The sequence below is a fragment of the Xenopus laevis genome, chromosome 6S (assembly GCF_017654675.1).
Source record: "Xenopus laevis strain J_2021 chromosome 6S, Xenopus_laevis_v10.1, whole genome shotgun sequence".
NCBI lineage: Eukaryota > Metazoa > Chordata > Amphibia > Anura > Pipidae > Xenopus > Xenopus laevis.
Genome location: NC_054382.1, coordinates 89,533,187 through 89,821,544, shown reverse-complemented (window position 1 = coordinate 89,821,544; position 288,358 = coordinate 89,533,187). Strand labels below are relative to the sequence as shown.

The following is a 288,358-nucleotide window of genomic DNA, read 5'->3' as shown; positions in this document are numbered from 1 at the left end:
ACCTAGGGTTTTCTGGATAAGAAGTCTTTCTGTAATTTGGATATCCATACCTTAAATCTGCTCAAAATAATTTCAACATTAAACACAATAGGCTAGGTTTTCTTCCAATCTGATTGATATAATCAAATATAATTAATTATATCTTATTTAGGATCAAGTACAATGTACTGTTTTATTTATTATTGCAGAGAAAAGAGAAGTCATTTTTAAAAATGTTGAATTATTTGTTTAAAATTAAGGGGCCGATTCATCAAGGGTCGAATATCGAGGGTTAATTAACCCTCGATATTCGACTAGGAACTAAAATCCTTCGACTTCGAATATCGAAGTCGAAGGATTTAGCGCAGATAGTACGATCGAATGATTATTCCTTCAATCGAACGATTAAATCCTTCGAATCGAACGATTAAATCCTTCGAATCGAACGATTAAATCCTTCGAATCGAACGATTAAATCCTTCGAATCGAACGATTCGAAGGATTTAAATCCAACGATCGAAGGAATATCCTTCGATCACAAAAAGTTAGCCAAGCCTATGGGGACCTTCCCCATAGGCTAACATTGACTTCGGTAGCTTTTAGATGCCGAACTAGGGGGTCGAAGTTTTTTTTAAAGAGACAGTACTTCGACTATCGAATGGTCGAATGGTCGAACGATTTTTACTTCGAATCCTTCGATTCGAAGTTGTAGTCGAAGGTCGAAGTAGCCCATTCGATGGTCGAAGTAGCCCAAAAAAACGTTCGAAATTCGAAGTTTTTTTACTTCGAATCCTTCACTCGAAGTTAGTGAATCGGCCCCTAAGTCTATGGGAGGTGGTCTTCCAGTAACTTGGAGCTTTCATGATAATGTTTTTTTCTGGCTAATGGAAACACATACCTGTATTGTCAGTATGCTTAATTTGTATGTTTTCAACATTTTCTGTAGTGCTTTTACAGATAGATTATACATCATTCATGTCCGAATACATTCTCTTTCCTGAATACACTTTGGATTCCAGGAAGCCGAGGCTGTAAAACAAGGACTTCAGTGAGTGGGGAACTCACTGAAGTCCTTGTTTTACAGAAATCAGAACACAACAGCACAATATAGAGAAATTACATGATAATGCTAATTGTTGTTCAGGGTTACTTTAACAAATCTATAGGTGTTGCAAGGCTAGTGAATTTACGCCAGCGTTCGTTAGTGAAGTAACGAAAATGACCAACGCTAGCGAATTGACGAAGTTGCGCTAGCGTTGATTCGCTAAGCGAAGCAAAGTTACGCTAGCGATGGTTAATTTGCATACGGCGCCAAATTCAAATTTCAATGGAAGAATACGTACAATCACTACAAATTGCCCTACACATGTGCCCACTGTATAGTTAAGTTGCCATGAGTTAGGAAATGTAGGGGGGGAAGGAGGGGAGCCCCAAAAATTTTTTCGATCTTTTTCAGCCTATCACCCATAATATAGAAAAAACGCCAGCGAACTTTTCTTGAAGCAATCCCTATCTACTCTATTGCGCTTCGCCTGGTCTGAGGTGGTGAAGGAAGTCTAGCGTAAAAGGTAGCGTTCAGTACAATGCGCGCGTTAGTGAATTTGCGTAGTTACATCTGTTGCGCAAATTCGCCAGGCGTAAGGGTGCGAAGTAACACTATTGAATTTACGCCAGCGTTCGTTAGTGAATTTGCGAAGTAACGAAAATGACCAACGCTAGCAAATTGACGCTAGTGTTAGGCGCTTCGGTGCTTAGTGAATTTGCCCCAATGAATAAACATTAACAGGATGTATTGTCAAGAATTAAGGTTGAAAATCTAAGTCAGAATATGCAGTCTAAAGCTGATAGAATTGTCTTACATTTAACTACAGCATCTAGCTATTTCTCAGGACTTCCCAGATTTCTTGCTACTTCCTTCTATGAGTATAAACTGCCCATCTAATGGCCCCATTCAGTTCCTCTCAGTGGCGGAACTACCGGGGGAGAAGGGGGTGTGAGCGGGCCAGGGCCCGCACCCCCCTCAGGGCCCCCCGGCAGCCCGTGCACCACTGAAAATGCGGGCGGTACGCACCAAGGCCCGCCCCCCTCTAGTTACGCTACTGGTTCCTCTTGTCAGATAAGGCCCCCTGTGCCATGAACCAAATACTAAACAGCAGTTACTTCATTGGAATGGGCATTTTATTCATGTTTTCACTTGAGTGCATGGGTCTAAACTGTGCATTTCACTTGTTGAAGACTAAACTCTGGACAGAAAGGTCCACAAACAAACAGCAACTATAAGCCGCTGCAGTAAAGGCCTGGCAGAGCATTAAAAAGGAGGAAACCCAGAATCTGGTGATGTCCATGAGTTTAACACTTCAGGCTGTTAATGTCAGCAAAGGGTTTTCAACCAAGTATTAGAAATGAACATTTTATTTTTAGTTTTTTAATTTGTCCATCTATTTTTGAGCCCCTGAAATGAAGTGATTGTGTTAAAAAAAGGCTTTAGTTGCTCACATTATTATGCAATCTTTTTGTTCAACCCACTGGATTAAAGCTGAAAGTCTGCAGTTCAACTGGGTCTTAGTTGTTTCATTTAAAATTCATTGTGGTAATATACAGAAACAAAATTAGAAAAAAAAGTTGTCTCTGTCCAAATATTTCCAAATATATATGGACCTAACTGTATATGGCAGAGGAACCAGTGATTATTAGTTTAATTTGACTACTTCCTTCCTAAATCTACAGTCACACACCTTCCCCATCCCCACCCGCCCCACTACCTCATCTCAACCAGTTTTAGCATCCCAACTTTATTATGTTTCCCTGACAGTGTCCTAACAAAAGAAGTCCTTTTTGTGATAGAATAAGTAACAAGGTCTCAAACAAATATTATGCCTAGGCCCCCTAAAATAGATAGCCACCCTTTTGTTTCATTTTTATTAACACACAATCTAATGCAGTGCCAAACCTGTGCATCACGCTGTCCTTCTTGTCTTATTAATGCATCATATCCAGAATCCAGTTAAATATGTTTTTTTGCATTTGATGTGCCACACAATTTGTAGATTTGATTCCCAGTGAAGTACAAACCTCTATTTTATTATTTACAGTTCATCTGTTCTGAGTATATTATCATTGTTACACTATTCTTATCAAGAAGATGTCATCTCAGGCTGTGTAGCCCTTAGTAAGGGGATATTAGGCTTTGAAAACAAGCATATTATATAAGCTCTATGTTACTCTAGAATCTTGAAAATAAACAACAGTAATTCAAAGTTGAACAGCATCATTTTGCTGTAGACTTACACAGATCAGAACATCCTATCATGATAATGTGGTGATGTGAAAATGCTGTAAATCATGCATAAACAAAGCTTAATTACAGAATTACACCAACACCTTTTATGTGCTCCATTCTATTTAGGCCAGCACATAAAGGATTAAAGTGCTTGTGAGGAGGGGGGAAATAATCTTTATTTTTCAAAGTGGAAATAATTCAGGCGTAATTTACTCCAGCCATCAGGGGGCATAAAACCTTTGTGGTTGGCCTGTAATGGAATCCCATTCAGGATCGTATTTATGTAAATGCACAAGCCAAGCACATCAATTCCGGCCTAACATCAACAGCAGGCCAGACAGGAACTCTATGTGAGACCAGGTGGGTATCTGTTACTCACTAGGATTAGAAAGAGAGGTAGAATATTGTTATTAGCATGCTCTAGTAGCAAAAAGTAGTTAGAGTAGCTAGCAAGGACAGCCTGAGTCCCCACATGAAGTTAGTATTTTGGGATAGAGCACCTGGGCAATTGTGCACCAGTTAGGGATTGAGAGTGTGTAGGACTAGGTTAGTGGCAGTCTAGTGGAGAAGCTAAGGCCACTGTATGCTGGACACTACAGAGAAGCAATGGGACAGTTTATTGGGAGAAGAGGCCCCCTCAACGGATAATGGCACTCTGCCACTTCATGTCCACATGACAAACATGTCATGGAGGCTTCAGGGAAGTCACACCGTGTGTGTGAGTTTGTGAGGATGAGAGAGCGTCCTCTGTAAAGTGTATTTCGTTTAACTGAATTATCCTGGTCAATAGCCTCTGGTCTGCCCCAGTGAACCTGAGAGAGGTTGCTCATTAAAGTTTGCCTTGGTTGATCACATCAAGTGTGTAATGACAGTGTAATCAGCTGCCCATACATGCTGCAAAAGAGTTGTTCAAGCACTCTGCTCTTATGTGGTTTGTGTGTGTCTTTGTTTTAAAGTTGTGTGTACAATTAATGAAGTTTATTTTCAGGACAGTATAAATGAAAAGATAGATTCGACTTGGGCCATTTTAAACAGTTCTGTACAGGGAAAAGTTAGGACATGACTCCAGTCTACATGGGACACTTGATATATACCCAAAGTGTACATGTGTAATTGATGCAGCAAGTGTTGTGATTAAAGTTTACTACATTGGTTCAGTAAGTACAATTTGTGTGATGAAGTGGTAGGAGGCCATGAAATGCATAAGATTATATTAACAGTACTGACATTATTTTATGGAATGGTATAAAGGTATAAAGGATATTTTAATGTGCACTGCCTGATTGGAATTGTTAGATTGAATAAGTGGGATAAGTCTTCCTGTATCGTCCCACCTGTTTCATGTCAATAGTCTTTTGAACTTGTTACTTTTTGTCAATACTGAGTCATTTTGCCTCTTTGAAAATACAGCAAAAGTAATGTTTGGGAAAAGTTTAACATCCAAATTCCTGTATTGTATAGAGATGGAAAAATGTTATTGATAGGTAAGACCTACAATGTACATCAGTTGACGTCCATCATTTTAAGAATTGTCAGAAATGATTAGTAGGTAAATGTATGTTCTTGCTGTGGTTTAGTATGAAAAAAGAATGTGAGGAGGAGGGAAGACCTTTTTATGTGCTTTATGTTTCTGCTCCTGTGTTGATAGTAGGATATGGCGTCTGTGCCTAATATAAAAAGTCTTTCTAGGCCAAAACATTAGATAGTGGGCCTAATAGTAATAATTGCATTTTGTCTGCAGAAAGAACATGGTTGTGTGGTGCTTAATAATCAATTGCATATAAATGGAATGGACACTGAGATTACAGTGTTGCTTATTTTTCATGTTTCCTAATCTAAAACAGAATTATAATCAAAGGCATACTATTGGAATATTACTATGTATTTTATTCTGATGGGACCGCATTTGTGTGAACGATTTGTTTACATATTTCAAAATGTGCTTTCAATGCATCCGCAACTAGATACACTTCACAAAGTATCATACATAAATCAGTTTCAAATTACAAGCTTGATCAAACAACACTATATCCACTATACACATCAATTTAAATGATATGCTAATGTAATGGCTTGTGGTATAAAATTTTAATAAAAACACATTTTACAATTTTCTGATACACGCAGCGGATTAATATTCCCTGAAGCATAGGTTTAACTGGTAACAGGATCTTGATATACTTATATCTTTATGATTGTAGGAAATCTCAAACGAAAGAATTATTATTGGAATATAGCACTTTATTTTCATAGGAACAAGGTTTACTTTTGATACGTGTTTATTGGAAAATAGAGTCATTAGGGAAACTCAGAGGCCAAAAAATCTTTCATAAATGTCAATGCTTTTTTTTGGGGTAAACCTCAAATAAATGTTTGGTATCTCCAGTGGCTTTTCCCTGAATTGTGTATTGTACATTTGTTTGTTGTGTTTTTTGTACATGTTCAGAATCCAGTGTGTGCAAGCAAATTATTTCCTGGGTATACAGCAAAACAGAAAGAAGATTTGACCATTATAAAACCCTACAAGATGTCTCTTCTAGCTCAGTTTAAGCATTGGCATTCATCAAATAGCACACTTATTAGGAGTTTCAGGAGTGCATGCAGGGGTATAGTGAAGCCTGTGTCAATGACTATGACTATTATATGTTGATATATATATATATATCAACAAATATAACAAACAAGGGAAAGTTGTGCTCACCTTGTTTGTTATAATTTATAGAGGAGCAGTGGCCAGCTCCATGTTGTAGCCCCCACCCTTCCCAGCTATAGTCAGGTGATCCCATGATAAAAGGGCAACCAACCAATGTGGTTTTTCATGTGTGTGTGAGCATATGTGTCAGGAGCGCTCAGCGATACTCCTGTTCCCGGGAGCGGCAAATTCAAGATGGTGGCGCCCATGGTCACTGCGTGGGTTTGGGCGCCGGCACATTGACATCCGTGCACAAACGAGTGATGTCACCACGCCGCATTTTGTCGCCAAATTCAAGATAAAGGAATGCCCAGAATGCAAGTTCAATGCCCAAGTATAGGATTTGTCTGGTGCATTCCTGGGTGTTCCTAAATTCCGTTAATTGCTGATTCCTGGACTTTTGACCCTGCCTGTACCTTGACTTTGCTATTATCTGCCTGCCTATTGAACTATTGCTTGGATTTGACTACACTTATTCCCGAACCCTTGTCTGTACCGCAAACTTGGACTTTTACCCGAAGCTTCCAAATTGGTCCAGACTTCCCCCACTGGGAGCCGGTAGGCCCCCTGACAGTGTGTAAGTGTGCTCTTTCATTGCTATTATACATGATCACCTCCTCCTTCACAAGGCCTGAACAAGTCTATGTTTGTGACGTACAATAGGTGTTATCCCCACCTGTATTAAGCTTCCATCCAATGGCCGAAACAGACAGCATCAATGTGAAAACACACTGCTTTCACATTCATGGAAAAAAATTATTTCTTTTCTAATAAATCTCAGCTTTTGCTTCCAAAGATGACACATCTCAATGGTTCCCTTAGTGAAGAGTTTATCCAGAGCTAACACATATTGCCTCCAACAGAATCTTATTTTTCTTTGCAATATTCATGACTCTATCATGAGAAATTTCATGTTTTCCCAAACGAACAACTATTTGCCCTTTTATTCACTTATCTCAGCTAATATAATTGTGTTCCTTTTGTGATAGACTGTGATGTAATATGAGAAAAAGATGAAAAGGCTGTCAGGTGAAAGCTTAGTTCAGGCATACAAGGGGCTTTAATCTGTTACATTATTCCACTGGTTGTATACACACTGCATTAGTTAAGATGGTGACAGAAATACAAGGCAGGAATAGCTATCTTATCTTGACTATTACTAAATCCAATTTAAAGCACTTATGTTGAGGAAAACCAGCATATTTAATTTGTCACTTTCAATTTTTCAGTACATGAAAATATTTGCATATATATTAGCAAATTTAACTCCTTTCTCCTGTAGCAGTATAAGCTTTTCAAATGCCCCAGGCATATAGTTAGCCAGCTAGGCTGGGTCCTTTTTCCCATGGGAGGGCGTATAGTTTCCCGAGATTATAAAAAGGGATTTGGACCCCTTGCCCGGGTTCAGGAACCAAAATAAAGTAAGAAGGGTTGAGGAAAACCCTAACACATCCACCTGTTACACTCCCTTTAATTCACTTCTCTCAGTTGACAAGGAAAGCCTAATCTGTGGCCAGGAGACAGGGCACATACCATTTTTTAATTACAGTGTATGCTTTTCATTAAAACTTATATTCAAGCTTGCAGTTTTTAAGCACTTGAACGTTTAAAGCCCAGAGTTAGACTTAGCCTTCACACTTCACAGTAAAGGTATGGGATCCGTTATTTGGAAAATCATTATCCAGTAAGCTCCAAATTATGCCAAGACCATGTCTCAAATACTCCATTCTAAGCAAAATAATTTTAATTTTGAAAAAAGATTTCTTTTTTCTCTGTAATAAAATAGTACCTTGCACTTGATTCTAACTAGGATGTAATTAAAGGGCAAGTAAAGGCAAAAATATAAAATACAATTTTTACTTTCTTTAATGAAAAAAAAACCCATCTCCAATATACTTTAATTTAAAAATGTGTATGTTTTTATAATAAAACTGACTGTATGCAGTGAAATTCTCTCTTCATTTGCTGCTGTGTATAGGAATTGTCAGACGGTCCCTAACTGCTCTGCAGGGAAACAATCATACTTATGAACAGCAGGGGGAGCCCCCGCCTTACTTCCTAGCCATGCAAAACTCAAGCAGCTTTGTTTGTTTCCCTGTAGATCAGTGGGCGAGATTTGTATTGGACTTTATTTTTGCCTTTACATCCACTTTACTGTTTCCAACTCCAGCTGCTGGGACAAAGATCATGGAGGCAGATTTAAACAGATAAACTAGGATTCTATTTGGAGGATTATTTTGCTGCAGCCACTGGTTCTGCAGAATTGGAGAAAGTTTGTATTAAACAATACAAAAACTATAACATCCACATTAGATTTCATGATAACACCGGACCAAGTGCAGTCTGCATATTCTGATTATTAATCAGTCTTGCTGTATCAGCTTCTGGCACATATTATTTGACTTGTGCTGTTTTGATAATTTAGGATGATCGCCGAGCAGCCCAGACCACACTGAGCATTTGCACAGTCTTGGTCTTGCAAAGATGTTTAACAAAGTTACAAGATGGTGACCCCATGTTGCCAACTTTGAAAACATAAATCATTTGTTTGATTAGAAATACTAAAGGGTTTATTTAGCAATCAGTGGTGTAACTAAAACATCCCAGGACCCCCTCAAAAAAATGTTTGGAAGTGCTTGATGTGAACAGCAACCTCTAACAGCCCCCCTTCCTTGCTCCTCACCCCCTGCTACCCACCCCACTCCCTCACTTCCCCTGCTACCTACCTGTCTGCTTGTGTCCCCCACTAATGGCACAGTAAGAAGGAGATTGGCTGGAGGGGAGATCTCTAACAACTATAGAAGAAACTGATCCTGTGGTCCTGGACCCCATTTCACACCCCACCCCTCCAAACGTGTGGACTGTTTCTTCTGTAGTTAAACCAATGTTATCAATTATGTATTGGCTGCAAACTGCAAAAAACTAGGATTTGGGACAGGTGCAAAATTCAAAAAAACAGGATTTGGTCTGCGGCCCTGGTTGAACTGAATCCAAACCCTACAAATGTAAAAAATGTGGCCCGCATTACAGGAAAAAATGTCAGATATTAAAATAATGATAGCAGATATGTGCACAGAAGCTCCAGAATCAGAAAGTATTTTCTTTTACAACATGATAGAGAAATGAATCAGTCCAAAGGCAAAAATAATTAAAAAATATCACTTCAAGAGGAATTTCATATTGTAAAAAAGTAGAATTAGCTATTTAGTCAAGACAATATCAGCATATAAGTGCAACTTGCAGAAAGTTAATTTTTCCTATTGTAACCATTTTTGTAAGTGTGCAATTCAAATGAAATCGGTAAAATTATATAATGAATGTCTTTTTGAAATGTTTAATGACGAATAATTGAAGCCTTAATGCAACCTATTAGTCTGCAGAATTAAAGGGAACGATAATGATGTCATTTTAATTCAGACACACATTATGATGCTGAGATTTCAATCACACACACAGCTAGATCAAATAAAATGTGGAAATGAAACAAAATCATTACATGTTACAAAGTAATGCAAAAATACCTACTGCCAAATTGCTAATAACCCTTTTATTCATGAATGCCTACTTCTTTATGATAATAGGATACTTTCCCAAGGCCTTATACAGTAAGGGTCTTAAAATAAGAAAAAGACTAAATATTCCTTTCTGTTTGTCTAAAAGATTTTCCATTTCCTTAAACGCCATTTGCATACGGTTTTCTGTAGTGGAAAGACTTCAGTGGAGCTAAAAGTGTGCGTGCAGTTGGATATGAATAATTACACTCCGGTGCTCACTCTCCCAAACACCTTTGACTGTTTTATTTCTCAGTGCATCTCAAGCAGGGACTCTCGGTGCATCTCAAGCAGAGACACTGCAGCAGTTTCTTAGATTTGCAGAAGTTGTGGGAAAAGCTAAGTGGTAGAGTAAATGGCCTGTATCATCTAGATTAATGTGCTACATTATCTGAGGCAGTTCTTAATGTTGTCCATAAAGTATGTGCAGATCCAAATTACACACAAAGTAATGGGGACACAAATGGGGACACAAATTCGATCATGACGTGGAAAGCACGTGGGAAACAAAAAATATCTATTTAGAAGAAATAATTAGTGAGCATGCGTTCAGTTTTGAACCAAAGATTGTGATTCACTCATTAAGAAACTTTTTGCCTGATAAATGCTGATTCATTTGGTTGAGGCTGAGATACCCTCACTATAAACATGGTAGGAATAATGCATTAGAATCAACACTGCCAGGGTGGAAAGAAACATTGGTTACAGCAAGAAGAATCAGTGTCACATGTTGGCCTTTCCAAACTTCTTATGTGGCCTTCATCTTTATGTACTGCCAGTACTACCTAAAGGATCCTAATGGATCTCTTTTTTACGGCTCTTGATATTTCAACTCCTTGTCCCTTTTTTCAATTGCGGGAATTGTCAGTGAGAAAACTTTTTCTGTTCTTATTAAAGTCACCCTCACATAGTTAGCTAGAGTTAAATCTAAGGAACTTTTCAATTGGCCTTCATGCATAGCTTTTGAATGGTTTGCTTTCTTCTTCTGATTTTTTCAGCTTTCAAATGGGGGGGGGGTACTGATCCTATCTAGAAATATGTCAGGCAATATATTAATTGTTATTGCTACTTTTTATTCTTCATCTTTATATTCAGCCCTTCTACTATTGATATTCTAGTCTCTTATTCAAATCAATGCATGGTTGCTAAGGGGATTTGGAAAAGCCATATAACTCAAAAACACAAATAATAAAAAATTAAAACCAGCTGCATATTGTCTCTCTACGTCATACTAAAGCTTTTTTAAACAACAACCCCTTAAATAATAGTAGTAGTTATAATAAAAAAAATTCAACTTTGTTTTCTTTAGTTGACAGTGGGATACCTGGTTAGATAGTTCCCACTAAATGCAGTGGTTTTTAGCAGAGCCTGGCCACTCAGTGTTTTGCCTGCATAGCAGAAACATAATCTCCACAGCCTTTCCTTCTTGTCTGCTTAGTTTGCTCCCTGCTGCCATTTTGCCACTTCCTTCTGCAGTCATATATCAAAGGATATGTAAGACAAAGTTCAGCTGGTTGATGAAAACAAAAAAAAGTGCAGATTCTGAACACATATTTTTCTTCTGTCTACACAAATGAGGAAACAGTTAATGAAGGCTTCGTTCTTGATAGTCCCAATTCTAGTAATACAACTAATGATGCATGGTTCACACATGAGGAAATTCAAAAGTGACATTAAGATAAACAAAGGTCCGGGGCCAGATGGTATTTATCCCAGGGTACTTAGCAAGCTTAGCTCTGTGATTGCCAAACCTCTTTACTTAATCTTTCAGGATTCTTTGAGGTCTGGCATACTGCCGAGAGACTGGCTAATTGCTAATGTGGTGCTATTCAAAAAGGGATCCCGTTCTCAACCTCAAAACTATAGGCCAGTTAGTCTGACCTCAATGGTCGGAAAGCTTTTTGAAGGGTTAATACAGGATAAGATACTGGACTTCATAGCAAATCATAATACTATGAGTGTGTGCCAGCATGGCTTTATGCGTAATAGATCTTGCCAGACTAACTAAATTTCTTTTTATGAGAAGGTAAGTAGGGATCTCGATTCTGGGATGGCAGTGGATGTGATTTACTTAGACTTTGTTAAGCATTTGATACAGTGCCACACAGAAGGTTACCTCGTTAAATTAAGGAATGTTGAACTAGAACATTGTATTTGTACCTGGATAGAGAACTGGCTAAAAGATAGACTACAAAGAGTGGTGGTAAATTTAATATTTTCTAATTGGACCAGTGTTGTTAGTGGAGTACCGCAGGGCTCTGTACTAGGTCCCTTGCTTTTCAACTTGTTTATTAATGACCTGGAGGTGGGCATTGAACGTACTGTTTCTATTTTTGCAGATGATACTAAATTGTGCAGAACTATAGGTTCCATGCAGGATGCTGCCACTTTGCAGAGTGATTTGTCTAAGTTGGGAAATTTGGCAGCAAACTTGAAAATGTGGTTCAAAGTTGATAAATGCAAGGTTAAGCATTTTGGCAAAAATAATATAAATTCAAGTTATGCACTAAATGGCGGTGTGTTGGGAGTTTCCTTAAATGAGAAGGATCTAGGGGTTTTTGTAGATAACAAGTTGTCTAATTCTGGGCAGTGTCATTCTGTGGCTACTAAAGCAAATAAAGTTCTGTCTTGCATAAAAAAAAGGGCATTAACTCAAGGGATGAAAACATAATTATGCCTCTTTATAGGTCCCTAGTGAGGCCTTATCTGGAGTATGCAGTGCAGTTTTGGACTCCAGTCCTTAAGAGGGATATAAATGAGCTGGAGTGCAGAGATGTGCAACTAAATTAGTTAGAGGGATTGAAGACTTGAATTATGAGGGTAGACTGTCAAGGTTGGGGTTGTTTTTCTATAGAAAAAAGGCGCTTGCGAGGGGACATGATTACACTTTACAAGTACATTAGAGGACAATATAGACAAATAGCAGGGGACCTTTTTACCCATAAAGTGGATCACCGTACCAGAGGCCACCCCTTTAGACTAGAAGAAAAGAACTTTCATTTGAACCAACGTAGGGGGTTCTTCACGATCAGGACAGTGAGGTTGTGGAATGCACTGCCGGGTGATGTTGTGATGGCTGATTCAGTTAATGCCTTTAAGAATGGCTTGGATGATTTCTTGGACAGAAATAATATCAAAGGCTATTGTGATGCTAAACTCTATAGTTAGTATGGAAATAGGTATATATAATTTATGTGAAAGTATGGAGTATGTGTGTATAGATGCTGGGTTTTCATTTGGAGGGGTTGAACTTGATGGACTTTGTCTTTTTTCAACCTGATTTAACTATGTAACTAACTATGTAACTATACAATAAACCATGTTAAATAAATGTATGTTTCTAAGTTTCTCTTGGGTAATGCTTTTAGCCAATAGGAGTGTGCAAGGTTAAATGAAAATTGACTCAGGTGGTATAGAACACCTATTTCCTCAAAACTGTCAGGGGCCCGGGAGCTCCCTCCAGGGAGGAAGTCTGGATCAAGGAGGAAGCCCTCTTGAGGGATCAAGGTCGCGGTGTCCAAAGAGTTAAACAAACGGATAATCAAAGTTCAGGCAAGAGTTCAAGGGCAGGCAGATTAGTAGCAAGATCCAAGGTCCAGGCAAAGGGTCAGGAAAACAGTCAGGACAAGATTAAGTATAATAATAGCTCACAGGAAACCCAGGATACACACCAGGAAGGTATACTATACTTGGGAGCCATTCTGGCATCTTGCTGCGCTTTTATGTTTGAATTTGGCGCCATAGTGACGTCATTGGCGTCTTTACGCCGACGTTGATGCGCAGGTGCTCCTGCCCGCACTGACGTCATTGCGCCGGCGCTGCTACCCACGTGGCGGCCATGGGCGCCGCCATTGTGGGGAGCGAAGCCAGCGGAGAAGGACACGCCGCCCGGAGCTCCTGGGACTGCTCCGGGCGGCGATCGTGACAAAAACAGAATGAAGCACAATGGTGAACAATAAATATATACACTGTGTTTAATAAAACCAATTATATTCAAGTTTTTAAAAAAATCTCTTTGTTCATAATAGTTGTTTATGTAATGTTTTGTTCTTTGCTTTGATCATGTTATTGTGCAGATGTATCTTTTATCTCAAGGATGCTAGATAGTTAGATGGCTTTTGTGATGACTTCAGTCTGTGAGCATGTGCTCTATGAATCACATCTGGCAAGAATGTGTATTTCAGGGAAAAAAACACCTGTTTTTGTGTTGTGTCACCCATATGCAGTGTCCTTATGTTTCATTGAGAGCCATTTCTCTCAACCCCCAGGATCTCAACCTCATTCTCTGGTTACAATAGGCATCATTTTAAGATACACCTGTATTCCATGAGCCTATCCACAAACATGCTCAATTGGTGAGACCTGAGAACAGATGTCAAAACCCATAATCTATAAGGTTTAGTAATATCTACAGGTATAGGACTTGTTATCCAGAATGCTCAGACCTGGTCATTTCCAGATAAGGGATCTTTCCATAATTTGGATCTCCATTACAATTCTGCTAAAAATAATTTACACATTAAATAAACCCAATAGGATTTGGTTTTCCTACCAATGAGGCTCATTTATATCTTATTTGGGATCAAGTACAAGGTACCTGTTTTGTTATTACATAGAAAAATGAAACATTTTAAAAATGTTATTTATTTGATTATATGGAGTTTATGGGAAATCACCTTCCTGTAATTCAGAGCTTTATGGATAACGGGTTTCCGGATAACACATCCAATACCTGTACAAAGATCTTTTGCGCTGATTACATGTACGTCTTTCTGATCTACCAAGATGGCTTGGTGGGCACCAAACTGTATGTAATGGAAAGATGGTCAGTAAACCTAACCATATCAGAAATTGCACAACAAAAGCAAAGTGAATGTAAATGATGTAATAAAGTAAACTACACATCATTCATCTCCTTCCTGTACTGATGTGAACAGGACTGACGGTGACATGAATGTAGTTTGTATACCTTCATTCCAGAGGTATACAAACTATATTTCTTTCACTGCCCCATTCCAACACAATTTCACTCTTGTTCCTGCAATGACTCTTTCAACACCTCAAGAGTAAACTTGAATATTATCTCTTAGCATGCACTTGTTAGAGATTTGCTGCCTCCAGAACCCTGCTATAGCATGAGCTGGTGACCCTAGAAGAACACCACAAACAATCTTAAAAAAACTGTATTTTGTAGGTGCTTGTAAGTGAAAATGTACCTTTCTACAGGATCCTAACTGGCCACCGATGATCTGTTAAACAAACTGGCAACATTAAATACCATCGGGGAAGATACTATACTTTGTAGCATTGATATAGTTAGTCTATACACTTCTATCCCCCAGGATGAAGGCATTTCCTGTGTGGAAGAATTTTTGTTAGACACTGACCTTCCAACTACATTGATTTACTTTCTGATTAATTGTTTAACCTTGGTATTAAAAAGGAAATATTTCAGGTTTGAGAATAAGTATTACTGGCAATTGCAAGGAACGTCGATGGGAGCTGCAGTCGCCCCATCTTTTGCCAACCTGTTTGTCCATAAATTGGAACAAGAATTCTTTTTAAACCATCGGTTTAATGATCATATTTTACTATACCTCCGCTTTGTGGACGACATTTTGGGTGTTTGGAAAGGGGACATAAAATTGTTTCTTGAAATGGTGAACGAGGCTAACTCAAGGCATCCCACCATTAAATTCACCACAGAATCATCAACTAAAACTGTAGATTTTTTGGATGTAAACTTAACTATTCACAAGGGATCTATTGTGACTAATCTTTACAGGAAGCCTACTGACAGAAATAGTCTCTTAAATCATTCTAGTTTCCACAATCGTAAGTGTATAGCAGGCATCCCCAAAGGGCAATTCTTGCAGGCTCGCACAATAGCCTCTGATGACACTAAATATTGGGAAGCGGCTGAAACTTTGATTGACAGATTTTGTGAAAAAGGCTACAATAGAAGATCCCTGTATAAGACAGCTATGGAGGTTAGAGATATTTCTAGAACCTCATTGTTGAATGATACTAAGGTGGGAAAGAAAAATTCAAGAGTGCCTTTTGTAAGCCAATACCATCGCAATAGTGATCAGGTTAAAAAAGTGATAAGAAAATTTTGGCCTATTCTACAGGGAGAGAAACCATTAATGAAAATCTGTTCTGAACCTCCATTATTTTGTTATAAAAAAGGCAGCAGCCTAAGAGATTCTATATGCGCAGCAGAACCTAAACAGTAAACGAGACAAGGCCATTTATTTTATGGGCCGCCTAAGACAGGCACGTTTCCTTGCTTAGGGTGTGTATGTTGCCCCTCTGTAATCAAAGGTGATTTTGTGTGTCACCCTATGAAAGGTAATAGAATCAGCCTCAAAAGTTATGCAACCTGTGAGACTAAAGGAGTAGTTTATCTCCTGAAATGCCCGTGTGGTAAGGTATACATTGGGCAAACGGATCAAGGAGCATAGAGCTGACATTAGAAATTTCAAACCAAATACCCCTATTGATACCTCTGTATCAAGACACTTTTTCACTAATAACCACAACCAATCACAGCTTAAATGGTTAGTCCTTGAAGTGGTACATAAACCACAACGCGGTGGAGATTTAAAAAAACTAGTACTCCAGCGTGAAGCATTGTGGATTAAAAAACTTAATAGCATGCTACCCATGGGGTTAAACGAACAGTGGAGTGTAGCACCTTTTTTATGATTACTAAATTATACATGAAACTATTGCTGCCCTAGTTTACGAATTCGTTATATGAAAACTTCTTATGCGGTAAGATTAACAGTACTATACATATATGATGGGCACTTAGATTAAATATTGTTAATACTGGCTTTGCGCTTTAAGATGGACTTTTACAGCAAGAACTTTTATGGTAGGCCTATTAGCAGTACCTGGGAGACTAATTTAAAGACTTTTGGGATTTATTCTTTTTGTTTGTATGGACCATTTTTTTGCTTTCGCATCATGGCAGTCACTATTTTTTGTATTTTTTGTTTTTTTTGAATTTTTGAATGTTGTTCATATTTACATTTTATTTATGTAACTAAATGAATATATTGCAGGCACCTTCCACAGTTAACCTTTGACACTGGGTTAGGCTGTCTTGAGTGCTCCCTACAGCAGTGGCCCATCCCACTTGATTGCACAGAGGGTGTGGTTTTACGTTTTTATAGTGTGCATTGATACACTGTGGCTTTTTGCAGTTGATCTGCGAGTGCCTGGCTCTACTTCCTTTACATAGACTAACTGGCCAAGACAGATGATAACATTATCAGTTACTTGGGCAACGGGTTGATGACCAGCAGAGACCTAGAACCTGGATAATATTTAATGTTTAATGTGTGAATGACTGATAGGGATATTATGTGAGTTGTTTAAGCCCAATATACAGGAGCTGTCACCAGGAATCATTCCTGGCCCATATAAGCCAGAATCCAGCGATTAGTCATGGAGATCATATCTCATCCTAGGCAGCAGTAGAGTCTTACTTCCACCTCCTTGGTGAAGGGTGCATGCAGCATATGTTAGCTCGTGCATTGGAGTTCCATTCAATGATGTATGGTGCAACTTTTCAATAAGCCACATGAGTCAGGCATCCATTGTATTATGCATCCATTATATGAAAAATTCGAACGTTTTCACGAAAAAATAGAGTAATTCAAACATTTTCACAAAAAAATCGGGCAATTAGAACGACTTTCACCAAAAATCGAGCAATTCAAACCTTTTCACGAAAAAATCGAACATTTTGAACATTTTTACAAAAAAATTGTGAAAATCGGAAATTGACGCGGGCAAATTTTCGTGGGGGATTCGCAAATGTATTGCGGTGAAACGTAGGAATTTGCCGCGAATCCATGCCAGGCGAATTTATTCGCCCATCACTAGTCATCTCTGGTGTTCTAGATTCAAGTATATTTTGTCCAAACAGCACAGACCATGATGCTGATTTGTTAGTGATTTGTTAAGTTGAAAGAGTACCTCATTTAATTTTTTCCATCCTCACGCAGCAGATGGAGTTCTAATAGTCTCCGTTTTCTTTTTACTGGTCATTTAGTTTGTGAGATATCATACTACATGTTTCTAATATTATCACATAAACAGTAAAAGATATTTACTATTGAAAAATCCAAATCATTTCCCCTAGATGACTTGCAAACTATAAAACAAGAGCGCCACCTAGTGCTCATTTTCATTTAAAGTCAAGAGTAGAAAAAAAACTCATGCTGCCAAGAGAATTATCTTAATATGACTTCACTGTTTATATAAATACATTTCAAAAAGATGTTTTATATGCACACTAATGTATGTAAGCACCCGTGTAGCCCACACTCATATATACACTATATTATGCAGTCACCAAAAAGCAAAACCTCAGAAGCCATTCTAATATAAGAAGTGTCTGTATCAAAAACTGGGCAATGTTATACAGTATATAAAGCTTATAGTACTAAGGGTTAAACGATCCACATTCAAGGGCTTAATGCTGATTTTATCTTGGGCTTTCTGGTTCAAAACACCCACCTGGGTTTTGTTGCTTTAAACCCCTGACAAGTTTCTACGCTGCAAATTCCAATCACTTTTGCCAACATGCTGAATCCTTAACCATGTTAACGATAAGCTGGGCCCCAACACCATCAAAACATAATTGTCTCCAGGTTATGACATGTATGTACGCAACATGTAAGAAAACTAAAAATAATAGTATAACAGTGTATACTATAATCATATAGCTAATAGTATATTTACTGTATCTAAAAAATATTAGTAAGGACCAGGGGCTGCAAGTAAAAGTAAAAAGACATGCCATCAATGCTGCAAATGCTTTAACAAGCATCCACTGCATATGTATATGAGTATATTTGAGCACTTTTAAATTGACATTTGTAATAACAAGCGAAAGGGCCGACAGATAAGTGTTGTATGGGGGGACAAGAGGAGGTTCCTTCAAACACAGGCAGGGTCTATTGAATAATACTTAGTTTTCTAGGCTGCAGGGTGGCCCAAAATCTTAAAATCATAACCTCATCAAACTCAATGTAGTAAAAAAAAAACATCCACTGGTTCAACTGAAATATACAGAATTATACAAGTAGGGGTATAATGAATCTGTTGCAGAAAATGTGAAAATGATACATCTACAGTATGCTTGACCAGCTTTGGTATACAGTATACAGTAAACATATAAATTATAAACTGAAGATAGTTACATAGTTACATAGTTAAATTGGGTTGAAAAAAGACAAAGTCCATCAAGTTCAACCCCTCCAAATGAAAACCCAGCATCCACACACACACACCCCTCCCTACTTTTAATTAAATTCTATATACCCATACCTATACTAACTATAGAGTTTAGTATCACAATAGCCTTTTATATTATGTCTGTCCAAAAAATCATCCAAGCCATTCTTAAAGGCATTAACTGAATCAGCCATCACAACATCACCCGGCAGTGCATTCCACAACCTCATTGACCTCATTGTAAAGAACCCCCTACGTTGCTTCAAATGAAAGTTCTTTTCTTCTAGTCTAAAGGGGTGGCCTCTGGTACGGTGATCCACTTTATGGGTAAAAAGGTCCCCTGCCATTTGTCTATAATGTCCTCTAATGTACTTGTAAAGTGTAATCATGTCCCCTCGCAAGCGCCTGTTTTCCAGAGAAAACAACCCCAACCGTGACAGTCTACCCTCATAATTTAAGTCTTCCATCCCTCTAACCAGTTTAGTTGCACGTCTCTGCACTCTCTCCAGCTCATTTATATCCCTCTTAAGGACTGGAGTCCAAAACTGCACTGCATACTCCAGATGAGGCCTTACCAGGGACCTATAAAGAGGCATAATTATGTTTTCATCCCTTGAGTTAATGCCCTTTTTTATGCAAGACAGAACTTTATTTGCTTTAGTAGCCACAGAATGACACTGCCCAGAATTAGACAACGTGTTATCTACAAAGACCCCTAGATCCTTCTTATTTAAGGAAACTCCCAACACACTGCCATTTAGTGTATAACTTGCATTTATATTATTTTTGCCAAAGTGCATAACCTTGCATTTATCAACATTGAACCTCATTTTCCAGTTTGCTGCCCAGTTTTCCAGTTTAGACAAATCACTCTGTAAAGTGGCAGCATCCTGCATGGAACCTATAGTTCTGCACAATTTAGTATCATCTGCAAAAATAGAAACAGTACTTTCAATGCCCACCTCCAGGTCATTAATAAACAAGTTGAAAAGCAAGGGACCTAGTACAGAGCCCTGCGGTACTCCACTAATAACACGGGTCCAATTAGAAAATGTTCCATTTACCACCACTCTTTGTAGTCTATCTTTTAGCCAGTTCTCTATCCAGGTACAAATACTATGTTCCAGGCCAACATTCCTTAATTTAACCAGTAACCTTTTGTGAGGCACTGTATCAAATGCTTTAGCAAAGTCTAAGTAAATTACATCCACTGCCATCCCAGAATCAAGGTCTCTACTTACATTCTCATTAAAAGAAGTTAGTCTGGCAAGATCTATTACGCATAAAACCATGCTGGCACAAACTCAGTATTATGATTTGCTACGAAGTCCAGTATCTTATCCGTTATTAACCCTTCGAAAAGCTTTCCTACCACTGACGTCAGACTAACTGGCCTATAGTTTTGAGGCTGAGAACGGGATCCTTTTTTGAATAGAGGCACCACATTAGCAATTCGCCAGTCTCTCGGCACTATGCCAGATCTCAATGAATCCTGAAAAATTAAGTAAAGAGGTTTGGCAATCACAGAGCTAAGCTCGCTAATTACCCTGGGATGAATACCATCTGGCCCTGGACCTTTGTTCATCTTAACATGTTCTAGTCTCTTTTGAATTTCTTCATGTGTGAACCTTGCATCATTAGTTGTATTACTAGAATTGGTACTGTTATGAAGGAAACCTTCACTTACTGGTTCCTCATTTGTGTAGACAGATGAAAAATATGAGTTCAGAATCTGCGCTTTTATTTTGTTTTCATCAACCAGCTGACCCTGCTCTGATAGTAAGGGTCCCACCCCTTCCTGCTTCATTTTTTTAGTATTAACATATTTAAAAAATAATTTTGGATTTTTTTTACTGCTTGCTGCAATATCCTTTTCTATAACAATTTTAGCTTGCCTTAAAGCTTCTTTGCACGATTTATTGGCCTCCTTGTACCTTATAAATGTTTCGGCTGTACCAGCTAACTTGAAAGCCTTAAAAGCACGTCTTTTCTTACCCACCTCAACACCAACGCTTCTATTGAACCAAAAAGGTTTTGCTTTGCAACGGCGTTCCTTGCTTACAAGTGGAATATACTGACAAGTATATTTATTAAGCAGCATTTTAAAGACTTCCCATTTTTGTTCTGTGTTTAACCCTGTGAAAAGCATTTCCCACTTTATATGTTGCAGAGATGCCCTTATACTGTCAAAGTTTGCACGTCTGAAATTTAGTGTTTTAGTTACTCCCTTATAGAATTGCTTCTGCAACAGAATTTCAAAGGAGACCATGTTATGATCACTATTCCCTAAATGCTCACTCACACAAATTTTAGAGATGAGTTCAGTATTGTTAGTTATTACAAGGTCCAAAAGAGAGTTATTCCTAGTAGGTTCTTGAACAAGCTGGAATAAAAAGTTGTCATTCAGCATATTTACAAACCTACTAGCTTTTTCTCTTTTAGCAACCCCATTACCCCAGTCAATGTTATTCATCTTATTGTAGTTATCCATTCTTCTGAGCTTGGCACGTGGAAATGTGTGTCAAGACATAAGCAGACTCACAAATCAGATCAGACTGCAATGTTTTCAGAAGAAAAGGCCTGCTGGTGTTATTTGAGGCATCTTTTCTGTGTGTGTATGTGTGTGTATGCGTGTGTGTGTACGTACCTCCCAACTGTGCCGTTTTTAGAGGGACAGTCCCTCTTTCCTCTAATGTACTGGAAAGTACTTTTTTTCTCTGCACTGAACAGCTAGAAAAAGAAACAAAGTTTCTAACTTAATAGGCTTTTGGCAGAGAGCCCAGCATAGCCACAACAGAAGATAAGATACATTTGTAACAATTTAAATGTATCTAGATGAGCAATCTAGATAAGCAAATAAGTAATTGTAACAATATAAGATAACAGGTCCCTTTGGAAGAGTAAGACTCACAGCTTAAAGGGCAATCCACCTTCATTAGCAAAACTATAATAACTGGGGAAAAAAACACAGAAATATGTTCAAACTTTTATAACCTGCAACATTTTGTAAAATGAACATGGTAATTAGGGGATGTGACCACAAAAATGGGCATGGTCAAAAAAATTTCGCCACACTACGCGCAGCAACCTTTTTGTTCCTCTTTTTATTTCCAAAATGTTGGGAGGTGTGTATACCAACTGGCTAAAATTCTTAAATTCTCTCCATTGTTAAAGGAATTGTTCAGTGTAAAAATAAAAACTGGGTAAATAGATAGGCTGTGCAAAATAAAAAATGTTTCTAATATAGTTAGTTAGCCAAAAATGTAATGTATAAAGGCTGGAGTGATTTGATGTATAACTTGTCGGTCACAACTCTACTTCCTGCTTTTCAACTCTCTTGGTTTACACTGAGTGGTTACCCTGGCTACCAGGCAGTAACCAATCAAAGACTTGAGGGGGGGCCACATGGGTCACATCTGTTGCTTTTGAATCTGAGCTGAATGCTGAGGGTCAATTACAAACTCACTGAACAGAAATGTACCATGTGGCCCCCCTTCAAGTCACTGACTAACTCAGAGTTATAGAGCTGAAAAGCAGGAAGTTGGATTCTGGCTGTTTTATTAGACATCTGTTCACTCCAGCCTTTATACATTACAAAGGTTGCAATGCTTCCTGTTTGCACATAAATTGCACTTAAAGGGCATGTAAAGGCAAAAAAATAAAATCCCATTTTTACTTTCTTTAATGAAAAAGAAACCTATCTCCAATAATCTTTAATTAAAAAATGTGTACTGTTTTTATAAGAAACCTGACTGTATGCAGTGAAATTCTCCCTTCATTTACTGCTGTGAATAGGAATTGTCAGATGGTCCCTAACTGCTGAGCAGGGAAACAATCATACTTATGAACAGCAGGGGGAGCCCCCGCCTTACTTCCCGGCCAGGCAGAAATCAAGCAGCTTTGTTTATGACGATCCCTAAGCAGCCCAGACCAGCCCTGAGCATGTGCACAGTCTTAGTCTTGCAAAGATGTTTAACAAAGTTACAAGATGGTGACCCCCTGTAGCCAACTTTGAAAGCATAAATTATTTGTTTGATTAGGCTTGTGGTGCAGTAAGTTCATGTTTATATTTAGTAAACAAAATACAGCTTTTCTAGTCTTATTCTATTTTAGACTTTACATGCCCCTTAAGTGTACCTGTGTGCAAATGAGCATGGGAAGAGATGCCAGGTATACTATAATAAATAATATAGATGTTTTATCTAGTACCATTACCTCTGAGCTTTCCCATCTGCCTCTAGACCTACTCCATGATTCCAGCTTGTGAAACTTGCTGTTTGGCTCAATATTAGCTTTGCCTGCATTGTGCATAACAGCATGACTATTTGCACCATTCCCCTGCACTTTGTACCAGATAAGCAAACAAGTCTTATAGGACAGTGCTTGAATAATGTGTAAAGGGAAATGTTTCTCCGTAGGCGTGATGATTAACTGCATCAGTATTACTATATACAGTTTTATTCCCTGCTTTGGGTTTATTGCTATTGCTTTTATTAGAGTAATAATCTGATCCTTTAGCCTGATAATTATCACTTATATCAGAAATCATTCTTCATAACCATGACCTTGGTCTTACTATCTCTATTGCAGATCTAATTAATTTTATTGATTATTCCATCCTCTGATCTCTCCATTCTATTACAAATATTATTATTAAATTTTTAAGCTCTTTATTATATTTGACGCTTTTAGGTTTTCCCATGGTAGTTACATCAATTAATTTATTCTCCTCAAATATAATTAAAGAATCCATTTGGTTAAATGAGCAAGCAACCCAGTGCTAACACTACCTCACCTAGACCTAATGCTGCCTTACCACTTATAAAAGTCCCCTTTCCAGACCAAGTTACTAAATTATTAGCCCATGTATTGCCTCTAGGACTAATTTTCTTGGGAATGATCTGGTTTGACACTCCCCAGCCGCAGGTTAAGGGCCAAACGTTTCTTTCTGCAATTCTGCTTTGTACGAAAGTTCGATTTACAGCAAAACAACCTCAGGCACAAGTACATGGCCATTAACATTATACTATGAGCGGTTTTGCTTAATTGACTAATGGTGCAACTATAGAAGAACAAACACTGTGGCGGGGGGTTCTGCATCCTCTATAGTTGTATGAAATCCCCCCTCTGCCACCACAATCTTACCTACACTATATTTGTGAGCGAATCATCAAGTAGGCAGATTTGTAGGGGGGTTTACTACAGGCACCTCCCAAGTTTTTTTTTTTTCAGGGGGGGGGGCTTAGAGGTGCATTGTTACACCACTGTGAGTGACTATTAATAAATGGACATATGTGAACCTGGATAGATACTGTGTAGCATGTAATAAGTTAAATATTACTGTCTGTAACATTTGTTGCTTGTCCACCATTATCTGCTGCAAATCAGCCAGATATCTATTGGACAGGTAAGACCAGGGGTCCCAAACCTTTAGAACCCATGAGCAACATTCAGAAGTAAAAGGAGTTGGGGAGCAACACTAACATGAAAAAAGTTCTTGGGGTGCCAAATAAGGGCTGTGATTGGGTATTTGGTAGCACCTATGTCAATGTCAATGGATTGCCAACCTACATTGAGGTTCTGTTTGGCAGTGCATCTGGTTTTTATGCAACCAAAACTTGCCTTCAAGCCTGGAATTCAAAAATAAGCACCTGCTTTGAGGCCGCTGGGAGCAACATCCAAGGGGTTGGAGAGCAACATGTTGCTCACAAGCTACTGGTTGGGGATCACTGGGTTAGACCCTAATAAGGACCACATAGACACAAGTATGTTGTCCTCTACTGATGGATCTCCATAGGCCCATGCTATGATCCAATCCATGGGGAATCTGATCATGGGTGGCAACATTTTTAGCAACCTTGGAAGCAAGTGGATGTTCCCATGTATGCCTATGTAGAGGGGTTGTTCACCTTCAAACACTTTTTTTAATTCAGTATCTTTCAGATTGTTTAACAATAAATTCTTTTTCCAATTACTTTCTAATACTGAAGTGTAAAATTAAATGTTTCCCCTTCTAAGCAGCACTGTGGGGAGGAAGGGTCGCTGGCTCTATTCTAAATTGATACATTTAGTTGATACATCTGTTATCTTTGTCTCTGCTCAGCAGAAACAATGCGTTTCATTAAAGGGGTGGTTCACCTTTAAGTTAACTTTTAGTATATCATAGAATGGTCCATTCTAAGCAACCTTTCAAATGGTCTACATTATTTATTTTGTATAGGTTTTTAAATATTTACCTTCTTCTTCTGACTCTTCACGGCTGTCAAATGGGGGTCACTGACTCCATCTAAATTGCAAATGCCCTATAAAGCCTCTTTCTATTCAGGCATATCCTGTTCATATTCCATTCTCATATTCAAATCAATGCATGGTTGTTAGGGTAATTTGGGCACTAGCAACCAGTTAGCTGAAACAGCAAACTGGAGAGCTGCTGAATAAAAAGCTAAATAACTCAAAAACCACACATAATAAAAACTGAATGATGAAAACCAATTGCAAATTGTCTCAGAATATCACTCTACATCACACTAAGGGGCAGATTTATCAAGGGTCGAAGTGAATTAGAGGGAATTTTCAAAGTAAAAAATTATAAATTCAAAGTAATTTTTTGGATACTTCGACCATCGAATAGGATACTACAACTTCCACTTCGACTCCGATTTGAATTAAAATAGTTCGAATATTCGACCATTTGTTAATCAAACTACTGTCCCTTTAAAAAAACTTCGACTTCAATACTTCGCCAAATTAAACCTGCCGAAGTGCTATGTTAGCCTATGGGGACCTTCTAGAGCAGTTTTCTAGGTTTTTTGAAGTCGAAGAAAAATCATTTGATCGATCGTTGAAATCCTTTGAATCATTTTATTTGAAGGATTTAATCGTTCGATCGAAAGATTTTACTTCAACCCCAAATGGCCAAATTCAATGAAAAAAAACTTCGACTTCGATATCCGAAGTCGAAGTAATTCAATTCGATGGTCGAATTTCGAAGTATTTTCAACTTCGAAATTCGAACCTTGATAAATCTGCCCCTAAAAGTTAATTTAAAGGTGAACCACCCCTTTAAAGGCAGCTGTTAGAATTGATACAATAGTTGATAATATTCCACAGATACTGCTGAGAAATTTAATTATTTTTAGCAACTAAATGTAGCAAATTGAAATAGTTCAGGATGTTCCTGGATCACTGAGTTGCCAGACTGAAACAATAGAGACATGAACAGTAAACTTTAAAAAATAAAAGATGGCAAGCAATGGTTTATGGTGAACAATCTGAAAACAACTGAACTGAAAGAAGTGTTTGGAAGGTGAACAACCACTTTAAAAAAGTGATATGTGAGGGTGACAAAAAAATTACAACACTGTCCACACCTAAAAAACAGTGAAACCATTTACTTGAACCATTTACTTATTTATTGAATGAATGCAAAATATCTCTCTGCAATTTCTTATTATACTGGGACTAATGTACCTTTTCCATGGCTGCATTAAATGCAGTTCCCAGCATGCCTTATGTTACTAGCTCCCATAAGAATTTAGACAAGGAAAGTGTCAGTACAGGTATGGGGTGCATTATCCAGAAACACGTTATCCAGAAAGTTCCAACTTATGGAAAGGCTCCATAGACTCCATTTTTACCAAATAATCCACATTTTAAAAATAATTTCCATTTTATTGGTAATAATAAAACATCACCTCATGCTTGACCAAACTAATATCTAATTAATCCTTCTTGGAAACAAAACCAGCCTATTGGGTATATATATGTTTACATGATATTCTTTAAGGTATAGAGATTCTGTTATCTGGAAAACCCCAGGTCACAAGCATTCTGGATAACCGGTCCCATATTGGTATCCCTTTAATGGGTGGTGATGAACAGTAACCAACAATATAGCCCTTTAAAGCATATGTGTATTTGTGTAAATATATCTATATTTAACTTAAACATTGGCATCTTTAAAGAACAGAACCTCCATTAGTGTTTTGCTATTAGCTGTGTTGTGGGATTTGATTTACATCTCTTTTTCATAATTATTGGAACAACAGTTTTATAACCACATCAATTCCTGCAGAGAAAGTGCAAAGAGATGGACTTTACAGAATGATAAGCACATTATATCTGCATCATGTGCAATTAATGTTGAGCATTACACCTAGACCCAGTGATAAATTAGACAAGTTGTAATAATGTTTCCAAGAATGACTAAATATCTCATCTTGTAATTTAAAGTTACCTTTGATGAGGCAGCAGACTGAATGCCTGGAATAAACCATAAATTCTCAGCTCAGCTGGAAAGACATAGATGCCGCTGGCCTCTGCTTGGAGATGCTTGATTCCTGCTCACCTAAAGTCAGTGATTTATATTATAACCTCTTGGCAGCGTTTCTATGGCCTAATCAGACAAACTCTAAATAAGAAAGTGAGCATATTTTTATTTCTCAGGCACACTATCACTATATCTTATTTAAGACCATCTATAATTTACTGCTGTAATTTATATTAGCCTTCTGGTAATGTAATTCATGGTGTTTCACTTGGCTAAATCTTTCTATTTTAAAGGTGATTGATATGGTTTCCTTCATGTGGAAGCTGAGTCGCTCCCCTTTTATTTATTGCCAAAAATGTATATGTGTTTTGTTTTCTTGCAGAATAAGCTTGTTATGGCTGTCACATGAGTTATTTAAAGTCGTCTACAGGAATTTAATAAATATGGAATTGAAAAATATTGTGCGGAAATATCCCAAAATTGATTCAGTGACAAAAAATAATTATCCATTTTCACACATTTATAACTAATTTGTCTTTAGAAAACTTACAATAACAATAATATATATATATATATATATATATATATATATATATATATATATATATATATATATATGAATTTATAATAATAATAACAATAAAACCAATAAAATATGCAAATGAAATAGCCATAGATAGATGCATTGCACTTCATTGGTAATGCTTAGTAAGAGCCTGGAGGAGATGGGGCAAATCGAAGTACAGTATATTGTACTATGTCCGCACCTTTAGCAGCAGCATTGGACTTGCTAGTAATAAGGTGAATCTATACATACCCAAATAGGAGTGCAAATGTTGAAGAAGCTCTAAAATAAAATTCAGTCTTGTGCCTGAACATTACACAAATGTTTGAGTGCTTTCTGCTAGTATAGATGCAAAGTTTGTGAAGAAATGACTTTTGCGAACATGTGCAGTGTACATAATAACATTTTGCAACCACAAAGGGTTTTTTTGTGACAAAATATTTGAGCAGACCAGAAATCCTGCAGGTATGCAACACGATGCAGGACTCTACCTTGTGCCACTTCTACACACAGCACTATTGCTCGTTCTTAATGGTGCTCAAGAAATCTCACCAGTGGCAAAATAAGATATTACTGGGCCCCACAGCAAATTATTTTTCAGGCCACCAAAATGTTTAGAGGTTGACTTGTTTTACTGATATTTATTGGAATTTTTTATGAATTAGGGCTTCATGGGGCCCCTATACTTCCTGGGCCCCCCTGCAGCTCAGGGTCTGCTTCCTCTATAGTTATGCCCCTGAATCTCACACTTTTAATAACTGAAGGGAAATGGCTGTTAGATAAGCAGTGTGGCAAAGACTGGGTTCACTATATACTAGCTATGTACCCAATGCAGGTCCCAATTCAGTGTTCAACTGGCCCAGAGGATAGATAGGAAAACTCCTGGTGGGCCCTGGTGGCAGTGGGCCCTCATTCTGACCCAAGCATTTGCCCCTGTAAGCATAAATCATGCCCATTCCTTATTCTTAAAGAGAAATGAAGGGAATGATAGAATACAGGATATACAGTATAGAGAAGAGGAAAACTCCCCGTGAGTTCTGGTGGCAGTGAGACCTCATTCTGACCCAACCATTTGCCTCTGTCAGCCAAAATCATGCCCATTCCTTATTTCTAAAGAGAAATGGAGGTTAGTTAGTTAGTTAGCCAAAAATGTAATGTATAAAGGCTGGAATGACTGAATGTCTAATATAGTAATCCAACTTTCTGCTTTTCAGCTCTTTAAAGCTGGCCATAGATGCAAAGATCCGATCGTACGAATCATCGTGCGATCGGACTTTCCCATCTCCCGACCCGCCACTAACCATTCAGATCAAAGTCTTACCAGTCAGATTAGTTAAAGAACAGATCAGCAATGTTCTGCCCCTGACAGCAATCGTACGATATCTATGTCCAACCAAAGCTAGTGACAGTCTCCCACTGAAAATCGTACGATCGGCAATACACGCAGAGATATTATCGGCAGCCGACAGAAATTTTCTAACCTGTCTGATCGACCAAACGACCGATCTCCGCCTGACGAAAAATGTCGGGACTCTCCACACACGGTTCGAAAATCGTACGAATCCTCGATTCGTACGATCAGATCTTTGCGTCTATGGCCAGCTTAACTCTGAGTTAGTCAGCGAGGGGCCACATGGGACAATACTGTTCAGTGAGTTTGTAATTGATCCTCAGCATGCAGCTCAGATTCAAAATCAACAGTTATGACCTATGTGGCCCCCTCAAGTCTCTGACTTGTTACTGTCTGGTAACCAATCAATGGAAATCAAGAGAGCTGAAAAGCAGGAAGTTGTGTTTTGGCTATTATGTTAGACATTCAGTCACTCCAGCCTTTATACATTACATTTTTGGCTGACTAACTATATTGAAAGCATGTTTTATTTTGCACAATTTTGCACAGCCTATCTATTTACCCAGTTTTTATTTTTATACTGAACAATTCCTTTAAAATAAAGTGACTTCAAAGCACTGAGCAGCAGAAGGCAGCACATTCTTATTCAGAGGATGCATTTTCTGGGTCTTGCAAATAACTGGAGAAAACAAATATTCGTTTAGATTCACTTTGGTATTTAGCCAAGTTTTTTGGTAATTAGAAAAAAAATGACTCATCTAAATGACAGTTGTTTCTCCCCCAGCTGAAATTCACCAGTGGAGAAACATTACATGAACCATAGGTCTGAAGGATAGGATTAATCTGAATAATTTAATTTATTACATTTTTCAATGTTTTCCCAAGTAACCTGTATATAAAAAGTAATGCTACTGGCAGAATATTTCGATTTTCAGTATGCAGCCAGGATGAAAGGCACAGAGAGCTCACTCATAGGGTTGTATGTTCACTATTGCAAGGCATTTGAGAATAAGCCTTTTTATCTTACAGCTTTCATTCATATGAAATAGTTCCTGCATGCACCATACAGGGTGAGGGTTATGTTTCTTTTTTTCCTACATGAAGTGCTGGTTTGAATGCAGTATAACAGAACACCACAACTGATATGTTTACTGGACACAGTAGCTGACCTTTATTGTGGCTAAAAATGTTGTGACCTGGTGACACTGAGACACTTTGAGTGTGACAGTTTGTTTGTGTGGCAGAAAATATTTGCCAGCCCCATGGGAACTAGTCATTGAACTTTCTCAGAAAGGCGATCATTTGTATCAAGTGCTTAGATCAGCATTTCTTCAACAAATGTGACCATTTCAGCCCGCTGTATGGTGAAGTTTATAGTTATTATATAAAATACAGTGATGTAACTAGATATTTCTGGGCCCCACAGCAAGTTATTTATCTCCAACTGTGAAACTGCAACCGCAAGATCTGCTTCCTCTCTAGTTATGCCCCTGATAAAATAGCTATAATAGAATCATAGGATATTCAGCTATTACACTTTAATTTCATTCATGTTATCATAATTTTATTCCCTCTAAAGGAATACAATGCAAATACAGGTACAGGATATTTTATACAGAAACTCATAATCACATCTCCCATAGAGTAAATTATAAGCAAACCTGTAATAAAACAGTTGATGGTAAGTTCTAAGTTCCATACAGTAAATCCATATTGGTGGAAAAACAATTATATTGGATTTATTTAATGTTTAAAGGGTTTTTCAAAGAAGATTTAAAGTATGGAGATCCAAATTACAGAAAGATCTCTTCTCCAGAAATCTTCCTTAATTAATCACGGTTGTTAACAGAGAATTGAAATCTATAATGTTATTATTGCACAATAAGTAAATGATTGTCATATTCAATATAAAAAACAGGTTTCTTCTGCATTTGTACTGCATTTATGGTCCCAGAACTCCCGAATAGTTTTCAGCTGACTATTGAAATACTTGGAGCTGTAGTAAAAAAAAATAAAAAACAGAGGGACAAATGTATATTCCTGTAAAGAATATAAACTGTTACCCACTTATAACCCAATGATTTTGCCCTGTCCTTAAATCATCAAGCCAAATATCTTGTTTAAGTTAAAAGGTATTAGAGAGGGGCATGAGAATATAGAAACATGAGACAGCAGCTGCTGGAAGTCCCAGGAGTATTGGTTGGGTCATATCATCTTCCTTGTGGTTTGCTAGAAGATGGTGCTCTTAAAATAGTTTGTGGGGGCACAGTAAGTTCTAGTTTCGCCACTGATAGCAATGCTTGTGTTAGTTAGTGCTGAGAAGAGAAAATTAATGTTTCTGAGCACAAATCAGGAAAGCCTTAGATGTCATTTATATTCTTCTCATGGAGATCTGCCAGCTCGAGCCTAATGGTTTTTGTAGTTGGTAGTCTAGGCGACTGAGTTGTTGATAGAGGATTATTAGGACAGAAGTGAAAATAGAAGCACAGAAACATGATAGCAGAAAAATCCTCACCAGGCCCATGTGGTCTGCACAGGTTCTTTACTCTGTTAAAAGCAAAAGTGTTTGTTATTCCAATGGGTATTCAGTACAAACTTTCTTAGGGCAGTGGCAGGCAAGTAGATTTGCCACCCATGAGAATCTGTGCTACCTCTCCAGTGATCCAGATCAGGTGGGGGAAAATGCAGCAGCAGCATTTTCCTGTGATTTAGCCAAAAGTGTTTCACATGCAGCGACCTGAATGTTAGTAACGGTATTTGCAGGGAATTGTTGCCTGCTGTAGCACAGATTTCCCTACAGCAACAAATCTCCTTGTCTGCCATTGTCCTTGACTATCATTGTCACTGTATTTGCTGATTTAATAGCAGTAACAAATCTCTAACCATCTCCCAGGTTGCCCAACACAGCTTGAAACCTGCAAAATACCACCTGTATGATCTCTGCTATAATGTTTTCCATTTTAGTCAATGGGAAGTGGACATGGGTCCACAATAAAACCTTAGGCCATACGTATATTTTTATGGGATTAATTATCCAGAAAAGCTCTGGATTATGGCAGAGCCAGGTTGGACTGGGGGCCCACCGGGGCTGCAAAACAAGGGCCCCCCTGGCAGTCCCCAGGGTCCCCCTACCAACCACAATACTCTCTGTGTGTGCATGCGCTAAAGATGCCCCGCATGCATGCACAAAAGACACGCACAAGCGAAAGCCACTGCCGCAGAGGACTTTATGGGGCAGCCGGGCTGCTCCCCCGGCTGTCCCCTAAAGACCTCCGCCACGGTGTATTTCGCTCGTGTGTCTTTGGAGCATGCGCACTCCGGCACGTGCTGGCTCATGATTATGTGGATTATGGTTGGTAGGGGGACCCTGGGGACTGCCAGGAGGGCCCTTGTTTTGCAGCCCCGGTGGGCCCCCAAGGCTCCAGTCCAACCCTGCGGCAGGGCCATCTCCCACAGACTTTCCATTATGCACACCCTAGATGTCACTGCATAGCACACACCCCCCCTTCTTCCCTACATCTCATTTTTTAATGGGCATGTTCACCAAGCCCCCCAATCTGGAGCAAAAAACTAATTTGGAAAAATGCAAATCTCAATATTCTCAATAACAGTGTTTACAAAATGGCGTTGGCTTGCTAGCTGTGATTGTGAATTCACGGATTAAAGGGAACAATATATAAATAATTTATATTGCGTAAGCAAAGTTTATTTTGCATGACTAAAATGATGAAATAGGATTTGGAATTATTTCTTAGGGTGACATGTCCCTTTAAATGCTTTTTTTTAACAGACCTAAGGTATAGAAATCCAACCCTTATGCGGAAAAACCCAGATCACAAGCATTCTGGAGAACAGGTTTCATACCTGTAACTACTCTTCAAACTATTTTCCCACTTCTCTTAACTCACTTTATTATGTTTATGTGCTCTGTCTTGTGTACCTTGTCCCTCTTTTTACTGTATGTGTCCACTGACACCTGGGCCCACTGTGAGATTTCCTGGTATCCAGGTCAGCAAGTCCAACACTGTTTTAGGCAAATAGCTTATGTGCTCTATGATCATTGATCAAAAGTATTTTCATTCAATAGGGGACCTCACACGGCGCTTCCTTTCCACATGCTTTTTAAATCAGTGGACAGGCCCAAATGGTCCATGTATCATGTGTGTGAGACTGTGGTATAACCTCTCATAGCTTTCGTATTGTTATATAATTCCCTATCAAGAAACCTGGATTGAACTCTTTATACTCTTCATCCTGTTTTCTCAGGATATCACATGTCCCCCATGAAATTTAATCCATTATATTGGATGTTCAGTACTGTTCCTACCTATTACTGCTGTGCTACAGGCCCCACTATGTGCCCAGGGAATCCTCTCTATTTGCATTATCCTCAGCTGTGTGAAAGTTTTTCTACTTGCCTTTGCATATGTTTCTAAGCAACTGCAATGTTATCAGCTAAGCCATTTTCAAAAGATATATAAATAATTTCTATGCAGTGATCACTTTATTCCAGAAGATGTCACAAAAGCACATGTACTGGCTGCTATACAGGCAATAATCTATCCCATCCATGCAATTATTGTACTTTGTGGAAATGAAATATATTTGCAAAGATTCAGCTTCTTGCGCGGCTTTCTTTTTCCCTCCCCCTCACTGATTTGCATATGCCAATTAGGGTTCGGATTCGTTTCGGTATTCGGCCAGATCTTTAACAGAGGATTCGGGGATTCGGCTGAATCGAAAAAGTGGATTCTAAGCATCCATTATATATATATATTTATATATATATATATGTGTGTGTGTGTGTGTATGTATATATATATATATATATATATATATATATATATATATATACTGAGAATATAATATCTGATTTCTTTATTGCAAGGTTTTGGGCACAACTCAAAGTTAGAAGGCTCTGCTACATTTTAGTGGTCAGTCTACAGGTTTGAGGAATAGGGTGGAGCTTAGACCAGCTGGGATAATACAGTAAAGAGATCAGTTGTACTTTTCAAAGTGCCTACTGTTTACTGTGATTGTGCCTTACACAAATGTGGAGACCATTGAGTTTCTTACATTATACCAAGTGTTTAATGATCTTCAACATAATATTAAAGTACCAGAATACCTATTTTCTGTATCACCTTTGTCCAGGTAATTGTTTCCTCTAGCATATATATGAAAGTGCTACTTAATCAGCTTGAAGTATATGCAATGTGGCATATTGGCATGGGAACTTGATCTGGTATGTGGGGCAAATTTGTCAGGCACTCCTGACCCACTTCTATATGGTCATGTCCACATCAGGCCTTTCCATGACCTGGACATTCACGCTATGTTATGGTCTGACCATACCCCTCACTGTACCCAAGCCAGTTCTATAAAAATGGGAGACAATTGAACTAGACACATGACAGTTGCCCACAATGGAATTTTCCATTCAAAGCACCATGAAAGCATATGTGTTCCTCTGTGTCCCACGACCAGGAAAGGGGGGTGTGAGGTTGGCCCGAACCCGCCCCAATATCACTAAAATCCATTGTATATGATGGAAATAGTGTGCATTGTATGCAGGGTTCGCTTTATCGCAGAAGAAGCCCCTCTAAAGTCGGAGACTAGGTAAAATGTCTTTTTCCTGCCCTCTTTTGATGACAATAATCTTTTGCACATGGCATACCCACAGGAAATATATCATTCTCCACAGGCCTTTCCCTCCTTAAACGAAAAATGAGATACAGGTATGGGACGTTATCCTCAGGACCTAGGGTATTCCGGATAATGGATTTTTCCATAATTCATATCTAAAGTCTACTAGAAAATCATGAAAACATTAAATAACCCAATAAGTTGGTTCTGCTCCCAATAATGATTGATTATATCTTAGTCTGGATCATGTACAAGGTACTGTTTTATTATTACAAAGAAAAAGGAAATCATTTTTAAATGGATTATTTGGATAAAATGGAGTCTATGGGAGACGGCCTTTACGTAATTCAGAGCTTTCTGGATAATGGGTTTCCGGATAACAGGTCCCATACCTGTACTTACAACGATGTTGTAAGAGACATTATATGCTAATGATGACAAAATGCATGGCAGGCGATATAATATCAACATCCATTTCATTGCAGGATATCCCTTCATATTTGAGATTTAAAAGATTAAAGTCAGCAATATCGACATTTAAACAAGGGTTAAAACAACCTTGTTCATTTAGTATGTGGTTTAACTTTTTCTAGCAAATTGACCCTTTAATATTTAAAATTGGGTTTAATCTAAACAGATTTTTACATGTTAAAGTGATTATCACAGGAGAAGCATTTAGTCCTGTTGGGTTTTGTCCTCAAGGTATGCAAATAACATATTAAGCCCTCCTTCAACCATAGCTGGCAGTGGCTTGGTTAGGGGGTTATTTAATATATGAAGACCTTTATCCATTGGATTGCATGCAATTCTTGACAGTCTTATTAACTTGTACAGATCATCAGGAAGCTTTTGTATACAATTGTAATCCACGTTCAAAAGTTCTAGGGAAGCCAGCGAGCAAATAGTTTTGGGTAAAACATGTAAGCTGTTATTGTCAACCACCAGGATCTTTAAGTGTTCCAATAATTGAATACTGTCAGCTATGGTCTCTATCTGGTTGGAACCCAAATGTAGAAAATCCAAATTCTTCATTTGGAAAATACAAGAGGGAATGTAAGTAAGCTTGTTGTTGCTCAGATTCAACTTTTTAAGCAAAGTTAAATCACTGTACGATGAGGGAAGTGCTGAAAGGCAGTTATGTGAAAGACTCAGAACTTCCAACTTCTTGCATGAACCCAGCTCCTCTGGAAGCTCATCCAAATAGTTCATGTTAACAAACAAGACCCTAAGGTTCCTCAGTAGACCTATTTCATTGGGCAGGGAAACAATCTGGTTCCCAGACAAGTTCAGCACTGTTATATGTTTCAGCTTACCCAGTGCAGGGGGGAGCCTCTCCAGTCTGTTGTGGGAAAGGTTGAGTTTTGTAACTTCCGTCATATCCAAGATGAAGGTAGGGAGATCATGAATATTCTTCATCACGAAGTTGAAGGCAGATTGACCTGCTTCTTTTTGCCATGTATAAAATGTATGATGATCATGATCAATCTCTCTTTCTGGAGAATTCTGTACCTTTGTCTGCTTGCCTTTTGAACACCAGATTGAACACTTTGCTCCCATTTCATATCCAATGAAAGATCTGTGAGAGAATATGTCAAGGTCCACAGGACATTCACGCAAAGTTAGACTACTGGAGCTTAAAACAAGTTGTCTATAAATAAAGAGATGGCCAGTCTTCTGAGATTGCTTGCCTTTTGGCTCAAAGCTACAGTACTTAGGTCAGCCTGTCCGCTGACTAGACAGCTACAAGTATAACTACAGTAACAGCTGCCCCTGTCATTTCATGGATTACTACAGGCCGAATAAAGGATTTTTATTGTGTTTTAACAGCCACTAAGTCACATGTAAATTGTGTGCATTGCATTTCTATGAATGTGACCTAACAGCCTATAAACTCGGCACTTTGTAAATATTCTAATGAGGCATTAATGAGTACACATCAGACATGAAAAAATAGATATTTTATAATATCTATTTAACTTCTGGTTGCTAGATTCCAAATTACCCTAGCAACCATGCATTGATTTGAATAATAGACTGGAATATGAATATGAAAAAGTGTAAGGGTCGAGGACTTCCTTCCTCTTGTCACTTTAACACTTGTAACAATTATAATTGAATGTAACTGTGTTTGGCATTTATTTGTATTTTTAAAATATATAATTTAACATACACAGATTTTTAAAATAATTAACATAGGCTGGTGCCACCGATTACATAGCTATAAATCTATAAACAACCCCCCCTCAAATAAATACTAAATAAATACTAAAAAAAATAATAAATACTAAATACTGCCATCTCCAGTAATATAGACATAGTTGATTTTAGACATTGAGAAATTGAAATGACTATGGAACTCTGTCAAATCTATTGTTTAAATGTTAGATTGCTATTAGTTATAAAACTGACCCTGTATTAGAAACAGTCCAATACAGCAGATTGATGTTCGATAGTTTAAGTGGTTTAAAAAGAAAAAAAGATTTCTTTAGTAATAATATAATCTATCACTGCAGCATTGAGAATGATTGGTACTACACTACTGGGCAGATTTACTAAGGGTCGAATTTCGGAGTAAAAAAAACGTTGAAATTCGACCCTCGAATTGAAATCCCTCGACTTCGATATTCGAAGTCGAGGGATTTCTACCATATTCGATCGATCGATCGAATGATAGAATAGAAATCGTTCAAATCAAACAATTCGAACGATTTTTAGCGATCGATCGAACGATTTTTATTCAACCAAAAAAACCTTCGAAAAGTGCTCTGGAAGGTCCCCATAGGCTAACATTGCACCTTGGTAGCTTTAATTTGGCGAAGTATGAAGTCAAAGTTTTTTTTAAAGAGACAGTACTTCGATTATCGAATGGTCGAATAGTCGAACGATTTTTACTTTGAATCGTTCGAATATAAGTCGAATGGTTGAATATAGCCTATTCGATGGTCGAAGTACCCAAAAATCTACTTCGAAATTCGAACTTTTTGAAATTCGAACCATCACTCGAGCTTAGTAAATCTGCCCCTACATCTCCTATTTATATTTCATTCTGCTTGTCAGGAAGAAATAGCAGCTGCAACATGGATCTTTTTTCCTCAAGGGTCATCACAGTGTGTATTCTAATTATCATCTACATTCTTACACAAATATTCTGTATAGAACAAGAACATTTATAAATATTTAGCTCATGTAAATCCTAATAAATATACACTCGCTCCAATAACATTTAAGCTGACATTAATTGGTGATTTTTAAACTGTGGAGACAAGTTTTCCATAAGCAAACATATATTTTTCCATGGGAACTGGGGTCCAAAACACTACATTTAAGTGGTCACTTACGGCAAGTATTAAATGCCTGTATCCAGTGACACACAAGGCTGCATTTATCAGTAGTGTTTTCTCACTCAAACAATTCTAAAAGTTCAAAAAATATACTTAGACTTTTACAAATTAATGCTTTTACTGGATTATTTGCAAACTACTTTCTGTCAAACATAATCAACCTCCTTTAACAGGATTATTGACCTTTATCTGAGAGAAACCATATTGATGGTAAGAGTCATATTAAACTCAAGAATTGGTGTAAAGTTAATTACAAAGCATGAGCGCCTACTACTGACATTACCAGTTTATTCTATGTATTAATATGGATTTTAATTTGCTATTTGTTATTTAAGGAGTACAATGTAACTGTATAAAAGGAGATAATTTAAAATAACTGAAGAGTAGGATCCCTGAACATAAGATTTAAGTATAAAGTTCTGTATTAGAGACAGGATGAGTTTGGAAAAATGCTTCTAAGAGCAGGATAATCCAGCATGATAGGGAAAATGTTTTTTATTGCATTTTAATAAATACAGCCCTTAGGGTGCACTCTGTGGCCTATTTATTAAGCTGTGTAATAATATACACTACTACACACACATACATCACCATGTGAATGCTAGGCTTTGCAGTGTAAAAAACTGATTTCCCTAGACGTACTCCATGTCAGTACGTTACGGGATAGCCCCTCCTCCCTGCTCCAATTAGAAGGAACCTCCCCAAGCCTTTAAAAGGCCAACCACACCCACCTACCGGCGTCTTTTTTTTCCTTCTCTTATGCTCTTGGCTTTGTTCTCTGAACAAAGGCCTCAATAATTAGAAGCAAATTTTTGTTTTTCTCTTTTACGCCTAGGAAAGCATTAGGCCTGCCCAGAAGGCGTCCTAGGGACAGGGGTTTTGGTCCATGGGACCTTTTTTCCCCCCAGCACACTACCTCAGACCTGGAGTCTTCTGAACTTCAGCTTTTGAATCAGGTAAGGCACTGAGGTGCAATGTTTGCTACTCCTTGTCTGCCTGTATTTCAGTTGCCTTCCTGTATTGCTATCAAGAGCATTGGGTGGCAGGTGCTTGTCCCCCCATTCGTGTGCCCTCCTGACCTGCCCAGAGGGCCTCAGGCGGCACTGGTGTATGTGGCCCCTACACCCCATTTTTACGAATGGGCGAGGGAGGTGGCAGTTAACTTAGGCTAATTAGTTAGGGGCCTGAACCTTACTGCCCCCTGTTACCTTTGTTTTATTTTTGTTTTAATGGGGGCAGGTCATGGCCAACTGCCTCCCTCAACAGACTTTCCTAAGGTGGAGGTAGTTAAAATAATAATAAAAAATAAAAAATATAAAAAAAGTTTCGCTATAGGCTTCATATTATAGCAAACTTGGGCCTGTGCAGGAAGCACCAACACTAATTATCCAATTCGCCTCAGTATAACCTACGCAGTTGCTTTGGGTTCCTGCCTATACAGACACCAGCTGAGTATAATCAACCCCCCACTGAGTGCAGACACCAGCTGAGTATAATCAGGTCCAGCTAAAGCAAGTGGAGATGGCCCCGCCCACTCTCTAACTCAGCAGGTGAGGAAGCTGCAGCCTCAGGTAAGTCCTGCTGTTGTCAGTAAACTTGTGAGGCCTGTTTTCCCGTTAACAATAGAGTGTCCTGGAATTTGTGACATTAAAGGGTCTGCTTCCAGCCTTGCATAATGAGCAGCAGGTAAGGAGTGTGTCCATATGCTGTTCTGCAGTGTACTAAAGTCTAACTAACTGCTTGCATGCTATATATTCATATGCTTATCTGCACTGTGCCTGGTTATGATTGTTTCCTGCCTGAAAGCACAAGCCATTTACAAATAGGACACCAGTAGCCCTATTGAATATGGATCACTGGGCTGGGGGGGCTGCTAGGCTCTGATATATACTTGCTATAAACATCAGATAATCCATAATATGTATTGCACTATTTTTGTTCTGCATTCTATGTTTTGGCTATTGCTCACATAGAACAGGTAGCCATAATAGAGGTCGAGCAAAGGTCTGGCTGAATGCTAGGGCCTGATATAAGCTTGCTCTATGCAGCAGCTAATCTAAACTATGGACCTCATGTTTCCGTGATTGTACCTGTGCTCCTATTTTGTTCTACAGCTTAAGCTCTGGCTATTGCTCACAGGTAAAACGTGGCCCTACAGGATTAGAGTACAAAGTATCCACGGCACACAGCTTAGTGTAAGCAAGGGTCTCCTTGCACGTTTATTGCGGTAGTGAGCAACGTTTCGGGGTCACGCCCCTTTGTCAAGCCTACAGGATTAGAGCACAGGTCTGCCTGGCAGCTAGGCCCTGAGACATGCTTGCTCGAAGCAGCAGCTAATCTAACTATGTATTTCATATTGCTGTGATTGTACCTGTGCTACTATGTTGTTATACAGCTTATGCTCTGGCTATTGCTCACAAAGAACACGTAGCCCTGTGAGATGTAGAGCACAGATCTGTCTTGCTGCTAGGTCCTGATACATGCTTGCTATAAGCAGCAGCTAACCTAACTATGTACTACAGGTTTTCTGCAGTTTATGAGTTGGCTATTTCTCTCATGGAACAAGTAGCCCTAATGGATGTAGAGCACAGGCCTTTTGAGTTGCTAGGCCCTGAGATATGCTTGCCCTAAGCAGCAGCTAATATAAACTATGTATTTCATGTTACTGTGATTGAATCTGTGCTTATATTTTCTTCTGCAGTATATACCCTGGCTATGGCTCACCTGGAATAGGTAGCCCTAAGGTATGTAAAGCACAGGCCTGGGAACGGCTAGGACCAGATTTACGCTTGCCCTAAGCAGTAGCTAATATTTTATGTATTACATGTTGCTGTGATCATATCGGTATGCTCCTATTCTCTGCAGTATGATATGCTCTAATTATTGCTCACCTTGAACCAGTAGCTCTAATAGATGTAGATCACTGGACTGGGTGGCTATGAAGGTCGGATATAGGTTTGCTCTGACTGCAGCTAACCTAAACTATGCATTACATGGGGTTGTAATTGTTTCTGGGGTACATCCAGGTTTAATCCAGATGACTACTGATAGGAATACCTACATATGAATGTCTTTTCATTCCATGGCATTGCTCCTGGGATAAGATATGGCTTAATAAATTAGAGAAAATTCAAGGAAACAGACGGCACTTCTGAGACTGGGGTTTATTGGAGTACCTGCTGGTAACACCTGACGCGTTTCGGGAAATATCCCTTAATCATAGGTGAGCAATACGTTTGTTACAGCCATTGTTCCTATTTTTCACCATCTCCCAAAGATACATAAGTCCATCCATGAACCAGAGGGCAGGCCGATTGTTGCGAGTATTGGATCAGCAAATGAGGGGCTCTCAGACTGGCTCGATTCTAACCTAAAACCTCTAGTCCCAATTTTGGGTTCGTATATAAGAGACACTGGTCATCTTATCGAAAAATTATCCACCCTTACCTGGTTGGATACTTACCATTGGGTTTCCATGGATGTGAAATCCTTATACTCCATAATCCCCCACGATAGGGGTTTACAAGCCATTTCGGACACTTTGGTGGAATCACACACCTATACACCAGATTTTATTCATTTCAATTTATTGGTTCTCGAGTTTTTATTAACACACAACTTTTTTCACTTCGACGGGGGTTGTTACCTCCAGAGACGTGGCACTGCTATGGGGGCCTCCTTTGCCCCCTCTTACGCTAACCTGTACATGGGTCGGTGGGAGCAGTGCCACGTCTATGGATGTGCTAACCCCTTTCGTGAACACGTGGTGTGGTACGGTAGATATATCGACGATTTGTTATTCATATGGGATGGTCCCTTACACTTAATTGAAAAATTCCACCAATACCTCAACAAGAACCAATATAATTTACACTTATCACTGGAACATCATAAGAACTCCATCACCTTTTTAGATTTAACACTAACAGGGAACACGATCACCAAACTTATAGACACTAATATTTTTAGGAAACCCACGGCGGGTAACACAATTTTAAAATATAACAGTTGTCATCCTAAACACACCTTGAACAGTATTCCTTACAGCCAGTTTGTGAGATACCGCAGAAACTGTAGCCAGGCAGCTACATTTGATCTTCAATCGCAACATTTAGGCAAAAGACTGCAAGAAAGAGGATATCCTAGCCACCTCATAAAAAAAGCTTATGGGAAAGCTAAAACAGCTTCCGTCATGCGTGAGGGCAGAAAAGATACAAAACGACCAACCCAGGGCAATGTTGATCAAACCAGACCAGATAAAAATAAACATAAAATGTTCTTCGTCACCGAATTTAGTGAAGAATATGGCCACATCTGCAAGATCATCAAAAAGTATCTACCTATACTTAATAGTGATACTAAGATGTCAGAAATATTGGCCGAAACCGAAGTAAAGTACGTTTCAAGAAAGGCACCCACTTTAGGCAGTATTTTGGCCCCAAGTCTGGTTTCATCAGCCCCACTAAAAACAACAGACAACTGGTTGAAAGTGAAGGGTACATACAAATGCGGGGCCAATGTATGCAAAACATGTCAAGTGATCTCCACAGGCCCAGATTTTAAATCCAATATATCAGGGCAATCCTTTAGAAATAGTGGGTTCTACAATTGTAATACAAGGAACGTGGTTTACCTACTGGAGTGTGGCCATTGTAATAAACAATATGTGGGTCGCACATCCCGTACGCTGAAGGACAGGGTAAGGGAACACATTAGAAGCATCACCAATAGGGAGGAGAATACTCCAGTGGGCCGGCACTTCAAAACGTGCTCACCCAATGGTCCAAAAGACCTAAAGGTAAAGGTCATCGAGAAAGTGCAGGTTCCGATAAGAGGTGGCGATATCATTCACCGTCTTAACCTCAGAGAGGCATTCTGGATCCTCAAATTAGACACAAGGATCCCGAATGGCCTAAACTATAGACATGATATTAGTTACCTGTACTAGTGAGTGAAACAAAAGGGGTCCCCACTGATTGAAAATAGCCCACTTGACTATGTGGGCCTAAATTGGTCACATTCTAGCACAATTGCTCTCCAGTCCCCCCCACTTGTTAAAAATGCAGGCAAAGAACACTACCTCCGCTTGGTTTGTTTGGTTTTTATCTAACTATTAATGTTTTTTAGTAAACAAAAAAAGTGATGTTTTAATATCTTTATGCTTTATCCGTTTAAATTTTAAATGATCTAAATAAAGATGTAATTTTTATGTAAGCCCACTAGAGGGCACTAATACCCTGTGTATATATAACCCAGCTGTAACAAACGTATTGCTCACCTATGATTAAGGGATATTTCCCGAAACGCGTCAGGTGTTACCAGCAGGTACTCCAATAAACCCCAGTCTCAGAAGTGCCGTCTGTTTCCTTGAATTTTCGCTATGTTCACAGTGGGGACACTGTGTGACTGAGCACCTGGGCCGGCGGATGAACGGTGAGCTTGTGCGGTCCATATTCTGCTTTCTCATTTCATTAATAAATTAGACACTAGGCAATATTTTTTCCCGATGGCAGGTAAACTTAACTTTGTCTTGATAAACACTACAGGAGTTCTGAAGCCTGTCTGTCCTAAGGATTGCTGGGTTAACAATAACCACAGGTATGTACTACTTTTGGGACCATTGAATGTACATTTTTCCAGATTCAGCAGCCTTGTATCACCGATCACTGCCTGAACGAATGGAGGACCAGATAATTGCTTTGCCCAGTCAATTGTGCAGTTTATTACTACCCACGCAGCTCGAGCTCTGGGGTCGGGTACTGTGCTCTACCAGGAGCTTAGGACTCTGACCGAGGTACATATTATTATCACATAATTTAATATATGCTTGCACCATGGCCCACATCCTGCAGGGGGATTCTACTGCCTTCAGAACAAATGCTCAATTAATGGATAAACTCCATAATACAACTGGTCTACCAAGCAACAAATATGTTTGCATCTATAAGAGGGCCATAGGCAGGTGCATATATTTTAATACTAAGGCATGTATACGAGTGTGTATATATGTTTGCACAGATATCTATATATGATTTGTGTCCTTGGGATGGGTTCTTTTTTGGAACCAGAAACGTTGGCTCAATAAACCTATATTTTTATGCAACATATAGTATTTTTGAAGATTCCTGGAACAATCAGTACTTGAACTCTTCATCCATAAATTTCACTATAGCAGCCAGGACATCTGGCTAGTTTCTAGGGGTGCAACCTGTGGAAATTCCATATTCATAGGTTTAAGGAAGAACAAGGTATACAGTTCTCTATGCTTGGCTGAAGGATCCCCAGATGTATTTCTACCATTTTCTAGGGTGACTCCTTAGTGCCTCCTACAAATTAGAGAGGGGAGCCACTACCCAGTGTTATTCCTATACTATTTCTACTGATATTCTTAATGTCAGGATAGATGGGACATTTTATCTGCCAATACAGGGTGTCTATAGAGACAGGGTACACATACATATCAGGCCACTGGGAATTTGCATAAGGTATATATTTCAAACCAAGGGTTTTCAGGCTATAGGAGTCCTCAAAGTATCTTGTTAGTCCATAGAGATGACCTCTGTTCAAGTCTGGCCCAGGATAGGGATATTCTGCTTATACTACCTTATACTATCATCAAAACGGCTTTGTGACTTAAGGCTCTGTGTCCAGAAGGCACTTATTTTGGGCCCATTTATTTATTTTTTTCTTCAATTTCTCAATCCCCTAGTTAGTGGTCTTTTAGAATACAGGGCTGGCTGTTCTTCCACACCAGATAGGTAACTGATTGGACAGCAGATGGAGGCGTCCTAGGAGCGTTAATTATTTTCCCTCTCTATGTCTGTGCCCTCTTGGAACACCAGCAGTTTTGGATCTTTCCTCCTTACAGTTACATACTGCAGTTGCTACTTGTCCTATTGTTTCGGCCGAAAATGTACTTGGCTCTTCTGAGCAGGATCATAGTCTTCCCTTAAGTGGGACGGTTGCAGTCATTACAGTAGAGTGTAATCTCTTACCACTTCTAGTCATTAATTTCATTGAGAATGAATTAAGGATATTTTATGTATCTGTCATACAGGTTTGTCTAGCTTCAAATGGGATGCTTGGAAGTATTTTTTTTTTTTTTGTCTGTTTTGACCATGTCTGTCACATTATTCCCTATGCTAGGGGGATTACATTTACACCTGCTGAAAATTGTGTCTGAAACATTCGCACAGGGCTCAATGTCCAGGTACAGTAACTTCCAGATACAACACTCCTATTATCCTGGTTTGTTCTCGGATTCACATTCCTGCGCCACTCCTGATACATATGACCCAGCATGACTCTAGTAGATCAGAGGCCCTTCTGACACTTACTGGAACATCCATAGCGTCCCTCCAGTTCCAAGGTCAGCCTCAACGATTAAATATGTAGTATAGTTGATTCCACAAATAAGTGGGTCCCTTATGGGTAGAGAGAACACAGGTTTGTGGGTGACTAGAAACATTTATCCAGGGCATATAATCTGCCTCCATAAATCTTGGAATTAGTCCTTTAGTTGCACTGTGGTTATTGGGATCTGTAACCTTAGGGGTATTCAGTTATACCTCTCAGAGTACTAGGTTGGGTCAACCAACAGGGGCTCTTTCTTAGGTACTGGAGTTGCTCAACTCTTTACAGTTAATTGAGTCTGCCTCATCACAGGACCTTACACAGGGTAAGGAATTCTAATCCCAATTATTTTCTCAGGTGCCCTTGTCTCCGATCTTTAGGATCTGCTTTCGGTTAGAACAGTCCTGACTAACATGCATTCTGATATGAAGATATTTATGGTACTGGCCTTGGGTACCTCAGGGTTCATTGGATATCCTACATTTATGGATATATCCTAAGTAGATCATTTCTATATTGTGTCTGTTTTGGGTTCTTACTCCTACCAAGTGTTTCTTACAGGTACCTTGCAATTTGCACTGAATTTAGGCATACATGTGATGAATGCTATTTGGTGAGTAGGAGAGTAAGTATTTCAGCTTGCTGAATTCGCCTTTTACAGGACTGTCTTCCTCTCTCTCTCTTCTGGAGGGTGAAGTGGTGGTTAGTGAGCTAACTTGTTCCTCACTCTCAGTGGGCTAACATCTCTCTCTCGCGCTCTCTCTCTCTTTCTCTATAGTATATGCTATACTATAGCTCTATTCTTAGCCTGGTGAACTTATTCTGGGGTTTTCACCTGGACTCTCTATATTAAGGTAAGGAGTTTGCATGATGGTGGACTATCTAGTCAGAGATACTCCTTTCCTTATTACAGTTTCTTCTTAAAGTATATTCCCTCCCATGGGATAACGTTAACTTGCTATGTCCCGTAACGTACTGACATGGAGTACGTCTAGGGAAAAAGGAAGATTATTTCATACTTACCGAGATCTTCCTTTCCTAGACGTACTCCATGTCAGTACACCCGCCCTTTCTTTTCCGGTAATTTAAGAGCTTGTTACAAAGACGCCGGTAGGTGGGTGTGGTTGGCCTTTTAAAGGCTTGGGGAGGTTCCTTCTAATTGGAGCAGGGAGGAGGGGCTATCCCGTAACGTACTGACATGGAGTACGTCTAGGAAAGGAAGATCTCGGTAAGTATGAAATAATCTTCCTTTTTTTACCATGTTTTGTTCTGATATTAGGTGATTGCAATAGCCTGTTTAAAGAATGTAATTTTGTGTCTCTTATTTGGAACCACACTGGTAAATTGTGTTCTAGTTGTGTGTATTTTAGCACGCAAACTGTAGTAACAACATATGAAGGGAGCTCTAAAAGTTACTCTTTCTTGAGGCGGGTGTTACAGTGTCCCCCTTGGATCCGCTCACCCTGTATTTTAATGCTTATTAATTAAAGCAGATGAAACCAGATATTTGGTGCTAGGCACAAGTATAGAGCAGCAGGTACAAAGTCAAGTGCAATACCTTTGTAAAAAAACATTTTAATCAATGCATTTTTGCATTGAGCCCTTGTATATTTTGCAGCAATTACATATATAGATACTAAAAACTGTAACTGGCAGTGATATTAGAAACTTCAGATTATCTTGCAGTATGAATTTTTAGTTATCTCTTTTAGTTATTCTTACTAAGAAAGTTCTGGAACTTTATTTGGAGCAATAAATCTCATAGGATTAACAAAAATGTGTTATTCAGGTCACATAGTCAGGGAGGCTTAAAGGATCCACACCTAATGCATTACTTTAAGGCCGCACGCTTAGCGCAATTGACACTTATGCACCTACTACCAGGCCATTCTAAATGGGTGGATTTTGAAAAATTGCGAACCCTATAATTAAGTTTCATTTACAGCTATGGAAAACTCTAAAGCAGAAATTTATTCCACTCACCTCTCGAAGCCACATGCAACCATTAATTGGCAACCCAGATTTTCCACCTGGACTAACACACTCAGCCTTCCAAAAATGGTCCGCTTCTAAAATGTATATTTTGCATGATTTACTATTACCACAAGGCCTGAAGACCTTTTCCCAATCGAGAGATATGTATGATATCCCTGACACAGAGCAATTTCATTACAGCCAACTTTCTCACTTCTATAATTCTCAGGCCCCTCATCGAGCTAAACTGGAAGGCTCGCTGTATGAATTTTGCTGCCATAATCCACTTGGAACCAGAAATATAATTCCATTAATCTATTCCCAGCTATTCCCTATCAAAAAACTCTCCCCCAATGTATGGGTTAAAGAAACAGCCTATAAAGTAATGTTCCTCTGGTACCTTACGCCTAAATGCAAACATGCCATTGATCCAAGTTTTTCACCCACTTGTTTGAGAGGTTCGCAACAGGGGGAGATTATCTACATGCCTGGTGGCATTGCCCTCTTGTCTCAACCATATGGACCGAAGTATACCGTATGGCTTCTCAGATAATAGGAATACCTATCGAACCCACCATTGAGTCAGCATTGTTGTCCTTACCTTACCCTTAATTAGCGTTGCACCCACGCCAGCTAGTTTCTCAAATACTGGCAGCTACTCATAGCCTTGGGTCGCCCCCTTAACTTTCTATTTCACTTGTCATTAACAGCCCTCCCGGAGAATAAGCCCGATCTTCATGTAGCCATTTGGGCAATGTGGGACAAATTTCTTGCTGACACTATAGTGATGTATAGTAATGTAAATGTGATTGAATTATGCTTTGACTGTTTTTTTTGTTTTGTTTTTTTCCCTTTTGTTATGAACATATAACTACTATAAAGAGTTATAAATAAAATAATAGGCTGTGACTGTGAGTAACCTGCACAGCAGTCACTTGGTAGTGATATACGCAAATTCCAGGTACCTTGATTATCTCAGGCAGGAATAAATCTAGTACATGGAGTGAAAAAGGTTAAAGTGATAGTGACACTAAAAACTACTTTTTAAAATATGAAGGAACATTAAAAGTTACCTACAGGTCATGTTTTTTTGCTGAGAGGTTTGTTTTTGTAAGTAATTGTTAGTTGAAGTTCCTAAACCTGACTGTTTTGCCAACCTGACTGTCCCATCTCCGCCTGTCAGTTAAAGTTTCTAATGCTAACAGACTCCTGCTGCACAAATATGGCAGCCCCCTCATAGAGGAATATAGGAATATGTAATTTAAATGCATTAAACAAATACTTTATGGCAAAATTATAAGTAGCATGCAAAGACAATATTATGATAGTTGTAAAAAAGGTATAATTTCAGGTGCCAGTATCTCTTTAAGAAGCTAAAAGAACTCCTAAGGGGTTGCTATCAAGAAAAGAGCTGGGAGAATCTTGTACTCCACTAAGCTGTTATGTGTATCTAAACTTGCCCAAAGCTTAATCATTATTGTAGCGCCTTTAAATAAAGAAGACGCTGCTGCAAAAATGGCAGTGAACAAGAGTGAAAGACACAGCTGCTAGAAGCCTGACATATGCTACCTCTTTCAGTTGCAAAGATTTGTGTATTTGTTCAAGCATGCCATGTGAAAGCGACTTCCTTAAGGGAATAACTGTATAAACAATGCAATTGGCTGCCTTGGGCATAGATTGCAACCTTAGCTTACTAAAGGCTAAAATAGTCTCATACATTCCTTCCTGTGGTGTCAGAGATAAATGTTAATAATAGCAGTAAGTTAATGTAACTGTAGCTGTTTAGCTTCCAAACAATTAGGGGGTTATTTATTAAAGACCCAAATTTTTCAGATTTTTTTATATAAAAAAAGTCAGACCAAACTAGAATCCACAATTTGCCTTTATTTATCAATTAAAAAAAAACTCGAAAAAAAAACAGATTGGAAAAAGAGCGTCTTTTTCAGATTGTCGCGCGGTTGATGCCAGAAAACTACAAACAATTAGACAGAGGAAAACTCAGCATAAAACCTGAAAACTCTGAAAATTTCTTGAGGGTTAAAACAGCTTCAAATGGTTAAGAGGGCATCTGTCATTGACTTTTACATGAATTCAGCAGGTTTTAGATGGAGTATATTGGGATTCGGACTTGAAACACTTTTTTTTCTGCAACTTTTTCTGTTTTTTCGTTGTCAAATCAGACACCATAAAAAATTGTGCCTTAATAAATAACTCCCTTAATGTTCTTTATCTGTATCATATACTGTATCTGCCCTTTAACACTGTCTCCATTCATCTGAACCAGCAGCACCTTATTCTACTGTGAGTACCCTTTCATCTTGGCACATAAAACCACATTAAAGCAACAATACAAGACACAGGAAAACATATATATATATATATGTATATATATATATATGTATATATATATATATATATATATATATATATATATATATAGTCAAATACAAGAGTCCTCTGCACTCAACCCATTATCAATATATTTAAGACAGCGACATTTTGTGCATACTGCTACTAAAAAATGCCTTACCCTTTAAACAAAACAGGGATTGTTTGTCCATATATTGCAATATATTTAAGCTGGCCAACTACGTCAAAGTCATCCCATATCTGGCCAGTCCTATGCTCAATTTCATCTGATTCATTAAGAATTCTATTGCTTCATTATACATTTTACAAAGGGACTTGGTTTTACCTGCAACTTAACTTGCTGCTTTCAAAGTAAACCTCCATACTTGGCTGCCCTTTTATTAGACACCAGTGGGATCACCTGACTATAGCTGGGAAGGGTGGGAGCTACAACATGGAGCTGGTCACTGCTCCTGTATAAACTATAACAAACAAGGGAAAGTTGTGCTCACCACTATTTTTTAAAACCATTAGGCGGGGGTGCAATGAGGCTGTGACCACAAAATACATATAGTCAAATACAAGAGTCCTCTGCACTCAACCCATTATCAATATATTTAAGACAGCGACATTTTGTGCATACTGCTACTAAAAAATGCCTTACCCTTTAAACAAAACAGGGATTGTTTGTCCATATATTGCAATATATTTAAGCTGGCCAACTACGTCAAAGTCATCCCATATCTGGCCAGTCCTATGCTCAATTTCATCTGATTCATTAAGAATTCTATTGCTTCATTATACATTTTACAAAGGGACTTGGTTTTACCTGCAACTTAACTTGCTGCTTTCAAAGTAAACCTCCATACTTGGCTGCCCTTTTATTAGACACCAGTGGGATCACCTGACTATAGCTGGGAAGGGTGGGAGCTACAACATGGAGCTGGTCACTGCTCCTGTATAAACTATAACAAACAAGGGAAAGTTGTGCTCACCACTATTTTTAAAACCATTAGGCGGGGGTGCAATGAGGCTGTGACCACAAAATACATATAGTCAAATACAAGAGTCCTCTGCACTCAACCCATTATCAATATATTTAAGACAGCGACATTTTGTGCATACTGCTACTAAAAAATGCCTTACCCTTTAAACAAAACAGGGATTGTTTGTCCATATATTGCAATATATTTAAGCTGGCCAACTACGTCAAAGTCATCCCATATCTGGCCAGTCCTATGCTCAATTTCATCTGATTCATTAAGAATTCTATTGCTTCATTATACATTTTACAAAGGGACTTGGTTTTACCTGCAACTTAACTTGCTGCTTTCAAAGTAAACCTCCATACTTGGCTGCCCTTTTATTAGACACCAGTGGGATCACCTGACTATAGCTGGGAAGGGTGGGAGCTACAACATGGAGCTGGTCACTGCTCCTGTATAAACTATAACAAACAAGGGAAAGTTGTGCTCACCACTATTTTTTAAAACCATTAGGCGGGGGTGCAATGAGGCTGTGACCACAAAATACATATAGTCAAATACAAGAGTCCTCTGCACTCAACCCATTATCAATATATTTAAGACAGCGACATTTTGTGCATACTGCTACTAAAAAATGCCTTACCCTTTAAACAAAACAGGGATTGTTTGTCCATATATTGCAATATATTTAAGCTGGCCAACTACGTCAAAGTCATCCCATATCTGGCCAGTCCTATGCTCAATTTCATCTGATTCATTAAGAATTCTATTGCTTCATTATACATTTTACAAAGGGACTTGGTTTTACCTGCAACTTAACTTGCTGCTTTCAAAGTAAACCTCCATACTTGGCTGCCCTTTTATTAGACACCAGTGGGATCACCTGACTATAGCTGGGAAGGGTGGGAGCTACAACATGGAGCTGGTCACTGCTCCTGTATAAACTATAACAAACAAGGGAAAGTTGTGCTCACCACTATTTTTTAAAACCATTAGGCGGGGGTGCAATGAGGCTGTGACCACAAAATACATATAGTCAAATACAAGAGTCCTCTGCACTCAACCCATTATCAATATATTTAAGACAGCGACATTTTGTGCATACTGCTACTAAAAAATGCCTTACCCTTTAAACAAAACAGGGATTGTTTGTCCATATATTGCAATATATTTAAGCTGGCCAACTACGTCAAAGTCATCCCATATCTGGCCAGTCCTATGCTCAATTTCATCTGATTCATTAAGAATTCTATTGCTTCATTATACATTTTACAAAGGGACTTGGTTTTACCTGCAACTTAACTTGCTGCTTTCAAAGTAAACCTCCATACTTGGCTGCCCTTTTATTAGACACCAGTGGGATCACCTGACTATAGCTGGGAAGGGTGGGAGCTACAACATGGAGCTGGTCACTGCTCCTGTATAAACTATAACAAACAAGGGAAAGTTGTGCTCACCACTATTTTTTAAAACCATTAGGCGGGGGTGCAATGAGGCTGTGACCACAAAATACATATAGTCAAATACAAGAGTCCTCTGCACTCAACCCATTATCAATATATTTAAGACAGCGACATTTTGTGCATACTGCTACTAAAAAATGCCTTACCCTTTAAACAAGTAGTTGGCCAGCTTAAATATATTGCAATATATGGACAAACAATCCCTGTTTTGTTTAAAGGGTAAGGCATTTTTTAGTAGCAGTATGCACAAAATGTCGCTGTCTTAAATATATTGATAATGGGTTGAGTGCAGAGGACTCTTGTATTTGACTATATGTATTTTGTGGTCACAGCCTCATTGCACCCCCGCCTAATGGTTTTAAAAAATAGTGGTGAGCACAACTTTCCCTTGTTTGTTATAGTTTATACAGGAGCAGTGACCAGCTCCATGTTGTAGCTCCCACCCTTCCCAGCTATAGTCAGGTGATCCCACTGGTGTCTAATAAAAGGGCAGCCAAGTATGGAGGTTTACTTTGAAAGCAGCAAGTTAAGTTGCAGGTAAAACCAAGTCCCTTTGTAAAATGTATAATGAAGCAATAGAATTCTTAATGAATCAGATGAAATTGAGCATAGGACTGGCCAGATATGGGATGACTTTGACGTAGTTGGCCAGCTTAAATATATTGCAATATATGGACAAACAATCCCTGTTTTGTTTAAAGGGTAAGGCATTTTTTAGTAGCAGTATGCACAAAATGTCGCTGTCTTAAATATATTGATAATGGGTTGAGTGCAGAGGACTCTTGTATTTGACTATATGTATTTTGTGGTCACAGCCTCATTGCACCCCCGCCTAATGGTTTTAAAAAATAGTGGTGAGCACAACTTTCCCTTGTTTGTTATAGTTTATACAGGAGCAGTGACCAGCTCCATGTTGTAGCTCCCACCCTTCCCAGCTATAGTCAGGTGATCCCACTGGTGTCTAATAAAAGGGCAGCCAAGTATGGAGGTTTACTTTGAAAGCAGCAAGTTAAGTTGCAGGTAAAACCAAGTCCCTTTGTAAAATGTATAATGAAGCAATAGAATTCTTAATGAATCAGATGAAATTGAGCATAGGACTGGCCAGATATGGGATGACTTTGACGTAGTTGGCCAGCTTAAATATATTGCAATATATGGACAAACAATCCCTGTTTTGTTTAAAGGGTAAGGCATTTTTAGTAGCAGTATGCACAAAATGTCGCTGTCTTAAATATATTGATAATGGGTTGAGTGCAGAGGACTCTTGTATTTGACTATATGTATTTTGTGGTCACAGCCTCATTGCACCCCCGCCTAATGGTTTTAAAAAATAGTGGTGAGCACAACTTTCCCTTGTTTGTTATAGTTTATACAGGAGCAGTGACCAGCTCCATGTTGTAGCTCCCACCCTTCCCAGCTATAGTCAGGTGATCCCACTGGTGTCTAATAAAAGGGCAGCCAAGTATGGAGGTTTACTTTGAAAGCAGCAAGTTAAGTTGCAGGTAAAACCAAGTCCCTTTGTAAAATGTATAATGAAGCAATAGAATTCTTAATGAATCAGATGAAATTGAGCATAGGACTGGCCAGATATGGGATGACTTTGACGTAGTTGGCCAGCTTAAATATATTGCAATATATGGACAAACAATCCCTGTTTTGTTTAAAGGGTAAGGCATTTTTTAGTAGCAGTATGCACAAAATGTCGCTGTCTTAAATATATTGATAATGGGTTGAGTGCAGAGGACTCTTGTATTTGACTATATGTATTTTGTGGTCACAGCCTCATTGCACCCCCCGCCTAATGGTTTTAAAAAATAGTGGTGAGCACAACTTTCCCTTGTTTGTTATAGTTTATACAGGAGCAGTGACCAGCTCCATGTTGTAGCTCCCACCCTTCCCAGCTATAGTCAGGTGATCCCACTGGTGTCTAATAAAAGGGCAGCCAAGTATGGAGGTTTACTTTGAAAGCAGCAAGTTAAGTTGCAGGTAAAACCAAGTCCCTTTGTAAAATGTATAATGAAGCAATAGAATTCTTAATGAATCAGATGAAATTGAGCATAGGACTGGCCAGATATGGGATGACTTTGACGTAGTTGGCCAGCTTAAATATATTGCAATATATGGACAAACAATCCCTGTTTTGTTTAAAGGGTAAGGCATTTTTTAGTAGCAGTATGCACAAAATGTCGCTGTCTTAAATATATTGATAATGGGTTGAGTGCAGAGGACTCTTGTATTTGACTATATGTATTTTGTGGTCACAGCCTCATTGCACCCCCGCCTAATGGTTTTAAAAAATAGTGGTGAGCACAACTTTCCCTTGTTTGTTATAGTTTATACAGGAGCAGTGACCAGCTCCATGTTGTAGCTCCCACCCTTCCCAGCTATAGTCAGGTGATCCCACTGGTGTCTAATAAAAGGGCAGCCAAGTATGGAGGTTTACTTTGAAAGCAGCAAGTTAAGTTGCAGGTAAAACCAAGTCCCTTTGTAAAATGTATAATGAAGCAATAGAATTCTTAATGAATCAAATGAAATTGAGCATAGGACTGGCCAGATATGGGATGACTTTGACGTAGTTGGCCAGCTTAAATATATTGCAATATATGGACAAACAATCCCTGTTTTGTTTAAAGGGTAAGGCATTTTTTAGTAGCAGTATGCACAAAATGTCGCTGTCTTAAATATATTGATAATGGGTTGAGTGCAGAGGACTCTTGTATTTGACTATATGTATTTTGTGGTCACAGCCTCATTGCACCCCCGCCTAATGGTTTTAAAAAATAGTGGTGAGCACAACTTTCCCTTGTTTGTTATATATATATATATATATATATATATATATTACAGGACTCCAGGGGTGAGTCCTGGACAATTGGTATATTTCTCTTTTATTCAGGTACCTGGAGGGGGCGCAGCAGGGCTAATTACTGCAAGTGTGCAGGAGTTAAGAGAGCCCTGAGAGTTCAGGAAGGGGACGGGTAAACACGTGAGGTCTGCACAGGCAGAGTGTGTTGGAAGCTGCTCTTCTGTTTCAAAGTGGATTCAACGTTTTACAAGGCTAGGCGAGTCTGATCCATGAATGGGAAAATTAACTGTTTAATTTGTCAGTTTTGCTGAGCATGAAAGCCAATGTTTCTTTATGCTGAAAACTGTGTTCCAACTGCCATTTTTACCTGCTGAAGATACAGCCTGTTTAAGTTGTCATTTGTACCTGCTGAAGATACAGCTTGTTTAAGTTTGATTAAGAAATAAAAGGACATTTATACTAATATTGTGTTGTGGTCTTAGTGTATGGGCGATCTCTCTCCCCCTGAACTTTACAGCTGCTTGGATGCGGGCATTTGCACTACAGAAAAGGCCAAAAAGGAAAATTGCAGTTTAAAAAGTGATATTTAAAGGGCCAGACTCCTGTTTATCATGGAGGAGTTGCTACGGCAAGTGGCCATGGCAACAGTACAGTTGCAGCAGAGCATGGCAGCTCAGCAGAAAGCCACAGAAGTGTAACTTGTAGCACTCAGGGAAGCTACTACAGCTCAAGCCACTGCCCTGCGGCATTATACAGAGGCACAGTACAAAATGCTGGCTGAGGCAGTACAACAGCTAGCTCATGGGCGAGAATCAGCAGTGGTTTACCCTAACAGCCAGACAATAATAAGGGCAAGCCATTTCCTGCAAAAGATGATGCCCACAGATGATGTGGAAGCCTTTCTGATGACCTTTGAAAGGACTGCAGAGCGGGCGAATGGCCCAGAGACAAATGGGCTGGTCTCCTTGCCCCATTCCTGACTGGGGATCCGCAGAAAGCTTACTATGACCTCACACCTGCAGACGCCCTCCATTATGACTGGCTCAAGGCAGAGATCCTTGCCGGTCTGGGAGTGACCACAGCAGTCAGGGCACAGAGGGTGTACAGCTGGAAGTATCGTAAGAATATTCCACCAAGGTCACAAATAAGGAAACTTCCTCCCATCCTGTACTTCCAGACCTAGATGTTTCTAGGGGAGCATTTAGTACTGCCCAGATGCGAGATCCTACTTTGGTACATGCCAGAGAACAAGTATTGGTGGTAAATGGGGTCCCACAAGAGCATAAGCTAGATAAGCAATTTCCTCATTTTGCAGTTAATGGTGACCTCCAGTAGTGTGTCACTTAGGTCCGAAATGAGGTGGGTGAGCAGTTACTAGTTCCCCAGCCATACAGAAGGATGGCACTGGACTTAGCCCATAATGATGTACTAGGGGGGCATTTGGGGGCTGAGAAAAAAGAGGCACATATAGCTGATCTGTTCTTCTGGCCTGGGTTGAAGGCAGAGGTAAAAAGATATTGCGCTTCCTACCCCACATGCCAGTTGACTGCCCCTGGCCCACACTTTTGAAGACCTTTAGTACCACTCCCCATTATTGAAGTGCCATTTGAGCGAATTGCTATGGACCTGGTAGGTCCTTTGGTGAAGTCCGCTCAAGGACACCAATACATTTTGGTTATACTTGATTATGCTACCCGGTACCCTGAGGCTATTCCAATACATAATTCCTCATCCAAAACCATTGCTCGCAAACTATTTCATATGTTTACAAGGACAGGTTTTCCCAAAGAGGTCCTTACTGACCAAGGCACACCCTTTATGTCGAACGTCATGGCCGACTTATGTAAGCTATTTCAAATTAAACAGCTAAAGACCTCTGTCTATCACCCACAAACAGATGGCCTGGTTGAGAGGTTTAATAAAACCCTGAAAACAATGCTAAAGAGCGTGGAAACATGGAAGAGTGAGACCACCCCATATAGAAGTGTTGTAGAGCACATTGCCCAAATGCAGGAGAGAATTGCTAATGTAATGCCAATGGTGAAAGAGCATCTCCAGAAGGCCCAAGAAACCCAAAGTAGGGTGTATAATCGGTCAGCCAAAATAAGAAATTTCCAGGTAGGGGACAGAGTGGCTGTTCTCATCCCTACAGTAGAAAAAGTTAGGGGAGGTGGATTACAGGGTGCACCAACCAGGGAAAAGAAAACCCTACCAGATCTACCATGTTAATTTGCTAAAGCCCTGGAGAGATAGGGAAGCAGTATCTACTGAGGCTACTGCGAGCTTTGAAAGACAAAATAAGGTAAATACTATAAAAGTAGCTTCTTCCCTGTCAAGGTTTCAGACTCAACAAGTTAAGGAGTTTTTGCAGAGGAACAAAGATGTTTTTTCTGAGTTACCTGGGCTTACCAATGTCATAGAGCATGATATAATCACTGAACCCAATGTGAAGGTGTGTGTAAAACCATATCCCATTCCTGAAGCTCGCAGACAGGCAGTTTCAGAGGAAGTAATGAAAATGTTACAATTTGGTGTCATAGAGGAATCACAGAGTGAGTGGTCAAGTCCAATTGTCCTAGTCCCCAAGGCCAATGGGATTATACGGTTATGTAATCATTACAGGAAGTTGATTGAGTTATCCAAATCCGATGCCTACCCTATGCCTCGGGTTGACAAACTCATTGAAAGGTTAGGACCAGCCAGGTATATCACCACCCTTGATCTTACTACAGGGTATTGGCAAATACCGCTAACCTGAGAGGCAAGGGAGAAAACTGCCTTCTCTACCCCAGAGAGGCATTTTCAGTACAAAAGAATGCCTTTTGGTCTACAGACTGCCCCAGCTACTTTTCAAAGGGCAATGGACAAATTATTGCGCCATCATTTTAAGTACACCTCAGTCTACTTAGATGACATTGTAATTGGCACTGATTGGGAATCCCATCTGTCAAAAGTCCAGGCAGTGCTAGACTCTTTAAAAAAAGGTGGATTCACAGTAAATCCAGAGGAAGCCCGATACTTTTTTTTATTATGCAGACTAATATAGTTAATACCAACCTGAGGTACATCTCTAAAGAAGCATTCCCCAATAGCAGAGTAGGTAGAGCACATGCCCCTCAGTCTGGGAGCTCCACAAGGCTGTGGGTTCTATTCCCACCTCTACTGAAAGCCCATTGCCAAAACACTGGTTGATTGTGCTTTAACTAATTTGGAAAGTGATGGAAAGACAAGTGCCGGAAGTCCATCATCTGCCTTCCATTTGGCTGTACCTTTTTTGTAAAGGGGTTGTCCTTCAAAGCTACCCAGGTACCTACTTCAGGCCAGGGGTTCCCCATCTAAAATTTTGCCCATATCTTTGCATCAACTTGGGCATTTTTTTCCCCCATACAGAACCCTGTTTGGGGTTTGCCTAGCATCAGCCTGAAGCTGACCTTGGCAAATTGCTTAATGAGGACAGTGTTTTGTACAAAACTTTAAATAAAAACAAAGGATTTGTGAGGCTGATACGCGTTAATGTAGCCTGAGGAAAATGCAGCTTTGGCGCTTTACTGAATAATATGTATCTGTCACTCTTTAATGTAGCCTGTGGAAGATGTGACCTATGCCTTTGTATTCAACAGGCAGGTAGCAAAAAGGCCTGGAAGTAGGGGCAGGCCATGGGCCACACAGCTTAGTCCTGCTGGGAGCAGTTCCAGATTACCATAATAACTGATTGTCCCCTTGTGCCTCTGCACTAACTGGCAGTGTCGGAAGTCCATCTTCTGCCAAATAGAGTCAATACCAACCTGAGGTACATGTCTAAAAGAGCCTTCCCCAGAGCAGAGTTGGTACGTCACATGCCCCCGATCTGGGAGGCCAAAAAGGTTGTTGATTTTTGAGGTTTGATTCCCACCTCTGCTGAAAACTCAATACAAAAGCAGCACTGGTTGATTGTGTTTTAACTAACTCTGGAGAGTGATGGAACTCCATAATCTGCCTTCCATTTGGCTGTATTGGTTTGATTCCCACCTCTGCTGAAAACTCAGTGCCAAAGCACTATGTATCTGTCACTTGTTAATGTATCCTGAAGAAGATGCGACCTATGCCTTTGTATTCAACAGACAGGTAGCAAACGAAGATGCGACCTATGCCTTTGTATTCAACAGACAGGTAGCAAACAGGCCTTAAACTAGGGGCATGCAATAGACCACACAGCATAGTCCTGCTAGGAGCAGTTCTGGATAACCACAATAACCGATTGTCCCCTTGTGCCTCTGCATTGACTGGCAGTGCCAGAAGTCCATCTTCTGCCTAATAAAGTCAATACCAACCTGAGGTACAGCTTTAACAAAACCTTCCAAAATAGCAGCATCAGTAGAGTGCATGCCTTTGGACTGGGAGGTTCACAAGGACGTGTGTTCAATGCCCACCTTTGCTGAAAACTTAGTGCTAAAGCAGCTCCGGTTGATTGTGCTTTAACTAACCCTGGAGAGTGATGGAAAGACAAGTGCTGGAAGTCCATCATCCGCCTTCCATTTGGCTGCACCTTTTTCTTACAGGGATTGTCCTTCAAAGCTACCCAGGTATCTACTTCAGGCCAGGGGTTCCCCATCTAGCATTTTGCCCTTACCTTAGCATCAACTTGGGTCTGTTTTTCCCCATACAGAACCCTTTTTGGGGTTTGCCTAGAATCAGCCTGAAGTTGACCTTGGCAAGTTGCTTAATGAGGACAGTTTTAAAAAACTGATTACTGAAACTGATTACGCGTTAAAGGGGACCTGTCACCCAGACATAAAAAACTGTATAATAAAAGTCCTTTTCAAATTAAACATGAAATCCAAATTTATATTTATTAAAGCATTCATAACTGTTGTAAACTCATTTAAAAATCTCAGCTGTCAAACAAATATTTTTTCCTGAATCATGTATAACTACTATGATTTTGTAGATTTGGTAGGTCCGGCACACTGAAGGTGGAAGAATTTGCCTCCTCACAGAAATCTTCATCTAAAACCTCAGTGTTTCCAGGAACAGCAGCCATACTTCATGTTTGTTGGAGGGCTTGCAGGCCAAATAAAGGTATGCATGAGATTATTTAATGTCCTTGTTATAATGTGAAATATTTTATTTTCCTTTACACATGTATAGGAGGCCCCATCCAAGTTATCACCTTTAAATAACTCTGGGCCTTCCACATTTGGGTTTGACTGAATATTGTACTGAAGGTTTCCTAAGGGGCAGGGGGTAAAATGATGCTGGTTAAAAAAGTTTCTGTTTTATAGTGGAAATCATATTGCAATTAAACAGTGTGCTGCTACAGGTGAACATTTTAATCGTAGCCTTATCCTTGATTGACCCAGAACCCCCTGCTAAAAGGCTATTGCTGTCAATATTAAAATTATACATAAAACTTGCTGCTGTTGGAAAAACTGCTGCTGGTGCATAGCAACATGTAAACGGAGTGCTTGTCTACATTTAAAGCGACAGTCTGTTAAATTTGAGTATGGTACAGACAAATAACTGTCAGTTGATTTTGCGTTACTGTTATTTTTTTTTTTTAGCTTTTTTTAGCAACTCAGTTTGTTATTTTAGCATAAATGTGGTTGCTACAGTTCAGTGTATGCTAGAAACTGGGCAGCGGTTTAAATAACAGGTTGGAAGAATTGAAGAGACCCTAAACATACAATGAACAATAAGTAACGATAAAACTGTAGCTGCTCAGAGCAATAGGTTGTTTTTGCTGCCAGGGTTATTGACCCCCAACAACCAGAGAGAAAAAGAGGCAGAAGAAGAAGACAATTATTTTAAAATTAAAAATGGTTAAGAATAGAACAATCTGTAACATACTAAAAGTTAACTTAAAGGAGAACTATAACTCTAACGTCACTAATATGTGACTTTTTTTGACCTACTACTCAAATAACAGTCCTTAATTCCTCATTTTAACCTTTAGAAGTCACCAGCAGTCTTGACAGCAGATTTTAAAGGATGTATGGGTGAAGCATTCCTTAATGGCAAATCAATTGGCTTACGGAACTATGTTGAAAGACAAGACAAATGTGGCGGATGCTTTTTAAGGTAAGTATTGTGCTTTTGCTGTAGTTCAAGGTATGTTTTAATTATGGTCAGCAATACACAGGCACACAAATAAATTGCATATAAAATACAAATCATTATGTCTTTCAGAATACACACATAACATATATACATAACATAGATAATGTAAAAACTCCCTATTCATTTAAAGTCAACAATCTACATTTTTGTACTTTGTCTATGGAATTGTCTCATGAAAATATTAAAAGCTAAATACATATTTAGTTTAATTTGATGTATTTTCCCAAACTTTCATGAAGGAATTGCAGATATGGGATAACTTTTCCAGAAACTCATTATCCGGAAAGCTCTGAATTATGGCCATCTCCCATAGACTCCATTTTATCCAAATTATCCAAATTTTTAAAAATGATTTCCTTTATTAATAATAATAACAATAATGATAATAAATCAGTAGTTTGCACTTGATCCAAACTAAGATATAATTAATCCTCATTGGAAGCTAAACGAGCCTATTGAGTTTATTTAATGTTTACATAATTTTCTAGTATGAAGATCCAAAAAACTGAAAGATTTTTATCCAGAAAACCCCAGGTCCCGCACATTCTGGATAACAGGTCTCATTCCTGTACTTGCACTTTTAACCTTGCTTATTTAGCCATTGCTTCTTTGGTATCCTAGCCAAAGACTTAGCACCTCCCAACAGCCCCCTTGTTATAATCAGTGTACAATAATCCATAAAATGCCTTGATTTACCAGTTTATGGGCATAGAATGACAGTAACATCCCCATTTTTTTGTTGGTCCAGTTTTGTGCCAGCCCAGACAATTAAGCAAATAACATTTTCCTAAACCTTTTTTTCAGGCTGAAGGTCTTAAAGTCTGTGCACCTGGATACTTATGCATTCTTGTGAAGTTTTCTATTTTACTATTTTAACTTTATGTTATCACATGGAATGATATTATTATGGTGTGATCAGTCAAACCTGCCTTAATATAAGGTTGTGCTTACTAAACCTGTTCATCACAATAAGTCTAGATGTCTGAGCAGCTAGTTTCATTTATCACTTTTTGTGTGTAAAATGCTCCATCCAACCAGCAGATGGTGCTGTGAAACTGCATTATCTTTTTAGTTGTGTTATATTTTTCGTAGAATGATATGCTTTTAGGTTCTACTAAAAAAACATTTAAACATGAAATAAGCCCAGCAGCATTGTTTTGCCTTCAGTAAGGATTAATTCTATTTTAGCTGGGATCAAGTACAAGGTACTGTTTATTATTACAGAGAAAACGGCAATCTTTAAAAGAATATATAATTACTTTGTTTACATCATCTTTATGGGAGATGACTCCTGTAATTTCTAACTTCCTGTATATTGGGCTTTCAGATAAGAGATCAATTACCCATGCAAGCTATTTCTCTTTTTTTCTATACATTTGTAAATCAAAATTAGGCACATGAAATCATCATTAACAGAAGTCCCTACTCTAGTGGAGCTTAGGTCTTATGCCTAAAGGCAGAGACATACAGGCAGATTCAGGGAGATTATTCGGCCGGCAAAAAATCTCCTCTTTTTCAGGGCAACTTTGGAAAATGAAGTGAGACAACTTCGGGGCGACTTCGGAAAACAAAGTGCTCTGTGAGCCTTTAGTGCCGGCGATTTTCATTCTAGCCGGCGGAAGGCAGGGGAAAGCAGTTCGGGGAGATTAGTCGCCCCGAAGAAGAGGAGATTTGTTGACAGGCGACTAATCTCCCCGAATCCGCCAGTGTGTTTCTGTTCTAAGGCATACCACTTCTGAATTCTCAAAAATAGAGGGAAAACTAGAACATGCCTATGATCTACCTGAACTCGACCATTTTCTGTGAACCCAGTCCTTGTGTGCACAATTTAGGACTTACCAACACAAATCTGGGACCATTGTGATGTATGGTTTAAGATTCCCATAACATAACATGCCAGGGACAATAATCCTCAGGAGCCAATAAATATGCATGTTATTTTAATGAAGTCAGAAATCAAAGTCAAGACCAGAGCTGTGCACGGCAGCAATTACTAACCACTTGCCACCATGCTATCCATCTCAGTTTATACTTGAAAAAGGGACTGGTTCCCGAAACATGTCGTGAGTGAAAATACACCAATAAAGGGTGTTTGCAGACTAAAGTACTGCCTGTTCCTGGTCTGTTTCCTTTACTTTCAAATTGTACTGTTTTCTGGGTCAACTGGAGAGCTGCTGAATAAAAAGCTAAATAATTAAAAATACACAAAAAAATAAAAGATGAAAACCAATTATTATGAAAGTTGTCTTTTAAATAACTTAAACTAAGAATATCATATTTTCCCAATTTACATTTAATGTATAGTGTGAAATCACTGCTGTGTACCTAGGTAATTGTGCTCTTGTCTTTCTTCAGCTGAAGCTTTTGCCATACACCGTAATAAAACAGCACCACCTACTTTTCACCATTAGGGGTGCAGCTGTGTCTGTGTTTATTTTCAGAACCAGAAAGAGTCAGCTAATTCAGTGGCGGAACTACTGGGGGAGCAGGGGGTGCAATTGGGCCATGCACTGCCAATTTCGTTATAATCAGTGTACAATAATCCATAAAATGCCTTGATTTACCAGTTTATGGGCATAGAATGACAGTAACATCCCCATTTTTTTGTTGGTCCAGTTTTGTGCCAGCCCAGACAATTAAGCAAATAACATTTTCCTAAACCTTTTTTTCAGGCTGAAGGTCTTAAAGTCTGTGCACCTGGATACTTATGCATTCTTGTGAAGTTTTCTATTTTACTATTTTAACTTTATGTTATCACATGGAATGATATTATTATGGTGTGATCAGTCAAACCTGCCTTAATATAAGGTTGTGCTTACTAAACCTGTTCATCACAATAAGTCTAGATGTCTGAGCAGCTAGTTTCATTTATCACTTTTTGTGTGTAAAATGCTCCATCCAACCAGCAGATGGTGCTGTGAAACTGCATTATCTTTTTAGTTGTGTTATATTTTTCGTAGAATGATATGCTTTTAGGTTCTACTAAAAAAACATTTAAACATGAAATAAGCCCAGCAGCATTGTTTTGCCTTCAGTAAGGATTAATTCTATTTTAGCTGGGATCAAGTACAAGGTACTGTTTATTATTACAGAGAAAACGGCAATCTTTAAAAGAATATATAATTACTTTGTTTACATCATCTTTATGGGAGATGACTCCTGTAATTTCTAACTTCCTGTATATTGGGCTTTCAGATAAGTGATCAATTACCCATCCAAGCTATTTCTTTTTTTTTCTATACATTTGTAAATCAAAATTAGGCACATGAAACCATCATTAACAGAAGTACCTACTCTAGTGGAGCTTAGGCCTTATGCCTAAGGGCAAAGACACAGGCAGATTCAGGGAGATTATTCGGCCGGCGAAAAATCTCCTCTTTTTCAGGGCAACTTTGGAAAATGAAGTGAGACAACTTCGGGGCGACTTCGGAAAACGAAGTGCTCTGAGTGCCTTTAGTGCTGGCGATTTTTATTCTAGCCGGCGGAAGGCAGTTTGGGGAGATCAGTCACCCCGAAGAAGAGGAGATTTGTCGACAGGCGACTAATCTCCCCGAATCTGCCAGTGTGTCTCTGCCCTAAGGCATACCACTTCTGAATTGTCAAAAATAGAGGGAAAACTAGAACGTGCCTATGATCTACCTGGACTCGACCATTTTCTGTGAACCCAGTCCTTGTTGTGTGCACAATTTAGGGACCATTGTGATGTATGGTTTAAGATTCCCATAACATAACATGCCAGGGACAATAATCATCAGGAGCCAATAAATATGCATGATATTTTAACGAAGTCAGAAATCAAAGTCAAGACCAGAGCTGTGCACGGCAGCAATTACTAACCGCTTGCCACCATGCTATCCATCTCAGTTTATGTACTGTTTTCTGGTATTCAGAACAAGATGAGCGAACGAAATCAGATATGTATAGACCTGCTGTTTCAACACACACCATCCATCATGTGATAATCATTCAATTTGAAAGTAAAGGAAACAGACCAGGAACAGGCAGTACTTTAGTCTGCAAACACCCTTTATTGGTGTATTTTCACTCACGACATGTTTCGGGAACCAGTCCCTTTTTCAAGTCCCACTTGAAAAAGGGACTGGTTCCCGAAACATGTCGTGAGTGAAAATACACCAATAAAGGGTGTTTGCAGACTAAAGTACTGCCTGTTCCTGGTCTGTTTCCTTTACTTTCAAATTGTACTGTTTTCTGGGTCAACTGGAGAGCTGCTGAATAAAAAGCTAAATAATTAAAAATACACAAAAAAATAAAAGATGAAAACCAATTATTATGAAAGTTGTCTTTTAAATAACTTAAACTAAGAATATCATATTTTCACAATTCACATTTAATGTATAGTGTGAAATCACTGCTGTGTACCTAGGTAATTGTGCTCTTGTCTTTCTTCAGCTGAAGCTTTTGCCATACACCGTAATAAAACAGCACCACCTACTTTTCACCATTAGGGGTGCAGCTGCATCTGTGTTTATTTTCCGAACCAGAAAGAGTCAGCTAATTCAGTGGCGGAACTACCGGGGGAGCAGGGGGTGCAATTGGGCCACGCACTGCCAATTTCTGGCCGCATCGGCCGATTTCGGGCAAAAAATGGAGGGGGGAGGGGGCCTGGCTGCAGGACCCTCCAGTTACGTTACGGAGCTAATTTATAAATTACACGAATATCATATTAATACATAATTTATGAATGCTTAAGTGTAAGTGGTTCAAAAAAAGGCGCAGCTTTCAGCTTATGTGCCTGATGTGTAGCCCGCAGGAGGAAGACAACGCTTTCCATTTTGATGGCAGTGGATATTCTATTGTTGAAAAGACTCTTCGTTCTACTGCAACACATCCATTTCCACACCTTCTCTCCAAATGGGCTCCGACTCTATCTTTCCACCAATGGAAGGTTAACAGCTTGTTCAAGAATTATATTCATGTTTGTTTTATTTATTACAGATGCAAAGATGTAATATTGTTTCTGAAGACAGTCAAAGTGCAGCTTCCAACCATTATATAGTATGTCCCTCTGGACTAGGGTTGCCACCTTTGTGCGGCACATGATCCGGGGCAGGGGGTGGGGCAATGACATCAGTCCGTGACATTGTGGGTGGGACATGCTACATGATGCGGGCTATGCCATGGTGATCAGCAATTGGCTGATCACCATGTGAATCAGGGGGGATCCTACCCTGTTTTCTTTTTTTGGAAAAACCAGGCAGGCAGACTGTCTTGACCCAGGTCAAATCGGGACAGGTGGCAACCCTACTCTGGACACATAACCAGCTGTGCTTTGGTTATCTCAAGCACATACTCTCCCTTCTGCCCATTCACAGCATGGCATGTTCTTTGGATACTGGATGCATACCATCTTGTACATATTAACATACTGTATATAATGGGTATAACTGACTGTAGAACAAGGAGTTAGCACAGCTCCTGACAACATTAGTTAGATGCATGCTCTCCAGTGGTCACTTACTATTGGAGTATTGCAGAGCAGTAGTGCTGTTCTAATACTTCCTGCTATGGGTATATATGGGTGCTCACAGCAGGAAATATTAGAGCACTAATATTCTAATATACTAATTAATATTCTAATAATATTCCAATATTTATGAATGCTGCTGGGACATTCCACTTACAGGGATTGTTCACCTTTAAATTAACTTTTAGTATGAAGTAGAGAGTGATATTCTGATACAATTTGCTAGGGTCCAAATTACCCTAGCAAATATGTATTTATTTTAATAGGAGCCTGGAATATAAATAGGAGACGGCCTGAATACAAAGAAGAGTAATAAAAAGAAGCAATAACAATACCGTTGCAGCCTTACCTACTATTAGTTTTTTAGATGGGATCAATGACTCCCATTTGAGAAAATAAATAATGGTCAGTTGAAAAGTTGCTTAGAATTAGCCGTTCTATAACATACTAAAGGTTAACATTAAGGTGAACCACCCCTTTAACCTGGACTTAGCTCACACCTGAAACTAAGAGAACTGATTTTGAATCTCAGCCACTTTTAGATGAATCTTAGCAACTCCTGACTGACTAAACAATGTACTGTTATTTGTTTATTTCTTGAGGCCAGATATTAATTTCTGAACATTTTGTGGTTTATCAGAGAGATTTCCTGTCTGTGGAAATAGTGGATGGGAACTTGAGAGTTTCAGTGGAACTTGGATCGGGGCCTCTAGTTCTGACATCAGACAAGCAGCATTGGATTATGGTACAAAGTTGACTTCCACCGCAACTGAAAGGTATAGTATTCAAATTTGACCTACGGATCAAGTGTGGCGTATTGTGGCTATAGCTGATCTTTTCACATAAACTTCTGCCAAAGTAATTGTACACAATGGCAAAGGTGTTGTATGACAAGAGTTTCACCATGTGGGAATATTTAGCCTAGTACAGTATCTGTATATACTGTACATGACAAGGATGTAATACAGTTCACTCCTCTTATACCCTTGTGTCAGAAAAAGCAAGAACTAAATAGTACATTATTTCAGAGCACTAGTGCAAAGAAGACAAAGAGACATGTCACATACAGTATATCCAGTGTGCTAGAGATACATCTTGTGAATTAGAAACATACAGAAGGAAGTTGGTATACTGAATATATTAGTATTAGTAGAGTAGCAGTAGTAATAAAATAGATTAATTCGTTGATACTAACTCCTGCATATGGAGCTGTGCTTTTCACTTGCATACTCATTTTCATTATTGTTTTTTTTCCCTTAAATATCACATGAAAATACTTGTGAACATGTGATGGTAAAACTAACTAAACCTAAAGTACTGACTGACCTTCACTATTGCTGCAGAGGTCAGCCTGGTCATCCTGGTAATGATGGAGATACAAGTTGACATCCTAAGTAGGCTTTCTTGCAGCAGAATGCAGAATTATTACTCCTGTAACAGCACAACTGTCTGCCTTGTGCTATTTATAAATTCAATCTTTTTTTGGTATTGTAAATAATATCATTGTGTTTTATGGCTGGTAAAATAATTTAAATTGATATTTTTTCTGTAATGTTCTATGAAGCAGGGAGATATTTTTTTTAAACTTGTTTTTATTAATGCCTCATCACAATTTTACATGTTCATTTATGCATTGTTGACAATGTTGTTATAAAATTGCACAACCAATAATCAATAAAACATTTCGGTCCAAATCAGTTTTGTCTGTGCGTTCTTAAATCGTATGAGCATAATATACAGTTGCAACATGTACTGAGAAATAAGATTTGAGAGGTGTTACATGTTGGGTAATGATGTTCACTTTTATAAGTTCACCACTACTTCTGACCAAATATTTGTGTGAGGTCTATTTTCTTTTTTATAGTCTGAACAGATATTGACATAACAGTTAACATAAAATTAACAAAAAATTAATAAACCATATGTTTATGTGAACGAACCTTATATTTACATCATGTAATTGTAAAGATTCTGAAATACTATTTAATGTAATGTTAATGACTCCGATTAAGAATAGTCATCGTTGTGTTATTAGAATCCAAACAATTTCAAGTACCATCTGAGTATTAGTTTAGTTAAACAAACACACATTTGCTCCAAAATACCAAGATAAATAGGAATCAAGTGCAGAGCCAGATTTACATAGTGGGCACCCCTAGGCCCACTGCCATTCGTCGCCCCTGTCCCCTCCCCTTTATTCGGGCAAATTTTTATCATCTGGATAGGAGCAATGGGGATTGCTGCATGGGAAACTATTGTTTCTCCTGTGCATCCCCAGTGCGTCCTCAATTACGCACGTGCGTCCTCGTTTACGCGCGATTACGCATGCGCGTCAGGGTTACTATCAGCAATCATCATGGCAGCCCATACTACCAGAGGATTCCCCTCCTCAGGACACCCCAATTATTTGGCCACTGATCACCAGGGGGCGCTGTCAACAAGTAAAATGGAACCTTGATAAAATAATGGGACACTTAATTATGCCACTGGCAGACTGAGCCTGCTCAAGGGCTCCATACACTTCTTTATCAGCCAACCCTGGCTGGGACACGCAGCATGACAAATAAGTGATCAGTGCATGAAGTACAATCTGTAAGACTTACACCAGGTGCCATGTATGGAACGGAAGGGTAGGAGCTGAGGTCCAGAGGTCGCAACATACACACGCCCCCTCCTCACAAATGTAACGTTTGAAGCCAGCAAAGACGCCGCCGCATGTCTGGGGAATGACTGATGCCGAAAGGCCGTTGAATAAGTAACACAGGCTGCTTCCCAGCCCTTATCTCCTTCGCTCACAGGAACAGCGCTGCAGTGAATACAGCAGTAGAATTCAGACTTGTTCTAACCCATTGCAATCTCCTCCTCTACTACTACCCCCCCCCCATAGTTCCCTGTGTCTCCACCTCTCCCTCCCTCCTGTCCTGCTCCACCTTTCTCTCCCTCTTTCTCTGCTTTCTGTCGGGGCTCACAGGAGATGTCAAGAAGTGCTTTGCGCACGAACGTGCGTCCTCGGTTACGCACGGTTATGCACAATTACGCACGCGCATTCTCTTTTGCGCACGGTTACGCACAATTACGCACGCGCGTCCACAGTTACGCACGGTTGCGCGCCGTTGCGCACAGCTGCGGCGAGGACCGAAGTTGCTAAAGGCCAGCTGGGTTGCCTGGGGAAACTGGCAGATCTGGCCCGGCACTGCTCACAGCTTTCTATTCTGTCACCCTCTTGACTTATTGTTTGTTTGCTACCCCTGCTGTTCCCTCCCTCCCTGCCCCTGTCTACAATCTTGTACCCGTCCGCTCACTGTACATAGCAATATTTCCTTTCATTTGCTCTACATCTGCCGCATTATCCTCTTCATCTATAACCAGTCTTATAATACAACAATGGAGATCTTTTTCTATTTTTATTCTATTGTATAAATGCCATATTCTGTAACTGATATATGTTCTACTATCTTTTTTTGGTTTATATCATGAACAATATGTCTTGGGCGCAGCCTTCTCTAAGCATCTGAAAATTCATAGCTGTTTTTCTTCATACAGTAATGATGTAGACTTGTTTATTCTGAAATATTTAGTTACAAGGCTGGATTCCCATGGGCTGGAAGGACTTATCAGACAATTAAATATTTTTAATATGTTATTGTAATTGGTGATAAGTTGCGTGACATATTCTCCAGAAAATATTCTTATTATTTCAGCTATAATTTTGGGCCAGTGCAGTGATGGATTATTGACTGAAGGTGTGTGTGTGTGTATATATAAGTGAAATATTTTCAGCATAATGTTTGGAAGTGATTTGCTTATTCGTATTGGGCTTTGTGCAAAATATCCTCACAATTTGTGGTGTTTTTTCATACTCAAAGTAGTATTCAAGCACAACTGTACTCAAGAAATAAATTGTGTGTGTTTGTGTCAGATTTGTTAGTACAGACATAATACTTGTCATTTGTTTGGATAATAAACCACACATTGTGCTGGCATTGATGGGGTGGGCTTGACTGTTAGACTGGAAAATAGTTATGGTGGTCAGAATGCAGGAAGCATCAATGTTTTATCTATAGAGGAGCAATATTGTGGGAAATAGTCTAAGGTAGGTCTTTTTGTTACCCAGTGCACTTCCGGGTCACAGACAATTGCCATTTGAAATGGCGATATATACCCTAAATATAGTTTCTAGTTACACATTTTGTAACTGTGAAATTGGTGATGAGCAGAGGTTGCTTTGCCAGTAAAAAAACATACAAAATATACAAAGGTGATAATCACCCAGAATATGCAGGGGGCATGCCCAAGATTTCAATGGGGAATTTGATAATTGCATGTCACGAAAATATTTATTGTTTTGGACTTTTCCTTAAAATGGACAGATTTTACATGTCCTGGAAAATGTACTGCCACTGCCCTAAAAAGAGGAGCTGATATTGGTGCTTCTGTCATGTCACAAATGAATGGTCAGATTGAAGCTTGGAAAGCGGAATGGGGACTAAACAGAACACAGCTAATTTGTATCTATCTATCTATCTGTCTAATTATGTCTAACTTGTTGCCCTGCCGCTTTTGTTCAGTTGAATGAATGATTCATATAGAGCAGTGATACCAAGCAAGATTCTTCTGTAGAAGTCATTTAGAGTCTTTTTTCTGATGCACGGATTGTAGTAAACACAATAAAGTGTTATATTTCCAAATAAGTATAGGATACTGCACACAAGGTTAGTGATAAGTCAAAGTTGCTTAATAGTCTTAAAACATTTCACCACTCACCGAGCAACTTCCAACTAAGGTGTAAATGGCTGAACAATACCCTACCACTCTATTGAACTTGAGAAGCTCCTTAGATGAGAGGTGATACATTTTCAAGATTACTCAGAAAGTCCAGTTGCTATAGACCTTTTCTGCTGTGGAAGAAATGTTTTGCGTGCTTTTTGTATTTAAAGGGGTTGTTCACCTCCAAACAATATATTTAGTGTTTTCAGATTGTTCACCAGTAATAAAGACTCTTTTCAACTGCATGTTTTATTTTTTACCATGTTCACAAAATGTAACGTTAAAGCTTAATGTTCCTGTCTCTGGTGTCTCAGCAGCTCAGTGATGCAGGTGCAGGTTCTCAACTGTTACAATTTGCTACATTTAGTTGATACAATTAGTTGACAGATTTCTCAGCAGCATTTCTGGAGTTTTAGCAACTATTGTTTCAATTCTAAAGCTGCCTTTAATGAAACTCATGGTTTCTGCTCAGCAGGGACAAAGATAAAAAAAAATGTATCGACAAGATGTATCAATTTAGAAGAGTTACAGAGTTGGCGACCCCCCCAGCTAAAGGGCGAAAAATTCAATGCAACACTTCAATATTAGCAAAACGATCACAAACAAAAAACAGAAAGTAATTGCAAAAAGTCTTTATTTGTGGTGAACTTTCTGAAACCAACTAAACTGAAAAAAAAGTTGAACAACTCCTTTAATGGAGATACTGGAATGGGTTATCATTTGAAGGATATGCTTCTTGTAATACAAGGTATCTATTGGGCTATTACCATCTGGGTTACCATCTGCATTTCCTAAATAGATTTGCAATAGAGAGAGAATCCATGGTGATGCAAAAGGTTAGGTAAACTTATTGGCATGTATAATTGTTTCTCAAATCCTAATGTCTCTATTGTACCCTAACCTTTAGTTTGTAAAGTCTCATGTGTAGGGCCCTCTAATCCTATTGTACTCGGTAAAGCCTTATTTGTTATTCACCATTTATTCCCAGTTTGTTATAACTAAGGTAAAGCACTGCGTAATTTGTCAGCGCTATATAAATAAATGATGATGATGATGTATAGGAAAGTGTACCCATATAGGGGTCTATTCACCCCTGCAATAGAAGTCTTGAGATAACGGTGGACTCTTCTCCATCTCTTCCAGAATCAAGAATACATAATCAAGTCTTTTGTTATAGAATAGTGCCAGGGTTACTATCAGCAATCATCATGGCAGCCCATACTACCAGAGGATTCCCCTCCTCAGGACACCCCAATTATTTGGCCACTGATCACCAGGGGGCGCTGTCAACAAGTAAAATGGAACCTTGATAAAATAATGGGACACTTAATTATGCCACTGGCAGACTGAGCCTGCTCAAGGGCTCCATACACTTCTTTAACAGCTAACCCTGGCTGGGACACGCAGCATGACAAATAAGTGATCAGTGCATGAAGTACTATCTGTAAGACTTACACCAGGTGCCATGTATGGAACGGAAGGGTAGGAGCTGAGGTCCAGAGGTCGCAACATACACACGCCCCCTCCTCACAAATGTAACGTTTGAAGCCAGCAAAGACGCCGCCGCATGTCTGGGGAATGACTGATGCCGAAAGGCCGCTGAATAAGTAACACAGGCTGCTTCCCAGCCCTTATCTCCTTCGCTCACAGGAACAGCGCTGCAGTGAATACAGCAGTGGAATGCAGACTTGTTCTAACTTCTAACCCATTGCAATCTCCTCCTCTAATACATAGTTCCCTGTGTCTCCACCTCTCCCTCCCTCCTGTTCTGCTCCACCTTTCTCTCCTTCTTTCTCTCCTTTCTGTCGGGGCTCACACACAGGAAATGTCAAGAAGTGCTTTGCGCACGAACGCGCGTCCTCGGTTGCGCGCGGTTACGCACAATTACGCACGCGCGTCCTCGGTTGCGCACGGTTACGCACAATTACGCACGCGCGTCCACGGTTACGCACGGTTGCGCGCCGTTGCGCACAGCTGCGGCGAGGACCGAAGTTGCTAAAGGCCAGCTGGGTTGCCTGGGGAAACTGACAGATCTGGCCCGGCACTGCTCACAGCTTTCTATTCTGTCACCCTCTTGACTTATTGCTTGTTTGCTAACCCTGCTGTTCCCTCCCTCCCTGCCCCTGTCTACAATCTTGTACCCGTCCGCTCACTGTACATAGCAATATTTCCTTTCATTTGCTCTACATCTGCCGCATTATCCTCTTCATCTATAACCAGTCTTATAATACAACAATTGAGATCTTTTTCTATTTTTATTCTATTGTATAAATGCCATATTCTGTAACTGATATATGTTCTACTATCTTTTTTTGGTTTATATCATGAACAATATTTCTTGGGCGCAGCCTTCTCTAAGCATCTGAAAATTCATAGCTTTTTTTCTTCATACGGTAACGATGTAGACTTGTTTATTCTGAAATATTTAGTTACAAGGCTGGATTCCCATGGGCTGAAACGACTTATCAGACAATTAAATATTTTTAATATGTTATTGTAATTGGTGATAAATTGGGTGGCATATTCTCCAGAAAATATTTATATTATTTCAGCTACTGTATAATTTTGGACCAGTGCAGTGATGGATTATTGACTGAAGGTGTGTGTGTGTGTATATATAAGTGAAATATTTTCAGCATAATGTTTGGAAGTGATTTGCTTATTCGTATTGGGCTTTGTGCAAAATATCCTCACAATTTGTGGTGTTTTTTCATACTCAAAGTAGTATTCAAGCACAACTGTACTCAAGAAATAAATTGTGTGTGTTTGTGTCAGATTTGTTAGTACAGACATAATACTTGTCATTTGTTTGGATAATAAACCACACATTGTGCTGGCATTGATGGGGTGGGCTTGACTGTTAGACTGGAAAATAGTTATGGTGGTCAGAATGCAGGAAGCATCAATGTTTTATCTATAGAGGAGCAATATTGTGGGAAATAGTCTAAGGTAGGTCTTTTTGTTACCCAGTGCACTTCCGGGTCACAGACAATTGCCATTTGAAATGGCGATATATACCCTAAATATAGCTTCTAGTTACACATTTTGTAGCTGTGAAATTGGTGATGAGCAGAGGGTGCTTTGCCAGTAAAAAAACATACAAAATATACAAAGGTGATAATCACCCAGAATATGCAGGGGGCATGCCCAAGATTTCAATGGGGAATTTGATAATTGCATGTCACGAAAATATTTATTGTTTTGGACTTTTCCTTAAAATGGACAGATTTTACATGTCCTGGAAAATGTACTGCCACTGCCCTAAAAAGAGGAGCTGATATTGGTGCTTCTGTCATGTCACAAATGAATGGTCAGATTGAAGCTTGGAAAGCGGAATGGGGACTAAACAGAACACAGCTAATTTGCATCTATATCTATCTATCTATCTATCTATCTATCTATCTATCTATCTATCTATCTATCTATCTATCTGTTTATCTATCTGTCTAATTATGTCTAACTTGTTGCCCTGCCGCTTTTGTTCAGCTGAATAAATGGTTCATATAGAGCAGTGATACCAAGCAAGATTCTTCTGTAGAAGTCATTTAGAGTCTTTTTTCTGATGCACGGATTGTAGTAAACACAATAAAGTGTTATATTTCCAAATAAGTATAGGATACTGCACACAAGGTATTCAGTTAGTGATAAGTCAAAGTTGCTTAATAGTCTTAAAACATTTCACCACTCACCGAGCAACTTCCAACTAAGGTGTAAATGGCTGAACAATACCCTACCACTCTATTGAACTTGAGAAGCTCCTTAGATGAGAGGTGATACATTTTCAAGATTACTCAGAAAGTCCAGTTGCTATAGACCTTTTCTGCTGTGGAAGAAATGTTTTGTGGGCTTTTTGTATTTAAAGGGGTTGTTCACCTCCAAACAATTTATTTCGTGTTTTCAGATTGTTCACCAGAAATAAAGACTTTTTTCAACTGCATGTTTTATTTTTTACCGTGTTCACAAAATGTAATGTTAAAGCTTAATGTTCCTGTCTCTGGTGTCTCAGCAGCTCAGTGATGCAGGTGCAGGTTCTCAACTGTTACAATTTGCTACATTTAGGTGATACAATTAGTTGACAGATTTCTCAGCAGCATTTCTGGAGTTTTAGCAACTATTGTATCAAATTTTAAAGCTGCCTTTAATGAAATTCATGGATTCTGCTCAGCAGGGACAAAGATAAAAAAAAATGTATCGACAAGATGTATCAATTTAGAAGAGTTACAGAGTTGGCGACCCCCCCCCCAGCTAAAGGGCGAAAAATTCAATGTAACACTTCAATATTAGCAAAACGATCACAAACAAAAAACAGAAAGTAATTGCAAAAAGTCTTTATTTGTGGTGAACTTTCTGAAACCAACTAAACTGAAAAAAAAGTTGAACAACTCCTTTAATGGAGATACTGGAATGGGTTATCATTTGAAGGATATGCTTCTTGTAATACAAGGTATCTATTGGGCTATTACCATCTGGGTTACCATCTGCATTTCCTAAATAGATTTGCAATAGAGAGAGAATCCATGGTGATGCAAAACGTTAGGTAAACTCATTGGCATGTATAATTGTTTCTCAAATCCTAATGTCTCCATTGTACCCTAACCTTTAGTTTGTAAAGTCTCATGTGTAGGGCCCTCTAATCCTATTGTACTCGGTAAAGCCTTATTTGTTATTCACCATTTATTCCCAGTTTGTTATAACTAAGGTAAAGCACTGCGTAATTTGTCAGTGCTTGATAAACAAATGATGATGATGATGTATAGGGAAGTGTACCCATATAGGGGTCTATTCACCCCTGCAATAGAAGTCTTGAGATAACGGTGGACTCTTCTCCATCTCTTCCAGAATCAAGAATACATAATCAAGTCTTTTGTTATAGAATAGTGCCTGAAAGAGATTAGGCAACATAATCAGCCATGCGTCACATGAAATGATTCAATGGAATCTGGGTTCAAACAACAGGTTCTGGGTTCACATATGCACTTTAAAGATTGCAGAATGTTTTTAGCTGTGTTGGGGCACAGTAGTTGATTCTCTTGGTAAACTGTACAAAAACAAGATAAGATACACTTTGGGTCAAAATACACAGCATTTTGAGTACTATTTGGAGAAACAAAACATGGATTTGGAGGGGTGGTCTGCTTTATTTGTTCCTTAAGGCCCAAGGGGTTGACTACAAGTTAAACTCCACAATTTACAAACTAAATATGGAATACTTAGCAGAGAAGCTAAAGGCTTATTAAAGTATTTTTATCCACATGAGAGACAATATGAATGACATTACAACTATCGGTGACCAATTTTCTCCTCCTTACAGATAAAAACTTGGTGGAGATGGAGCCTCCAAAGAATACAGATGATGGGAGCCTATCCACAGCTTATTGATCTGAATCAGGTCATGTAAATGGGCTCATTCACACAAGCGTGATTTTTTTTATTGTATGTCCGAGAAAATATATTTGTCAGTGAAACACCCCTAGTCATATAGCAAAGAAGGGTCAAATCATTTTTGGGTAAGGATGAGATGCACGTGTACCTCTTTCCATTCCCCAATTAAAAAGATATGCTGCAATGTTGGTATGTTGAGCAAATAAATAACTGGAATAGTTGCAACATTGTTCGGATAGTCTGTAGTGAATTTCAGACTCAGATCTGATTGTAGTAGAAGTCAGTTTAAATCTATGCTGTGATGTACCTGATTAGACAGATTTTAAACGCTGGTTCTTGGCAGAGAGCTAAAGGTAGAGATTTGTGTTGCAGTAAATGACTATTACTCAGATCTTACCTTTCACTACTGTCAGACAAAATACAAGAACGCAGGATAAATAACATTAAAATGTTCAAAATACAAATGAACTTTACAGTTTTTTTAGGGATACCAGAAACCTATTTATGGATTTGGCAGAACACAGAATCCTCCACCAATGATTTGACCAAATGCTGAAACAACAATGGAGCCTATTCTGAATTTATAAGACTATTTTAGACTAGCTAGTTTCAACTCAAGCAGAAAATACTTTCTCCTAATTCTGCTTCAGTTTTTCATATACAGTAGACTTAAGTAGAGTTGTCCTGTACTAAACCATGAGATCAGTTTTCTCATCAAATGAAATCACATCATTTTTTTTTTTTGCTCAAAGAAGATTTTATTGAAACAGAGTCATTACAGCAATGTTATAGGGTTACATCAATCAGAACAATGTACAAGAAACATTCCAATGCGTACTGTCAGCAACAATGGCAATTAAAACAGATGTAATACACCATCAGAGCTCTCACATACCCATCCCCCGCTCAGGAAGCTAACTCCATGACTCCACACTATCCCGTGCCATTTTCAAGTAACTCAACGTGGCTAGACCAATGTCTCCATATTTGAATGTATTTGAGCATTTGTCCCCTCTTTTCCAACACCACTCGTTCAAGAGCAGCCAAGTCTGCCATAGCTAGGTGCCATTCTCTAAATGTCGGAGGGGTTAGGTCTTTCCAGTGTAGAGTTAATAAGCGTCTTGCCTGAAATAGCGCTTTAACAAGAAAAAGCCTGGTATGTAAGTCCAATGTTTCATTGAGATCAATATTTAACATACAATTTCTAGCATCCCCCACACCCCAATCTGGTACCATCGAGGACAGACAAAGAATAATTTCTTTCCAGTATACCTGGACCCTGTGGCACTCCCTGAGCGTGTGAAGCAAAGTAGCAGGTTCCAGGTCACATCTGGCGCACATGGGAGAAGGCAACAGCTTCATAGCATATAGTCTCTGTACTGTATAGTATGCTCTATGGATCAAGTACAACTGTAATAGGTTGTGCCTATATGAGTGGGCTACTAGTGTAGGAGTGCGCAATACCCATTCCCACTGTTCATCAGTGATTATGCCTACATCTGCCTCCCATGCCCCTCTGGCCTTTAATTCGGTATCCACATATTGTGGTTTGGATAAACATGCGTACAAATGTGAGATCCTTCTCTTGAGGGTACTGGCGGATAGGGCCTCAATAATGGGTGAGTTCGCAATCTCAGTGTTCGGTCGCCGTCTAAATTCCTGCAAGGTAGTAACAATTCTATGGTACATTAACCATTGAGCTTGGGGAAGGTTTCTAGTTTGGTGAAGGTGGAGCAGAGAAAGCACCTGATCAGCCTCCCAAATGTCCCCCACAGAAACAATCCCAAGATCACACCATATCTTTGGGGGAGGAAACCCCGCCAGACCCACTAGCTCAGGATTACCCCAAAGAGGAGTTTGGGGGGCAAGTTGGTTGTAACCAACCATTCTATGGGCACTACGTAAGATATAGCTCTGTAGCCACACCAACGGCATTTGCAGTTTCTTAGGCTGTTTAACCAACAGTGCTGCCCATGGGGTGGTCGGATGTTGCGCCGCTATCGACCAGAGCTGTGACAGCGGAGGAGATATACCTTCCTGCACCGACGGTATGCAATGAGTGAGCTGTGCTGCGATGTAATACAAATATAGATCTGGCAGTGCCAAACCCCCCTCAACCATAGGTCGCATTAAGGTAGTGAGGCGTAATCGTGGCCTAGAGGCACCCCATATGAATTGGCTGATAGTGCTATTTAGTCCTGCAAAGAACTTCTTAGGTATAAGAACCGGCGAATGCCAGAGGGTATATAACCATTTAGGGAGAATAAACATTTTAATTAGCTGCACCCTACCAGCGGGCCCCAAAGGCAAGGAGTCCCAGGTTTTGAATTTGAGTTGAGTCCACAGAGTTAACCGATCCAGGTTCAATTCCTGAAAGTGAAAGAATTTACTACCTGCAGGGGACAGTCATGCAACGTTTCGCCTGGTAGCAACCCATCCACCAAAAACAGTACAGATTTTTGCGTGTTTGTTTGCAATCCAGAAACTCTGCCAAAGTCTTGTGTGAGCTCAACCAAGGCTTGCAGAGATGGACCTCTATCCCCCAGGTACACCAGTGTGTCATCTGCATACAGTTGAATCTTCTCCACTTGTCCCTCCCTTTCAAACCCTCTAATTTGAGGATGCAACCTTACTGCTTGGGCAAAGGGTTCAATGGCCAGAGCGAAGAGCAAAGGGGAAAGAGGGCATCCCTGCCTTGTTCCTCTGGTGAGGGAAAAGCTCGGGGTGTGCAGAGAGTTTAGCCTCAAGGAAGCTGTGGGGAGTTTGTATAGCAATTGAACCATGGTAATGTATTTCGGGCCAAAGCCCATCGACTCCATAACCTGCCAGAGGTAGGGCCATTCCACCGTATCAAAAGCTTTGGCAATGCCAAGCGCCGCAATGGCCCTACCTCCTACGTTCCCACTATCCATCATAATATTAAGATAAAGCCTCCTAGTGTTTAGACTAGTGGTTTTCTGGGGGATGAATCCCACCTGGTCGGGGTTGACAATCTGGGTAATGACCCTGCTTAGTCTGATAGCAAGAATCTTTGCATAGATTTTCACATCGGCCGTGAGAAGGGAGATGGGACGAAAGGATTCACAAAGTTGAGGATCCTTTCCTGGCTTGGGAAGAAGTACAATGGCTGCCTCATATAGGGATTGTGGTAACTGCCCCAACTGAATGGCTTCAGTGTACAAATTCAGAAGCTGCGGTGACAACGTTTTAGAGTGGCGCTTATAGATCTCTATAGGGAGGCCATCAGACCCGGCAGCTTTACCTATAGGAAAGGAATCAATTGCTTCCTGAATTTCAAGGAGGGATAGATCTGCTTCTAAGGTTTCCCTATACTCAGGGGTGAGAGCAGAAAGATCCCCTTTTTGCAAAAAGGTTACAATTTCATTCATAGACACACTCAACTTGCTCGAATACAGATCAGTGTAAAAGTCAGCTAGCATGTCTTTCACCTCACTAGGGTCAGTGTGGAGGATCCCCAGTTTGTCCTTTAAGACAGGAATCGGGGGTGGTGTATAGTGGGCCTTGGCTAGGTGTGCGAGCATTCTCCCTGCCTTCTCCCCCTGCTCGTACACTCCAACTTTAGAAAAGTAGAGACGGTTTTGCGCACTGGCTTTTAGACTCATAGAATATTTGTCCTGGACTACTTCTAGTAGCTTAAAATTCTCAGGAGTAGGGGCTAGAGCAGCACGGGCATCACATACAGCTACCTCCTCTTCCAAGACCTGGGTTGCAAGCCTAGACTGCTTCTTAAAGGCAACAATATCCGCTGCTATGCAATTCCGGATATATATCTTAAGGGAGTCCCAGATAGGTAGAATACTAGGGATACCCGAATTTAGTTCCAGGAATTCTTGTATCACAGCTTCTACATCCTTGTGGTTGTCCAAAATGTTCAACCAAACTGGATGAATAGAAAGGCGAGGTCTATCAGGCTTATGCAGGGCAGTGAGCTTAAGTTGGAGAGGGGCATGGTCAGAGATACCCCTAGGGAGATAGCAGGAAGATGCGACATGAGGGACCGCAGCTGCATTCACAAAGGCCAGGTCTATTCTAGAAAGCGCCTGCTGGGCGACTGTATAGCAGGAGTATAGTTTTTTAGCTGGGTTTGTGACACGCCAGATGTCCAGTAACTCCAACCCTTGAATCATTCTGCTTAGCCTAGTGTGTTGCGGGGGTGGTCTGTCTAAACGCTTTAACAGTCTATCAACCTCTGGACACATGACTTCATTAAAATCCCCTGCTGCTATGACCAAGGCATGAGGGTATAGAAGGAGTTGGTCAGCTAGGCATTGAAGTACCCGAGCATCAAATGGCGGGGGGATATAAATATTCGCCAGCAAAACCTCCCGGGAATGAATGTGACCATGTAGAAAAATATATCTGCCTTTAGGATCAGATTTAATGCTACCAAAAACAAAGGGTACAGATTTACCGATTAGGATGGACACCCCTGAGGAATGAGTCGAGAATTCAGCATGGTATGCCCATCCCACCCAGGGTCTTCTCAGAGCCATCACCTTGGAACCAGTTAGGCGGGTTTCCTGCAGGAATGCAATGGAGGTGGCATGTCGCTTCAGGAAATCCATAACCAATCTACATTTTATTGGGCAGTTCAGACCCCTTACATTCCAGCTAGTGAGGTTAAATCACATCATTTTAAAGGAAAACTGAAGCTTAACAAAGAAATAGGATAGAAATGCTGCACATTGTTTTTCAGGGATCTGTACACGCACAAGGCAACCACAACCCTTTACCACGCAAAACTCACGTTCTGCTTGATAATTTGTGATCCTTAAAGGAACAGTTACTTTCTACCAACGCTTTATGAGTATAGCTTGGAAATTGTGTCTAGTATTCCCATTGTGATAGGTTGTTGTCTTGTATTTATGATGCATTTAATATAATAGTACTGGTGCTTGCTTTCTATGTAACAGTCGGTGCATGGTGACTTTGACAAATACTTTTTCCCTACATATTACGCTACACAATAACTATTGCATGGTGAACTAAACTCTGCACTATTTGTGAAGCTGCAAAAACATTTTGAATAAAAAAATATTTCCTTTATTTCAGAGCAAAACTTTGTTGGCTGTGCTAAAGCATGTATGTGATGCGTGAGTGCTTGTCAAAAATCGATACAACAATTCTCAATGGCAGCACATTTGTTTTAAAAAAAAACCCATTGTGGCAACCATGCACGTGCATCCTCGGTTACGCACAATTACGCATGCGCGTCCTCAGTTACGCACGCGCGTCCTCGGCTGCGCACGGTTACGCACACGCGTAATCAGTTACGCACAATGACGCACGTGCATTCTCGCTTTCGCGCGATTACGCACGCGCGCCAGGGTTACTATCAGCAATCATCATGGCAGCCCATACTACCAGAGGATTCCCCTCCTCAGGACACCCCAATTATTTGGCCACTGATCACCAGGGGGCGCTGTCAACAAGTAAAATGGAACCTTGATAAAATAATGGGACACTTAATTATGCCACTGGCAGACTGAGCCTGCTCAAGGGCTCCATACACTTCTTTATCAGCCAACCCTGGCTGGGACACGCAGCATGACAAATAAGTGATCAGTGCATGAAGTACTATCTGTAAGACTTACACCAGGTGCCATGTATGGAACGGAAGGGTAGGAGCTGAGGTCCAGAGGTCGCAACATACACACGCCCCCTCCTCACAAATGTAACGTTTGAAGCCAGCAAAGACGCCGCCGCATGTCTGGGGAATGACTGATGCCGAAAGGCCGCTGAATAAGTAACACAGGCTGCTTCCCAGCCCTTATCTCCTTCGCTCACAGGAACAGCGCTGCAGTGAAAACAGCAGTGGAATGCAGACTTGTTCTAACTTCTAACCCATTGCAATCTCCTCCTCTACTACTACCCCCCCCCCATAGTTCCCTGTGTCTCCACCTCTCCCTCCCTCCTGTTCTGCTCCACCTTTCTCTCCTTCTTTCTCTCCTTTCTGTCGGGGCTCACAGGAAATGTCAAGAAGTGCTTTGCGCACGAACGCGCGTCCTCGGTTGCGCGCGGTTACACACAATTACGCACGCGCGTTCTCGGTTACGCACAATTACGCACGCGCGTCCTCGATTGCGCACGGTTACGCACAATTACGCACGCGCGTCCACGGTTACGCACGGTTGCGCGCCATTGCGCACAGCTGCGGCGAGGACCAAAGTTGCTAAAGGCCAGCTGGGTTGCCTGGGGAAACTGACAGATCTGGCCCGGCACTGCTCACAGCTTTCTATTCTGTCACCCTCTTGACTTATTGTTTGTTTGCTACCCCTGCTGTTCCCTCCCTCCCTGCCCCTGTCTACAATCTTGTACCCGTCCGCTCACTGTACATAGCAATATTTCCTTTCATTTGCTCTACATCTGCCGCATTATCCTCTTCATCTATAACCAGTCTTATAATACAACAATGGAGATCTTTTTCTATTTTTATTCTATTGTATAAATGCCATATTCTGTAACTGATATATGTTCTACTATCTTTTTTTGGTTTATATCATGAACAATATGTCTTGGGCGCAGCCTTCTCTAAGCATCTGAAAATTCATAGCTGTTTTTCTTCATACGGTAACGATGTAGACTTGTTTATTCTGAAATATTTAGTTACAAGGCTTGATTCCCATGGGCTGAAACGACTTATCAGAAAATTAAATATTTTTTATATGTTATTGTAATTGGTGATAAATTGGGTGGCATATTCTCCAGAAAATATTTATATTATTTCAGCTACTGTATAATTTTGGGCCAGTGCAGTGATGGATTATTGACTGAAGGTGTGTGTGTGTGTATATATAAGTGAAATATTTTTTAGCATAATTTTTGGAAGTGATTTGCTTATTCGTATTGGGCTTTGTGCAAAATATCCTCACAATTTGTGGTGTTTTTTCATACTCAAAGTAGTATTCAAGCACAACTGTACTCAAGAAATAAATTGTGTGTGTTTGTGTCAGATTTGTTAGTACAGACATAATACTTGTCATTTGTTTGGATAATAAACCACACATTGTGCTGGCATTGATGGGGTGGGCTTGACTGTTAGACTGGAAAATAGTTATGGTGGTCAGAATGCAGGAAGCATCAATGTTTTATCTATAGAGGAGCAATATTGTGGGAAATAGTCTAAGGTAGGTCTTTTTGTTACCCAGTGCACTTCCGGGTCCCAGACAATTGCCATTTGAAATGGCGATATATACCCTAAATATAGCTTCTAGTTACACATTTTGTAGCTGTGAAATTGGTGATGAGCAGAGGGTGCTTTGCCAGTAAAAAAACATACAAAATATACAAAGGTGATAATCACCCAGAATATGCAGGGGGCATGCCCAAGATTTCAATGGGGAATTTGATAATTGCATGTCACGAAAATATTTATTGTTTTGGACTTTTCCTTAAAATGGACAGATTTTACATGTCCTGGAAAATGTACTGCCACTGCCCTAAAAAAAGGAGCTGATATTGGTGCTTCTGTCGTGTCACAAATGAATGGTCAGATTGAAGCTTGGAAAGCGGAATGGGGACTAAACAGAACACATCTAATTTGTATCTCTATCTATCTATCTATCTATCTATCTATCTATCTATCTATCTATCTATCTATCTATCTGTATATCTATCTGTCTAATTATGTCTAACTTGTTGCCCTGCCGCTTTTGTACAGCTGAATAAATGGTTCATATAGAGCAGTGATACCAAGCAAGATTCTTCTGTAGAAGTCATTTAGAGTCTTTTTTCTGATGCACGGATTGTAGTAAACACAATAAAGTGTTATATTTCCAAATAAGTATAGGATACTGCACACAAGGTATTCAGTTAGTGATAAGTCAAAGTTGCTTAATAGTCATAACATTTCACCACTCACCGAGCAACTTCCAACTAAGGTGTAAATGGCTGAACAATACCCTACCACTCTATTGAACTTGAGAAGCTCCTTAGATGAGAGGTGATACATTTTCAAGATTACTCAGAAAGTCCAATTGCTATAGACCTTTTCTGCTGTGGAAGAAATGTTTTGTGGGCTTTTTGTATTTAAAGGGGTTGTTCACCTCCAAACAATTTATTTCGTGTTTTCAGATCGTTCACCAGAAATAAAGACGTTTTTCAACTGCATGTTTTATTTTTTACCGTGTTCACAAAATGTAACGTTAAAGCTTAATGTTCCTGTCTCTGGTGTCTCAGCAGCTCAGTGATGCAGGTGCAGGTTCTCAACTGTTACAATTTGCTACATTTAGGTGATACAATTAGTTGACAGAATTCTCAGCAGCATTTCTGGAGTTTTAGCAACTATTGTTTCAATTCTAAAGCTGCCTTTAATGAAACTCATGGATTCTGCTCAGCAGGGACAAAGATAAAAAAAAAATGTATCGACAAGATGTATCAATTTAGAAGAGTTACAGAGTTGGCGACCCCCCCAGCTAAAGGGCGAAAAATTCAATGTAACACTTCAATATTAGCAAAACGATCACAAACAAAAAACAGAAAGTAATTGCAAAAAGTCTTTATTTGTGGTGAACTTTCTGAAACCAACTAAACTGAAAAAAAAGTTGAACAACTCCTTTAATAGAGATACTGGAATGGGTTATCATTTGAAGGATATGCTTCTTGTAATACAAGGGATCTATTGGGCTATTACCATCTGGGTTACCATCTGCATTTCCTAAATAGATTTGCAATAGAAAGAGAATCCATGGTGATGCAAAAGGTTAGGTAAACTCATTGGCATGTATAATTGTTTCTCAAATCCTAATGTCTCCATTGTACCCTAACCTTTAGTTTGTAAAGTCTCATGTGTAGGGCCCTCTAATCCTATTGTACTCGGTAAAGCCTTATTTGTTATTCACCATTTATTCCCAGTTTGTTATAACTAAGGTAAAGCACTGCGTAATTTGTCAGTGCTAGATAAACAAATGATGATGATGATGATGATGTATAGGAAAGTGTACCCATATAGGGGTCTATTCACCCCTGCAATAGAAGTCTTGAGATAACGGTGGACTCTTCTCCATCTCTTCCAGAATCAAGAATACATAATCAAGTCTTTTGTTATAGAATAGTGCCTGAAAGAGATTAGGCAACATAATCAGCCATGCGTCACATGAAATGATTCAATGGAATCTGGGTTCAAACAACAGGTTCTGGGTTCACATATGCACTTTAAAGATTGCAGAATGTTTTTAGCTGTGTTGGGGCACAGTAGTTGATTCTCTTGGTAAACTGTACAAAAACAAGATAAGATACACTTTGGGTCAAAATACACAGCATTTTGAGTACTATTTGGAGAAACAAAACATGGATTTGGAGGGGTGGTCTGCTTTATTTGTTCCTTAAGGCCCAAGGGGTTGACTACAAGTTAAACTCCACAATTTACAAACTAAATATGGAATACTTAGCAGAGAAGCTAAAGGCTTATTAAAGTATTTTTATCCACATGAGAGACAATATGAATGACATTACAACTATCGGTGACCAATTTTCTCCTCCTTACAGATAAAAACTAGGTGGAGATGGAGCTTCCAAAGAATACAGATGATGGGAGCCTATCCACAGCTTATTGATCTGAATCAGGTCATGTAAATGGGCTCATTCACACAAGCGTGATTTTTTTATTGTATGTCCGAGAAAATATATTTGTCAGTGAAACACCCCTAGTCATATAGCAAAGAAGGGTCAAATCATTTTTGGGTAAGGATGAGATGCACGTGTACCTCTTTCCATTCCCCAATTAAAAAGATATGCTGCAATGTTGGTATGTTGAGCAAATAAATAACCGAAATAGTTGCAACGTTGTTCGGATAGTCTGTAGTGAATTTCAGACTCAGATCTGATTGTAGTAGAAGTCGGTTTAAATCTATGCTGTGATGTACCTGATTAGACAGATTTTAAACGCTGGTTCTTGGCAGAGAGCTAAAGGTAGAGATTTGTGTTGCAGTAAATGACTATTACTCAGATCTTACCTTTCACTACTGTCAGACAAAATACAAGAACGCAGGATAAATAACATTAAAATGTTCAAAATACAAATTATCTTTACAGTTTTTTTTAGGGATACCAGAAACCTATTTATGGATTTGGCAGAACACAGAATCCTCCACCAATGATTTGACAAAATGCTGAAACATCAATGGAGCCTAATCTGAATTTATAATACTATTTTAGACTAGCTAGCTTCAACTCAAGCAGAAAATACTTTCTCCTAATTCTGCTTCAGTTTTTCATATACAGTAGACTTAAGTAGAGTTGTCCTGTACTAAACCATGAGATCAGTTTTCTCATCAAATGAAATCACATAATTTTAAAGGAAAATGAAGCTTAACAAAGAAATAGGATAGAAATGCTGCACATTGTTTTTCAGGGATCTGTACACGCACAAGGCAACCACAACCCTTTACCACGCAAAACTCACGTTCTGCTTGATAATTTGTGATGATCCTTAAAGGAACAGTTACTTTCTACCAACGCTTTATGAGTATAGCTTGGAAATTGTGTCTAGTATTCCCATTGTGATAGGTTGTTGTCTTGTATTTATGATGCATTTAATAAAATAGTACTGGTGCTTGCTTTCTATGTAACAGTCGGTGCATGGTGACTTTAACAAATACTTGTTCCCTACATATTACGCTACACAATAACTATTGCATGGTGAACTAAACTCTGCACTATTTGTGAAGCTGCAAAAACATTTTGAATAAAAAACATATTTCCTTTATTTCAGAGCAAAACTTTGTTGGCTGTGCTAAAGCATGTATGTGATGCGTGAGTGCTTGTCAAAAATCGATACAACAATTCTCAATGGCAGCACAGGAAACAATATTCATTCTCATCATTTGTTTTAAAAAACAAACATTGTGGCAACCATGCACATGCATCCTCGGTTACGCACAATTACGCATGCGCGTCCTCAGTTACGCACGCGCGTCCTCGGCTGCGCACGGTTACGCACACACGTAATCGGTTACAAACAATTACGCACGCGCATTCTCGCTTTCGCGCGATTACGCACGCGCGCCAGGGTTACTATCAGCAATCATCATGGCAGCCCATACTACCAGAGGATTCCCCTCCTCAGGACACCCCAATTATTTGGCCACTGATCACCAGGGGGCGCTGTCAACAAGTAAAATGGAACCTTGATAAAATAATGGGACACTTAATTATGCCACTGGCAGACTGAGCCTGCTCAAGGGCTCCATACACTTCTTTATCAGCCAACCCTGGCTGGGACACGCAGCATGACAAATAAGTGATCAGTGCATGAAGTACTATCTGTAAGACTTACACCAGGTGCCATGTATGGAACGGAAGGGTAGGAGCTGAGGTCCAGAGGTCGCAACATACACACGCCCCCTCCTCACAAATGTAACGTTTGAAGCCAGCAAAGACGCCGCCGCATGTCTGGGGAATGACTGATGCCGAAAGGCCGCTGAATAAGTAACACAGGCTGCTTCCCAGCCCTTATCTCCTTCGCTCACAGGAACAGCGCTGCAGTGAAAACAGCAGTGGAATGCAGACTTGTTCTAACTTCTAACCCATTGCAATCTCCTCCTCTACTACTACCCCCCCATAGTTCCCTGTGTCTCCACCTCTCCCTCCCTCCTGTTCTGCTCCACCTTTCTCTCCTTCTTTCACTCCTTTCTGTCGGGGCTCACAGGACGTCAAGTAGTGCTTTGCGCACGAACGCGCGTCCTCGGTTGCGCACGGTTACGCACAATTACGCACGCGCGTTCTCGGTTGCGCACGGTTACGCACAATTACGCACGCGCGTCCTCTTTTGCGCACGGTTACGCACAATTACGCACGCGCGTCCACGGTTGCGCGCCGTTGCGCACAGCTGCGGCGAGGGCTGAAGTTGCTAAAGGCCAGCTGGGTTGCCTGGGGAAACTGACAGATCTGGCCCGGCACTGCTCACAGCTTTCTATTCTGTCACCCTCTTGACTTATTGTTTGTTTGCTACCCCTGCTGTTCCCTCCCTCCTTGCCCCTGTCTACAATCTTGTACCCGTCCGCTCACTGTACATAGCAATATTTCCTATCATTTGCTCTACATCTGCCGCATTATCCTCTTCATCTATAACCAGTCTTATAATACAACAATGGAGATCTTTTTCTATTTTTATTCTATTGTATAAATGCCACATTCTGTAACTGATATATGTTCTACTATCTTATTATTTCAGCTATAATTTTGGGCCAGTGCAGTGATGGATTATTGACTGAAGGTGTGTGTGTATATATAAGTGAAATATTTTCAGCATAATGTTTGGAAGTGATTTGCTTATTCGTATTGGGCTTTGTGCAAAATATCCTCACAATTTGTGGTGTTTTTTCATACTCAAAGTAGTATTCAAGCACAACTGTACTCAAGAAATAAATTGTGTGTGTTTGTGTCAGATTTGTTAGTACAGACATAATACTTGTCATTTGTTTGGATAATAAACCACACATTGTGCTGGCATTGATGGGGTGGGCTTGACTGTTAGACTGGAAAATAGTTATGGTGGTCAGAATGCAGGAAGCTTCAAGGTTTTATCTATAGAGGAGCAATATTTTGGGAAATAGTCCTAGGTAGGTCTTTTTGTTACCCAGTGCACTTCCGGGTCACAGACAATTGCCATTTGAAATGGCAATATATACCCTAAATATAGCTTCTAGTTACACATTTTGTAGCTGTGAAATTGGTGATGAGCAGAGGGTGCTTTGCCAGTAAAAAAACATACAAAATATACAAAGGTGATAATCACCCAGAATATGCAGGGGGCATGCCCAAGATTTCAATGGGGAATTTGATAATTGCATGTCACTAAAATATTTATTGTTTTGGACTTTTCCTTAAAATGGACAGATTTTACATGTCCTGGAAAATGTACTGCCACTGCCCTAAAAAAAGGAGCTGATATTGGTGCTTCTGTCGTGTCACAAATGAATGGTCAGATTGAAGCTTGGAAAGCGGAATGGGGACTAAACAGAACACATCTAATTTGTATCTCTATCTATCTATCTATCTATCTATCTATCTGTATATCTATCTGTCTAATTATGTCTTACTTGTTGCCCTGCCGCTTTTGTACAGCTGAATAAATGGTTCATATAGAGCAGTGATACCAAGCAAGATTCTTCTGTAGAAGTCATTTAGAGTCTTTTTTCTGATGCACGGATTGTAGTAAACACAATAAAGTGTTATATTTCCAAATAAGTATAGGATACTGCACACAAGGTATTCAGTTAGTGATAAGTCAAAGTTGCTTAATAGTCATAACATTTCACCACTCACCGAGCAACTTCCAACTAAGGTGTAAATGGCTGAACAATACCCTACCACTCTATTGAACTTGAGAAGCTCCTTAGATGAGAGGTGATATATTTTCAAGATTACTCAGAAAGTCCAGTTGCTATAGACCTTTTCTGCTGCGGAAGAAATGTTTTGCGTGCTTTTTGTATTTAAAGGGGTTGTTCACCTCCAAACAATATATTTAGTGTTTTCAGATTGTTCACCAGAAATAAAGACTCTTTTCAACTGCATGTTTTATTTTTTACCGTGTTCACAAAATGTAATGTTAAAGCTTAATGTTCCTGTCTCTGGTGTCTCAGCAGCTCAGTGATGCAGGTGCAGGTTCTCAACTGTTACAATTTGCTAAATTTAGTTGATACAATTAGTTGACAGATTTCTCAGCAGCATTTCTGGAGTTTCAGCAACTATTGTTTCAATTCTAAAGCTGCCTTTAATGAAACTCATTGAGTCTGCTCAGCAGGGACAAAGATAAAAAAAAATGTATCGACAAGATGTATCAATTTAGAAGAGTTACAGAGTTGGCGACCCCCCCCAGCTAAAGGGCGAAAAATTCAATGTAACACTTCAATATTAGCAAAACGATCACAAACAAAAAACAGAAAGTAATTGCAAAAAGTCTTTATTTGTGGTGAACTTTCTGAAACCAACTAAACTGAAAAAAAAGTTGAACAACTCCTTTAATGGAGATACTGGAATGGGTTATCATTTGAAGGATATGCTTCTTGTAATACAAGGTATCTATTGGGCTATTACCATCTGGTTTACCATCTGCATTTCCTAAATAGATTTGCAATAGAGAGAGAATCCATGGTGATGCAAAAGGTTAGGTAAACTTATTGGCATGTATAATTGTTTCTCAAATCCTAATGTCTCCATTGTACCCTAACCTTTAGTTTGTAAAGTCTCATGTGTAGGGCCCTCTAATCCTATTGTACTCGGTAAAGCCTTATTTGTTATTCACCATTTATTCCCAGTTTGTTATAACTAAGGTAAAGCACTGCGTAATTTGTCAGCGCTTTATAAATAAATGATGATGATGATGATGTATAGGAAAGTGTACCCATATAGGGGTCTATTCACCCCTGCAATAGAAGTCTTGAGATAACGGTGGACTCTTCTCCATCTCTTCCAGAATCAAGAATACATAATCAAGTCTTTTGTTATAGAATAGTGCCAGGGTTACTATCAGCAATCATCATGGCAGCCCATACTACCAGAGGATTCCCCTCCTCAGGACACCCCAATTATTTGGCCACTGATCACCAGGGGGCGCTGTCAACAAGTAAAATGGAACCTTGATAAAATAATGGGACACTTAATTATGCCACTGGCAGACTGAGCCTGCTCAAGGGCTCCATACACTTCTTTATCAGCCAACCCTGGCTGGGACACGCAGCATGACAAATAAGTGATCAGTGCATGAAGTACTATCTGTAAGACTTACACCAGGTGCCATGTATGGAACGGAAGGGTAGGAGCTGAGGTCCAGAGGTCGCAACATACACACGCCCCCTCCTCACAAATGTAACGTTTGAAGCCAGCAAAGACGCCGCCGCATGTCTGGGGAATGACTGATGCCGAAAGGCCGCTGAATAAGTAACACAGGCTGCTTCCCAGCCCTTATCTCCTTCGCTCACAGGAACAGCGCTGAAGTGAAAACAGCAGTGGAATGCAGACTTGTTCTAACCCATTGCAATCTCCTCCTCTAATACTACCCCATAGTTCCCTGTGTCTCCACCTCTCCCTCCCTCCTGCTCTGCTCCACCTTTCTCTCCTTCTTTCTCTCCTTTCTGTCGGGGCTCACACGAAATGTCAAGAAGTGATTTGCACACAAACACGCACACGCGTCCTCGGTTGCGCACGGTTACGTACAATTACGCACGCATGTCCTCGGTTACACACTATTACGCACGGTTGCACGCCATTGCGCACAGCTGCGTCGAGGACCGAAGTTGCTAAAGGCCAGCTGGGTTGCCTTGGGAAACTGACAGACCTGGCCCGGCACTGCTCACAGCTTTCTATTCTGTCACCCTCTTGACTTATTGTTTGTTTGCTACCCCTCCTGTGCCCTCCCTGCCCCTGTCTACAATGGTCTTGTACCCGTCCGCTCACTGTGCATCAATATTTTCTTTCATTTGCTCTACATCTGCCGCATTATCCTCTTCATCTATAACCAGTCTTATAATACAACAATTGAGATTTTTGTTCTATTTTTATTCTATTTGTAACAAAGCAGCTGGGTTAGTTATAGATGGGCGATATATTTCTCCCAGGGTGTTATATAATACAACACCCTGGAACATGGATTAATTAATACAGACCAAAGCTGCAAGGTAATTGCTGCAGCTAAAGTACCTGACTGACCTTGGGAGGAGGGACCCCTCCCACCTGAGTGTGAGAGAGAGAGCAGAAGCTGCACTGCACAAGGAAGGTACTGATTACCAAAGTTTTGTGTTATATTTTGATTCTTTTGTTTTAAGTTGGTGTTGGGAAAGCCACCCAACTGTAGTTAGGCTGCCAACTGTGTTTAGCCAGCGCTCTGGTGCAAGGGTTTATTTTTCCTTGTTTTGTTTTGTTTTTTGTTTTTTTGTTGTTTTGTCTCCAAAGTAGCAGTCGCTCTTGAAGGCAGCATGAAGAAAATGCCATCTGCGAGCCTGCACAGAATAAAGAGTTCTGTACAGGCATAAAGAAACCTGAAAAGTCACCCAACCAGGATTTGAACTCAGGACCCCATGGGCAGAAACAGGCGCTTTAACCATTACACCACAGGAAACTAGACTCTTTTTGCAAAGTTCCAGGTGACTGTAATAACTCATTGTTCCCTTGTGTCTCTGCACTGACCGGCAGGGCCAGAAGTCCATCTTCTGCAAAATAAAGTCAATACCAACCTGAGGCCAATTCCAAATAGAGCCTGCCTGAATAGCTCAGCCGGTAGAGTGCGGGGCTCTGGTCGATAATCTGGTCCAAAAGGTTGTGGGTTCATTTCCCACCTCAACCAAAAACTCAACTCCAGACCAGCTCTGGTCCACTGTGCTTTAACCAACTCTCGAGAGTGATGGAAGGGCAAGTGACAGAAGTCTATTCTCCGCCTTCCATTTGGCTGCCCCTTTTTCCAACTGGGGTTCTCCTTCTAAGCTACGCCAGTATGTACTTCTACTTCAGGCCAGGGCTTCCCCATCTGGCACCTTGCCCTTACCTTTGCATCAACTTGGGTATTTTTTCCCCATACAGAACTCTTTTTGGGGTTTGCCTAGCATCAGCCTGAAGTTGACCTTGGCAAATTGCTTAATGAGCCCTTTGGGGTACAAAAAGCAGCTGATTTGCTGCATGCGCCATAGAATGGCCTTGTGGGGGTGCTGATTTAACTGTCTCCAAAGTAGCAGTCGCTCTTGAATGCAGCATGAAGAAAATGCCATCGGCGAGCCTGCACAGAATAAAGAGTTCTGTACAAGCATAAAGAAACCTGAAAAGTCACCCAACCAGGATTTGAACTCAGGACCACATGGGCAGAAACAGGCACTTTAACCATTACACCACAGGAAACTAGACCTTTTGGGAAAGGTTCCAGGTGACTGTAATAACTCATTGTTCCCTTGTGTCTCTGCACTGACCGGCAGGGCCAGAAGTCCATCTTCTGCAAAATAAAGTCAATACCAACCTGAGGCCACTTCCAAAGAGAGCCTGCCTGAATAGCTCAGTCAGTAGAGCGCGAGGCTGTGGTCGATAACCTGGTCCAAAAGGTTGTGGGTTCGATTCCCACCTCAGCAAAAAACTCAACTCCAGAGCAGCTCTGGTCCACTGTGCTTTAACCAACTCTCAAGAGTGATGGAAGGGCAAATGACAGAAGTCCATCCTCCGCCTTCCATTTGGCTGCCCCTTTTTCCAACTGGGGTTCTCCTTCTAAGCTACGCCAGTATGTACTTCTACTTCAGGCCAGGGCTTCCCCATCTGGCACCTTGCCCTTACCTTTGCATCAACTTGGGTATTTTTTCCCCATACAGAACTCTTTTTGGGGTTTGCCTAGCATCAGCCTGAAGTTGACCTTGGCAAATTGCTTAATGAGCCCTTTGGGCCCTTTGGGTAAAGAAACCAGCTGATTTGCTGCATGCACCATAGAACGGCCATGTGGGGGTGCTGATTTAACTGTCTCCAAAGTAGCAGTCGCTCTTGAAGGCAGCATGAAGAAAATGCCATCGGCGAGCCTGCACAGAATAAAGAGTTCTGTACAGGCATAAAGAAAACTGAAAAGTCACCCAACCAGGATTTGAACTCAGGACCCCACGGGCTGAAACAGGCGCTTTAACCATTACACCACAGGAAACTAGACCTTTTGGGAAAGGTTCCAGGTGACTGTAATAACTCATTGTTCCCTTGTGTCTCTGCACTGACCGGCAGGGCCAGAAGTCCATCTTCTGCAAAATAAAGTCAATACCAACCTGAGGCCACTTCCAAATAGAGCCTGCCTGAATAGCTCAGTCGGTAGAGCGGGGGACTCTGGTCGATAACCTGGTCCAAAAGGTTGTGGGTTCAATTCCCACCTCAGCCAAAAACTCAACTCCAATCAGCCTGAAGTTGACCTTGGCAAATTGCTTAATGAGCCCTTTGGGCCCTTTGGGTAAAGAAACCAGCTGATTTGCTGCATGCACCATAGAACGGCCATGTGGGGGTGCTGATTTAACTGTCTCCAAAGTAGCAGTCGCTCTTGAAGGCAGCATGAAGAATATGCCATCGGCGAGCCTGCACAGAATAAAGAGTTCTGTAGAGGAATAAAGAAACCTGAAAATTCACCCAACCAGGATTTGAACTCAGGACCCCACGGGCAGAAACAGATCCTTTAACCACTACACCACAGGAAACTAGACCTAGCATCAGCCTGAAGTTGACCTTGGCAAATTGCTTAATGAGCCCTTTGGGTAAAGAAACCAGCTGATTTGCTGCATGCACCATAGAACGGCCATGTGGGGGTGCTGATTTAACTGTCTCCAAAGTAGCAGTTGCTCTTGAAGGCAGCATGAAGAAAATGCCATCAGCGAGCCTGCACAGAATAAAGAGTTCTGTACAGGCATAAAGAAACCTGAAAAGTAACCCAACCAGGATTTGAGCTCAGGACCGCACGGGCAGAAACAGATGCTTTAACCATTACACCACAGGAAACTAGACCTTTTTATGAAAGGTTCCAGGTGACTGTAATAACTCATTGTTCCCTTGTGTCTCTGCACTGACCGGCAGGGCCAGAAGTCCATCTTTTGCCTAATAAAGTCAATACCAACCTGAGGCCCCTTCCAAATAGAGCCTGCCTGAATAGCTCAGTTGGTAGAGCGTGGAGCTCTGGTCGATAACCGGGTCCAAAAGGTTTGTGGGTTCGATACCAACCAACTCTCGAGAGTGATGGAAGGGCAAGTGACAGAAGTCCATCCTCCGCCTTCCATTTGGCTGCCCCGTTTTCCAACTGGGGTTCTCCTTCTAAGCTACGCCGGTATGTACTTCTACTTCAGGTCAGGGCTTCCCCATCTGGCACCTTGCCCTTACCTTTGCATCAACTTGGGTATTTTTCCCCATACAGAACTCTTTTTGGGGTTTGCCTAGCATCAGCCTGAAGTTGACCTTGGCAAATTGCTTAATGAGCCCTTTGGGGTACAGAAAGCAGCGTATTTGCTGCATGCGCCATAGAACGGCCATGTGGGGGTGCTGATTTAACTGTCTCCAAAGTAGCAGTCGCTCTTGAAGGCAGCATGAAGAAAATGCCATCGGCTAGCCTACACAGAATAAAGAGTTCTGTACAGGCGTAAAGATACCTGAAAAGTCACCCAACCAGGATTTGAACTCAGGACCCCACGGGCAGAAACAGGCGCTTTAACCATTAGACCACAGGAAACTAGACCTTTTGGGAAAGGTTCTAGGTGACTGTAATAACTCATTGTTCCCTTGTGTCTCTGCACTGACCGGCAGGGCCAGATGTCCATCTTCTGCAAAATAAAGTCAATACCAACCTGAGGCCATTTCCAAATAGAGCCTGCCTGAATAGCTGAGTCGGTAGAGCGCGGGACTCTGGTCGATAACCTGGTCCAAAAGGTTGTGGCTTCAATTCCCACATCAGCCAAAGACTCAACTCCAGACCAGCTCTGGTCCACTGTGCTTTAACCAACTCTCGAGAGTGATGGAAGAGCAAGTGACAGAAGTCCATCCTCCGCCTTCCATTTGGCTGCCCCTTTTAAAAACTGGGGTTTTCCTTCTAAGCTACGCCAGTATGTACTTCTACTTCAGGCCAGGGCTTCCCCATCTGGCACCTTGCCCTTACCTTTGCATCAACTTGGGTTGTTTTTTCCCCATACAGAACTCTTTGTGGGGTTTGCCTAGCATCAGCCTGAAGTTGACCTTGGCAAATTGCTTAATGAGCCCTTTGGGCCCTTTGGGTAAAGAAACCAGCTGATTTGCTGCATGCACCATAGAACGGCCATGTGGGGGTGCTGATTTAACTGTCTCCAAAGTAGCAGTCACTCTTGAAGGCAGCATGAAGAAAATGCCATCTGCGAGCCTGCACAGAATAAAGAGTTCTGTACAGGCATAAAGAAACCTGAAAAGTCACCCAACCAGGATTTGAACTCAGGACCCCACGGGCAGAAACAGGCGCTTTAACCATTACACCACAGGAAACTAGACCCTTTTTGAAAAGTTCCAGGTGACTGTAATAACTCATTGTTCCCTTGTGTCTCTGCACTGATCGGCAGGGCCAGAAGTCCATCTTCTGCAAAATAAAGTCAATACCAACCTGAGGCCAATTCCAAATAGAGCCTGCCTGAATAGCTCAGCCGGTAGAGTGCGGGGCTCTGGTCGATAATCTGGTCCAAAAGGTTGTGGGTTCAATTCCCACCTCAGCCAAAAACTCAACTCCAGACCAGCTCTGGTCCACTGTGCTTTAACCAACTGTCGAGAGTGATGGAAGGGCAAGTGACAGAAGTCTATTCTCCGCCTTCCATTTGGCTGCCCCTTTTTCCAACTGGGGTACTCCTTCTAAGCTACGCCAGTATGTACTTCTACTTCAGGCCAGGGCTTCCCCATCTGGCACCTTGCCCTTACCTTTGCATCAACTTGGGTATTTTTTCCCTATACAGAACTCTTTTTGGGGTTTGCCTAGCATCAGCCTGAAGTTGACCTTGGCAAATTGCTTAATGAGCCCTTTGGGTAAAGAAACCAGCTGATTTGCTGCATGCGCCATAGAATGGCCATGTGGGGGTGCTGATTTAACTGTCTCCAAAGTAGCAGTCGCTCTTGAATGCAGCATGAAGAAAATGCCATCGGCGAGCCTGCACAGAATAAAGAGTTCTGTACAGGCATAAAGAAAACTGAAAAGTCACCCAACCAGGATTTGAACTCAGGACCACATGGGCAGAAACAGGGGCTTTAACCATTACACCACAGGAAACTAGACCTTTTGGGAAAGGTTCCAGGTGACTGTAATAACTCATTGTTCCCTTGTGTCTCTGCACTGACTGGCAGGGCCAGAAGTCCATCTTCTGCAAAATAAAGTCAATACCAACCTGAGGCCACTTCCAAAAAGAGCCTGCCTGAATAGCTCAGTCGGTAGAGCGCGGGGCTCTGGTCGATAAGCTGGTACAAAAGGTTGTGGGTTCGATTCCCACCTCAGCCAAAAACTCATCTCCAGAGCAGCTCTGGTCCACTGTGTTTTAACCAAGTCTCGAGAGTGATGGAAGGGCAAGTGACAGAAGTCCATCCTCTGCAATCCATTTGGCTGCCCCTTTTTCATACTGGGGTTCTCCTTCTAAGCTACGCCGGTATGTACTTCTACTTCAGGCCAGGGCTTCCCCATCTGGCACCTTGCCCTTACCTTTGCATCAACTTGGGTATTTTTTCCTCATACAGAACTCTTTTTGGGGTTTGCCTAGCATCAGCCTGAAGTTGACCTTGGCAAATTGCTTAATGATCCCTTTGGGCCCTTTGGGTAAAGAAACCAGCTGATTTGCTGCATGCACCATAGAACGGCCATGTGGGGGTGCTGATTTAACTGTCTCCAAAGTAGCAGTCGCTCTTGAAGGCAGCATGAAGAAAATGCCATCGGCGAGCCTGCACAGAATAAAGAGTTCTGTACAGGCATAAAGAAACCTGAAAAGTCACCCAACCAGGATTTGAACTCAGGACCCCACGGGCTGAAACAGGCGCTTTAACCATTACACCACAGGAAACTAGACCTTTTGGGAAAGGTTCCAGGTGACTGTAATAACTCATTGTTCCCTTGTGTCTCTGCACTGACCGGCAGGGCCAGAAGTCCATCTTCTGCAAAATAAAGTCAATACCAACCTGAGGCCACTTCCAAATATAGCCTGCCTGAATAGCTCAGTCAGTAGAGCGCGGGGCTGTGGTCGATAACCTGGTCCAAAAGGTTGTGGGTTCGATTCCCACCTCAGCCAAAAACTCAACTCCAGAGCAGCACTGGTCCACTGTGTTTTAACCAACTCTCAAGAGTGATGGAAGGGCAAGTGACAGAATCCATCCTCCGCCTTCCATTTGGCTGCCCCTTTTTCCAACTGGGGTTCTCCTTCTAAGCTACGCCAGTATGTACTTCTACTTCAGGCCAGGGCTTCCCCATCTGGCACCTTGCCCTTACCTTTGCATCAACTTGGGTATTTTTTCCCCATACAGAACTCTTTTTGGGGTTTGCCTAGCATCAGCCTGAAGTTGACCTTGGCAAATTGCTTAATGAGCCCTTTGGGGTACAGAAAGCAGCGTATTTGCTGCATGCGCCATAGAACGGCCATGTGGGGGTGCTGATTTAACTGTCTCCAAAGTAGCAGTCGCTCTTGAAGGCAGCATGAAAAAAATGCCATCGGCGAGCCTGCACAGAATAAAGAGTTCTGTACAGGCATAAAGATACCTGAAAAGTCACCCAACCAGGATTTGAACTCAGGACCCCACGGGCAGAAACAGGCGCTTTAACCATTACACCACAGGAAACTAGACCTTTTGGGAAAGGTTCTAGGTGACTGTAATAACTCATTGTTCCCTTGTGTCTCTGCACTGACCGGCAGGGCCAGAAGTCCATCTTCTGCAAAATAAAGTCAATACCAACCTGAGGCCATTTCCAAATAGAGCCTGCCTGAATAGCTCAGCCGGTAGAGCGCGGGACTAAGCTACGCCAGTATGTACTTCTACTTCAGGCCAGGGCTTCCCCATCTGGCACCTTGCCCTTACCTTTGCATCAACTTGGGTATTTTTTCCCCATACAGAACTCTTTGTGGGGTTTGCCTAGCATCAGCCTGAAGTTGACCTTGGCAAATTGCTTAATGAGCCCTTTGGGCCCTTTGGGTAAAGAAACCAGCTGCTTTGCTGCATGCACCATAGAACGGCCATGTGGGGGTGCTGATTTAACTGTCTCCAAAGTAGCAGTCGCTCTTGAAGGCAGCATGAAGAAAATGCCATCTGCGAGCCTGCACAGAATAAAGAGTTCTGTACAGGCATAAAGAAACCTGAAAAGTCACCCAAGCAGGATTTGAACTCAGGACCACATGGGCAGAAACAGGCGCTTTAACCATTACACCACAGGAAACTAGACTTTTTGGGAAAGGTTCCAGGTGACTGTAATAACTCATTGTTCCCTTGTGTCTCTGCACTGACAGGCAGGGCCAGAAGTCCATCTTCTGCAAAATAAAGTCAATACCAACCTGAGGCCACTTCCAAAAAGAGCCTGCCTGAATAGCTCAGTCGGTAGAGCACGGGGCTCTGGTCGATAACTTGGTCCAAAAGGTTCTGGGTTTGATTCCCACCTCAGCCAAAAACTCAACTCCAGCTCTGCTCCACTGTGCTTTAACCAACTCTCGAGAGTGATGGAAGGGCAAGTGACAGAAGTCCATCCTCCAGCTTCCATTTGGCTGCCCCTTTTTCCAACTGGGGTTCTCCTCCTAAGCTACGCCGGTATGTACTTCTACTTCAGGCCAGGGCTTCCCCATCTGGCACCTTGCCCTTACCTTTGCATCAACTTGGGAATTTTTTCCCCATACAGAACTCTTATTGGGGTTTGCCTACCATCAGCCTGAAGTTGACCTTGGCAAATTGCTTAATGAGCCCTTTGGGTAAAGAAACCAGCTGATTTGCTGCATGCACCATAGAACGGCCATGTGGGGGTGCTGATTTAACTGTCTCTAAAGTAGCAGTCGCTCTTGAAGGCAGCATGAAGAAAATGCCATCGGCGAGCCTGCACAGAATAAACAGTTCTATACAGGCATAAAGAAACCTGAAAAGTCACCCAACCAGGATTTGAACTCAGGACCCCACGGGCAGAAACAGGCGCTTTAACCATTACACCACAGGAAACTAGACCTTTTGGGAAAGGTTCCAAGTGACTGTAATAACTCATTGTTCCCTTGTGTCTCTGCACTGACCGGCAGGGCCAGAAGTCCACCTTCTGCAAAATAAAGTCAATACCAACCTGAGGCCCCTTCCAAATAGAGCCTGCCTGAATAGCTCATTCGGTAGAGCGCGGGGCTCTGGTCGATAACCTGGACCAAAAGGTTGTGGGTTCGATTCCCACCTCAGCCAAAAACTCAACTCCAGCTCTGGTCCACTGTGCTTTAACCAACTCTCGAGAGTGAAGGAAGGGCAAGTGACAGAAGTCCATCCTCCAGCTTCCATTTGGCTGCCCCTTTTTCCAACTGGGGTTCTCCTTCTAAGCTACGCCGGTATGTACTTCTACTTCAGGCCAGGGCTTCCCCATCTGGCACCTTGCCCTTACCTTTGCATCAACTTGGGTATTTTTTCCCCATACAGAACTCTTATTGGGGTTTGCCTACCATCAGCCTGAAGTTGACCTTGGCAAATTGCTTAATGAGCCCTTTGGGTAAAGAAACCAGCTGATTTGCTGCATGCACCATAGAACGGCCATGTGGGGGTGCTGATTTAACTGTCTCTAAAGTAGCAGTCGCTCTTGAAGGCAGCATGAAGAAAATGTCATCGGCAAGCCTGCACAGAATAAACAGTTCTATACAGGCATATAGAAACCTGAAAAGTCACCCAACCAGGATTTGAACTCAGGACCCCACGGGCAGAAACAGGCGCTTTAACCATTACACCACAGGAAACTAGACCTTTTGAGAAAGGTTCCAAGTTACTGTAATAACTCATTGTTCCCTTGTGTCTCTGCACTGACCGGCAGGGCCAGAAGTCCACCTTCTGCAAAATAAAGTCAATACCAACCTGAGGCCCCTTCCAAATAGAGCCTGCCTGAATAGCTCAGTCGGTAGAGCGCGGGGCTCTGGTCGATAACCTGGTCCAAAAGGTTGTGGGTTCGATTCCCACCTCAGCCAAAAACTCAACTCCAGCTCTGGTCCATTGTGTTTTAGCCAACTCTCGAGAGTGATGGAAGGGCAAGTGACAGAAGTCCATCCTCCAGCTTCCATTTGGCTGCCCCTTTTTCCAACTGGGGTTCTCCTTCTAAGCTACGCCGGTATGTACTTCTACTTCAGGCCAGGGCTTCCCCATCTGGCACCTTGCCCTTACCTTTGCATCAACTTGGGTATTTTTTCCCCATACAGAACTCTTATTGGGGTTTGCCTACCATCAGCCTGAAGTTGACCTTGGCAAATTGTTTAATGAGCCCTTTGGGTAAAGAAACCAGCTGATTTGCTGCATGCAACATAGAACGGCCATGTGGGGGTGCTGATTTAACTGTCTCTAAAGTAGCAGTCGCTCTTGAAGGCAGCATGAAGAAAATGCCATCGGCGAGCCTGCACAGAATAAACAGTTCTATACAGGCATAAAGAAACCTGAAAAGTCACCCAACCAGGATTTGAACTCAGGACCCCACGGGCAGAAACAGGCGTTTTAACCATTACACCACAGGAAACTAGACCTTTTGGGAAAGGTTCCAAGTGACTGTAATAACTCATTGTTCCCTTGTGTCTCTGCACTGACCGGCAGGGCCAGAAGTCCATCTTCTGCAAAATAAAGTCAATACCAACCTGAGGCCCCTACCAAATAGAGCCTGCCTGAATAGCTCAGTCGGTAGAGCGCGGGGCTCTGGTCGATAACCTGGTCCAAAATGTTGTGGGTTCGATTCCCACCTCAGCCAAAAACTCAACTCCAGCTCTGGTCCACTGTGCTTTAACCAACTCTCGAGAGTGATGGAAGGGCAAGTGACAGAAGTCCATCCTCCAGCTTCCATTTGGCTGCCCCTTTTTCCAACTGGGGTTCTCCTTCTAAGCTACGCCGGTATGTACTTCTACTGCAGGCCAGGGCTTCCCCATCTGGCACCTTGCCCTTACCTTTGCATCAACTTGGGTATTTTTTCCCCATACAGAACTCTTATTGGGGTTTGCCTACCATCAGCCTGAAGTTGACCTTGGCAAATTGCTTAATGAGCCCTTTGGGTAAAGAAACCAGTTGATTTGCTGCATGCACCATAGAACGGCCATGTGGGGGTGCTGATTTAACTGTCTCTAAAGTAGAAGTCGCTCTTGAAGGCAGCATGAAGAAAATGCCATCGGCGAGCCTGCACAGAATAAACAGTTCTATACAGGCATAAAGAAACCTGAAAAGTCACCCAACCAGGATTTGAACTCAGGACCCCACGGGCAGAAACAGGCGCTTTAACCATTACACCACAGGAAACTAGACCTTTTGGGAAAGGTTCCAAGTGACTGTAATAACTCATTGTTCCCTTGTGTCTCTGCACTGACCGGCAGGGCCAGAAGTCCATCTTCTGCAAAATAAAGTCAATACCAACCTGAGGCCCCTTCCAAACAGAGCCTGCCTAAAAAGCTCAGTCGGTAGAGCGAGGGGCTCTGGTCGATAACCTGGTCCAAAAGGTTTTTGGTTCAATTCCCACCTCAGCCAAAAACTCAACTCCAGCTCTGGTCCTCTGTGCTTTAACCAACTCTAGAGAGTGATGGAAGGGCAAATGACAGAAGTCCATCCTCCGCCTTCCATTTGGCTGCCCCTTTTAAAAACTGGGGTTCTCCTTCTAAGCTACGCCGGTATGTACTTCTACTTCAGGCCAGGGCTTCCCCATCTGGCACCTTGCCCTTACCTTTGCATCAACTTGGGTATTTTTTCCCCATACAGAACTCTTTTTGGGGTTTGCCTAGCATCAGCCTGAAGTTGACCTTGGCAAATTGCTTAATGAGCCCTTTGGGCTTTGGGGGGTAAAGAAACCAGCTGATTTGCTGCATGCACCATAGAACGGCCATGTGGGGGTGCTGATTTAACTGTCTCCAAAGTAGCAGTCGCTCTTGAAGGCAGCATGAAGAAAATGCCATCGGCGAGCCTGCACAGAATAAAGAGTTCTGTACAGCCATAAAGAAACCTGAAAAGTCACCCAACCAGGATTTGAACTCAGGACCCCACGGGCAGAAACAGGCGCTTTAACCATTACACCACAGGAAACTAGATCTTTCAGGAAAGGTTCCAGGTGACTGTAATAACTCATTGTTCCCTTGTGTCTCTGCACTGACCGGCAGGGCCAGAAGTCCATCTTCTGCAAAATAAAGTCAATACCAACCTGAGGCCACTTCCAAATAGAGCCTACCTGAATAGCTCAGACGGTAGAGTGCAGGGCTCTGGTCGATAACCTGGTCCAAAAGGTTGTGGGTTCGATTCCCACCTCAGCCAAAAACTCAACTCCAGCTCTGGTCCACTGTGCTTTAACCAACTCTCGAGAGTGATGGAAGGGCAAGTGACAGAAGTCCATCCTCCGCCTTCCATTTGGCTGCCCCTTTTTCCAACTGGGGTTCTCCTTCTAAGCTACGCCGGTATGTATTTCTACTTCAGGCCAGGGCTTCCCCATCTGGCACCTTGCCCTTACCTTTGCATCAACTTGGATATTTTTTCCCCATACAGAACTCTTTTTGGGGTTTGCCTAGCATCAGCCTGAAGTTGACCTTGGCAAATTGCTTAATGAGCCCTTTGGGTAAAGAAACCAGCTGATTTGCTGCATGCACCATAGAACGGCCATGTGGGGGTGCTGATTTAACTGTCTCCAAAGTAGCAGTCGCTCTTGAAGGCAGCATGAAGAAAATGTCATCGGCGAGCCTGCACAGAATAAACAGTTCTGTACAGGCATAAAGAAACCTGAAAAGTCACCCAACCAGGATTTGAACTCAGGACCCCACGGGCAGAAACAGGCGCTTTAACCATTACACCACAGGAAACTAGACCTTTTGGGAAAGGTTCCAAGTGACTGTAATAACTCATTGTTCCCTTGTGTCTCTGCACTGACCGGCAGGGCCAGAAGTCCACCTTCTGCAAAATAAAGTCAATACCAACCTGAGGCCCCTTACAAATAGAGCCTGCCTGAATAGCTCAGTCGGTAGAGCGCGGGGCTCTGGTCGATAACCTGGTCCAAAAGGTTGTGGCTTCGATTCCCACCTCAGCCAAAAACTCAACTCCAGCTCTGGTCCACTGTGCTTTAACCAACTCTCGAGAGTGATGGAAGGGCAAGTGACAGAAGTCCATCCTCCAGCTTCCATTTGGCTGCCCCTTTTTCCAACTGGGGTTCTCCTTCTAAGCTACGCTGGTATGTACTTCTACTTCAGGCCAGGGCTTCCCCATCTGGCACCTTGCCCTTACCTTTGCATCAACTTGGGTATTTTTTCCCCATAAAGAACTCTTATTGGGGTTTGCCTACCATCAGCCTGAAGTTGACCTTGGCAAATTGCTTAATGAGCCCTTTGGGTAAAGAAACCAGCTGATTTGCTGCATGCACCATAGAACGGCCATGTGGGGGTGCTGATTTAACTGTTTCTAAAGTAGAAGTCGCTCTTGAAGGCAGCATGAAGAAAATGCCAATGGCGAGCCAGCACAGAATAAACAGTTCTATACAGGCATAAAGAAACCTGAAAAGTCACCCAACCAGGATTTGAACTCAGGACCCCACAGGCAGAAACAGGCGCTTTAACCATTACACCACAGGAAACTAGACCTTTTGGGAAAGGTTCCAAGTGACTGTAATAACTCATTGTTCCCTTGTGTCTCTGCACTGACCGGCAGGGCCAGAAGTCCATCTTCTGCAAAATAAAGTCAATACCAACCTGAGGCCCCTTCCAAACAGAGCCTGCCATTAAAAGCTCAGTCGGTAGAGCGAGGGGCTCTGGTCGATAACCTGGTCCGAAAGGTTTTGGGTTCAATTCCCACCTCAGCCAAAAACTCAACTCCAGCTCTGGTCCTCTGTGCTTTAATCAACTCTCGAGAGTGATGGAAGGGCAAATGACAGAAGTCCATCCTCCGCCTTCCATTTGGCTGCCCCTTTTAAAAACTGGGGTTCTCCTTCTAAGCTACGCCGGTATGTACTTCTACTTCAGGCCAGGGCTTCCCCATCTGGCACCTTGCCCTTACCTTTGCATCAACTTGGGTATTTTTTCCCCATACAGAACTCTTATTGGGGTTTGCCTACCATCAGCCTGAAGTTGACCTTGGCAAATTGTTTAATGAGCCCTTTGGGTAAAGAAACCAGCTGATTTGCTGCATGCACCATAGAACGGCCATGTGGGGGTGCTGATTTAACTGTCTCTAAAGTAGCAGTCGTTCTTGAAGGCAGCATGAAGAAAATGCCATCGGCGAGCCTGCACAGAATAAACAGTTCTATACAGGCATAAAGAAACCTGAAAAATCACCCAACCAGGATTTGAACTCAGGACCCCACGGGCAGAAACAGGTGCTTTAACCATTACACCACAGGAAACTAGACCTTTTGGGAAAGGTTCCAAGTGACTGTAATAACTCATTGTTCCCTTGTGTCTCTGCACTGACCGGCAGGGCCAGAAGTCCATCTTCTGCAAAATAAAGTCAATACCAACCTGAGGCCCCTACCAAATAGAGCCTGCCTGAATAGCTCAGTCGGTAGAGGCACGGGGCTCTGGTCGATAACCTGGTCCAAAAGGTTGTGGGTTCGATTCCCACCTCAGCCAAAAACTCAACTCCAGCTCTGGTCCACTGTGCTTTAACCAACTCTCGAGAGTGATGGAAGGGCAAGTGACAGAAGTCCATCCTCCAGCTTCCATTTGGCTGCCCCTTTTTCCAACTGGGGTTCTCCTTCTAAGCTACGCCGGTATGTACTTCTACTTCAGGCCAGGGCTTCCCCATCTGGCACCTTGCCCTTACCTTTGCATCAACTTGGGTATTTTTTCCCCATACAGAACTCTTATTGGGGTTTGCCTACCATCAGCCTGAAGTTGACCTTGGCAAATTGCTTAATGAGCCCTTTGGGTAAAGAAAACCAGCTGATTTGCTGCATGCACCATAGAACGGCCATGTGGGGGTGCTGATTTAACTGTCTCTAAAGTAGCAGTCGCTCTTGAAGGCAGCATGAAGAAAATGCCATCGGCGAGCCTGCACAGAATAAACAGTTCTATACAGGCATAAAGAAACCTGAAAAGTCACCCAACCAGGATTTGAACTCAGGACCCCACGGGCAGAAACAGGCGCTTTAACCATTACACCACAGGAAACTAGACCTTTTGGGAAAGGTTCCAAGTGACTGTAATAACTCATTGTTCCCTTGTGTCTCTGCACTGAACGGCAGGGCCAGAAGTCCACCTTCTGCAAAATAAAGTCAATACCAACCTGAGGCCCCTTCCAAATAGAGCCTGCCTGAATAGCTCAGTCGGTAGAGCGCGGGGCTCTGGTCGATAACCTGGTCCAAAAGGTTGTGGGTTCGATTCCCACCTCAGCCAAAAACTCAACTCCAGCTCTGGTCCACTGTGCTTTAACCAACTCTCGAGAGTGATGGAAGGGCAAGTGACAGAAGTCCATCCTCCAGCTTCCATTTGGCTGCCCCTTTTTCCAACTGGGGTTCTCCTTCTAAGCTACGCCGGTATGTACTTCTACTTCAGGCCAGGGCTTCCCCATCTGGCACCTTGCCCTTACCTTTGCATCAACTTGGGTATTTTTTCCCCATACAGAACTCTTATTGGGGTTTGCCTACCATCAGCCTGAAGTTGACCTTGGCAAATTGCTTAATGAGCCCTTTGGGTAAAGAAACCAGCTGATTTGCTGCATGCACCATAGAACGGCCATGTGGGGGTGCTGATTTAACTGTCTCTAAAGTAGCAGTCGCTCTTGAAGGCAGCATGAAGAAAATGCCATCGGCGAGCCTGCACAGAATAAACAGTTCTATACAGGCATAAAGAAACCTGAAAAGTCACCCAACCAGGATTTGAACTCAGGACCCCACGGGCAGAAACAGGCGCTTTAACCATTACACCACAGGAAACTAGACCTTTTGGGAAAGGTTCCAAGTGACTGTAATAACTCATTGTTCCCTTGTGTCTCTGCACTGACCGGCAGGGCCAGAAGTCCATCTTCTGCAAAATAAAGTCAATACCAACCTGAGGCCCATTCCAAATAGAGCCTGCCTGAATAGCTCAGTCGGTAGAGCGCGGGGCTCTGGTCGATAACCTGGTCCAAAAGGTTGTGGGTTCGATTCCCACCTCAGCCAAAAACTCAACTCCAGCTCTGGTCCACTGTGCTTTAACCAACTCTCGAGAGTGATGGAAGGGCAAGTGACAGAAGTCCATCCTCCAGCTTCCATTTGGCTGCCCCTTTTTCCAACTGGGGTTCTCCTTCTAAGCTACGCCGGTATGTACTTCTACTTCAGGCCAGGGCTTCCCCATCTGGCACCTTGCCCTTACCTTTGCATCAACTTGGGTATTTTTTCCCCATACAGAACTCTTATTGGGGTTTGCCTACCATCAGCCTGAAGTTGACCTTGGCAAATTGCTTAATGAGCCCTTTGGGTAAAGAAACCAGCTGATTTGCTGCATGCACCATAGAACGGCCATGTGGGGGTGCTGATTTAACTGTCTCTAAAGTAGCAGTCGCTCTTGAAGGCAGCATGAAGAAAATGCCATCGGCGAGCCTGCACAGAATAAACAGTTCTATACAGGCATAAAGAAACCTGAAAAGTCACCCAACCAGGATTTGAACTCAGGACCCCACGGGCAGAAACAGGCGCTTTAACCATTACACCACAGGAAACTAGACCTTTTGGGAAAGGTTCCAAGTGACTGTAATAACTCATTGTTCCCTTGTGTCTCTGCACTGACCGGCAGGGCCAGAAGTCCACCTTCTGCAAAATAAAGTCAATACCAACCTGAGGCCCCTTCCAAATAGAGCCTGCCTGAATAGCTCAGTCGGTAGAGCGCGGGGCTCTGGTCGATAACCTGGTCCAAAAGGTTGTGGGTTCGATTCCCACCTCAGCCAAAAACTCAACTCCAGCTCTGGTCCACTGTGCTTTAACCAACTCTCGAGAGTGATGGAAGGGCAAGTGACAGAAGTCCATCCTCCAGCTTCCATTTGGCTGCCCCTTTTTCCAACTGGGGTTCTCCTTCTAAGCTACGCCGGTATGTACTTCTACTTCAGGCCAGGGCTTCCCCATCTGGCACCTTGCCCTTACCTTTGCATCAACTTGGGTATTTTTTCCCCATACAGAACTCTTATTGGGGTTTGCCTACCATCAGCCTGAAGTTGACCTTGGCAAATTGCTTAATGAGCCCTTTGGGTAAAGAAACCAGCTGATTTGCTGCATGCACCATAGAACGGCCATGTGGGGGTGCTGATTTAACTGTCTCTAAAGTAGCAGTCGCTCTTGAAGGCAGCATGAAGAAAATGCCATCGGCGAGCCTGCACAGAATAAACAGTTCTATACAGGCATAAAGAAACCTGAAAAATCACCCAACCAGGATTTGAACTCAGGACCCCACGGGCAGAAACAGGTGCTTTAACCATTACACCACAGGAAACTAGACCTTTTGGGAAAGGTTCCAAGTGACTGTAATAACTCATTGTTCCCTTGTGTCTCTGCACTGACCGGCAGGGCCAGAAGTCCATCTTCTGCAAAATAAAGTCAATACCAACCTGAGGCCCCTACCAAATAGAGCCTGCCTGAATAGCTCAGTCGGTAGAGCGCGGGGCTCTGGTCGATAACCTGGTCCAAAAGGTTGTGGGTTCGATTCCCACCTCAGCCAAAAACTCAACTCCAGCTCTGGTCCACTGTGCTTTAACCAACTCTCGAGAGTGATGGAAGGGCAAGTGACAGAAGTCCATCCTCCAGCTTCCATTTGGCTGCCCCTTTTTCCAACTGGGGTTCTCCTTCTAAGCTACGCCGGTATGTACTTCTACTTCAGGCCAGGGCTTCCCCATCTGGCACCTTGCCCTTACCTTTGCATCAACTTGGGTATTTTTTCCCCATACAGAACTCTTATTGGGGTTTGCCTACCATCAGCCTGAAGTTGACCTTGGCAAATTGCTTAATGAGCCCTTTGGGTAAAGAAACCAGCTGATTTGCTGCATGCACCATAGAACGGCCATGTGGGGGTGCTGATTTAACTGTCTCTAAAGTAGCAGTCGCTCTTGAAGGCAGCATGAAGAAAATGCCATCGGCGAGCCTGCACAGAATAAACAGTTCTATACAGGCATAAAGAAACCTGAAAAGTCACCCAACCAGGATTTGAACTCAGGACCCCACGGGCAGAAACAGGCGCTTTAACCATTACACCACAGGAAACTAGACCTTTTGGGAAAGGTTCCAAGTGACTGTAATAACTCATTGTTCCCTTGTGTCTCTGCACTGACCGGCAGGGCCAGAAGTCCACCTTCTGCAAAATAAAGTCAATACCAACCTGAGGCCCCTTCCAAATAGAGCCTGCCTGAATAGCTCAGTCGGTAGAGCGCGGGGCTCTGGTCGATAACCTGGTCCAAAAGGTTGTGGGTTCGATTCCCACCTCAGCCAAAAACTCAACTCCAGCTCTGGTCCACTGTGCTTTAACCAACTCTCGAGAGTGATGGAAGGGCAAGTGACAGAAGTCCATCCTCCAGCTTCCATTTGGCTGCCCCTTTTTCCAACTGGGGTTCTCCTTCTAAGCTACGCCGGTATGTACTTCTACTTCAGGCCAGGGCTTCCCCATCTGGCACCTTGCCCTTACCTTTGCATCAACTTGGGTATTTTTTCCCCATACAGAACTCTTATTGGGGTTTGCCTACCATCAGCCTGAAGTTGACCATGGCAAATTGCTTAATGAGCCCTTTGGGTAAAGAAACCAGCTGATTTGCTGCATGCACCATAGAACGGCCATGTGGGGGTGCTGATTTAACTGTCTCTAAAGTAGCAGTCGCTCTTGAAGGCAGCATGAAGAAAATGCCATCGGCGAGCCTGCACAGAATAAACAGTTCTATACAGGCATAAAGAAACCTGAAAAGTCACCCAACCAGGATTTGAACTCAGGACCCCACGGGCAGAAACAGGCGCTTTAACCATTACACCACAGGAAACTAGACCTTTTGGGAAAGGTTCCAAGTGACTGTAATAACTCATTGTTCCCTTGTGTCTCTGCACTGACCGGCAGGGCCAGAAGTCCATCTTCTGCAAAATAAAGTCAATACCAACCTGAGGCCCCTTCCAAATAGAGCCTGCCTGAATAGCTCAGTCGGTAGAGCGCGGGGCTCTGGTCGATAACCTGGTCCAAAAGGTTTGTGGGTTCGATTCCCACCTCAGCCAAAAACTCAGCTCTGGTCCACTGTGCTTTAACCAACTCTCGAGAGTGATGGAAGGGCAAGTGACAGAAGTCCATCCTCCGCCTTCCATTTGGCTGCCCCTTTTTCCAACTGGGGTTCTCCTTCTAAGCTACGCCGGTATGTACTTCTACTTCAGGCCAGGGCTTCCCCATCTGGCACCTTGCCCTTACCTTTGCATCAACTTGGGTATTTTTCCCCATACAGAACTCTTTTTGGGGTTTGCCTAGCATCAGCCTGAAGTTGACCTTGGCAAATTGCTTAATGAGCCCTTTGGGTAAAGAAACCAGCTGATTTGCTGCATGCACCATAGAACGGCCATGTGGGGGTGCTGATTTAACTGTCTCCAAAGTAGCAGTCGCTCTTGAAGGCAGCATGAAGAAAATGCCATCGGCGAGCCTGCACAGAATAAAGAGTTCTGTACAGGCATAAAGAAACCTGAAAAGTCACCCAACCAGGATTTGAACTCAGGACCCCACGGGCAGAAACAGGCGCTTTAACCATTACACCACAGGAAACTAGACCTTTTGGGAAAGGTTCCAGGTGACTGTAATAACTCATTGTTCCCTTGTGTCTCTGCACTGACCGGCAGGGCCAGAAGTCCATCTTCTGCAAAATAAAGTCAATACCAACCTGAGGCCACTTCCAAATAGAGCCTGCCTGAATAGCTCAGACGGTAGAGCGCAGGGCTCTGGTCGATAACCTGGTCCAAAAGGTTGTGGGTTCGATTCCCACCTCTGCCAAAAACTCAATTCCAGCTCTGGTCCACTGTGCTTTAACCAACTCTCGAGAGTGATGGAAGGGCAAGTGACAGAAGTCCATCCTCCAGCTTCCATTTGGCTGCCCCTTTTTCCAACTGGGGTTCTCCTTCTAAGCTACGCCGGTATGTACTTCTACTTCAGGCCAGGGCTTCCCCATCTGGCACCTTGCCCTTACCTTTGCATCAACTTGGGTATTTTTCCCCATACAGAACTCTTATTGGGGTTTGCCTACCATCAGCCTGAAGTTGACCTTGGCAAATTGCTTAATGAGCCCTTTGGGTAAAGAAACCAGCTGATTTGCTGCATGCACCATAGAACGGCCATGTGGGGGTGCTGATTTAACTGTCTCTAAAGTAGCAGTCGCTCTTGAAGGCAGCATGAAGAAAATGCCATCGGCGAGCCTGCACAGAATAAACAGTTCTATACAGGCATAAAGAAACCTGAAAAGTCACCCAACCAGGATTTGAACTCAGGACCCCACGGGCAGAAACAGGCGCTTTAACCATTACACCACAGGAAACTAGACCTTTTGGGAAAGGTTCCAAGTGACTGTAATAACTCATTGTTCCCTTGTGTCTCTGCACTGACCGGCAGGGCCAGAAGTCCACCTTCTGCAAAATAAAGTCAATACCAACCTGAGGCCCCTTCCAAATAGAGCCTGCCTGAATAGCTCAGTCGGTAGAGCGCGGGGCTCTGGTCGATAACCTGGTCCAAAAGGTTGTGGGTTCGATTCCCACCTCAGCCAAAAACTCAACTCCAGCTCTGGTCCACTGTGCTTTAACCAACTCTCGAGAGTGATGGAAGGGCAAGTGACAGAAGTCCATCCTCCAGCTTCCATTTGGCTGCCCCTTTTTCCAACTGGGGTTCTCCTTCTAAGCTACGCCGGTATGTACTTCTACTTCAGGCCAGGGCTTCCCCATCTGGCACCTTGCCCTTACCTTTGCATCAACTTGGGTATTTTTTCCCCATACAGAACTCTTATTGGGGTTTGCCTACCATCAGCCTGAAGTTGACCTTGGCAAATTGCTTAATGAGCCCTTTGGGTAAAGAAACCAGCTGATTTGCTGCATGCACCATAGAACGGCCATGTGGGGGTGCTGATTTAACTGTCTCTAAAGTAGCAGTCGCTCTTGAAGGCAGCATGAAGAAAATGCCATCGGCGAGCCTGCACAGAATAAACAGTTCTATACAGGCATAAAGAAACCTGAAAAGTCACCCAACCAGGATTTGAACTCAGGACCCCACGGGCAGAAACAGGCGCTTTAACCATTACACCACAGGAAACTAGACCTTTTGGGAAAGGTTCCAAGTGACTGTAATAACTCATTGTTCCCTTGTGTCTCTGCACTGACCGGCAGGGCCAGAAGTCCACCTTCTGCAAAATAAAGTCAATACCAACCTGAGGCCCATTCCAAATAGAGCCTGCCTGAATAGCTCAGTCGGTAGAGCACGGGGCTCTGGTCGATAACCTGGTCCAAAAGGTTGTGGGTTCGATTCCCACCTCAGCCAAAAACTCAACTCCAGCTCTGGTCCACTGTGCTTTAACCAACTCTCGAGAGTGATGGAAGGGCAAGTGACAGAAGTCCATCCTCCAGCTTCCATTTGGCTGCCCCTTTTTCCAACTGGGGTTCTCCTTCTAAGCTACGCCGGTATGTACTTCTACTTCAGGCCAGGGCTTCCCCATCTGGCACCTTGCCCTTACCTTTGCATCAACTTGGGTATTTTTTCCCCATACAGAACTCTTATTGGGGTTTGCCTACCATCAGCCTGAAGTTGACCTTGGCAAATTGCTTAATGAGCCCTTTGGGTAAAGAAACCAGCTGATTTGCTGCATGCACCATAGAACGGCCATGTGGGGGTGCTGATTTAACTGTCTCTAAAGTAGCAGTCGCTCTTGAAGGCAGCATGAAGAAAATGCCATCGGCGAGCCTGCACAGAATAAACAGTTCTATACAGGCATAAAGAAACCTGAAAAGTCACCCAACCAGGATTTGAACTCAGGACCCCACGGGCAGAAACAGGCGCTTTAACCATTACACCACAGGAAACTAGACCTTTTGGAAAGGTTCCAAGTGACTGTAATAACTCATTGTTCCCTTGTGTCTCTGCACTGACCGGCAGGGCCAGAAGTCCACCTTCTGCAAAATAAAGTCAATACCAACCTGAGGCCCCTTCCAAATAGAGCCTGCCTGAATAGCTCAGTCGGTAGAGCGCGGGGCTCTGGTCGATAACCTGGTCCAAAAGGTTGTGGGTTCGATTCCCACCTCAGCCAAAAACTCAACTCCAGCTCTGGTCCACTGTGCTTTAACCAACTCTCGAGAGTGATGGAAGGGCAAGTGACAGAAGTCCATCCTCCAGCTTCCATTTGGCTGCCCCTTTTTCCAACTGGGGTTCTCCTTCTAAGCTACGCCGGTATGTACTTCTACTTCAGGCCAGGGCTTCCCCATCTGGCACCTTGCCCTTACCTTTGCATCAACTTGGGTATTTTTTCCCCATACAGAACTCTTATTGGGGTTTGCCTACCATCAGCCTGAAGTTGACCTTGGCAAATTGCTTAATGAGCCCTTTGGGTAAAGAAACCAGCTGATTTGCTGCATGCACCATAGAACGGCCATGTGGGGGTGCTGATTTAACTGTCTCTAAAGTAGCAGTCGCTCTTGAAGGCAGCATGAAGAAAATGCCATCGGCGAGCCTGCACAGAATAAACAGTTCTATACAGGCATAAAGAAACCTGAAAAGTCACCCAACCAGGATTTGAACTCAGGACCCCACGGGCAGAAACAGGCGCTTTAACCATTACACCACAGGAAACTAGACCTTTTGGGAAAGGTTCCAAGTGACTGTAATAACTCATTGTTCCCTTGTGTCTCTGCACTGACCGGCAGGGCCAGAAGTCCACCTTCTGCAAAATAAAGTCAATACCAACCTGAGGCCCCTTCCAAATAGAGCCTGCCTGAATAGCTCAGTCGGTAGAGCGCGGGGCTCTGGTCGATAACCTGGTCCAAAAGGTTGTGGGTTCGATTCCCACCTCAGCCAAAAACTCAACTCCAGCTCTGGTCCACTGTGCTTTAACCAACTCTCGAGAGTGATGGAAGGGCAAATGACAGAAGTCCATCCTCCGCCTTCCATTTGGCTGCCCCTTTTCAAACTGGGGTTCTCCTTCTAAGCTACGCCGGTATGTACTTCTACTTCAGGCCAGGGCTTCCCCATCTGGCACCTTGCCCTTACCTTTGCATCAACTTGGGTATTTTTTCCCCATACAGAACTCTTTTTGGGGTTTGCCTAGCATCAGCCTGAAGTTGACCTTGGCAAATTGCTTAATGAGCCCTTTGGGCCCTTTGGGTAAAGAAACCAGCTGATTTGCTGCATGCACCATAGAACGGCCATGTGGGGGTGCTGATTTAACTGTCTCCAAAGTAGCAGTCGCTCTTGAAGGCAGCATGAAGAAAATGCCATCGGCGAGCCTGCACAGAATAAAGAGTTCTGTACAGGCCATAATGAAACCTGAAAAGTCACCCAACCAGGATTTGAACTCAGGACCCCACGGGCAGAAACAGGCGTTTTAACCATTACACCACAGGAAACTAGACCTTTTAGGAAAGGTTCCAGGTGACTGTAATAACTCATTGTTCCCTTGTGTCTCTGCACTGACCGGCAGGGCCAGAAGTCCATCTTCTGCAAAATAAAGTCAATACCAACCTGAGGCCACTTCCAAATAGAGCCTGCTGAATAGCTCAGACGGTAGAGCGCAGGGCTCTGGTCGATAACCTGGTCCAAAAGGTTGTGGGTTCGATTCCCACCTCTGCCAAAAACTCAATTCCAGCTCTGGTCCACTGTGCTTTAACCAACTCTCGAGAGTGATGGAAGGGCAAGTGACAGAAGTCCATCCTCCAGCTTCCATTTGGCTGCCCCTTTTTCCAACTGGGGTTCTCCTTCTAAGCTATGCCGGTATGCACTTCTACTTCAGGCCAGGGCTTCCCCATCTGGCACCTTGCCCTTACCTTTGCATCAACTTGGGTATTTTTTCCCCATACAGAACTCTTATTGGGGTTTGCCTACCATCAGCCTGAAGTTGACCTTGGCAAATTGCTTAATGAGCCCTTTGGGTAAAGAAACCAGCTGATTTGCTGCATGCACCATAGAACGGCCATGTGGGGGTGCTGATTTAACTGTCTCTAAAGTAGCAGTCGCTCTTGAAGGCAGCATGAAGAAAATGCCATCGGCGAGCCTGCACAGAATAAACAGTTCTATACAGGCATAAAGAAACCTGAAAAGTCACCCAACCAGGATTTGAACTCAGGACCCCATGGGCAGAAACAGGCGCTTTAACCATTACACCACAGGAAACTAGACCTTTTGGGAAAGGTTCCAAGTGACTGTAATAACTCATTGTTCCCTTGTGTCTCTGCACTGACCGGCAGGGCCAGAAGTACACCTTCTGCAAAATAAAGTCAATACCAACCTGAGGCCCCTTCCAAATGGAGCCTGCCTGAATAGCTCAGTCGGTAGAGCGCGGGGCTCTGGTCGATAACCTGGTCCAAAAGGTTGTGGGTTCGATTCCCACCTCAGCCAAAAACTCAACTCCAGCTCTGGTCCACTGTGCTTTAACCAACTCTCGAGAGTGATGGAAGGGCAAGTGACAGAAGTCCATCCTCCAGCTTCCATTTGGCTGCCCCTTTTTCCAACTGGGGTTCTCCTTCTAAGCTACGCCGGTATGTACTTCTACTTCAGGCCAGGGCTTCCCCATCTGGCACCTTGCCCTTACCTTTGCATCAACTTGGGTATTTTTTCCCCATACAGAACTCTTATTGGGGTTTGCCTACCATCAGCCTGAAGTTGACTTGGCAAATTGCTTAATGAGCCCTTTGGGTAAAGAAACCAGCTGATTTGCTGCATGCACCATAGAACGGCCATGTGGGGGTGCTGATTTAACTGTCTCTAAAGTAGCAGTCGCTCTTGAAGGCAGCATGAAGAAAATGCCATCGATGAGCCTGCACAGAATAAACAGTTCTATACAGGCATAAAGAAACCTGAAAAGTCACCCAACCAGGATTTGAACTCAGGACCCCACGGGCAGAAACAGGCGCTTTAACAATTACACCGCATGAAACTAGACCTTTTGGGAAAGGTTCCAAGTGACTGTAATAACTCATTGTTCCCTTGTGTCTCTGCACTGACCGGCAGGGCCAGAAGTCCACCTTCTGCAAAATAAAGTCAATACCAACCTGAGGCCCATTCCAAATAGAGCCTGCCTGAATAGCTCAGTCGGTAGAGCACGGGGCTCTGGTCGATAACCTGGTCCAAAAGGTTGTGGGTTCGATTCCCACCTCAGCCAAAAACTCAACTCCAGCTCTGGTCCACTGTGCTTTAACCAACTCTCGAGAGTGATGGAAGGGCAAGTGACAGAAGTCCATCCTCCAGCTTCCATTTGGCTGCCCCTTTTTCCAACTGGGGTTCTCCTTCTAAGCTACGCCGGTATGTACTTCTACTTCAGGCCAGGGCTTCCCCATCTGGCACCTTGCCCTTACCTTTGCATCAACTTGGGTATTTTTTCCCCATACAGAACTCTTATTGGGGTTTGCCTACCATCAGCCTGAAGTTGACCTTGGCAAATTGCTTAATGAGCCCTTTGGGTAAAGAAACCAGCTGATTTGCTGCATGCACCATAGAACGGCCATGTGGGGGTGCTGATTTAACTGTCTCTAAAGTAGCAGTCGCTCTTGAAGGCAGCATGAAGAAAATGCCATCGGCGAGCCTGCACAGAATAAACAGTTCTATACAGGCATAAAGAAACCTGAAAAGTCACCCAACCAGGATTTGAACTCAGGACCCCACGGGCAGAAACAGGCGCTTTAACCATTACACCACAGGAAACTAGACCTTTTGGGAAAGGTTCCAAGTGACTGTAATAACTCATTGTTCCCTTGTGTCTCTGCACTGACCGGCAGGGCCAGAAGTCCACCTTCTGCAAAATAAAGTCAATACCAATCTGAGGCCCCTTCCAAATCGAGCCTGCCTGAATAGCTCAGTCGGTAGAGCGCGTGGCTCTGGTCGATAACCTGGTCCAAAAGGTTGTGGGTTCGATTCCCACCTCAGCCAAAAACTCAACTCCAGCTCTGGTCCACTGTGCTTTAACCAACTCTCGAGAGTGATGGAAGGGCAAGTGACAGAAGTCCATCCTCCAGCTTCCATTTGGCTGCCCCTTTTTCCAACTGGGGTTCTCCTTCTAAGCTACGCCGGTATGCACTTCTACTTCAGGCCAGGGCTTCCCCATCTGGCACCTTGCCCTTACCTTTGCATCAACTTGGGTATTTTTTCCCCATACAGAACTCTTATTGGGGTTTGCCTACCATCAGCCTGAAGTTGACCTTGGCAAATTGCTTAATGAGCCCTTTGGGTAAAGAAACCAGCTGATTTGCTGCATGCACCATAGAACGGCCATGTGGGGGTGCTGATTTAACTGTCTCTAAAGTAGCAGTCGCTCTTGAAGGCAGCATGAAGAAAATGCCATCGGCGAGCCTGCACAGAATAAACAGTTCTATACAGGCATAAAGAAACCTGAAAAGTCACCCAACCAGGATTTGAACTCAGGACCCCACGGGCAGAAACAGGCGCTTTAACCATTACACCACAGGAAACTAGACCTTTTGGGAAAGGTTCCAAGTGACTGTAATAACTCATTGTTCCCTTGTGTCTCTGCACTGACCGGCAGGGCCAGAAGTCCACCTTCTGCAAAATAATGTCAATACCAACCTGAGGCCCCATTCCAAATAGAGCCTGCCTGAATAGCTCAGTCGGTAGAGCGCGGGGCTCTGGTCGATAACCTGGTCCAAAAGGTTGTGGGTTCGATTCCCACCTCAGCCAAAAACTCAACTCCAGCTCTGGTCCACTGTGCTTTAACCAACTCTCGAGAGTGATGGAAGGGCAAGTGACAGAAGTCCATCCTCCAGCCTTCCATTTGGCTGCCCCTTTTTCCAACTGGGGTTCTCCTTCTAAGCTACGCCGGTATGTACTTCTACTTCAGGCCAGGGCTTCCCCATCTGGCACCTTGCCCTTACCTTTGCATCAACTTGGGTATTTTTTCCCCATACAGAACTCTTATTGGGGTTTGCCTACCATCAGCCTGAAGTTGACCATGGCAAATTGCTTAATGAGCCCTTTGGGTAAAGAAACCAGCTGATTTGCTGCATGCACCATAGAACGGCCATGTGGGGGTGCTGATTTAACTGTCTCTAAAGTAGCAGTCGCTCTTGAAGGCAGCATGAAGAAAATGCCATCGACGAGCCTGCACAGAATAAACAGTTCTATACAGGCATAAAGAAACCTGAAAAGTCACCCAACCAGGATTTGAACTCAGGACCCCACGGGGCAAAAACAGGTGCTTTAACCATTACACCACAGGAAACTAGACCTTTTGGGAAAGGTTCCAAGTGACTGTAATAACTCATTGTTCCCTTGTGTCTCTGCACTGACCGGCAGGGCCAGAAGTCCATCTTCTGCAAAATAAAGTCAATACCAACCTGAGGCCCCTACCAAATAGAGCCTGCCTGAATAGCTCAGTCGGTAGAGCGCGGGGCTCTGGTCGATAACCTGGTCCAAAAGGTTGTGGGTTCGATTCCCACCTCAGCCAAAAACTCAACTCCAGCTCTGGTCCACTGTGCTTTAACCAACTCTCGAGAGTGATGGAAGGGCAAGTGACAGAAGTCCATCCTCCAGCTTCCATTTGGCTGCCCCTTTTCTAAACTGGGGTTCTCCTTCTAAGCTACGCCGGTATGTACTTCTACTTCAGGCCAGGGCTTCCCCATCTGGCACCTTGCCCTTACCTTTGCATCAACTTGGGTATTTTTTCCCCATACAGAACTCTTATTGGGGTTTGCCTACCATCAGCCTGAAGTTGACCTTGGCAAATTGCTTAATGAGCCCTTTGGGTAAAGAAACCAGCTGATTTGCTGCATGCACCATAGAACGGCCATGTGGGGGTGCTGATTTAACTGTCTCTAAAGTAGCAGTCGCTCTTGAAGGCAGCATGAAGAAAATGCCATCGGCGAGCCTGCACAGAATAAACAGTTCTATACAGGCATAAAGAAACCTGAAAAGTCACCCAACCAGGATTTGAACTCAGGACCCCACGGGCAGAAACAGGCGCTTTAACCATTACACCACAGGAAACTAGACCTTTTCAGAAAAGGTTCCAAGTGACTGTAATAACTCATTGTTCCCTTGTGTCTCTGCACTGACCGGCAGGGCCAGAAGTCCACCTTCTGCAAAATAAAGTCAATACCAACCTGAGGCCCCTTCCAAATAGAGCCTGCCTGAATAGCTCAGTCGGTAGAGCGCGGGGCTCTGGTCGATAACCTGGTCCAAAAGGTTGTGGGTTCGATTCCCACCTCAGCCAAAAACTCAACTCCAGCTCTGGTCCACTGTGCTTTAACCAACTCTCGAGAGTGATGGAAGGGCAAGTGACAGAAGTCCATCCTCCAGCTTCCATTTGGCTGCCCCTTTTTCCAACTGGGGTTCTCCTTCTAAGCAACGCCGGTATGTACTTCTACTTCAGGCCAGGGCTTCCCCATCTGGCACCTTGCCCTTACCTTTGCATCAACTTGGGTATTTTTTCCCCATACAGAACTCTTATTGGGGTTTGCCTACCATCAGCCTGAAGTTGACCATGGCAAATTGCTTAATGAGCCCTTTGGGTAAAGAAACCAGCTGATTTGCTGCATGCACCATAGAACGGCCATGTGGGGGTGCTGATTTAACTGTCTCTAAAGTAGCAGTCGCTCTTGAAGGCAGCATGAAGAAAATGCCATCGGCGAGCCTGCACAGAATAAACAGTTCTATACAGGCATAAAGAAACCTGAAAAGTCACCCAACCAGGATTTGAACTCAGGACCCCACGGGCAGAAACAGGCGCTTTAACCATTACACCACAGGAAACTAGACAATTTTGGGAAAGGTTCCAAGTGACTGTAATAACTCATTGTTCCCTTGTGTCTCTGCACTGACCGGCAGGGCCAGAAGTCCACCTTCTGCAAAATAAAGTCAATACCAACCTGAGGCCCCTTCCAAATAGAGCCTGCCTGAATAGCTCAGTCGGTACAGCGCGGGGCTCTGGTCGATAACCTGGTCCAAAAGGTTGTGGGTTCGATTCCCACCTCAGCCAAAAACTCAACTCCAGCTCTGGTCCACTGTGCTTTAACCAACTCTCGAGAGTGATGGAAGGGCAAATGACAGAAGTCCATCCTCCGCCTTCCATTTGGCTGCCCCTTTTAAAAACTGGGGTTCTCCTTCTAAGCTACGCCGGTATGTACTTCTACTTCAGGCCAGGGCTTCCCCATCTGGCAGCTTGCCCTTACCTTTGCATCAACTTGGGTATTTTTTCCCCATACAGAACTCTTTTTGGGGTTTGCCTAGCATCAGCCTGAAGTTGACCTTGGCAAATTGCTTAATGAGCCCTTTGGGCCCTTTGGGTAAAGAAACCAGCTGATTTGCTGCATGCACCATAGAACGGCCATGTGGGGTGCTGATTTAACTGTCTCCAAAGTAGCAGTCGCTCTTGAAGGCAGCATGAAGAAAATGCCATCGGCGAGCCTGCACAGAATAAAGAGTTCTGTACAGCCATAATGAAACCTGAAAAGTCACCCAACCAGGATTTGAACTCAGGACCCCACGGGCAGAAACAGGCGTTTTAACCATTACACCACAGGAAACTAGACCTTTTAGGAAAGGTTCCAGGTGACTGTAATAACTCATTGTTCCCTTGTGTCTCTGCACTGACCGGCAGGGCCAGAAGTCCATCTTTTGCAAAATAAAGTCAATACCAACCTGAGGCCACTTCCAAATAGAGCCTGCCTGAATAGCTCAGACGGTAGAGCGCAGGGCTCTGGTCGATAACCTGGTCCAAAAGGTTGTGGGTTTCGATTCCCACCTCTGCCAAAAATTCAATTCCAGCTCTGGTCCACTGTGCTTTAACCAACTCTCGAGAGTGATGGAAGGGCAAGTGACAGGAAGTCCATCCTCCAGCTTCCATTTGGCTGCCCCTTTTCCAACTGGGGCTTCTCCTTCTAAGCTATGCCGGTATGCCACTTCTACTTCAGGCCAGGGCTTCCCCATCTGGCACCTTGCCCTTACCTTTGCATCAACTTGGGTATTTTTTCCCCATACAGAACTCTTATTGGGGTTTGCCTACCATCAGCCTGAAGTTGACCTTGGGCAAATTGCTTAATGAGCCCTTTGGGTAAAGAAACCAGCTGATTTGCTGCATGCACCATAGAACGGCCATGTGGGGGTGCTGATTTAACTGTCTCTAAAGTAGCAGTCGCTCTTGAAGGCAGCATGAAGAAAATGCCATCGGCGAGCCTGCACAGAAATAAACAGTTCTATAACAGGCATAAAGAAACCTGAAAAGTCACCCAACCAGGATTTGAACTCAGGACCCCATGGGCAGAAACAGGCGCTTTAACCATTACACCACAGGAAACTAGACCTTTTGGAAAGGTTCCAAGTGACTGTAATAACTCATTGTTCCCTTGTGTCTCTGCACTGACCGCAGGGCCAGAAGTACACCTTCTGCAAAATAAAGTCAATACCAACCTGAGGCCCCTTCCAAATGGAGCCTGCCTGAATAGCTCAGTCGGTAGAGCGCGGGGCTCTGGTCGATAACCTGGTCCAAAAGGTTGTGGGTTCGATTCCCACCTTCAGCCAAAAACTCAACTCCAGCTCTGGTCCACTGTGCTTACCCAACTCTCGAGAGTGATGGAAGGGCAAGTGACAGAAGTCCATCCTCCAGCTTCCATTTGGCTGCCCCTTTTTCCAACTGGGGTTCTCCTTTCTAAGCTACGCCGGTATGTACTTCTACTTCAGGCCAGGGCTTCCCCATCTGGCACCGTTGCCCTTACCTTTGGCATCAACTTGGGTATTTTTTCCCCATACAGAACTCTTATTGGGGTTTGCCTACCATCAGCCTGAAGTTGACTTGGCAAATTGCTTAATTGAGCCCTTTGGGTAAAGAAACCAGCTGATTTGCTGCATGCACCATAGAACGGCCATGTGGGGGTGCTGATTTAACTGTCTCTAAAGTAGCAGTCGCTCTTGAAGGCAGCATGAAGAAAATGCCATCGATGAGCCTGCACAGAATAAACAGTTCTATACAGGCATAAAGAAACCTGAAAAGTCACCCAACCAGGATTTGAACTCAGGACCCCACGGGCAGAAACAGGCGCTTTAACAATTACACCGCATGAAACTAGACCTTTTGGGAAAGGTTCCAAGTGACTGTAATAACTCAATTTTCCCTTGTGTCTCTGCACTGACCGGCAGGGCCAGAAGTCCACCTTCTGCAAAATAAAGTCAATACCAACCTGAGGCCCATTCCAAATAGAGCCTGCCTTAATAGCTCAGTCGGTAGAGCGCGGGGCTCTGGTCGATAACCTGGTCCAAAAGGTTGTGGGTTCGATTCCCACCTCAGCCAAAAACTCAACTCCAGCTCTGGTCCAGTGTGCTTTAACCAACTCTCGAGAGTGATGGCAGGGCAAGTGACAGAAGTCCATCCTCCAGCTTCCATTTGGCTGCCCCTTTTTCCAACTGGGGTTCTCCTTCTAAGCTACGCCGGTATGTACTTCTACTTCAGGCCAGGGCTTCCCCATCTGGCACCTTGCCCTTACCTTTGCATCAACTTGGGTATTTTTTCCCCATACAGAACTCTTATTGGGGTTTGCCTACCATCAGCCTGAAGTTGACCTTGGCAAATTGTTTAATGAGCCCTTTGGGTAAAGAAACCAGCTGATTTGCTGCATGCACCATAGAACGGCCATGTGGGGGTGCTGATTTAACTGTCTCTAAAGTAGCAGTCGTTCTTGAAGGCAGCATGAAGAAAATGCCATCGGCGAGCCTGCACAGAATAAACAGTTCTATACAGGCATAAAGAAACCTGAAAAGTCACCCAACCAGGATTTGAACTCAGGACCCCACGGGCAGAAACAGGCGCTTTAACCATTACACCACAGGAAACTAGACCTTTTGGGAAAGGTTCCAAGTGACTGTAATAACTCATTGTTCCCTTGTGTCTCTGCACTGACCGGCAGGGCCAGAAGTCCACCTTCTGCAAAATAAAGTCAATACCAACCTGAGGCCCCTTCCAAATCGAGCCTGCCTGAATATCTCAGTCGGTAGAGTGCAGGGCTCTGGTCGATAACCTGGTCCAAAAGGTTGTAGGTTCGATTCCCACCTCTGCCAAAAACTCAATTCCAGCTCTGGTCCACTGTGCTTTAACCAACTCTCGAGAGTGATGGAAGGGCAAGTGACAGAAGTCCATCCTCCAGCTTCCATTTGGCTGCCCCTTTTTCCAACTGGGGTTCTCCTTCTAAGCTATGCCGGTATGCACTTCTACTTCAGGCCAGGGCTTCCCCATCTGGCACCTTGCCCTTACCTTTGCATCAACTTGGGTATTTTTTCCCCATACAGAACTCTTATTGGGGTTTGCCTTCCATCAGCCTGAAGTTGACCTTGGCAAATTGCTTAATGAGCCCTTTGGGTAAAGAAACCAGCTGATTTGCTGCATGCACCATAGAACGGCCATGTGGGGGTGCTGATTTAACTGTCTCTAAAGTAGCAGTCGCTCTTGAAGGCAGCATGAAGAAAATGCCATCGGCGAGCCTGCACAGAATAAACAGTTCTATACAGGCATAAAGAAACCTGAAAAGTCACCCAACCAGGATTTGAACTCAGGACCGCACGGGCAGAAACAGGCGCTTTAACCATTACACCACAGGAAACAGGATTCCCACCTCAGCCAAAAACTCAACTCCAGCTCTGGTCCACTGTGCTTTAACCAACTCTCGAGAGTGATGGAAGGGCAAGTGACAGAAGTCCATCCTCCAGCTTCCATTTGGCTGCCACTTTTTCCAACTGGGGTTCTCCTTCTAAGCTACGCCGGTATGTACTTCTACTTCAGGCCAGGGCTTCCCCATCTGGCACCTTGCCCTTACCTTTGCATCAACTTGGGTATTTTTTCCCCATACAGAACTCTTATTGGGGTTTGCCTATCATCAGCCTGAAGTTGACCTTGGCAAATTGCTTAATGAGCCCTTTGGGTAAAGAAACCAGCTGATTTGCTGCATGCACCATAGAACGGCCATGTGGGGGTGCTGATTTAACTGTCTCTAAAGTAGAAGTCGCTCTTGAAGGCAGCATGAAGAAAATGCCATCGGCGAGCCTGCACAGAATAAACAGTTATATACACGCATAAAGAAACCTGAAAAGTCACCCAACCAGGATTTGAACTCAGGACCCCACGGGCAGAAACAGGCGCTTTAACCATTACAGGTTAATGAGGCCCCTTCCAAACAGAGCCTGCCTGAAAAGCTCAGTCGGTAGAGCGAGGGGCTCTGGTCGATAACCTGGTCCAGTGTCGGACTGGGCCGGCGGGACACCGGGAAAAACCCCGGTGGGCCCCGGGCTCTTGTGGGCCCCGCCGGCCCAGATCCGCTACTTAGTGGGGCGGCGCGACCCCACTTTGTTTGGGGTCGCGGTAGAATACAATGGCTGCGCATGCGCACAAACGCGGCGCCGCGCGCATGCGCACAAACGTGGCGCCGCGCGCATGCGCACAAACGCGGCACCGCGTTTGTGCGCATGCGCACTAGCCCCCCTGCAGCACTCCGGAGCGGCAGTGGCGGCTGGAGGGGGCCCTGGGGCAGTAGCCCCGGTGGGCCCCATGCCTCCCAGTCCGACCCTGACCTGGTCCAAAAGGTTTTGGGTTCAATTCCCACCTCAGCCAAAAACTCAACTCCAGCTCTGGTCCTCTGTGCTTTAACCAACTCTCGACAGTGATGGAAGGGCAAATGACAGAAGTCCATCCTCCGCCTTCCATTTGGCTGCCCCTTTTAAAAACTGGGGTTCTCCTTCTAAGCTACGCCGGTATGTACTTCTACTTCAGGCCAGGGCTTCCCCATCTGGCACCTTGCCCTTACCTTTGCATCAACTTGGGTATTTTTTCCCCATACAGAACTCTTTTTGGGGTTTGCCTAGCATCAGCCTGAAGTTGACCTTGGCAAATTGCTTAATGAGCCCTTTGGGCCCTTTGGGTAAAGAAACCAGCTGATTTGCTGCATGCACCATAGAACGGCCATGTGGGGGTGCTGATTTAACTGTCTCCAAAGTAGCAGTCGCTCTTGAAGGCAGCATGAAGAAAATGCCATCGGCGAGCCTGCACAGAATAAAGAGTTCTGTACAGCCATAATGAAACCTGAAAAGTCACCCAACCAGGATTTGAACTCAGGACCCCACGGGCAGAAACAGGCGTTTTAACCATTACACCACAGGAAACTAGACCTTTTAGGAAAGGTTCCAGGTGACTGTAATAACTCATTGTTCCCTTGTGTCTCTGCACTGACCGGCAGGGCCAGAAGTCCATCTTCTGCAAAATAAAGTCAATACCAACCTGAGGCCACTTCCAAATAGAGCCTGCCTGAATAGCTCAGACGGTAGAGCGCAGGGCTCTGGTCGATAACCTGGTCCAAAAGGTTGTGGGTTCGATTCCCACCTCTGCCAAAAACTCAATTCCAGCTCTGGTCCACTGTGCTTTAACCAACTCTCGAGAGTGATGGAAGGGCAAGTGACAGAAGTCCATCCTCCAGCTTCCATTTGGCTGCCCCTTTTTCCAACTGGGGTTCTCCTTCTAAGCTATGCCGGTATGCACTTCTACTTCAGGCCAGGGCTTCCCCATCTGGCACCTTGCCCTTACCTTTGCATCAACTTGGGTATTTTTTCCCCATACAGAACTCTTATTGGGGTTTGCCTATCATCAGCCTGAAGTTGACCTTGGCAAATTGCTTAATGAGCCCTTTGGGTAAGGAAACCAGCTGATTTGCTGCATGCACCATAGAACGGCCATGTGGGGGTGCTGATTTAACTGTCTCTAAAGTAGAAGTCGTTCTTGAAGGCAGCATGAAGAAAATGCCATCGGCGAGCCTGCACAGAATAAACAGTTATATACAGGCATAAAGAAACCTGAAAAGTCACCCAACCAGGATTTGAACTCTGGACCCCACGGGCAGAAACAGGCGCTTTAACCATTACACCACAGGAAACTAGACCTTTTGGGAAAGGTTCCAAGTGACTGTAATAACTCATTGTTCCCTTGTGTCTCTGCACTGACCGGCAGGGCCAGAAGTCCATCTTCTGCAAAATAAAGTCAATACCAACCTGAGGCCCCTTCCAAACAAAGCCTGCCTGAAAAGCTCAGTCGGTAGAGCGAGGGGCTCTGGTCGATAACCTGGTCCAAAAGGTTTTGGGTTCAATTCCCACCTCAGCCAAAAACTCAACTCCAGCTCTGGTCCTCTGTGCTTTAACCAACTCTCGACAGTGATGGAAGGGCAAATGACAGAAGTCCATCCTCCGCCTTCCATTTGGCTGCCCCTTTTAAAAACTGGGGTTCTCCTTCTAAGCTACGCCGGTATGTACTTCTACTTCAGGCCAGGGCTTCCCCATCTGGTACCTTGCCCTTACTAGGGATGTAGCGAACGTCGGAAAAAAAGTTCGCGAACATATTCGCGAACTTGCGCAAAAACGCGAGCGGTTCGCGAACGGTTCGCGAACCCCATAGACTTCAATGGGAAGGCGAACTTTAACATCTAAAAAAAAAATTTCTGGCCAGAAAAATGATTTTAAAGTTGTTTAAAGGGTGCAACGACCTGGACAGTGGCATGCCAGAGGGGGATCAAGGGCAAAAATGTATCTGAAAAATCTGCCTGTGTGTGCTTGGAAGAGATAGTGTAGGGGGAGAGCTGTTAGTGATTTCAGGGACAGATGATAGTAAGTTTGCTGGCTAGTAATCTGCTTGATACTGCTCTGTATTGGAGGGACAGAAGTCTGCAGGGATTTGAGGGACATTTTAGCTTAGGTAGCTTTGCTGGCTAGTAATCTACTGTTCTCTTTAAACAACTGCCATACGTTGACCTTGTAGGCATTGTTTGCCCAGTTTTTTTGGACGCAGCCACTGAAGCACAGTTGCCAGAAAAAATATGCCATATAAATGCTGAAAATAGTCATTTTTCGCCATACGTTGACCTTGTAGACATTGTTTGCCCAGTTTTTTTTGGTTGCAGCCACTGAAGCACAGTTGCCAGAAAAAATATGCCATATAAATGCTGAAAATAGTCATTTTTTGCCATACGTTGACCTTGTAGGCATTGTTTGCCCAGTTTTTTTGGTCGCAGCCACTGAAGCACAGTTGCCAGAAAAAATATGCCATATAAATGCTGAAAATAGTCATTTTTTGCCATATACGTTGAGTCAACGTATGGCAAAAAATGACTATTTTCAGCATTTATATGGCATATTTTTTCTGGCCTCTGTGCTTCAGTGGCTGCGGCCAAAAAAACTGGGCAAACAATGCCTACAAGGTCAACGTATACACTACTACAGCGGTGGATACGGATTACGTAAAATATATTATGGCTGCTTGAAAAAAGTCACTCCGGTGTTTTTTCTGGAGACGGTAATATTATGGATATTTAGACAGAATGTGAACAAGGTCACACAGCTAGATGGCGGGTTGAAGAAAACAGTGTGCAAATAATGCCTACAAGGTCAACGTATACACTACTACAGCGGTGGATACGGATTACGTAAAATATATTATGGCTGCTTGAAAAAAGTCACTCCGGTGTTTTTTCTGGAGACGGTAATATTATGGATATTTAGACAGAATGTGAACAAGGTCACACAGCTAGATGGCGGGTTGAAGAAAACACTGTGCAAATAATGCCTACAAGGTCAACGTATACACTACTACAGCGGTGGATACGGATTACGTAAAATATATTATGGCTGCTTGAAAAAAGTCACTCCGGTGTTTTTTCTGGAGACGGTAATATTATGGATATTTAGACAGAATGTGAACAAGGTCACACAGCTAGATGGCGGGTTGAAGAAAACACTGTGCAAATAATGCCTACAGGGCAAATAATGCCTAAAAGGTCAACTTATACACTACTACAGCGGTAGTAAAATAAAAAAAGTAAAATAAAAAAAAAATGAATATTAAAAAAAAAAATTAAAGTTGGTGCTGCTGAACTACTAGGAGCAGCAGATTAGCACACCAGTCCCACTCCCCAACACTGCTAGACTAATAGCACTGGGCTCTTATAGTAGTAGTAGTAGTAGTAGTAAAACAACAAAAAATAAATAAAAGCAGTCCTTACAAGGACTACTGTTATTGCAGCAGTCAGCAGATGAGATCAGAAGCAGGACAGCTGCCCACTGCAGCTACATACAGAGCACTGCAGTAGAAGGTAGATTACTAGCCAGCAAAGCTACCTAAGCTAAAATGTCCCTCAAACCCCTGCAGACTTCTGTCCCTCCAATAACAGAGCAGTATCAAAACGATTACTAGCCAGCAAACTTTCAACTGTCCCTGAAATCACTAACAGGCAGCAGCTCTCTCCCTACACTATCTCTTCAGCACACACAGGCAGAGTGAAAAAAACGCTGCAGGGCTTCGGTTTTTATAGGAAGGGGAGTGGTCCAGGGGAGAGCTTCCTGATTGGCTGCCATGTACCTGCTGGTCTGGGGTGAGAGGGCAAAAAAAGCGCCAACAATGGCGAACCCAAAATGGCGAACGTCGCGCGACATTCGCGAACTTCCGGCGAGCGCGAACACCCGATGTTCGCGCGAACAAGTTCGCCGGCGAACAGTTCGCGACATCTCTAGCCCTTACCTTTGCATCAACTTGGGTATTTTTTCCCCATACAGAACTCTTTTTGGGGTTTGCCTAGCATCAGCCTGAAGTTGACCTTGGCAAATTGCTTAATGAGCCCTTTGGGCCCTTTGGGTAAAGAAACCAGCTGATTTGCTGCATGCACCATAGAACGGCCATGTGGGGGTGCTGATTTAACTGTCTCTAAAGTAGCAGTCGCTCTTGAAGGCAGCATGAAGAAAATGCCATCGGCGAGCCTGCACAGAATAAACAGTTCTATACAGGCATAAAGAAACCTGAAAAGTCACCCAACCAGGATTTGAACTCAGGACCCCACGGGCAGAAACAGGCGCTTTAACCATTACACCACAGGAAACTAGACCTTTTAGGAAAGGTTCCAAGTGACTGTAATAACTCATTGTTCCCTTGTGTCTCTGCACTGACCGGCAGGGCCAGAAGTCCACCTTCTGCAAAATAAAGTCAATACCAACCTGAGGCCCCTTCCAAATAGAGCCTGCCTGAATAGCTCAGTCGGTAGAGCGCGGGGCTCTGGTCGATAACCTGGTCCAAAAGGTTGTGGGTTCGATTCCCACCTCAGCCAAAAACTCAACTCCAGCTCTGGTCCACTGTGTTTTAACCAACTCTCGAGAGTGATGGAAGGGCAAGTGACAGAAGTCCATCCTCCAGCTTCCATTTGGCTGCCCCTTTTTCCAACTGGGGTTCTCCTTCTAAGCTACGCTGGCCCTGGCATGAAGTACTTCTACTTCAGGCCAGGGCTTCCCCATCTGGCACCTTGCCCATACCTTTGCATCAGCCTGAAGTTGACCTTGGCAAATTGCTTAATGAGGACAGTGTTCTGTGCCAAGCTTAAAAAATAAAAAATCATTTAAGAAGCTGACTAGCGAGGGCAGCTTTGGTGCGATTCTGCCGAAAAGAAAGTAGAGGTCGCTCTTGAATGCTGATGCAGAAGATGGCACAGATGAACCTTCTTGAAAGCATTTGAGAACCTAAATAGCAAAGGCAGATTTGGTGCTTTAACAAATGTGAAATATTGGTTACTCATTAATGAATCCAAAATAAAAGGCACCTTTCCCTGAAATGCACCTCTGGGACTAACATGCTGGGCCCTTTGGGGAAAAAAACAGGTAATTTTCTGGATGCGCCATAGAACAGCCATGTGGGGGTGCTGGTTTTGCCATCTCCAAAGTAGCAGTCGCTCTTGACTGCAGCCTGGAGAACATACAACCAGCGAGCCTGCATAGAATAAAGGGTTCTGTACAGGCATAAAGAACCCTGAAAGGTCACCAGGATTAGAATTCAAGACCCTACAGGCGAAAACAGGCACTTTAAGCATTGCGCCATAGGAACCGAGACCTGCTGGGAAAGGTTCCGGATGACTGTCAAAACCTATTGTCGCCTTTTGCCTCTAAATTGACTGGCAGGGCTGGAAGTCCATATTCTGATTAATAAAGTCAATACTAACTTGAGGCCATTTCCTAAAAGAGCCTGCCAAAATCGCTCAGTCGGTAGAGCGCACGGCTCTGGTCAATAACTTGGTCAGAAGGTTGTGGGTTTGATTCCCACCTCCACTAAAAACTAAGCTCCAGAGCAGCTCTGGTTGCTGTGCTTTAACTAACTCTCAAAAGTGATGAAAGGGCAAATGCCAGAATTCCATCATCCGCCTTCCATTTGGCTGCCTCTTTTTCCAATGGTTTAGTCCATCTAAGCTACACTGGTATGTACTTTTGCTTCAGGCCAGGGTTTCCCCATCTACCACCTTGCCCTTACCTTTGCATCAACTTTGGTGTTTTTTCCCGATACAGAAAAAAAAAAAAACATTTGAGAAGCTGACTACCAAACATTAAAAAAAAGCATTTGAGAAGCTGACTAGCGAAGGCAGCTTTGGTGTGATTCTGCCGAAAAGAAAGTAGAGGTCGCTCTTGAATGCAGCATGCAGAAGATGGAACAGATGAACCCTCTTGAAAGAAAGCATTTAAGAAGCTAAATAGCAAAGGCAGTTTTGGTGCTTTAACAAATATGAAATATTGGTTACTCATTAATGAAGCCAAAAGAAAAGGCACCATTCCCTGAAATGCACCCCTGGGACTCACATGCTGGGCCCTTTGGGGAAAGAAACCAGGTCATTTGCTGGATGCGCCATAGAACAGTCATGTGGGGGTGCTGGTTTTGAACCTTCTTGAAAGAAAGCATTTGAGAACCTAAATAGCGAAGGCAGTTTTGGTGCTTTAACAAATGTGAAATATTGGTTACTAAAAATTTCAGAGCTTATCTGTTATCTGCTGTGTATCCTGTGCCTTTTCTCCTTTTTCAGCTTTGAATGACTGCCCCCATGGCTACACAGCAGTTTATTTATATAAACAGCAGTTTTACAATTGTAGACTAAATTTGCAACCTATTTACCAGCTAATCAGAAAGTAAAATAAGTACCAAAAATATTAGAGGGTCTTTTTGCAGTACATTATATTGTCATTTCTTTAAAAAACTTTGTTGTGCTGCTCTGCTGTATGATGTTTAGACTTTGCAGGGTGGGAATTGACACGTTCTCCCGTAGGGGGAAATTTACGGGACTTCAACTTCGTCTATTTGAGTGACTTCGGGTCTTTTCGCCGCTTCAGGACTTCAACTTCATCTATTTTCGTGTGTCTATGGGTATTTTTGCCGCTTCAGGACTTCAACTTCGGCTATTTTTGTGGCTTCAGATCTTTTCGCCTCTTCGGCACTTCAACTTAGTCTATTTTGGAGGCTTTGGCACTGTCAAGGAGGGCCCGGCTCTTTCAAAAAGTGCAGCACAGTCAGGCCCCCTTAAGGCCTGGTACAGGAGTACCCCCTGTGCCCCCTGATGGTGGCCCTGGCTGCCACCACTGTTCAGATGTGAATACAATGGAATTAATTCATACCTTTTAAATGTCTGCTTTCTTCTCTGTTAGAAGAGGTAACGTTCTCTCGTAAGCAGTGTTAATAAGAACTGGAACTTCATCATCTATCAGTCTGCCAGTTACTTCACTGTAAGGCTTCTCTAACATCATATCTCCTTGACGTGGGAGGTCAAAAGACACTTGGCCAACCTTTTCATTCATTCCAAACTGGACAATCTAGAAACATAAAGGTAGAGGATGATTTTAGGACATTCATGTACAATTTAACTGAACAGAGATAACATTCACAACTAAATGTTTCAGGATTTTTAAAGAGCTTTCCAAGAATTGAACAAAAGCTAAAAACTGCATGCCCAGAAATCAGTTTCATATATCATATCATGATAAAAGGTGTAGGGCCCTCTAATCCTATTGTACTCTGTAAACCTTTGTTTGTTATTCACCATTAATTCCCCATTTGTTATAACTAAGGTAAAGCACTGCGTAACTTGTCGGCGCTATATAAATAAATCATGATGATGATGTCATCCCTTTCAATATTGTTCCCATAGTTTCATGCCTTTCATCAATATCTTTTAACTCTACAGCTACCAATAAAATTATTGTAAGGATCATTTAAACATTTTTTTTATGCTCAACTTTGCCTCCTTCAGTCCAGGACATGAAGCAAAGAGGAACTGGCTTTAATATAATGAGGTGACACACCTGCACATAGGCACTTTGAGTGACTTTCTTCAGATCATCTTGCACACCAATTGTAATTCTTCCAAAAAATATCTGCTCTGATACACAACCTCCCAGTGTCATGCACATCCTAACCAGCAGCTGTTCCTTTGTATATAAATACTGTTCTTTAGGCAAATACTGTGCATTACCTAATCCTTTGCCTCTTGGAATGATAGAAACCTGCAGGAAAATAGATATACTATTATAGAATATAAATATATATTATAATATATATAGTATGTTACAGAAGACAACAGAACTAGTGGTAGTGCAGGATGCTGATCTTGAAGACCATTTCATGTAAAGAGATTAGTACAGATCAACAGATAAAATCCAGTAGCATTCCAATTATTTTGTAGGTGATTTTATCGAGCCCACATACATTTGCACAAAGGGTTAAGCTGGCCATAGACGCAAAGATCTGATCGTACAAATCGAGGATTCATACAATTTTCGGAATGTGTGTGGAGAGTCCCGACATTTTTCGTCCGGCGGAGATCGTCATTTGGTCGATCAGACAGGTTAGAAAATTATTGTCGGCTGCCGATAATATCTCTGCGTGTATTTCCGATCGTACGATTTTCAGTGGGAGACTGTCACTAGCTTTGGTTGGACATAGATATCGTACGATTTCTGTCAGGGGCAGAACATTGCTGATCTGTTCTTTAACTAATCTGACTTTATAATAACTTTGACTAATAAGACTTTGATCTGAATGGTTAGTGGCGGGTCGGGAGATGGGAAAGTCCGATCGTACGATGATTCGTACGATCGGATCTTTGCATCTATGGCCAGCTTAACACTTCAGTTCCATTGGCCCCTTTATAAAGTGCTCTTAACACAGTGTTAGTAGGCTTCATATAATTGGAACTAAAGAACAAGGAAAAGCTAATTAACGGAGAATGTCAAAATGTTAGGCACTGCAAGTGAATTCAATGTCTCTTCCCTAGATTGGGGGACACAGGCACCATGGGGATGTAGATCCTGCAGCTGGAGTATATGTCCTTTCTCCAGCTGCAGGATCTACATCCCCATGATGCCTGTGTCCCCCAATGTAGGAGAAGAGAAAGAGATTTAACGGAATGTACAAAAATAGCTATCATTTTCCATAAAAAAACTGCACCAAGGAAAACCCAACAAAGCACTGCACTGCCATTGCACCTCATTCAAAGACACCTGCAGCTTGGAAAAAAAAATATTCTGATTCTACTTTAATGTGCATATGAGAGTGGAAATCAATGCCAGGAGCACTTGATAGGCTAGTAAAATGGCAGCTAGTTTTTTCTCCAGGTCAGTTTTTCCAAAAACACCACCCTGTCATGCATTAAAGGAGAACTAAACCCTAAAAATGAATATGGTTAAAAATGCCATATTTTATATACTGAACATATTGCACCAACTGAAAGTTTTAGGTTCTCAATAGCAGCAATGATCCAGGACTTCAAACTTGTCACAGGGTGTCGCCATCTTGGAAAGTGTCTGTGACACTCACATGCTCAGTGGGCTCTGAGCAGCTGTTGAGAAGCTAATCTTAGGGGTCGTTGCAAATTATCAAGCAGAAAATGAGGTTGGTCTGTAATATAAGCTCATTATTAAATTCTGATGCTAATTACACTGGTTTCTGTGCTGCCATGTAGTAATTGTATGTATTAATTACTAATCAGCCTTATATTGTGACAGTTATATTCTATGTGTACGGTATATTGTGAGTGGGTCCCTAAGCTCAGTAAGTGACAGCAGCACAGAGCATGTGCAGTGAATCAGCAGAAAAGAAGATGGGGAGCTGCTGGGGGCATACATCTTTACTATTAAAGGGTTGTGGTTGCCTTGGGCTGGTACAAAACCCAAAACATAAGGTAAAGCACTTTTAGCTACTTCTTTAGTTAGGCTTTAGTGACAGGAGGGAGGGGAGAGTGACAAAGGGGAGGGTGACAGGAGGGAGGGGAGGAGAGTCCCAGAGGGGAGGGTTACAGGAGGGAGGGGTGGAGAGTCACAGAGGGAAGGGTGACAGGAGGGAGAGGGGAAAGTGACAGAGGGGAGGGTGACAGGAGGGAGGGGAGGAGAGTCACAGAGGGGAGAGTTACAAGAGGGAGAGGGGAAAGTGACAGAGGGGAGGGTGACAGGAGGGAGGGGAGGGTGACAGAGGGGAGGGTGACAGGAGGGAGGGGAGGAGAGTCACAAAGGGGAGGGTGACAGGAGGGAGGGGAGAGTGATGGAGGGGTGGGTGACAGAGGGGAGGAAGGGGAGTAAGACTGAGGCGTGCAGACTAGGGGTAGGCAGAAGAGAATTTTAGAGGTAGCTGCCCTAGGCATGGGGTGGGAGGTGTCCATGGGACTTTGTGTCATGCTCTTAAAGAGAGAGGAGTAGATAGAGTGTTACTTTTGCCCACTAGTCAGAGAAAATGATTTATTGGTAAAAACAATACACCCCTTTTCCCTTTTATACTAAATAATATATTGTGTGTTTTCTCTTTAGAGGGAGTAGCATGCAGTGACAAATGAAGCTGTGACCCCAGCACGTAGCTGACGTCAGAACTGCAGAGCAACATTACTCAGAGCAGCTGTATCTTCACAACAAAGACACACAAATAGTATCTTCTCACATACAGATGCTTCTATAACTGAGCTCATTAGCTTTTTATAATTTTGTACAATATTTCTTATGCAATTGATCACAAACTAAGATTTCTGCAATCAGTGTTTTGGTTTGCAGCTTGGATCTCTCCCTTTTACCTTTGCAGCTGGGAATTACTAGTAGCAGCAGATTTACGTGATACATTGCACAAATTCATCCACTGTTACAGTTGTCATTCATTACAAACAATTAACACCCCTAGAAAATCCCATTTGCAAAGCTGTTTCTTCCACTTCACAAATTGCCCCACTTTGTTTTTTTATTCTTCAGACACTTGATGCTTTTCAATTATTCATGCCAATCAAACGTACCCAGAAAGAAGAAACAACATCATAAATCGACTTATTCTTGAAGTATCTGAGAATTGTAACTATTTTATTAAGTGTAGAAATTATTTTCATGTATTGATTTTCCAAATCAGATGAACATACCTTACCAATCAGGTGGAATCTCTCTTATTGATACAAACTGTTGGAGTGCTGCCCCCATGTGGAGGCACAACTGTAAGAATGCATTGTATGCAGTGAGAATGGTTGGATGAGTAGGAGGCCTGATTAATACAGTAAATAAACAGAAATGATCATACATGTACTTTTGTATGGTTTCTATCCCAGTAATGAAGTGTGAGTTTGTAGCATACTAATATAAGAATGCTCAGGGCTGTCCAACTGTAGGTTGGGGGTGTTGCCTCCAAAAATTATTGTTATTCCTGTTTAGCCCACTCTTTGGGGCAAATTTACTAAAGGGCAAAGTGACGTGACATAATTTCGGGACTTCGCCGATTTACTAACGGACGCAGGAGATAGACTCTAGCGGTACTTCGCACTGTAACGCCAGGTGAATTTTTGCTCTGGCGAATGGATGTAACTATGTAAATTCACTAAGATACAGATTTTACTGGACGTTAACTCTTGCGGCAGACTTGCCTTCGCCACTTCAGACCAGGCAAAGTGCAATAGAGTGGATAGGAGTTCTTCAAAAAAAAATTTGAACATTTTTCAAAATGATAGACTGCAAAAGATCGTCATTTTTTTTTTTAGCGTACCTGGCTTCCCCCCCTACATTTCCTAACATATGGCACATAAACTATACACTGGGCTCATGTGTATGGCAATATAACAACTCTATTTTCTTTTATTAAGCTTCCCTGGGCTTGTGTAGTGTAATGTATTTGCTGCAACATATACCTCCATTCAACTTTAACTTCCCGCCGTATGCAAATTAGCCAACGCTAGCGCAACTTTGATTTGCTTGCTGAATTAACACTAGTGAAACTTTGCCATCATTTGGCACCCTGGACGCAACTTCTCATTTTAGTGAATTAGCGTTGTCCTGGCGAATTTTCACCTGGTGAAGTGTAGTGATGTGAGCGAAGCCGTCGCTAGCAGATTTCCAGAGGTTAGTGAATTTGCCCCTTTGTATAATGCCCTGCCTGGGAATGTAGCTACTGGAATGTTTTCAAGCAAATCGTTTATTGCATCAGAAGATGTCAGGGCAGAGGATATTCCAAACTTGCTTTGTTACAATGTGTTTGGGGCTAAGGCTTGACCCTCTATAAAACATTTAGGGGGTTATGTAATAAAAGGCACTAAGGTTGCCCAGGTGCAATAACCCATAGCAACCAATCAGCAGATAGAATTTACTGATTGCCAGTTTAAAAGCAAACATCTTATTGGTTGCTATGGGTTTCTGCTACTGGACAAACTTTGTGCCTTTTATTATATATGGGGATAAGGACTCTTCCACGTGGGAGTTTTGCCCTGCGCTCCCCTGCAGGCAGTTTTAATGAGTTTCACTGGAAGGGATGGCAGGACGAAACACAATCTATTGTTTTAAATAAAGCTGTACTCACAAGTGCCAAAACGCAGGTTAAACACAACATCAAACAGAAACATCAGGCAAGTTTAATTTGTTTCAGCTGGTGCCTCACATGAGCACAGATCACAGTTTGTATGACTTCACAATACAGCTCTGGGGTTTCCTCTCACTCCTGCTGCCTTGAGATCTGGTTCAGTCTCCCATGATATGCTGCAATACATGTGTGTACTCTTGCCATGGTCAAGCCACTTGCAGTTTACACGAATACAGTTTTACAGACATTCCCAGCTTTCTGTGTACGGCTCACCATATCCATGTACTACTGTCAGCAGTGCTCTCTATTAGCTTCCAAATTGGGCCAAATCTTTGTGTTGAATTCTCTATTATGCCACATTAAACATGCGACATTTGTAGCTAATTCTGCGCACTTCATGGACAACACAGAACAGACAAGGAGTAGGCTGAAACTTCAACAGGAACAGGACGGGCAGCAAGAATCAGACTCAGTAACCAGGGAGTCAAAAACTGATATAGCAAACAAAACATGGGCTTGAAGCCACGCTGGCAAAGCAGGGTTGCCAGGCCTAATTTTCAAAACCAGCCCAAGTCAGCTACAAAATCAGCCCAAAGCTAGCACTTCAAAAGTTGCCCAAAAATAGTGCAATATGTGTAGTGAAAAAAATCTAAAAAAATAAATTAATTCATGTGAATTTATGTACACCTTTTTAAATTTTTCACGGTTTCACAAATTTTCCCATGAAGCAAAATGGGACAGATTCGCCCGTCACCAGGGGCGTAAATACAAAGGGGGGCCCAGGAGGTATTGAGGGCCCTATGAGTCCCTAATACATATAACATTTAAATAAATATTGGTAAAATAGCTCAACCTCTACACATTTTGGTGGCCAGCAGATGTTTGCCCCAAATATGTCTGAAATTGAGGAAAGTCACCGGAAAACACAAGAATGGTTAAGAGTGATGGGAGACTGGGGTACAGAGCCCAAAATCTGGCAACTTCAGACTTCTACACAAGTCAGTCCCATTGCATGCTGGGTATTTTAGTCTTACATTAAACTTGGTAGTTGGCAAATTGTTAAACAAAAACAACATTACCCAACTTGCACTGGGAGACACAGGCTTGGCACATTAGAGCAAAAAAAACTTTGGCTGGTTTCCAAATTACAAACCAGCCAAAGGCCCAAAAAGTAGCCCAAATACCTTGGCTAGTTTGTACTTTCAAAACACACCTGGGCTTTAAATTAGTAGCCCAATTTGTTTGGAAACCCGCCAACCTGGCAACCCTAGGGCAAAGGGAAGTGAGAGGGTTTTAAAGGGTTAGGGAACTAATCAGGAAGAGGCATGTGTGATGGACAGGATAGAGGGCTAATAGCCTAATACTATCCCATCGTTTATACTATTGCGTGCACTGCGCAAGCCGGAGTTGTCACCACACACTGAGTGATGGCGGGACGCAACATAACCCCAACTTAATGCACGTGTGCGCAATGGAGGAGCCAAACGGACCCCCGGGCCAGTGCGCCCAAAGGTAAGACACAATTGTAGTGATCTCTCTAATATACTACATGCAAGCAAGGCATATGGCAGACCTCTCTCTCTTTAATCTCATTGCAACACTGAAATCATCTTTTCAACATTCTCGTTTTGGAGATTTTTGAAACTAAGACTAAACTAACTTTCTCCAGAACCACAAATGTCCCGGAATTTACTACAAGGTCTTAATTTAAAAAAGCACAAATGAAAAAAAAGTGTTGAATGATCCGAAAAACAAAAATATGAATACCTCTAAAAATGTGTATTTTTTGGACAATTCCTAGCAAAAAAAATAATCTGAAAACCTCTAAAAGCCCGAATAGATTAAAAAAGGTCCAGTAGGATCAGCACAGCTCCCATTGACTCTATGGGACCTCAACAGCTTTTACCTGATGATTTTTTGTATTGCAGTTTTTTGTTGTTTTACACCTAATACATCTAGCATTTTAAGAGAAATAGAAATAAACCTACACATTTTTAGAGATTTGTGCAAAAAAAAACCAAAAGTGAATGTTAGTAAATTGGCCCAATCAACACTAATGGGCTCATTTATCAAAAATCGAATTTGTGAGGGTTTTATTGTGAGGTATGTTCTACTTCAAATAAACTCACAATTTAAAAAAATGTATCTGAATGTAAAAAAACTTGATCAAATACAATTGTGAGAAAAACTTGAATTTCTGAGCTTAGAAACTCGAAAAGTTTGAATTTAAAAAAATGGCTTAAATTTTGCATAGGACAACTCCCATTGAATTCTGCATGACCTCGCCAGCCACTAGGGGTGATTTATCAAGGTTTCAAATTTGAATTTTTGCCACAATTAGAAGTTCAAATTATATTAACTCAGAAAAAAATCGTGAAAACTCCAATGTTAAGAAATTAACATCTAAAAGCTGGCGAGTTCATGTAGAAGTCAGTGGGAGTTGTCCTAGGCAAAAAATTTTAAATTCAAAATTTTCGAGTTTGTAAACTCACAATTTCGAGATTTTTATGCCTATAAAATGTAAAAAGGATTCAAGGTTTTTTCATGATTGTATTCATCTGAGTTATTTACATTCAGATTTTTCTTAAATAAGCAAACATTCAAGTTTTTAAAAATGTGAGTTTAATCAAAGCAGAAATTTGATGTTTGATAAATAAGCCCATAATTCCCATTTTCTTTAACAAATTTAGACATGGATATCTTCCATTTATTTATTTGAAACTGTAAAGTACATTTGATACATTTTTTTTCTAATAGAATGTAATATTTATCAGAGGGTGAGAATGAAGTTTACTGATGTTGCCTAGAGGTCATGTTAGTCTATTCACCCCTCCATAAATATTCCCTTAAAGTCCTGTACAAGTTCATAGAGAGCAGCCAGGAACACGTGTTACATTATCAGAGTCGGCTCTGCAATCTGCTAGAGCTTTGGCTCAGGTGGCAACAAACCACAGAGATATTTAATATGGCAACACATATGTGTTTATATAGAAGTTCAGTGGGCTTAATGTACTCAGTGGAAGTTACAGAAACTTCCTGATTTATTGCTCCATAACAGGGCCCCATTGCATTACAAGCCCAATAAAAGCATAGGAAAAATTGTGTTGCAAGTGACAATGAGTTGTGCAGAAGACTTCATATCCCAGAAATCCCATGCACTCATCCAGGCACCATATGTACACAAACAGTTCCCATGTGTGCCTTTTTGATAGGCCATTGACCTGTGGCCAATAACTAAAAGCCTACACTGTAAGTTAGACTCAATATCCTCACCTTGTTAGTCTGACAGTCCCTTTAAAAACATTGCACCCATTATTAGGACAAGAACATGAACACTGTGTAGTATGCGGTGCCATTCTCAATGGAAAGTGGTGGATGGAAGTGCCAGATATTTGCTTCAGACACTAGGGCAATCATAAACTTTGCAGTGATGCTGCCAGATTTGCCATGTTGCTGAATTATCAGACACAAAGAGATTAAATGGTTACCTGACAACACCTATGCCTCATTATAATGAAGATTTCCTATACTGTATGTCTCAATGATTTACTACTTTCCTTCAGTTTGCCATGATGCCTGTAAGGGAGCATTAGTTCAGCGATGGCACAGAGTGAAGATCAGTGTTTCAGAGCAATATTGTGTTTATTTTCATGCTACACAGCATAATATGTTCTCAGATATTACAGCCATAGGCCTCAGAACTTGCCATTATCACTCTGCACATATTTTTGGTCTTCCAGCTAAATGATCATTTAGTTCTTTACAAACGATCACTGTGGTCTAGTCGTCAGTTTTGAAAGGAGAAACATTACGTGTGCACATTCAATGGAGCCACAAGCCAGGCATCCTCTTGTCTACCCAGGTCCCTTTCCCTAAAACAGATACTGATTTGCACCAGTGCAGTAACCCATAGCAACCAATCAGCAACCAGCCTGGTGCTTGTTGTGTCACTTACAATGGTGGTATACTATCCATTACATTCAGCATTCAGGTTGATATTTTTCTTTTTTTCAGGAAAAAACAAACATGCATTTTTGGTATGTAGGGAGTTTTTATTAGTTAAGGTGCTCATTCACTTGCTTATTTCCTTTCCGTTTGCATGCTGCTGTTCATTTCATTTACTGACTTTATGACTGGGCCTTCTGCAGCTCCTTACAAACATGTATAGATGTAATCTCTTAGGGTAGAACTCCACGGGTGATTTCGGCACGATCTGACGCACTGCACAAAAACACAGGCATCAAGTTAGATGCGACGGAAATAAGTTAAGCAACAGGAACGTCGGAAGGTGTCGCAGTGTTCGTCCGATTTGACCCGACTGTTGGACGCAGACGCTGCACTCTGCGTCTGTATCAAATGAACACTGTGAGGAAATAAGGTAAGGAAATAAGGTAAGGGCAGAACTCCACAGGCGATTTCAGCGTGATCTGACGCGCTGCGCAAAAACGCAGGCTTCAAGTCAGATGCGCCAGAATAAGGTACGAAATGGAAATGTCGGATGAAGTCGCAGAGTTCATCTGATGCAATACTTCTGCAGGTGCAGCGTCTGCATCAGACAGTCGTGTTGCGTCGGATTAAAGCTGCAACACCATCCAACGTTCCTGTTGCTTACTTTATTTCCGTCACGTCCGACTTGACACCTGAGTTTTTGCGCAGCGAGTCGGATCGTGCCGAAATCGCCTGTGGAGTTCTACCCTTACAAATCGCACAAGGCAATGATATATGAAGAACTTAAACAAAATGCTATTATAGAAAGGCATTTTATTGTCTTCTCAGATGCCTTGTATCCCACCTCTTTGCAGAAATTACAAGGCGGGTGACAGGTTAATACCTGGGCAGTGGGTGATGCAGGAAATAGGTAAGCACTTGGCACTTCATCTGTTAGAAAACTACAACTCCCAGCTTGCCGTGGCTTATACAGCAGGTGGAGGAGGAGGCATACTGCCAATTTCAAGAGGTGAACTACTAAAGGATGCCTATTGCTTGAGCAAAGATTAGTAGCTCTGGCATCAGCCAATGGCCAAACTTTTCAGCAGGGCCAAATCACTTGGCTTTGTCCTGTTAGTTCCATATCTGTCTAGCTATCACAGCCAATAGGCTGCTGGTTTCTCCATAACATCAGGGTATAAAGAAAAAAAACACTGGTTGCAGATACATCTGATGTTTACAAACTGCACAAATTAGAAGAGGAACTATAAAAATAAATGCCTTAAATAAAATGATCAGAGGTGAGCTCTACTTGCAGCTCCGACATATAAAAGGAACAAAATATCACATATTCCTAGCAGAAATCTAACAGAATGCTCAACGCTTTACATTATAGACAATGTACATATAAATATATCTTTTCTTCAGTGCCTGGACTCCTTGGTAATAACAATAATAGTTAATGTTCAAATGAGAACACATTCCAGTTCATAATAAATATAATACAACTATTTACTGTACATGAAGAAATGTCCGTTTGTGACTGTGAACCCAAGCTTTTTATTATGGATGTGAAACCTGCAGGAGACTGGCTTCTGTGACCTGTGAAACAGAGAGAGCTGCAGTTCTGACATCCAACCCCTAAACTTCACTATAGAACCACAGGGAAGAGAAGAGGAATATGCTGAATGTATCTTTGCATGTGTCTCTAGTAAAACAGTACAACCAAAACCCCTTTTATCTACAATGTTGTAAAGTTCTTTACTTCCCTGTGTCTACGTATAAAAGTCATTTTCGCTCTTCCAGTATCTTTAAAAAAAATTGTCCGAGCTTTGTATTCTTACACAGAACATTATGAGAGTGTGTTGTCGTTGAACATGAATTAAGACATACAAAGATTTAAGAAGCTTACTTATAAAAGTAGGAGAATTGTCCTCAGCAATGTAACAGGTTATGTTCTAACCTAGAAACAGCCATTCAGCTAGAATGCCACACTCTTTCTACTCCCACCCCATCGTCTGTAAGCCTATGAGCCAACATACTGGGAGACAAAAGAAGCAAATGCATAGATGTATGAAGATATGAATCAAGGTCTGGCTTGGGAAGACTTTGTTTGGCACTGAGGGAGATAATAAAAGTGCTATGGTTCCTGTACCAGGTTATTGTAGGATTTCAATCAGTAGCACCCTACTTCGTATAACAAAAACATCATTAACGGACGCAGCTGGGGTCTCCAAAGACCTAAATTCTCTGTTTCGGCCAAAGGAAAACCAATTAATGGCAAATGAAACCCTGAAGAAAGTCTGAATGTTTCCATTTCAGCAGGGAAGGAGAAATTCAGTCTATTTAATGAGGTAACAGTGACAAGTTTGTCCGTGTAGGTTCCTTCTGAACTCAGCACAGCCAACCGACTCCAGCAGAACTTCTGTTTATGTAATGAAGTCATCGTACAAAATGACACATTAAAAAAAGGCAATGACTGGATTCTTCCAGTGCAAGGGAGCCACCAGCCGCTGTTTCTGGGAAATAAAGTAAAGTGGGTTTTAGGAGTAGAGAAACTTGTGCCATGATTGCAGGGTGTAAGCTTAAACTCAAAGAACATCAACAGTCTGCTTTGTCACATAGACAGAAGCAAATCAAAAGGAAAAGATAAAATAAAAGGCACAAGTCCTCATATCTCATTGATTGTTCTCTCAGTAGGCCGAAACTCTGCAGCCGCTGTGGAAGACAAGTAGAATGATTGCGTCTTGCGTTTTAACCGAGCTCTCTTGTTAGCGAGCGTTAAACTGCGTCGGCTTGAACTGATGATTTCGGAGATAAACTTTTTACAGTCCACACACACCTCCATGGTGCTCCAGTCTTCCATGAGCTCTTTAGGAAACTGAAGTTCATCTTTATTCGATTTGTCCACAGACTTAGCCTTGGAAGGTAACCTTAAAGGAACAAAAAGAAAGAATGTGTAACATCTTTTTATATGCCAGATTTTAGAATGAAATTAGAATCCTTTCAATAACTTCTCTCTAGCTTACAAGATGAAACAATAGAGGTTATACAATAATGTGCAATGATTGACTTCAGTTATAGTCCTTGGGCACTATACTGAGTCTACAGTTATTTATATTAAGTTTTCTATATTAAATGTATTTATTTTAAAATGATTATTGTGATTGTTAAATGCATGGTCTGTAGTATAGAATTTTAAATTACCAACCTTGGCCTGCAAATACTGAAAGACTAGCCATTATCCTGTATTAGACATTATCCTGTATTGAAACACTCAAATTACAGTAAAACATATATTTAAACTATCAGTTCCAGAATATGCACTGAAAGTAAAATATTATATGCAGTTTTTTTGTTAAGCGGGGGTAGGTTAAAAGAGAGTCTAGTAAATAGACTTTGTATGCTAATTTTAGAGTCAAGTGTTACTGTATTGTTTACCCCAAAGCCCCCCAGCCCTGTTTGCATTAAAACTGAAGGAGAGGGGAAAATGAATCCAGCTCTTTCTTTTGAGGACAGGAAAGAATTATGAACACCTTGACAATCTATGGTGCTTACGCCTAACTAATAGGAAATTCTTTCATTAAAAATGTTGGAAAGATTAGTGTAATAAATTATCCCAATATTCTCTCACTGTGACAGAAACAGGAGCTCTGTCTGTAAAAATGAAAAACACCAAGTGCCTTTTTAGCAGAATTTCTGAGTATGTTAAACATGTGTATATTAGCCCTTTATACAGAGCCAGTACCGTAAATAGAGGGGGGCGGGCCATGGTGCGTGACGCACAGCCGGGCCCCCGCCCCCTCCATACGGACCGCAGTTCAGTGGTGCGCTGGGCTGCCGGGGGGCCCTGAGGGGGGTGTGGACCCTGGCCCGCTCGCACATCCTGCTCCCCCGATAGTTCCGCCACTGTACAGAGCCTATTTGTCCCTCTAGGGTGCGTTTGGAGAGATCTGGACACAAAGTTGGACTGGATCACTAGGGTGCCGTGGAAATTCCCAGTGGGCCCCAGTCATGGTGGTTACTTGGCAGCTATGTGTATGAGCGCCACCTGCTGTGCTGCTACAAATAGAATTCACACAGCCTAGCTGTCAATTATTAAAGGAGAACTAAAGCTTAACTAAAGAAGTAGCTAGAAATGTTGCACATTATGTTCTGGGCTTCTGTATCAGCCCAAGGCAACCACAGCCCTTTAGCTGTGTCTCCGAATATGCCCCAGTAGCTCCCCATCTTCTTTTCTGCGGATTCACTGCACATGCTCTGTGCTGCTGTCACTTACTGAGCTTAGGGACCCACTCACAATATACAGTACACATAGAATAGAAATGCCACAATATAAGGCTGATAAGTAATTAATACAGATAATTACTACATGGCAGCACAGAAACCAGTGCAACTAGCATCAGAATTTAATAATCAGCCCTGTAGCATCAGCTTATATTACAGGTCAACCTTATTTTCTGCTGGATAATTTGAGACAACCCCTAAGCTTAGCTTCTCAACAGCTGCTCAGAGCCCACTGAGCATGTGAGTGTCACAGACACTTTCCAAGATGGTGACCCCCTGTGACAAGTTTGAAGTCTTGGGTCATTGCTTATATTGAGAAGATGAAACTTTAGGCTGGTGCAATGAGCCAATTCAGTGTATAAAATATGGCATTTTTAACCATATTCATTTTTAGGGCTTACTTCTGATTCCAGGTACAAAGATGTGTTGAGTTCACCATGTGCATTTTCTCTCTCACTCTACTGACACTTTCCTAATACAAGTGATTATACGGTGAGGTTGTATCCCTGTCAGACACTGTCTAAATGATTTTCAGGGACATCCTGAGAGCAGTACAGGCACAGACAGCCCTTCCCCAAGCTTCTTAAAGGAGAACTAAAACCCCTTTCTGATAAAAACCCCTACCCTCCATAGTCCCCCCTACCTGCTCCCCCCCGCACAGGAGTTAACAAAAGTAAATAACCCTAAGGCAGTAATTACCCCTTGTTGCTTAGTCAGCAGAGCTCACGGGGGCCATCTTTAGCCGCTTCAACAATCTTCGGGTTTTCTTCCGGCGCTTTGGTAATCTTCATTACTTTCGGCACATGCAAAGTTGTAGCGAACCGGGGAAATGCTCCAACTGCGCATGCGACGATACTGAGCTTCCTTACTGAGATTAACAAAGTGGCTAAAGATGGCCCCCGTGAGCTCTGCTGCGCTGACCCTGCAACAAGGGGTAATTACCGGCTTAGGGGTAGTTACTTGTGTGAACTCCTGTACGGGGGGGGGCAGGGAGGGGGGACTATGGATGGTAGGAGTTTTTATTAGAAAGGGGGTTTAGTTCTCCTTTAAACTCTTGGAGTACAATGCCAATATGATCATATATATATATATATATATATATATATTTATATTTATTTATATATATATATATATATATATATATATATATATATATATATATATATATATATATATATATATATATATATATTAAAGATATAATATGACTTGTGAATCTCCACTCACTTGGAGAAGCTTCTCAGTGGCCGTTGGTGGCTAGTGGATGGCTTCTCTGGCCTCAGGAAACTGTCGCCTCGCTGCAAGGCTGAAGGGCCCAGGGAAAAGATGGGAAGTGTTGAATATGGCTTAGAAGGTAACCTCATCTGTATTGAAAATCATTAGAGAGATTGTTATACAACAAATACTTTTATGAAGTCTTCAAATCAGTGTGATCCAGTCCTTAAAAGCTTACCTTCTTGCAACATTGTGAGCACACTGGTCTATAAAGGGAAATAAAGGAAAGAGTTGTAAGTTGCAGAAAATCCTGTTCTATAGTGCAATGGCATGCAAAGCTCCTATTCTTCCCCTCTCATTCTAAACCACTAAAATTGTCACATAGGCTTTGTATAATAAGACTAAGCTTGAGTCAGAGAGGAGCCAAAGGGCCAAAATCCCTTTCATTGTACAATAAAGACCCCAAAAGTCTATTCTCATGTCTCCTGCTGCACGCACGCACGCATCATCCCCTTTAATTCATAAATGAGAGGTTTGAACTCTCACTGAGAAAAGCAGCCACGCAATGTACAACCCCCCATTAGGTAACTGCTTATTTGTCAGATATCTATGAAGATGGATCTGTGTATTACTGTCTTAACCAAGGTCCATTCTCCCATTCTTTACTCATCAAACCATTAAAAAGAGGACTAATGCCCCGTGGATGGAAACAATTTGATCCTACAACATTCCACATTAGAATAGAGATACTCAACTTTGGGTTATGGGTGATCATTTAGAATGGATTTGTATTTACTGCCATTAACCAAACCCTCTAAGGTTGAGGTCTGATGCTCATGGGATGGGTCCATGGAGTTTCTGCTCGTAACTCATGAAGACAATATATATATTTTTTGTTTTTCTTAAGCCATGAATACTTGCTATTTTAATAAGATTTCTGTGGAATTAACCATACAACAGTTGTAGCCCATCTCAGCCTAATCTGTCTGGTTTTTCCATTTCATCATGACAGTTATTAGTGTCTTTAGAAAGAGTATCAAATCACAAGAGTCACTGAACCTGGTTTGACGTTATGTAGAAATAGAAAGCGCTACAATAAGTCTTTCTGTTTTCACAATGCTATAGACTACAGAAGCCTTAAAGGGAAACGGCACATGGGTGGGAATCAAATACAGATAAAAAAAAGCGGTCATATAAATAAGACTATGTAACATATGTAACAAAAATCTGCAAATAAAACATAAATAGCATGTCATGGAGGGACATCTGTGATACAATAGAACTATACTTACCTTTTGCAAAACTGGCAAGTGTACGACCAGGTAAATAATGAAAACCTTTTTGTTCGGCAGCACAAACAAAGCTACAGAAATAGAACAGAATATTTATGAACAACTAAAAAGCTGCAAGGCTGAAGGTACTGACAAATAGGGTGACACTCTAAACTGGTCCTCTGTTAATCTGATACTATAGGTAACAATGATATAAATGATGTACAGAGCTTGGATAGTCTGCCATTAAAGGACAAGAAAAGTTAAACTAAAGAGGTAGCTAGAAATGTTGTACATTATGTTTAGGGCTCCTGTACCAGTCCCAGGCAACCAAATCCCTTTAGCAGTAAAGATCTGTGTCTCCAAAGATGCCCCAGTAGCTCCCCATCTTCTTTTCTGCTGATTCACTGCACATGTTCCATGATGCTCTCACTTACTGAGCTTGGGACTGACTCAAAATATACAGTACACATAGAATATAAATGTCACAGTATAAGGCTGATAAGTAATTAATACAGATAATTACTACATGGCAGCACAGAAACCAGTGCAACTAGCATCAGAATTTAATAATCAGCCCTGTAGCATTAGCTTATATTACAGGCCAACCTCATTTTCTGCTTGATAATTTGATAAGCTTCGCTTCTCAACAGCTGCTCAGAGCCCACGGAGCATGTGAGTGTTGCAGACACTTTCCAAGATGGTGACCCCCTGTGATAAGTTTGAAGTCCTGGATCTTTGCTGCTATTGATAAGCTGAATCTTTAGGCTGGTGCAATAAGTTCAGTATATAAAATATGACATTTTTAGCCATATTTATTTTAAGGGTTTAGTTCTCATTTAAAGGTTCTGGATTTGCAGAGCAAAAGGGTCTAGCATTGCCCTGTTGGCAAGGGGAGGTGGGATTTACAGTTGTGCGGAAAGTTGACTAGGGACTAGTCAAGCCATAACAAGTTGAAACAGTTTATGAATATATATATACACACACGTATGTGTGTCAATAGTGGATCTTTATAATCCATACATGTATCAGATAGACAACAAATGAAAATAACATCTATTTTGTGATTTGTGACTGTGCGCTGGCAATTTTTCTCTTTCTTTTTGTGTACAAATATTGACTTTTTATACTTTATAGCAACTGCTAAACTCTAGACTGTGGGTTAGACCAAGCACTGGTGATTTTTTTTTTTTTGTGTTTTGTGTTAAAGTTGGATTTATAAGCTAGACAGGGAGTATGAAACAATGAATATACAGTGAATATACAGATGAAACAATGCATATTACCATGAAAAGTGTGACACTATCCTATTGATTGGTTTATTACTATGTGTAGCATATCTGACAGTGTCAAGCAAATGCAAATGAATATTAGCTTCATCTTCAAGAGTAGCATTCATTGCTGAGGTTTTTCTATGCAGGTCAGGTTCCATCATGAAAGCTGAACTATACCTTTCCTTTCTTCAGGGCATTATAGATATCTTTATATTGCTGGAACTTCTCCAACTCGGCTTTTACCAGCACCTGGCGTATGTGCATCACCTCCTCCACTGTGAGAGCCAGGCTTTCCACCGGGTAGCAGAACTCCTCCTGTAAGTCAATAGCTTCCATGAATACAAGGCCCTGCTAGCTCAATCTCCATCAACCAGACACCTCAATTAGTGCTACTGATAGAAACAGAGATTGAGGACGTGGCTCAAGTCAGAACAGCAGCTTCAACTCAGGTGGATTGAATAGGTTTGGGCATTGAGACTTGTCCTCTGCGACACGCAAGATCAGATTCGGCCCTGTCTTAATGTTTGTTTCAAATTATTTGTCTTGTTTCTTTGTTATGGGTGAACAAATAATCTGAGTCTGAGGTAAGCAGAGCAGTCAAAGAATGTGTTAGTAAACAATTTCAAACTGGAGGTTTTATGCTGTGGTAAAGCCATGGTAAATAAGCCACCAATGTTTCCTTTAGAATTACTGTCTGCATTGATATGTTAAATAGCAAATGGAGCATCACTGTTCCACGTGGTACTATAGTAATGCAACACCCAATTAACAAACCACAGGATAAAATGCCTCCTTCCAATTAGCAGTGTGGGATTTCAGGTTGATTGGTAACAGTGCATCTAGGTGAAGGGCAGGACACTGTCTTGCTGGGTATTTATTTCTTAGAATTCCTTCTGGAAATGCTTAGTCAGACCAGCCAGTGCACACAGCACATTCCTCTTGTTCTGCCTTTCCATTAAATCAGGAGGCACGGAGACTGCGTTACACATTGGGCAAACATTAGCATTTAGAAACCATTATGTGTGGCTAGCAGAAATAAAAAGCTTCTGTTCCGAGAGGGCAGTCACTAGCACCAGAGCCATGCACCAGACCAAAGGACTTAGACATTTTACCAATGCCGTAGTTAATTTATCTTGCCAGCATAGGGCTAGACATACCTCACTGGGAAATGCTGTGACCTGGAGAGCCTTAGAAAAATAATTAATGTTAAAAAAAAAATCACAATATTTGCCAATAATGTATTTTATAATAACTAAAATGGTTCTTTATCCTTCCTGGACTAAAAAGAAGCAGCCCTGTCATTTTCTGAGTAGGTTAATTATCAGTAATTCTCGTACAAGATGAATTATCCCCTATAGATGAAAGAAGCCTTAATAGAACTGAACAGACGAATCAGAAAGAAAGGTTAGTCAAATATCAGAAAGTAAAATGATGAGCATTAATGTAATACTGTATGAAACCTGGTCCTCTAAATGATAATCACTAAATATATATATATATATATATATATATATATATATATATATATATATATATATATATATATATATATATATTTATATATATATAAAAATGTCCAGATAGTACCTGCACTCTTGCCTTTACTTTTCTTTGCGGGTGCTATGGTCAAAATAATGTATGTCCTTCAGAATGGACCAGCACACCAAGTTTTCAAGTGTTCAAATTTCCTTTATTGCCATAACACTCATGCATACAACGTTTCGGCCCGCATTGGGACCTTTATCAAGGATCAATTGCAAGTGAGGTAGGGCTACCTATATATATCTATATCTATATATATCACATATATATATATAATTAATTTAAAGACATGTGGTGATGGCTGTGCTTGGGGTGGGACAGTGTGCAATGTACTAGGCTGAGATCTCTCTGACAAAACATTATAAAGGCTGGTCTTGAAAATAAATAGGGAACACAAGTGGATCTACTAGGCAGGATTACAGAGAGAATGTAGGGGCTTAATAATGGGATACACACAATACCAACATTTAGGGGGCTGAATTATCAAAGGTCGAACGTTAGAGGTTTTTTTATACTCGAATAATCCCAATTTAGGTGGGAAATAGTTAAATTTAAGTTGTTCCCAGCTATTAAGGTATGATAAATCTCAATTTCAAATTCGGATTTTTCCCAACTCGAATTTGTGAGTTTTCGACCAAAAATCAAACTCGAAATACAAATTTGAATTTACAATTCAAAGCTCTAAATAGGATTTATTCATTTCAACTTGGAAGTGGTTAAGTCCATTTCTTTGTAGGCTCTTGGGAATAAAGGGTACAAATATTAAAGGGGTGATTCACCTTTAAATTAACTTTTCAACTTTTCAATTGGTCTTACATTTTTTTACAGGTTTTGAATTATTGGCCTCCTTCTTCTGACTCTTTCCAGCTTTCAAATAGGGGTCACTGACCCCATGTAAAAAGAAATGCTCTGCATTGCTACAAATGTATTGTTATTGCTATTTTTTTTATCACTCCTCTTTCTATTCAGGCCTCTCCTATTCATATTCCAGTCTCTTATACAAATCAGTGGACCTTAGCAACCAGAAACTGCTGAAACTGGAGAGCTGATGAATAAAAAGATAAATAATTCAAAAACCACAAATAATAAAAAATGAAAACTATTTGCTAATTGCCTCAGAATATTGCTCTCTACAGCATACTAAAATGTAATTTAAAGGTGAACACACCCTTTTAGACATGACTGTTATACAAGGAAGGGGAAACTTGGACATAAGGAAGGAAGGCAGGACTGGAAGAAAGCCAAGAGTGGGGCATAAGTAAGGAGGGCAAGACTAGAAGGAAGGAAGTAAGAAGGCAAGTCAATGAGTATATTTAAGGAATGAAGAGAAAAGGAGGCTTGAGAGAAGCCTTTCTGGGTGGTATATCTTCCCATACTCATTACGGGTACTTGAGTGTAGTCCTAGTTAGCCCCATATCTTCCTATGATAACGGATGCACATTAAGGGGCAGATTTATCAAGGGTTAAATTGAAAATTCGAAGTTCGAATTATTTCTTTTTTTTTATGGTCTATACTGTCAAATTCGACTAGGGAGTTATTCAAATTTGATTCTAATTTGATTTTCGAGATTTATCCTAGTCCGGCCCTTTAAGAATTCGAATTTGACTATTCGCCACCTAAAACCTGCCGATTTGCTGTTTGAGTCAATGGGAGAGGTCCAGGGAGCAATTTGGAGTTGTTTGCAGCCTTCCTGACATTCAAGGTTTTTTTTTTCGGACATTCGAATTTTTAAAATTCAAATCAAATTCGATTCGAGTTTTCGGGTCAATTTAATTCATCTGAGTTTTAAATTATTTTTTTTTTATAAAATTTTGAATTTATGGGAGTTTAGGGGAGTTTTTAAAAACTCACATGAATTTGAAATTCGACCTTTGATAAATGTGCCTCTAAATGAACAGTGCAGCTAGCACTAACTGCAAATCATTGAGATGTTGTTCAGCTGCTGGCGGAGCAAAACGTGAGTAGGGAAATGCGATGCACATACAAGTACAGAGTAAAGCACTAAAGAATTGCATGCAACCATTCAGTGCTGTACTCAAAGCACTTATATCTCCTGAAAAGAAAAATATTAATAATTATAAGGTAAGTCACAAACAGAATCACCACAGCGAATGTGTTTGGGATTTGAATTGGTATAATGCTAATGTTCTTCAATGTAAGAAAAATCAACTATGCAATCTTTAATGCAACAACTTGAACTGATTTCCAAGTCCTTCTCTGCATAAGCATCTGCCTGTTACAATACTTCTCTTTAATTGGAGCTCTATCATTGCAATGTGGATGTCACTATTCTGTTGTACAAGTCACTAGATGGTGCTATAAGAGTTCATATAAACCACTTACAATGTACTTAGCCATGACCATGTTTAATAGAGCACAGTGTTTTAGTGCACAATGTTTAGCAGTAATGGTTTCCCTTAGTTATCACTCCCTAATGCCACATGTGATACAGTGTCTGACTTTATTCTGTAATCAATTAAATGCTTTTTTTGAAAGGGAACAAATTACATGTGGACCTAGCATCGGAGATCTTTTGGGGCAAAGAAAACACAGAGAAGTACAAAGGTAATGCTTCTGGGTGGTCACAGGTCACATTTTTGAATTATGTAATTTCAACCCTCAACTAAATTCAAACAAATCTCTATGCAGGTTATTTCTTAAAGTCCGAATGCCAAAAACCTGTATTTTTTTACTATCAAATCCAAATTTTTAGTAAAAAAAAGTCAATTTTTTTGTGATTTATTATACCCCGAGGATGGAAAAAGTCAGAATCCGAACATCCAGCATCTCAGACCTAAGAGAAGTTCCTAAGATATCCTGATCTGTAAGCACTGCGTATCTTGACAGCGCTATATAAATAAATGATGATGATGATGATGATCAGCACTGGGTTTCTTGCAAATATCCGGAGATATTCATGGTTTGCAGGCAAAAATCCGGAAACATCAGATTTTTCAGGTGGAAAAATCCAAAAAACTCTTACAATTCGAATTTTGAGACTTTTTTTGTAGTTTTTTTTTCCAAACTGGAAATTTTCGGGAAATAATATTGATAAATAAGGTAGGGATGCAATGAATCCAGGATTCGGTTCAGGATTCGGCCAGGATTCAGCCTTTTTCAATAGGACTCGGATTCGGCCGAATCCTTCTGGCCTGTCTAACCGAATCCTAATTTGCATATGGAAATTGCGTGACTTTTTGTCACAAGGAAATAAAAAATATTTTCCTCTTTCACCCCTAATTTGCAATTTGCATATGCATATGCAAATTAGGATTTGGTTCGGTATTCTGCAAAATCTTTCGCAAAGGATTTGGGGGTTCGGCCAAATCCAAAATAGTGGATTCGGTGATGTGTGTGTGTGTGTGTGTGGGGGGGGAATACAATGTATATGAATTTGTTTGCCAAACACATGTAATATATACAATAAGGTATGAAGAAGGAATATTTGGAGAAATAAAGTATGTTAAGGAACATTATTGACTTAGGTCCTATGTAATCAATTCAGTGATGTTGCTTTAAAGATTTGCTGCACTATTTGATCATGATATAGCTTATTGATTGGAAGAGCAACAAATCACAGAGAGCGCCCCCCACTGTGCAATCAAGGCAGGGGGAACAGGTGCCCGTTGCTGGTCAAACCCAAATGTCGAGGCTCTGCTCCAACCAAGCACAATATGATCATTTTCCCAGAGACGGATGAACAATGGCAAACCTGGGGGTGTCTCCACCTGCTGGAATAAGCTTTCCCAAACAGATAAAACACAGCCCCTGCTGTCCCAAGTACAGCTGCTTCAAAAAGATGGGAGCCCAGCAGGGAAGCTGTGAGTATGGAGGAAAATGGTCGAAATGGCATCCTTTGAAAGAAACGACTTATCCTAGGGACCTGAATAACAGACAGGAGGCAGAATGAAATGCTTGACTGAATCCACATGCTCTTATCCTTGGAGACAGACTAATATACAGAGCCTGGCTACCAACATGGAGTCAAGACTATCTGTTAGCAAAAGATGCAGGGGGAGAGCAAAGCAATGGGGATTTTATACAGATGGAGCCAGGACTACACACCAACAGTACAGGTTTAAAGGTGCTACATAGATATAAGAAATAAAAGCATTGTCTGGACTGTCCTGTAAAAAGGAACAGGCAAACAGGTAGATGTATAAAGGGACACAAGTTCAAAAGAACTGTATCACTATAGAGCTTGGAGAAAACAGCTGTCTTTCTATTATGTTCTCACTAGAGGGCGACAGAGGCTTATAATAATCATCGAAGGAGGGAGACCCAGATACAGCACACACACTTAATCCAATACAAAACCAATAAATGTTAAATACAGGGGCGTAACTATCAAGGAAGCAGACCCTGCGGCTGCAGGGGGCACTGGAGGTATAGGGGCCTCAGAAGGCCCTAATTTATATACAAAATGTCAACCTCAAAACATTTTGGGGGCCTGAAAAATAATTTGCTCTGGAGCCCAGTAATATCTACAGTAGTTACACCACTGGTTAAATACTGTATGTGGATTTCAATGATATTTGTCTTTTAAATTAGAGATTAAAAACTGCAAAATGTTCACAATGTGTTCAAAGTAAATTTCTCGGGTTACACATTAGTGTAGGTTCAGTGTGGTTAGTAGCTGCCCAAATAAAACCTGTGCTCACTGCTGTTTTTCATGAATATGAAGCACTGTCTAATATGGCATTTACCAGGTACAAATACAGGATAAGCTAACATGAAAGAAGCAACAAAATCACTCATGTCATTAAAAGCCTTTCAAAAACTGTTAAATAAAAAAAATAAAAAATAGATAGTGGTCACTATTTTGTAACATGCAATAAGTATAGAAACACATACACATTTTTCACTAGTACAGTGACTTATTGCATTCAAACATTAAATGGGTTTATCATTAATGGGGACATAAAGACAAAAAAATAAAATCCCATTTTTACTTTCTTTAATGAAAAATAAATATATCTCCAATATACTTTATACCAATATACTTTAATTAAAAAATGTGTACCGTTTTTATAAGAAACCTGACTGTATGCAGTGAAATTCCCCCTTCGTTTTCCTTACTCTGACAGCTGCAGATAGGACGGTCCCCAACTGCTCTGCAGGGAAACGATCATACTTTCAAACAGCAAAAAAGTACTTCCCAGAACTCAAGCAGCTTTGTTTGTTTCCCTGTAGAGCAGCCGGCGACAATGTAGAGATTCGTATCTACAGACACAGTGCAGTCTGTATATTCTGATTACTAATCAGTCTTGCTATAGCAGCTGCTATGGCAGATTTTATTTGACTTGTGCTGTTTTGATCATTTATCCTCCCAACTGAAGACCAGGCCACACTGAGCATGTGCACAGTCTTGGTCTTATAAAGATGTTTAAAAAAGTAACAAGATGACAGCCCCCTGTGGCCAATTTTGAAAGCATAAATCGTTTGTTTAATTGGGCTTCTTGTACAGTAAGTTCATGTTTATATTTAGTATACAAAATACAGCATTTTTAGCATTATTCTATTTTAGACTTAAAAGCAGGGGATATAAAATGGGGGTTCTACTGTATTTATAAATGTAATAGCTATTGAAACCAGTACTTGTCTATCCTAAGGTTGCCACCTGTAAAGATGTGTTTCCATCTATGTTTTGAACTGCAAAAATCCCAATTCTGTCTGGTGACTTAGGTGGTGCTCTATCTGGGAACTCTCTTGCTCAGGGTTTCCAATTACATTTTGGGTTTCCAATTACATTTTGCATGCAGGAGTGCCATCTGATTCCCTTCTTGTGCTGGCTGTAGCCAGCACAAGAAGGGAATCAGATGGCACTCCTGCATGCAAAATGTGCTAAAGATTTTTGGTTTATTGAGATCTCCACACAACTTTTCAGGTATCTACCCCCTTTTTCAAGTGTTCCCTTTTCTCAAGTGTAAAAACCCTACTGTTTGAACCTTGATGCCATCTCCCTGCCCCCCCCCGATGTAATCAGGTACGCCCCAGATGCCACCCTTCTCTGCACCCTGACCGGACCATCCACTAACAAAAGGTGGCAATCCTAGTCTACCCCTTTCTGAGCTCATGGCTTTTTCGCCTTTAAGGCTAATGGCACACTGGGAGATTTGTCGCCTGCATTTAAACCTGCGTTACCACGGGAAACAAATCTTCTGGATATGCTTTCCTACCAGCAATAAAATAAATCACCAATGGGAAAACATATGCAGGGTTTTGTTTTGCGATGTCTCCCCATTAGCTTCTGCAGATTAACATACAATACTTTCTAATTGGACTCATTAAATTTCACTTTGCCTGATATTCAGATATTTACTTGCAGGGAGAAAAACCATGTGAGATTTAAGTCAGAGTACATGAGTGTCATTCATTGTCCAGTGAGGCGAAAACCCTTCCTTTCATCAAACACAGTGTAGTTAAGAAACCCAAGGCCCTAGTCTGGCACTAATACAGCTTGTGCTCTAGCACATGATGCTTGTGTTGGAATGTCTGGTGAACCTTCTCTATGGCACATGGATAATGGAGACATTCTCTTGATCTATTAAATATCAGTGTAATATAGACACACTGATAATGAAGACACAGCAATGGAAAGCCATTGAGCTGTATAGGAGTTCTTACCAGGGATCTTGAGCTCTGGCGTGATGGAGGAAGAAACTGCCGCACGCTGGTTGGTGTCTCCTTCTCAATGGAGTGGCGTCTTTGGGGAGCCTGACGCCTCTCAGGTTGAGGAGTGGAAGATATGGGTAGGAATTTGGGAGGAGCTAAAGAATGGATGGGGAAAAATAACATCAAGGAAAGCTGAACACATAATTTAGGGTATATTTAGGGTATCGTTTATGGACGTACAAGTACTTGGAGTGCAAAACTACAACCCTTATGTTGCATACTTACCACTTAAACCTATCGGAATCAAAGTGCATAGTGAACCATGACTTTATGCTGATTGCGTCTTTGTTGCTACATCTGGCACAAGGTACAGTATGCTGTGATAATGTGCTTTGCACTATATTGACCAGGCAATAAGTAAAGTTCTGCACAAAACACACTGGTAAGTTGCATCCCAGAAGATGCCTATGTGCAGTCCCTATGTGGCATGTATATTGAACTCAATTACCCAGTAGAGAAGCTACATAGGAAGCAGACCCTGTGCCTGCAGGGGGGCCCAGGAGGTACAATAAATGTTGGTAAAACAGGTCAACCCCTAGACATTCTGGGGGCCTGAAAAATAACTTGCTGTGAGGCCCAGTGATTTCTAGTTACGCCACTGCAAATACCACTGACAGCCACATACAAAAAATTGCACAATACAACATATTTACAAAAGGATGGGTAAAATCCATGGTCCTGAACCAGTTTATTGTACTTGGCACCTTGTCCCGTTATTTGCAGTGAACCCTGGTTATACTGTATCTAAACTGATTTGGCATCTCGGATTTTTTTGGATATCCACCTTATCGGTCTACAGACCAAACAGTTTGATACCGCAGAGTCTGGCAGCACATATTGCAATTTCAATGACATCTTAGGCTGTCTTAAAAGTCAACCTGTCTCTAATTTTGGCATATTAATGTTGGCCTTACTACTTAAACACAGAACATGTATTCACAGGAGTATGTTGAATATATATCAGGTGGTTTGTGGGTGCTAGGAACTATTCTAAGCATAAGCATGAAGGTGTGCCACTAACTGATTTAATACTCATTGGACAGCACTATTTAAACCATTGTTGCTCAACATAATATGTAAAATGTATCAATTTCCCATAGGAAGAAGTGGGTCTGAATTCACAGTAGGAAAAAAAATATAAGTTTTTAGGTTCACGGGTAGAAATATTTGCAGTAATGAGCAGGGCCTCTTTGTCTCAAGTATCAGTCATTATCTGTATGTAATCTGTATGTTTGGAGTATATTTCCCCTTTAATATTTTTAAAAATTATTTCCTTTTTCTCTGTAATAATATAACAATATCTTGTAAAATGAAGATATAATTAATACTTATTGGTAGCAAAATCCAGAGCATATAGATAGCAATCCAGCATTCAAATCTACAAAGGCTTACTTCAAGGGGTGCACACCAATTAATGTGTTCACCTTCACATCTTTCAAACGACATCAAAAATAGGTAGCAGCACTCCCATAATAAAATAAAACCGCCTGTGCCGGATGTAATTCTGAAATAAAGGCGGTTTTATTTTATTATGGGAGTGCTGCTAGCAAAATCCAGCCTATTTGGTTTACTTAATGATTGCATGATTTTCTAATAGGCTTAAGGTATAAAGATCCAAATCACGGTACATTATCTGGAACCCCTGAGGACCCGAGCATTCCGGATAAAAGGTCCCATACTGTACTAGTTTTAAAACATGAGATAGAGAGTACTAGAATGTGACTAAATCAATCAAATGATGATTACAAAATACTATTACCTAAGTACGGCTGGTGAGCGCAAAGGCATCACTTACTTTTCCTGCTGGAAGCAGAATCTGGGGAGACATCATCAGGCTGAGAAGTAGACACGCTACTGCTGCTTGTTGACTTGTGCACTGAGTCCTCCTACAAGAAAGATCAGTAACAGGTTAGCAATGAACTCACCACTATATCCCTAAAGCAGAGCCTGACCGAAATCCCACAGGAAGTCTATTGCAGAATTACCCATGATCCCACCACCAGCTATTGATGGGAGTTATTCACCATGTTAGTTTAACAACATTTTGGAGGCTGCGGACTGCCCAATTCTGCTTTATAGGCAAACAATGCAGAGGAAAAATATCAGAGTCAAGGTTGTGTGGGAGGCACAATATGCAGTATTATAATCTCAACATTCAGAGCATCTGAAATGTGTGTGAGGAATCCTAGGAATGACCATGGGATTAAAATAAGAGTTCCTAGGAAAAAAGGAAAACAAGACATTCTAATAGTAATAAAACCATTTCACTTTAGGAAAAGTTTCATCAGAACTGGAGAGAGAGGACCCACCACCAATTAATTGGAGCAGTTAAATCAACTGCAATTTGTCAAGCTTAACAAGCATGAACAGCATGCATATGTTTCACTTTTCTGTCACTCCATTAGGATGAGGCTATTACTTGTTACTGCAACACACAGGAAGAATTGGTTTTCATCCTGAAAGCATATCTAAGCTCCCAGTCATGAAGCAAAGTTAGAGGTTCTCATGTTTAGCAGAAATTAAACAGAAACATGAGCTCCATGATTCTTCCATGTAAGCATAAAAACCCCATAACTTTATAAGAAGAAAAGTAAAATATTTTTTTAAAAACATTTTTGGATTGAAACAGTAGCAGGAGGGTTATATAGTTGCCCTAGCATCTAAGTGTTTCTTCTTCTATGCTAAAATCCAATTATCTCTCTTTCATTGCCCCTTTTTGCTTAATCACCTACAATAATTAGTTCTGTGTTCTAATTCTACTCCTAGGACAATTGTTATATTGACAAAAAGCAGGCAGAGAATCTGAGATAATACATAAATCAATTTTACCTGTGGATACCCACCAGATATCATTTGCAATTGATTGTGCTTTTAGGAGGTATTTATAGCTTACATTCATGCAGGTCTGGACTGAGATTCAAAATAGGCCCTGGCATTTCAGCTACACAGAGGCCCAAACAGCACCTCACCAGCCCAATAAATAGTGCCTGTCTATGGCAACTTACAGCAGCCCCTCTGGCATTTGCCAGAACCCACAGATTGCCATTCCGGGCCTGCATTCATGTTAAGGCCAATGAAGAAATCATAATTCTCAACTCATGCTTAGGGCTGCTACATGGCAAGTTTTACTAGTTATTACTATTACAAGTGTTATTCACATTGGGAGGAGTGAAGAAAAAAACAAGCTTCTCTATGCCCACCAGAGGATGCTGGGACACTATGCTTTAGTCTTTCACCTACTGCAAATCTGAACCCTGCAGTAAAAATAAAAAATAAATATCTAGAATGCTTGGGACTTGGGGTTCATTTCTTAGTTGGGATCAATTATTACAAAGGAAATGTAAATAATTTTTAAAAATATGAATTATTTAATTAAATGTCAGACTATGGGAGATGGCCTTCCTGTAATCAAGTTTCTGGATAAAGGATCCCATACTTGTACTTCTATTTATTGCAGTGGCGTAACTACCGTACAGCAGACCCCGTGACCTCAGAGGGGCCCGGGAGACAAAGGAGGCCCAGACTAGTCACAGGTCTGCAGTCCAATGCTACTTACTGTTGCTTTCCCATAGAGCAAGCAGACATATGGCACACACACGTGCGGGTAGGGGACGGATTGGAGCCGGGGCCAGGGCTTATTATGTTGGCTTTGAAGAAGCCAACATATTGATCTACTAGTTCAGCTTGTTCTTATTATTCTTATTATGTTGGCTTTGAAGAAGCCAACATACTGATCGACTAGTTCAGCTCGTTCTTATTATGTTGGCTTTGATCTACATATTGATCTACTAGTTCAGCTCATTCTTATTCTTATTCTTATTCTTATTCTTATTATTACTGTATTATTATTATGTTGGCTTTGAAAAAGCCAACATATTGATCTACTAGTTCAGCTCGTTCTTATTCTTATTATTATGTTGGCTTTGAAGAAGCCAACATACTGATCTACTAGTTCAGCTCGTTCTTATTCTTCTTCTTATTCTTCTTATTATTATTAGCGCCCCCCCCCCCCAATTTTCTATACGCTACTCCTCCTACAGTTTTAGGGGTACAAGCGCCTTATATTCGCCTTATAGCAAAGTACGTTGCTTGTGCTTTAGTAAGCGATCCCACCCACTGCGCCCGTGCGGCGGACCACTGAAGATGCCTTTTTTCGTATTGACTTTGACAGGGAAAATTTTCAAATCGCTGCCGCTTGTACAGTTTTGAAGCTACACTCCCCAAACTCGGACCGCATATTGTTGGTGCCACCCCGAATAAAAATATGTATTTTTGGGGGGGCATCCCAAAGTGGGCGGAGCTACCAACAGCCAATAAAATTTTAGCAATTTTCTAAACGCTACTCCTCCCAGAGTTTTAGGAGTACAATTATGAAACTTTGCACACTTGTTCGGCTCATACCTGAATAGGTTGCTTGTGCTCTGTTAAGTAATCCCACCCTCCATGGCCCTGTGGCGGCCCCGGAAAGACCCCATTTTTTCCCATAGACTTTCATTGGAAAATTTGAAACTTTTGCCACTCGTACAGCATTAAAGTTACACTCACCAAACTTGGGTCAATTAGTCATGGGGTCAACCTGAAAAGCCACTCCAAAAAGTGGGCGGAGCAACAAACAGCCAATCAGATTTTCCCTATTGACTTCAATGAGAAAATGTCAAACACTGTCATTCCCACAGTGTTAAAGCCTGAGACCCAAAACTTGGCACCATGGGTCACTGGGGTTAAAATTTTGAAAAGTGGGCGGAGTCTACCACAGCCAATCAAATATTAGCCATTTGTTTAAATGGGAAAAGTTAAAACTGTCGCCGCTCTTAGATTGTTAATGGGAGGGTCCTCAAACTTGGCCCAGTTGGTCACAGGGGGACTGGGATTCAAATTTTAAAAGTGGGTGGAGCCAAAAACAGCCAATCAGGTTTTTTGATTGATTTTAATGGTACAATTTGATCTGCTTCAATTTTCACAGTTTTAAACCAGATTCGACCAACTTTGTGTACTCTCTATGCACCAGGGGCGACTGGCCCCAACACCTCTTGCGTTTCAAAGCCAACATCTTGTGGTTTCTTCAGAAACGACACCATCTAGTTATAATTATTATTTTCTTTTTGATGGTGCCCGTCAGAGCGTAGTTATGCTCTTGATTTTTTGCATGTCATGATACAATATGCAACCCCTTAAGCACACTAATACAGACAGATTAAATAATGGAAGACAGATAGCAAATGCAGTTTATTTTATCAGTATTTACCTCTGATTCTGAACTGTCAAACTCAGCCAGGGCTGGAGCCTTCAGGAGCTTCTTCCGCTGTAGAGCCACCTGCATTGGGTTCTCGTTGACCTTGGCTTTCGGTGTCACCCCACCATTTAACACTGTTTTGCCAGACACTTTTCTTGTTTCTTCTGGTGTAGATACATCTATAAATGTAAAATAGGGGGAAAAATCCTAATTTGCTCTAAAGTAGTCTAAAATGACAAATACAGATATTAGCCACTGTATTAAAACACTGTGTATGAATTTGCAGATATTTATCATTTTAGAAGTGCAGGCTGATGTCATTAGATGTCTATGTAATTGTACGCTGCAGAAGTAGGAGTCTCTGAATGGATGAGTACCAACAATTAACTGCACAATTAACTTAACTCTGCAGGGCTAATTCTCCCAGAGATGTAAAAACTACAAATTAAGACCATTATACAGTATTTTTCTCTTTCATCTGCAGGCAAATGCCAAGGTGTGATTGTTAGGAGATAAAACTGATGAGTATTCTCTGCAGAAATAATAAATCAAAATTGTGTGATGAAACCTTAAATTCAACCACTACGTGTAAAGAAGCAGTATTGCTCACTATGACAGTTTGTGTGGTCACATAGAGAAGGAGAATGTGTAACTTATGTTGCACAACCCTGGTACGTACAAGCCTTCTTTCCCTTCTTTACAATGTAGAACAAGTGTGACTCAAAGAACACATGAGAAAATGTTCAGGCCATTGTAAGAAATGAGGCACACGCACAAGCAAACACATATATGCACAAGCACACAAATATGCACAAGCACACACAAACACACACAAGCACAAACACACATGCAGGAAGAGCAGCAGCACTCCAGTCATGATTTAATTCTAATTTAATTCTTTTTTTTTCAATGTAATTAAGCCTGGGATGAAAACCTTGTGTCAGACACCATCTGTCATCCATCTTTCAGATTGAACAATTATGTAACTTCCAACTGACTCCCCAGACCTTGGAATGTTGCTTGGCCAAGGTTATATTAGAGGATTGTAACGCTGACCAACTGTATACAGGTACGGGATCTTTTTTTATGGAAAACCGATATCCAGAAGGATACAAATTACAGAAAGCGTGTCTCCAATAGACTCCATTTTATCCAAATAAAATTTACATGATTTTCTAGAAGACTTAAGGTATGAAGTTCCAAATGACGGAAAGTTCCATTATCTGGAAAGCCCCAGGTCCCGAGCATTCTGGATAACAATTCTGGATAACAAGTCCCATACCTGTACAAGTATATCAACATTTTCTACTCACAATCATAAAGTTACAGTTATGAAACAATGGGCCAGCTCAGTAGCACTCTCATTACTTTTATTTTTATATTTTTATGCCTATTACCAATCCAGCTGAAAATTAGTTTTAGTCTTTTTATGGTATCTTTTAACTATTGGTAACAATGCACCTTTATAGTTGTGAAAAAGACACTTATGAACTCCACTGCTGTAAAGAAGATATTGACAGACCCCATTATAGTTAGGAAGGCATTCCTTCTTAAGCCTACAAGATGGCTTTTATGTAACAATTTCTTTTAACATTTATATAGTGTTTGTTCAACTGACTTGTTTGTCTGGTCTGGTTATTTTGACAGGACACTTATTTACATACCAAAATGAATAAAGACAGTAGGCTTCCAATGTGCAACTACTCAAGCATAACATATACAAGGGCAGTCTTGTGTATTAATTAATGCTGATTTCCTACAACCATAGATGACTTCTTGTATCTCCAACATGATTTAGACTTCTCTTCAGAAAACGATCGGGCGATCTATCGTTTGGCGATTGATTTCTCCTCCCTGCCTTCCTTATAGGAGATAGTCAGGGAGGAGAAATTGAGCACCGCACGATGGATCGTCGCCTTGTCGCTTTTTCTGAAGAGAGGAGCGGAAGTGGAATTTTGGTAATTTATTTCTTAATAAAGGCATTGGGATTTTTTTGTCTTGGTGGTTTTTTTTCTATGTATACAAACACATTTTTTTAATTTTTTTTGATGTTACTGGTCCTTTAATCTGTGGGTTCTGAAAAATGCCAGAGGGGCTGCTGAAATTTGCCATAGACAGTTACTATTTATTGGGGTGGTGGGGGGGCTGTTTGGGCCTCTGTGTATCTGAAATGCCAGGACCTATTTTGATTCTCAGTCCAGACCTGTCCCCACACAATGAAATACCTCCTAGTAACACTTATATATACACATTTCTTCTCTATACTCTGTAAATATCTTCTTTACATATTCATTAATGGTAACCCTGCCCTTAGTTTTCCTTCAGCACAGACAACAACGATGAATAATTATGTAATTATTCAAAACATCCAAACGGTGATTTCCATAATGCCCAGTACATTTCTGGCACATTTTTATGTCTATTATTAAAGAGTACGAAGCGTCATTTTATTAGATTTTTGGGTTTTAATACCATTGAATGACTCTATAGACTCCAATGGGAGAAAAAAAATGTTGCGCAAAACTCAATTCAAATTTTATTCCAGTTTTCGGGTCAGGATCATTCGATCGAATATTAGACGTTTGAATTCTTAAATCGAATAACTCTAATTTATTAGAGTTTAAAAAAATTCACATTACTCTAAAATTTACTTTTGATAAATAACCTCCTTGCTGTCTATAAATCAGTCAGGCAGTTGGAATAACCAGTGTTACAAGAAAATTATACAAAGATCAACGGAATTTCCCAAGCCGTGTAATTAAGAGGCAGATTTATCAAAGTGTGAATTCACCACAGATAAGACTATGAAGATTTTCATTCATCCAGGTCATGGTATATCTAGTATAGGTCAATCTAAAAAAAAACATCTTCATTGATTACTCTGCAAGTCCAGTTGGTTTTTAGATTGACCTATACTAGATTCACCACAGATAAACTCACTCATTTTCTATTAATCCCTAAGGGATTTTAAAAAGAATATTTATCAAATGGTGAACTCCATGGATAAATATGATTCTAAAATCCGATAGGAATGAATAGAAAGTGAGTTTTTCTGTGGTGAGTTCTATTCTCACATTTTGATAATTCTGCCCCTAAATGTTCCCAGTTTATATCTGGAAGGACTGTAAACTGTGAGATTAGATGTATTACCATCTAAATCAGTTAGGGTCAAGATAATTCATCCACCCTTCCAGTTAAAATCAATATCACTCATGTCAATATAAAGAAGTTTAGCAGAATTTCTCAGATTATATGGAACTTTCTGGTACATTCCATAAGACATACACTTTTCTCTAACTTGCTTTCCTTTCTTGGGGCAGCCACGGGTCTCTGTGCTCTAAAATAATAATTTTTCAACTCAGGAAGACAGTGTGGAAAAAAATTGGCAGATACTCTATTTTCTTAAGAAAGGTTCCATGCAAACCATAAGCTGTATCATTATAATGTACTTTCAGTTTGCTCTTATGAATATACAGGTATGGGATCCGTTATCCGGAAACCCATTATCCAGAAAGCTCCGCATTACCGAATGGCTGTCTCCCATAATCTCCATTTTATCCAAATATTTTAAAGGGATACTGTCATGGGAAAAAAAATTTTTTCAAAATAAATCAGTTAATAGTGCTGCTCCAGCAGAATTCTGCACTGAAATCCATTTCTCAAAAGAGCAAACAGATTTTTTAATATTCAATTTTGAAATCTGACATAGGGCTAGACATATTGTCAATTTCCCAGCTGCCCCAAGTCATTTGACTTGTGCTCTGATAAACTTCAATCACTCTTTACTGCTGTCCAGCTAGTTGGATTGATATCACCCCCTCCCTTTTCCCCCCAGCAGCCAAACAAAAGAACAATGGGAAAGTAACCAGATAACAGCTCCCTAACACAAGATAACAGCTGCCTGGTAGATCTAAGAGCAACACTCAATAGTAAAAACCCATGTCCCATTGAGACTCCTTCAGTTACATTGAGATGGAAAAACAGCAGCCTGCCAGAAAGCATTTCTCTCCTAAAGTGCAGGCACAAGTAACATGACCAGGGGCAGCTGGGAAATTGACAAAATGTCAAGCCCCATGTCAGATTTCAAAATTGAATATAAAAAAATCTGTTTGCTCTTTTGAGAAATGGATTTCAGTGCAGAATTCTGCTGGAGTAGCACTATTATGTTTTCCGATGACAGGATCCCTTTAAAATGATTTCCTTTTTCTCTGTAGTAGTTGTCTTTTATTTTCATTCAGATATTAATTTTGTTAATGTAACATAAGGAATACTTGTTTTTTAAATAAAGTAACATACATACTCTTATAAATTAATATAACATTTAAGTAATATTTTCCATAGAACAGAATGCTTACAGTGATATTATGGATGTACATCATAATGGGACAACATCACTAAAACTAGACCTCTCATTAGTAATGGGCACTACAGTAGAATTTAGGTATGAAGATCCAAATTAAGGAAAAAAAACCCAAGTCATGAGCATTCTGGATAACTGGATTAACATTTCCCTAACATTTCATATTCATTTAACAAATATACACATTAGATTCCTATACACGTATGTTATTCGAAGAGGTCCATCTTCCCTTTTACGGCATAAAAAAGGTCTGTCAAAAGGAACAGGCAATAGCAACAGACTCTTAAAGTGGACCTGTCACCCAGATACAAAAATCTGTATAATAAAAGTCCTTTTCAAATTAAACATGAAAACCAATTTCTATTTTTTAGTAAAGCATTCATAGCTGTTGTAAGCTCATTTAAAAATCTCAGCTGTCAATCAAATATTGTCTGCCCCTCCTCTATGCCCTGGGCATAGAAGTGGGGCAGACAATTACTTTCACTTTCCATTCAGCACTTCCTAGATGTCACTGCTCTCCACATATTCCCCTGTTCTCTTTACTATTTAAATGTGTAGCCAGGGCATGGGGATGGGCATTGGGTCCCCCATTCTGGTGCACGTACAAGATTCTGAGATGATACAAGGCGTGCCTTAATAACAGTGTCCACAAAATGGCTCCTGCCTGCTTGCTATAATTATGAATTCCCAGACTGAAGGAAACAAGATTCAAATAATTTATATAGTGTAATTAAAGTTAATTTTGCTTGACTAATGTGATAAAATAGGGTTTTGTATAATTTTTTTGGGTGACGGGTCACCTTTAACAGCACCCGTCAGCCAAAAACTAAACTAAACTTACAAATGTAGAAGCACTAATACCTTAAAATAAAATGTATAGTATAACATATTGTATAATTACACGGGGGAGCAAATCATTCATCATTCACACTATAGTTCCATCAAGAGCAAAAAGAATTTAACAGAAGCAAGAATACAGCTAAACTTCTGTACATAACACATGACTGGGTGGAATACGACACAATGACATATCTGATGAAGCAACCCAAAGAGTTCTCTATCATGGTCAGGAAAGCTCAGCTGCTGTTTAATGCTTCCCATGAGTCTCTTCAGCACTTTAGGATAGCATGTGATTGTTCACCCTGACTGCATTCATATGATCACATATATGGAATCCCAGTTATTTCCCAAACACAATGTTAGAATAAATCATGCACATTCAGCAATTGTATATGAATTAATTGCAGTATATGTCTACTTAGTTAAGGTTTTATACAGTGCAGAGAACTAGAATAGATTCCATATTGAAGCATAGCATCATTCTGCTAATTCTGAGCTATGCTTTGCTCAAAGTTTACATTTCAAACATTAATAACTTGATGGACAAGAAAAGATTTACGCTGCAGCAAGGCAGGTAACAAGTGGTGCTAGGTAGCAGAAGGGTTATTCTATCATTCGTTTTATAATGATTTACTATATAAACATCTAATTTATAGTGAATTAAACCTTAGGTGTGAATTAAAGGAATATCAGAATAGTAAAGGCTATTTGGAGTTATATCAAGTATATCAATGGTGGTGGGGTTCCTCAAATATGTTGAATAAACTGAACTGGTTATCTTTGTAATCTCTATCATACAAAGTTATGTCTCTATGTTTTATTCTACTATTATTTGTATGTGTGTATGTTATTACACTGTAACAGTACATCAGAAGGCTTAATCATTGATCCCTTAATCATTGATATCATTTTCATATTCACGGTAAAGTTTCACTCCTTTACTACATATTACAAATGAGACAATGTGTCAGTATTTTCTTAATGTATCCTAGAGGCCCATTTATCAAAAGTCGAATTTCGAATTCATGTGATTTTTTTTAATTCGAATATTCTCACAATTCGACTGGGAGGTTATTTAAGAAAAAAATCGATTGTCTAATATTTGATCGAATGGTTCCAACCTTAAAATTTGAATCATATTCAATTTGTACAAATCGAGTTATTCTCCCAAAAAAAAAAACCTTGAATGTCATGGAAGGCTATTAACATCTCCAAATGGCTCAACGGAACTCTACCACTAACTTGTACACAAACTCTGCAGGTTTTAGGTGCCAAATATTTGGACCTAAAAGCTGTTTCCATGGTCGAGGTGTGATAAATCTCGCATTCAAATTTACAATTGAATAGGGGGATTAAAATTCTAATGTGTGAATTCTGATACTTGAAAATTCAAATTCGAATTTACTATTCGACCCTTGATAAATCTAAATTCATTCTTGCTTCATTTCAGTGAAATTATGTTAGACTAGAGCAGAAGCACAGAGCTTGGCTGAAACTGTAGACTTGAGTTCTTCAACTTGGAGCAAAATAACCAGCAGCAGTTATTTCCCTGACCATGACGGAAGGAAAGCATGGTGAGTTAATTGTGCACGCTTCTGACAAAGGATCATATGAAGGACACGTGACAAACACCACCACCATAACAATATCACGCCAGGTGACTTTTTACCTGACAAGTCAAAACTGTAAGACATGCTAAGAGGCCGTGTTACTGGAAAAACAAAAACAATCTGTTAGGACAGTTATATAAACAAAGGCACATTTAGACATTTCAGATCAGATCAGATTTTTGCAATGTCTGAAATGGGAACAGATATTAAAAGCAATAGAAAGCAGCTTAACATGCACTTTTCCACCTCATCTAGCTGACACTATAGGGGGTCATTTAGGCTGTAAAGAAAGGGTGCAAAATGCAAAAAATTGATGCAGCCCTCCCAATTAGTTTTACACCCTGCCTTCCACTTCATTCGAATTGCTGCAGGTCTCTTCATCCTGTTTCTGTTCTCAGAAACCTGCAGTCTAGAGTCCTGCGCGGGTCCATTTTTTGGAACCCGTACCCGACCCGCAACCTGCAATCCGCAACCCGGAACCGCAATCCACATTCTTACCAACTTGGACCCGCTACACGATCCTACTCACAAGTAACTTATCCGCAACCCAGACCCGCTGACCATCAAGAATCAGGAAGTGCTGTCATTGTAAACAGTATGTGACATCCTCGGAAGTAGGTGTGATCAGAAATAAAGGAGTAAAACAGGAAGTGCTGTCATTGTAAACCGGAAGTGACATCATCAGAAGTAGGCGTTAAAAGAAAAACAGGAGTAAAAAACGCTATTCAGAAGACCCACAGCCCGACCCGCAGAACCACCAACCCGCGTCTATACCCGCACCCCGAACTTTTACCCGCAACCCGCAGGGTATCGCAGGTTTTTGCAGGTAACCTGACCCGCAGCAGGACTCTACTGCAGCCACGACATAAATGCAATGCTGCCTGCAGACAACAACACTGTATTCATGAAGGGTGGACGATACATAGACAACCCTCCTCTGTACATGGTACTTAACTTGCACATCATTCAGATTTGTCCAAGTACTGAACCTAATTCAAACTTTAATTTGTATATTCAAATTTCAAATGAACCAATAAATGTCATTTAGCTTTCCAGAATTTTAAAATCTGAAGTGTTTAACTAATCAGATACTGAGCTGAATCCTGGATTAGGTGCATTCCTAATGAATATGCACGTACAACTATAATAAAATGCATTGCTTTCACCTGTCAATGAATAATACATATGTATGTGTTTATAAGTATGCCAAACGGTTTTTCTTCCCATGAAAGTACACAATGTCATGGAAGTAACCAATGAATTATAGTGCCCTATTTATGTTCTCTAATGCCAGAGAGTAACAAATATAACTAACACATTTCTTTCAGATGGAAACACAAATATGCACAATTACATTTAGAGGGTTATTTATTAAAGTTCAAATGCCAAAAACACTATATTTTTTTACTATAAAACCAGCATTTTTAGTGGGGAAAAAAACCTTGAATTTTTCAAGATTTATTATTCCCCGAGCATGGAAAAAGTCAGAATCCGAAAATCCAGCATCTCAGACCTGAGAGGTTATATATAAGTCAATGGGAGAGGTCCCTATCATATTTAGAAGTTTCTGTGGTCTGTGTTAGTATTAGGCCGAAAATCCTACTTTTTTGGACTTTTCAGGCAAAAATCAGGAAAATTACGGCTTTTTCAGGGTAAAAGCCAGAGAAAAATCAAGCGCTTCGGGAAAAAACTCGAAATAAATTGCACTTTATCTGATTTTTGCTAGATTTTATCGTGTTTTTTAATAAACATTATAATAATAATAATAAATAAGGTCCAATCATGGATGCTAGTTTGGTCTGACTTTTTTTTAAATACTCAGAAAAATTTGATTTTGATAAATAATGCCCTTAATATTATTTCACCAAAGCCTGAAACTTCAATCCCATCTTCACTAATAATAATTCTGCCCTAAGTATACATATATCCCTATTGTTCTCTCAAAATTGTGTGATTTCCCAGAGCTACAGAAGTGAAATACCTGACAGTAGTGTGTGATTATGTTTAACAAATCAGCTGTTGTCATGAGAAAAATAAATAAATGATCACAGGTTCTCACATCTATATATTAATATAACACTGTGCTGTTATGAAGAAGTACTGTGGGGAGGTCAGCCTGTTTCTCCACAGCAATAAAATGTTGCTTGGTAGATTATTTACAAAGTGTGAAGTAGCCAAGCATGAGTAGCCAAAATACCTGATGAGTTAATCTACACATATATAAACCCAAAGGAAACATTTAACAGTATCAAAAACTCACAACAAAACACTTCTTTTATGTAGTGTGAAAACTACTGCAAAAAATGAAAGATTCCATATTTTTATGGTAAGCATTTAATGGGGTGGTGCTAAGCAGCAAATCAGATACATGTTCAGTGGCGTAACTAGATATTACGGGGCCCCACAGCAAATAATTTTTCAGGCCCCCAAAATGTCTAGAGGTTGACCTGTTTTACCAATATTTATTGACATTGTATATGAATTAGGGTGTCATGGGGCCCCTATACCTCTTGTGCATCCCGCAGCCGCAGGGTCTGCTTCCTCTGTAGTTACGACCCTGTACATGTTAAACCTTTGCATAGTAGGATCAAAGCCAATAATATGAGTTTATGATAGTGTAAAATTCCAAACTCAAATTACAATAAAAATTATCCAATGACACTTTGGACTACTGTAACACATATAAAGCGAATAATGTACCAACTCTTGTTAAACAGAAGGATATTAGATTGGTTAAAGATTTTAAAAAATGTTTTAGGGAATACTAATAAATAATTGTGTCACACATTTGTAATGGATTTTTCCAAAATGTTCTCTTGCTGGATAGAAGTTAATAAAATATTTGTTTATGTTCCTAATAAATGGTTCAGTGTTGAGAGGAAAATATGTCTCCAGGCAGCCTCTAAAAGAAACAAGCTCTCTCTCCGTAACAGAATAATAAAATCTGTGTTGGTTAAATCTTGCATGAATAGCTGCCTTACTCAGTCATGCACAAAGATGTTATATACCATCATTTGACAGCAATTATACACATGGTTCACAGTATTATTTTCCCAGCACTTATCCCTAGTGTTTAAAGGAACAGTAACACCAAAAATGAAAGTGTTTTAAAGTAACGAAAACATAATGTACTATTGTGCTGCACTGGTACAACTGGTGTGTTTGCTTCAGAAACCCTGTTATAGTTTATATAAAAAGACTGCTGTGTAGGCATGGGGGCAGCCATTCAAAGCTGAAAAAGGAGAAAAGGTACAGGATACACAGCAGATTACAGATAAGCTCTGTTATATACAATAGGATTCTTCAGAACATATCTGTTATCTACTGTGTATCCTGTGCTTGAATGGCTGCCCTCTTGGCTACACAGCAGCTTGTTTTTATAAACTATAGTAGAGTTTCTAAGCAAACACACCCGTTTTTACCAGTGCAAAGCGATAGTACATATTATTTACATTCCTTTAAAACACTTTAATTTTTTGGCGTTACTATTCCTATAAGTCTGCAACCTTTGAATCTCTTGCTGTTGCTAAACTAAAACTCTCCGGTTGCATCTAAACATATTTCTGTCTCAGATCTAGAGCTGTTGTTATGTATAAAATATGCATGTGTGAGGCAACTTCGGGAGACTATAGAAAACGCATCGCCGCAAGTGCATTAGCGCAGGTGACTTTTCATTGTAGCCTATGGGAAAAAACGCGGCGGCAGTTCGGGGAGATAGTCGCTCAGAAGACAAGGCAATTAGTCGCCAGGTGACAAAAAGCTCCCTGAATCTCCTCATGTGGACTAACCCTAAAGCAGTAGTGTGATCTGCTGAGCACTTTTGGGGAGCAAAGGGGCAATTCAACTTTCACTAAACTTTTTGTATAATGTAGACTGTGAGACAATTTCTATTTGGTCTTAATTTCTTATTCTGTGCGGTTTTTGAAGTATTTCGCTCTCTGGTTTGGAATTTTAGCAGCTCTCTGGTTGCTAAGGTCCAATATACCATAGCAACTAGGCAGTGACCAGAATGAGAGACTGGAATATGAATAGTTGGGGACTGAATAGAAAGATAAGCAATAAAAAACTAGCAATAACAATAAAACAATAGCTGCAGTGACCCCCTTTTGAGCACTAGAAAGAGGCAGCAGATGAAGGCGAATAACTCAGAAACTATACAAAATAAAAAATGAATACCACTGAAAAGTTGCTAAGAATAGACCATTCTATAATCATACCAAAAGTTAACTTAAAGGCGAACCACCCCTTTAAGGAATGCATGCAAGGCAAATGAATATGCTCAAGGCAGGAATTTTTGTAACCCCCAACAAAACCCAAAACCATACCCTGTGCTGTGATTGCATATAAAACCTTGCATACAAAACTCACTATTGCTGTAATAATTTTGAACTGTCACAAAGTTTAGTGGCAGCTCTATATTTGATACAATATAACCAAACTCTTACCTAATCTGCTGCGCCTAATTACATCGGGGGAGGAAACAGGACGCAGCTTTCGTTCTGACTTTATCCCTTCCAGGATCTGTTCGTGGAGGCTTCGTGGACGGGGTGGAGTAGGTTTAAGCTTTCGAGCAGCCACCTGAATAAAGACAAATCTATGGACTCGTTGTCTAAATCTTATATACATTGCATAGTGTGGGTTTGAGGGGGAAGCAAGCTACAAATAAACATATGTACAGGTATGGGATCCGTTATCCGGAAACCTGTTATCCAGAAAGCTCAGAATTACGGAAAGGCTGTCTCTCATAGACTCCATTATAATCTAAATAATCTAAAAATTATTTTCTTTTTCTCAGTAATAATAAAACAGTACCTTGCATTCGATTCAAACTTAGATATAATGAATCCTTATTGGAAGCAATACCAGCTTATTGAGTTTATTTAATGTTTACATGATTTTCTAGTAGACTTAAGGTATGAAGATCCAAATTACAGAAAGATCTATTATCAGGAAAACCCCAGGTCCCAAGTATTCTGGATTACAGGTCCCATACCTGTATACATCAGATCTCTTGAAAAATTATGCTTTACATGTATATATTTAAATGGCACAAAATCAACAACTCCCTTCTACATTATATCCCTCTCCTCCCAGAAGCTGCTGTGTCTGTTCTGTGACTGTCAAATGTTTAAAGTTAAATGTTATTAAGATTGAGAAATGAAAAACCATGTGCATGTCCTTAAAAGACACTTAGATGTGCCCCCTGATCTTGATGCATTTAAAGGAAGAAAAAATAAAATTGACTTTTTTTATAAGGTCTATTGCAGAAAAATAATCTAGAGAATCATATGTCTTATTGTGCACCAGATGACACTTCTTTTTTAAATTAAATGCTAAATAACAAACCCCGTTCCTGTTGGTTGCCGTTAGTATAGTATTTTGTTTCTGGAATCTGGATCCTACAGGAGTGAGCTTTTATTAATATGCCCCATTAACATTTTCTATACAGCACAGGCTGCTCTTGATAACAAGCATGCCTCACTAAATGAAAAATTAAGAAAAAAAAACAAATACTCCGCACCAACACATCTAAGGTAGATGTGACATTTCTAGCAGGGACAGCCAGCCCTGCAGGAAGCTTATGACTTGTATGCAGATTGTTTGCAGCTGTCGGCATGATTAATCTACTTTGATGCAACATTGGTCAAAAACAGCATTTGGGTCCATTGCAAACATGGAATTTGAAGAGAAATCATTAAAACAGCTGGGCTAAAAGCACCAAATTCTTGATTCTGACTCAGTAGAGATACATACAGGATTAAGTGGAGGTCTAGATCGGATAAAATCCAGGATTATTTCATGAGCACTTTTCTTTAATCGGGGTGGGATGTCACCCTGAACCTAAAAAAGAAAAAGTAAAAATACAGCTTGATGATGACATGTGATATGAATTAGTAAATACTCATAATCTAAAATGCTCCATTTCAAGCTCAAATGCAATTTGCATAGTTTCAGTTAAAGCAGGTACTGCAACTTGTACACAGAGTCCACTTTAATACACTGTGCACAAGTTATTTAGGGTGCATGGTGTCCATTCTTGCTGTGTGGGGATAACTACATGTAAAGGTGGCCATACACAGGCCGATAAAAGCTGCCGACAGACCGTGTCGGCAGCTTATTGGCCCATGTATGGGGCCCCCCCGACGGCCTTCACCGATCGAGATCTGGCCGAAAGTCGGCCAGATCTCGATCGGATGGGACAGAAGATCCCGTTGGATCGCGGCCGCATCTATTCGTTGATGCGTTCCCGCGATCCGACCGCCCGTTAAGGCCTCGTTAGGATCTGATCGTTGGGCCCTTGGGCCCCCCGATCGGATCAGCCCGATATTGCCCACCTCAAGGTGGGCATATCGGAGGGAGATCCGCTCGTTTGGCGACATTGCCAAACAAACGGATCTCTCAGTGTATGGGCACCTTAAGTCACTACATGTAAGTCAGTAAGAGCCCTGGAAGTAATGGCTCCTCAAGGCAGGTGTTAATGCTAGGGCTCGTTTGTGTCTGTGCAGAGCAGGATAAACCAGCGCAGTAGCATTCACCTTAAGGTGTAAGGCGTGTACATGAATGCAAGTGCCTTTGTTATCAGGTTTTAAAAGGCCAAGATGTTGCATGCATTATAATTCTACGCAGTTGCACATGCCTTAGTATGTAAGCTTTCATGTCAATAAAATGTTTTAATGTTAAATCAAATCTTTATATATTTATTTATCTGTACCTTTTTTGAATTAAACATAAAAGTGCAAGCTGCACTACACATTGCCCTCTGCATGGAGAAATATTCTACACTTCACAGATTTACAGTAGAATAAATAGTATATTGGACATTGTGCTGTTTCTTATTCGTTCTACACTTGTGGCACATTTGTGCAAGTGAACCTGCCACCCAGACACAAAAATTTGTATAATAAAAGTCCTTTTCAAATTATTATTAAAGCATTCATAGCTGTTGTGAGCTTATTTAAAAATCTCAGCTGTCAATCAAATATTGTCTGCCCTGCATCTATGCCTCAGACAATTACTTTCACTTTTCATTCAGCACTTCCTAGATGTCACTGCTCTCCTAAAATAGGATTTTGAATCATTTTTTTGGTTGACGGGTCCCCTATAAAGGAGAAGGAAACATGAAATCACTGGGAGGTGCCAAATGTTAGCACCCCACATTAAGTATAATCACTTACCTGATAGCCTGGATCTACTTCTGAGCGAGCACCTCAGAGCAATAGTTTTCTTCCGCTTCGTCATTCTTCAAAGGTCTTTTTGCTTAGATAACATGTAACTCCACCCTCATATTATAAAATCTAATATAGTTTTAGGCTGATTCCTACCTATGTGGCTGTGGGCACTCATTGATAAAGGTTCCTCCTGCAGCAGTCCCATAAGTATTTGAAAACCTGCACACTCACCACATGTTTCTTGCCATCCTCCCCTTGCAAAGCATCTAAGAGATTGGCCAATACAAATATAGTTTGTTCTCCATTTTTCAATGCATGTACAATGACTTTTAAGAGAACTTCTCCTCTTCAATGACACTGTTGATCATGTCAGTGATGTCAAAGCAGATAGAGAATCGTTGCCTGGTTAAAGCAGCATTTGTATTTGAGAAAACAGGATAATGCAGGCTAACAGAGGGAGAATGATTCAGTTTGGATGGGGAACATACGCCCAACCAACAGATGTGGTATGGATATATAAATAGGGTTTACATGTGCAGCTTAAAAAGGAAGAAGCAAAAAGCAGTAAGAAGATGATTACTCTGTGGTTCACACTCAGAAGTTCCCTGGGCCAATGCAGGTTTCTGCAACAGGTGCAACCGTCCAAAGTATCTTGTAAGTGATTATAATCACTAACATTTGGCATCTCCCAGTGAAATATTTAAATAACTACAATCTTGTTTGATGGAAAAAAATAAACTCTTGTGTTCACTGTATGCACTGTGACATCAAAAGTGTAACTACATATGATTCAGAGGTGAGGTGAATGCTAGTGGGATCTAAGATGTTAGGGGACCCAAAGCGTAGAGAAAGGGTTTTTTTTTTTACAACTGATGGGATAAATGTCAGTGAATGTACACCACTTAACTTACATTGTACTGATCTAACTTTTTTTTTAACCATTTTAGCGACAACTGCACCAGTAAAATTGAATTCCATAGCGACTTACCATGACTTTCCTTAAGGTGTACCGTTTAGATCGGATATCATCCATAAGCATCTCATAAGGTGTCAGCTCATACTCTATTGGTAACAGGTTGTACTGGCGCTCTTGTACTTTCTTTAGCTTGACACCGTTCCTTAGGTCCCGCATGACCTGCACCCAGAAATGGGCCTGAGGAAACATCATGTTTCAACTATAACTGGGTTCTCCATCTCACCCAAAAGAAATATTGCTATCAATTATAGTCACAGGTGTCTGCAAACACTACTGTAATATATACAGATATGGCATCTGTTACCCAGAATTCTTGGTTCCTGGGGTATCTAGTTTAAAGGAGAAGGAAAGGTTAAAACTAAGTAAGTCAAAGAAAAGGTAGGTAGCACCATCCATTGATAGAGGTTTAATAACAATTAGTGGTGTGCAAGGTCATAAGATATATATAGTTAAACAGAAAAAGGAAAAAAGTATGACCCATAGTATTGCACCTACCCACTCTTTTAATCTGAGGTCCCAAAAGATATAAATAAAACTTAACTTTTATTTATTAACCAACTAAAAATGATATGAAACAAAAAAAATGTATATTGAAATATTTAAAAGCAAGGTTAGGTACGGAAGCTGAATAGACACGAGGTCAGCAGCTCATAAACGGTAACCATAAATTGAGATAGTTGTGTGGGTTTGTATTCACAGTTTTAACTGTTTCCCCACTATATTCTCAATTGCAGCAAGGTACTGGTGACCCACGGTATGTGGGCGGACCGGACGGACCGAACGGTATTGCGGGTCAGTATATGGCCTTTGTGTATAATTGTGCCAAAATATGGCAACACACACTTATGCCTGTAAGCTAGCTATGCATCGATATATAACCACATGGGATTGATTAACATAATAACAACTCGGGTAAGGTTGTAACGAGAAGGGATTAGCGAACCCAGTCTTCAATGCCCTCTCAGATCGTCCATCGTAACCATGCCCTATGGCGCAACTCTGGAAGAGTGTCGGCGTAACCATAGGGGGATCGACCCCCCGGTATCAAGTATGCTGCCCGTTTCCTCCTGCACACCCCTCCTTTGAGGTTAAACCAAAGCGCCGTGTATAAGTATCCGACTGGTGTGACACTGTTGGCGTGACAAGAGGAGGAGCGACCTGTCGGTACTGTTTGCACTACCCGTTTCCTTCCCACACCTCCCTTCCTTAAAGTTGAACAGAGGAACTAGGCACAAGTATCCGACTAGCGGAATACATTAAGCCCATATCTGTATAGCGTAGTTTCCCAAACCACCCTTCTACCCTTCCGCCCGTTCACCAGTAACAGCTCATTCCCCGTTCCTGCCTAACAGTTTAAAAATTGTTATTAGAAGCGCCTGACGCGCGTTTCGCTCGCCAACCTGCGAGCTTTGTCAAAGGCCTTGCTGCAATTGAGAATATAGTGGGGAAACAGTTAAAACTGTGAATACAAACCCACACAACTATCTCAATTTATGGTTACCGTTTATGAGCTGCTGACCTCGTGTCTATTCAGCTTCCGTACCTTACCTTGCTTTTAAATATTTCAATATACATTTTTTTCGTTTCATATCATTTTTAGTTGGTTAATAAATAAAAGTTAAGTTTTATTTATATCTTTTGGGACCTCAGATTAAAAGAGTGGGTAGGTGCAATACTATGGGTCATACTTTTTTCCTTTTTCTGTTTAATTAAAACTAAGTAAGCCTTATCAGAAAGGTCCATTTAACTATACCAGTAAATCCCCAAAGTAATGTTGCTCTGAGTCCCCTGTCAAAAGAAACACTGCATTTCTTTCCCTCTGTTGTGTACACATGGGCTTCTGTATCAGACTTCCTGCCTTCAGCTGAAACCTCATTGCCCTGGGCAAGAGCATGCTCAGTTTGCTCCTCTTCCCCCCTCCCTCCCTTCTCTACTGTAATCTGAGCCCAGAGCAGGGAGAGACCACATTAATACTGCAGCTCCTATCCTAAACAAACAGAGAGTTTCTAGAGCTTTTTACTCAGGTATGGTAAAACATTCTACAGAATAAATATAGCATTCTATCTTGCACTGTTGCAGCTAATCTATTGGCAATAAAATGCCTCCGTAGCTTTCCTTCTCCTTTAATGACTCTTTACAAAATATGAAACACTACACCTACAAAATGTTTTATCAAAGGTGGGCTTCATCTTGTTTTTATCTGAATGCATGCCAACATTGGTTGCCCTTTATTAAGGTTTTGAGCAATTATCTCCGAGCATTTTCATTGTAAATCTGTTTGAAAAAAGATTTCTGCTGGAGGTTTAGGCTATTTTGGCCCAACACAGGTGCCATGTCAGGCCAGTTTAATGGAAATTAATCTAATGTATGACAATTTTGCTTGTGCATGTGTTTTTTTGCAAACTAGTTAAATCAGTCCAAATAATAACAGCATTCTGTAAAATGCTCAGTAAATCAAGGTCAAAAACTATTTGAAATTTGCAGTTATCCAGCATTTAGCATTAAAAGATTTTAGGTATAATGTAATAAAGAATCTGTCAAAAGTAATTTTTATTTTAAAGAAAAATATATAAACATGTCTTGTACACAGGAAAACTCTGATCAGGGGTATGGAGTTAGAAACCCAAACTGGCCAAATGAGGCTGCAAACCACTTAACAGATCAGGTCATGCCAGTCTTACCCAGTCTGCGTTTTTCAGCTCATCTAAATCAGAGCCACCTCTGTCTGTTGTATCTCTTTCCATTTCTTGAATCTTCTTTAAACTCTAAGTTACAAATAACATGATTAGTATATCTGTAGTCTGATAATTGCCAATAGTAATGCTACTGAAAAATAACAATATAATCATACACAAAAAAATATGCTTAGAATTTACAATAGGGTGTATCGTATTCCCTATATATTTTACACAACATACATGGATAACCTATAAAAATGGGTGCATCACACGACACATACATGTGTACATGTCTCACTAAAACTTAGAAGCCAACTTGGAATTTCATGACCTGCATACAAAAGCACACTTGTGAAAGGGCTGAACTAGTCCCGAAACATTGGAGCCAAATCTGATTGTAAGCTGCACCTTCAATAAATACTGGAAACACCACACTTTTGCATTTAACATGCACAGACTTCATTTTTTTGTTACACTCTATACACTGGTAGAGAAAAGGTCAGAGAGGTACCAGAAACCCCCCCCCCCACCCACGTTTCTTTATTCTCTCTGGTTGAAAGGGATTTGGATCTACTTGTCTTTTTCTTCTGCCTCTCTCCAATGTGAAATACACAATGCTATCCATGTGTTAGGGACCAATTTAAAAATACAATCATAAAGGAAACCCCAAGTGAGTTAAGGAACTCACACAGGGTTTCAGGGGGAAAAGCTTCAATGTTTGAGGTATTTTTGCCCAGACTGGGCTTTCTTAAATAAGAAAACCTTTGTCAGCTCACACAGGGTTTTCATTATGATTGCTTGAGCCAAGAGGCTTGACAAGAATGAAATTGGCTCCCTGACCCTGGCACTAAGAAAGCAGATTGTTTATGCAAAGCTAGATTATTATTTTTAGTATGCAGCTTTCTATTTGCTCTACATCCTGTAAACCTACTTTTAATACAAATGTATATGATGAGGAGTACACTGATTCCAAGAACTGATTGCGTATGTTTGGGCTTTGAAATCAATAATAATACTTTGGTATGCTTTTCTCACAAATGCTCAGTTAACCTGGTTTATGCTCAAATTCATCCATCCATTCATATCCATATTTATTATTATATTATACAAGTCACAAAACTCCAGGGCTTCATAACTGTCCATACGGGTGACAATTATATGAATGGAGAAAGTGTCATTACTTGACCTATAGTTGCTGGAGTTCTGATTCACCAGACTCAAACCTGACCTTTTTATCAATATCACAATTGTCCATATATAATGCAAAAAAATCACTAGGAGTTCATGACCAACATTAACCTGCAACTGCATTTTTAGGATATACCATAAACATGGTTGTAGGGTATTGCAGTCACTTCCATTGTAATCAAATAGCATCTGGTCTGCACTAATTTCCCCAGAAGAAGCACTAACCCATGTATACCCTGTGTGCCAATAACCCAAATTTTAAATGGATAAACCACCATCCACCCCCTTATGATAAAAATACCCTATAGCTAAGATTTGGTGTTTGATACTTCTTGCTAAAAGTCTTCTATATGCACAGCACCGAATTTCTTATCCATAACACCAGTTTATAAGCAATCAGAGGCACATTACAATGGTCTGCACAGTAACTTTTAAGGCACAAATTGGCCCATAACCACAAAAGGCCATTTGGTATATAAAAGGTAAGTATACAGACTGATGTAACGTCCTTCACTGCTATTCATTCATAATAAAATAATGCTTTTTTTGGGTCTGGGTTGTATCCTTGTACTCATGAGCTTCATTTTGTCAAATAGAATAGAGGGTTACATTTGGAACAGAAAAATGTGCTTAGTTGCGTCAAAAAAAGGAGGGTAACTATGTGATGCTATTACTCATTTAAACTAGGGGTGTGTATCTTGCTGTGCCGCAGCTTTTAGCAATTATTATTACTGCAATTGTCTCCCACTCTGTCGCAGCAAAGCTGGTATTTGGTACTGGCATAAAGGAGTTTTTTCTCTGAAGACGGCTGATTGGGCCCTTCTAACACAGTGTGCCCTTTCAGACTTTGTATGCTAAATGCTAATGTTTGAGATTTTCTTTTTTAAATGTAGCCAAATGAAAGAGACGGCCAAGGAAATCTCCTGCTTGCAGAACAGCAGCTTATCAACAAGGGCCTTCTCATCACATCGTGTATACACAAGCCTTTACAGAATGAGCTGGATCCCAGCCACTGAATGCATTTAATGTCCTTCATTCACACAGGCTTCTTTCTTTATGATTAGGAAAACAAACTCCATTACCATTGAGGTACACGTAATTTTAAGTACTATGGCACTCAAGATTTTTTCTATCACCATTACTTTTGGTGAAGATCAAGAAGCCGCAACAAAGTGTCTGGAGTAGCCCTGCAATCGCTTTTACTGTGGGTTGTGTTATTTGACCAGGTCTAATAAGTCTAGTCTGATCGGAGAGGGTCTATCCCTAACATCCATGCAAAGTGGGTCATAAATGCAAGCCTACACTTCTACACTTGATAAGGCAGAAAAGCAAGGGTATATTTTGTTGATCAGGTTTCAAAAGGTGCTAAAATTGGGCTGAGCTAACAACTGGATTGCATTAGTGGCCTTGGCAGACATGTTGGGAGAGGAACACATCATGATGTCTGCTGACAATTTCTATGTGTCCTGGGGCTCTATCTTTGTTTGTCTCCATCTTACACAAAAAACAGGGAGGGAGGGAACAGTCTGTAAGTAATAGATAAAGCATATATAGGCCCTCTTAAATGGAGATAATTTGAGTTATAAACCCCTCTATCTGGGTAACTAGATAGAAGACTACATATCCTGGTGCTTTCAGGGGCGCTTCGCCAATAAAGCGACTTGAGACTGTTGCGTCAGGCGGCAGCGCCCCACTAGGTACCAGGGGCGGCAAAAAATGCCGCTCCTGGTACTTTAAGAGCCGAATTTCCGGTTTTCAAAACGGAAATTCTGCTCTTCTAGTGCAGAGAGTGCAGATAGACTCTCTGCGCTAGTTCACTGGCCCTCTCTGCCGCCCTCGTGGACCACCTCAGGCACAACAAGGTAAGTGCACGGAGGAGGGGGGGCGGCAGCAACTGCTGCCAGTGTCGGACTGGGACACCATAAAACCTTAGACCAGGGGCCTACTCTCAGTAATAATATTCTTCATCTCCTCAATCAACCTCTATTCTCCTAGTTTGTTTTCTTTACATACCATAATCTATTATTTCATCTATTTAGTCTCTTTGTTCTCATATAATAGGGAATGGTCATGAAATAGGCCAAAAGTTTAGCAGCATGAGGGCCCACTGACACTTTGGCCCACCGGGAGTTCTCCTGGTATCCCGGTGGGCCAGTCTGACACTGACTGCTGCTGCCTCTGGCAGCGGAGGGGCCAGGATCGCCCCTGGGTGCTTTGCAGGGCAAAAATAGATTTGCTACATTACTTGTCTTTGCAAACTACAATTCAATGTCTTAAGGGGTACAGATTCATGGTAATTTTTTAAACGTGTACCATTGCCTAGAAATCCAGGCTGTACATATTTTATTCACATTTGTTTAAAATCTTTCACTAAAGTCCTTTAGTAAAATAATATTTTGGTAGTCTTGGAAAAGACTGAAGAATGGATGCAAGTTATGCTTTTCTAGATGGGAACCTATGAGATATACAGATTTCTGAGTAGCACAGATGAGACAGAAAGAGTTGGCAGAAGGGTTTGCTTCATTCATTCTGCATATTCTCTACACACTATTATTTTGGGGAATATAAACAATAAGAAGTCACTGTATCTCCAGATGTCTGCAGTGTATCCACAGAATCTGTGAAGCATCGACACAATTTTAATTGTATGTCCTATTTTGATAACACAAACATTTACTGTGCCTGCAACAGGTTATCAAGCAAAATAAACCAATTATTAACCAGGACCTAAACTTGGACTTGGATTCTAACAATGAGGGAGTTACACTGACTGCTTGAAGCTTCATTTTAATACACAGGTAATGTAAAACATAAATTGCAGCAAGTCACTCATGATCGTAAAATGGATTGTTCAATGCACAGTATATAAAGATGAAGCATGTACAGTATATAAAGTCTGTTCCAATTGTTTGTTCAAAATACATGCCAAAATCATAGTAACTTGTTACTCATATCTGATTATATAATATATATGTGTATTATGCCCCCCTCAGGTTAATATCAACAATTGTCTATTGATGCTTCTATTTGTAGTCCCCAGCAGGTGCACATAACCCCTCACTGTGTTACTCTCATAAGCTACAGTCCAAAGGGGGATCCTGACTGCTGTTAACTCTCAGTACTATGCACAGAAAAGAGTGAAAAGGGGTGCAGTTTGTTTATTAACACATTTACATAAATAACAAGCAACATATATCAACATCAGTTAAGTGTAGGGCAATGTAAACAATTACATTTATAAATTGAAACGTCCGATAACTGCTGAATAGTGATGGGCGGATTTATTTGGCAGGAACGAATTTGCAGCGAATTTGGCGACGATTCACAAAATTTCCACCTGTTTTGCGGGAAATTTGCGGAGAAGCGAAACAGAACAAATTCGCCCATCACTACTGCTGAAGGCTGCAAGCTATTGCAACCAAGAGTGAGTGGCCTGCATATTGTCCTTCCTAGGATCCCATAATCCTAGGCGCCCATAACCCCTAACACACTCCTCCGTTTCAATTCTTCCTAGAGCTCTCATGGGCCTGTCATGTCATTCCCAATTCCTGACTCACTTCCCACGGATTCACTGACACTGTTTTCCAAGCACACTTATCAGACCTCCCTCAGAATGTATAAAATCATATTGTGTGAACTTGTTGCACCAAGCTACGTCATTAGTAAGACACTCACCTCTTTTGCGCTTTTAATTTTGGTCAGGAACATGTGCAGCTCCATAGTCTCTGCATACAAGGCCCGACATACTGCTTGGTAGTGGTTGGGTGCTTCTGATGGAGTTGGCAAACGCAAAGCACAAAGCTGAAAAAAAAAAATTTAAAATATTGTATAAATACATTTATTATGATAAGAAACTGCTATTTATTTCCAACAAGCACCGATATCTACATCACATGATGCACAACTGTATTGGAGAGCTATATACTGAGCACAAATGCTTTAGAATCCATGTGACTACGCAGATGTCTCACTGGTACAACTGGTAGCAAAAAACAAGTCAGAGCAATTTGTACTCACGTGCTCTGGCACAGAAGCAAAGCAGGTAAGTCTGCCCTCTATCTGGCACTAGGGCTAAGTATGTGCAGCTGAGCACTTTCCCTGGCACTGAGGATGAGCAACTATGGCTGACATATTTCTGGCCTGGAGGCAGCACAATATGTAATGTGCAAAATATGTGAATGGACTTTGGGCTGGCACAGAGTAATGTGTGGCAAACCTTTTCAGAATACAAGGCTGTTGTTGATAAAACAAAAGTGAAGGCAAATTTCCTTTTTTTTTGCTAACACATGTAAGATGATTCCTTTATTTCATCAGTTTTGCTGAGGCCTAAAGTGAAATTCTCAGACATAAGTCTAGTCTGCCAGCTGGGGAACAATTCCAGAGAGAAACTTGACTTGGCAGGCACAACAGGTATTCAAAGAAATGCCAGCTTTGTGAATATAGACGGAATCAGATGAGAGTCTGGCTCTGCTTAGGAAAGCTACTCAGACTGATTGTAACAAAGGCCCATTACAGGGGTTACTGAATGACCCTTAGAAAACATTTATTTTACAGATTCATGCTGTGAGTTTGAGATGGAACAGCACCAGTTGCCTTTATTGCATAATTTTATAGGACATTGCAGAGACATTTCAGGGCACTCTTGGCCCTTTATCAAGCATGGCCAGAACCGTTGCTGTAATGCCCTATAAAATTATTAAATAAAGGCATTTTTATTCTTCAAAAGACAAGTGGTGCTGTTCCATCGTGAACTCTGTGTTGATGACAGTGGAGAGTGGCCACTAGGGAACCTGCACAACGTTAAAAATTGAAGTGTTGTGCTGACTGCTTTCTGTTTGACAGATTCATACTCTGTCAGGAATAGAAAAAGTCCTCAGTGCAGATTTAAAGCCAATAACCATAGATGTCCTGAAGAGTTTTATTTTTCACTCTAAATCCAAAAGCAAAATTCTGCACATTATATACATACTCTGGGGTGATATCCAAACATAGGTACGAAATTCTAACTGCAGTCAATCAGCAATTAGTTTCCAAGAGTCTACTACAAGTAAAAAAAAATAAACTCTAACCCCCATATATAATATAAGGCACTAAGCTTGCCCAGGAGCAGCAGGGCCGGAACTAGGGGTAGGCAGAAGAGGCACGTGTTTAGGGCGCAAAGATGAAGGGGTGCCAAGCAGGTACCTCTTCTCCCTGACTGCCCCAGTTCCTAGCTCCTGAATTGAAGAGGATGTCCGCTGCAGGTAACTACGGGAGTACTTTAAAGTACACTTTGCACTCCTGCCTGAGACGTTCCTCGTGTTAAAACTAAAACTACTGAAATTGTTTAATGAATGTACATTGGGAAAATGTTTACAATTATATTCTTTTATTAAGGAATAATTTATTTTTGGTCTTATGTCCCCTATAAAAACCATGTCACTGGGAAAGTGCTGATCTGCTTCCTCCTTCCCCTGAAATCGGTGCCATAGACGTGCAGATTTACCTGAACAAACGGACGTCCCCATCTCCCAATCTGCCACTAACCTTCAGTAGTAAAAGTAGTAAAAGAACAGATCTGACGATGTTCTGCCCTGACAGCAATCATGCGAAAGTTTATGTCCGACAAAAGCTGGTGACAGTCTCCCACTGAAAATCGTTATATCGGCAATACATGCAGAGATATTATCAGCAGGAAAAAGAAATTTTCTAACCTGTCCAAATGACTGAACGACCAATCGACATGGCACGAAAAATGTCGGGACTCTCCACACATGGTCCAAAAATTGTATTGACATGCACAGACAGGGCAGATTTCAGTGCTAAATGCATACTTCTGTGCATTAACAGGCAGGAGCAGTGGCAGTCAATAAAAAGGGATTTTGGGGCAAAAGGAGAATCTGAATTTTTTTCCTGGTGTAGATAAACCCGGAGGAGAAAATGTCTTGCTTGATATGGCCCTATGCCTAAGTTTTCTTAGAGAGAGGAATAGTGAAGATAAACTTGATTATTTCAGAAACGGGACAAAAAATGTAATTGCTTGTATCTAGAAAGTTTCTTATTTCAGTATGCTGAAGCTTATGTTAAATTTTCATTTTTGCTATAGTTCCCCTTTAAACAGTCAGTTTGCCCAGTGGTGCTTCAGCCATACAGTAATAACCTTGCCTTAGGTGGCACTAAGTGGCTTTAAGAGCCACATTTCTATTCTATGAAATAGAAAATTTAGCTATTCTGGTGCACTCCCAACTCAACCAGTTTCATCTCTATAGGAGTAAGTTTGGAAGGCAGTAATAGACAGAAGCAGCCCCTGGAGCACTCCTGGGCGCAACTGGACTTTACACAGCCCCACAGCAAAATCATTTGACTTTGTCCCCCTAAAATTGAGGGATAAAATATAATTTATTACACACACTTAAAGTAGCACCCCATTAAACCCACAGCTTCCCAGCAGTCACAGAGGTTGTTTCCTCTATAGCTACACCTTGGATATGTCTCCTACTGTGCCCTTTCCCTACAGTAACCATCACATTACAGTAAGTGAAAAACAACTTCCACTTCCACGTACATTAATTACATAGTAATATACACATTACATTGTTATTAAGGTTTTTCTTTGATTTTGCAGGTAAAAGGGGCAGATAAAGTAAACAGAAGAGGAAGTAAATCTGGCAGAAACTTGGTAAGAAAAAGCTTTATCCTCAGATTGTTGCCTTGTCTAACTGATAAGCTAAAGACATGGGAACAAGCGAGTTTCTATGGGAGGCAAAATGGGGCTAATTTATCAACACAATTTGCCCATGGGCAGTTACCCATAGCAACCAATCAGCGATTGGCTTTTTAAAGCCAACTGCAGGTATAACAATGCATGCAACAATTTGATTGGTTGTCATGGGTTACAGCCCATGGGCATATTTACCCAGTGTTAATAAATTACCCCAGTATCTGTTCTTTGTCCACTTACAAAGACAGCCAATTAGGGGTAAAATTTAAGTAGATATTTGTACTCCATATTATGCTCCATACCAGCTATTGGTAAGTGCAATCACACATGGTACTACTTGTCACAGGCAACAATTAGCACCATGTGTCATTGCAACTGAGGGCATTAGAAAACAATAGGAGAGTTGTGGAGAGCAAGGCTAGGTCCAACAAGCCTGAGGAACTGGCTGCTTAGACAATATGGAGAATAGTAGTTCAGCAAATAGAGCGTGGTTCTATTATACTCAGATGAAAAGAGACACATAACAACTGTATTACAATAAGGGATGCTGGGAGCTGTAGTCTTACAAAAGCTGGAAGAGTGATGGTTGCCAACACTGTGCAAGAGTAACGTTGAAGCACAGGAGTTAATGAAAATGAATAAGCATTTACCTGCCATTCTATTGTTTTGCCTGTGTTCAAACAAGGATATCCTTAAATCTTGGCCTGCTGGTGTGGGAATCACAATATTATTGCACTGCAGCATTTTTTTGATCTCATAAAAAGGAGGCACCTTGGTAATGTTTGATGGAACCATTTCTCCCATACAGAGAGATTTAAAGTGGAAGTATACCCCTTGTTTAACATGAGCTCAATAAATAGGGCTTGTGTTGGACACATGTTTTAATCAGGAAAAATCTATGTTTTTTGTTATTTCTTGAACTACACAAGGAAACAGAGAAACTGAAGCTACTGTGTGATAGGTCTTTGCAAGATAGACAATTAGCAAAAGTACATTATGCAGGATTATCCGTGAACTGGAATCTATCTACCTTGCAAGGACCGAACATGGATTCGAAATTTAATAAAACAAACACTTTTTGCCTATTGTTTTAAGCACACACAAAAAATATATATAGCACAAGCCTTAATTATCGAACTGAGGAGCTGAAGAAAATCTAATTAGTAACCAGAGAAGCACAAAACAGAATAACTACAGCCCAGTAAAGTGTACAGCACAACCCTACAATGTAATGGGGACTAAGGAGATCTATAGTGAGAAGCAGGTGATGGGGTGCATTTCTACAGCAACTTCTCCCCTTCCTTTTGGCTTTGATGTCAGGTCAGTATATCTTTCAGGAATGAAGGTTTCTAATCAAATGCAGGCTAAAGGGAAGTAAATTGCTTTTATGTTGTGGATAAATATGCAGAATCAGTGATGAGTACGATAAAAGTTGCAGATATGTTTGAGTGGGGTCTTTATTATAGGGAAATCTTTCATAAACATAACAAGGAAAATAATTTGGTAGATCACAAGGTTCATTCTCTAAATACATTTCAATGGGCTTCTTTGCTTTCTGTAGTCATTTATATGACTGATTGAGCAATGCACACACAAACATGTCAAACACTTATCCCAATGCACAGCTGTTCTGTATTGTAGTAACACCCACTGAATCAACAGTTCAACACCTGGAGAGCAAGCAATGGCAGGGCTGTAGCACCATGAACTGCCTAGTGTACCTCGAGCAGAGGCAGCAATGAAATTAAACCCTCCTGAACGCTAAGGACAATAAAAGTTTAATTTTTGTGCTAGTATAAAGGATTTAGTTTAGCTAGTTAAAATTGTTGATTCAAGAAAAGGACCTTTAAAATACATTTTATGTTATTTTAGTTCACAAATAATTTGACAGGATTTTTTCGCTAAATTGTTTTCTCTCTTACTATTGTGTATAATTATGTATAATGTAAAATGTTAGAAACTAACCAGATCAGGTGCCTATCATTGCTGCCATGTCATAAGGATCAGGAATGGGACAACAAACAAAGGGAACAAGAAAACCACAATTCATCCTCCAAGGAGCAATGGCACCAGGTAGGTAAGCACTGGAATTGATGCAAGTAAACGTGTGTAATTGTGAAAATACAGTGGTGAGCATATTGCACAGTTGCACACTTACTGAAACATACTACTCAAACACTAATACCAAAAATGAAAGTGTTTTATGTGAATTTAAATATAATATGCGGTTACCCTGCACTAATAAAAAAAAGTCCCCACTGGGCTGGTTTAAAAGTAATTTATGATTCATGGTATTATGTGCATAAAATAAGGCAAAGTCTGAAAATAAAATTGACACTACACCATATTAGGAGTCAAAACAAATTAGCAGTCCACTGAGAAGCCTCTGTATAATAAGCTAACCTTATCTAAAAGCCTAACAGACTGCAGCTGGGTGAGGGCTGGCTTGTTTTGCTCTTCAACAAATAAGGAGAATGAGACTTTATTTTACATGTACAAGTATTTTAGCACAAGCCCTATTTATAGCACAAATATTGAAAAACACTGCATATTGCCCCTTTAAGACTGACCGATTTGACATTACTGTTATGATGGGGTCTGCTTGTGCTCCACAGGTATCATTCATGCTGTCTTTATAAACTTGAAAATGCCAGAATCCAGTCACAGAACAACAATGCAAAATGATTAACATGCCACACAGAATTACTCTGTAATGTGTAATGGAAAATCAGTACACAGCAAATCTTTTTTCCTTTTCCTTTCCTAGTCCACAGCTTGAGAGAAGGTTATGAGGTAATGCTTGGCAGGCTTTCATATTGAAACAGTTTGACATAATGTTAAACTTCACCCAAAAGCTGCTAATAGTCCCACACCAACGCATGAATACTATGTGGAATCAGCTAGGTTGTAGTAGAAAAGCACCCCAATAACCAAACGGCTTTGTCTGTGTATTATTCACACAGAAATTTCACATAAAACAAATGAAAGTGTATTTGTCTGAAACATTAGTGGCAAACAAACAACTGGCCGGCCACCGGTCCAACTAACAAGGAATTCTGCCCTTCTTAAAAGATCCACAGCCACAATTACGGCAAAGATCAGTGTAACAAAACAAGTAATACAATCATCACATTCGCAAGATCCAGTGGTTTTCTTTGCCCCATCTTTACAAACCACCTCCAGGCCTGGGAGAGCTGCAGCCACACTACAGCTCTTTCATTACTTGTGAGGCTAATCAAACCAAACACACACAGGCACTCATTTTACCTGCCCTCTGCTCTGTCCCATAGAGCATTCTGGGTAGGATACATGATTTAGATATTCATTCACATATTTAAAATTCTAAATATATCTGAAAAGAGCAAAGGGGAATCAACTTAAAAGAAAATGTCCTATAAAAAACTTGTTATTTTTAAAGGGGAAATATATCCCCTTCTTCAACATGAGTGTGGTGCTGACCATTCTTTGCCTATTATTTTGACAATTTCTTTGGCTAAACAGGGAATTTGCAGCTTCTCCAAATAATAATAATAATAATTATAATAATAAAGGCCCCTTTCCCCAGGATCACTGTTTGTATTGCAACAGCTAAAAGCTGCTTGTAGTTCAGCAAAATCTGAATGGCTGCAAATTAGCCATTGCTGCTCTAGAGAGCTCTCTGGTGAACCTCCCTTGAGACAGGTTTGTAATCAATGCAGAGATGTAAATAGTTTTCTCATAAGACTTGTTTCCATTTCAAATGTATCAGTACATGAAAATACCACATAAAATCGGCCTTTTATCCGATGACCTACTTAAAAAAAATAGGGGCAATGGAAAAGAAAGTGTGTGTGATGTGGAAGTGACCGTCTGTAAGACAAGCTAGACTAGTGAAATGTATCATTGGATAATGAAGCAGCTGCGCTTTCTCCCTTGTGGGCATATCGGCTAAATTGTAATGAGGCTCCCAGTGCTGGGCAAAATAAAATATTTATGATACTATTTATCTTCACTATAGAGATCATAGCAAGAGAAGAATGGATTCATACTGTGCCGGGGCACAAATAGTCTCCATGTGGGCCATTCTAGAAATGATCTATGAATATGTCACAAATCATTTCCCCAGAAGCTATTATGGATTATTCTGAGAGTGAAGGCTTTGCACAGTCACCTATGAGCACTTATGTTAGCAGAGAACAAGACACGTGCCTGAGCACATCTTCCTCCAGAAAGAGCACTCTGTTTCTAAATACACTACACTATAGAATGTGTAGGGAGAAGGAAAGTGATTTCTGCAGAACAAGCATCCAAAGGTAATAATACCACCAAATACTTTTAAATTAAACGCAATATAAGAGGATAAAAGTACAGCCCCATTTGCAAGAATATATGGCTAAATATAGAGCAGGAATAAAGAAAATGGCAGGATTTTCCACAATAACCATAAATACTGTACTGAAGTAATTATCGCATAGTCCAACAATATGGCAATATGTATTGGGGCACTAAGGATCCTTATGAAGCCTTGGGTAAGATCCATGTAATTACATTGTCCAAGCTTCTTAATGGTAACGCAGGGAGTGGCACAGACCTCATGCATACCTCCCAACATTTTGGAAATAGAAAGAGGGAAAAAAAAGATTTGCTAATGAAGGTGAATTGCCCTTTAAAGGAAAACTATACCCCCCAAACAATGTAGGTCTCTATAAAAAGATATTGCATAAAACAGTTCATATAAAACCCTGCTTCATTTTAATAATAATATACTTTTCTAGTAGAATGTGCCATTGGATAATCATAAATAAAAAATTGCCATTTTAAAAAATAATGGCCGCCCCCTGGGATCATATGATTCACAGTGCACACAAACATACCAACAAACCATACTAGTTAGGTCACATGATACAATTAACAGACAGAGTTCTGTCTTTTGCTTCCACACTTCTTCCTGTTACAGTTAGAGTTGTAGTATTTCTGGTCAGGTGATCTCTGAGGCAGCACAGAGACCATCACAAAATGGTGGCTCAATTTGCTTATATTGTTGCAAATGTATTTAAGTGCACCTGCCATGTTTCCTGGGCTCTCTGCTGAAAGCCAATTACGTTTTAGAAACATTGAATCTTTTTCTGACTGGAGATCAAAGAGAAAGTCGGGACATTTCAGTAACAATCTGGGACTGTTGGTTGAGCTGTTAAAGTCGGGACTGTCCCGCAAAAAATGGGACAGTTGGGAGATATGACCTCATGGCATACTTAAGTTCCAGTAATTCAATGCACATTGGTTGTCTAGCAACTTTCCAATAATAGGAGATAATAGAAAGTAAAATGAAAGGAAAAAACAATCCTATAGATAAACACATAGCTCATAATCTTTATTAAGACCCATAGGGGCCAAGGATTTTGATCGCCAAATCCACCACAACTAATTTTTTTCTGAGCAATAATAACTTAGTCACACGCCTCATTGGGAGAACCTGTTCTAGAGCCGTATATCTATAAAATTCAGAGTAGCCCTTATCTAAAAAATGTTTAGAAATAGACAGTGATTCACAGCAACATTAAACCAAAAAAAAATATACTAATCCAAAGGAAAATTCTATTATTACTATTTACTTCTGATGAGTCACATAACAACACTGCTATGGAGACAAGCATACATTTTTATTAGCCAATACATGGCCTCCATGTCTGGTTTCCATGGGTACCAAACTGAATCCCCAGGCAAACACAACAAGAGCTAGTAAACTGTGATTATTTTGGCGTGTTGGATCTCCAATTAGTTGGCAGTAGACTGTTTTAGTGCATAAATAATATAAAAATAATACAAATAATCATTCCATACATCTAATAATCACTCTAAATGCTCGCTCACAATAGAAGGGCTTCAGATAACAAATGTTTTTACAATAAGAAGCAAAGCATTTAAATATAAGTGCATAGCAATACAATAGAAACTGCTAGCCCCTGAAAGCTTGTTGGGGGAGGGGGTGGAATTAGCAAGAGAAGTGATAGTGGGACATTGTAGAACAGATAGGCCAAAATATAAAATGACAGAGAACATCACCAGGTCTCGTAATTAATACATACACACGGATCAGATAAAAGCCTCTTTATGTGACACACAGATTTTTACAAGTATCTAAACATGTATTTTTAAAAAATGTTAAAAAAACATTTTAAAAAACAAAAAACTCTAATTCACTAGGGGGTGGCAATATGTTAGGTAACCCCACCCTTTTTTTTAGGAGGGGGCCCCTGGAAAAGTTAAATAAGATGCTGGCACTGTATATGTTTTTTTCTGGACCAGTGCTTTTTTTCCCCTCAGGGATTCACTGGGGGTTATAAAAAATATTAGCACCCCCAATTAATCAGGGTTTCCTTGTCCTGAAAACCGACTTCCAAACAAGCTAATTTATCAAGGCATTTATTAATGGTGAATGCCTATTTTGCAGCCACACAAATGAGTAACCAGAGGCAAGTAAATGCTGCAGGAGATCCTCTTGTATACCAAGAAAAAGCAGAAAAAGTTGCATTCATCTCACGCGACTAAAGTAATGACCATACACTTGCTTTTAAATACTGTAAGCTCTTGGAAGTAGGACACTGTGTTGTATGTGTGCTGTTTGTATGTTATGGATGAGCTGTATGTGCTATTATGTAATTTAATATGCTTAGTGTCACTACTTAGAATCATACAAAGTCAATTCAGGGGATGAAGGTATATGGCACTGGCCTAGCCACACGCCAGTAGTGAATCCAAATAGAGAAGAATCCCAATACCTATGGTTGCAGCAAACAGGGTGATCCCAAATTTATTCAATGGTGCTATACAACACTTTTCAAACGATCAAACGTTTCGGGATCACTGAGGAAGGGCCATGCGGTCCTGAAACGTTTGATTGGTTGAAAGTTTTTTATAGCGCCATTGAATAAATTTGGGATCACCCCGTTTGCTGCAACCATAGGTATTGGCATTCTTCTCTATTTGGATTCACTACTTAGAATCAGGCTAGACTGGGAGTAAAAAGCAGCCCTGGCAAAAAATCATTGGTGGTCAGGCCTCCCCCTTAAAAGGTAAAGAAATATTTTGTGACAGCCCCCCCAAGTTAAAAAAAAAAACATTGGTGGCCAGCCCCCAAGTCAAAAACCATTGGTGGCCAGGGTCCCCTATAAAAGTCAAAAACACTGTGGCCAAGGAAACTTTAAAATTTGGCATGCGGTCTTCCTTCTAGGCGACAGCAGCTTCGTTCTACCATTTGGCTTCGGCCCCTATTCGTTTTTCTGGCATTGACCCCCATTCAGATTCTCGGCTCTGGCCTCTGGCCCCCATTCTGCTTTTCAGCTTTGGCTCCCATTTGGAAGCTCCACTTCCCGGGCCCACTTAATCCTAAATTGACTGGTTTACAGGATATTTGCCCAAATGGCCAGTCCGGGCCTATATATATATATATCTGTCACTTCACAAAATAAGTGCACGTAATAGAAGTGATTTTAAATATCTGTGTGATTCAGTGCTGTTCATTTTGGAGAATCTCTCTGAGACCCATACACAGAGTTATGCAGCACTTATCCCATAGAATGCTCACACAATGAGCCTTTAAATTAAACATTATATAGTCTGGCCATTTATTCTAAATATAATACATGCTTATACAGCTTTGCTTGCCAAGTAAAACAAGGTTACGCCCATATCTGCCAGAGATGCCTCATTGCTCAGTTAAGTTAAACATACATTCCACATTATTTAATAATAATTTGGCCCCTGCAGGTACTGTTTGGATTTTATGGGTGATGTTTCATTTTATCTTACACAGATTAACCAGGCATGCTTATGAATACTTTCAAATCTTATTTATAAAGAAGAAAGTTTGTTTGTTCCACTGTCATTTATGCGTTCACATACCATGTGACCAAATGCAATGTAACTTCACAGGGACCATTCTTGCGTATACAGGGACATTTAGGAGTACGTTTGTTGAAATGTGTCAATGTGAACCATATCTCTCCATGTTGAAAAACCAATAAAAATATTATTAAAAAAAAAAAAACATATTATAAGGCCATGTCTCATAGGTTCATTTACCACAAATCATTTATTTGGACACAGAAAGTACCCAATCTTTCAAAGGGGCCACTATCTCATGCCCTCACAGAGAAACTGACCTTGCTTAACAGTTAGACTTCATTTTCAATACAGAAAAGCTAGTCCAGAACATCTACAGCAGGACAGATTTGAAAATCCATACCGAGAGCATGGACATGGGCAAATTGGAAACTTTTGACTTTTAAACAGAAGGGGGTGGTACAAACTGGAAATGTCAATTCTATGTTTTCAAGCTTTTCATCGCCTGCCCCAAGCTGCTAAAAATCACAGGTCCCATAGCCCTATTGGATCAACTTAGTAAGCAAATATGACATGAAATACATGGACATTTGTTTGAAAGGAAACTGTTGTGACGTATTAACTGCACTTCTTAAGTGGAAGACAGATAAATAAAGGACTGTATGACATTGTCAGTTTTTAGAGCTCTGTCTGGTGCACTTTGTTGGAATGAAATATGTGTGACTATAAAGCTCTCACACACAGAACTGTATATTATTTGTGGCACAGGTGCATCTTACCATCTGCTCTGGCATGTGGACAGAGTTCTTGTAGGGTGTGTTTTATTTGCACTTAAATACCAAGTGCACAGTGTAACAGGTGAATGCCTATAGAAAATAACTGCATGTGATGTGTTCAAGCAGTGTCTCCTTTGCAATCACTGTAGCCCAGCAAAATGTACTTAAAGGGATTCTGTCATTATTTTCATGGTGTTGTTTTTATATATAAATTAAACTGTTTACACTGCAGATAATTCACTCTACCATGTAAAGTTTCATTCCTAACCCAAAAAGTGTATTTTTTTTAGATGTAATATTGGTGTGTAGACGGCCATTTCAGGTCATTTTGCCTGGTCATGTGCTTTCAGAAAGAGCCAGCACTTTAGGATGGAACTGATTTCTGGCAGGCTATTGTTTCTCCTACTCAATGTAACTGAAGGATTCGCAAAGGATTAATAAGGGAAACAAATGCTTAAAATAGAATATCTGATATGCAAAGTTCTCTCTAAGCTGTGGACATGTTTTCAGGCACACACATTCTAAGCCCAGCACACACAATTAATTGTAAGAGCAATTGTAAGAGCACTTCTATGCACACATGGTTTGTAAAAGTACACACAAAAGATCATTTAGAAGGGCCACTGAATATAGGGAATAATGTACTATTTATTATAAAATATAAAGATATAAAAGTTACCAAAGAGTTCTAAACAGAAGAAAACAAGTGCCTTTTATTACATAACCCCCATAATGTCACTTTGGGACATATGACCTAATGAAAGGGAGGTGTCTATGTCAACCAAAACACATTTAAAAATAGCTTCATCCAGCAGAGAACAAATCATTTACAGAATGTGTAAAGTCCATTAGATAAGTGAAACTATTTGTATTAAAAAGAACATTTTACACAGCAGGTATAAACGTTCCTGAGACACAGCTGATTCTTACTCCCCTTTCCAAGGTACTATGCTCTTTATTGACAGGAGCACATAATATTTATTCCTGTTGCATGTATGCACCATCCAAAGTATGGCTCACTTACAATGGCAACTTTGTTGCGGTGTCCCACATTCTACAAAGGGGAATATGATCTAGCCACACATTCCCTCCCACTAGGTGAACTCTGAACTCTTCAGAAATAATAAGGGGCCCATTCACTAAGCTCGAGTGAAGGATTCGAATGAAAAATACTTCGAATTTCGAAGTATTTTTTGGGTACTTCGACCATCGAATGGGCTACTTCGACCTTCGACTACGACCTTCGACTTCGATTCGAACGTTTCGAATGAAAAATCGCTCGACTATTCGACCATTCGATAGTCGAAGTACTTTCCCTTTAAAAAAAACTTCGACCCCCTACTTCGGCAGATAAAACCTACCGAAGTCAATTTTAGCCTATGGGGAAGGTCCCCATAGGTTTGCTAACCTTTTTTAATCGAAGGATTTTCCTTCGATCGTTGGATTAAAATCCTTCGAATCGTTCGATTCGAAGGATTTAATCGTTCGATCGAACGAAAAATCCTTCGATCGATCGAACGAACGTTTAGCGCTAAATCCTTCGACTTCGATATTCGAAGTCGAAGGATTTCAATTCGAGGGTCGAATTTCGAAGTATTTTTAACTTCGAAATTCGACCCTTAATGAATCTGCCCCTAAGTGTCAATGGCTTTCATACTTCTCCCTATATGCACGGTTATAAACATTTAATATACAAAAGCCATGAATATCTTGTAAATTATATCCTCATAAAAGGTGAGCTCTGAGGTAATCAGTTATAAACGGTGAGTTCTGATGTCATTTCTGTCACATGACTCACTGAAATTTGTGTATTATAATGAATAAAGTACCCCCAGTTGCAAAATACGAGGATATTAGAAGTTACCTCGGAGTTCCATGACCTGTATAAAAACACTCGACCTTATGTTTTTATATGGTCATGAAACTCCTCGGTAACTTATAATATCCTTATATTTTACAAGAGGGGTTACTTTATTCACTATATAAACCAAAATACGCATATTTATCTACCTGTTGGTTTAAACATTATGTAGTATTTGCTATAAAGTTTGGATCTAATAAACCATGAATGGGGTGGAACCAGTGTAACAAAAGCATCATCCACCATGTACCAAATATTTGAACAAACATTTTTTTCAAGCATTTTTAAAGGAATTATAGAGTAAGAAGAGCATTTGCTATCTTGTTTAACACCACTAAAAATAAAAGTAAAGTGCCTTTAAGGGTGAAGACACACAGAGCTACTAGTTGCAGCTATTTGTCACGGCTACAAAATAGACAATAATGATAATTGGCTTTGCTAAGACACCACCTGTGTTTTAGCAGAGGCAATTCTCAATACTGTATATAGCAGGGTATTATTTTGGCATTTTGTAGCCTCAACAAGCAGCTGCTATTAGTAGCTCCATGTGTCTTCACTTTAAGGGACAGATTTAAGGGTTGAATTGAAAATTCAAATTCTCAATTTTTTTTTATGGTCAAAACTGTCAAATTCAACTAGGGAATTATCCAAACTCGATTTGAGTTTTTTTTAAAAAAAAATTCAAATTAGATTTTCGAGATTTATCATACTCTGGCTCCATTACGAATTTGACTATTCACCACCTAAAACCTGCCGAGTTAATGTATAAGTCAATGGGAAAGGTCCAGGGACCAATTACAGGTTTTGGACATGTTATCCAGAATGCTCGGGACTTGGGGTTTTTGGATCTCTCTATAATTTGGATCTTCATACCTTAAGTCTACTAGAAAATCATGTGAACATTAAAGGGGTGGTTCACCTTCAAACAACTAATTGTTTTCAGATAGATCACCAGAAATAATGACTTTTTCCAATGACTTTCTATTTTCTATGTGTGAACTTTTTCTAATATTGAAGTGTCAAGTGTCATTTTTCACCTTCAGAAGCAGCTCTGGGAGGGGGGGTCGCCGACCTTGTAAACTGTTCTAAATCGATACATTTAGTTGATACATTTCTTATCTTTGTCCCTGCTAAGCAGAATCTCTGAGTTTCATTACAGGCAGCTGTTAGAACTGATACAATAGTTGCTAATACTCCAAAGATGCTGCTGAGAAATGTATCAACTAAATGTTGCAAAATTGTAACAGTTCAGAGTCTGCACCTGAATTACTGAGCTGCCAGACTCAAACACCAGAGACACAAACATTCAACTTTAAACTTAGATTTTGGAAAAACAGTAAAAAAGAAATAATGGAAAGTAATTGAAAAAAGTCTTTATTTCTGAGGAACGCTCTAAAAACAACTGAATTGGAAAAAATGTTTGGAAGGTGAACAACCCCTTTAAGGGGCCGATTTTTTAAGAATTGAATTTTTTTTATGTTCAAAACTCAAATTCGAATTGTGACTTATCCAAATTCGATTCGAGTTTTAATTTGATTTACGAGATTCATCATTCTCTGGCCCTTTAAGAAATCAAATTAGACTATTCGCTACCTAAAACCTACAGAGTTGATGTCTAAGTCAATTGGGAAAGATCCAGGGACCAATTTGGGCATCTTAGTAGCCTTCTTGACATTCGAGTTTTTTTTGGATAAAAAAACTCAAATCGAATTTGGTCAAATTCGATTTGAGTTTTCGAGACGGTAAAATTTGTTTTACATATTTGATTTCATTAATAAATAGTTGAATATTCGAATTTCGAGTTAAATCAAATTCATGTGAGTTAAAATTCAACCCCTGATAAATATGCCTCCCCATGTTACTCAGGGAAGGAGAAGACCCTCACAATTTAACAATCGTTTTAGTAGGCCTAAAAGTATCAGCCACAGTTTTGCGTGATATGTGCCAAATATTCTTGGGGGGGGGCATGCTGCAATAAAGACATTGTTTATTACACATGAGTAACCCATAGCAACCCGATGTACCTGTATGCATTTTTAGACCAGTAAAAGTGCTGATTGGTGGTGTGAGTTAAATATGGGTAACTGTACTGAGGCAAACTCGGTTGCTACTACTTTATGTATTAAAAAGGAACATGCATTACCTACCTTCATTACATTGTTGTAAGATTGTCTAGACCCGGTTGATTCTTTTTCACTATCGGTCTCATCTTCATCAAGAGCATCATATCCTTCATCATTACTTCCAGCTATCTCTGTGTTAGTCATGTTGTCAATCAGTAGCTCCAAAGGAGGGCTAAGCTCCCTTTCCTCATTCTCCTTCAACCCATAATCCAACGCTTTGTAAATGATGATCCCAAGAGACACAATAACCTAGAATATTTAATGACAACAACACATTGTGTTAAATTAGCAACACTTCACTCCAGATGTTCTAACTCAAGTGCTTGTCTTATTCACAGCTAACTGGCATTTAAAAGCACTAATTTGTATAGTTGAATGTTACTAATTACAAGTGTTTCTTGATTTGGCCACCCATGTCCAAGGCCTAATTGGGCTGATCTGATTCATGTGGCCCAAGGAACAATGACTGAACCTTAAAAGGGACCTTTGAAGATGTACGGATAGAGAGAGAACCACATTAACATCCTAATATGGGCCTCACCCAACAGGATTGACTTGGTCTGCACTGGCCAGTATTGGTCCATGTAGCTTTAAATTAGAGGAAATTGTAAACATTTTAACCAGTCACTAAATGTTATTGGTTGCTTTAGTTTATGGATGAAAAATTCAAATATACTGCAACAAGAGGAAGGGAAAACTAATATGTCAAGCCATGTGACTAGTTTCCTTCTCATTATGCTTTAGTGTTAAATACATAACACTAACTGAATGAGCACTACTAAAAAAAGACAGTAGATGCAAAGATAATGAAACATGGTAATCTGGATATGTTAAAGTTACATTATATAAAAAGAAAAAAGAAAACACTGAATCATCATCTGGTCAAATGATTCCTGTGATTTAAACACAAATCTAAATCGAATAATTAGAATAATGAAGTTTTCTTTTGAAAATAGAATATAATATACCAAATATATGTGTATTCTAGCTAACTACGTGCCACAGATCAGTACAGACCCATATAACTTATAGGGAATTCCACATTCCAATAAAGGGTAAAATATACCCCCTTTTTAACATAAGCTCATTCAGTTGAGTTTATGTAGAAATTTTAACTTGCAGAAATAAATATAAAAATTTACTTTTTTTTTTTTTTTTTAAACACGGACATACTGGATTCGACTGATTTGAAAAAAAAAACCCATGATAATCTGCCTGTGTGCTAAATACTTTAGACTACAGAATTTTTCTGCACATACGACTCTTTATACTTTATATGCAATGAGTACTCTTTTTGATTCACTCATGATGACTATTATGTAACAAACAGGAATTTTGGAATGCAGTATGAAAGGAACAATAAAATAAATGTTATTTTAATTTTCATGAGAAAAGCATTTATTTAATCTTTGATTTAAGGATAGTTCCCCTGTAAGTACCAAGGGCTTCCAAAACCTTCTTTTGGGTAAGAACCTGGAATCTAGGGATGCACTGGCTGAATACCAACGGAGCCCTCTCTGCGGACGAAAATTGCCGATGTGAGGGTGGAAATCAGCAATGCATGAACACATGGCATATTTTTTTAACATTTTGTAGTGTTCCGATTCAGTTCGCCCAGGCTCTTGGATTCCGGCTGAAAAAGGCTCGAATTTGGCCGAATCTCAAACCAAATCCTGGATTCGGTGCATCCAAACCTAAATACTTAGTTCACCTTAAATTAACACTGAGCAAACATTTGCCAGATAAATCTGCTCTAGATCTTAGCATAGCTTTTGGTCCCTAAAGGTGGCCATACACACCGATATTATCGTATGAAACACATTTTCGTACAATATTCAATGAGTGTATGACAGATATCGGCAGAAGGCTTGTACATCAGCTTGTCGATCAGTCCAGGTGGAAAATGTCTATTAGAATTTTATTGTTTCTACCTGTATATCTGACGATTCAGCTCTACATGTGTGTATTGAAACAAATGATCTTTCTTGGAAACATCTTTCCAGGAAGGGTCGTAATTGTTACGTCTATTGCCACCTTCAGCCTACAAGACCAGAGCCAGCCTTAAAGGAATTGTTCAGTGTAAAAATAAAAACTGGGTATATAGATAGGCTGTGCAAAATAAAAAATGTTTCTAATATAGTTAGTTAGCCAAAAATGTAATGTATAAAGGCTGGAGTGATTTGATGTATAACATGTCAGTCAGACACTACTTCCTGCTTTTCAGCTCTCTTGGTTTACACTGACTGGTTACCCTGGCTACCAGGCAGTAACCAATCAGAGACTTAAGGGGGGGGGGCACATGGGTCATATCTGTTGCTTTTGAATCTGAGCTGAATGCTGAGGATCAATTGGAAACTCACTGAACAGAAATGTACCATGTGGCCCCCCTTCAAGTCGCTGACTAGTTCAGAGTTATAGAGCTGAAAAGCAGGAAGTTGGATTCTGGCTGTTTTATTAGACATCTGTTCACTCCAGCCTTTATACATTACATTTTTGGCTAACTAACTATATTAGAAACATTTTTATTTTGCATAGCCTTTCTTTTTACCCAGTTTTTATTTTCACACTGAACTATTCCTTTAAGCCAATTGATGTTGAAGTCTGTCCAGGGCTTCAGAAGAGGGTCTGTCACTGTGTCTCTCAAGAAAGTCTGTACCATGAAATGCTGAGATCCAATAGAACAAGAAAGGGAGTTAAACAGGCAGCATTGCAGCAGCAGGAGAAAGGAAGAAGCAGGCACCATGTGCCCACCCAGCCCCAGAGACCTGCCAGCAAGCAACATCCAGTCTAGGGGACCCCATCAAAATGGTCATAAATGGGCCCGAGTTACAAGACTTTCAGTATTTCTCACATTTTACTAAAAGGGGAACTAAAGTCTAGAAATGCTGTATTTTGTATACTAAATATAAACATGAACTTACTGCACCAGAAGCCTAATAAAACAAATGATTTATGCTTTCAAAGTTGGCCACAGGGGGTCATCTTCTAACTATGTTAAACATCTTTGCAAGATCATGTACATGATCAGTGTGGTCTGGGCTTCAGTTGGGAGGTTAAGCTTAGGGATCATCATAAATTATCAGAAAAGCACAAGTCAAATAATTTCTGCCATAGAAGCCTATACAGCAAGACGATTAATAAGCAGAATATGCAGACTGCACTGGGTCTACAGATACAAATCTCTACACTGTCCCCGGCTGCTCTACAGGGAAACAAACAAAGCTGCTCAAGTTCTGTGAAGTAAGGTGGGGGGAGGAGTTTCCTATCAGCAGCAGTCAGAGCAAGTAAAACGAAGGGGGAATTTCACTGCATACAATCAGGTTTCTTATAAAAACAGTACACATTTTTAATTGAAGTATATTGGAGATAGATTTTTTTTTTCATTAAAGAAAGTAAAAATTTTATTTGTTTGCCTTTATATCCCCTTTAAGCAGTTTCTTTGCAGGAAATAAAAAGGTGACAAAAAGGGCGTAAGAAACACTCTTACATCCTTGTCAGAAAGAAATTAAATGCTATTAAGTTCTGGGGAATGCTGTGCTTGCAAAATTAACTGTTATAGCTGCAGAAGTTGATTTATATGTTTTACTGTGGATGGACAGTTTCATGCACATAAATGTAACATCCAGTACATTACACTCATATATATAATCCCTTTAGGGGCTATACAGCTAGCAGATAGCAGCATTCCGGCTAGGGAACATTGCTGTCCTGGTGTGCATGAGCATTAATTTCATAGCATAATCATTATTGTAAAAAGCAAAGCTGCTTGGCAGCAGTGAAAAACTTGTATATCTATCATTAAAAACATCACTGAGAGAAATGTGGTTGGTTTTGTTTGGATTGGGGTGTGATAATTGTTTCTTTAGATACCGTCAAGTTCTCTTTCAGACTAAAAAAATACTGATTTCATCCGTAGATAAATATTAGAAAAGAAAAAGATCATTACACAATGGGACAGAAATACATTTTTGTTGAACAAAGGAAAAGTAGCAAAATATTAGTTTAACAAGTAGTTTCCCAAGGCACTTGAAAGCAAACACATGCCTTTCATAATTAGGATTACAGGGGAAAATAATCATGAAACCAAATTTAATTCTAAGCGCTATTCCACTATGTATTCATTTTGAATGTTTTAAATGTAAACAGCAATCTGCATTTGTGGCCGTAGTGCCGCAGTGCTTGCTGGACTCCACAAAGAACTGACTTTTCGGCAGAGGATTGCAATATACTTGTTATACGCGCCATGAAATTCCATATTATAAATGTATAGTTACCATCATTGGTAAGTATAGTGCCTCTTGACTTGGCAAGTAAAATATTGCATGCCTCAGTGGAGTCATTCACCACAGAAACCTATGCACCCCTCGCTTATAAAGAAATTGTACACAATTTAGTTCTTTCGGTTAGTAATCTTCCAAAGTGTTAGAATTAAGCCTAATTTTGCAGTCAAGTAAAAGGTCCTGGTCCCAAATATGAATATATTGACATCAGTTCGTTCCAGAAGTATGCAGAACATTGTATAAACACCCCACATTCCATCCAACTTGCCTTCAGGCTGAGACCCCTATTTTGTGTTCTGAGCTTCTCAAGGGGGGGGGGGGGCAGCAACATGTACAATGCTGTACATGTCAAAGAATGCTCAGATATGCATATTTTTTTTTGGAACAAGCTGAATTTTAGCTAAAGGATGGGGCAATGTCTTATCAAAGAAAGGACATATGTAGACACTGTTTACCAAGAAATCCAGTATCTGATTGTAAAGGTCATTATTGCTTATCATGTATGCCCACTGAAAGGCATAAATAGAAAATTTTGAATGTTCATTTCTTAAGTGACTGTATTGTTTCTAAACTACAACAGTTCTTTCTCTGAAAGATATGATTAAGCAGGGTGGAATGGCTATTGTAGCTACACTGTGACTCACTCATGGTGGAACTGCTGATACCTGTGTAGGATGGTGTTGTCTTCTGCTGAAAGTGAATTGCATACTGTTGGGGTTCTGCATTACTCCCGGTCTAGCTGATCTCATTTATACCTTCTCCATGAAAGCCATGCGGTTGAGATCATGTAGATATTCTACTTTTGTTTCTGCATCCAGAAAATATTTATTTTTTTCACTTGTCTTTTAGTCACAGTTCTTTGACATTACTCATTTCAAACTCTGTAGAACAAGGACTCACAAAAGGTGTTTCTGGATGCAATTAAAACTGTTATAGGCATTGTACGCCAGTGGTTCCTAAACTATTAGTCTGAACCTCTAGAGAGCTGTTAAAGCAACGCCGGGGGGACTTGGGTCATACAGGATGAGATCTGGGTATACCACCTATCTGCTCTTCAAAAAGGTCTGTTAGGATAAGATTTGGCATGTAAAACATATCTACACCTATACATATCTTTTGAACTCAAAAATATATTAGTGGGCAAAGGGAAAACAGAACAAAACTTCTGGTGTAGAACCTTTTACCAGGAGTTTTGTTCTGTTTTGTGCTTCCCCACAGAATATATTTTCAAGGCTATGTGACAGTCATGCAATGAATGTTTAATACGGTATGGGAGCTGTTATCCAGAATGCTCTGGGTATTCTGGATAAGGGTTTCCATAATTTGGATTCCCACACCTTAATGAGGTAATGTAATATGTTGTGTTAGTGCATAAAAACATTCACAAAGACCATTGCAAATACTAGCAACCATGTTTGAGTTCTTTTTAACTGATTACTGACCTCAAAGACTTCCTCGCAAAGTTTGCGGCCAAATGAATTTTGCAAGCATTTGCAGTGTATATAATAAAATGTTGCAATCTCAAAGCGTTTTTTGCAACAAAATATTTAACCAAATGCTACAGCAGGTGTCAATGTTACTTTCTGCTTACAGATAATGAACTATGTAAAATATGCCAGATTTGTGATTTTACATTGTGAGCAGTGCTAAATATTTCCAAAGACACAATTTTCAACAATGTTTGCGATATAAAATGACATTGCCCCATACTAAAACATGATTTAGACATTAATTAAACCCAACAGGATTCAGAGAAAAGGAAATAATTTTTATAAAATGTAATTATTTGTTAAAATGGAGTTTATGTCATTTGGAGCTTTCTGGATAGCAGGTTTCTGGATTTCATGCATGTACAGCAATGTCTTAGCTATGGTTAACCTTGTTATGAGCTACGAGGGGCCAAAAAAGTAGTCTGACAACAACTGCTACAGATTTTAGTCTCTATGGTAGAAGTGCTCACTTATGCACCTATCTTTGTAGACGTTTTTATGCCCCTTGTGTGGTCAGTTATTTCATATAATTAACATAATATCCATATATTTATTATGCTATTATGTAAAAAAAAACACGGCATAATACACCACACAACGGCGAGTAAAAAACAGCATAAAAATTTGTGTAAAATTTTTACACTTTGTTTCTAGTGTAACTTCTGCTGGAAACACTGTAAAATAACGGCATCAAATCTGGCCTTTGCATGGCGTAAAATTAAACACACATTGATAAATCCACCATTCATTTTACACAGCTTTCTACACAGTTTTTTGGCAGATATCGTTTAACACAACATAATAAATATGCCTTACACAGTGATAACCGTACTCATGACCCAATACAGTCTATATATGTATATATCCATGGCTGATATACACATTTTAATGAAATATGACTGTAGACAATATAATTATTTCAGGGATTTTCCTAATCACAAAATGGAAGCAAAGTAAAGAAAGCCTAGACTATGTTTGTGCTAGATCAGAGACAATATGTTCCATTCTGTTTGACAGCTAATTTGATTACATAGATAAAAAAGGAAAAGGTCTCCTGTGCCTTCAGGTTTGCTTGCAGCATACAACATTCAAACAAATTTGGAAAGCTCTTCCTTGGAAAAATGGTTTACAGCTGGTTTCCAAATTAAGATTAACTAATTAGATGCTAGACCTAGGCTGAATAGAAAATCCAACGTCCTCATTAAAGATCCATTTTTGTAAAGCTTTTGTTGCAAATAATGTAAAACTTGCTTTGGGGCATTGGTGATCACCAGCTCATAACACCAACTAAACCACCTTAGACTAAATGAAATAGAATGATAAACAAAAAACCTTAATACTATCCATTAACTAATTAGATGCTAGACCTAGGCTGAATAGAAAATCCAACGTCCTCATTAAAGATCTATTTTTGTAAAGCTTTTGTTGCAAATAATGTAAAACTTGCTTTGGGCATTGGTGATCACCAGCTCATAACACCAACTAAACCACCTTAGACTAAATGAAATAGAATGATAAACAAAAAACCTTAATACTATCCATTAAACCCTAGCAAAAAAAATGCAGTTCCAGTCACATGAATTAAGGGGAAAAAAAGAGTGACTTAAGCAAACCAGTGTGTTTGCCTGTTAGTGGATGCTGCATCAATAAGAGCCGAGACAGAAAGGTTAAAAACCCTGGTCTAGTGCATATTAGAGGTATAATCTAAAAATGTACATCTATTTAGTACAAGTATGGGACCGGTTATCCAGAATGCTTGGGGCCTGGAGGTTTCAGGATAATGGATCTTTCTTTAATTTGATCTGTACATCTTAAGTCTAGTAGAAAATATTTTAATCATTAAATAAACCGAATAGGCTGGTTCTGCTTCCAATAAGGATTAATTATATCTTAGTTTGGATCAAGTGCAAGGTACTATTTTACTATTACAGAGAAAAAGGAAATAATTTTTCAAACATTTGGATTATTTGGATGAAATGGAGTCTATGGGAGACGGCCACAATTATGTATGAAGTTATTCTCATGCATCAGCCTCTTGTCTTTACTGAAACAGGCCCATGTAACCAACTTTGTCTCCCAAATTTTTCAAGCAAGGTCTAGTGGCTGCCTGATTTTCATGGAAATGTGTACTTTGGAAATAGGTAGTTCACAGAAATTAGTGTGTATCAATTTGCATTGATAGCCAGACAACGCATTAATAAGAAAATAAAAATAATTATACATTCACTGCTTTTCATTGGGGAAAACAATAAAACTATGGACAGGGTCCCTTTACACTCGCAACTTCATCGGATAAATGTGCGTATTGGGAGATGAATAAACCATTTCAGAAGAAAGAGAAATTCCCATGCTCTGGCTTCAGGGAAAATATTCACATATTAGGATGGAAAAAAAGCAGAGACCTTTTAAGGTTTTAACATGGCAACATTCTGCACAAAAAATCCATTCTGTCATGAGCGTACATTGGCAGTTTAGCTGTGGGTTATGCAAACATGATGCCTATTCATTTTCTAATAGTGAAAGGATGCCGTTATGTAGAGAGAGTGAGACGGTGCTACAGCTTATAGACACTGGGCTGAGATTCTAAATTCTACTTTAATATCAGCTACTTGTGACCGTAGGAAACTTTTTACTGCCTGGTGGTTATGGTGACAGTATATATAGGTATGGGACCTGTTATCCAGAAAGCTCAGAAAGCTCAGGACCTGAGGGTTTCCAGAAAATAGATCTTTCCGTAATTTGGATCATCATACCTTAAGTCTCCTAGAAAATCATGTAAGCAATAAATAAATCCAATAGGCTGGTTTTGCTTCCAATAAGGATTCATTGTATCTTAGTTGGGGTCAAGTACAAACTACTGGTATTATTACAGAGAAAAAGGAAATCATTTTTGAAAATGTGGGTTATTTGATTATAATGGAGTCTATGGGAGACAGCCTTTCCATAATTCGGAACTTTCTGGATAATGGGTTTCTACATAATGGATCCCATTCTATATGGGGTATATGAATCAAGCACACTGCCAATGGGCACTTGTGATGAATGCTTCAATCCACTTATAAATAGATGTACCACACATCCAAAGTCAGCATTATAGGTAGGAATTAGGAGAGCACTTCAATGCAGATTTACTGCTGTGAAAAGTGTTTATTTATAGACATGACATGTTTCGAGCCTATAATGCCTATAATAACGGATCCCATACCTGTACTTAAAACCTATAGGGGTTTGGCTGCAATGACCTGAATTGTTTTTGCATTTAATGCAGCATATAGAAAAATACCATACTCAAACAATTCTACACCATCAGAGGTTTTCATATAAAATTATGAATGGCAATTAAAGGAAACTTCATTAGTGCATTTAAAGTGCATTTTAGTGATTTATAATAAGGGGCCCTCAGGTGGAGGGTGGAGCTGTGATGTTGGGGGCGTGCCTTGTGACATCAGGGCATGGCTATAATGTTACCCAGGCCCGGACTGGCAATCTGTGGGTTCTGGCAAATGCCAAAGGGGCTGCTATAAGGTCCCATAGAAAGTCAGTATTTAGTGGGCAGGTGGGAGCTGTTTGGGCCTCTATGTGGGCTGATTGGGCCTCTGTGTACCTGAAATGCCAGGGCCTATTTTAATTCTCAGTCCGGACCTGAAACATACCCCCTGTGCTACTTGCATAAATTTGCCCGAGCAGGATACTTTGAAATGAACAGCCCCCTAAAACACTGAGCTGTTCAAAACAGAATTGGTGCCAACACTACCTCTAACCCATAGATATGGAAGTAGCCAGGTGGCAACCCTAATCTCATTGGGGCAGAGTACAAAGTGCAAAATGCAGGTGCAATTTGCACCATGCACCACCATAGTGTAGTAGAGTTGACCGTCTCATACTGGTTAAAGCATCAGGACAACTGAAGTTATCTTGAAGAGGTGAATATATTTGATGCCACTGTGAGTCCTGAAGAAGCCCTTTTGCAGTAGCAAATGCAAACAAGTATTATGATTACTTGCAAAAAAAACAGAATTCCCTGTTCATTTCGCAGTGGTTTGGCTGTTTGTTAATCAGGGTGTACTTTCAATTTCCTGGCATTCTAATATATGTAGGAATGTGAAAGCACATAGCAAAGTTAAGACACTCATTGGTACAACTGTACAAAAAGGTTGTTTTCAGACGCCACCGTGATTATATTCCCATATTATTACGGTATTAATGTGTCTGTCAATGTTACAATATTAATGTAATGACATTTTTTCCAGGTTTATGTTGACTTTAGATTGCCTTGTTATCTGCAATCAACAGAACAATACATTTTGCGGTTCAGGTTACAGCCAGCCATAGTCAGCTACCTGACCTTGGAAAATTGCTCCATAAACCACATATCAGTGCACACGTGCATTTGTTACTAGTGAGCAACGTATCATAACGAAAGCTCCTCTTTTGAAGAATGATTATAAATGACATATAAAAGTGAAACTCAAGAAAGGCAAAATGTCCTTCACACAAAACTGTGGTCTTTCCTAGGATTTTACATTAGTCATGCTTTTACCATAACTGTGATTCATAATGGTTCATCCATAAACGCATGACTCTCTCAGTAGTTATGCAATGTGTACCAACAAGTCCTTAAGAAGAAAAAAAAAAAGCCAGAGGCAGAAAGGATTGCATTGGAAATCCCTTTTTGCATTGTCTGATGAGCTATAAAGGGGGTGGATATAGTATTGCAACTGCAGGGCTACTAGGATAAGCAGCACTGTACAATTTTACAATATAGAAAAGTACACACACGGGAAGGAACAAACGTTGTAATAAATATAAATATACAGACATTATATTCCTTAGGTTTTAAAAGAAACAGTAGGCAGAAGGTCCTTGGCTGGTAGAGCTTAAAGGGATACTGTTTCAAAATGCATCAGTTAATAGTGCTGCTCCAGCAGACTTCTGCACTGAAATCTGTTTTTCAAAAGAGCAAATTGATTTTTATTATTTAATTTTAAAATCTGACATGGGGTTAGGCACATTGTCAGTTTCCCAGGTGCCCCAGTCATGTGACTTGTGCTCTGATAAACTTCAGTAACTCTTTACTGCTGCACTGCAAGTTGGAGTGATATCACCCCCTCCCCCAACAGCCCATCAGCAGGACAATGGGAAGGTAACCAGATAACAGCTCCCTGGTAGATATGAGAACAGCATCCCACTGCGACTTCTTCAGTTATATTAAGTAGGAGATAGAATAATTTGCCTGAAAATAGTTCCACCCTGAAGTGCCGGCTCTTTCTAAAAGCACATGACCAAGCAAAATGACCTGAGATGGCTGCCTACACACCAACATGACAACTAATAAAAAATACACTTGTTGGATTAGGAATTCAATTTTACATGGTAATGAATTTTTTGCAGTGTAAATGGTGTAATCTGGAAATAAAAACTACACCATAAAATCATGACAGAATCCCTTTAAAATCTAAGTAAGAAAGAAAATGTTCTGTGGAACTGTAAAATAGAAACACGGCGATCATAGAATTCAGTATGTAATACATGTTGTCAAATTGATATGTATGTACAAAATATGAATGAAATGATCAAATATAACATTTGGTTCAACATTTTTCTATATCTTATTATCAAAGTTATCCTGGTCTCGACATATGTGTAAAGGAGGGCTTGAGTAAATGAACAGTCAGCTAAAAACAACTCATGGGGACTAACTGGAATAGCTACAATATACTGTTTAGTAAGAGGTGCTTGTAGAGAAGTGTACTGTGCAGATATGTGCTGAAATCTATACTCCCACACTTTATAACCATTTTATATAAGCCACATTGGTTGGAACTACAACTCTAAGAACCCCAAAAACTTTGGCTGTCAGAGGGTTTCTGAGAGTTGTAGGGACCAATCAGTCATCCTTGTTGAGATTAACCGAGAAGACTGAGAATATGCTAAAATTACTTACTTACTTATCGGTTTTATAGGCATGTAGTTATGTAGTGTCATATTATATAACAGGACCCTCCCTTCTGACCAAAGGAAATACAGTATCTAATTGGGAATATTTATAGCAGATTATAAACCACTGGAGGAAGACTGAAACATTTAATTTCAAGAGCATACCCTGAGGCAAGCCTTGTATTTCTAACTAATTTGAAGCATCTGATGACTACATATATTTTGTGGGCGAATGGACAAAAATAGCTTTATATCCTTATTTAAATTACATTTCTCAACCACTTTACAGTAAGAAAATAGGGCAAGACTATTTTAATTAACGTTAATAATTTTCATGCAATGCAATGGGCTAAGGACAATGTGGAATCTGCAACACTATTTTACAGCCTTCTGTTTTTATTAATTTTAAGTGTAGCAATGTACACACACACACACATCTTTTATTTTCAATACATTAAGTCCAACATTTACATTAAGTCCAATGTTACTAGTACACACACACATTGACTCCTCCATACCATCAAATAAACTGCACATACCAATATCTATACTAAATGTGGATTTTAGTATCGCAATAGCCGTGAATATTATGCTTGTCCAAAAAATCATCCAAGCCACTCTTAAAGGCATTAACAGAATCGGCCATCATCCGGTGTCAGGTATTGCTGGGATTCGAGCCAGGGACCTTTGGGTTTCTGGCTTGATGCCTTAACCATTTGGCCAGGTGAGCAGCCTGTAGGGTTGCTCACTATGAGTTGCCTGGCCTCTGCAGCCCCAACCCAGCTGCTGCCTGAGTAGTTGCAATCAGCCAATCAGGACTGACTCTGCCCTATTTAAAGGCAGCCCTTAGACCACTCCTGGCCGGAGCATTACATGGTCTCCGTAGTACTGCAGCAGCGCCCCTAACTAGGTTGTTCAAGCTCTTGCCCTTTTCCCTTGTTATTCCTCCTTGCCTTGGTCTACCTGTCCTTGTCTATCTTGTCTTATCTTGCTTTACCCTATCTTGTTCTTTCCCAGCCTTGACCTTGATCTGACCCTTGCCTGTTCATCTTGTACCTGCCTTGCCTGTTCCTGCTTCCTGTCCTGTTCTGCCTTGAACCCTGTCTTATAGCTTCCCTTGTCTCCCTCTGCTATCTTGCTATCCAGTCTCCCTCTGTTCTCCTGCGATTCAGTCCTCTCCTGCTCAGCAACGTAACTAGAGGGGGATGGGCCCTGGCGCGGGCCCTGGACCAATCGCACCCCCTGCTCCCCTGGTAGTTACGCCACTGCTCCTGCTCTCCTGCTATTCAGTCCTCTCCTGCTATCCAGTCCTCCCCTGCTCTCTTGCTATCCAGTCTCCTTCTGCTCCAGTGTCCTTCTGTATCCTGTCCCCCAAATCTATGCCCGCACCGTCCAGACTCATCCTCTGGGTCTGCCCCGATCTACACCTCATCGTCCTGTCCAGTCTGGTCCTGACCTTTGCCCGCTCTATCCTGCTTCACTCTGCACTTGTTCCAGTTCAACTACGCCCTCGTCTCCCTGTTCCTGCCTTTGTGTTCTGTGGACACAGCCAGTTCGTGCCTAAAGGACCCACTTTGTCCCTTCAGTCTCCACAGCGCCCCCTACCTAATCCTTGACATCCGGCAGTGCATTCCACAACCTCACTGTGAAGAACAACCTACGCTGCTTTAAATAAAAGTTCTTTTCCACTAGTCTGAATGAGTGGCCTCTGGTGCAGTGATCCTCTTTATGGGAAAAATGGTCCCCTGCTATTTGTCTGCTTTAATAGCCACATAATGACACTGCCTGGAATCAGATAACTTATTATCTACAAAAAAGCCTAGATCATTCTCAGTTAAGGAAACCCCCAACACACCACCATTTTGGAATATAACCTGCATTTATATTATTTTTGCCAAAGTGCATATTCTTGTATTTATCAACATTGAGCTTCATTTTCTAGTTTGCTGCCACATTTTTTAATCAAATCATCCTGCATGGAACCTATAGTTCTGCACAATTTAGATTTATGCATCTCTGGGCTATGCCATCATGGGGTATGACGATAAAACCAGTCTCTCATTTCCTTACAGTCTCATGACTACACAAAACAATGTTGTTTCAACAGTTCTAATTAATGCACTAAATATAGAAACTAAACAACTAATCAAATCAGAGTGAAATCTAGACACCATGCAGATAACGCAATCATGCTTGAATTGTGAACAGTAAGGGGGAAAAAACCTGCATTTCTATTACAATATAATGTAACTAGAGGAATCCTAAATCAAAAAGTTATAGTTATAGACAGGGAATTGCCATGTTTTAGCTATAAATGAGAAAGCTTAAAATCATTTCAGTCATATCCAAATCTAACTGCATATGTGCTATATGTATGTACATGTTATGTGTGACTGTGATGTGACTTTTAAAGACAGCTGTTCCTTCAAAAGTCTGCTATTGATAGTCAAAAAGCAGAACTTTATCGAAGAAGTCGGCTATTTCGTTCTACTACGCATTCATCTCCCCCAAGAAATTTGTAGAAAGAAGAAGGAAGCTGATCGCTCCGTTGTGCTCGCTGGAAGGACCCCTAGACCAGTGCAGTTTTCTCCTGATAGGAGCACCGGCCCGGGGTGTGAGGTAAGTAGATACAATCACTTGGGGGTGTCTACCTTTTGGCACCCCCAATTAAATATGCCTTTCCTTCTGCTTTAAAAAAGTAAAGTTAAGGTAACCATACACTTAGGGGGTTATTTATCAAAGTCCGAATTTATCTCAATATTTTATGCTACAAACTCCAATCAAATCCGCCGGGTTTTTTTACGCTTATTTATTATTATACTTTACCAAAATTTGCTTTGCGGTAAAAAAAAAAAATTCAGATTGTCACGATTTTTTTCATCCGATTTTCACGATTTTTTCAGAATTTTCTTCCGAAAACTCCGAAAAATTAGGGCTATTGCACAAAACCCAGTGCACATCAAAAAATCATTGCGACTTCTCCCATTGATTTATATGCAACCTCAACAGGTCTGAGATGCCGGATTTTCAGATTCTGACTTTTCCATCCTCAGGTTTTACTAAATTCCTAAAAAATTCATGATTTTTTTAGAAGTCTGATTTTATAACAAAATTTTTCGTGATTTTTGCATTCGGAGTTTAGTAAATAATAGGGATGCACCGAATCCACTATTTTGGATTCGGCCGAATCCTTTGCGAAAGGTTCGGCCAAATACCAAACCGAATCCTAATTTGCATATACAAATTAGGAGTGGGAAGGGGAAACATTTTTTACTTCCTTGTTTTGTGACAAAAAGTCACGCAATTTCACTCCCCGCAGGATTTGGATTCGGTTAGGCAGGGCAGAAGGATTTGGCCGAATCCGAATCCTGCTGAAAAAGGCCGAATCCTGGCCGAATCCCAAACCGAATCCTGGATTCATTGCATCCCTAGTAAATAACCCACTAAAAGACCCCTTCATTTGTTGAGGTTGCCAAACGAGCAGATCTTTTCCACAATATGTCCACCAAAGGCAGCAATTTAATTATAATTATAGGAATAGGTGCTGATGGGATAAGTGCCATATCAACTAGCCGATGTGGTCCTCAATCAGACTGGAAAATCGAAACTGCCTTGGCAATTTTTGGCCAGATATCAGTCGGGGAGGGCCCCATACATATGCAGGTAAGTTGTCAAATTGGTCTAAAGGACCCGAACCAGTATCTTAAATCTGCCTGTGCATCTGCCTGTGTATCTGCCTGTGTATGGCAAAGTGAGGTTTGCATTAAGGTAGACTCACGTACAGCTCAATACTGAAGCAGGCGCAACTGAAACAATTACATTGTTTGTCCCTTTCCTTACTGCACTCATTCATGTACTCTTATTAGGGCAAGATTGCAGGTAAAAGGTTAAATGGGTTTGGGAAAACACTTTATTCTGTGATTGTAGCCTAAACACGAATACCGACAGCACCAGTTACAGAATCAAATAACTTCATACAGGGAGGGATACCTGCTGTGTGAGTAAAGGACTTTTAATTGCACTGTGCTGGTATTTTATACCACTCACATGGTCTGTCTCACCATAAGAACACAGAATCATGCTACAACTGATTATCTCCAGGATTGGAAATCTTACCTTGCCAATTATACTGTGATTAAATATCTTTGTAGTTTGCAGTTTTAGGTGAACAAACCTGAACATACATCAGTGAAAAATATTTTTTTCAGATGATGTTGGATGTGTACAGTGACGGAAGCACAGAGGTCTTGCCCAGAACCAAATTAGGATGTGGGTAGCCCATCACCACTCTGACTTCCACAGGGAAATTACGGTCAGGTTAGTAGAGGCTGGCAATGCAAAGGGCTGTAAGACACAGACTAACCTATATAACTGGGCAGCAGGAACTGAAATGGCTGGGTGATGCTAGTGGGGTCTCTGAGGAAAGTAAGTTAAATAAAAAGGAGATTTTTAATAGCATATCCCTTCTATTTTTGAGATACATACAGTAATACAATGGCAACATGTTCCTTTTCAATATGGCAGACAGGAGTTGACTAGTTTGTCCAGTTTTCTAATATTTCCCCAGAGATGAGCATCCTCCAGCCCCCCAAGCTGTTATTAACTCCATATATTTACTCTAATAGGGCTATTTTGAGTGCCAGTTTTGAGGGTGCCTCATAGTTTCCTATTCTCTGCCTCCCAGGGGCTGCAAGACCAGATCTATTCACGACTGGATGAAAGGCAGAGATTTTGTAAGCAAATAGCCAGTGCTCTGAGCCATGTATGAACGTAACCTAATCTGCTTTCTGGGCACATATGGCCAAGCAGAACAGAGAACAAATGCTATGTTATGGCTCAATGCACTCAACATTGTGTCTCTACCCTGCCCTTCATTTTTGCTGTGCCATTCTACATTACATATGAATCACTGTTCCATTAATCTCTATCCAAGTGCTGCCCAGCTTTTTCCACTGTGCCAGTTAGCTGAGTTACAGCACTTAAGCTACCAAATGGATGCTGGATATTATACATTTGCCAAAAGCTAGAGGGCCTTAGGGTAGCTGTAACATTATATAATAAATCCTGTATAGTGTACATAGTGTATTGTGTACACATGCCCTCAAGGCCTGTGATGTGAGGGACCTTGGACAAATAACCTCTTTGTCCTTCCCTAAATCTAGCCCTTGGGCCTTAGCCGGAACACAAGACTACATGTGAAGAGAGCTGTTCATGACAGCCATCATAGCTGAACATGCTCCACTACCACCAGGGTGAATATGTAACAAAGCATGGATTTCTGCTGTCCCATATTATATACTGGCACACATAAGTTCAGGGTGGTCACTTGAGAAAATACAAGTACACTCTGACCTCCAGCATAGGAACTAGTTTCTACACTGCCCAAGGAACAATTTGGACCAGTAACATCAAAAAATAAATTTTTTTAAAAGTGATAAAAATAAAATGCAGTGTTGCCCTGCACTAGTAAAACTGTTGTGTTTGCTTCAGAAACACTACTATTAATTATATAAATAAGGGCAGCTATTCAAAAGAGAAAAGGCTCTGGTTACACAGCAGATAGTAGATAAGCTCTGTAAAACATAATGTTATCTGTTATCCATTATTTATCCTGTGCCATACAGCTTTTTTCAATTTCCACCATTGCTACTCAGCAGCTTGTTTATATGAACTATAGTAGTGTTTCTGAAGCAAACAGATCAGTTTTACCAGTGCAGGGCAACAGTACATGATATTTTCATTACTTTAAATCACTTTGATCTTTTGGTGTTACTGTTCCTGTCATCCTGCCTGGAGATTACAAACTTATGTCCTTAATTAGACACGATTATTAAGTGCCCCTGTGGCAGGTTAGCAGTGTCCTATTACAAACCTGAATCATTTTTATCAAAACAATTATAATAATCTATATATTGGCAGTACTTGAATTCCATGGCAGTTCTTTCAAGGGGCAAATACCTGCAATTCTGACACCAAAGTGTAGATCAAATAAAAATATAAAATGATATAAAGAATATCCCCACACTTAAATGTAACAAAAGAAAAATTAAAACCTGCAAAATGTTACACAGGAGAAATTAGTTGTGCCCATTAGTGGGTATCAGTCAATTTCCCTGCCAAAGGGTGCTTTTGTAACTGGATTACAGGCCATTAGCACAGAGAAACAAGAGACGCCAGATCTGCCTGAGAAGAGGTTCTACCTTGAGAGTCCAGTTCTAACGTGCTTCTAAAGGAGCGGACTGTGAACTCACACAATGACTCGCCTGTGAGGCACATTATCACATGGACTATATTTCTCTGAGAGATCTAAGTCTGTCAAGGTCAAATATCTAGCCAAGGAGAGGTGAAACCTGAACTAGTCCCAGAGTGACTTGCAAAGGTAAATTTAACCTCTCAGCTGCTGACTTCCATGCACTGTATGGGATGTATACATTATACTGAGTACACTACACATGTCTTCATTTTGTGTTGCTTGCAAATTGTATATATATATATTAAGGTAGCCATACACGGGGCTATAAAAGCTGCTGACAGACCGAGTCGTGTATGGGGCCACCCGGCGGGCTTCCCCGATCGGATGGGACTAAAAATCCCGTCGGATCGCGGCCGCATCTGTTCGTTGATGCGGTCCCGTGATCCGACCGCCCGTTCCCATTCGTTAGGATCCGATCGTTGGGCCCTAGGGCCCAGAGCGGATCAGCCTGATATTGCCCACCTCAAGGTGGGCATATCGGAGAGAGATGCGCTCGCCAAACGAGCAGATCTCTCTGTGTATGGCCACCTTTAGAATACCTTTCTATTATATGGTAGTTTTGACCCTACCATACACTGTTGACACAGACATACTGTATCAGGTTTAACATGCTGATAGCGGCCACCGTAGGCAGCACTTGAAGAGTGTAAAACCAAACACCTGGAGGCTTATTTATTATCAGTTTTTAGTGGTTTAAGAGGGTTTTGAAACTACCACTAAGCTCACAAACCACTATTGTCATTAAATTTATTAAAAGATCCAATTCTAAAAAGTACAAAAAGCACCGAACGATGTGCTAAAAAAACCGAATTCTTCGAAGACCTATCAGAGCAGCTCCCATTGACTTCTATAGGACCTTGACAACTTTTACTTGGTGAAGTTTTGCATTGGTGGTTTTCATGGTTCTTACATGTAATAAATCTCGATTTTTTAAAGCTTTTTAGAAATATAGGAAAAATGGAAAAATTTGCAATTTGATTGTTAGTATATGGGCCCCCTAGTGTTAGGGCCATACAGTGCTTGATTGAAAATCTATATAACGCATGCTAAAGCATCAAAAACATATAAAGTACATTTACTTGGACTTCCACATTAATTTAAAAGATGCATAAATGCATAAAAATGCAGAATATTGTGTTCAAAAACATGAACGCACCTGTGCCTAAATGCAAATCTTACTGTTCGTAGGTAACACCAGGTAAAATAAAATAGAAGCAATGAATGTGTGTTTAGATTCAGGTTTTAAATGCATGTCATGTGTGTATAAGAAAAACTTCCTGTGGGTAAGGGCCCTTATCAGAGAATGTCTTCATTATGAGAAACAACAGGGCCATCCCTTTGACACACCATTCAAGATACAAAAGACAGATACAAGGAAGTCGGTTTTACATGTAGCAAAGAAACAGGTTATGTTTTGTTCCCTAGATTTTGCCATTCCAAATACTTAAGTGTAATTAAAAAAAGAAAAAATTCTTGCCTTTTATTGGTGCACCCTGAAGTCAACCTACTCTAAAGAATAAATCACCATTCTGCTTTGGCATTCCTATGTGGTAGTTCCCCAAATGATGAAAGTCCTTGCAAGCAGGTGCTACTTATCTACCTAGTTCTGTAACTGAATGTTGTTAATTTTATTATAAGTGCCTTGTTGGTTGCATTACTTTAACTAGCTGGAGCTACAGTATAAAAAAAATGATAAAGAATTTTGCCACCATTATGATTTTCATACAACTAGATGCACTGACACATGCAATTTTCAGGTGAGACTAGGTGGGGCCACTTTGGGCGCCTATTTAGGTGTTTCTTCAAGCACATAAAGTAGTCCCATGTGCCACTTCCCTTAGAATAAATGTGTAGCATTCAACAAGTGTAAAATGTGATGAAAATAATGCAGATTTTTATGTGAGTTTTTCAACAATGCATGTTTTTTTACATAAGTGTTACAGTTATGTGTATTTTTTATGGAAATTTTTAAGCTTGACTGCACAAAACAAACTGTGGATTTATAAATGTGATTTTATTAAGTGTGTAACAATGTATATGCAGCAATGTTTTAGCATTTAGCAAAAGCATTTAAAGTGTCCTTAATGGGCAAGTCAATCCCAAAATAAAAGTTTGCCTAATAAAAGAAAACATACTTCTAAGTAACTTTTTCATATACATTTATTAAAAATGTTCAGTGCTTTTAAAGTTATTTGTGAAAACAATTGCTAATGAAAGCAGCTTTTGCTTAACTCTTGGTTGTTACTTTTTTTTTTTGTCTTTTTCCCCAGCAAAGACAGGTCTGTGAATCGGCTGCTTTGTCTTACATTGTTTGAACATTCTGAGACACTAGGGCAGAGAATAGAAAGGCACGGACAAATAATGCTTTCAATAGCAATAAATATACAAATAACTTAAAAACCATGGAAAATCTGTAATGAATATACAGTATTTTGCAAATTTGCATAGATTTATGTTTTCTTTTATTAGGCAAAAAAAATATTTTTGGGGTTGAGATTCCCTTTAACATGAAAATCAAGGACATAACTATAGAGGAAGAAGTCCTTGTAACAGCTACTGGGCCAGGAGGTAGAATACTCAATGGAGCACTGACTGATGCAGTTTCTATACATGTTTATAAAAACAAATATTTTTTATCAGAGTTTATGGGGGCACTATAAATGATTTTGCAACCGGGCCCAACTTCTTATTATACCGCTGACAATATCCCAGTATCTTTACAGTTGTTATTAGCAGCTTTGAATGGAATCATGCATATAAACAACAGCGTTAAATAGCACTGAATTCAAAAGCCACAATTAACTAATTGCAGTGCATTCTTATAATATTATGCAGCTGAACAAATACACTGATTTGGTTTTTGAGCTCTGTCTTCTAATTAATCCAATTGAAATGTTAGCATGGCAGCCTGGAGATTATTTTTTCATTGCTTAACTCATTATCATCATGTAGCGATATTAAAGAGACCTTATCATGTATGGCAGATGTTTGCAGATTATATCTGGTCCAATAATTTTAGATCTCTTGCTTTAAAAGACAGTTACAAATTTATAAAAACATATATGGATGACCTGACAGCTACTTTAGTTTCCAGAATCTGGTCATCAGGTTTTTCACAAACCCATCCAATGCTAGGGGACCTGGGCATAAGAGCTAGAGAAAGGATCATGCATTTAAATACAAAAATCCTGAGAAAGGTCACATATAAAAGAAACTAAAATGTGTTCCCTTTGAAGGGGACAAAATTAAGAAGCAAACAGCATGGGGTTTGTCAAGGCATGACTGAGCATGTGCGTTCTGTGAACCCAAAATAGTGCCATCACAACTTGCATCCAGATCAACAACACCATATTTATGCAATTAGCTACTACCCTATGCTATTACCGCATGGGAAGGGTCACATGTACCAACTATTAACAGGCCTCAAAGGAACAGTAACACCAAAAAAGTAAAGTGTCTTCAATTAATGAAAATATAATGTACTGTCACTATGTGTTGGTAAAACTGATGTGTTTGCTTCAGAAACTCTACTATAGTTTATAAACAAGCTGCTGTATAGTGATGGGGGCAGCCATTCAAAGCTGAAAAAGGAAAAAAGGCACAGGATACACAGCAGATAACAAATAAGCTCTGTAGTATACAATATGATTCTACTGGCTTTATCTGTTATCTATTGTGCATCCTGTGCTTGAATGGCTGCCCCCGTGGTAACACTGCAGCTTGTTTATATCAAATATAGTTGTGTTTCTATAGCAAACACACCAGTTTTACCAGTGCAGGGCAACAGTACATTATATTGCTATTCCTTTAACACACTTTTATTTTTTTGGTGTTACTGTTCCTTTAAAGAGATACTGACACCAGAAAATAACCTTTATTTGTATTTGTCATAACATTGTTTTTGAATGCTATTTATAATTTTGCCATAAAAGTATTTGCCTGATGCTTTTACATTACCTTTCTTGTTCCTGTATGAGGGGGCTGCCATATTTGTGCAGCAATTGTCCGTTAGCATTAGAAACTCTAACGCACAAGCTGAGAAGAGACAGTCAGGTTGGCAAAAGTCAGGTTTAGGAACTTCAAGAAGCAATTACTTACAAAATCAGAACTATCAGCGAAAAACGATCAACATGACCCATAGGCAACTTTTAATGTAGATTAATATTTTGAAGAGAAAATTTTTAGTGTCAGTATCACTTTAACTGTTTCCAGGATCCATGTGATCGCAGCCAGTATTCCTTAGAAAGCTGTGTGCACAGAAATGTTTTCTCCAGCTTATACATAAAACGTGCAATGGTGTGCAGTGTGATGGCTGCCTCTGAGCAATTGCGGAGTTGCTTCACAATGCACTTTGTATTGCTGTTGTTCCAAAAGCAACTGAAGCTTAAAAACATGCTGGTATGGACAAATACAAATAGGTTGTTTTCCAATTAGGGTGCAATCATTTTTTTGCATACCCAGGTGCCAATCAAAGTTTTATGTGCAAAGGTGTATTATTTCTCAGCCATCCAAGGTGAACAGCTCTTCACATATTTCTTATCAAATTTAGTGTAATGGGCTGTTTAAATTCTTAATTTGTACATAAGAATAATAAATGGTTAAGTTAAATACATTTTGGTTACATTTACAGTCTAAGTTTGTTATTTTAAATAATACATATATACTTGTTTTGTAGTGATGGGAGACATGTAGAATTCCAGACTACAATTCTCAGATTATCTGACAGAAGTGACAGTAATTAATGCTGGCACTAAATAGGGCAAGGAAAAGATATGCAGCAAGATTCTCTTACCTGAACAGGACTGAACTGCTGGGGCACTTTCCTGCCAAATGTCTTGGACATAATAATCCCACATCTCTCTGTTTGATGTACAAAATGCCTGCTACAGTATTTAACAAAAAGGCCCATGGCAACAAGACAGTTGCTGCTGAGCTTAAAGGAAAACTATACCCCCAAACAATGTGGGTCTCTATAAAAAGATATTGCATAAAACAGCTCATATGTAAAACCCTGCTTAATGTTAATAAACCATTTTCATAATAATATACTTTTTTTTAGTATGTGCCATTGGGTAATCCTAGAAAATTGCCATTTTAAAAAGTAAGGAATGCCCCCTGGGACCGTAGGATTCACGGTGCACACAAACAAACCATACATGTTAGGTCACATGAGCCAATTAACAGACAGAGTTCTGTCTTTTGCTTCCACACTTCTTTCTGTTACAGTTAGTGCTGTAGTATTTCTGGTCAGGTGATCTCTGAGGCAGCACACAGACCATAACGAAATGGTGGTTCAAGGCAGATGTAAAAGGGCAATATTTACTTAAATATATATACCAGTTTGGTAAGATTCTTTAATATGCCACTTAATATGATATAAAAATGGTTGTTGTCAAGAAGCCTACATATACCACCTTGTCTCAGGTGGCAGCACTGAACAATGTTAGAAGGGCAGCAAAATGCAGCTCATTGTAACTTTAAGAACCGAATTTGCATCTTTTAAGCCAGAAATTGAGCTATTCTATTGTAGAGAGTACTGTTTTGCTCTCTGCATTATGCAGCCCCCTACGGCGCAGGAAAGGTAAGTGCTAGGACACGAGGTGGTGGCATCACAGGAGATACCTCAGGCTGCTCCTTATTGAGAATTGCCCCTGCCTTAGCCTTATGCATCTGATATTCAGGATAACCCAGGCACAGGATAATGTCTTCAACCTCAAGTATTTTAGAAATCATCATAATCCTTGGGAATTTGTTAAATAATGGACTAACTTAATTTACATACACTAATGCTTGCCAGCCTCGTCTCTCAGTTCTTCCATGCTGACAGCTGGAAAGTTGAACATTAGTTCAGGTTGTCAGTCTGAATCAATTTTACACAGGTAGGCTTTTCTTCAACAAAACTATAATGCATGTTCTGAATGATCGGAGACAAGACTGCTGTTTTATAATCCAACAAGCATTTCTAGGTTTTAATGGTTATGAGGTCCGCTGAGCTAAATACTGTCTTAAACACACAGAAGTAGTTATATAAACCTTCGATCACTTCAGAGAAGTTTATATTTAATCATTGTTATTATTTATATGTAAGAAATTAAATAGGTCTGTAAAGGTAATGTCTTTTTCTGTCTGCCAGTGGAGCAACATCCATAACAGCCCTATACTGTCCTTGTTACCTGCCAATCCTTGCTTCCTGTCCTTACTCTACTCTACCAGATAATTTATATATAATACTCAAGAGCAATGAATATCCTGCAAATTGTATCCTTATAAATGGTGCTTAGTGATGTCATCAGTTATAATCGGTGCTTAGTGAAGTAATTTGTCACATGACTCACTTAAACATGTGTATTATAACAAAGTACCTCCTGTTATAAAATATGAGGATATTATATATAAGCATCCATGACTTTTATAAAATAACCTTGCCTTCGGCCTTGTGCTTTTACAAGGTCATGGAACTCCTCAGTAACTTATATGAGGACTTATATATATATATATATATATATATATATATATATATATATATATATATATATATATATATATATATATATATATATATATATATATACACACACACATACAAAACCCAAGACCCGGACCGAAACGTTGATACTTGTAGAATACTCTTTTAAAGTTTGATAAATAAATTATTTTTTTTTAAATATATATATATATATATATATATATATATATATATATATATATATATATATATATATATATATATATATATATACAGTCCAAAAGGTGCACACCATTTACAGGATATAATAACTGGGTGCCCAAGCCAACAGGATCAATGTATAGGTGATGAATGGCGGTACTCACAGGGTTTTCAAGGAGAATACGTTGAGTTAAATAAAAAGTTTTCTTTATTCAGCTTGAAAACCCTGTGAGTGCCGCCATTCTTCACCTATATCTATCTATCTATCTATCTATCTATCTATCTATCTATCTATATATATATATATATATATATATACACACAATAAAAGTGCAGTTACTTGATCTAACACATAAGAATGCAATTGTCCAGTGACCAGTAGTCAAAACTGGATGTGATTCACGACTTTTATGGTGTGTATAGAACATACTTCAACTGAGTGGTATGCAGCCGAATAAAAGAGCGCAAGTTTCTGAACACTATATGCTTTTAATGTTAATTCAATAGAGAATGCTTTTCTAAGGATAGTACCACATGGGGCTGACACAGCATCACCTGTGCACACACTGGGTGACCTTTTGGCATTAAAATTCATACTTTTCTGTTTTAATTTCAAAATGAAACAGTCATTGTTAGGGCAGCGGGCAACTTTTACATCAGAAGAGAAACTGTCTGGTATGACATAAGCCTTAAATCACATAACATATAAGCCAACATCTCCCCTATAGAGAATGTAGTTTCTTTAGTAAATTTAAAGATGGGCTAGGTAAATAGTCAATAGGTGAAACAACTCCCAGCCACCTTTAGCAGACACAGGAGTAACTCCAGTAAAGTTACAAAAAGGGCCACAAGTTATCTAGCCTTATCCTTTAGCAGTATGAAGGCTAAAGCAGAGTCACTTACCTCTGTTTCTGTAAACCTGCAATCAACGGACTCTCCTGTAAAAGAAAAACAGTATGTTAATATTAAAAAAGCATACATTTGTTGATAGCTCATTCTGGGTTTCTCCCTAGCCAACATTTGCCAAAATGCCATACTTTCCATTTCAAATTTAGTCTTACATAAGCCGTATTTTATTTTCCCAGTTATAATTTGAATTTATCGATCTTTTACATATAACTATTATGCTGTTATATAATGAGCAAAATAACTCTCTCAGAAATGCCAGTCTTTTGGAATCAATCATAAACCAAATAACATTCTTATTTAGAGACCACTGTGAAGCAACTATATAAGCTGAAGAGGGGAACCGACTCAAGCAAAAGCACAGTAAACTCGTCATGGCACTCTTAAATAAATTAAGAAAATTGCTGGTAGACATGTAGTCAGATAAACTTTTATTAAAAGAGACCAAGTATATTTAAAAAAAACAAGGATTTGGTATTATAGACACCTTTAAAAATAAAGTGCCTTTAAAGTTACCCTTATGGCTAATTTAATTAGAATTTCCCAAATACTTGATTGGTTAAAAAATCAAAATGCCAGATCCTATTGTGTGTCTGGGCAATATGCGATTTAACACCCCCACCATTCACTTGAAAACAAAAAAAGACCTGAGAGGATCTATGGTGAGCTTGAAATAATTTTTTTACATGGTTTTAACAAAAATCTAAAATTTGCCGGTATTTATATAATACACTATATGCCCCTTTAATGAGTAAATCTTCTTTAGTTGCTCTGTCATAATTTACCTTAGAAACCTATTATTGATAAACATATTATTGATAAGACTCTTATTATAGGAGCCTTATCATTTCAAAGACAGTGGGGCTCATTTATAATTTGTGTAGCGCAGAATGATTCACACAGTGAATATATTTGCCCTGCTCATGGTTATATTTTTCAGGGGACCAGAAAAAAAATGGTGTAAAATCCAGGAAAATGTAAAATCATTGAAATGTATTATGTATAATATAAAGGTGGGACCACAAAACAACAATGAAAAATGAGGGAAAACTTAAAATCAGGGGATTTTAAATTGAGGTTCTACTGTATTTATAAAGCTGAATATGAGTTTGCAAAGAGAATTGAGATTTTTTTTTTCGCACTGCGAATGTCCATACGAACTTTTTAAATATGGCAAAAATCGCAAATTGCAAATATTTATGCACACACTTACGCCACAACATTGGAGGCGGAGAAAATATTTGCAAAAAGTTTCGCAAATTGTTATTTTCACTCACAACAGCCTTGCATAATTGCGGGCACTGTGCGAAGCTGTTGTGAGTGAAAATAACGTTGACAATTTGCAAAACTTTTTGCGAATCTCATTTGCAAGCCATTTGCGAAAATGTTTTCAAATGCGAATTTGCACAAACTGGAAGGATGGGCACAGCAGTGCAATATTTTAGCGTTTAGGAAAAAACTTGGGCAATACAACCATTTGCAAATAAGTATGCGCGAACTTTATAAATTAACCTCAGTGTATTTAAAGCAGTTCAAGGACCACTACACAGCTTGTAGCTAACCATGTTTTACAGAGGATGTCATCAAAATATCAAATGTTGCTAAACTGGCATATAAATCCTAGTTACATTTTTCCAATTGATCGAAATTGTTTATACAGTTTAATATCACCATTCTGTACTTTAGTATGTACCATACTCTAGTATTAATACTAGAGTGTCTAAGGTCCAGTGAACTTTAGAGCATTTTTCATACCATCCAACACATAGCAATGTAGGAAAAATAGGTAAAATGGTGTACCCTAACTTTCACCAATTCATAAATACACTTTTTAAAATTCCATTGGAATGGATAAAAAAAGTGAGTTTTTTTTCTGTGGTCAGCTTTAATCTCACATTTTGATAAATCTGCCTGATAATCAAGCCGGATTTCAGTGGCGGGCGCCCCTAGGCCGTGCGGTCCTATCGCCCGCCACCCGCACTGCTCTAGTGAGAACAAGCACACCGGAGCACTGGGGAGCAGCGCGTCCTCAGCAAGCGGAGCCGCCCCTACCAACTTGCCACCCTAGGCCCGGGACTTTGTGGCCTTGCCCCTAATGTAACTATAGCCTATGACGTGAGTTGACGTACACCAACGTCCCTCGTAGATCTGCTTCAAGATTTCAATTGGGTAAGTGACTGTGTAAAGTTGAGGGAAAGCTATAACTAGTTTACCAAAACCTGAAACAGATTATAGTGGGAGTGGATGGGTGGGGAAACAAATCAGACTATATTATCCTGCACAGTCACATACTAATCCCTCCCAGGATGCTTCCCATATTTAAAACTACATCAGATAAAGACCTAAGTGGGTGCAGAGTAATTCCATCGGCTTAAATACAAAGTTGAGCAGTATTATAACTAAACTAATGCAAGTATGGTCTATGACTTATAGGGGTGGTTTTAGTATGTTATAGAATGGCTAATTCTAAGAAGATTTTAAATTTTCCTGGATTTAAATTGGTCTTCATTGTTTATTTTTTATAGATTTTTAATTATTTGCCTTCGTCTTTTGACTCTTTCCAGCTTTCAAATGGGGGTCACTGGCCCCGTCTCTGTAAGGCTACAAATTAATTGTTATTGCTACTTGTTATTAGTCATCTTTCTATTCAGGCCCCTCGTATATAAATTCCAGTTTCTTATACAAATCAATGCATGGTTGCCAGGGTAATTTGGACCCTAACAACCAGACTGCCAAAATTGCAAACTGGAGAGCTGCTGAATAAAAAGCTAAATAACCAAAAACCAACAACACAAATTGTCTCAGAATATCACTCTCTACATCATACTAAAAGTTAACTCAAAGGTGAACAACCCCTTTAAGGAAAAACGAACTATGGGTTTGTCATATTTGGAGTCCTTTGCTACATGGTTCTAATTCAAGTAAAGTTTATTAGGGCTATTAGGTCTATTAGGGCTTAATGGCTACCTTAATTTTATTTTGACCACTGGCATGTATAAGCCTAATGTCCAATGCTTTGCAGGTACATTTCACCTGTAATCTAACAGCTGGCAGGAAAATAGGCCTTACTGATTCCCTCATTCTCCCAATTCTTGGTTTCTTTTGACTTGACATGATTTTTTTGGTAGTTATTTGTATTTAGAACCACTAGGGATTTTGTAGCCACTCTTTAAATTAATATATGGATGGGCAGAATGATGACACACAGCATATCCTACACTAGGATACTTAAGAAGAGCATATAGTTTTCCTTCAGTGAGTTATCATACCTAGGGGGAAGTTGTCAGTTTAAGCAAATAGCATTCCACACACATGTAAATTCAGACTGTATACCAATGCTCTGGGAAATGTGTGAATAAAACTGCACTGACCGCATTCCTGCTGCAGTGCAGGTTCTTGCCATTTAAGCTTTTACAGCATAAGGCACATCGATCCCACATCTAAACCCACTGCCTTGCAGAAATGTGCCATTCATACAAGCCTTCAATGGATTTAAGAGAAGTGGTATTGACATAACACCTAAATATGAATCAATATTGCCTACTCAGTTTGGCAGGTATTTATTACTTATCGGCACGGGTTCATTGTTTTGCTGTGTGTGTTTAACAAGGCACAGGACATAATCCCCAGGATCAGATGCTTCTCTGTTATTGGATGGCCACCTTGGTTCAGAAGAGCCGTAAATTGTAAGATAAGAAGGGCAGCAATAAAAAAGCATAATCCTCATAACTCCCATGAATTGAAACATGCAGATTATCTACAATGAGGACAACGCAGTGTAATAATGTGTATAGCAATGCATGAACAGGGCGGGAGAAAGAATGCAGAGGGCAGAATAAATGCAGCACATGTAAAAAACTTCAGTTCAGCAATTACATAGGTGAGAATATGGGAGATATATATATATATACACACACACACACAAAACATTCCTTGTGCCTTTTTCGCCGCCTGTCTAGTAGTAGTATACACACAAGAAAGTGCTTATGGAAAGTGAAAATATTCCCAGGGTTGATGGTTGGAGGGTATACAGTCTGTTTGTAAAGCTGCTGGTGCAAAAGGCTTAGTATACATGTGCTTAAGCTGCTAAAATATCCTAATTAACTTAAAACTTAATCTTATTAAAGGAAGCAGATATTCTGAGACAATTTATTAAACAGTAAAGTCTGCAAAGTAATACATATGTACTACTTGCTTTATGTAGCATGATCCAAATGGTAATTGCATTCATAAGTAAGCATTGGGTCTTCTGAGGCACTTTATATGCTTAACCAGTTAGGCAAGTCAGGCAAAAAGTGCAGGTTAATATTGTGTGCTAAAATAATATTGCTGGGGCTGATGCTGGTAAACAACAATTTGCTAGGAGGCACTGACTCGTGAGTGCAAGTTGAGAGTAACCACATATTCCTAGAAGGTACCATAGAGTCAGTACAAAACTAGCTGCAACTGAATAAAACTTAAAGGATATCTGCACCCAAATAAAAAAATAATGTAAACTTACATTAAGGAGCAGATTTATGAAGGGTGGAAGTGAAAATTCGAAATTTTCTAATTTTTTTTTTGGTCAAAACTCTCAAATTCAAATTGTGAATTATCCAAACTCGATTATAGTTTTAATTCGAATGCAACTTTTGAGATTTATCATACTCTTGCCCTTTAAGAACTCGAATTCGACTATGCACCACCTAAAACCTGCCCATTTACAGTATAATCCAATGGGAGAGGTCTAGGGATAAATTTGGTGATGTTTGTAGCCTTCCTGACATGCAAGTTTTTTTTTGGAGAAAAAAACAGTAATCGAGTATTTTATATACAAATTGAGTCTTTATAATTCAAAGCGAATTCAATTCGAGTTTGGGGTCTTTAAAATTGTTCGAGTTTGAAACATTTTATGTTCTTAATAAATTTCGACTAGTTTGAATTTATGGGAGTTTAAAAAAACTCACATGAATTCGAAATTCGACCCTTGATCAATCTGCTTCTTAGTGTTAGCAAATTACATAAATGTTGTATTTTTAGTGGTTTCCAGGATATTAGAAATTGTAGGCTGCAGATACCAGGCTTTTAGTTCTGCAGCTCTGTGAAAGAGTCAGATTGTCAGTAACCCTAAATGACTAAAATCCTCCTGCATAGTCATTTAACCTTAGGGTTGCTCATTGGATACTACTGCCCAGTGTCGGACTGGCCCACCAGGATACCAGGAAAACTCCCGGTGGGCCATGGGGTCAGTGGGCCCTCATGCTGCTAAACATTTGGCATTTTCATGGCAATTTCTTATTTCCTTAATAAAGAGGCTAAATGGATGGAATATAGATTATAGTATGTAAAGAAAAGAGACTAGGAGAATAAAGGTTGAACGAGGAGAGGAAGAAAATAGTACTGAGAGTGGGCCCCTGGTCTAAGGTTTTTGGGTGGGCCCCTGGTGTCCCAGTCCGACACTGCTACAGCTGCTCCACTAATCAAAGTCTTCTTGTTTTGGAATGAAGCATGTTATGAAAAATGTTTTAACAGTTTCAGTTGAAAGGGAATCAAGAACATCTGAACAAGTCTGGCATAAGGAGAGATTAGAAAAAACTAGACCAACAAGAGTAGGGAGAGAGGAAAACCATTACATTTGCTAATATGTAACTATTAGTAAAAGTTTAATTACAGCAGCCTGTCACAGGAGATTAAGCAGATACTTATTCTGGCACAATATGCCCTCAGGTTGGGTTTATACACTCTATCCTTGCCTGCTTATAAAACATATCCAAGATCTTTATAATTATACTTTATGGAGAAACGCCCATTGGAACATGAGAGTGCCAACCACTGTGCCACCTAAAATTACCTTTTTAGTAAACAGTCAAGAAACGCACCCAACGCTGCCAGACATTTGCTCACCCAGTAGCCATAATATCTTGCACAGTACCTTTACTATGAATTGCATACCCACACACCAGGATATAACACAGGACAGGGAACAAAGAATTTCAGTAATGCAGCAATAAAGGCCACAACATATGGCAAATACAGTGTGACACGTAACACAACGCATACAAATTACTCCTAAATCTTGCCATTTACATTGTTTTAAAAACAGATTTCTGTTAGATGAGGGGGGAATTATATATAAGAAATATCAGTAAGCATGCTGGACAGTTTGATAAGGCAGAATGATGAACAGAATGTGGGGGGAATGATAAACAGAAGGGGGGCCCTGGAAAGGAGGGGGGGAAGTCAATTTTGACTTTTATCATTTGAAGTTCTTTTATTTGGAGAAAATGCTGCTTTTCAGATGCTGTCTGGGAAATGCAATGTTCCCTGCAACACTTTCTTTCAACAGTGCCAAGAACTCAAGTAAAGTAAATGAATCCGCTTTGCAACTCAAATAATCATTTAGACTTAGTATTTTTTTTTTTACTATAACGACTATTTTCTACTGTAGGAAGAAAGTTCATATTATTAAATATAATCACAGAGACTAACTCTTAACAGCACTTTGGGTTCCGACTGACATTCCTGCAATAAAGGAATAAAGTGCTCAACATGGACAGATATATACATTTAGTACAAGATTCTACACATCTAGCTAAGCTTTTACCTAAAAGCAGAAAATTAAATTGGGTGAATGATCCTTGAATTGTACCTGCAGAGCCATTTGGGTCTGTTAGCACATCAGATTTACCTTTAAAGTGGGAAATACATATACAAAAATAGAGATAGAAGGCGCACACCCTAAAATGAAATTACAGGGTGCTAATCCATAGGTGACTCCCCATAAGGGTCTCCAAATGAATTACAAAATAAAAATAATAGATAGCACACCCGAAAAATGAATTTATTACAAAAAGGAAAAGAAGAAATTTATCCAAAAATAATATGCAAAAAAATCAAAACTAAGGTGAGCCCAAGGCGTTTTGACCTTAAGGGTCTTCCTCAGGTGCACAAAATAAACAAAAAATAATAAAAAAGGCAGAACTAGTCTTAAGGTGCCCATACACTAAGAGATCCCCGACTTTCAGCCAGATCTCGATCGGTGAAGCCCGTCGGGGGACCCCATACACAGGCCAGTAAGCTGCCGACACGGTCTGTTGGCAGCTTTTATCGGCCCGTGTATGGCCACCTTTACTGTCTGTATCAGACTGTATGATACAGACAGTAAGACTCGTTCTGCCTTTTTTATTATTTTTTGTTTATTTTGTGCCCCTGAGGAAGACCCTTAAGGTCGAAACGCATTGGGCTCACCTTCGTTTTGATTTTTTTGCATATTATTTTTGGATAAATTTCTTATTTTTTTTTGTAATAAATTCATTTTTTTCATATCCGGTGTGCTATCTATTATTTTTATTTTTTACCTTTAAAGTGGACCTGTCACCCAGACACAAAAGCTGTATAATAAAAGTCCTTTTCAAATTAAACATGAAATCCAATTTCTATTTTTTATTAAAGCATTCATAGCTGTTGTAAACTAATTTAAACATCTCAGCTGTCAATCAAATATTGTCTGCCCCTCCTCTATGCCCTGGGCATAAAGGCGGGGCAGACAATTACTTTCACTTTCCATTCAGCCCTTTCTAGAAATTGCTGCTCTACCCACATTCCCCCGTTTTCTTCACTGTTTAATTGTGTAGCCAGTACATCGGGATGGACATCAGGTCCCCCATTCTGGTGCATAAACAAGATTCTGAGCTGATGCAAGCTTACCTTAATAACAGTGTCCACAAAATGGCTTCTGCCTGCTTGCTATAATTCCCAGACTGAAGGAAACAAGATTCAAATAATTTATATAGTGTAAAGTTCATTATGCTTGACTGATGTGATAAAATAGGATTATAAATATTTTTTTTTGTGTGACGGGTCCCCTTTAATTGGTTACTTATTTTGTTTCTTTAATTTCAGTCTTACATAGGATTTAGTGTGAGTGGTTTTGTGATGGTGCTGCTATAAAACATGCACTTAAAGGAGAAGGAAAGGCTTAAATGAAGTAAGCTCTATTAGAAAGGTCTATATAAATACACCAGTAAACCCTTAAAGTAATGCTGCTCTGAGTCCTCCTTATCTAAACTGATTTTTTTGTGTTTCAAAATTGTTATAAAGTATCTTATTTGCACCTGTTAGCTGTTCTGTACTCTCTGCTAAAAGCCAATTATGTGAGAAACTTTGTTTCTTTTTCTGGCTGTTCAGTGCAGAGAAAATAGGGACTTTCCAGTACAAATGAGGGACTGCAGGTTGTGCTGTCAAAAGAGGTACTGTCCCTCTGAAAAAGGGACAGTTGGGAGGTATGTCTTGCAGCCTCATCAATATAGGCCATGTTTATTTTATAATTAGTCGGGCAACACACAAGCCAACTTCCAGGACATCAAACAGATCCTGCATGCTTAATGGGTCCAGTGCAGATCATGGCTGGAATTGTTATGGGTATCATAGTTTTCCTGCACCATTTTCTTATCAAAACTAACTTGCTCCTGAGAAACTGCTGACTTCCTAATTGCATTTCTGGCTTTAACCAGTGCTGGACTGAGGGTCAGAAGAGTGTGGACTGAGAATAAGAAAAGTGATAGAAGCATTGGCAAACCAATTACTTTTAGCCACCTTGGGATGTCGGCTGTGTCATTGAGAAGATATATTTATGTTTGTTTTAGTAGTTAGTTCAACAGCAAATGTAACCATTATTTTTCACTTTTGTATACTTCTCAGCTGCTACTGGCCTCTGTTTGCAAGGCTGTTGTAATATCTAGCAATACATTTAACTGATTTCTTACTTTCAAATACAGATGTGGGATCCCTTATCTGGAAACCTGTTATCCAGAAAACCCCAAATTAGAGGGAAAACCATCTTCAACAGAGCTCTTTTTGAGCAAAATTATATTTTTTAAAAAGCATTTCTTTGCTGACTTAGCTACATGAATCTATATTGGGTGTATTTAACATTATAATGAATTTTAGAAAACATTATGTCAAGGTCACTTATTCAGAAATCCTCAGGTCCCAAGCATTCTGAATAACACATCCTATACCTTTACAGGTATGGGATCAGTTATCTGGAAACCTGTTTTCCAGAAAGCTCTGAATTACAGAAATGCCATCTGACATAGACTGCAATTTAGCCAAAAAATCCAAATTTTGAAAGATGATTTCCTTTTTTCTCTGTAATAATAAAATAATACCATGTACTGTACATGATCCAAACTAAGATACAACCAGTCCGTATTGGAAGCAGAACCAGCCTATTTGGGCTTATTTCATTTTTACATGATTTTTTAATAGACAAAGTATAAGAGATCCTAATTATGGAAAGATCCATTATCCGAAAAGCCCCAGGTCCTGAGCATTCTGGATAACAGGTCCCATACCTGTATAACAAAACTTGATAAATATGTAATACTAAATTACTCATCATGTATATTTGACATTCTTTTCATTCCACAATAAAATCGACAGAACAGATGTATCACATCAGCCAAACACAATCATGTAAAATTCTGATTCTTTTAAAAGAACACTTTGAGTGTTCTGTTTGAGAATAGATCAATATTTACCAGGAGCTACTGATATACTTGCAATTATGTAATGATTTGTGTCTACATTAAAAGCCTCATGTCTATTCAGCATTAATAATATATTTTATAGAGTGCTGTTATGCTAAAGAGATTACTCATAATTTACATCAGTCTCTGGCCTGGTGAAGTTACTGTACAGGTATGGGATCCGTTATCCGGAAACCCGTTATAGAGAAAGCTCTGAATTATGGAAAGTCCGTCTCCCATAGACTCCATTATAATCAAATAATCAAAATTTTAAAAAATGATTTCCTTTTTCTCTGTAATAATAAAACAGTATCTTGAACTTGATGGAAGCAAAACCAGCCTATTAGGTGTATTTAATGTTTACATGATTTTCTAATAGGCTTAAGGTAAAACGATTCAAATTACGAAAAGATTCATTATCCAGAATACCCCAGGTCACGAGAATTCTGGATAACAGGTCCCATACCCGTATAAGGTCCCAATCACATACACAGTACATAAAGCACAAGCACTAAGAACAATTTCATCAGGAGCCAATTAACAGTCCTGCTTTGGAGGAAATCAGGGTTTCTGGAGTAAATCCATGTAGCCATGGATAACCTCAGATCTGAAGCATTCTGGATAATTGATCCTGTACTGAAAATTTCCCCCAAAAAAACTTGCTAGAACCAGCTAGCCATTTCATTTTCCACTAGCTGTTTTCCCAGGCTGTGAAGCAGACTATAGAGTAATGCCATAACTGTATTTTGTTACAACCAAAACTTGAAAGCTTATATATAGGATAATATACCCCTATTTGTACAATAGAGATGTATTAGAATTCAAATATTCCTGACCATATAAGAACACAAATGATTGTGAAGAGGTCAGATAAATGATTTAAATGCTGAGTTTTAAAGATTTAAAGTACACAATGCTTTATGTCACTAAGCATCAAATGCAACCATTAATTGACTTACTATGCATTGTTTACAACTTTTTATAGACATTAACAACAATAATATGTTATATTACAAAGGAAATTCATATAAAGTAGCTGTAGTGTGCAATATCTGATGCTCATTCTAGCTTTACACCTGGTGAGAATGCATAAAATACTTCAAGGGACAGTAACACCAAAAATGAAAGTGTTTTAAATGAAAATATAATATAGTGTACTGTTAAAACTGGTGTGTTTGCTTCAGAAAGACTACTATAATTTATATAAACAAGTTCTGTGTAGCCATGGGACAGCCATTCAAGCACAGTAGATAACAGATAAGTTCTGAAGAATCCCATTGTATACTACAGAGTTTATCTGTTATCTACTGTGTATTCTGTGCCTTTTTCAGTTTTGAATGGCTGCCCCCATGGCCACACAGCAGCTTGTTTATATCGTCAAAATAATAATTTATGCTTTCAAAGTTGGCTACAGGGGGTCACCATCTTGTAACTTTGTTAAACATCTTTGCAAGACTAAGACTGTGCACATGCTCAGTGTGGTCTGGGCTGCTTAGGGAACGTCATAAACAAAGCTGATTGAGTTCTTCATCGCTGGGAAGTAAGGCGGGGCTCCCCCTGCTGTTCATAAGTATGATTGTTTCCCTGCTCAGCAGTTAGGGACTATCTGACAATTCCTATCCACAGCAGTAAATGAAGGGAGAATTTCACTGCATGCAGTCAGGTTTCTTACAAATAATGTTTGACAAACTAAGCATGGTGGCAAGCAACTGCCACTAGGTATAAACCAAGGTCTTTGGTTTAATATGAAGAAGTAAATTTGCTACTAATGATATATCAGTCACATGCAGTATGACTTCACTCCTAGGAGGCAAAATTCAAAAGGACCCAGAAGAAGAACTCCACCAGCTCTGATCTGGGCTGCTTTCTAATTTTTCATATTAGGCCAATTCCTCAGCCAGTCACTGGCTCCCCCTTTAAAAAAAAAGAATCATTAACTGTGCCAAAACCAGGAGACAGCAATAACATGCAGCCATGGTCCCCCCCCCCAGAAAAAACACACCCAACATTACTAAACTACATTTTCCCAGATATTGAAAGGAAATACAATCAGACCTGTGGCTGTGCATCCTAATACATATGTAAGATAGGATAAGGTCCATACCAAACAGAACCCATATTTACTTTTACAGTTTCTTTATCTTTATTTGCTTTATGGAAATAAATAATATTACAAAGTTACACAAAGAGGGCAGTCATTTATCAATGGCACTTAAATTACTGAAATAATGTTGCTCCTTTGCATGCAACGGCAACAGAAACACTGATTCCAGTTTCTCTTTGACTGTTTGGGTGAGCTGAGACAAAAGTGAGCAATTAAGTATGAATTTGTGTCCTACCACATCCTCTTAGTCCCACATAATCAGATTATTGGTAAGTGGTACCCTTGGCCACAAACCAGTTTTCTAGGACTGGCTGGTTTAATTCATGTACATCAGGAGAGAATTCAAGCATGAAGGAGAGAACATTGATTTATGCAGGTAGTGGAACACATGTAACACATGCTCAATCCTGCCAGTGTTAAATGCCAGTCCAATATTTTTAGGAAGAAAATCCACTGTCTAATATTACATAGTTACAAGTCGCAAAGCATCAGAGTACAAAATTGGCACAGGATGCTAAACTATACATATCAGTCTATAGGAACTCATCTGTTTTTTTGTTTACATCTCTAGCAGTTGGGCTATTGACAAGCTGAGCTACAAGCCTACCCACCCCACTGCCAGACGTCACACACAGTCTCAATGCTTCCTTGAGATTCCCATAGCAAGCTCCCTCCTGACATGATCCTTCTCTATCACTGTAGACAAACCTCTATTGTTTGTGCCGGAAAATAACAAATTCCGATATCTGCTGATTTTGGCCTCTTTTTTTTTTATTATACTGTAACCACTGTTATTAAACCATTTTGCCTCCTGACTACTAGACACACGCAACAGCTCACAAGATTTGTGCTTCATCTACCACTGGCATTGACACTTGCATGGCATTACTTGGCACAGCATTGCTGAAAAAAACGTCTCTTATTCCATCTATGCAAGAAAATGGCTGCAAGAACAGATCGTTTTTATTGAATGATGTAATAATATCTGCGCACAATATAAGATGCAAATCAAGAGCATAATAGATTAATGACTGGTACGGATTCATGCTTCTGACACTCATTCAGCTCAGCAGTAAACAGTGTTGAGGTTTTCTTGAATGCATAGTAAATATTGTTTATGCTCTAACAGCAGGCATACCACACATGCACAAAGAAACTCTAGAATTAATATATAATCAACATTTAACCTACAACTGGCAGCTTCCCTTAGAGCAGAAATTACTGAAATTAAGACAAAATTGCTTCTGACATAGCAATTGGCTGAAAAAATATTACCCATGTTAAATCTACATACTGCTCATTTCACCTTTAAAGCTGACAAACCGAAAAGTGTACAGTATACATCACTATTCAGCCAATGGGCAACTATAATAGGTGTGTGCTTATACAAAAGGGCATCACTCATTGGATTCCTGATATAGTCTAGGCAGACTCTTATAGGATGAGCATACACAGTCACAGTCAACAAAATAGAATAACATCTTATTTAGGAGAAGGGAGATATGAATGCAACAAATGAAGTGTACACACAATATCAATTGAAAGGTGAATCAGAGCTCGTCACAAAGCATGCAATGAAGAATGCTAGATGTTGGAATATTGTTGGAGGGTCTTGCTTCCATTCATACATTAGAGGTTGGCCGATAATGTTGCGAGTCCTGACTAAGGCCAATGGCACCTGGGAGCATTTGATCACACAGAGCAGGTTTTGGCACAGAAACACTAATCTTTGCATATTTGTGCCAAAATCCACTCAGTATGTGTGATCCATTGGTGTAACTAGCTATACAGTAGATCCTGCAGTCAAGAGGGGCCCAGATCCTGGGTTCTGCTATATTGTAGTCCTCAGTCTCCAGTCCTTCTCATACCTTTAGGATGGTGGGGCAAGTAGATCCAACACAAACAGGACCAAAGGGGAGACTGGGGAGGAGAGACTGTTTACGCCGGGCCTCCTCAGAAGATTCTTTGTAGGGGGGCCAGGTGCAACCAAGTTACACCGCTGTGCTGATCTTGTGTCTGTCACACAGTTTCAAGGATAGGAAGGCAGTGGACCAACCCATGTGACACTAGCCTAACATCATTGTCCTAATTTATCTCACAGGTGTTCCGTTGGGCCAGGCTCTGTGCAGACTACTCAAGTTCATCCACTCCCATTTCAACAAACCGTTTCTGTGCAGCCTTACTTAGTGCATGGGGACAATACTATACTGAAACAGCAAAGGACCTACCCCAAACTGTAGCCACAAAGTAGGAAGCATGATATTGAATGACCTATTGCAACCTGCACCAGCAACAATGAATGCGGATTAAATTTCTAATAACTGGAAGGGACATCCACATACTTGTTTTGCACAAAACAAAATTAGTGGCAGTAATTGCTGACCTGGTTCCCAGGATAAAGTTGCATGTGACAAAATATTGGTGTATTGGCTGTGACCTTCTGTGAAAACTCAGTCCTACTATAGATTTTATTTTTAACCTTTGTATTTGCACCTAGATACATATTTTTCTGATGAATGGTTTGCGGGTACCTTGAAAAGCTGTGAGAGTTGCCATATAGCTTAGCTGACAGGAAGAATATTATCCCTTGGCTAGAATGCAAATCAGCTGTTGGAAGTCAGCTGCTCACAGGGAAGAAAAATGTGTTTATTTTGTCATCACCTGAGGCAAAAGTAAAACATATACATGTGTGCAAGGATAAATGGAAACTGAACAAAGTCTTCCTTGAACCAGATTATAATGTTACAGGCCATGTTTCCCAAGACAACAGCCAGGGCTGCTACCAAGCACACTGCCCTAATCACGGGAAAAAATATCACTCTACTGAATTTCTGGAATTAATGGAAGCATTCCTATTTTGAGCTTTTTAGTGGCTGTGACAAAATGTTTGGAATATTCTACATCACTCGCATGGTGGAAGCTGGAAATGTGTACAATTATAGCACCACCTGCACAGCTGTAGCAGTTCCAGATCTCCTGATGTAGCATTGGCCTTACACGTGGCTTTGCTTTCTTCATCAACACAAAGGAGTTAAATGTATTACAGGCAGCTAAATCTGCTGGTTGCAGAAATCATCATCAATCACAGCTCGTTATTCCTATCCTAGCAATGACAAAGCAGTTGTGCAGGCAAACCCCTTTTCACCCTCTGTATGTAAGAAGAAAGCATATGCCACATGGCTGATATTTTATAAGGAAAGGGATGTCCTAGTAGGATGACCAGATATACCCAGTCTCTCTTGTACAGCTGTGCCCAGTGACATTTAACTAGAGTTGATATTCTCAGATATTCACATGTGCATTATACATTGCATGAAACAAGCATTATTCTACTTGCACACACAATAACTATGCTCTGTTCTGACAGATGACAGAGGGAATCATGTTCACTTCTAGGGTGGTTCTCTGTTTAAAATGAGCCCATGGGCTTGACTAATATTGGTGAGTGTACCTGATCCACCAGATTATGAGCAATACATGACAGACAGGTCTATATGAGTTTACAAGGAAGTACAGAGAGTTATTTTGCCCCTGGCATACTGAAAGTAGGCTGTGATTCATGTTCAGTTTGGCAGTAATACGGACAAGCAGGAAAAGGGCACAGTTTGAAGGAAATTGACATTGAAGGAAAATAGTGTATTGGGGACACACACAAAAAGGGGAGAATGGGTGGGAAGTGATTGGCTGAGGAGGGGGTGTGACTGACAGTAGAGAACACAAAGCTGGATGACAGGTAGAGAGAAGAAAGACCAGTTGACCAAGAGACATGAGGCTGGCCTAGGGCCACATACACCACATCATTTAATTCAACTTTTCTCCAAACTGCCTGAGCACAAACAATGATAAATAAGGTGGCTGATTTGATTTAGATACATATGATAACCGGTGAGGCTTTGGGGACACATAGGGTGTCTTTTGTCTGTACCTGGGGCAGCAGGAGGGCTAGACTCCCTATTAGAACATATTGTTATATACAAAGGGGGTTTAACTGCTGGAGGGCTGCATGCTGGGAGGACATGTCATAAATGAATGAACAGCAGCTGATAGGAATGAGGGTAATATGGGAGCTGAGAGTGAGCAGAGCGGAGACACTATAAAGTGGTGCTGTATATATAGAGCTGAGAATAGCGGGGGCTGAACACAAAAATGGAAGATGAGGGGTGGGAGGGTTGCTGAGAGATATGAATGGGGCTGCACATCATACACTGGATAAGAGCAAATGTCAGGGAGTCACAGTATAATGAATGAGACACAAGGAGCCCATGAATTCCTACCTGCCGCCCAGTCGTGCCTGCTAATGACAGCTCCATCCTTCCCAATGACAATCTCCGCGGCTCCTGTTAGTTTCCTTGCCGGAATACCAACCCCCCTCCCCCGGAGCAGGGCCCGGCAGCACTGATAGCACACAGCCCAAGCTTGCTCCTCATTGATCGGCTGCTTGTATAGATCCAATATCTCCTCCAGCGAGAAACACTCCCCATCTCCCGCCGCGCTACCAGCCCCGCTTCCCTGAGCCCGTGCAGTTGCCTCATGATGTTTCCGAGGCGCCGCTGGAGACTCAGCCATTCCTGGCTCCGCACCCGGCCGCACTCACTGCGGCTTTAAGAATATCTTCCCGCGGCTCCGGTGCGGGGAATGCGGCACAAACAGCATCACTGTTAGCCTGGAACCTCCAGCTTCTTGACGTCAAGCTCCAGAAACGCCCACAACATAGGAGAAAAGACAGCGGGACCCGCCCAGAGGCGGCTTCTGTGGGAGATTGAGACTGGAGAGCTGTCATTGAGCTCTGGGCTTGCCAGCTGCTACCCATGATGCACCGTGAGCAGAGAGCAGAGGATCTGGGTAGTACAATTAAACGTAAATATAGAGAGAAGGACTTTTATTTGTATATCTAAAGCTGGTCATACATGGGCCGATAAAAGCTGCTGACAGACCAAGTCGGCAGCTTATTGGCCCGTGCGTGGGGCCCTTCTGCGGGCTTCCCCGATCGATATCTAGCCGAAAGTCGTCCAGATGTAGATCGGGCAGGGTTAAAAATCAGTCGGATCGCGGCCGCATCTGATCCGACCGTAGGGCCCAAGATCAGATCAGCCCGATATTGCCTGTCTCAATGTGGGCACATCTGCGAGAGATCCGCTTCTTTGACGATTTCGTGTGTGGACACCTTTATTAGGCCAATGTTTTGGTTTTTGCTCTCTCTTTTAACAGACAGGGAATTATCAGCCATGCAGAAAAAAAATAGTTCATTTACGAAGGGCTGGCTGCATGTGTTAAAGGGGTTGTTCACCTTTAGATTAATTTGTAATATGATTTAGAGAGGGATATTCTAAGGCAGTTTGCAACTAGTTTTTATTTTTTATTATTTGTGTTTTTTGTTATTTAGCTTTTTATTCAGCAGCTCTCCAGTTTGCAATTTCAGCAATCTGGTTGTTAGGGTCCACATTACCCTAGCAACCATTCATTGATATGAATAGGAGAGGCCCTGAACAGAAAGACGAGTAATACAAAGTAGCAATAATAATACATTTGTAGCCTTACAGAGCATTTGTTGTTCACATGGGGTCCTCCATTTGAAAGCTGGAAAGAGTCATAAGAAGTTATGAGTCATTCAAAAACTATTAAAAAAGAAAAAACATGAAGGGCAATTGAAATGTTGCTTAGAATTAGCTTTTCTATAACATAATTAAGGTGAACCACCCCTTTAAAGGACCACAACATTCTGTCACCTGTTGGTGACTTTGACTTTGTCTACTTTGTCTTGTTTGAAACTGGCTGTTGTTTTTTTTTTTTTTTTTTCCCCTTTTTTTTTTCTTCCTTCTTTATGCATTTATTTATCTATGTATAAAGTAAAACAAATTTAATGAAGTTGTGATGAATATGCAAGAAGAAGATACTTATTTTGTATTTATTCGCTATGTATTATACTTTATGTCTTAACAAAAAAACTGAATAAATAAATTAATTATAAAAAAAAAGAAACTGGCTGTTATCCTATGGGTATTTCCTGGTATCAGTAGACTGACACCCTACCTCACACAGAAGGACAGAAAAAGGATGGCTGTCAGTATGCTTTCTTCATCATACCTAGCTGTTCTTTTGTTTTATATCCTTTGCCAGCTTAGGACAGCATTTCCTTTATCCTTTTCCCAGAAAGGCTATTTTCTGTATTTGATGGCCCATGACCTCATCCCAACATGACGTGGGATGAACTCGAACACTACGAGCCAGGCTTGATTCCCCAACATGTCTTCCCAACGTCACCAGTGCTCTACCCTTGGTTTGGGAATGAGATGACAGACAGGTGTCCAAATAATGTTTGCCACGTTGTGCACTTATTAATCATAAGTAATTAAATTCCTTTTTTACCTACAGCTCCGTATCTAAACATCATAAAGAAAATAGAGAAATCAAACCATCCAAGTTTTTGCTTATTGAATAGTCTTTACACTTGAAAAACATTTTGTTTTTACAATACATTTGAAAGAATGGAGAGAACCAAAGAACGTGGAGACCTATACTGAAGTGCACTATAGCACAACATGTACGGCTCTTTGTGGGATCTGTGAGTGCCTGCCATGTTTACCTCCTCAAACTGTAGAGCTTGGGACATGTTTCTACGAGTGAGCCCTTACTTTTCAGGATTAATGTATCTCAGCCAAGGAAAGAACATAGCATCAGCAAGTTACAGAACAGTACATTATGTTAACAATGGATGCCATCCAATAAAGTTGGGGGGCTGTCATTTTCTATTGCTTGAACCGGGGAGCTTCTGGAGAGAACTGGAAGCAGTACAATTAGGCTTACTTCAATGTCAAGATTTTTTGCAGATTTCTGCAGTACAGATCTACTAAGACAGCATAGTAGTGTGGTATATTGCTAAGTAGGGGGTTCAGAAGTGCAACTCTGTTGGCTGTTACTCAGGAGCTCTGTACTTTGACTCAAAAATATCTATTGGACCAGACATCTATTCTTCTTTTGGGTCATCTAAACAGTACTGCATTCACTTGAATAGGAGTGCCTAGATTCTAGGGAGTAGGAGTTAAAATAGAGAGCCTGAACCACAGAAATCATTATGATGTCTTCATTGCTAAATTTTAAAATCCATCTATATGCAGCTCAAGTGGATGCATTCAGTTTCCAATAAACTTAAGGCAATATTTAAATGTTCCCAATCTTGTCAAAATATTGAACAATATTACACGGGATAAAGTAGAATTAATTGTGGTAGCCCACTGGTGCCTAGGAGACTATGATTTGCCCACTTATAAGAAAATAGCTCTTAGACCCCAATCCTTTACAGCAGAGTCCTGTGCCACATGAAAATCAATTCAATTTACAATTTAAATAACCTAGAGAATGAGATCACACAGACAAAGAGAACTTTCCTATAAATTAAGATACCCTCTAACCAGCCAGCAAAATGCCACAGTCTCAATCTTACAGAACAGACTCTGGTCAAGCTTTTAGATATGGGTTTTAGAAGGTTGGATGTGAATTTTGAAATTCATCAACTGATAATGTAGTTGATTTTTGCAAGGATGGAAAAATATCATAGGTTTTTATATTCTTAACATACATATATTAGCCTTATCAACATTACTGAAGCAATCACAAGCAACCGATTTCTGAAGTTAAACACATAGGACAACCATAGAAAGTAATTATCCCTCCTTGAAAGCCTTTACTTCTGAATGAGAGATCCTTTTGGACCTACTGGGTCTACCTCCACTGCAGATGACATCAGTCAGAAGAGTGAAATTCACTTAATATTTACAAAACTGTAACAGAAATTTCTTACTTAAAGCATTTTCATATCAATGATGGTATTGTTTTGACTTCTTTTTATCTGGAGCCACAGGATAAACTAATTGTACAGCATGGTGGGTGTTGTCAGATGTCTAAAGATCATGAAACAGATGAGAATGCTAGGAAATCATAAGGTCTGTATAAATGTGCTGTATGTCCCTGCCTCAGAGCCAGGCTAGGTATTATTGACGCCCAAGGCAATACTACCTGGCCAGACTCCCACTGATTGGTCCTGGGCATGATTTCTATGGTTTGGGCTAAGGTCCATGGTTCTGGTGAAAGTAAATCTCAATGCTGCAACATACAATTACCCAACATTAGTATCCAATGTAATTAATGTTTTGGGGCCTGAACTAAAGCAAGTTCCAACCTTCTAGTGGAAAAATGTCCCTGCAAAGCAGAAACCATTATTACAGCAAAAGGAAATACCCAAATTTCATATTGAAACCTCAGGTTTTGGAATGATTTGCTAGACTAGAAGGTGACCAGAAACTTTTGGCCACATAGTGTATCTGTACATTAGCTGGTCACCAAGTCATACTTTCATTAAAAAAAACATATTTACTGCAGCACAAACTATATTTGGCCAGTAGATGATACAGGCAGCCGTAATCAAATAAATATATTTATTGTCCTTTCCTTGTGCACTAACAGACTGCTCTAGTATGTCACTTGGGCGAGACCTCTAGGTGTGGAATGGACATATAAAGGGATAACCACATGACACTTTCATGAATTTTCCTTTCCTTGGCTGGAACATTACAGCGGCCACTGCAGCAGTGAGAAAAATACCTTGGTATAAGTAAGGAAGTATTTTAAATTGCTGCACATTAATTTGCCTTCCTTGAACCTGACCCGTTAAGTTAACCCATGAGTGCCCATTGCTATGTTCCACTGCAGGAGGAGAAAAGTCCAGTAAGTCTAACAAGGACTTCAATTAAAGATGAACACTCTAGCATCAGAACACCAACATCGGAACACCAACATCGGAACACCAACATCGGATCACCAACATCGGAACACTAACATCAGAACACCAACATCAGAACACTCCTGATAATCCTACCATAGGTTGCGTTTTGCTATGCACGTGTACTTTACTAGGTCTGCCAGTAAAATAACACAATTCCAATATTATCAACAAAGGTGAAGGTAAGATAGGGTTGTTGATATTCTGTGTGACAACTCTTACACAGAAGTAAGGGTTAAAAATAGATGCATGGAAAAATAAAGTCACCACAATAACACATATGTGCAACTGGATCTGTAAATGAACGCTGAAACTTTGCAACCAGTGTGAGTTTTATTTGCATCTGACTTCTACAGGAGTCATTGGATTGGTTAAAAGCATTGCAGGTATTATACAGCCTCAGCTACAATTATTGATTACCTTAACAATTTTAATTTACCTGCAAAGAAACAGCCAAAGCAAATGCAGGTTATTGAGAATGCATCAAAACAGGCAAGCAGTAAGGGCTCTTACTGGCGTTCTGACCTGCGCTCCCCTGCGTTCCGTTTTTTGGCGTTCAGCTGCAGGGGAGCGCAGGAATAGACGCATGTCATTATTTCAAATGGGGCTGTACTCACTCAGGCGCGTTTAGGCGCCGAACGCAGGTTGAGACGCAACATGCTGCATTTTTCCTACGTTCGGCGCCTACACGCGCCTGAGTGAGTACAGCCCCATTTGAAATAATGACATGCGTCTATTCCTGCGCTCCCCTGCGGCTGAACGCCAAAAAACGGAACGCAGGGGAGCGCAGGTCAGAACGCCAGTGAGTAAGAGCCCTTAGGCTGTTACTACTGATTAAAGCAAAGATGCAGAGAATGAATGCTGTGTGCACACAATATAAACCCTCAGAACTCCCAACAGGAAGCTCTTGCTCACATTAGATTTAATTAAAAACATAATTTAAAGCAAGTGTTTTCAGCATTGCTGTAGCCATGTATACCCGTTCTATATCAGGATAGCACTTTCAATAGATTAATGTATAAATTAATTTAAGATTAAAGTGCAATAAAACAAATGTAATTAAAATATAGGCGTTTAATAAATTAGGCAGAATAAACTCCATCTTTCAATACAAAGTAATAAGAAGTAACAGTATTTATGAGTCACACACCGCATGGTAATGCCCTCTAATGCTCAAAAAGGGACACTACGCCATAATGTATAATTCATAGAATACTAAACTCCTCATGTTTTAATACTATCCAGACAAAACACCTTTCATTTTACTGCACTGAAACTGATCTATGGCATGACTTTTTATTTAAATATCAAATGAAAGAGCAAGGGGTGATGCTTGATACAAGCCCATAGAAATGTTTATTTTTAAAAAAAAATATCACATGGTAAGAAAATATCTAAACCATAAAAATGAATGTGGCTAAAAATACCATATTTTATATACTGAACTTATTGCACCAGACCAGCGTTTTTAGCTGCTCTACCCTGCGTTCCGGTTTCATGCGTTCAGCCACAGGGGAGCACAGGAGTAGACGCACTGAATTCTTTTCAGTGGGGCTGTACTCACACAGATGCATGCACTTGTCACAGGTGGTCACCATCTTGAAAAGTGTTTGTGACACTCACATGCTCAGTGGGCTCTGATCAGCTGTTGAGAAGCTAAGCTTAGGGGTTGTCGCAAATTATTAAGCAGAAAATATGTTTGGCCTGTAATATAAGCTGATGCTACAGGGCTGATTCTTAAATTCTGATGCTAATTGCACTGGTTTCTGTGCTGCCATGTAGTAATTATCCATATTTATTACTAATCAGCCTTATATTGTAACATTTCTATTCTATGTGTACTGTAATGCAGTAATTGACAGCAGCACAGAGCATGTGCAGTGAATCAGCAGAAAAGAAGATGGGGAGCTACTGGGGCATATTTGGATTTTTTCTTAAAATACAAAAATGACTCAGTTAGAATTTGCCTTTTTATAGGGTATAACTTGAAAACAGATATGTGGTATACAATCAGCCTGCACTTAACAGTTTTCTAATAGAATTCTCACCTTTATAACAAGTGATCTTACCTGGAGAACTGCAAGTCTCTGGGATGGCAGTGCATACACTAAAAAAATGAAACCATACAACCATACAAGATCTGTGTGATCTTCCCTGCAAAAGGGATTTGGTTTCCCGGGGCTGGTATAGAAGCCCAAAACATAATGTACAACATTTCTAAGCTACTTATTTATTTTAACGTTCCTCGTCCTTTAATGTTGTATGGTTTCATTTTTTTTGTTGGGCAGCTCAAAGTGGGAGGAGTCTACAACAGCCAATCAAATATATCACCCATTGACTTTAATGGGGAAAGTCGAAATTGCTGCCAATGTTAGAGCTTTGGAGTTACACTCACCAAACTTCAATCACCATACCTCCCAACATTTTGGAAATAAAAAGAGGGAGAAAAAGATTTGGTGTGCAGAACTTGGTGAACATTTTTTGACCATGCTTATTTTTGTGGCCACACCCCCATATTCATTTTACAAAAAGTGGCAAGTTATGAACACATTTCTGTGGTTTTTATGTGTTATTACAGTTTTTTTAATGAAGGTGAATGCCCTTTAAGCTGCAAGTCACAGTTTCCCCAAGAGACCTGCTTATCCTAAATTATTACAATTGTTTCTTTGCTTATCTTAAAATTGTTACAAAAGTATCCAAGTGCACCTGACACATATTCTCGGCTCTCTGCCAAAGGCCAATTAAGTTTTAGAATCTTTTTCTGGCTTTTGAGTGCAGGAGACCAAAGAGAAAGTCGGGACATTTCAGTAACAATCCAGGACTATGGGTTGAGCTGTCAAAATCGGGACTGTCCCGCAAAAAAAGGGACAGTTGGCAGGTATTAATCACCTGAGGCCAGCCCAAATGAAAAAGGCGATATTTGTTGGATGCTGACTATTGGGCAGAGCTACAGACAGCATCAGATTTCAGTGGAAAATTTTAACTCCTGCCATTCTCACACATTTAACATCAGGGTCCACAAACTTTGCAAAGTTTGGCAGGCAAAAGTAGGCAGGTCCAACAACAGGCTGTTACGGTCTGTATGCAGAGAAGCCCATGTACTGCCCGGAATACTACAGGCTGAACAAGAGAGCCCTACATACACCGGTTTTCACAGACGCCCTTTTGGGGCCCCGGATTTTCTGCTGCGGAAATAGGCAGGGATCTTCTTCACCAATGAAGAGTACTTGAGCTTGGTGTCAGAAGGGTTAAAGAGATGGGTTGGTCAAAAACTAGCAGTGGTCAAAAGGAAGGCGGCAAGATTCGTAGTGCAATCAACAGGCAAGGGTCAAAACCAGTAAGGATAGTCAGTGGAAAGCGCTTTAGCAAGTTCAGAAGAGCTGAAGACAAGCTTGAGCAAATGTAACAACAGGAATGCGCCTTTTATTTTCAAATTTGGCGCCAAGTGTGATGTCAGCGCGTCCGCCGTCACCACGCATTGCGCATGTGCCCGAGCGCATCATGACCTCCTCTTACGCAGGCGCATGTCTGTGCGCACAGAAGACATCACACTGGCATGCGTCCGGACGCTAGTAAGGGCACTCGCTGGTCTCCCGGAGCGCCTTACACAGGCAATCAGATGTCACCTATAGACTTTCATTGGTTTACATTTAAACTGCTGCCATTCTTTAAATATTCATACCAAAGTCCTCAAACTTTGCAGGGAGTTAATCACCAGCAGGGCCGGAACTAGGGGCAGGCAGAGTAGGCACGTGCCTAGGGCGCAAAGCTGGGGGGATGCCAGGAATGTACCTTCTCTGTTGCCTGCCCCATGTCCAGTCCCCTCTCTCCCTGCAGTTATTGGCAACAGCCAATAAGATTTTGTTATTAACTTTGAATGGGGAAATGGAACCTGCTGCACAGTAGGGGTTGTTCACCTTGCAATCAACTTTTATTAAGATGGTTTTCCATTTTTTATTATTAGTGGTTTTTGGCTTTTTATTCAGCAGCTCTACAGTTTGCAATTTCAGCAATCTGGTTGCTAGGGTCCAAATTACCCTACCAACTGATTTGAATAAGAGACTGAAATCTGAATAGGAGAGGGCATGAATAGAAAGATACGTAATAAAAAGTAGCAATGACAATACATTCGTAGCCTTACGGAACATCTGTTTGTTAGATGAGGTCAGTGACCCCCATTTGAAAGTTTGGAAAAAGGCAAATAAATCAAAAAGTATAAAAAACAAATAATAAAGGCCAATTGAAAAGTTGCTTAGAATTGGCTATTCTATTGCATAGTAAAAGTTTACATTAATGTGAACCAACCCTTAAATGCCAGGGTCCCCAAACTCTTCACAGTTTGTCACTATGGGACTACAGTTTTAGGTCTGAAAAAGTGGGCGGAGCCATCAACAGCCAATTAGATTTCACCTATTGAATTTTATTGGTTTAAATTTAACATGCTGCCATGCTCATATGATTTATGCTAAGTTTGCAGAGTTAATCACTAGATAATTGTGGTTCAAGGTTAGAAAAGTTGGGCGGAGCTAATTTATATTTTTACTGTTTTGAGAAGAGGACATGTATCGCATGGCTGAAATATAATGAGCAAATGTAGTAGAGAAATTATATTAAACCCAAAGGTGTAATTTGGACCCTAGCAACCAGATTGCTTACATTGTTAACAGGAGAGCTGCAGAAAAAAAATATGAAACCAACTACAAACGGTCTCATTCTCTCATCATGTGAAAAGTTAATATAAAGGTGAACTACCCTTTTAAGCCCAGTTGATTGCTAGTAAATAAGTGATTATAAAAAGTAGTTACAAGTATGCCCTAACATTATTCAATGGATTGGGTTGATATTCGTATATGTACATTAGCCAAGGCCTCTGGCAATTAGTTTGTTACACACAAAGAAGCTTCTGTTGGTCAGAATTGACATTACCATCATGTATATTTGGGCAGTGGTGCATTTATGTATCTCAGATGATATTACTTGATATCTTATAATTCTCTATTTCTGCATATTGCAGTAATACTATTGACTATTTGGTGAATAGGAAAAAATAAAGCAGTGAAAGAAAAATCAAGAAGAGGGGAAATAGTAGTAATGTGGAGGGCAAGAGAACAATGTGTATGACCGGGAAGGATAAAGAATGAACTGAGAGGGGAGATTTCATTGCGTAAAGCCAGTGTCTCCTGAGGCACAAAGGTAATGAAGTGATCAACTGCTCTGTATATATTTAGCCTGACTAGGGCAATCCCGTGCTTTTGCATACTTGTGGACACAATTTTTTTTTATTGAAAAGAATAATGTAAAAGGATGAATAAATGAAACATGAATTATTTCTAAAGCATGGATAATTAAACAGCCCATAAAAAGCATTTGCTTATAATAGAAACTTTGATCGCTCAATATTGATGTATTATATGGGACTCATATGGGCAGTAACCCATAGCAACCAATCAGATGCTTGCTTTCACTGTTCAACCTGCAGCTGCCTGTAAAAAGCCAGTCATTGATTGGTTGCTATGGGTTACTGCCCAGGTGCAAATTTGGCCAGTGTTTAGAAATGAGCTGATTGCAGATGATAGAGACCATAATTACACCAAAATTTATATGATGTGTGAAGATAAAACATACTGATGCATGTAAGGTTATGTTGATATACATAGCTGTCCAAGACATGTTTTCAAGCTCTCCCGTCTCTCTGATTCTCATGTATAATGTGTGCGCTAATAGTGCTGATGAATCGAATTATTTTATTGCCAGTCCTAAAAGCTGACTGTTGGGCAGACCAGTTACCACTAAAGTGGAGTCTATGGGAGATGGCAAGATGTAGATCCTGTAACAGAATCCATTAGTAGAGTAATTAATATATGATAAAAATATGCTGTGGGAGTAGTAACTTATAATTTAGAGCTAATATTTGTATATCAAGACTAACAGTGTACAGGTGTTTTGATTTGCCCTCCAGGGGAGAACAGGAGCAATCAAACAGATTTTCTCAGCCTGTGTGCTTCCACACAAACAAGTGCTTTACTTTTATTGCTATCAGGAACGAATGGTGGACTGGGGTGTTTTAAAGGAGAATGAAAGGCTAAAATTAAGTAAGCTTTATCAGAAAGGTCTATATAAATACACTAGTAAACCCTTAAAGTAATGCAGCTCTGAGTCCTCTGTCAAAAGAAACACCACATTTCTTTCCTTCTATTTTGTACACATGGGCTTCTGTATCAGACGGGAAGAAAAAGGGGGGTCACCTCGCACACCCTGGCCGTCCGAATCTTGTGAAACCTGGTGCTTGGTGAAGGAGGTATTGGCAGCCTCCACGAGAGACAGAGAAGTAGAAAATCACCGGCACAACAGGATATTTCTAGCAGGGAAACCCTTGCTCGTTTTTTTGCGGATGCAAAGTTTCGGGGCTTGACAAAGGGGTTACGCCCCGAAATGTTGCATCTGCAAATAAACGAGCAAGGGTTTCCCTGCTAGAAATATCCTGTTGTGCCGGTGATTTTCTACTTCTCTCTTCTGTATCAGACATCATATTTTCAGCTTAAAGGGCATGTAAAGTCTAAAATAGAATAAGGCTAGAAATGCTGTATTTTGTATACTAAATATAAAAATGAACTTACTGCACCACAAGCCTAATCAAACAAATAATTTATGCTTTCAAAGTTGGCTACAGGAGGTCACCATCTTGTAACTTTGTTAAACATCTTTGCAAGACTAAGACTGTGCACATGCTCAGTGTGGTCTGGGCTGCTTAGGGATCGTCATAAACAAAGCTGCTTGAGTTCTGCATGGCTGGGAAGTAAGGAGAGGGCTCCCCCTGCTGTTCATAAGTATGATTGTTTCCCTGCTCAGCAGTTAGGGACCATCTGACAATTCCTATCCACAGCAGTAAATGAAGGTTTCTTATAAAAACGGTACACATTTTTTAATTAAAGTATATTGGAGATAGGTTTCTTTTTCATTAAAGAAAGTAAAAATTGGATTTTATTTTTTTGCCTTTACATGGCCTTTAAACCTCCAGGGCTAGGACTTGACCATGCTCAGTTTGCTCCTCTTCCCCCCTCACTGCTGTAATCTGAGCTCAGAGCTATGAGTGAGCAGGGAAGAGACTCAGACAGTAAGTGATGTCACACCTAATCTAATATGGTAACCGTTATCCTAAACAAACAGAGAGAGCTTCTAGAGCTGGTTACGCAGGTATGGTAAAGCATTCTAAAGAATAGAAATGACATTCTAGCTTGCATTGTTGTGGCTAATCTATTGGCAATAAACTGCCATGGTAGCTTTCCTTTAACTGCTGCTAATTTCTGCCTGACGGCAGTGGATAACGCTTCACATGTGCCATATCCGTTATGAAATGTAATGTCTTTTGCAGAACGCCATTCCGTTACTTGGTTACTCCAGCTTTACAGAAATCTGCGGCAGATGTGCTAAGAGAATTTGAATGGAAGGAAATGGAAAAATGGTCTTCCTACCCAGGGCTGAATAATAACGAGAAAAAGCTTTTCATTCCAGGAGGAGGTTTAAGAAAGGAATTTTATGATGATTGGTGGGTACAGTAACAAAAGGAAAAAAAACGGTTAATTCAGTTTGAAGTAACTTCTGGAAAATAATGGGAATTGTCTGTTTCTGTTTGGAAATGACTTAAAGGGGTGGTTCACATTTAAATTAGCTTTTAGTATGTTATAGAATGGCTAGAATTGGTCTTCGTTATTTATTTCGTTTATTTATGGTAACAAGTTTTAACATTCCTATTTGACCTGCTCTCACATACACCAACTAACTGGAATTAGTGACCCCAGCATCTGCCATTTCTGGTCTAGATTCTGCTGCGAAGCAAACATGTGAAGACAAGGATATTTTCTGCTGACTGCACTAATGTATGATTGTGCATAAATGAATGCGCACTAACAAATTTCAGAACAAGGATTACTAAGAAGAACATAAGTAACATTTTCTTGTATATGTAAATGACCATACTGGGAAAAAAAATCTGTTGGCCCGAAAGTGGATGCTTTGAATTAAGGCAGAATTTACAATTTCTTATAATACTGTTTAACATTGTACAGTTAGTAAAATGTTCTATTTAAAACTATTAAGGGTTTGTTTGCTTTTTATTATGGGACTGGTAGAACAGGACTCATAAGCATTCTGTCTGGTTTCTGCATCCATGCTGAAAACATAAAAATAGAACCTGCAGGAGTAGCTACTTTTTTTTAAAGGAGAAGGAAAGCTACGGAGGCATTTTATTGCCAATAGATTAGCTGCAATAGTGCAAACTAGAATGTTTTATTTATTCTGTAGAATGTTTTACCATACCCGAATAAAAAGCTCTAGAAACTCTCTGTTTGTTTAGGATAGGAGCTGCAGGATTAATGTGGTGTGACATCACTTCCTGCCTGAGTCTCTCCCTGCTCTGGGCTCAGATTACAGTAGAGAAGGGAGGGGTGGGGGGAGAGGAGCAAATTGAGCATGCTCTTGCCCAGGGCAATGAGGTTTAAACTGAAGGCAGGAAGTCTGATACAGAAGCCCATGTGTACACAATAGAAGGAAAGAAATGCAGTGTTTCTTTTGACAGGGGACTCAGAGCAACATTACTTTGGGGGTTTACTGGTATATTTAGATGGACCTTTCTGATAAGGCTTACTTAGTTTTAACCTTTCCTTCTCCTTTAAAGACAATTTAGTGGAAAAAGCTGTGTCAAAGCATTTTCAGAAGTGAGGTTAAACCCAGAATTTGTCACCTTTGGGGCTTGGAGACCCATTGGTTTTGTCCAAAGAATGGGGGGAAGAAATCAACAGACTTTATTTTATACACAAAAATACGTCTGATTTGGAAAGTTCCATGTCTCCTAAATGCATCAATGTGTGCGCTAACTAGAGGGCTGCTGCAAGCTGGAGGGATCTTTGGAGATCTCTGCAGAGTCTATGAATGCATGGGGGCAGTTTAGGGAGCTGCAGAGGAGGCCAAACAGCAGACATGTAGTTGTCACTTTTGGGATTTTTTGCACAGGCCCTGGAGTTGTTCCCTAGGGGCCTGTGAAAGAGCAGAGTATACTTTAATGTCTGTACCAACCAGTGCCAAAACACATCACATGAATGGCCAAAAAACCAGGATACATTCTTGGCAACCTATGCCTTTGCCTACCAACACAGAAGTGTACATGCTTGACAAACAAAGGCTTAAAAGGATTGTCATGATTTTTATGATGTTCTAAATTACACTTTTTACACTGTAAATAATTCACTCTACAATGTACAATTTCGTCCCTGAACCAGCAAGTGTATTTCTTTTTTTATTTGTAATATTGGTGTGTAGGCAGCCATCTCAGGTCATTTTGCCTGGTCATGTGCTTTCAGAAAGAGCCAGCACTTTAGGATGGAACTGCTTTCTGGCAGGCTGTTGTTTCTCCAACTCAATGTAACTGAATGTGTCACAGTGGGACCTGGATTTTACTATTGAGTGCTGTTCTTAGATCTATTAGGCAGCTGTTATCTTGTGTTAGGGAGCTGCTATCTGATTAGCTTCCCACTGTTCTGTTGTTAGGCTGCTGGGGGGGGGGCGGGTGTGATATCACTCCAACTTGCAGTGCAGCAGTATTGAATGACTGAAGTTTATTAGAGAGCGCAAGTCACATGACTGGGGGCAGCTGGGAAAGTGACAATATGTCTAGCCCCATGTCAGATTTCACAATGGATGGCAGTGGTACCAGCTATAAAAAAAGATTTCCATGTGCCACAAGCCTAAAGCTCCCCATACATGGGCCAATATTAACTGCTGACAGATCAAGTCGGCAGCTTATTGGGCAGTGTATAGGGCCTGTCGACGGGCTTCCCTGATCAATATCGGTCAGAAATAGATTAAAAATCCCATTAGACTGAGGAAAGCATTGGTTCTCCTCATTGTGTCCTTTTGCCCACGATCAGATCAGCCTATCGCCCACCTCAAAGTGGGGTGAGATCTGCTCGTTTGGTGACCTCACAAAACAAGCAGGTCTCTGTATGTATGGCCACCTTAAGATTGACGCAAAAATTTGTAAATGTCTATTTTTTTTGTAATATTTATGCAATACTTCTTAAAATAAAACCAGCACCAGATTTTAAAAAAATATTTAATGCTGCCAAAAAAAGTATAAAAATACAGTGTAAATGGCAGAATGATACAAAGTACTCTTCTAAAGTATCTTACATACATTTCTACAGTACATGCATTAGAAAACACTTGACAAAACATGAAGCGAGCTTGTTCTGCAAAGTCTGATGCTGGTGATGTTCTTGACCCCCTGGATGGCGAAGTTTACTTGGTAAACAGAAAACACAATGAGGTTGGCTCATTACTAAACCTCACATTTGATCCTGGAGAGGGTTTCATGTCTTGCTTTGCATGTCAGTGGTTTCACACTTTATTTGCTGTAGAATAGTCAGAAGCCGTGGAGGTTTAGGTGTCGTTGAGCCTCGGCCTATGACACAATGCAAAACAAAATGACCAATTCAGTAAGGGGAGAAAAAACAACCCTAGCAGAGCAAATCCAACACTGTTCCTTTTAGATCAATCATTAATGTGCTGTAACAAGCAAAACCGGCCATATGTACCCTGGGTAAGACTTGCGTTTACAGTATCTCAATGCTATGACTTAAATAAAAACACGGACACCTTGTGTGCTTGTAAGACATTTATTTGTTGTCCTGAATACAATGAAAAATAGACCAAGAGCTACATGTTTCCGATATAACAGACAGGAAGACTATTGCCGGGTTATTGCCATGGAATGTGCTCTGCTAAATCCCTATTGTAACTCGTTACGCTTTAGTGTTATGTTATGCTTTAGTGATTGCAAATGCAAGAGTCCTGTTGTACATCCATACATTTGCTATTATTACTCTATCTGCAAAATACTTTTTTTTGTTCAAACAAATGAAGGACAGACCAGGGGTGGCACTAGTTCAGCAGAATAACTTAGCTTTGTGTGGGTTGTAGCTCTTAAAACGGAACTATCGTGAAAATTAAATGTAATATTCGCTTCAGCATACTGAAATAAGAAACTTTCTAAATACCATCAATTAAAAATTCTGTACCGTTTCTGAAATAATCAAGTTAATCTTAACTATTCCTCTCTCAGCATCTGTTTCTCCTCATTCTGTCTTCTTGCAGGAGTTGGGCGTCATATTCATTGACAGTCAGATCCAATATATCTTATAGGGGGCTTATTTTGCCTAGAAGATGTATTAGATCTCACTATAGTAAAATCACCTGATGTCATGTCTCTCTAAATGCAGAATTTATGCAAAAGGAAGTAATTTTGTTAAGATTTTGTTTGTACTGGCATCAGTTATTTGAGTGTGCTTTAATATATCTGCTAGGAATAGAAGCCCCCCCCCATAAGATATATTGGATCATTCATCCAACATAGGCCTTGGCATTTCAGGTACACAGAGGCCCAATCAGCCCACACAGAGGCCCAAACAGCCCACTAAATAGTAACTTTCTATGGCACCTTACAGCAGCCCCTCTGGCATTTGCCAGAACCCACTGATTGCCAGTCTGGGCCTGTCCGACACCCAACTGCTGCATGAAGACAGAATGAAGAAAAACAGATGCGGAGAACGGAAAAGTGAAACAACGCATCATTTTTAATTGATTGTATTTAGAAAATGTCTTACTTCAGTATGAGGAAGCTTATATTAAATTTTAATTTTCGCAATAGCTCCCCTTTAACTGTCCACATACAAAAGGTTGTATATCTTTGTTCTGAACTGAAAAAAGCAGTGCATGTATAATACCTACACACACACACACAATTCACAAATATGGCTTTGTGCAGATGCAAAACAATCTTAATCCCACTATGCATTATACGAAAAATAGGTTATATAGTGAATAAAGTATCCCATATAGTCAAATATAAGGATATTATAAGTCACAGAGGATTCCCATGACCATATAAAAGCATGAGGCTGAAGGCCAAGTGCTTTTATACAGGTCATGGAACTCCGAGGCGACTTCTAATATCCTCATATTTTCCAACAAGGGGTACTTTATGCACTGTATAACCTATTTTTCCCATAATTTATAGTGTGATTTAGATTGCGTGGATACAATCTAGGAACAATTCAACCAAATAGACTTTAGAGAACTAGTTACAAGGTGACTGTGATAAATGTGAGTGCATCAAAACATCACATTTCCATTAATAGATATTTAACATAAATAGATTTGCAAAAGGCTGTATTATGGGAAAAAAGCTAATTAAACAGCTAACATTTCTAAATTATTCCAGTTCCCAAAATCTAAAATAATTTTAAATTAAGAACTACGCACACATTAGCACAACAAAACAGAAATCACAGCGAAAACAGAGGTGGCCATGGTGAAATTTCACAGCTCTCTTGACTTGCATAGGACTTTTAGATGCATATTTAAAATTAATAAGCTTTAAAAAAAATAGTACACAAGTGAATTGAGAGCAGTGGAATTTCCCTCTGACAAACGGGTTGTCAGCTCTCTAGTTTTCTCTTTGATAATTATGCCCTATTGTACCTCAACGGATCTGACAAATAATACCAGATTACGGGCCAGATTTATTAAGGTTCGAATTCTAAATTCGAATTTTCAAGTTGGATATTTGGTCAAAACTCACAAATTGGAGTTGGGAATAATCCAAACAAATCGAATTCGAGTCTTCGCCAACTAAATCCTGCCGAGTTCATGTAGAAGTCAATGGCAAAGGTCAATTGACCCATTTGAAGATGTTAATAGATATCCCGACATTCCAGGTTTTTTTGGAGAAAAAACTCGATACGAGTTTAATCAAATTCCATTTGAGTTTTCGGGTTGGTAATATTTGATCGAGTTTTAGACGTTTAAGTTTTTTCTTAAAGGGCACCAATCATAACTAAAATCATTTACTAAGTAAATACACTATGTGGAAGTTCAAGAAATCTGATTTTTAAAACAGTTAGAATTGTATAATGTAAATGATCAGCTCACTATACCTTTTGCAAGATCTCCCCCATCTCCACTGCAGTTCTAGCTGGGGCAGGCATCTTGGATTTCACTGGCTCCTCCTACATACATCTTCCCAGCCAACTGTTGAAATTCCTTGGTTGCTTATCAACCCTTCTAAGCTATTTTCAAATCAGCCAAACCTCTGTTAGCTGCTGTTCAGTAGTGCTGCCACTTTCTGGAAGTTAGTGTGTCCCCTTCATTTGCATAATAACATCACCAGCAGGGGACAAGATAGGGAAATCTCGTGCTACTTTTAGTGGAGGAGTTTACTAAAACAAGGCATTCTGGGTAGAATACTCAAGGCAATGCTACAATCTGAGCATTCTCCTGAAATTTGCATTTTATAGTCTCTGTTATAGTCTCAGCATGGACTCCCCCAGTGAAAGAACCCATTTGACAAAGTAAGGGATTTTTTAAAACATGCAGTTTTTTTCAAAAAACTATATATGTAGTTTGATTAAACGTGTTTAGCTTGTACTGGTCAGATTGTTAATATGCGTTTGATTTTGGCTGTGATAGGTGCCCTTTAAATAAGATACTATTTGAGTTTCGAGGTCATTCAAGGTAAAAAAAAAACCCCCCAAAAACCTAACATTTGACCTTTGTTTATATGCACATATAGGGGCTGATTTTATCAAAGATTGAGATAATGAGATTATGGGCAGGCTTTACTAAATATATACAATAAATAGTTGTGATGCATTTTAGTAGAATCTTTGGGAAATGGAATACCGTGTATACGTGCATATTACACGTGGAAATAATCCGATTAATCAGTATTGTATATTCTCCTATACAGTTGTAGTCCTCTGCATGTTTTTTTTATCTAAAAGGTATGTGGGTGGTCCACTCCCAGTAATCAGTACTGAGCTGTCCTATTAAATACAGAATATTAAGAAATATTAGCCAGCTTTAAGAGGCAATGTAAGCATGATATTGCTTTCTATAGCAAAGGCAGTGTACAACAAGGTTGTCCAGACTATTTCCAGGTGACACTCATGTTATATTGAGAACTGTGACTCAACAATAACTTGATGATGCCGTTTCAACATACCGGATATAAAGCTCCTATTACACTGGCAAAATATTTCCACAATTAGCACTTATATAGAAAATGTGCGCCTTTATGTTAAAAGGCAAGAGTTTATGTAATAAAAGGCACAACATTTACCCAGGTGCAGTAACCAATCAGCAGGTCACATTAAATGCAAACATTCGATTTCTATGGCTTACTGCACCTAGGCAAGCTTAGTGCCTTTAATTACATAATGGGACTGGTCTTTAAAAGAGCACTGCTATTAAAATATCTTCTAAATATTCTATTTCATCTATTTATGACTGTTGATCATAATATACAAATGGAGAGTGGGAAAAAATACATTGCTATTGGGTCTAACAAACTAGTTAGGTCGCTGTCTACAATGTTATTTTCAGAAGTAATGCTGCGGAAGAACATAAATGATAAATCCTACTTACAAATGAATATATCTTCCCTCTGAAATGCAGAGGGTCCTTGAAAAAACAGGCATAAAAAACAGTTTCAACAAAAAGTCTACTTTGTGGCACCTCTTAGAAGGCAGCACTGGATTCTGTACCTTAAAATCCCTCTTTGATTTTGTTACAAATAACCGCTGTCGTTATCTAGGTCTCTCTTCCTTTCTATTATATATATATATATATATATATATATATATATATATATATATATATACACACACATACACACTTAGGGGTAGATTTATTAAGGGATTTCCTGTACAAGTCAATGGGAGAGGTCCAGGGATCAATTTGGAGATGTTTGCAGCCTTCCTGACATTCAAGTTTTTTCAGAGAAAAAACTTGAATAGAGTTTTGGATAATTCAAAACAAATTCGATTTCAATTTTCGGATCGGTAAAATTCGACAGAGTTTTAAAAATAAATTTTTTATAATTATTTTACACCAGTCAAATTTTGAATTCCATCGAATTTAAGGGAGTTTAAAAAAAAACCTGCAGCTCCCTTCACTGATACAGCACTGACTAAGTTAGTGTTCTTGCACCCAGGACTCACAACTTCCTAAAATTAGAAAATTATTAGGAACGCTGGGCTGATGAAAAACACTTTTTGTCTGGGCCAGAGCACCACGTTTTCACAAGAAAAAAATCCAGGATACTTGCAGCACCACACTTTTTTTTTTTTTTATTTGCCAGCTATTTCTAGCATGGGATTCGGCAAGACATAAGCACAGTATAGTATCTCTAGTATACTGCATTAGCACCCCTCTCCCCAAGCTCATGCAAGGAATACATTAAGGTTTTCTTGTCCTTTAAGAAAATGTATTACGTGTAGACTGTCATTCTTCTAATACCCTACTTAAGGGCATTGTTATGATGGAGTTTCCCAACCCCCTAGCACATTGGGGTGTTTTGTCCACAGTTGCTTATAGGAGGAGAGCAGTGGCAGATAAAACACTCCCCTCCGGCTTTTACCACTTGAACTACAGAATGACAAGTGTTGGGTTGGATGTACACAAAGAGCTGCCTGCTGGACTAATGGTGCATAAATGTCCATCTGTAACTAGCATAAGACAGGGGACAACAACATGACTGTTACGTACATTTAATAAACTTGGGCTATGATACTCATGGTAATGGGAATACAAATATTTTACTTATTTTTACTTTATTTACACATCAGAGGATCAAATGTTTTTAAGCCACAATACTGACCATCTAATGATAAATAAAGAAAATGGTTTAAGTCCCAGGACTGAAGCAAACTGTGTAAAAAGTTGAGGAAAGTACAAAAAAAACAGACATTATTTAGGTTAGATACCCATTGGAGGTATAACAGTACCAAACTAGGCTACAATTTTTTAAATAGGACTTGTGTTTAAAGAAAACTGAAAGCTCGTTAGCCACCTAAAATCTACCCCAACACACAGAACTAAAAACGTTAGCAGATAGAAGCCTTACAATAAATTCCCCCCCCCCATATTTGCTCCAGATCACTGCTTATTAAAAAAATCTATTATTAAAAGTTCTATTAAAGTGGACCTGCCACCCAGACACAAAAATCTGTATAGCAAAATTAAATATGAAATCCAATTTCTATTTGTTATTAAAGCATGCATAGCTGTTGTAAGCTCATTTAAAAATCTCAGCTGTCAATCAAATATTGCCTGCCCCTCCTCTATGCCTTAGGCATACAGGGCAGACAATTACTTCCCTTCCTAGATGTCCCCTTTAAAATGGGTGAAAATCCACATCTACAATATGTATAATTTGCTTTCTTTTGTTACAGTTTTGTAAAGTCCCTAGTACATTTTATTGCTAAATAATTAGATACAAAAGAGACGTGTGCAGTACAGGTATGCTAGCTTCATGAACCATGATCATCTTCTTTACAAAGAAAACAGCTAGGTAAATTGGTCCTATATTTCTACATTCAGCATATAAGTGAACAGTTATGTTTACTTGAATTATTGGATTTTTCCAAAGGTTGTAATTCACTAAAGAGGCACGGTTTTATTCCACCAAAAACAGTAATTTATTTACCAGGTGTACTTTTTCCAGCTCTTGAATATGCCCCAAAAGCCCAAATGACAGGTAAAACTAATTTGTTGCTGTCTGGTCTTTGGTATATACTGGTTACCTTCTACCTTTATACGTATTAGGCTTCAGTAAGTGAACCTCTAATCTCAATAAATTAAATCAAACTTTGGCAGGAATATGACGGCATCCCTTTAATGGCCATATAATGGTCCTCTAGAAATTCAGCTAACGGAATTCACGGATTCACGGAAAAATTATATAAAATGAAAATGCAACATTACAATCATAATTGCTTCTTAAATTAAAGGTTTAAATAAAGCGTTGACTGCATATAAAACAATCAGTTCACATAACATCATTACTTACTTTAGAATTACCCAACTCATACATGGTAGGAAGGGTGCACATTTAATTTAAATTAAGTAAATGGTTCCACTTAAAGGCATTGGGAGTTGCCCTAAACAGAATACATACATAAATGACACTTTGGATCGCAGGTAACTATACCAGTCTGTCACTATCAGGGAAAGCTCAACTGCAGAGGCACCCTCTCTGCATCCTGAACGCCAGAGCTGAAAGTTATAGTTCAGTAACAGCTAGCGGTCTAAAGACTACTGAAGGCAGTCGGCAACAATACATTATTACAATGTATTGTGCGACTGCATGAAACAAAAAGAATAATGCAAAGCGAGAACAATTGTCCTTGTTCTCGCTTTACAAAAGGTAGCAGCTTTAGAAGGAACATTTAAAATCCCAAATTAGCTGCAATACAAGTCCTGAGACCCTGATATCATATGATTTTAGTGATCAGAACCATCTAAGATAATGTCTCAGGAGTTGACTTGCACCAGTCACAGCACCAAGGACAATGTTAGGGCATTTATAAGACTTGCCCACTCAAGCACCATAATCAAGGAACATACATTTTCCAACAAACATATGCCCCTGATAACAGCACCGTTGCAAAACCAATTGTAATGAGAAAAGGTTTCCAATATAACCACCTTTTTCTTTTTCGTTCCACTTCATTCATCATAATTTTCTGCACCTTCTGGGTTGTATTTGCCTTCCTGTCCTCTCGGTGCCTCTTCCTTATTACACTAGATCACAGAAAGAAAAAAATACAGTGAGGAGTATACAACTGAGCAAAGTAAAGTTTCGTTGTACAGAGAAAGGAATCAATCTGTGCAACAATTCCAATTTTCTATTGATTGGGGTTAATTATTACAAATGTAATTTACGTCTAAAATGTTAATCTGTGTACAGATATTTCAAACGTTGCACCTCTCATACACATAATAACGAATAGGCAACGTTCAGACTGGTCAATGGGGCCTTCATAAAATTTAGGGATGCACCGAATTACCACTATTTTGGATTCGGCCGAACCCCCGAATCCTTTGTGAAAGATTCGGCCGAATACTGAACCGAATCCGAAAATTTGTTTTGTGACAAAAAGTCACGCAATTTCCCTCCCCACTCCTAATCTGCATGTGCAAATTAGATTTCGGATTCGGTTCGGCCAGGCAGAAGGATTCAATAGTAGAACAAAAATAATGAAGACGCAATGCCAATGCGGGTGGGATCCTGTCATCGGGAAACATGTTTTTTTCAAAACGCATCAGTCAATAGTGCTACTTAAAGGGAAGCTGACACCAAAAAAACTTCTTTTAAAAAAATGATTTTTCATTTGAAGTTACCTATATGTCATGCTGACTGTTTTCTCCTTAAAGCTTTCTTTCACTTAATAAACCCAGTTCTGCATCCGACTGTGGCAGCCAGACTCCTGCTTCCTGTCAGAATGTGAGCTCGATGATGTCACAAAGGGGGCAGAGCTTCCTCCTCCTCTCCGCTATATCTCTGGCGTCTGTGAACCATGTGTGCTTTAGTAACTGATTTGCTAAGTACTGTAACTTGGTCATCATTTATATAGTTTCTTTATTATTATATAATGAAGTATAAATGCATATTCATTCTCTTTCTCACAGTGTCACACTGTTTCGGTGACTTGCGGCTGCCGCTGCGGAACTGTTATGTCCTCCTCCTCCTGAGGCTTCTCCGATCCAGCCGGCAAGACTGTGGCAGCAGCGGAGGACAAACACAGGCCCCTGTCCTGGAGTCGGAAGGGCTCTCCTCCTGACGGGCGAGTTTTGGCGCAGAGAAGATGCGCACGGAATTAGCACGTCTCTTAGCGCCGAAGACAGTCTGCTCGCCGGGCCTTGATACATCACGCGGTGCACTGGGTTGAGGGCGGATGGATTTGGTGACGTCATTTGCGCGCTAAGAGACGTGCTAGTTCCGTGCGCATCTTCTCTGCGCCAACACTCGCCCGTCAGGAGGAGAGCCCTTCCGACTCCAGGACAGGGGCCTGTGTTTGGCCTCAGCTGCTGCCACAGTCTTGCCGGCTGGATCGGAGAAGCCCCAGGAGGAGGAGGACATAACAGTTCCGCAGCGGCAGCCGCAAGTCACCGAAACAGTGTGACACTGTGAGAAAGAGAATGAATATGCATTTATACTTCATTATATAATAATAAAGAAACTATATAACTGATGACCAAGTTACAGTACTTAGCAAATCAGTTACTAAAGCACACGTGGTTCACAGACGCCAGAGAGATATAGCGGAGAGGAGGGGGAAGCTCCGCCCCCTTTGTGACATCATCAAGCTCACATTCTGACAGGAAGCAGGAGTCTGGCTGCCACAGTCGGCCACAGTCGGATGCAGAACTGGGTTTATTAAGTGAAAGAAAGCTTTAAGGAGAAAACAGTCAGCATGACATATAGGTAACTTCAAATGAAGAATCATTTTTTTAAAAGAAGTTTTTTTGGTGTCAGCTTCTCTTTAATAGTGCACTGAAATCCATTTCTCAAAATAGCAAACAGATTTTTTTATATTCAATTTTGAAATCTGACATGGGGCTAGACATTTTGTCAATTTCCCAGCTGCCCCTGGTCATGTGACTTGTGCCTGCACTTTAGGAGAGAAATGCTTTCTGGCAGGCTGCGGTTTTTACTTCTCAATGTAACTGAATGTGTCTCAGTGGGACATGGGTTTTTACTATTAAAGGGGAAGGAAACCTAGTTGGCGCAAAAACCCTCCCCCCTCCAGTGTGTTGCCCAACCTCCCCCCTGGCCTACCCGTCCCGCTGGGCAAATGCCCCTAACTTGTTACTTACCCTTCTGCGCAGGTCCAGTCCAGGGAGTTCACAGACGACATCTTCTTCCACGCGATCTTCCTGCTTTGAACAGCGTTTTTGCGCAGTATGAGCATTTCGCCGGTACGGATCTACTGCGCATGCGCCAAAAGTCACAATGTACTTTTGGTGCATGCGCAGTAGATCGTACCGGCAAAATGCTCCTACTGCGCATGCGCCGGTCAAAGCAGGAAGAAGATCGCGTGGAAGAAGATGTCGTCTGTGAACTCCCTGGACTGGACCTGCGCAGAAGGGTAAGTAACAAGTTAGGGGCATTTGCCCAGCGGGACGGGGGGAGGAGGGTGGGTGGGCAACACACGGGAGGGGGGGAGGGTTTTTGCGCCAACTAGTTTTCCTTCCCCTTTAAGTGTTGTTCTTAGATCTACCAGGCAGCGGTTATCTTGTGTTAGGGAGTGTTATCTGATTACCTTCCCATTATTCTTTTGTTTGGCTGCTGGGGGAAAAAGGGAGGGGGGTGATATCACTCCAACTTGCAGTACAGCAGTAAAGAGTGATTGAAGTTTATCAGAGCACAAGTCACATGACTTGGGGCAGCTGGGAAATTGACAATATGTCAAGCCCCAAGTCAGATTTCAAAATTGAATATAAAAAAATCTGTTTGCTCTTTTGAGAAATGGATTTCAGTGAGAATTCTGCTGGAGCAGCACTATTAACTGATTCATTTTGAAAAAATTTTTTTTTCCCATGACAGTATCCCTTTAAAGTACCTCCAAGGCTTTAATATGCGGAATATAACCAAACGTTTCAGGCAGAAGGATTCAGCCGAATCCGAATCCTGCTGAAAAAGGCCGAATCCTGGCCGAATCCCGAACCGAATCCTGGATTCGGTGCATCCCTAATAAAATTACATATTTTTTTAATGGTCCACACTTTTTCCTGTGAAATATTACATATAGATATAATTTCCTTGACAAATCACCTTTAAAGTACTGAAAACTGAACTGAAAAACAGCTTTGCATAAAGGTGGAAAGTGTTGTTTGAAATCTGTTGTGTTAATCCAAATAAATAGGAAGGGAATATTTCTCCATTACCTTTCTGCATTGCCATCCACAACATCCTGAGGTCTGATACTGGATTCTGACTTATTCTCATTTATTTCTTGGTCTTCTGTTGAAAGTCTGTTACCATTGTAGAGCTCTCCAGGCTGTCTATGAAGAGAGGAATATCGGTCTGCTTTGATGGAATCATCATCCTCATCATCATCATAATCTGGAAGTTCTTCAATATGGTCCTGCAAAGTAAACTGTTTATACCTTAATTAATAAAAAGATTAGGTACTGAATGTCACAAGATACAAATGAATCACAAAAACAGAGCACCAGTCAGAAAGACATAAGAGCTTAACCATATTGTTTCAATAGATGCAGGAATTTTAACTATACATTTTTAAAAAGTTGTTAAGAGTTAAAAATGCTGTTACTTTGTAATGTATTACTTTTTTACTGCCCTTTACCCAAAATACTTTTTGCATTTAGGTAAATGAAGGGCTTGTTCAAAACTGGTGACTTTCCTGCATCTCAGCCACTGGAACAAAACTTGGCAGAATGTGATTCACCTTCTGGGTAGCACTTGCTTTCCTGTCTTCTTGTCTCCTCCGAAATGAACTGGAGCACACAGAAAAAACGTTAACGAGAGTTTTATACAAAGCAAAAGTCACAGAAACAACTAGGAGAACTACATGAATGAAAGACACTTATGTTATATGTAAAGAAACGTGAAAGGTTTGCATTTATAGAATACCTTTCTGGCTTGCCTTCCCCGTCGTCCTGAGGTTTAATACAGGCTTCCAAACTGTTTTTAACTTGATCCGAAAGCCTATTTCCGTTACACCTCTCAGCAGACTGTCTTTGGAGAGAGAGTCTGTCTGTTTTAGGGCTTTGGTCTTCTTGTGAGAGTTCTTTCCAGTGGCCCTGCAAATTATAGTATTAACATCTAGATAAGAGAACAGAATTACTTTCTCTGACAGTGGTATTATAAGGATATTATGCAATTCAAGCAGGCCTGTCACCCAGGCATAAAAAGCTGTATAATAAAAGTCCTTTTCAAATTAAATATGAAACCCAAATAAATTTTTTATTAAAGCATTCATATCTGTTATAAATGCGTCTGAATATCTAATGTCAGTTATTGCTCAACTTATTGCTTAGGCCAGGGGTGCCCAGGACGTCGATCGCGGTCTACCAGCAGATCCCTGTCATGTTCCTGGTAAACCTCAACCTGGGGCCCCGGCATCGGTAGTGAGCAAGAGAGGGCTGGCTGGGCTGAGAGCAGAGTGGAAGGGCAGGCTGTGCCTTCAAAGGCTCCTGAAAGATCCAAACTATTCCTAACCAAACCTTCCATTTAATAAAATATATCAAATGGTTAAATAGATAGGCTGTAGAAAATAAAAAAGTTTCTAATATAGTTAGTCACAAATGTAATCTATAAAGGTTGGCGTGAGTGGATGTCTAACTAAATAGCCAGAACTCTACTTCCTGCTTTTCAGCTCTCTAACTATGAGTTAGTCAGCGATTATAGGGGGGGGGGTCACATGGGACATAACTGTTCAGTGAGTTTGCTTTTGATCCTTAGCATGCAGGTCAGATTCAAAAGGTTATGACCCATATGTCCCTCCTCAAGTCACTGATTGGTTTCTGAATGGTAACCAATAAGAGAGCTCATTCCAGCTGCTATAGTTTACATTTTTGGCTGACTAACTACATTGAAAACATTTTTTATTTTGCACAGCCTATCTATTTACCTAGTTTTAATTTTTACACGGAACAATCTCTTTAAACATGTTGAAAAAAATAATAATTGATAAATGGGTTATTTCTGTGCTTAGTGCTTGTATTCTGGTTAGCAGTTGGGTACATGGTCCTTTACACTTATTGCAATGTGCTCAGTTCACAAACAACACTCCGTAAATCATAAATTAATATATTAACCTGAAGACTTGAGTCACCCATGATACATTTTGATCCCTCTATTACTGCCATGTAGGAGAATCTCAGTTGACCTGGAGTCTGAATTAGTCCCATGCGATACTTTCGCATATCCAACAAAACTTGCTTGATATGAACCGAACATGGGTCCTTTCTTTTCTCCATCTGATAAAAATAAGCAAATGTATTTTAAATTTAAATCTTGAAATGAAAAAATTAAAGTTAAAAATTTTTTTACGAACAATAAAAAGGCATATATAGAAGGTAAATAAGTGAATGCCTTTTCCTGTAATTGAAGATGGATTTTAACTAATGGCTGAAGAAAGGCGGTTTTATAAATATTTTTCAGCAATAACCTGTGGGTCAGAAATGCTTAGCATTTAGGGTAAAAAGTTTTATGTGCAAAAGCACAATCAATTACTGCATAACAACTTTCTTCCACAAAAAGGTTATGTATAAACAAAAGTAGAATATATGAAAAAAGAACTGTTGTCTTTAGTTCTTTAAAGCATTACTGGGCTTAGTCTGTTAAGCATATGCCAACATATAGAGATAAATGATCACACAATTCGAGGGAAACAAAAACATTTCACCTACCAAGACAAGACAGGTGTCAACCAGTGAAAATGTCCCAGAGCGTCCAATTCCAGCACTGCAATGAACTACAGCGGGTCCATTTTGAAGGCTAAGTGAACGAGACTCTCGTACTTTGAACAAGAAGTTTAGGAATGAAGCTGGAGATTGTGGTACCCCAAAATCTGGCCAAGTTGTATAATGGAAGTGGAAAATATCTCTTGTTTCTCCTGTCTAAATATAAAGCAGGTTCTGTTAATAAAACAAGTGTGTAAATAGGGAGACTATTTTCCTTTATACTAAATAATAAATAGATAAACTGGCACCGAGAATCAAACTTATCCAACTTCTGATCTTTAACCTATAGCAAAGTTCTGATTTCAGAAGTACTATACCTTTTCTGCCTTCCAGAATGCTACATGATTTGAAGGGAAACTACACCCCTAAATATTGCAGGTCTCTTAAAACATAAAAGACTTTTCAAGAATAATATACTTTTCTAGTAGTATGTGCAATTGGATAATCTTTTATAGAAAAACTGCCATTTTAAGTACTAAAGTCATCTGGCTCATATAGTGCATCGTGCTCACACAAAACCATGGGCACGAATATATGCCGTTACCTCGGCCAATGAATAGACAGAGCTCTGTCTTATACTACCACACCTTTTCCTGTTACAGTAAGAACCTGCATTACTTCCTCTCAGGTGATCTATGAAGGAGCACACAGAACATCACAAAATAAAATAAATGTAAAGGTGCAAGATTTACAAATGTGTTATGCTAATGTGGCAAGATTGATTCTGAATGTATAGTTTTTTGTTAAAATCAGAATAATGAGTAACAATGGATAAAACCTACTTTAATATCTTGTAACTGTAGTAATCGGACTGTGTAGTAGGACTTGATATCTTCAGACAGCAGTTTGACACAAAGCCCAGTTTCCTTGTAGAATAGAACCTCTTCCTCTGGGGTAGGCCAGTACTGCGCACATTTTACCTGTAAAGGATAAAGAGCGTTGTTAAATGAAATAAAAAGTAACAAAGCATCATTTGAATAAATATGACACATTTTCAATGGTTCTAAACCACATTTCTGGTTGATGTTATTGCTTTAGAATTTCTGCATAAACTTCTTTCCCATAATACCATCTAATTTCTGCAGTGCACCATTTTCCAGCAAAACAGCCGTACAACATAACGCTGCCACCCCCATTCTACAAAGCTGGGATGGTGCTCTTTTGTATAAAAGACTCAGCCCTTTTCCTCCATACACAGCAATGATTCTTATGGCCAAACAGTTCTATTTTTGTTTTATAAAACTCGATCAAAGACTTGCAAGTCATGGCAATGAAAGACTCACTTAAAGGAGAACTAAACCCTAAAAATTAAAGTGGCTAAAAATTCCATATTTTATATACTGCACGTATTGCACCAGCCTAAAGTTTCAGCTTGTCAATAGCAGCAATGATCCAGGATTTCAAACTTGTAACAGACGGTCACCATCTTGGAAAGTGTCTGTGACACTCACATGCTCAGTGGGCTCTGAGCAGCGGTTGAGAAGCTAAGCTTAGGGGTCGTCGCAAATTATCAAACAGAAAATGAGGTTGACCTGTAATATAATCTGATGCTACAGGGCTGATTAATAAATTCTGATTGCACTGGTTTCTGTGCTGCCATGTAGTAATTATCTGTATTAATTTCTAATCAGCCTTATATTGTGACATTTATATTTTATGTATACTGTATATTGTGAGTGGGTCCCTAAGCTCAGTAAGTGGCAGCAGCACAGATCATGTGTAGCGAATCAGCAGAAAAGAAGATGGGGAGCTACTGGGGCATCTTTGGAGACACAGATCTTTTACTGCTCAAGGGCTTTGGTTGCCTTGGGCTGATAGAGAAGCCCAAAACATAATGTACAACGTTTCTAGACTACTTCTTTAGTTAAGCTTTAGTTCTCCTTTAATGGTGGTTCATACAAAGGTACAAAATGCCTATGGTACCGAACACCTTCATCTCATTCACCTGTTCCTGTTGTCCTAGGGATCATGTGAAATTTTAGGAGCAAAGTTTGTTCATCCCTGTGTATTATATGAGCCGCCTCATTAATGGATATAGTGTCTGCATGGTGACAACGGTTTGTACATATTCTTGTCAGACCTAAGAAGAAACCGGACTTGTGGAGATCCACAATTCTGTTTGTGGTTTTGGCTGCGTTGCTTGGATTTTCCCATGGTATCAAGGGAAAACAAGTTATGGTTCTGATGCAGGCTTAACAGACCACTTGAAAATTCAGGGACACCTCTAGTAATTTTATTTAAATGCAATCAATGCAGTCCTGCAAAAAACATTTATCAGAAGTGTCACTGAATTTTTTAGTGATATTGTAACCTTATTGTAAGGTAAATCCTCAATAACTATATAAAATAAAATTACGATGGCCAATTGAAATGTTGCTTAGAATAACAACATGATAAACGTGAACTTGTTTGAACATCTTTAGCATAGGTGTATATAAACTGTATTTTTATAGTATAAGAAGGTGGGAAAACAGTAAACTATATACAGTATATTTTTTAGTTCAGGGGACTAGAAAAAAATGGTAGGATGTAAAATTGAAGTTTTACTGTATTTATCTTTAACTGCTTCCATCAGACAATGTTTGGCTCTTAAACGGAAATGAAGCTCCACTGCTCCATTTGTTGGCTAACAAATGTACATTATGTTTAGCATGCTGCCTTATCTAATAAAAGAGCATTAGGGTCAGTTCTCAAGCAGCACTGACACAGCTCCCATTGCCTGACACTCAGGAGGTGTTGCGCTCCTCCTCTCCCATATTTCAGGGGTTTTAATGAGGATAATTGTAGTGGAACTCTGTAACAGGACCTATGTGCTCCACACTGTTGCAATCAAGGCCTTCAGACCAACTTCACTTCCTGACATTCAGTGGTTACTGTGACTGTACAATACAGGAAGCTCGTGTACCGTAAATCTTCAAAAGCTTTCACTCCTTGTGGCATTATAGGAAACACTAAACAGTACAGTACAATATCAACTTCATTTTAATATTTAAAGGACATGTCAACCCAAAAAAAGATTCTTCCCCTAATAAAAGAAAACACAATTATAAGCAATTTTCCAATTTTAATTTATTAAAAATGGTTAGTGCTTTAAAAGTTATTTCTAAATGTAATTGCTATTGAAAGCAGCATTTGCTTAACTCCTGCTTGTTAATTTTTAGACAATATTGCAAAGCCAGTCTTCTTCATCAAGTCAAGTTGGTTAATTCCTTGGCTTGTGTTGCATGGTTTCAAAAGCCAGAGCCCCAGGGCAGAAAATAGAAAGGGACAAACTGCTTTCAATAGCAATACATATACACATAATGTAAAAATAGAAAATTTGTAATGTATGAATACTGCAAAGTTTCTTAGAATTATGTTTTCTTTTATTAGACAACAACATTTTTTTTGGGAGTTATATAGTTACATAGTGAAATTGGGTTGAAAAAAAAAAAAAAAGTCCATCAAGTTCAACCCCTCCAAATGAAAGTTGGCATGTCCTTTTTTAAATACACCTAATTTTTATTTCTTGCTTTTTTTACTACTTGCTGTATGTGCAATACACCTCAATGTAAAAATAACAAGTAACCAAATGGTCAATAATTATTTTTAGAGAAGACAGGTCAGTTACGCCAATATTCGTGGTGTCAGTACATCAAACAGTCTGAAACAGAAAAAAATATATATGGTGCTGACCTATATTCAGTAAATAGCTTGAGCAAATGTTTTCAGTACCATGAAGATTCACAGGCTGAACACCGCCTTTACATCCTAAGGAATTTGCCTTTTCTATGCTAAAGGTTCCTAGTACAGGTAAAGCAGAAATACCTGAAAGATTAGGGATGCTACTGGAATCTGCACTAAAGGTTATGTAACAGAGCTTTCCACAGTAGAATCAGTACTTTACAGACTACTTCTCTATAAACAAATGCATCTTTTCCCCACATTAAGATCTGAAACGTATTACACTGGCAGCAGAAAAACAATTAGCTTCTAAGAAAATTTTACTCACCGCATCCTTTTCAATAATTCGGTTTAACATCACAATTGCCTTACTTTTTTGTTGCCATACCATTAACCAGAAATGGCAGCAGGTGTTGGGAAGAGGGCCCTGTAATAAAAAGCACACATTATAAAATGCTTTTTGCATTGTATGGAACTTAAGATAAATTAGCCCCTGTCCTACTGAATCTTGCAATCCAAGGTCCTTATCACACAAATGCGGTGACTGGTTTTATTATTAAAATAATTAGACTGGTCTTGGAAGTTGTGCATTCTATGCAATTAATTGAATAATTTTAAGCAATGCAAAGATAGTGAGTAATGTAATGTCTTTCTAACAAAGTTTACCAGTATTCTCAAGAGGCAAATTCAACCGGAGCTGCAGCTAGGAATATGGTTGTATGTTTGTATAATAACTAGTGTAGAACTATAGGAGAGATGCAAAGGTGTGTCTTGGAACATTCATGGAAACCTCCTTATTGTTGCTCCCTCATGAGTGAGTGACAACTGGACAGCACAAAAGACATCAGTAAGGCTCACTGTATGTCCATGGTTTGCTTCTGCTGGCCCAACACTGGCACAGCAGAAAAGAAAACCAATTTAACCATCACCGACACCATAGGGTGCTACTGATCTTAAGTTGTGTGCTTCCTACAGCAAATTTACTACTACTTGCCAATAGTGATGTGCAGGCTGTCCGGATACCCAAGGGTTGAGGCTGATTTGTACCACTTCTATGTGGGTCTTACAAATGAAAACATTTTGGTGGATTGGGTCAGGTGCAGGTGAAGGTTTTTCCTGACCCACACATCACTACGTGTCAAGTTGCCCATTTGCCTCTAAAATGAAAAATAATTTATACACAGGCCAATCCCCGTTTCATTTGGCAATGCCTGTGGGTGAGAAGGTCTCATAACCACTAGGGATGCACTGAATCCACTATTTTAAACAAATTGTTCAGTATAAAAATAAAAATAAAAACTGAATAAATAGATAGGCTGTGTAAAATAAAAAATGTTTTCAATAGATAGAATGGAACAGATACCACATATCTTAGACTGTGAAAATTAACACAATTAAGATGACAAATACTTCCTATTATATTTTTTGCAACCTTCTCATGGTGGTCCCGTTACCTGACCTCAATTTCAAAGCAAAGTTATGAAATATTATATGGTTCAATAAAGCTCCCTGTGTACACAAAAAACCCACTATGTGCCACCAGGTACCAGGGATGCCTAGGAGACCCTAATTTTATACACTATTACTACGCAGCTCAGCTCACTGCAATACCCACATTACATTAAGGCACAAACAGTGCCTATTGGGTGTTATTAGAAAACCATTTCTGTAACCCCCGTGTGGCGGAATTGGTAATATGGTCGCTTAGTAGACCCCGAACACCATAATGACAGTCCTTGCTTGGACAAATATTCTTTAGGTCTCATGACCACCTTGTCTCCAGCAGTTCCTGTAGTCCTTTCTAAAAAGATGGTGTATCCAAGCCTCTAACCACAGCCACATTTCACTCTTATACTGTGCCTTTAAAAAGGTCCCTTGTTATTTGTCTATAATGTCCTCTAATGCAGTTGTAAAGTGTAATCCTGTCCCCTCGCAAGCGCCTTTTTTCCCCAGAGAAAACAACCCCAACCTTGACAGTCTACCCTCATAATTTAAGTTTTCCATCCCTCTAACCAATTGAGTTGCACATCTCTGCACTCTCTCCAGCTCATTTATATCCCTCTTAAGGACTGGAGTCCAAAACTGCACTGCATACTCCAGATGCCGCCTCACCAAGGATCTATAAAGAGGCATAATTATGTTTTCATCCCTTGAGTTAATGCCCTTTTTAACGCAGAACTTTATTTGCTTTAGTAGCCAAAGAATGACACTGCCCAGAATTAGACAAGTTGTTATGGATCCGTCATTTACCAGATTACTCTCTGAATGAAAATGTTTACCTGAAATCTCCACCTATGCTCAAGTTTAGGCCTTTTATGTAAAATTGTGAAATGGATACTGTGATCACACCCGATACCTATTGTTATTACATATGCTGTTCTCAACTAAGGATAGTTATGCCTGTGCAATGGTTTTAAATATTTTTTTTCTTTTTCTTTATTTCTGATTTTTACACTTTGTTACTTTATGGCAATGAATACATTCAATATTGCAGTAGCTTTGTGGCCCAGACTGTAGTAAAATGCATAATTGAAAAACCCAATAAAAATGTTAAAAAAAAAAATAAAAAAATTATATATATATATATATATATATATATATATATATATATATATATATATATATATATATATATATATATATATATATATATATATATATATATATATATATATATATATATATATAATTACAATTCAACAAAGAAGGTCCGCACTCTCAGGTCTTAAAAATCAAAAATGGTTTATTAAAAAAGACAGTCTTTTTTAATAAACCATTTTTGATTTTTAAGACCTGAGAGTGCGGACCTTCTTTGTTGAATTGTAATTCTAAATATTTTGGACACTGCACCCAGGCACGCTTATACCTTGTTACGTGAGTGCTGACTTCTCCATGGATCGATAGATATATATATATATATATATATATATATATATATATATATATATATATATATATATATATATATATATATATATATATATATATATATAAAACTAGAAATATGCCATGCTGGATTCCTCTGTGAATTCAGTCAGATATCTTTTGGATTCGGCCGAATCATGTTGAAAAAGGCATAATCCCAAACTGAATCCTGGATTCCATGTAATTGTCATTCCCTCATTTTTCATTTCACTGTGAAGTGTGAATGCATATATTGGAATGCACACCTCTACACTTGTAGCCTGTTTGGCATGCCTAGTACACTATTTAGGGAAAAAAACATTTAAAAAAATGTTCAGCTTTGTCTTGTTTACCATACAAAAGAAAACTAGCAAATCCTGCTTAAAGGAACAGTAACACCAAAAAAATTTAAAGTGGCTTAAAGGAATGATAATGTTATGTACTCTTGCCATGCCACCATTTTTTGGTGTTACTGTTACTTTAAGTCACTTTCATCCAGGTTCAGTTTTCATGGCAATTTAACAGAAAAGGAAAGTAAAAGAACACAGATGAAAGAAAAGTAATATAAGTAGTGCTGTTATGAACACTACAATAACAAAAAACTGTGACTGTATCCATGGGTCTGTGTATTCTTTGCACCAATTTCACAAATTGGAAAGCATTCATGTGTCAAAACTGTTTGAAGTTATCAGGCATATTATTTGGTACAATATTCCAGCATAAGGGGGTAATGTAATAACAGGCAAGATATATCTAATAAGCATTCTTATTCCCACCAACCACTCTCCCATGGAGTAAGGCTTCAGTAGTGGATTTCTGGAGTATTATGGAGAAGGAAAGGTTAAAACTAAGTATACGTTATCAGAAAGGTCTATATAAATACAACAGTAATCCCTCAAAGTAATGCTGCTCTGAAACACTACATTTCTTTCCTTCTATTGTGTACACATGGGCTTCTGTATCAGACTTCCTGTTTTCAGCATAAACCTCCAGGGCAGGGCTTGAGCATGCTCAGCTTGCTCCTCTCCCCCTCCCTCCTCGCTGTAATCTGAGCCCAGAGCTGAGTGAACAGAGAGAGGCTCAGACAGGAAGTGATGTTACGCCAGGCTAATATGGCAGCTGCTATACTAAACAAACAGAGCAACTAGAGCTGTTTACTCAGGTATGGTAAAACATTCTACAGAACAAATATAGCTTTCTAGTTGCACTATCGCTGCTAATCTATTGGCAATAAAATGCCTCCGTAGCTTTCTTTCTCCTTCAAGCCAGTAACACTCGTTCTGTAGATCCTGGACCAGAATAGAATGGCTTTGGGACATTGCCACCATGTATTTATGAAGGAACCAACCTGTTCACAGCCCCTAAAGCAAGTTGAGGAGGTGGGCCAATAACATAACCTCTCTGGTACTAAGTACGATCTAATCATAAGCTTTTGGGACGTTTCCTGTATCATTGGAAGAATTTAACCATCTTGTGGAACATATCAAGCCAGGTGTCATCCTCTAGGTATATATATGTAAAGCTTGCTTCCACAAAATGGAAATATTTTAGGAGTATTTGGTGGACAAATATTTTGTATATCCTAGATATAACCCCTTTATATGGGAGAGAGCGTAAACAGAATTGTGCAAAGAACATGAGCGGGGGCAAGTCTTGCCGTTTATTTCCCTTATTGATAAGAAATAATGGCGTATCTGAGCATATTGAAAGATTTCAGTACTGAGCATATGTTACCGTTCAGTAAGAGTTTGGCTAGAAACAAACATTATTCTGGGTTAACCGATGTAAGGTGTAAAAATTATCCTGTTGCCACTAAGAAAATGCACCAGGTTGCCAGCCTGGAAGAAATGTGGGATTATCCAACAGAGATAATGCTGGTCGATGGAGAGAAATTAAAGGGTATTTGTTCTGGTTGGTTAAATCATTTTTACGTACAGTGCATAGAGCTGTGGGCAAGTGTAAGTATGGTATGCATTATGTTGGTGCTCTCCGCAATGTTTTGTGCAGAATTCTTGGGACCTGGGGTCTTCTGGATAACGGATCTTTCCGTAATTTGGATCTGCAAACCTTAAGTCTACTAAAAAATCATGTAAACATTAAATAAACCCAACAGGCTGGTTTTTAATTAATAAGGATTAATTATATTTTAGTTTGGATCAAGTACAAGGTACGGTTTTATTTTTACAGAGAAAAGGGAAATTATTTTTTAAAATTTGGATTATTTGGATAAAATGGGAAACAGGCATTCCGTAATTCGGAGCTTTCTGGATAATGGGTTTCCGGATAATGGACCCCATACCTGAAGTATTTTCTCCTTTCTGTAAAGTGTATGCTTTGTTTAAGCTTACCTGTGTTAAAATGTAACTCCTTTGGGCTTCTTCAACAACAACAAGGCTGGCATTGATATAGTCATTATCCATATTCTGAAGTTTGACACGACTATGATCATCTAAAAGAAATAGGGGGGAGGTAAAAGTCATGACTGAAGGATGCTCTGGCAGTGAACTATTAATATTATTCAAACCCCTGAAACCAAACCGGTCATCTGAATAATTTAATAAGAGGGGAGACACACAGAGCTAGAGTAATAGGGATACAATGAATGAAGCTTAGTCAAAAATCCTTTATACAAATTCTGTTTCAGCACAAGATAGTTAGTGGAGCTTTGTCTGCTCACTCTACATATCCCTTTGTGATTTACAGGTCAGCAAGCTGGTGTTAAGGGAACAGTTCAGTGTAAAAACTGGATAAATAGATAGGCTGTACAAAATAAAAAATTTAATGTATAAAGGCTGGAGTGACCAGAAGTCTACCATAATTGCCAGAATACTACTTCCTGCTTTTAAGTTCTCTAACTGAATTAGTCAGTGACTTTAAGGGGATCCTCAGCATGCAGATCACATTTAAAAGCAACATTTTTGACACATGTGCCCTCCTCAAGTTTCTGATTAGTTACTGCCTGGTAACCAATCAGTGTAAACCAAGAGAGCTGCAAAGAAGGAAGTAGTGTTCTGGCCATTATGTTAGACATGCAGTCAATCCAGCCTTTATACATTACATTTGTTGGATACTAACTATATTAGAAACCTTTTTTTTTTTTTTTACACTCAACAATTCCTTTAAAGGAACAGTATATATTATGCAGAATGTTTGGAAGCTAGAGATTCTGCATACTAGTTCAAATGGGTAAATATACCTCTTTAATTGGTTTCCTCATACTAATCAACTAAAAATCATTTAAAGGGATGGTTTATCTTTAAATTAACTTTTAGTATCTTGTAGAGAGTGATATTCTGAGGCAATTTAATTTCATTTTTTTTTATTTCTGGTTTTGAGTAATTGAGCTTTTTATTCGGCAGCTTTTCAGTTTGCAATTTTGTTGCTACGGTCCAAATTACCCAAGCAACCATGCACCAATTTGAATAAGAGACTGGAATTTGAATATGAGAGGGAATGAAAAGAAAAATGAGTAATAAAAAGTAGCAATAACAATACATTTGCTTAGAGAGCATTTGTTTTTTAGATAGGATCAGTGACCCCCACTTGAACGTTGGAAAGAGTCATATGAAGGAAAAGAACTCAAAAAACTATAAAAAAATAAATAATGAAGACCAATTGAAAAATTGCCTTAAATGAGCCATTCTATAACATACTAAAAGTTACGTTTTAAGAAAAAAAAAAGTCCAATATGATTGTTTTGCTAACAATATCGATTTATGCATTTAAGTTACCATAGTTTAAGTTACAGAGAGAAAAAAATATTTGCTTATAATGGATACTTTTTTTTTTAAACTGATTTCCTTTTTTTTAATAAAACATTACCATGTACTTGATTCCAAATAAGAAACAACAAATTCTTAATATTGGCAACTTTTTGGGTTTATTAAATGCTTTAATGGGTTTCTTTAAATTAAGCATATTTAGCAGACCTAAAGGAATTGTTCAGGGTAAAAATAAAAACTGGGTAAATAGATTGTATGTGCAAAATAAAAAATGTTTCTAATATAGTTAGTTAGTCAAAAATGTAATGTATAAAGGCTGGGGTGACTGGATGTCTAACATACTAGCCAGAACACTACTTCCTGAATTACAAATTGTTGCAGCGCACACCAAAAAGGTCAAGGATTGCTCAGTCCAGCTTCAGTTTAAAACGCCTTTGTTTTTACATTTGATTAAAAGCACAAAAATCCTCGACCTTTTTGGTGTGCGCTGCAAAATTTGGAATTCGTGACTCTACTGTCTCCCTGTCTCTGGATAAAAGTTCTCATACCTGTAGTACAAACATTTATTTTTAGAATTGTATTCTTTTCATCTGGCAATAGTTTGCGGGCTACCTGGGTGTGTTTGGCCTGTGATTGATGATGTGATTGATTGAAAGAAAAAAGAAAAGAAAAAGGGGCAATGGCATTTTGGAGCTTCTGTCTACAGTTTCTTCCTACTGCAAAGACATGGCACCTTTTATCCAGAATGCTTGAAACCCAGGGTTTTTGGGATAACGGGTCTTTCCGTAATTTGGATCTTCATAACTTAAGTCCACTAGAAAAGCATGCAAACATTAAATAAACCCAATAGGCTTGTTTTGCTTACAATAAGGATTTATTATATCTTAGTTGGATCCAGTACAATGTACGGTTTTATTATTAAATAGAAACATGAAATCATTTTTAAGAATTAGGATTATATGATCATAATGGAGTCTATGGGAGATGTCCATTCCGTAATTCAGAACTTTCTGAATAAAAGGTTTCTGGATAATGGATCCGATACCTGTATAAGAATAAAACATATAGGGGTGGTTTTTGGTTAATTTATACCATGTTAAACTCCAGTTGACCATTGTTTTCAAAAGTGCTGCACTGATTCACTGTCCAGGACTACACAAACACAGATTCTAATGTGCTGTCCATTATAGCTAACTAGTGTACGTGTGCAGTCACGTACCATCCTCCTGGTACTTATGTGGTACTATGTGAATTAGCCTAACAAAGTTTGCAGATGTGGAAATGCATGTTGTTTGTTTAAACACAGGGCTACCTAGTAGTAATCATCCCAATACACTGATTAAATAGTAACGGTCCTAATTCCTAATGGTAAAGGTCCTGAAAACACCAACACATCCCCCACCTGGTATGTAATGACAGATGTCATAGACAGAGAAACACACTACATAAAGTACAAATATTTTTACAATAAAAACACTTACATGGGTTAACATCACGGTACCTATTACGACTTTTGTTTTCAGGATTCTTTGCTATTTTGATGGGCAATGAAGGAGACTCATTTCTTACATCCTAAGGGAAAAATACAAACAATATGACAAACTAACAACAAATCCAACATTTCAAAAGCATTTTTAACATCCCATGATCTCTTTCTTTTTAGGGAAACTTTTCTCAATTGTCTAAATCTTTGTGTTTCTCCTGAAAAAAAAACAAACAAAAAAACTACATGTTTGGAAAACTACACATTGTGAGTAGGGACGCAACGAATCCAGGATTCGGTTTGGGATTCGGCCTTTTTCAGCAGGATTCAGCCGAATCCTTCTGCCCAGCCAAACCAAATCCTAATTTGCATATGCAAATTAATGGCGGTGGGAAAATTTCGTCACTTTTTGTCAGAAAACAAGGAAGTAAAAAAATTTTCCCCTTCCCATATCTAATTTGCATATGCAAATTAGGGTTCGGATTCGGTTCGGCCGAATCTTTTGAGAAGGATTCGGGGGTTTGGCCGAATCCAAAATAGTGGATTCGGTGCATCCCTAATTGTGAGGCACATTTATCAAGGGTCGAATTCATGTGAGTTTTTTTTTAACTCACATGAATTTGATTTTACTCGAATATGCCAAAGTTGGACTAAGTTTACCGACCCGAAAACTCGAATGTCAGGAATACTACAAACATCTCCAAATTGGTCACTGGACCTCTCCCATTAACTTATACAGTAATTTGGCAGGTTTTAGGTTGCGAATAGTCAAATTCAAATTCTTAAAAGGTCAGAGTATGATAAATCTCGAAAATCTAATCAAGTTTTGATAATTCCCTAGTCTAATTTCTTGACCATAAAAAAAAAATTCTAATTTTCAATTCGACCCTTATAAATCTGCCCCTAGTAGTAAATGTGTCTTTCTACTCTAAGGTGCAATTTTTTTCATAATGTTAGTTGCTTTTTACAAAATGTTTCAAAATGGAGTGATATGAGATTAAAAATATCATAAACATAGATGTCAGGGGTTTTATACTGGAACAATAAGATTTAGGCAAGGAAGAGCCTGAGAGGCAGAAGAACTGCTCAAGTGAATTTAGTCAGGGGTTTTATGACCAGTTCATATGCCACTATACTTTGTTGTATTGGGCATCAGAAACTTAAAAATGAAAAAGCTGCCTTCAGAATATCAGGTGAAAAACCAGTTACGCAGCTTCAAATGAAAATTCAGTTCCTCAAGACTAAAGGAGTGGCATCTGGTTCCCCCAATATCTAGAATGCCCTTAATCATGTGCTCTTGTAAACATATTTGCTCCAGAGAAAAAAAAAACAAACCCAACCCTGTTAGCCTTTTAGAGTTCAATTCTTCCATTACTTTTACCAGCCTAGTTGCAACTCTGAAACTCTTTTCATCTCATTAATAACCTTTTTACCGACTGCAGTTTAAAAATGCACTGCATGAGGCCTTACCAGGTATCTATAAAGAAGAAAAATCAAGTTTTCACCCCCCAGCACAACAGTACTTAGAAGTAGCCACCATGCTCCAACAAATATGTAAACACCCTCATCTCAAGAAAGCATGTGCAGGGCTAGTTTGATATTGCCCAATGCAGTTACTCACACCAACAAATCAGTAACGGTAATTCATTTCCGATAATTTTTCTGTTAGAAGTGGCTAGTTAGAAAATGGCTGCAGTTTAATACTGGGAGCCCCATTTATCAAATTTTGAATTCAAAATTAGACTGGGAGGTTATTTAAGAAAAAAAATCAAATGATCGAATGGTTCTGACAAAAAAATTCAAAACATATTCGATTCATATTTGATTGAATGTCAGCTCCAAATGGCTCAACGGACCTCTACCATTGACTTGTACATGAACTCAACAGGTTTTAGGTGGTGAATATTCAAAATTAGGACTGTATCCAGGGTCAAGGTGTGATAAATCTCACATTCAAATTTACATTTGAATAGGGGGATTAAAATTAGAATGTGTGAATTTTGAAACTCGAGAATTAGAATTCGAATTTACTATTTGACCCTTGATAAGTCTGCCCTTTAGTTTAGTCTGTGTACTTTACCTAGGTGTGAGTGCAGGCAGGAACGTGGTGATGAAGAGCAGGCACATGGCAGCACTGTGAGGGTATGAGAATGAGGACATCGCTACCTAAATTGCTATAATGTCTATGGTAGGCAACTACTTTAATGCAGTAATATTTAAAATAGCCTTTAGTTTGTTTGAATAAAAGAAAATAATTTTAAAATTGTAGATTAATTGTTGGTAGTCCTAAAAATATGTTGAAACATTTGAGATGCACTTCTTGAGATTGCAGGCTTGATTTTGTATTTATTACGTTGACCATTAAAGGTAATTTTTGCAAACTACAGTAAAGATGCACCACGTTAATATTTTCTCATAGCCCAGCACAGTCGAAGTTCTCTTTCACATCAACATTCTTACCTGTGTTCCCCTAAGGTGGATCTTTCATGCATTCCACTTTAGTAACAAATACAGCCCAGTCTATTCTACAAGACATCAAGTTGCTTTCTACCACCGTTTGCACCTGCCTGCGTCCCAATAAGGATGGGCTAATAGAATAAACTGGGCTGCATTTCTTCATGCATTCCCCTGTATAGAAAAGAATGAAGTGTGTAAGAAGCCTAAGAGCCCTTAAAGAAATATAGAAAATGTAAATGTTTTTTTATACATCTACACCTTATAAAATACAACTTTGTTAAATAACTTTTTTTATGAGGATCATGCGAAGACTGCGTGATGTCATACAATGATTTGGTAAAATAGAGAAAAATACAAGAAGTACAAAAGACCTGAAACCTGTTCTGATCATGTTATCCAAGGGCCAAACAACCTCAAGGTGGGCATATCAAGGAAAGATCTGCTCTTTTGGTGTCCTCAACAAATAAGCTTTTTCCCCCCAATATGCCCACTCATCCCACTAATGGAGAAACAGGCTGTCAGAGGGAGGTCCATATCAACAAGCCTATGCGGTCCTTGTTCCAATGGGACTTTTAAACCTGCCCAAATGATATCTTGCCAATTTTCAGCCAGATATTGATCAGGAAGGCTTGTTGGGGGGCCCTATACACAGGCAGATAAGCTACTGACTCGGTCTGAAGGGGCTGAATTGGCAGCTGCCTGTGGATGGCCACCATAATACACACTGTAATAACTGTAATAAATGTTTTAATGGCAAATGTTTATTTTTCACATAGGATTATTTATTTTGGTCTAAGACCTACCTGTGCACCCAGTGACAAGAAGGTTACAGTAAGGGCATGTTTGCAGGCTTATATACTATTGGCATTTTTCTCAGAGGAAATGTTAAGTGGACAATAACTTTAGGGTAATGACAAATGTGCTGGATCAGGGGAGATATAGAAGGTCCCATTTAATGATTTCATATATTGATAAACATGTATTGGTAAAAAAAACCTCTGCATATGCTGGGAGCCCGAAAATTAATTTGCTGTGCCCAGTAACTTCTATTTATGACACTGTGGTGTATCCTCTGCTGGCATTGAAAAGCCAGTGACCACTTGAGACTGCCCTTTCCAACTGTTGTGCTCAAATTTCATCCCAGAAAGCTTATCTATACACATGGGGGCGCATTTCATCTCACAATTGTAAAGGGAGAAGCAAGGGACAGTATTGGGCCCTGCCTGGTGTTTTTCTGCCATGGATCTGCGATATCTACCACTAAAGCCCAATAATCATATCTTATGCGTTGTTTTCCTATGTAACAAGGAAAAGGCACTTTATTTTTCAGGGTTATGCACCCCTAACTGCACACCTTACACTGCTTTCCAAACTAGCATTACAAAAATAGAAGATGACTGGTTGCTACGGATAACTGTATTTGTGCAATTTAGTACAGAGGCCACTCTTTTCATCACATACTGGGACACATGAACCCCCATCACCAACCCATTCCACCCACCATAAGGCCAGAAAGTGACCCTCCTTCCCTCCTACACATAACAAGCGAGGACCCTAATATACCAATTACAAGCAGGAACAGAGAGCTCCAAACCCAAATAATTCGCATGGCCAAAGGGGCAGATAAAACAGAATCGTAATAAACCAGTTGCGTGTTTTGTAATTAAACTTAATCTACGATCAATATGTTGTAATGCAAATTTATTTATACAATAAACACAGAACCTTTAGGGGGCTTATTGGCGGTTATTATGGTGAACATTTCCAATCCCCTATGACAAGTTGGGCAAAGTAGCCCTGAAGTTGTGCATGACAAGGTGGGGGGCAGACAGTCCATCCTTTCCTTATAACAAGGGTGGCACTCAACTTACACAAAGCACAGAAGCCCCATTTACAAGACAGAGGGGGAATAGAGCCCATCCATATCAAGAAGGGGGACAACAGCCTATGAACCCCATAGAGGGGCCAATTACAAGAACATTGGGGCGCCCTCTCTACTACAAGGGGGAGCACACAGCCCACTGTCCTATACAAGGTGGGGCAGGCAAATATCTCACTAGCCCCGTGGCAATGAGGGCCACACAGCACAAAAAGTAACCCCGACCCTCCCGCGCCTTAAAACAACCCAGGACACAGCGGCCGGACCCCGTCATAAGGAAACAGGCCCAGAATGTTACCTTACATCATCACTCATCACAACATAAAGCACAAACACTAACCCCATAAACCGAATTCCAGCCATTCTCTGCGTCTATTTCTCGGAACTCCTTCTCCATGTCTCCCCCACTTTCCGTTCTTCCCGTTTTCCAGCCCCGATTTCCAGCCCGACCTGCTCACAGCCACATCGTCCGTCGCGTTGCAAAGGAGATGATAGTGTATGCATAGGAAGCTGCGAGACCAGGAAGAGGAAGGTACGGTCACTAACCCCTACCTGCGACAATAACTGCTTCACCCGGTCTCTGCTAACAGGCCCCTTCCCGGTTTTCTGTCACGCCCTACTCCTAACTATTGGTTTAAACAAACTTCGATAACCCGCCCCAAAAATCGATATCCAATCAACGCCACGCTACCAGCCTAGTTTCCTCTGGTCGTGACGTGCCTATCCTCCAGCTCCACCTCTTTGGATATCCCCTGCAGATTCGCAGGCGTCTGGGCGGCCATGCTGGTTATGGGCAGTACCCTTTAAAGCAGAGCAATAGTCCTAAATCACTACTGTTTAAAGAATTGTAGTCAATGCTGCTCGTGTGGATCTTTCTTGATAACGTTGCAAGCTTTCTTTGACATGTAGAATGCAGTATAATTACTGTAAATGCCTTTCTTTTCATCGAGGGGTACCTTGAACTACAAGCAGCCTGGTCACTTGATATACCTCCTTACGCTTGAAAAATGTAAACAGGGATAAAAAGAATGGTTTATTAATCACGCCCATTTTATGGCCACAGCAGCCTGGTCACTTGATATACCTCCCTACGCTTGAAAAATGTAAACAGGGATAAAAAGAATGGTTTATTAACCACGCCCATTTTATGGCCACACCCCCTAAACACCACTTCCATTTTACAAAATTTGACAAGTTAAGGAAAGTTTGGACACATTTCTGGGGGTTTAGGTGTTATAACAGTTTTGCTAATGAAGGTGAAATTGCCCTTTAAGCTGCAAATCTTAGCTCAGACCTTCATTATCCTGGCTCCATCTGTGCTTAGCCTTTCTCACCTTTACCTAGTCCAAGGGCTGCCAAAATGGAATTGAGAGCTAAGCACCAACTAAGCAGGACTAATAAGTGCTGAGGAAGGATGGCTAATCACTGATGGAGGTTGGCTAACCATAGTACTGATGGATAGCTGGAGAAGAGGAGGAAACAGATGGCCAGCTTTGTATAGGGCACATCTGAAACTGACTGGGCACTGAAAAATAGAAGATCAGTATATTCAGGGGTGGCTATACAAAAATGTACACTATAGTATGTCCAAAGAAGCCCACCAACAGTCATATTCTCCTCTTCTTTTATATATTCTGTTAAAAATAAAATAAACATTTTATTCTGTTACTTGTAATAATGTTGATGTCATTTAAAATAAAAACAATAGTGGCAGATGTACATCTTTTGATATAACTGCCAGTGCTTGGCTTTAACTCTACTGCACATATGCCTGCATGGAACAGCAAGAAAAGAATACAGAAAAAAACAAAGAAGAGGGGACAATGCCTTCAAGAGAAAATAATCTGCTCTGGCCACGAATATCAGGTAAGCGAGTGATACTGGCAATAACATCACAATGCTGTGCTGTTCAATAAATTACCCTAGGCCAGTGTGATGTTTATGGAGAATGTCAAAAGGATGTATATTCTCAGCAACTTATTACCTTAAAAAAGGACACAGCGGGGTACAATCACCAATTTGATATATTTTTAGGGCCGGATTTACATAGTGGGCGCCCCTAGGCCCACTGCCATTTGTCGCCCCTGTTCTCTCCCCTTTTTTTGTGCAAATTTTCATCATCTGGACCAATGTGGGTGTGGTTGGGCAGCATGCCGTCCCCCCTAAAATCCTACCGCCCTAGGCCCGGGCCTAGGTGGCCTTTCCACAAATCCGGGCCTGTATATTTTATTAATTTAAAAAGAGAAAAGAAAAGTAAAACCCCGTATGTCTTTGTATTCTAGAATCACTTAAAAGAGTTTACACTGCTGCCAATAATTAATCAAAAACCTCTAAAGTGCCTGTGCTTAACTATATGAAGTGCTATATGCTAAATTATATTATACGGTCAAATTAATTAGACTGCAATTCATTAAACATTGTAATACATCAATTTTAATTAGTAGTGATACTTTATTAAAAACACCAATTGAATTCAATTAATAATACCAATTTTAAAATTATTAC

The 288,358-nt window shown here is 40.1% G+C and overlaps 3 protein-coding genes across 8 annotated transcripts; all 3 read right to left on the bottom strand.

The window, feature by feature from the left end:
- Positions 1-34,936: 34,936 nt before the first annotated feature.
- lrrc30.S (leucine rich repeat containing 30 S homeolog) lies at positions 34,937-36,270 on the bottom strand. Its single transcript, XM_018223694.2, has one exon. The coding sequence runs from the start codon at positions 36,140-36,142 to the stop codon at positions 35,261-35,263; it is 882 nt and encodes a 293-aa protein (XP_018079183.1). The 5' UTR covers positions 36,143-36,270; the 3' UTR covers positions 34,937-35,260.
- A 106,165-nt stretch (positions 36,271-142,435) lies between these two features.
- Positions 142,436-242,338, bottom strand: LOC108695242 (protein spire homolog 1). Of its 4 annotated transcripts, XM_018223627.2 has the most exons (18): positions 241,916-242,338; positions 226,026-226,060; positions 200,520-200,744; positions 184,890-185,015; positions 180,030-180,113; positions 177,361-177,525; positions 174,958-175,044; positions 173,649-173,781; positions 169,263-169,304; positions 162,406-162,572; positions 158,956-159,046; positions 157,113-157,255; positions 154,198-154,368; positions 149,120-149,257; positions 147,690-147,760; positions 146,636-146,663; positions 146,410-146,546; positions 142,436-143,828 (listed from the first exon to the last, which is right to left on the bottom strand). In XM_018223627.2, exons 1-18 carry the CDS (start codon positions 242,205-242,207, stop codon positions 143,567-143,569), a joined length of 2,397 nt encoding a protein of 798 aa, XP_018079116.1. In that variant the 5' UTR covers positions 242,208-242,338; the 3' UTR covers positions 142,436-143,566. The 4 variants fall into 4 exon arrangements, with proteins under 4 accessions (XP_018079116.1, XP_018079117.1, XP_018079118.1 ...); XM_018223628.2 differs by lacking the exon at positions 169,263-169,304 and having other exon boundaries at positions 241,916-242,337; XM_018223629.2 differs by lacking the exon at positions 154,198-154,368 and having other exon boundaries at positions 241,916-242,336.
- Positions 242,339-256,508: 14,170 nt separating this feature from the next.
- On the bottom strand, positions 256,509-286,492 carry ptpn2.S (protein tyrosine phosphatase, non-receptor type 2 S homeolog). 3 transcript variants are annotated; one of them, XM_018268726.2, is made up of 12 exons: positions 286,194-286,492; positions 281,516-281,606; positions 278,661-278,761; positions 273,737-273,835; positions 270,528-270,665; positions 269,692-269,901; positions 269,098-269,259; positions 267,911-268,080; positions 267,726-267,774; positions 267,202-267,401; positions 263,959-264,054; positions 256,509-256,873 (listed from the first exon to the last, which is right to left on the bottom strand). In XM_018268726.2, exons 1-12 carry the CDS (start codon positions 286,248-286,250, stop codon positions 256,852-256,854), a joined length of 1,395 nt encoding a protein of 464 aa, XP_018124215.1. In that variant the 5' UTR covers positions 286,251-286,492; the 3' UTR covers positions 256,509-256,851. The 3 variants fall into 3 exon arrangements, with proteins under 3 accessions (XP_018124215.1, XP_018124216.1, NP_001086910.1); XM_018268727.2 differs by having other exon boundaries at positions 267,202-267,413; positions 286,406-286,428; NM_001093441.1 differs by having other exon boundaries at positions 267,202-267,413; positions 286,194-286,368.
- Positions 286,493-288,358: the final 1,866 nt, after the last annotated feature.

Excerpts from the sequence above, each read along its gene's own strand:
- lrrc30.S (XM_018223694.2), bottom strand. The coding sequence starts at position 36,142 with ATGGGAGCAAAGTGTTCAATCTGGTGTTCAAAAGGCAAGCAGACAAAG.
- LOC108695242 (XM_018223627.2), bottom strand. The coding sequence starts at position 242,207 with ATGGCTGAGTCTCCAGCGGCGCCTCGGAAACATCATGAGGCAACTGCA. Across the intron at positions 173,782-174,957 it reads CTAGACCTCCACTTAATCCT|GTGGCTGCTCGAAAGCTTAA; the intron begins GTATGTATCTCT and ends GTCTTTATTCAG. Across the intron at positions 159,047-162,405 it reads TTGACAGTTCAGAATCAGAG|GAGGACTCAGTGCACAAGTC; the intron begins GTAAATACTGAT and ends TCTTTCTTGTAG.
- ptpn2.S (NM_001093441.1), bottom strand. The coding sequence starts at position 286,250 with ATGGAGAAGGAGTTCCGAGAAATAGACGCAGAGAATGGCTGGAATTCG. Across the intron at positions 268,081-269,097 it reads TGGGTGACTCAAGTCTTCAG|GGCCACTGGAAAGAACTCTC; the intron begins GTTAATATATTA and ends TATAATTTGCAG. Across the intron at positions 267,775-267,910 it reads GGGGAAGGCAAGCCAGAAAG|TTCATTTCGGAGGAGACAAG; the intron begins GTATTCTATAAA and ends TGTGTGCTCCAG.